We start from the raw sequence: 265954 nt of genomic DNA on the forward strand, positions 1-265954 counted from the left end.
GCTTGTATGATGCTTTATTGACTGTTTTTGCATTGATTATTGTGTCACAATCAACCTTATCCTTGTTTTCAATTTGTACCCCGTGTGGTGTTATATATTGAGCCGTCGTGCCGCCATTTCCTTTAACTACGTTAATACTGGCACAGGTGTTACCTATCTATTATTGTAACCCATCTGGAGGTTGGCAACCCTAGGTGCTCCTAATGTTACAAAAGGAGTGCAATATAGGAAAAAAGCAATACAGGGAGCCTTCACAATTAGTATAATAAAATCCCTTTGGAACTGGGATTTTTAGACTAGTGATTTAAAGATTTGCCATTAAATACTGTCTGGAGATGTATGTGAATGTTAACTTACTATTTGCAATAAACTGCTTACATGAAAACTTCACATTCAGAGGAGCAGATTGTGGCACAAGTTTGTAATATGCTATATTGGATGCAATGCTGTATGGATTTTGAACATTCTGTTCTCTGAGCCACAGTTCTAACACAGTCTGGCTGTGATTGACTTAATCCATGCATTCTAATAGCTGGATTGTGGAATGTGTAATTTCAAAGAACAACCCAATCAGTCTCCTTCCCTCAGAATTTGAACTGTCAACAAATAAATATACTTGTTTGTTGGCAACAAATTGCCCAATCAAACCTTACTCCTGCTACATGCATTGGATGTCTTCAGACAGTTGGAAGAAAAAATAGCCCATTATCTTACTCTTTCTAAGAGTTTTCCCCATCTGCCCTTATGCCCAATCTCATTTTAAAATCCTTCTAAGGTTCTGAGTTGGAACCAAATAATCAGAGTATCACTAGTGGATTGGATTCTCCCCACCTCTTCACAGCAGTCCTCCCCTCACAGGGTACCAAAAAGTTGCTCTTGAGCAAGGGTCCCAATCTTTTTTCAGCCTGCACGCTCCTTTAGAATTCTGACACTGTGAGATGGGCGCAGCCAGAAAATGGCTGCCACAAATGGCTGCCATAGGAGGCAGAGCACGCCACAAAATGGTTGCTGCAGCTTACAAAGATCCTTGTGCTGTGGTACAGTTGCTGCCAAAGCAACACTTTTACAACTCTGTACAAATTTCCATTGGTCAATCATAAGCCTTGATGGACAAAAGCCTCACCTGGCCCCACCCACTTTCTAAAGACATGTGGTGGGCAACAGGAAAGGTGTTGGTGAGTGTCATAGTGCCCATGGGCACCACGTTGGGCACCCCTGCTCTTGAGGGAACAGGGTGGGCTGCAGCACATGTGTAAAATCTTCAAAAATCACAATCCCCTTCTGCTCACAGAAAGGCGCTTTTGATTCCATTCTTCTATTTTTAGTTCCAGCTTTCTGAATGAGAGATTAATTATAAACCTTGTTTTCCCCCTTATGTCAGTGATGGCTTTAATCACTGCCCTTTTGATGAACCATTTTTTTTGAGACAATCTTCAACAGGAAGCTGTCTATTCCCTATTCTATTTTATATGTATGCTTAAATCCAACTCTTGATTCAGTAGAAAATTGACATAAAAGGACAGCCATATCAAATTGCCTGATAAATTTTTACATAAAAACAATCCTATGCAGAGTTATTCCAGTCTCAGCACTGACTTCAATGGGCTGGAATATCTCTGTACACAGGATTGCATTGTGAATTACCTGCCTTGTTTTCAGATTCTCCCAACACAAGTGTTTATGCTGATGTAATCGGCTAGTCTGACATGGGATCAGGATTCAATTATACTGTCGAAAGCTACAAAAGTAATTGGTCCTGGAAATGGATCTAGGAACTTGGTAACTATCCAAAGTTAACATACCTAAGCATAGTTTAGCATTGTAGAGCAACTAAAGAGTTAGAAATAGTTACAAATGTTTATTCTTGTCTATGTTTTTGTGTATCCTGTAAAAATTAAAGGTTATTTCTGTTTAGGTATAACTTCCTTTTCTGGATTGACCTTATCTAGCTCTGTTTTCTGTCTCCCACTCTAGAAATGATGTAGTATTATTTATGGTTTAGCATTTATACCCCATATCATGCCCCCCAAGAGGCTTCGGGGAACCTTACATTAAGTGAAGAAACATAACCCGGTGATGAGTAAAAATGCATTCAAATTATTTTAAACAAATGGAAAATAGGAAATGGAAAGAAATCATTAAAAAGCATATGAGCAGCATCTAATATAACACTTTAAAACCCACTCACTGGCTTCAAAGTAAAAATATCTTTACAATTTTCCTAAAAGCTACAACAAAAATGGCCTTATGAGTTTCACTTTAGTACAATCCAGAAAGGGAATTCCATAACATGGGCACCATTGAAAAGAAGGCCCCGAAAACACGAGGGCCTGCATGAAGGTTTTCTTGGCAGCCATCTCTGCTCATAGGAACTTCTTCTCCACTGCACGGCATAGTTCCTTCTTTAAAGGTCTTCTGGAACAGCTGAAAAGGGTTTTTTTTTAAATCCCAGAAGGCCTTTTTTTAGTTACATTTATCTCTGGTGCATGTAAGTTTGCATGGCTGATATTTTTAACTGTTGTGTATAGATTTTATTGTAAGCCGCCTTGGGTATTAGAGTATAATACTAATAAATTCACGAAATACACAAAAGAAAAGTGCAAGGACATAAAATAGACAAAGATAATTCATGCCTTTTGAAAGGAGGTTAAAAGAGCCAGTGTAGTACAGCGGTTCGAGTGCTGATGTAGTGACTGGGAGACCCAAGTCTGAATCCTCTGCCACAGAAGCTTAATGGGTGATCTTGGGCCAGTCACACACCGTCTGCCTAGCCTACCTCACAGAGTTGTTTAGAGGATAAAATGAAGGAGATGATAATGATGTAAGCTGCTTTGGATTCCCACTGGGGAGAAAAGTGGATATAAGTAAATAAATAACACAGTTGAATGCTCAAAACAAGTTGGGTCATGGTCAGCAAACAAATTATTTCTTTATGGCAACTACTGATATTTTCCTCCTTTTTTTAACTAATTCATTTTCTGGTCATAAAAAGCATTCATCTATGTGTATGATTATCCACAAATACACCCACAAAACTCTAAATGATTGTCTGACCACATCTTAAGTAATTTCACCTACTGTGCAATAGAATGTGTTTCTTAAAATTACTCATTCATCAGCACATCCATGAATTTGATCAATAAAAGAATTGATTATTCCCATCAGAAATTTTAATAAAATTAATCGAGGCATTAAAAACATAGTACATTTAAGAGTTAGTTTCCAATGGTGATTTACCCCCATTGGTGGTGACACTGGTGACAAATTTCAGTAGCCTTGTTTTTCCTGTTAGTAGGTTTATCATTATAGGGGACATATTTTTCTCTAGTTTTACATTGGAATTAATTAAGCTTGGAAATTCCAAGTATCACATTAAAAATAGCATTCAATAAAGGCTGTAATAATTCCCAGATTAAGACAAGCCTTCCTAAACAAAATAGTTTGATATTAGAATCAAATGCAGCATCTCATCTTAATGAAACAAAGGGGAAACCAGCACAAAATCGCCAACGGGAAGATTATAGAATGCAGAATAGTTATCACAGAAGTGATTACTCTAGTTCTGCAAGGTAAATTTGGAATTCTTCTGGAACCCTGGACCTCTTCCTAGAAAGGGGTCTCCACAGCCAGTGTGGTGTAGCGATTAAGAGTGTCAGACTAGTATCTAGGAGACCCTGGTTCACGTCTCCACTTCTGCCATGGAAACTCGTTGCGTGACCTTGGGCCAGTCACACCCACTCAGCCTAACATATCTTGCAGGGTTGTAGTGTGGATAAAATGGAGGAGAGGAGAATGATGTAAGCCGCCTTGAGTCCCCATTGGGGAGAAAGGCGGGGTACAAATGAAGTTGATATAAGTAAATAAATGTAGCCTCTTTCCAAGCATAGGAAAGAATCTTTTGTTTTTTGAACTCTACTGCTTCTCCCATAATCAGGGGCAGAATCCTTGCCCGATGTACTATTATTATTGGCACCAACTCACATGCATACATTGTACTCCCACTGATATATGATACATGTCTCTGCTTTTGGATTATTTGCTGCCTATAGGCTTGGACTCTGGTCTTGAAGCTTGGAGCTCTGCTTGGACCTTCAAAGAATCTGCAACTCATTTCCTTGTTTTCTTTCTTATACTGCCTTTGCCCGCTTGTGTTTCCTTGGGAAAGCCAGCATGGTGTAGTGGTTTGGAGTGGTGGAGTCTGATCTGGAGAACTGGGTTTGATTCCCCACTCCTCCACATGAGCGGCGGAGGCTAATCTGGTGAACTGGATTTGTTTCCCTACTCCTACACGAAGCCACCTGGTTGACCTTGGACTAGTCACAGCTCTCTCAGCCCCACCTACCTCACAGGGTGTCTGTTGTGGGGAAGGGAAGGTGATTGTAAGCTGGTTTGATTCTTCTTGAAGTGGGAGAAAAAGTCGGCATATAAAAACCAACTCTTCTACTTGAGTACAGTCATTTGCATAGCATTTGGATGCCGGGACTGGCTCTTTGGTGAGATTGTAATATAGGGTATTGACATTGGATGCCTGATGCTACCTTGTCTGCTTGAGATGTGCTAATTCCCCAACCCAGTTAACTGTATTATTCCTCTTAATAAATTTTATTCTGCTTTCATTGTATCTGGAGCTCAGTGTTGTTTCCTTACACTCTGGCATATAAATGTTTTAAATAAACAAATAAACCTTAGTGTGAGTTTGGGCTCAAATTGGAAAGTGTGCCATTTCACACTGATATGAGCCTAGGAACATGTGTCTCAACTGCGCATGGCATTAGAGCTACAGTGCAATCAATGGGCTTGACTGGAATAACTCAACACAGGATTGCACCATTATTCATTTGACTCAAACCACACAAGGATAACCAAACATTTGAATATAGGCATCTGGGTTCTAGTCCAACACTTTGTCCACAAGGCCTGGTTCTGACACATCCTTTAAGGAGTTTCGGTGGCACGCCACCTTTGGTTATTCTGGCAGGTCGAATTCACAAACGGTTCAACCAAAAAAGACAAAAATTGGAACATAAGTTGACAAGACACAGGACAATGTACCATGCATGTTTCACGATTGCAGCTCGATTCCATTTATGTGAGGGCAAAAACTTATTGATAGGCTCCTATTTCTATGCTGATGTGTGGAAGATATGTGGGGCCTTCAGCAATGCAATGGCCCTATAATCCTTATACCTGCTTCTCAGGTACTTTATGATGTTTTACTATCATATAACAGAAACATGTGCAGAAGCCAACACATAATGTAACAGAAGTAAAATGTATTGTGTAAGACCATAGGCCATTACAATATAAAAGCAATATAACAACAATTTTAAAACCAATATCATTTAAAAAAAGAAATAAAAAATGTCCTTTACAATTCTGTCCAGCTTTTACCCATTGTGTATGAATGCCGCAATAGGAGTTATGGGCTATATGTGGTCCCCAAGCACTATTGCTAAATGTAGGTAAAGAAATGCCAAAATGAAGATAAAGGAACATAGATTTCTTATAATCAACAGAACTTTGCAAAATGTCTTAGTTTCTTCTAAATTCTGCCTGTCTCTGTACAACCCTTCCAATATGTGTGCCTATGCCAAAGTGATCTGAACCGAACACTCTTCTCTTTCCCCCTAATGGCAGAGAACAGGTCAAAGAAGATCAGTTTAGGATGCTTATCTGAAAACAACAGCAACAAGAAATATACCTCTTGGCTGTATGAATACTTTTGCATGTGTCCTCTAGATTCAGGTTCCATCTTATCTTGGCAGACTATAGATCCATTGAGATCTGGGAAGGAAAGCCAGTAAGATCTAGCACAGGATCCAATCAAGTTGTTTAAATAACTCATTGAAGTTATCTTACCTGGCTTCCCATGTTTAAATAAATATCCATTATAATCTTTGTTTCAGCCAGCAGGATATCAGTGATTACCAAGATTTTTCAAAACACCTTCCAAAGCAAACATTGTTACCAGTAACTCTGCTAAAAGTACGGGCATACCAAGCATGAAAATAATTTAAATTGATTTTTAAGAGTTGGGAAAGGAAGCATTGTCTGGGAGGCAAACAAAAACACAACAGAAGTTAAGATATGCATTCATACAGAATAACTATGCAAAATTCAAGCAGCTATTATCCTGGACTCCATTAAAAAGCCACTTGGGCAGTATGCATATCCAGCTAAAAGGAGTAAATCCATACTTTTTGTTTAAAATACATGATGGCTGGAGGTATTCAGTAAATATTATACATTTTAAATTGTGTTGTGAAACCTTTCTTATTGGTAGATTGGGCCGATGAAATTGTATCATTTAATCCCACAATTAGAGCCAGACCAAGATATTTTGGCACTTGATATTCAAAATCCAAATAGAGAACAGCTTTATTGCAAGTGATGAAAGTGGACAACCAGAGTGGCATAATTATTAGAGAGTCATATTAGGACTTCAGTCCTTAATTCTGCACTTTGCCATGAGGCTTGCTGAGTAATAATTGGGATGGTCATTAACTCTCAGCTTAACACACTTTAAGGTTTTTGAGAGAATAAAACAGAGGAAGGGAGAGCCATGTATGCTGTCCTGACCTCCTTGGAAGAAGGATGGGATAAAAATCTAATGAAAGATAGACTTTCAGTGCGGTCTCCAGCTCTGAACACACTTTAATCTAATGCGTGTACGCCTTGCCTAGCTATATTAGTATCCCATGTAAACAACAGCAACATATTATTCTTTCTTCCTTCACAAAGGTCTGTGGTTTTGTTAGAATGAAGCATCGTTGAGGAGGAAGAGAGGCAGGCAAGCCAGCAGAAAAGCTGCTAATTAAGATAGTTTTTTCTCCCCATAGGTCTGGGAAAGGTAATTGAATACCAGCCATCTTTCCTTACAATAATTTTAATCTACCAGATTTGACCTAGCGGAACAGAAAAATAATTTAGTTTTCAGGTATCACTCTGAGGTACCTGACGATTGTAGTTTAACTGCATTGGGGCTTTCAGGCGATCTTAAATTCACAGATAGCTGATCATTGCTGACCTGGCTACCTAGGCCAAACAAACTGATATATTGCACTTGGAGGTGGGAGAATCAACTGTACAACAGGTAAACTATCTTCTTGTCTACTCTACTACTATAGACAATCAAACAGTGTCTGAATAAAAGATGCTCATGGCATCTTGGAAAACTGTGGGCCTATTCTTGCAGTCACAGATGGTCAAATCAACATGCCTTCACAAAACAACATTTTCTTATACAGGGAAATGCATAGGACATGTAAATAATTCCTCCTTATCTATCATTTCTCCCTGTCAATCAACTATAAAGTTTTAAACAAAACCTTGCTTCATCTTACAGGATACCAGTGCAAAAAAAGAAACTGAGTTGTAAACACATTACTCCTATTAAGTGGGTACTAACTGAGTCCTATTCCTAGAGGTAGTCATAAACAACAAGAACTTCCACACCCCTGTTGACCCCTACTCTTCCCCTTTAACTCCACCTGATTTTTCCTACTTTCTTCCTTCCCTCTGCTTTCCACCCTCCCACACGCTCACTGTTTTTTCTTCTCTTTCCCCCTCTGGTCACCCACCCTCCTTATTATATCCCATCCCCTTGCAGAATTGTCTACTTGTCCTTTGTTGCCCCAATCACTTCTTAACCCACTTGCTATTTTTCTTCACCCCTCCTGCAGCCCTTGAAGTTTTTTCTTCCTACTCCCCCCCACACACATACTTTTATCCAAATGTACCATCTTAGTTTATTCTAGGGCAATGTTTTCAGATGCTAGTTTGTGATGCTTTTACTGTCTGTGGGTTTTTAAAATCCCAAATAATAATAAAAAAAACTTCTGATGTTTTGCTCAGGTTTGTAAAAAACCTGTACCTGGGGATGGATTTTTAAAAAATTTTCATAGATGCCTTATTTGCCTTAACAGCTAGCCAGTCTAGGTGGAAGAGGAAGAGTCACTATGAGTTCCTCCATGAATCTTCCCCTAATAAGGTAGAATTGAAGAGCCTCCTTATGGCACAGTGTGAGAAATTTACAATTTATTGTGTCTACGGGCAAAGGCATGTGTGATGAAGTATCAACTAATAAGGATGAGGAGGTTGAGTGAAAAGGCTGGCTTAGTTTTTAACTCCTGTAAACTGCTTTAGGAACCAACTTTTTTGTTATTGTTAACTGACTGGAAATACAATTAATAATATACAAGACAGAAAGCATTACCTTTCTTGAGGAGTCTTACATATAGTACAATTTAGTAAGCAATGTGATAAATGTCTAATGTTTCTAATATCCTCAAGCCACAGTCTTTGTATATTATCTATCCGAATTACTGATTCCACTATTTGAAAACAGAAGGCTGTAAAAGCCCTATTTATACTACGGTCATTCCAACAAATAAGATTCAGTTATACTGCTGTTTAACCAGAAAGCAGTATTAGAATTTTTTAATGCCACGTTGATCAGTCTGAAGTGGAAGAATCACCATAACCTCCTTCCTTAATCTTCCCTGAAGAATGTGGATTTGTGAAATACCTCCCAGGGCCCATTGTGGCAAACCAGCAATTTCCGATGTCCTGGGGAAATGCTTGAATACAGTTACTGTTAGGCTGTGATAACTCAATCTTTTTTTTCCCTTCAAAACCCAGTTTCATAATTTGGGACCACTTTCAGAATGTGAGTTTTTGGATTAGATAGCGGGGCTGAGTTCTCCTAGTACTGTTACAGTCCTCAATCCGTAAAACAAGCCTTAAGAAAAAAATAAAGTTTAACAGGAGTCTTGTCACCCTTGTGGCATGTTAAAGACTTGGAAAGCTTCTGCTGGAATTAAAACGGTGTTAGCACCACAAGGCTCCAGGTTATTTTGCTGGGACAGATGAACCTGGCTACCACTCTAGGCTGACCTGAGGAAGCCTGCTCAATTACCTGGAGATCTGACCCTTCTTTACCTGAGCCAGGATAAGACCCCCAACTTCTTTACCCCTCATGTCCACCCGAAAGCTTTTAACCTTCCTGGGCGTCCCTCCCCTTCCATGAGGTCCCACTGTTCGCGTTGACCTATTTTTCGTCTGAGGCCCAGCAGGAAAACAAAAACCAACGGCGAGGGTTTTTGTTTGTAATCTTTATCCTCGATGTTTAATCTTAATCCCCCTCTGGGAGGATCAAGCAGTGGAAGGGGCCCCCCGGGGCCAAGCCTGAGGAGTCTCCGCTCGAAGTCTTTACGCGCCCAGCCGTAAGCCTAATAATCCTACTTACTTTCAAGGAAACGCGTTCAGATTGGGCACGGGTTTGCATGTCAACCCCAGCGGAGCCCCTCAACCCAGAGGCACATTCACCCACCCGGAAGAAGCTGGAAGCTCCTGGCCCGCTCCAAGTCTAAGCGGGCTAAGGCGGGCTTCCCCGCCCGGCCTGAGGCGAGTCCAGGGCGGCGGGGGATTGGCCGGAGAGGCCCGCCCGCCTGCCCGCCTGCCCGCGCGGTGAGGAGGGTGGCAGGCGAGCACGCGCTTCCCCTCGGCCCGCTCCGGCGAGCCGCCGCCGCGCGGCCTCTCCCCCCCCCCCATCCCCTCCCGGAAGGAGAAAGCGCAGGCGCCGCCTCGCCTCACACCTGTAGCGCAGGCCTGACAGCCAGTCCCGGCTTGCCGCCCCGCTCCGCTCGCTGCCCTCCCTTGCGGCTGCGCCTCCGCCTCCCTCCCGGCCTGAAGCAGCAGTACACAACAGCCGCCGCTTCCTCCTCTGCAGCCACTCGGGCCGCGGCCTTGACGTCGCTTCCTTCCAACATGGCGAGAGCGCTGTTAATGGAGGCTGAGGCGAGCGTGGAGCGCCGGGACTGAAGGCGCCTCGAGCCCGGGAGAGCCGGCGTTGCTCGGCGGCGGCCGCGGCAGCCGCCCCGTCGGGACTCCGCCTCGGCAGTTTGGCCGGGGACCTGCTTCCAAGCCGGGAGGGGGGCGGAGGGGACGGCCAGAGCCGGAGCTAGCCAGAGGCTCCCCCCAGCCCGCCCTCACTCCCCTCACCGCGTCCCCATGTATGAGGGGAAGAAGACGAAAAACATGTTCCTGACCCGGGCCCTGGAGAAGATCCTGGCTGACAAGGAGGTGAAGAAGGCGCATCACTCCCAGCTACGCAAAGCCTGCGAAGTGGCCCTAGGTAAATGGAGAGGGTCGGTGGGGGCGGCGGGGGGGGTTGAGGCACCTGCAGCGGGAAGGCCTGGGGGTTGACCGGGGAGGGTGTCGTTGTAAAAAGACTGACAAGAAGGGGCAGCGGCGAGGGTCTGGCGGGGCGATTTGGGGAGGGGGCTGGTGGGGGAGGGGCAGCGAGGTGACCGGAGGCGTGGGGGGGGGTTTGTCTGTCGGTCCGGGTTTCGGGTTGGCTTGGTAAGGCTAGGAAGGAAGAGGACAGCCAAGCCAGTGGTGCTGCTGGTGCATGAGATAGGCCTTTGTGATCCGGCACACAGTGGTGGTGTTTGGAGCTGGAGAGAGGAGGGGACTCAACAAGGCCTGGTGTGTATGTTGTGTTGCAGTGGGCTCAGGGAGGAGTTGTGCGTGCGGGTTCTGATGGAGTTTGTGCATTAGAGGAGCTCTCTTCCCCCACCCACCCCTGTTGACGGGCGAAATGCAGCCGGTTGCCTTGGCATGGCTTTTCTTTCATCGCCTCTCTCGCCCACACGCACACAAACACACACACACACCCTGGATGAATAGGCAGAGAAGGTGTGTACAGAGCTGACCTGGAAGAACAAGGCCGGCTGGGAGGGAGCAGGTGACAGGCAGCGTGGGGGTGGGGGAGCGGAGAACGGAAGCTCTAGAAAGGGAATGGTGGAAATCTAGGGACAGTGACACCCTGCCCACATTTGAAATTGATGTTTGCTTTTAGAATTGAGAAGTGGTTGTGTAGGGAGGAAGAACAACAGGAGAGGGGTATGTGTTATAAGGAACCCCTCATAGTAGAGCTCTCTATGTAGATACCTCAGGAAAAGAACTGCTTGGAGGAGGAGTTGCCTTCACTTGTATGGTTATTGCAACTAGAATGAAAGAAAAATGTGGTATAGAAATCATGTTTTACAGGGTTGAACCCATTCATCCAGGGCCGTAAATTGGGGCTTGATCCCTGCCCCTGTGAAGTCATATTGAGTCATTTCATTAGAGCAGGGAGATATTGAGATGAAAAAATTATTAGGTGGGGTAAAGCACCAAATCATATGCAATGATGGTGTTTTGAAGAAATATAAATGCATTTCTGGGCTGTCTTTGCATTTGTTTAAAAGCACTTTGTGTAAGTTAATGCCTGGGAAATAAAAAAATGTGTTAAATCTAGAAGAATCGGTAAATAATCCCTCTCCCCGTGGTGGCGACATATATTATAATGCTGTGTTTTAATTATGTTACTTGTGTGTATGTGTGTTTAATGATGTCCATTCAATAAATATTTGTAAATAAATAAACCATATCATTTCTGCTTGAAACGGCTTTTACACTCTGATCCAGAATGGAGATGCTTGGGAAAAAAATTTGGCATGCAAATGGCCTTGTTTGGGTTTGAGCCTGCAGCCTAAATCAGAATTATATCCACATCTGTAAATATATGTGCATCTAAGTGTGGATACCCATCTGTACCATGCTGCTTTCATTAGAATGTTCACCCCCCTCCACATTCTGGTGCTGTTATTCTGTCATTAATATTCAGCTATTGTTCACCAGGATCTCAGCCTCTCTGGCCTCAGCCATGGTAGCAGATCTGTACTTAGATACTGTTGTCTTAGAACAGCGTAACTATGATTTAGGATGGCACTGTGTGTTCTTAATGTTAATATCTTGCAGAGAGATCTATGGTGTACATTTTTTATTCCCTAGGTGTACCACAGTATGGGTTCTGTTGCTGCTTAAAACCAAAACCTTGTAAGTGGTGATGAAAGCTGAATAATGGCTGAAAATATTAGTAAAGGTGACCTTGCGATGTAGGAATCACACCCAAGTTGTGTTATGTATGAGGTTATTCTTCCTGTTTAGAAATGTAATATTTAACAAGGTTACAGTTCTACACATACTTACCAGGAAGTTAGTACCGTTAATTGGGCATGTGGGATTTGCTTCTAAATAAACAGAAGTTTGTTTAGTGTCGAGTTAAACTGCAAAACTGTAATCTTACCAGGAAGTACATTTTATTGAACTCGGTGGTACTTACCTATGAGTAAATCTCTGTAGGATCAAATTTTAAGTGAGTTAATGCACTAACACTGCATGACCCATCCTACAATAAGGAAACTACAACCAGTATCAATTGATTCTGAGCCAGATATTGACTCAATATGTTTGTTACAGCCTATTCATCAAGACTGGTAAAAACACATACGTGCAAACAAAAAGTACATTATAGTGCCTCTAATTAGTAGTAATGGTTAAAATATACATGTATCTGGTTCAGGCTCAGAAGGATCTGCTTTCTTTGTGATGCTGGTTCATATTTATACAGAGAAAGAATACTGTACTGGTTCAATATGGAAGTGCTAGATCACTTTTTAAAAACAATACTATTTTTAGTCCAGAAGAGGTATAAAGAACAAAGTCATTCTGCATTAGGAATGTATGTACATAACACTTTTCAGTTTCTTTAGAATTAGTTTGAATCTTGTAAAATGTCAAGGCTTCTCTCCCCACCCTTAATTTATGACAGTGATATATGATCACTTGGATTTGTGAAGGCTATACTTGCAAATTAGATTTTTGTCTATCTTGACTGATAAATCTTCCAGGAAAAACTGAGAAAACCTTTGTCCAGATCAATCAATGTCTTTTTGCTTGAGAGTACATTCCCCCAGCCGCATAAAGAAGCAGTGGTTTAGCCACTGCTGAGGGTGGAGGGAAGGTTTTCTTTGCTAGGAAGTCCTGACCAATTATTAAACTTTCTCCAGCTTCCATTTTTTGTGCCAGATGATGAAACATGTAGTAGCATAGCAATTCAAGGTATTTCTGAGTGATACATCTTTTCTTGACCCATTTTAATCTGACTTTAGGCCTGGTTATGAGATGCAGACAGCCTAAACTTCATTGGCGAATGATCTCTTATTCATGGAAGAGTAATTCTTCCATGTTGCTCCTGTTAGACCTTTGGATGGCATTTGATACCATTGGCTATACCAGCCTATTGGACTGTTTAGACTTGGGGTTGCATTCTTGTGACTTGAAGGGTTCTTTTGGTCTAACAGAATGCAGAGACATTTTCCAAGGAACCTGCTATGAAAGATATCAGCAGATACTGTATTGCTAATTCCATTTGATATCTATTTAAAGTTGCTGAATTATATCATACGGCATTCTGGAGTTGCATTTCATCCAGTGCTAAGTGTCGAGAAATTATTGTTTTTGCCTGGGTGCAGGGGTAAAGTGCGTTAGGAAGAACAAGCTAAAACTGACATCAGACAAAATGGCAATAACTTTGTTGTGTAAGGCTGATATTTTGGAGCAGACTGATTTATCAATGTTGGACGGAGTCCCCTTGGTCCTATTGACTGGGTGAAAAGCTTTGAGGTGCTCTATTGGAGAAGTTGATTGGTGTTCAAAGAATGCTTTCTTTCCTTTAATTGGATTGCTGTGGTCCCCTCTTCAAGATTCAGCCATTCTGGCCATGCTGATCCATACTTCTGTAACTTCCAGGTTGAGCTACTGCAATGCTATCTATGTGAAGCTTTCCTTGAAGGCAACCTGGAAGCTTTAGTTGGTGTAAAATTTAGTTGCTTGCCTTTCTTCTGACATTGGGTGGCAACACATTTTTAAATAACTCTGCTGGCTTCCATCCTTTTTGTGGGCTCACAAAGTGCTGCATCTTACCTTTGAACCGTTCACAACCTGCAACTTGCATACCTGGAGAACTCTCTCTCCCCATATATAGCCACATGCCAATTAAGATCTGCCCTACAGACGCTGCAGGTGGTACCGTCTACCTCTCAGGTTTATTCAGTGACAAGGACTGCATGAATGTTTTTAACTCTAGTCCTGTGAAATGGTCTGCCCGAGGATGTGTCAAGGCCTCTTCATTAACTCATTCCAAAGGGCGTGTGAAGACCAAGCTGTTCCCCCAGGCTCTTGTATGACTGTTCAGACTGTGTTATCTTGCTGGGTTCTGAGATGTTTGGTGTTTGGCAGTGAGTGGGCTTTCAGTGATTTCATTGTTTCTGTTTTCTGTTGTCTGATTTCTATACATTGGCTGTTACCGCACTAGGTATTCCCAGCGATGTTTTAAGAGTTAGGAAATGTTATAAAAAATACTGTTCGCACTTTCTATGTATTCCCACCGATGTATTAAGAGTTTGAAACTGTTATAAAAAATACTGTTCGCACTTTGTTTGGCATCTTTAGCTGTGAAGACATCTTCCAACCATTTTTTAGCCGTGGCATCCAAACACCCTTTTAAAGCGATGTTTTTTATAAAATTTCAAACTCTTGATACATCGCTGGGAATACCTAGTGCGGTAACAGCCACCGTTTTATTGACTATAAGCCATTATGGGAAAGTATGATAATTTTTTAAAAATGAATTAAATGTATCTACCAGGTAAGCAAGTCTGTGCTATTTAGATATTTTCTTCTTCTTTGTGCTGGTGAAACTGTTTTCACATAATGGGTCTTGAATTTGATCCGTCTCATGCTTATTACATGAGGCCTGTACTGGCTCTGGGTTTTTTCTTCAGTGTTTCTTTTGTATTCTTGATGCTCATTCACTGAGAGCTGAGGAGCCTTGAAAATACTACAATTAAAACAGAACAGAGTTTTCATGCAATAGATACAAATACAGCTCTTTGGTAATGTACTGCAAATGGTTCCTGTGTGAAATAAAAAAAATATGTAAATAATCTGGATGTTTTTGCTCCCTGCCTTTAATACCTACATACTGTTCAATATTAACTTTCATGTATTATATTTTGGAATAAAAACTTTCTACTTTTGATAATTTCATAGCCCAGTATTCTTACCTTTTCTCATTTTTCTTTGTAATTTGTCTTAGAATAATAATAAATGTCTGGTTCTGAGGAGGGGCTTTACAAAGAACCTGATTTTTGCGTGTTTAAAAACCTTTAGCTATTTTCAGTGTTCTTTGAAGTGCTTCCACATATTAGTTTTTGTGTATGTTAATCCAGTTTGTGTAACCACACCTATGAGGTGTTGCCATCTCAGGGATGCTTACAAGAGAGGCAACACAATTTGTCAAACAGAGATATTATACTAGCATAGTGGGTGTAATCCTTCAGATTCATTTAAATAACCAGAGTTTAAATTTCAGGATCATGTACACTGTCCTCATAGTGTGACTCACACATAAATTCCTCCTTTCCTGCTGTTTGCTGGTTCACCACTGTGTGACCATTGTTAATCCTGATTAAAATAAAACCAGGTATACTCCTAAACTCCCTTTCCAATTTATCTTTGTCCAGACCTTTCAAAGAATCAGTTTAGATATAGCCCAAAAAGCATATGCTGTGTGAACAAGCAATATGTTCACATGCTTACTCCCTCTCTTCTTAATTTGTTGTTGGTGTTCTATTTCAGTTAGATATTTCGGCTTGAATCCTATGGCTGTGTTCCGCTTGCTCTTTGCTCCAGCCACTGCAGAGGACAGTCCCTACTGTGGAACTGGCTTCCTCTGCTCCTAGTATTTCCATTTAACCAAGATCAGTGGCCTTCAATGAACCCTTATGCAAATGGAAGTGGTAGCAGCAGAGGAATTGAGCTCTGCAACTGAGGCTGTCCTCCACTGTGGCCAGTACAAAGCGTGTGTGGAATGTGTTCATAGGATTCAAGCCTTCCACTTTAGTGCAATCCATAATTTACTGTTGACTCCAGTTTAGTAAACTAGGCCCTTCAAACCAGGATTACAATCCACAGTGTGAAATTGGTTTCTAGTCCTGGTTTGAAAAGTACACATAAACTGTAGTTTGCTTGTTTGCAAACCATAATTTACTGTTACATCCAATGATGAGGAAGTAACTCATTGCATCTGGGTACACAGAAAAGAGGGAGTATGTGCACATATTAGTTGAATGTTTGAACAGGGCCTTCCTCCAATTTGTGTGTTTCCACTCTGCAGTCTTGGACTATATTCATAATCCTCAGATCCATTCATCCTCTTTCTTATGTTTATGTTACATATAGAGGTAGTTATCTTTTTAGTACTGAAAAATGAAGTAAGGGCCTGTTGTGTGAGTCCTTATTAAATGGGTTTTGCAGAGGAAAAGTTTCTTCTGTTTGCTGCAGTGAATCATCTTGACTTTCACGCTTCCTTAGTTAATACCACCTCTTTTAACAGAATGTTTCCTGCTGTTTCAACATTCACTCTTGCCTTTGCCCTATTTCTGTTCTTATCTTTTCATCTTCTGAGCAGTTAAGTTTCTTTGATTCTTCTGTTTTCTTCCATACATACAATTACATGTCCACAAACACAACTGGAAGACAGATTTTACTAGTGTTTGATATTGCTGCTCTTGAAATAAGGTCTCTAGTACTTAACACATCTCAAATATTTTGGATATTATATGGTGTGGTGCTAGTATTGCAAAAAGGTATGAGGCTGGCTATTTAGCAATTTGGAAAAATAGTGTTATAAGAGGGTTTTTTTGGAGGGGGAATTGGTGTTGATGATTACTGTACATGGAAAAAGACCGCTAATATATTGGTTTTATGTCACAATAAGAATGTGGTATCTTGGTAAAAACTGTCAAAGATAAGTAGAACAAGGAAGTAAACACAGTATCATGTGAAGAAAAAGCACCGTTACATTTATTTACTCAAAAGCACAAATGAAATCAATAGGATTTACTCCCAAAAGAATATATAGGCTTGCAGATGTGCAACCCAATTTTATAAATGCTTTCTGTGAAGAAAAAAGAATGGATTGGTTTAAATCAAGCAACCAAGAAAAGAAGTTCTTAACGTTCCTAAAACGGTATGTGCTTATTAGTTGCTGTAAAAAAATTGTCAAAGTAAAAAATTTATACCACCCAAGAACTTAATCCAAAACTACTCATACAGTCTATAATCAATTTAGAACTCAGAATTTTTATTTCCTCCTACTCAAACACTAAGGCTGAAATCTTAAGCACCCTTGTTTTGGGTGGAGTACTGGTGAGGTCCAGGACTTCCCAGAAGCACATCCTTGTAGTTACTGAGCAAGAATAGTGTATCTTCATGAAATGGAAACTAAGAATTCATTCTGGTTGGTTAACAGCCCAAATACCAGTAGTGAAAACAATACTGAATGTGCTCATGAGCTACAAGGCCACTGTAACACCTGGGTGCCAAAGTCACACTTTTCTTCTTTTACATACAAAAGTAGGCTTTCATTCAGTGTATTTGATAGTGTCATAGATTGTGACAGAGTAAGTATAGATGCAAATGCTTTTATTACATTACGATATCAGGTTAAACGGGATTATTTAAAAAATAATATTCAATATTATTAATTTACAAAATTAAAGACAGATACTTTAAAATTAAATCACCAATTTTAATGTACTTTGAAAGTAGGGTTGCCAACTCTGGCTTGGGAAATTCTTGGAGATTTGGGGGGGGGTGTCTAGGTAAGGAGGGAGCTCAGTGGGATGTGATGTGGTGGAGCCTTCTCTCCTCTGAGTGTTACAGCCTTAATCACTTGAGCGGGAGTGAGTTATTAGTCTTCATTCTCTGTGAGAAGGATTAATAATGAATTCTAAAGCTGATTTTAACAAATAAAAATTTGAATATAACAAAATTACTTCTGCCCCTTCCCATAAAGAGAAAGTGTGTGCCTCTTTTCTTTAACAGTAACCATATCCTAAACACTGATAGAGATGTAGAGTTGCCAGGTCCCTCTTGGCCACCGCCGGGAGATTTTTGGGGCGGAGCCTAAGGAGGGAGGGGTTTGGGGAGGGGAGGGACTGCAATGCCATAGAGTCCAATAGCCAAAGCTGCCATTTTCTCCAGGTGCTGATCTCTATCTCTGGAGATTAGTTGTAATAGCAGGATATCTCCTGCTTGTACCTGGGGGTTGGCAATCCTAGATGAAAGTGTTATGTATTGTGAATTGTAGTAAATCCCACCTAATTTAATGGAGTTTCTTGAAGATGTGATCATAGCATTGCAGACTATTCATAAGCAGGGTTATACCTTCTAAGCCCATTGAATTCAGTGGTCTTAAAAGGATCTGATTCTATTTTGGACTGCTCTAGTAGTCTTTGCTCTGGATTCCTCTCTTGGAGAGAAGTTAGGTTGACTTCTTCCTGGAGCAGGGTCTTTTCTGTGGTGGCTCCAGAGTTATGAAACACTCTCAAGAGAAAGGTCTATGTGTGTCCTTCCTTGGTTTCCCATTATAGCTGGAGTTGTTTTTAGTGTGCTAGCGTTTTTGGAGATTTTGAGTATATATTATATAATTTTAATTGTTTGTGTTTATTGTAATTGTATTTATATTTGTGAACAGATTTTTTATAAACATAAGTAAACGTAGCATTACTGAATCTTCAAAGACTTTCCTTTTATTTCTCTTTTATATTTTCCCTTAAGCCCTCATTGATCTATCTTTTGCAATAGCATATCCTTGATGGATGATGGTGGCACTGTTGCTTAATAGACATATTTATAACACAGATATAAAACTTGGAATTATTGAATCTTCCATTTGTGTCCTGTTCTGTATATAAAATTAAGTTTGAATTTGGCCTATGGACATCAGTCACACCGTTTCTGCTTTGTTACGATTATAGAATTTCACTGCTAAATAAACCTCATTGTTCTAATTGTATTTTCTTTCTGTTCATCCTACTTTGTCCTAGATTGTAAATGTTCTGTTTGTAAGTATACTTTTTTCTAATATGTATGTGCTTTCAAATGTGTTTGCTTTAAATGTTATTCTCGTGCTGTGTACTGTGTCAGCAACAGGTTACTATTAAGAGCTTATTCATTTTTAAAAAGTTTGTGAAATGCATGTTATGCATGTTATGCATAATGATATGCTTCGTATACATAGCCGATATATAAAGAAAATACAAAGCCAATTAAGCAATTAAGTTCAGCTTAAATTAATGAACAATCTGAAGCGGAGTTATACCCTTTGAAGTCAGCTGAGCTTCTTGTTTCCTTTTGCACCATCTTATGTAGATTCATAGGTTCAATTTTTCTTCGCTCGTGTTTTCAAACGTCTATGATCTATGCCTCTAGTCACTGAATCATGGTATGCAAGTTGACATTTTCAAGTGTAATAACTCAATTGATTATAGAATCCATAGCTTTGCTTAACATCTTTCTGCATTCTTAACCAGTTTAAAAGTTACCTTTTTCAATGCCCGGTCCATTTTTCTTGATTATATCCACACTCTATATCATGCATAATATACTATAGTCAGAGTTTGGTAATTCTGGTCCTAGTACATTGTTCCTTGGATGTCTCCCCATATTGATTGTAAAGTCCTACACTGTGCTTATTGGATGTCTTTTTGTAGGGACGTATCAAGTATACATTGCGTAATCTGCTTTGAATCTCAGTGATAAAGACAGACTATAAATACAGCAAATAAAATAAATATTAAACTAGATGGGTATACTTCATTACCTTTTTTTTTTTTGCTTGAATAGCTCAAACAGCTTGAAAACTAAAATAAGACCTTTATGTACAAGTATGCCTACAGAAGTTACTAGCCTATCAGATTGTTATTCGTCCTACAATATGTGCGTGTACACTAATTATTTAGAAACAAATTTATATTGCCTCTCCAGGGAATCTGCACAAGGTGGCTTACAAAATAAAACATAAATGTAGCAAAGCATTAAAAGTTACTAATTGAAATCCATCATTATATGCCACCATTAAAAACATAGACCGTAAAACAGAGCACTGGGCAGCTTAAAGTAAGTGTTTTCAGACAACTTCAAAAGAAAGCAATGTATACGCCAGGTGAGCCTCAAGTGGCAGGATATACTAAAAAAGACCTGTCTCTAGTTGACACCTCACCTCTAAAGGTGAGGACACTGAGAGCAGAGGGCTTGTGAGGCAGCTGGTGGGCTGGACAGTATGGGAGCAGATGGACCTTCAAGTGCCCCAGCCATTTAGGGCTTTCATTGTAAGAAACCACTTTGAATTGTGCCTGGAAAGAAACGAGCAGCCATTGCAGATTTCAGCACAGGTGTGATATGATCCCTGCCTACGATCCCTGCCTACGACAATATCCTGGCTCTTGCATTTGGGATGAGCTGAAGTTTTCAGACCATTTTCAAAGGCAGCCCCATGTAGAGCACATTACAGGAATCTAACCTGGGTAGTTGTGTTAGTCTGTCTGTACAATAGAAAAGAGCAAGAGTCCATTAGCAGATTAAAGCTTTTGTGAGTTACAACTCACTTCTTCAGATACAGCTAGAATGTGAGTCCATCTGTCCTTAAGTAGAGAAGACTGAAGTCAGACACCCAATGGCAATAGCATTGATTACACTTTTGAAACTGCCAGGCTTGCCTGATATTGAATTAGAAATGGTATCCATTCATTGTTGTTAGCATTATGAAACAATGGATATTTAGAAACTGAAAAACTTCCACAGAAAAATAAAACACTGGAATTTTGTAACTGGGAAAACCCTATTAACCAATATTTTTTCCAGACATGCAGGAAGTTCCTTCTGTGATGCTGGTGGATGGCCCCATTAGCTCATCAGCTGCTGGAGTGGGGGGACTTGCTTCACTGTTAGAAGGATTATGTATGTGGTTTGACTTGATGTGTGTAGTGTACTCTAGCACAGTATAGAAATTGGTCTTAGTGATATCTAATATGGTCAGAGATAGTGTTCTTCTTGTGTTAAATAACTGATCTAGTGAGTATCCTGAACAGGTTATCTGGCTTTTCAGCATAAGCTTTGTATTTTCATGGCCATTCAGAAAGCCAATAATACATATAAGACTTGCATCTCATTTTCATAGTTCTAGGTTGTTTTAAAATCAGGCATTTGCATTTACTGGGAACTACTTTTTCATTATATGCCAGTGTGGCGTAATGTTCCTTTCACTCAGTAATTGAAGAAAGATTTTTCAGGATTTCTTGCATTTGCAAGCCTGACCAGATTATTTTTCTTTATAACAGTTGTATGAGTGTTTTTCATTTCACAGTAGAAAGCTGAAGCTTAAAAACAATAGATGCAATCCAGTCAAAATGGGAGATAATGGGTAATTTTGGTTGGATAAAGTCCATTAGCTTGGCTAAAGCAATCTTAGCACAGTCTTCTTTGCAGTCTCGAGTACTCATGAATACTCAAAGTAACAATTCTGAGGTAGAAAAAATGAACACCAGATCTTTCTACATTGTTCCATAGTGTCTGCTATGAATTCTATATCAGTAATGTAATGTTATTTGTGTAAATTTGCAGCAGAAGTACCACACCTCTGACATAAAAAAATGGAATTAGGTTCTATCTCTATTAAATAAGTCATATAAAATTATATTCTGTATAGAATGTCAACAGGTGTACGCTTAGTTTACATATCACTAAAGCATAGTTTTGAGCCAAAATAGTTGGTCATGGAGCTGTGTGAAGTAGAGACAGCTCTCAACTTAATCCTCAGTGGTGCCTGGGATCTGATGCAAGTGTTGTCACCCCAATTTGGAGCTGAGTGGTATAAATTTGAACAGATATGTATGAGGAATGTTGGCCAGAAAGCCCAACGTGACTCTATTTGATTTCAAAAGAGAGCTTCTGGGGGTAGGTGGGCTTGGAAAGGAAGGCTCAAGAAGCTCAGATCTTTCCAGGGTGCTTGTGGTTTTAAATACTGTCCAATAATAGCAACTTAGCTAGAATATATAGCACAGGTATCAACAAGTCTAAGAGGATGCCATTGTGATTAGCAAGCAGGGTCAAGGAAGCTACAAACAGCTTGAAGGTTGCCACCATTAAAATGAGAACATCTTCCTTAAATAAGCAAACAAAAAGGAAACCAGACTCTGGCAGCACAAATCAAAGGCAAGCCAAAAGTAAGGTAAATAAAGAAAATTTGGAGGGATATGTTGCTAAAACTTGTAAGGTAACCAAACAGATTTTCACATCAGAAAAAAATCTTGATCCCTCTGAGACCCTCACTCCCCTTTTTGTCATGGTTTGTTTCCCTATTTTCCTGTACCTCAGTGTGGGCCTAGGATTGATAAACGGAGCTTGAATTAAACTAATATCAAAAGGCACTGAGTCACGCTAAGGTGGAAAGGAATGCAGGGCAGCTCCACTATCAGTCATGCAAATACCCACCCTAAGAGGGATTCAGTCAAGGGCCATTTTCTCTTTCCAGATAATTAACTAACAACTCAGATCTCCAAAACAATAAGTGACAGGCCAATTCCAGCCATTCCCCAGCTTTCTCAATGACCAAGATTTGCTGAAGGAATTCCAGCATGGCTCCTGCAAAAGTCTTTTTACTTCTTCTTTTTTTTTTTGCAGTTATTTGTAAATGTCAACAAGCATGGGTGTAGGTGTGATAATTATATAATTAAACTTTCAAAATCGTTTGACAAGTACCTCAGCAATAATAAAGTTTAGAACTCTTGGGACAAGAGGTTGGTCCTGCTACGCACTAGATGAAGAGGAGAAAGCAAATGGTAGGAGGAAACAGACTGTTTCCACAATGGAGAAAAGCAAGCAGTAGGGTTCCTCAAGGATCAATATTCATACTCTTTTTATAAATGATCTGCAATCGGAATTGAAAGTGAAATAGCTAAGGTTGTGCATGGTGAAAAACTTCTGTGGGTTGTCAAGTTGCAAGGATGTCTTCAAACTGGTTGAATGTGGAATAAATGGGAAATGAGGATTGATGTAAGTGTAAAGTGGTGTGCATTGGTGCCATCTCCTAAATTGAAGTATTCTGTGATGGATTTGAAACTGGTGGGGACTGGTAGGGAAAGAGATTCTGGTTCCATGGTGGGTAAAATGTTAAATTAGTGTCTGGCTTCAAGGTTGGCGTCAGCATACCCTCAGGTGGGGCAGCTGCTGGGGCCCAGGGCTTCTGGCAGGGCCCACTGCCTGGTGCCATCAGGGAAAGAGCTGCAGGCAGTGTGGATGGCTGTGAGCGTGAGGGCTTGTATGCAGGGCACAGGTAAGTAGTGAGACATACGGGTGAGTGGGTGGGAAGGGGGCCTTGGGAGCTGTCCCCCAGTGTCCCCCCCCCAAAAAAAAATCTGGAGCTGGCTCCGTGTGGCAATGCTGAAACCAAAAAGGTCATTTTAGGAATTATTAGGAAATGGGTTAACAATAAAATGAACATTGTCATAGTAATACCTATATATAAATCTGTGGTATGGAGGCATTTGAACTATGGTATACAGTTCTGTTTGGGAGCTAATGTGGTATAGTGGTTAGGGTGTTGGTCTAGTACTGGGGAGCCCAGGGTTTATCAGTTTTTGTATTTTGCCAGACAATTAGAACAAGTCATGGGTTGAAAGCCTGTTTCACACTTTTGAGGTTGGATCCAGCAATTGCAAATGGGGATCTTCCTTAACTTTCTGTTGCACAGCCACTTGCTGGTGGCTGAGGAGAGCTTTGTGTACAAAAAGGCACCCAGCTCCTGGGAAAGGGGGCAGTCTACAGGCAGAGTCTCTTGTGCCAAAGAGAGCTCCCTGGCAGAAGAGGGAGAAGGAGTAACTATTTTCCCCAGGTTCCCATGTCAGGTGGCTTTTTCTCCATAAGGAATGGCTAATCACCAATGAAACATTTTCAAAGACTAAGGAGAGTGCTAAGTAAAGAGCTCGTGGTTTATAGCATCCAACTTGTGGTTTCTAATTCTGGTTCACTAGCTGAAAACATCTGCTAGGGATGCTGATCTGAGTGCCACGTTTCTCAGGGGCTCCGGAGAGAACCAAGAAACGTTTGAACTTGGGGGCAAATTTTTGCACCCCACCCCAGTTCTAATTAGTGAACCAAGGAACAGGAACACCCCTGCTGCCTTCAAGAGCGGTCTGACCCCCAGTTTTGCTGAGAGAGTCTTCGGACGACTCTTCGAATCCTGGGAGAGGTCCCGCCAACCTGAGGGGGAAACACTGCGGAAAACGTCTCTTTGGAATTAGGCTTAGATCTCCCCTATCTATCACCATCTAAGCAACTACACAGAAGCAAGAATACCTATTCTCCTAAAATCTGAGTAAGTTAAAAGAACTCTTTTGTTTTACCTGGATCTGGAAGCACTGGGAGATTGCTAAATACATCTGCCGAATCTGTCTCTCCCCACTCAATGTTTAAATGACTCTTTGAAAACAAGAAAAGATCAGATAAATTGGCAGGAATCTTATCAATTTGTTCGGTGGGAAGACACAACAACTAAGATTTTTTGAAAGACGTCTCTGCTACCAATCAGAAACTACGACGTATAAAGAGGAGGGAGGAGGAGTAATCCCCCCACATCGCAAGGTGTCGTCTTTCTAACTACAGTAAGTCTTCCTGCCACGTCCTTCCTGGAAATAATCTATCATCGCGAGAGTAGCAGAGAACTTGGAATCGGAAGTGTGGCATCATCGTGCAACTGGCAAATACCTCTTAAGTTCCTGAACAAAAGGAAGACGGAAGGTTTACGACACTGATTCCTGCAGCACCTCTCTGCTATTTATAACATCTGTCTTTGTCGGGACTTTACAAAGTCTCAACGGAACTTTCAGAAGTAGCAACCATGGAACGTTTGATTAAACAGCAGGATCAATTTTCTGCTTTGATGAACCAAAAACTGGATTTTATCTTAGATGACCTTAAAGATATAAAAATTCAAATCATCACAATGAGGTCAGAGGTGAGATCAGAGGGTTCTTCAGATGACAAGAAAGACGAAGAACAGAAGAACCTTGCAAAGGAAATGGAGAATGACAACAAACAAACTGCAATAGTCCAGCTGGCAACAATGGATCTGAATGTGAGCGACTTAGATCTTTGTTTTTATAATCTGCCTGAGGAACTTTTTAACACCAGCTTGGAGGACTGGTGTTAAAAAACTGGAGCTATGGGGATAGAAAAACTGGAGCTGTGGGGATCTCCTTTATTGACTTTGAGATGAAAGAAACTGCAACGCAGATCTACTATGAAGATCATTCACCAGCAGAAGAAATCTTACCAACAACTTCCAAGGATGCTCTTTGATGTCTAGTCTTAATGAAGAAAAGAAAAAAATGCTGGAAATTCCGGACAAAGGAACTGATTTAAAAGAGTCTGGCTTGTCTTTTGGAAGGGATTAAACAGGAATTGGTTAAAAGGCTTGGTTTTAATCGAAATGAAATAACATAAGATATCAATATACTAGAAATATAATTTGTATTAAAATGAGTGGGAGAAATGGAGGGTTTACAAAATAATTAATATTTAATGAAAACAACAAAATGTTTCCTATTGTTCTAATCCATTTATTATTAGTGAGATTTACTAATTTTTTTCTTATGATTGTATTAATTATTAATCATTCTCTCTTTAAAGAATATAAATGCCAAAGAGATTGATAGGTATTAGTAATAATATTAGGATTAGAGATTACTAATTAATCAATAGATGGAGGGAGGTGTAGGGGAAGTCAATATATTTTTGATCATGCTTAACAATGTTTTCTATTGCATTTTATATTTTAATCTTTGTTTATACTAACTCTTGAACTTTGTGTTTAATAATTTTGAAAAATAATAAAAAAAATAAAAAATAATTCTGGTTCACTAGCTGATCACTAGGCATGGAGTATCAATTCAGATGCCAAAATGTAATTAAGCTTCCCTTATGGTTTGGAGTGAGGTCTGAATAGAGCCCGTAATTCTTCTTTTTTTACTTTATTCTTATGTATTATGTAATTGGAACATTCATCTGCATTTCTAAATGTACAACAACAGGTTAATGTTATTTACATCAAACATTAGATTCATGTTTACTTTTTCTGTGTTAAATCTAGGGTTGTTAAACAGTAAACATAATTATACAGCTTGAGCGTATTTATTATGCAACATATAAGAAAAGTATTTGCCAGTTAAAATATGCACTTGTGTAAGCTGTTCTATTAACTAAGTCTATACGCATTTATTTGTTCTCAATTTGTAGTGTGCAAATATGTGTCTGTGACTAGAGTTTAGTTATGCTGATGTACACAGGAACCAAAGTTTTGTGGCTGGTTAGGAGTAAATTTTTGACTTCATTTGGGAACCAACAGTTTGTCCAAACTATTTGCTTAGAACATTGTGTATTATATCCAATATTCATCCAACCTACAAGATTCCCATGACCTACTTGTCCTATTTGGGAATCCCTGCTGTTACCCAAGCATGTTGGTTTGAAAATTCCAGTCCAGCTTCAGTGCAAAGTTCCTTAAGAAGATTTCTTTAATTATTAACCTCTTTCTATATTAAAGTGAGTGAAATGAGAGAGGAAACGTTGCCAAACATTTTAATGGTGTAGACATTGTGAGTCTTCCGTACACTGGCAGAGAGTCTGATGGCTCCTGAGGATGTTTGCTATAAAAATTGCAACCCTAAACATGTTTTACTAGGCTGCAAGTACCATTGAACCCTGACTGACTTCTGAGTAAACTTGAGTGGCATCAAGCTGCAAAACTGGCTTGCTGACTTGATCATTTGAGTTGAGGAGGTTTGAATTTATAATTCTGCTTTTGCATATTGTATCTGTTCTTCTGCTTTCTGTTCAATCCCCTCTATTTGGAAGGAAAAACTCTTGTTTCCAGATATCGTTCCTTCCATAAAACGGTCCGCTGTGCTTTTCTGATATGCTTATGAGTGGGATTTTGTTTCTTTGGTTTATTTCACTCAATTAAATGTTATGCATAATGCTTTTTGTTTTTGGAAAGGGTTAGTTTAGTTAATTTATTATTTCAGTGACTTTCAGTACAATCCTATGCACACCTGGGGGTAAGCGCTAATGAATACAGGAAGACCTACGTCTGAGTAAACTGCATAGGATTGGAGTATGAATCACTTTATCATATGCTTCAGATGTTGTTTTTGTCCTTAAAATAACAAACTTAAATCCACTTTGCCCCCTTATCTTCTTTTGTATCCCATTGGGAAATAGGGTAAACTCTCAGAATGGACATGATAGTTTTGAAATTTGCTAGTTATGGAGGCTTGTCCAGAGTACTGGATTTCATCAAATGTAATTGATTTAACTTGTATCTGTTTGGTTTAGCTTCCTGTGTCCTTTGCAGTTACTCATTGTCACATCTCAAGGACCCTGGGTGGAGTGTGAAGCGGGGGAGCCTGGCAACAGTGCCAAGAGAGGCTGATCATTACCTAGCAGAAAGACCGGAGAGGTAGGAGTGGACGTTGAGGACACCTAGGGAGCAGGTGGGGCAAAGACTGCCAGGATTAGTCTCCTCGGGAGTAAAGGCTGCCTTGGGAGTAGCTCCCTAGTAGTAGTAAAGGCCTACTCAGGTGTAGGCCAAGATAGGTTGTGGTGTGGGAGGAAGAAGCAGAATAAAAGGCCAAAGCAGGTGGAAAGGAGAGGAGGAAAGACAGCTGGCTGGAACGGGCAGGAAGACAACTGGAAAGGTCTGGGGGTTCCGGAAGGCCCCAAGGAGGCAGTACTCCTGGCCAGGACAACAGCAGGTTACTCTCTGAGGCCTGGTTGCCTTTAAGTATAATCATGTGTTAAGGGTCCAGTGACTAAAGAACCAGTCAGGGAATCCTAGGCCAGAAAGTAGATGCCAGACAAGCCGGGGCAGGGGGGAAGACATTCTAAAGGCAAGGTGCCACCACAGAAAATGTCCTGTCCCTAGTTGGCACCTGCCTCACCTGTAAAGGCAGAGGCACTGACAGCAGGGCTTGAAAAGGTGGGTCTTAGCTGGTGGGGCGGATAGTATGGGAAGAGGTGGTCTTTCAGGAACCCTGGCACCAAGTCCTTTAAACCTTGAAGGTAAGAACCAGCACTTAGAACTGTGCCTGAAAACAGGTGGGTAGCCAGTGCACATGTTTCAGCACAGGAGTGGTATGATCCTTGTAACAAACCCTTTGGCTGCCGCATTTTTGACCATGGAAGTTTTTTTTACTGTTTTCAAAGGCAGCCCCACATACAAACAACAATAAACTATAACCTAACCTACCCTCCTAGTGTCAGCTGGTTGTTGGAGAGTCTAGAGACTAATGGAATGCCTGGGTGGAGAAGCAGTCCCTGGCTCTGGGGGCTTCATGCTTATATTTTCTTAAAATCTTTTAGGAATAAGCCATTTTTAGTTCAGTTAGATGCATACAAGTTAGAGCACTGAAGTAATCCCCAAGCTCTTTGTTTGGAAAGCTGAGTTAGCATAACTAAATAGAGAGCAATTAGGTGGTGGCACCTCGTTTTTGGATTGCCCTACCCCTTGATGCTCACCTGGTGCCTACTTTACTTTCTTCTTGGTGCCAGGCCAAAATATATCTTTTAATTAGGGTTTTTTTCTTATCAGTTTTTTTTAATGGCACTACTTAGTGTAAGGTGCCTTGAGCTTGACTCTGAAGAGGTGGCATAGAAATATGCTAAATAAATAAAGTAAATTTATCTTTAAGTATCCTCTGAAATATTCTCAGGTGAATGCTGTGATACATTGGTTCTTGTAGGTTTTCCAGGCTGTGTGACCATGGTCTTGGTATTTTCTTTCCTGACGTTTCGCCAGCAGCTGTGGCAGGCATCTTCAGAGGAGTAACACTGAAGGATGCCTGCCACAGCTGCTGGGGAAACGTCAGGAAAGAAAATACCAAGACCACGGTCACATAGCCCGGATAACCTACAAGAACCAATGAACTCTGACCGTGAAAGCCTTTGACAATATTTTGCTGTGATACATGTTCTTGTTTATTCTTGTTCAGTGCATTTCATCTCTTGTTTTTTCAAGTCATATGAGAAATCAGGTAGAGACTTATGTATATTCTAGTTGAAATTCTCCTAATGCCCTTAAAGGAGAAAATGTCACTTCTCTTTAAATCATAAAGCAATAGTCTCTTCAAATACAGATCATATGGCATTTTTTATGCAACTTGAGATATGCTTGCTACTTATGGTTGCCTAGAAACTACTAAAAAAGCAAGCATTATTGTTCAGAAGTTATTTCTCCTGCCTAGATGTTATGTTGTATATAATTGCAAAACACAGTATTACTTTGCATTCATATTTGAACGTGTGATATCTTAAAGTAGCTGTGTGATTTTGATTTACTCTTGCTGGTGTGAGCAATGGAAACACCGGATAAATTCCTGATAACAGCTATTGTTGCCCCCACTAGAAGGAGAGAATACACAGCTTTTATTTCCTCTTCCCGATAGAGCTTGTTGGTTTCTTCATATGTTGGTTCATAGACTGAAAAGGTCTTTTGTTGCAGCTCAACAGTTTCTTAGGCAGTGCAAATAGAACTAACTTTCCTGCAGCATTCTTTCTATTTATTTGAATAGGTTGTTTGAAATTTGAAATTCCCTCCTTGATGTGCTTTAATGTTGGAGCATTTTCTTTGGTTTTCCCAAGCCCTGCCAGAAGCATATTGCTGTAATGCTTTTCTAAAGACTTTCTTGCCTGTATTATACCATAAATAGATCTTGGATTATTGTGAATTTAGTGGACCTATTTGACACACAGATCTGAACTGGTTGCCAACCTCCATGTGGTGGCTGGAGATCTCTCGCTATTACAACTGATCTCCAGGCGACAGAGATCAGTTCGCCTGGAGAAAATGGCCGCTTTGGAAGGTGCGCATTATGGCATTATACCCCATTGAAGTTCCTCCCAGCGTGAGCCAGCGTGGTGCAGTGGTTAAGAGCTGTGGTTTGGAGCTGTGGACTCTGATCTGGAGAACTGGGTTTGATTCCCACTCCTCCACATGAGCAGTGGAGGCTAATCTGGTGAACTAGATTTGTTTCCCCACTCCTACACATGAAGCCAGCTGGGTGACCTTGGGCTAGTCACACTCTCTCAGCCCCACCTATCTCACAGGGTGTCTGTTGTGGGGAGGAGAAGGGAAGGTGATTGTAAGCTGGTTTGATTCTTCCTTAAGTGGTAAAGAAAGTCGGCATATAAAAACCAACACTTCTTTTTTTTTCTTCCCCTCCCCAAACCCCGCCCTACTCAGGCTCCAACCCCAAAATCTCCAGGTAATTCCCACCACAGAGCTGGCAACCCTAACTGGTATAGACTTACATTTGAATCCAGACTTGTGCCCGTGGAGCACAATTTCCCCCTTCCTGTAGCAGCCCAGAATGCCCCTGCAATCCTTTTCCTGAGGGTCTTCTTGGTATAGGAAATAGTGCTACATGGGTGAAGTCCTTGTGCCTATAGAAAACATTCATCTGGATCTAATCCATCCCAAGTTCTAAAATGTTCAAATGATTATTTTCTGAAGTTAAGCAGTATAATAACACTTGTAAACTTGCACAAAAAATGGTTTGTATTGAATTCCCTAACTTTTCCCACTGCTGCCATAATAAACGATGGATTAAATCATATTCTTGTGCTTTGGTCTGTATCTGTTTGGTTCCTCCAGCTTTACATTTGTTGACTAACTGTATGCCTTTCATGATGTGATGTGTATCAGACAGGGAATCTAGATAGCTTCAGATAATTCAGCAAAGGCTGTGAATTGTTGTTCACAGAAGACGCCATCCATTCTCATCCATTGCATTCAGTCATGTTCACAAACAAATGAATGCCAATCTCAAGGCTGGTGCTGATTGGTTTGTCTGAACCTTTTGATGCTGATTGGTTCCTTGGCCTGATATCAAGGATATCTCAATTACTTTGAACATCTTGATATACATGTACAAGAAAATTTTCACTATGCTATGAAGATTATGACAGTTTTTAAGGCCATCCCTGTTCCTCAAAATAGTCCTCTGTGCTTATATGTATCAATGAATGAAGAGAGCACAGTGTTTATCGATCAATCAAATTTGTTGCACCTGTGGCAGATGCCTTTTGGTAGAATAACTTGTGAATACCATATACTATTCTAAATCGGCTGTTCATGTATCAGGGCAGTCACTGGTGAAGTAATAAATATTTCTTCTTCCATCTGCATGAGGCTGAAATTAGAGTGACATGGGATAGAATTTGCATTGTGTTACTTTTCCACAGGTTTAGAATTATTTATTGATACTAGTTATATTTTCCTTCCATTAAAATTAATAAGGTGCCTTGTAGCAAAATCCAAGCATCCATTGTTAATTAAATAAAAGAAATCCAGGATGAAAACAGATAAAATAATTTAAACAGAAGCAGATAATAAAAAGACAGACTAATCCATATTGTAAAAACAGTACATTTGGGGAAAAAACATTAGTAATAATTTGAGGTAAGAGAAAGAAGGCAAATTATTTCTATGAACTGATTGCCTGTGTACATAAGAAAGTCTGTTCTGGAAACTTTTCCTGTCAGAATAATAAATTGCAATGCACGTATTTGTATTCTTGTCAGATTTTTTGTTGAAAGAAATAATAAAATAATTTAAAAATAAAATAGCAAAAATGTTGGTGTGTTCTAAATCTTATTGCAGAGGTAGTTTTATGATTATACACAATTTCTCACTTTTACTTTTGCCAGTTTCCATAATAAATTATTAAAATCTTCTGTCACCTGGGCAGCCATTTTCGACAATGCCTTTATATTCCATTTGGGAAACCGTACACTGAGCCAAACATCATTTTTCTGTGTCCGTGTGAAAAGTCAAATGTGAATTTTTAATGCTACACTGTCACTTTAGAAGGGTGCCCAACCTACAGACAGATTCCACCCATACATTCTTGATGTACCATGATGTGTATCAACATGTGAAAAAGTGAAATGTCTCCTGGGAAGGTACAAACAATGCAAAAGGTATAATGTTGTAAGTACAAAGAACTACAAGTTAGCACAAAGCTCATGGTGCGGAAACTGTTTGCCAGGGCCATGGGCAGCTATTCCTGAACCTAGATATGTATGGATGACATCATCACAGGATTCTTACTGGCCAGTTCAAAGGCGTTATGCTGCCTACCAGTAGCAGTTTGAGACAGTGTGGTATAGTGTTAAGAGCAGCAGACTCTAATCTGGAGAACTGGGTTTGATTCCCCAACCCTCCACATGAAGCCTGCTGGGTGACCCTGGGCCAGTCACAGTCCTCTCAGAACTCTCTCAGCCCTCATGGAGGCAGGCAAACCACCTCTAAACATTTCTTGCTTTGAAAACCCTATGGGGTTGCCATAAGTCAGCGGTGACTTGACGACGCTTCACACACACAACAGTAGCAGAGATTGAAGTATTCCCTGCTGATCCGAAGAAGTCTTTCATGTCTGAATGCTTTGTAGCTTGTTGTTACCTCAGTTCTCTTCAAACTCTAGAGTTCTTGGAGAGTAGAAGTCTCAAGCCATGTTTGATTTGCGCAGTTCAGTCTAGAAGAGATTAACTGGTGTGTAAAACCTCTTAAGTTTTCGTATGATTTTTTCTGTGCTGAAAGCTTATTAAAGAGCTGAGATTTCTGACATTTAATTGAAGGACAAATCTGGCCTGTGTCTTATTGTGATGTTCTCAATCTGCTTGGCAATTAATCATAATACATTCCTAAGCATAGAATAACAATAAAGAGGATGTAGCTAATGCTCCATATTTGAAAATGCAGAAGTTACTAAAAGCAAAATTCTAGAGTATTTTATAATTTTAGGAGAATTCTGGTAGTGATTTGATTTAAGTTGTATTTTAAAATGGGGCAGGTAAACCATCCACTTGAGAAGAGTGTGCTCTCCAGGTATGAAGTGCAAGAGAGAGGTGTATTTTTAAGACTCTCCAATCGTAGAGTTGGAGGGGACCACCAGGGTCATCTAGTCCAACCCCCTGCACAATGCAGGAAATTCATTACTGCTTCACCCCAACTTTAGTTCTTTAGTGGCAACGATTTAAATTTTCTCTAAAACACATAGGATAAATTAAAATTCTTTCCTAAACACTTTGCATGCAGATTTTTTATTTGAGTCGAAAAGGCAGATGCTTACTCTATCCGGCAAGTTAAATATTTGACAGTCAAAACAGTTGTTTGGGCAAGTGTAATTTCTGTGTTTTTGTAATTTTCTAAAGACCTTGAAATTGGTAATACAGTTGAACTGAAAGGCTAACAAACTTTCTAATCTGTTGTGAATAGCCTGAAAAAGATGGTAAAGTTGTCAGTGTAGTACAGCATGTGTTTATGAAAATGGAAAGAATTGTGTGGATAGCATTAGTAAATGGTGTGTCTCTTGTATTGCTGCTATGTGTGGTTTAGGGAGACACATGTATATTAGGCACGTGGCTGATTTATAGTTGGTGAAGACAGGTAGGTTTGGTCATGTGGGTGACCAAATAAATGACTGTCTGCAGGAGGTACAGTTATGACTGCTTTGAAAGAGGTGGTCATGAGCCACCTGAAGAAAGTCTTCCTGGACCTAAGTAACTACTGCCCGTGGCCAATAATGAGAAAATATGATCTGATACTCCTGATGTTATTAAAAATGCATTACGTGGGCCAAATCATATTGTGTTGTAATAGTTCGCCAAACAAAGTGATCTTAATGTATACTTTGGCAACTGAGCAATACTTGAAATGTAGAATTATAAATATAATGGTATATAATTTAATTGTCCATAAATGTGGAGATTTATGTTAGTGTTTCTGTAACTCTTTACTCTTGTAAATTGTGTTTTTATTTGCTTTTTTTCAGATGAAATTAAAGCAGAAACTGGAAAACAAAGGTACTTTTTCTTTATTGAGTGTGAATAGTTTAGTCCGTAAATAACGTTGAGAATATCCCCAGCATATCCATTTATTTCAGACCTATAGCATATCGTACCTTTTAGGGGGAGGCTACATCATAAGCTGCCTGAACTACTGAGCCTAGAGTGCCAGAAGCTTCCATGCAGATATGCTGTGCTTTCTTGAGGGCATCGTACTTCTGCAGTAGTATACAAATGCAGAAGAAAGTAATGTTTGTGAATTATTCATTACCTATGTCGGGTCCCCATGGCTCCCACCAACACCTTTCCATGTTCCTGCCAAGTGCTTTTAGAAAGTAGGAGGGGCTAGGCAGGGCATTTGCCCAACAGGGGTTCTGATTGACTGTGCAGATTAAAAGGCATTCTTTTAAGCAGAGCTTCTGCTTGGAATGTCTAAGAGTTACTATTAGAATTACTATTAGAAAGTGTGGCAGCCATTTTGTGATTGTGCCCACTGCCCTGTGTCAAAATTCTAAAGGTGCCTGCAGGCTCAAAAAGGTTGGGGACCCCTGACCTATGTATTTATAGTGAGAGAGTTGTATAGTTGATCCGATTTCAGGGAATTTAGTATAGACTGAGTGGAGTCATTCTGAAGACTCTGATTTATAGGAAGACACCAAGTCTACAATGGTACACTGAAATGCCTTTCCTGTTCTGCAGGATACATATGTTTATATGGTCATTTTATATGATGTTATGATTGTAGTTCTCTTGGTAAAAATATTTTCACTGATGAAGGCATTTTCAGTTGTGCAATGATTTAGTGTGCTGTTATTTTAACTGGTTGGGGAGGTTTTGTTAATATTTTATAGTTCAGTTATTTTTCATGCTATTTCCAATGGAATTTGTTAAATTTGTAACCTCCCTCACTGGTTTATTATTATTTTTCTCAGTTTTTGGCTTCTTGCCTTGGCTTTTTAGATGGGCTGTTGGAGTTGCTTTATAGTTTTTCTTGTTGGCATTTATGAGGCTGAGATCTGCTGAAGAATGCTGGTTTTGTGGGCTGTTTTCACTTGGGTTTTTTAAAACAATGTTGAATTTTATGTGGTTTAAGTGACTTGTGTCTTTGTCTTGAGTCCCAGTTGTCTGGGAGAAAGGTGGATGTATATCTAATTTAAATAAAACAGCATTTATTTACAATAACAGCCTTCACTGTTATTTTTCCATATTAAGAAGTAAATCTGTTAGGTATCCTAAGCAAAAAGCTCAACCTACCCACTAACACCAGATTTTCTGTTGAGACCTGATTACGAATGGAAAGATTTTGATATATGACTTGTTAATTTGCCTTTGGCTTTCACTGATTTATCTTTTGACTGTCACCATAAGTTTCACATGAGCAGACTTTTTTTGACTATTTGAAGTAGGAGTCTGTAATGATTATTTTGTAAATACTTACGTTCAACTTGAATTGCTGTTGACTCTATGACCACTCTAATTGGCGCATTCTATTCAGTCCTCCTCATGGAGAAGCAAAGCCGGGTTCAAGCACTCTTCCGCCAGTGAAATCAAAGACGAGCTTTATTGAAGCGGACAAGTACTTCTTACCTTTTGAATTGGCCTGCCAGTCCAAGTGTCCCAGGATTGTTAGTACATCACTAGACTGTTTACAGGTGTGTAATGATTAACAGATCATTAGTTCATCACTGAAATTTGTGGTTTCCTTCATTAACATGGCTGTGGGATAGTTCAGAGACGATGCCAAACGAGGGTGTTTTGTGGCTGTCCCTGTGTGCTCCCTCCTCTCCTACTCCCTGCTTTTCCTTGTGCCCTATGGTTTACATTCCCCGTCCAAATAAGATTACAAATTATCTTTGATTTCCTTCTGTTCTTCCTGGTTTGTCACCTTGATGTGGAGGGGAGGCACAAAACATAGTTTGTTGGGTCATATATAAAGGCAAATTGTTGTTTTCAACATCAGAAGTCAGTAACTGATTCTAAGTATGCAAGGAAAGAAGAGAGGAAATGGGAGATGTGAACACAAGATTTGTTCATGTAATGTCAAGGCAGGATGTGGCATTATCACCATTTTTGAGTAATTTTATGTTATTTCATAAATCACTAAATTTTTAAAGGTTTTTTGTCAAAATGTATGCCTTATACTGTGTTAAGCTTCATCACAGAACATCGGCTTAGAGAGAAGTTAATCTTTTGTTTTTAAATAGAAAAAATAGATAAGCACGACAGTCGTCAAAATATTAGAAGTGTTAGCTGTCCTTGTCAGGTGTCAGGTGTCAGTTGCCAGGCTTATTCATCCTGTCTAAGCCACAGTAGAATAAAGCCTGAACGCGTCCTTTCCCACATACACATTGATTTTGCCCCTCCATTTCTTGGTTTGTAGTAGCCATAGTTCTATTAGGCAAGTTCAGGTTACAGTTAAATATTGTCTGCCTCCATTCCAGAATCAAAAATTCTGGCTCTGAGCAGTTTCTCAGTCTTGTTTAGATTAAACAATGGTTATGGTAACTGTAGTTAACCAGAAACAGAAGAGAGAATATGCCAGTATTTTTTAAGTTACTTTATTACAGGTTTAAGCCAGGTTTTTTAAAAGTTTGCAATCAGTTCAAGAAGATACTTTATGTGAGGGAAAAAAGTAAGTTTCTACTGAGGTATAAGATATGTTGTTTAGGCTTAATAGCTCATAATTGTTCATTTGCTTTTTTCCCCCCTAGAAACTTATAGCCTATGGACATTTGACTGGCAGTGCTCCAGATAGTACAACCCCTGGCAAAAAATTAATCGATAGAATTATTGAAACAATATGTGGCTGCTTTCAAGGTCCCCAGACCGATGAAGGGGTTCAGCTACAAATTATAAAGGTAATCTAGCATCCTTTGGTTGTCAGCTGTCCAGTCTTCTGAGCACAGACTTTGCTGTTCATACAATCAGCAACTGGAACTGAAAGTATGGTTAATTTATTAGTATTGTCTAAGCACTTAGAACATTCACCACATGCTAAAAAATATTCCTTGGACCTTGACCAATTTTGTTATGTTTTTTTGGGTGAAATCCAAACATAATTCACAGTGAACAAAAACAGAATGTTGCTTTTTAAATCTATGTCAAGAAAGATCATGGTTGCTATACTGCACCACCAGAAAAAAGAGAGATCAGAGCTGAATCTGTACAATTATCTGAATGAAGAAGGAATTGATTTTCGGTGCTTGATGCAATTAAAGCTGACAGCACTAGTTTTTTTGTTTTATTTAGTGACTCTTAAGAAACTCAAGGTGGCGTACATAGTTCTCCCTGTATTTTCTTCACCATAGCCCTCTGAGGCAGGTTAGCCTGAGTGTTACTGACCCAAGATCACCCAGTTAGTTTCATGGCAAGTTTGCAACTGGTGCTAGTCCAGCACTCCAGCCACTATACAACACTGGTTTAATATGTGTACAGAATTGTTATTGGAAAGGCTTTTGTAAAATTAGCAGTGGTGGATGTAAATTTTACTCTAGAACTGGGCTGTAATCAGAAACCAAATATCAGTGGGAAGAGTGCTTGTTGACTAGAACCTTCCATTGTACTATACAAGAGCATCTTCAAAATGAATGCTACTGGGTTGTTTGGATGCTGTTCTTGAATAAAATATCAGCATCGAATAATTATACCAGGAATATACCAGTGGAACTGAGTCAAAAGTTCTGTCCCTTGATTTATGAACTGGAGTGTTTTATTCTTTACTTTAGCCATAGATCTTTTTTGTCTGAAACATGCTATTTGGTTCTCTATTGGCGAAAACGCACGGTCGCTTTAGCCTCCTTTATTCCCTATTTCAGCCAGGATTCAGCCAGGATCGAACGCATGCGTTTTGCCGAACGTGCGTTCGATCCTGGCTGAATCCTGGCTGAAACAGGAAATAAAGGAGGCTAAAGCAACCATGTGTTTTCGCCCTATGTTTAAAAAAGCTGCATTGTTTTTTATTATGAAAAGATGGGTATGTTTTTAAATAAACAAGTATAAAAATCCCTCACTACATCACTGCGTTGCTTAGGAGAGAATGTTATATATGCAACCTGGTGCATTATGACCATATTTAAATGTGACATGGCCATGAGTAAAATGCCTCTAGAAGTGGCCTGTGCAGCCCCCATCTCATTTAAAAGTGATTTCCATGTGTGCTGGTCCATAGGTATGCAGGGTTAGCATGGCAGTAATCTGCATCCTGGGTAGGTATACTGCTGCAGTGCTAACGACACAAACATGGGCCAGAGTCCATGGCAAACACCTTGAAACAAAATGGAAGCTATGTGGAACATTGGCCCAGGTGAGTATTTCAGGGCTAGCCCATGTAACTTGGGCCTTCACTTTGCTGTAAAAACACCGATTATTGCAGTCCTTCGAATTGTTAATGACAGCAGCTTTGACTTTGTTTTAGGCTCTGCTCACAGCAGTAACATCTCAACACATAGAGATCCATGAAGGAACTGTGTTGCAAGCTGTAAGAACATGTTATAATATCTACCTTGCAAGCAAAAATCTCATAAATCAAACCACAGCCAAGGCCACTCTCACACAAATGCTGAATGTTATATTTGCACGTATGGAAAACCAAGCAGTAAGTACCTGTACAGTTGATACTAAGAATTATGTCAAATGTATCTTTAGTATTCCTTTCTGTTTTCTGGTTTATTTGCCACCTTTTCACCTACTCCTTTCATTTGAAATTGCTATCACCGAAAAGCATTCGAGAAGTAAGCATTCAGAAGCGCTGTGCTAAGATCCATTAACCTGTGTCTACAATCCATCTATTGTAGGGCATTAAGTACAGTTGAAGACTGGAAATGCTGAATTCAGTCCTGAATTATATATTTCCTAAGTGTGGAAATTGTTTTTGATGCTGTCTGTTATGTGCAAAGGAGTTGGAATATTTCCTCTGCATACAGTAACTTATGTGTTCAGACATATCCAATTTGTTCCTAGCTCCAGGAAGCCAAACAAATGGAGAAAGAGAGACATCGGCAGCAGCACCATCTACTACAGTCACCCTTAAGCCATCATGAGCCTGAATCACCTCAGCTGAGACATCTTTCAGAGCAGACTGTTGATCAGCTGTCCCAGGATCATGAAGGGGACTTGGACCCTCACACAAATGATGTGGACAAGAGGCTTCAAGAAGACACTGAAGCCGAAAATGGGTCCGATATTTCCAGTGCAGAAAATGAACAGACGGAAGCAGACCAAGCGACAGCAGCAGAAAGTAATAATGGATGCTTTGGTCATAAGAGGGTGGAAGAGGGTATGGTTCTGTTGTCTAAATGGATATTTATTTCTGTTGTTTACATACCATATGCAGATTGTCAGCAGGCCTTGATAATATTAGTGGAGTAATTAACACAGCAGACCTCTTAAGATATCTGAAGAAGTGTCTGAAGAAGTGAGCTGTAACTCACGAAAGGTCATATGTACCCTGCCAGAAATTTTGTTAGTCTTTAAGGTGCTGCTGGACTCTTGCTCTTTTCTGCTGCTACAGACAGACTAACATGGCTACCCATCATGATCTAATACAGCAAAGGTGCACAACCTGATTAAAGTGTGGATAAAGCTTTATTCAGGAAACGAACACACTTGATAGTAAAGAGGAGAGACAAAGATAGGGTCCTAGGTACATGACTAAGTAAGGAACGTCCAAGAAGAAGCAAGATATTGCCCCAAGAGGAGTGATCTTGAGATGGACAAGGAATGACACTTAATAGGAGAGAAGGTGCTGACCTCACTATCCTATCTAACTGCCCTCTTGCTGCCCCCTGTAGGGTCTCCTTCTCCTTTGTATACCAGACATTGCCTATTCCAACAGATAAAGATGCTTACAACTATGTTATAATCACAGGTGACCTTCTGCGTAGTTGGTTTGTTTCCTTTGTTGACTGTAGGTAATTAATAGCAAGTCAGATTTAGTATGAGTTACCACTGATTAAGAATTATTTACTCACCTAATAAATCACTAACTAAATGTAATGTGCTCTTTTTTGATTACTGGAATGTAGGCCTGAAAAATGTAAGTAATATATTTCTAATTTTATTTTGCAGCCCTTTCTAAAGCAGATGCAGGGCCCTATGATGGAGATAGCAACCAGTGTGAAGAAACTGCACAGGATGTTGTACAAAGTATAGTCCAAGATATGGTGAACATAGTAGTTGGAGGTAATGTAGTTGCTTTAAAGCATTTTGCCAAATTGGGAAGGGTAATTCTGGAAACCACATGGGAGGGTTTGATGATACCACTCTAAAGTATGTACAAGAAGCAGGGTTTTGAGCAAAATGATTATTTTTATTGGTCTCTTAGTTTAAAATATTGTGTTTTATGCTATTAAAGGTTTTGGTATTGGTAAAATATTGTGCCACACTGAAAGAATTAGTGCTAACCTTCTCTTCAAGTGGTTGTTGATTCCCCATCCCTGATATATATGAGACAGTAGCTTATTAAAGATCTACACAGCATGTAGGTTGTTGGCATCTTTAATTTTGCTTCCATCTTCTTGTATTTCCTGTATGTAGTATTTTCAGCTGGGCTGAAATTCATAGTACTATTATGACAAGGTGTAGTGAATGGAGTGTTAGACTAGCATCCTGGGAGACCTGGGTTTGAATTTCCACTTCTATTAAGGAAGCTTTCTGGGTGGCCTTGGACCCATGATATACCTACCTCACAGAGTGGTTGTTGTGGGAGAATGGAAGAGGGGGAAACAGTGTTCTAAGCCGCGTTGAGTCCCGACTGGAGAGAAAAGCAGAATATAAATGCATAAATGCGTTAAAGTCATACTTCTGTTAACATTTAGAGGGATATTTGAAGTAGGATTTGAGCTAATTAGCTGACCTAGTTTGAATGATCAGGATTTGATGAATTATTTCTCCCCCACACACACACACACTTCCCAGTTTTCTTCTGTGTGTGAACTCTTCAGAGCAGGTTCCCCACACACCCACATACACACTGAGAAGCTTAATGAGACATTTTTAAAAAGCTATGGCAATTTATTAAAATGTTTGATCAAAATTTCACAAAGTTTTGGGCGCTACCTCTATTTAGGACTGAAATATCAATTGCCTACACAGTCATAACAAATAATATTAGACCTTACTGTCAAAACTCAATAAAGCAATATTACGAAGCCTACAGTTCCTCACCAAACTAGATCAGCCTCCAGATCATGAGAGTCTTGGTTAAAGCCATGGAATGGCTGACACCGCAGCTGAATATTTCAGTTTCTTAAGGGTCAGTTGTCATGCTTCTAGCTCCCAGCATGGCATAACAGTTCGAGTGTCAGAGTAGGATGTGGGAGACCCAAGGCTCAAAATCCTCACACTGCCATGGCAACTTGCTGGGTCACCTTGAACCAGTCATTCTCTCTCAGCTTCGCCTACTTCACAGGATTGTCACAGAGATAAAATGGAAGGGCAAGGATGTTGTTGGCTGCTTTAGGCCTCAGTCGAGAGAAAAACAAAGTATAAATATTAAAATGCATTTACCTGGAGAATGTCCTTTTTCCTGTCAAGTCTGCAGAAAATCCTTTGTCCTGATGTGAATTTGACATAGTAGTATTGACTAGAATATGATATGGTGTGAGGAACATTTGAAGCCACTGGAAGTCTTTGGATTCTGCTTCTGGCAGTGCACAGTAATCAGTTGAAGTGCTGTGCTGTTTGTTATGTTTAGTGCATCATATTTCAAGCTGTATTACCAACTGTTTTGAATACGTTTTTGTTGCATGCTGTGGTTCTCCTAGATGTGGGTGAAAGAATTGCTGATAAAGGTATAGCTGATGGGCCAGTTGGGACTTCAGAAGATGGTAGTGACAGTGAGAACATCCAGGCAAATGGAATTCCAGGAACACCCATTTCTGTTGTTTATACACCATCTTTACCTGATGACAGATTATCCGTCTCTTCCAATGACACTCAGGTACATACTATTTCTTTTGATTATATTTGTTGGAAACTATAGTCTTAAATTGTTTGGGGGCATTTTACGGTATGTTAAAGTTCATATTGTGCCTGATATATAAGCAAAACTTGCATGAGGCAGCAAATTTCTGCTCCGAGGAGCAGATGCTGTAGTTTTAATTATTTATGTGAATCAATACACAGGACAAAGATTATTGATACACCTTAGACTAGCACCACCACTAAATACAATGTAGAAATAACTCTGAGGTTGCCACAGTGCTTAAATGGTACATTCCATTTTTATGCTTATTACAGGAATGTTGTTTATTATTTACATATAATGTGCAACTGTTTCCCCCCCCCCAAAAAAAAACACTTCACAAATCTTGTTTTCTTGCCATCAAGTCACAGCCAACTTATGGTGACTCTGTAGGGTTTTCAGGGCAAGAGATGCTCTGAGGTGGTTTGCCATTGCCTGCCTCTGTGTAGTGACCCTGGTACTCCTTGGTGATCTCCCATCCAAATACTGTCCAGGGCTGACCCTGCTTAGCTTCCGAGATCTGATGAGATCGGGCTAGCCTGGGCCATCCAGTTCAGGTCAAAATCTTGTATAACAGACTGATTATTGTAATTTTTTACATGTGAGAATAAAATGTCCACAAGGAATCCAGGAATAACATATGCTAATTTAAACCCAGTTTATACATATTGAAACATTTGTATCCTGCTTCTCCAAAATACCTCAAGGGCTCACAAGAACCAAATGAAAATAGCAAAGTCATCAATTAGTTTATTTGTTTGCCACATTTCAATTAATAGGTCCACAAAGCAGTTTACAACACAAAATACAATAAAAAATTAAATACAGTAGAAATCCAGTAAAAATCAATAACCAACAGTAAAAATCATTGTTTCAGTTTGTTGATAGTGTCACTTCCCTTGCCATACCATTTCTTATTGATCTAACTCAAAAGCCCTACAGGAAAGGCAGATTTTTTTAAACCCATCCAGAAGGCGGTAAGTGAAATAGCCATTCACTATTCCTGAGGGAAGGAATTCTGAAGTCAGAGGGCAGCAGCTGAAAAGTCCTCTCCTGGGTTCCACCAGCCAACCCTCTGCTGATTCCTGGAGGAAAGAAGGCCAACCTGAAATCTTGGATTGGTTGATATGGGTAGAGGCAGACTTTCATGTACTCTGGAAACCATGCAAAATTTTCACAACAAGCCAACAACAGCTACCTGGTAGAATATCTCACTCAAATGCCTTGCCAGAAAGAGAAAAGGGACATTCTGGATTTCTTCTGGGAGGCTGTTCCACTAGGCAGGAGCCATCATAATGAAAGAACAATCTGTCCCCCAAACCAGCTGTGCTTGTTATGCAGATGGAACTGCCTAGACAAGATTATAGGCTAATCTAAGTTTGAGAGCAGTTATATGCAGCATTATAGCAAACTTCATGTAAGGGAGATGGTCTGAGATCCAAAATGGCATTTCTTGAATTCATTTACTTCTGTTACTTGTTAGTGTGGCTGACTACAGTTTATAAATCCAGAGTGAGCCTCAGGAAAGCCCTTTGCTTCCTCCTGTAGCCTACTCCTCTCTGTCTTTCCTTAGTAGCTGTTAAGCAGAATTGATATTAACGTGGTTTGCCTTAATCCAGGATCTGAAAAATACTTTAAAATGGTTTCACAGTCTGAATTAACAGAATACCTGGTTTGTTTTATCAGAGTCACAGTAGGCCTGCCAAACTGTTAACTCTTCTCCAGTGAGGGGAGCAGAGAAGCTCTCTAGGGAGCCGAAGGACTGCAACAAAGGGGCTAAACAATCCCAAGACTGCTAATAGTGGTGTACAGGGCATTCACATTACATCTGCACTGTTATATAGGGATTAAACAATATACCCTTGCTCATGCGAAATGGAACACTGAAATGTGTTAACTTGTTTAGGAATCTGGAAATTCTTCAGGACCTACCCCTGGTGCTAAATTTTCCCACATTTTACAAAAGGATGCCTTCCTAGTATTCAGGTCACTATGTAAACTCTCCATGAAGCCTCTGTCAGATGGACCACCTGATCCAAAGTAAGTTGAAAATATTCTGTTATGAAATGGTTAGATGATAAAAAATTTCAAAAGCGCAGTAGCACTTCCTCTTCCATATCCTAACTTATACTCTCCAGATTTCATGGAAAAACAAAGCTAGTCTGGAAAATTCTTAATGAGAATTTTCTGATTTGAATCAATCACTACATCTACAGGAAGCCCTTGGAAGTCTGAAGTAAAGAGGATCAGGTGGTTAACATATTGTAGAGTCAGGGATCTGCATAATTTATGTCCCTTTAAGTAGACTTTCTGTTCCCTGTAATGGATTCTACTGACTCCCCTGTTGAATAATAGTAGATGGCAATTGTTTGGAGGGAAAGCAGTTTTCATGGAGTTCAGGAAGAATATGACATCAGCAGTACTAAGTAATGGAAGAAAAATGATAGGGTAAGAAATAATTGGTAATATATTTGTACTATGTAACCTATTATAAATTATAATATAAGCAAAATATTGTCGAAGGCTTTCACGGTCAGAGTTCATTGGTTCTTGTGGGTTATCCGGGCTGTGTAACCGTGGTCTTGGTATTTTCTTTCCTGACGTTTCGCCAGCAGCTGTGGCAGGCATCTTCAGAGGAGTAACACTGAAGGACAGTGTCTCCTCAGACACTGTCCTTCAGTGTTACTCCTCTGAAGATGCCTGCCACAGCTGCTGGCGAAACATCAGGAAAGAAAATACCAAGACCACGGTTACACAGCCCGGATAACCCACAAGAACCTATAATATAAGCAGCTTACCACTCCAGCAAAAAAGCTCCTTCCTTTACAGGAAAGATACTTATGCTGGAGGAAAGCTTCAGACTTTGCTAAGCAGACTGGTAGAATATAAGCCACTGAATTCCATTACTTAAGAAAATATATAGATGTGATATAACTGATAAGATGATCTGTTAGCCATCTTGTTAATTTTTTAACTCTGAACTTATCTAGAGTCCCTAAAATACCTTCTGGTGTTTAAGTGCTGGGCAGAGCAACCCTGAAGGGGTGTGTGTGAAAGGGGGTTAGAAGTCGGCGGGACCCCTGTCCTGACATTAGTGCCAGCTAAACTGACACATCAGTGCAGGGCCACTTACACTGGCTCCAGGGAGCAGCGCAGCAGTGCGAAACACAGGCGCCGGTGCATCCTTGTGGAGCAGCGTTTCCCTGGCACAAGGGCTTGTGCCAGCACCAAAGGGAGTGTTCCCGGGAGAGGGAGCTGACTTTTTGCCCCAGGAACGCCCCCTTTTGCCAGCACGAACGTTCGCTGGCAAAAGGGAGGCATAGCCCCGTTAAACTGCATGGAGCAGTTTAATGGGGTTTTGCTAAAATAACATTTTATTTTTAGCTAAAATAACATTTCAGAAGGTGGTGTGGTTGCACCATCCCCAGACCTGCCCCAACTACCTCCCCCCACTCAGGACTGTGCTTTTAGTGTTATGATGCATAATGGTAGTGGGAAGTGCCGTCAAGTCATGGCCAATTTATGGCAACCTTGTGGGGTTTTCAAGGCAAGAGATGTTCAGAGGTGCTTTGCCATTGCCTGCCTCTGCATATCAGCCCTGGGCTTCCTTGGTGATCTCCCATCCAAGTACTAACCAGGGCAACCCTGCTTAGCTTCTGAGATATGTTGAGATCAGGCTAGCCTGGGCTATCCATGTCAGGGTGATGCTTACAGGTTGTTGTTTTTTACATTCAACAAAACATTGAAATTGTGCTTTAAAAGCCAAAAAATCAGTTCCATCTTCGCTGTATATTCATAACGGTGCTTCCACGAATGGTATAAAATGACTCTCTTGCAGTGTTCTCTTATACAAATAATGGAAACTCCCCATGATGCACGTGTATGGCCTGTTAGGAATGGTTGTGAAACTCTTTTCAGAGACACCAATTAAACTGCAGTGTTTCTTCTCTCATACAGTTGTATTCTCTTAAAGCGGTGATTGGCAATATTATGTTTGTAGCCTTTTTCAAACTGCCTGAAGCACCTGAGAGGTAAATGTTCCAAACCATCAGAGACAATAAAATTGTTCTTGATTTTGCCCTGCAATTGAACAGGCTCTTCTGCTCTGTCTCTCTCTCCCTTAGTGCAAAAAGGGGGGAAGGAATTCAGCAAAGCTGGCATCATTATGGGAAACAATAGCCCTGTGCACATTGCTGCTGCTCCCACAAGTCATGGTGTTATCCATGGCAATGAGGTTGTTTATACTACTGTCACAAATTCCTGAATTCTCTGAAATGCACAGTGTGCCATGCAATATCCTGACAAACGAATATAACGTCAAAGTTTAGATGAAAAAGGCAGTGGCTAATACAATAGCTTACTGTTTATTTTTAGTTTATTCTTAGATTTTATTGCCCACCCAATCCCAGTGGTTTAGGAAAGTAAACAACCTTCTTAAAAAGAGAAGAATCTACAGCTGAAGTAACTATAACTATTTTTTCCTAGGTCTCATGAGTTGCGGTCAAAGATCCTTTCATTGCAGTTGCTGCTATCCATTCTGCAGAACGCAGGTCCTGTTTTTAGGACAAATGAAATGTTTATTAATGCCATTAAGCAGTACCTTTGTGTTGCATTGTCTAAAAATGGAGTCTCATCTGTTCCAGAAGTATTTGAACTTTCGCTTTCTATATTCCTGACTCTACTTTCAAATTTTAAAACACATCTGAAAATGCAGATTGAGGTAAGGTATCTTCTGTAATGTGAATGCTTTTATGTGTTTTAATTGCATATAATTCTAGGCTACACTTACTTCTCTTAAAATCACCTCTGGGGATAGAGATACATGGAATAAAGTACTTCAAAAAAATCCTTTTCTTCAGATCTCAGTCTGATGGGACCTCCTTTGACATGTTGTTATGAATAAAATTAATAAACAGTTCTCTAGCTACTACTGAGTATGAGCACAAATTACTGTAGTGGTCGAATAATAGAACTGTAACCTTACACAGACATTCAGATCCTGCCCACAATGTGGAATGTGGATCTTAAGGCTTCCACTCCTCCTCCACCAGATGTTTGCATGCTTGGCTTCATGGTCACCTAGGGCTACCCAATGCATAGGGATTCTATCAGTGTGATCTGTATGCCTCAGATTACAGAATAACATCTGCATGGGTTTGTCCCTGTGCATGGAACCCCTTCTGAAAATGTGAAGTCCCATATGCGAATGTGAGGTGGAACATAGTGGCTGGTATACAATCCTGATTTCCATACAGTATGCTCATATTATGCCTATAAATTTGTGGATCTCCAGCAGTAAATTTAGTTTCCCACACACACTAATGGCTACTTCTCTGCACTGCATCACAAATTGTTTTGAAGTTCCTCAAGTTTAAAAATGCAGTTTCCAATGTGGTCATAACAAAATGAATTAAATTCTTGCTGGGTACACAGTGACATCCATACACATGTGAACTGTCGCCTATTTCTGTAAATGGGTGTAATAATATTGTTACTTGTGTGATGTAGTTGCAGTGAACTATATCACCCCAAAATGATGCTTTCCTTTCTGCTGCTCAGCAACCAGTGTGTTCATCCTTTTCTTACGGGATTGCAAACATGCTGTTTATTTTGTTTTTGTTTTACTTTTTCCATCTCTGCTTAGCAGGACTTCCAAATGCAATTTAATAGAGTTGGTAGAATAGTAATTGGAGTAAATGCAATTACTGTTAACGTTAGACTCAGTGACCTCCATGTCTGCATATAATCATGAGCTACTCTATGAATCACTTCCCTTGAATTAAAATGTCACTGTACAGCCATTAGACATGGCTGCCTGTGATTCTGGTGAATAGAATAGTAGATATTTTCATAACATCAGACATCTAAACTTGAAAAAAGTGGTAAGTAAAATACCTCATCATCATCATTAACCTTTATTGGCATGCCAGAGAACAAAAATAAAACAACAATATACCTCCAAGGGACAATACATATAATTCACAATTCGGGATAATAAAACTTTTCTTGTTCTTAAGAACTCCTGTAAGAAATTCAGCCACAGCTGTAATTTTAGGATCCTGATCATTCAATAAAAATTTACATTTCACTTCGTTGCTCCTGTATCTCATGGACTGTAAGTAAAATACACCAGGACTTAGAAAATTGCCAGGGGAATATTATTAGTCCTCAAGAGAATACATCTTGTACTATTGTTATCTGCCTGTACAGTGTTACTTTGGTCTAGTGTTGATATAATGAGGGGAGCTAGTAGATGATATGTAAGAGCTTAGAAATAAATTAATTTCCCTGTTCATACAATATTTTCTAGGTTTTCTTCAAAGAAATTTTTCTGTATATCTTGGAAACCTCTACTAGTTCTTTTGATCACAAATGGATGGTTATACAAACACTGACAAGGATATGCGCAGGTATTACTCTATTGGGCATACTTACATGCTTAAAATGTGGTCTAGGATCACTTGCCTTGTTAGTTTGCAGACTTTCTAATATGCAAGTGAAATACATTATTAATAGAATATGGTGTAAGGTAGAATGGCAAAGAAACTGAGCTGTAAATCAGGACATCCCCAGTCTGATTATAATCTCTGCCGTGAACTCAGTAGCTTTAGGGAAACCAGTTTTTCTCAGCCCCATCTGCTATATGGGGTAATAGTAGTGACCTACCTTACAGCATTATTGTAAAGATTACAGCAACATAATTCTGTGAAGCACATTGGAACACATGAATCTACCTTATACTGAATCAGACCCTTGGTCCATCAAAGTCAGTATTGTCTACTCAGACTGGCAACAGCTCTCCAGGGTCTCAGGCAGAGGTCTTTCACATCACCTACCACCTGGTGCTTTTAACTGGAGATGCTGGGGATCGAACCTGGGACTTCTGCATGCAAAGCAGAGGCTTTTCCACTGAGCCACAGCCCCTCTCCTATGCTCAGAAGTGCTAGAGAAATGCTATGGCAAAAGCTCTTCATTGTATAATTTTGTTCTTACAGATGCCCAGAGTGTGGTGGACATCTATGTAAACTATGATTGTGACTTAAATGCTGCAAATATATTTGAGAGACTAGTTAATGATCTATCCAAGATTGCTCAAGGAAGGGGCAGCCAAGAACTTGGTATGACCAACATTCAGGTAGGAGCCATCACTCGTCCCATTAAACCATCAGTTATTTTTACAATAATAAATGCTACTCATTGAATATTATCTCATTTTTAAAAATGCTTGTAACTTCCTGCAGGAGCTGAGTTTGAGAAAGAAGGGATTGGAATGCCTAGTATCTATATTGAAGTGCATGGTGGAATGGAGTAAGGATCAGTATGTAAACCCCAACTCTCAGACAACCCTGGGTAAGCTGCTGCTTTGAAATTCTTGTTCCTTCTTATAAGTGCTACAGCTGATGTTCTAGAGCACTGGTTACCAACCGGGGGTCCGTGGACCCCCAGGGGTCCGCGAGAACTAAATTAAGGTCCGCGAAACAAAGTTATAAACCCATAATAAATTAATATTTTCAATTAAAAGTTCTCTATTATAAAAATATATATTCAAATATTATTCTAAGTTTAATGTTTAACTAACAGTTATGATTAAAGTTTATTTTCAAATTCTCAGAATTTTTATTTTGAATCTTGGGGTCCCTGCACCGAACAAAAAAGTCCTAGTGGTCCCTGGTCAAAAAAAGGTTGGGAACCACTGTTCTAGAGTATCCCCTTACCTTGTGTGGAATTAGTGCACTTTTTCAGACCCAATATTCTTTTTTTAGATTCATATTTTAGTAATATGTTCATGTTATGATTCTCCATGTCATCTGGGTTAATGTTTATTAGGTGATGGAATTTGCATCTAAGTAATTAATAATTGTAATCCCTGTCCCCATCATAACAAAATGAGCCTGGGTGTGATCGGCTTTTTCGGCCCTGGCTTCAGCCTGGTGCAGTTCTCTTTCTGACAAGACCAGGGCCCTGCGGGACCTTAAAGAGTTCCGCTGGGGCTGTAAAACAGAGATATTCCGCCAGGCCTACAGTTGAGGATAGCAATGGTTTTATCAGATCTGGCCTCCCTATCTCTCCCCCATAATGTTATTATTTTATTCGGGGGATTTCATAATATTATTCAAGAGATGCTGACTGTGGTTTCTGAGCTTTTCTGGCTACTGCCCCTGTAGGGAGCCACTTGCATATTTATTGTAATTGACCTATTTTAGATTTGGTTATTTGTGTGTGTGTGTTAACTGTGTGTGTGTGTTAAGTGCCGTCAAGTCGCATCCGACTCATTTGGTTATTTAATGAAGTTTTAATGATAATAAAATCATAGACTCATAGAGTTGGAAGGGACCGCCAGGGTCATCTAGTCCAACCCCCTGAACAATGCAAAAAATTCACGACTACCTCCCCCCCCAGGAGCCCCGTGGTGCAGAGTGGTCAGCTACAGTACTGCAGTCCAAGCTCTGCTCATGACCTGAGTTCGATCCTGACAGGAGACCGTTTCAGGTTTGAGGTTGACTCAGTCTTCCATCCTTCAGTTTCAGGCTTGAGGTTGACTCAGACTTCCATCCTTCTGAGGTTGGTCAAATGAGTACCCAGTTTGCTGGGGGTAAAGGGAAGATGACTGGGGAAGGCACTGGCAAACCACCCCGTAAACAAAGTTTGCCTAGTAAACGTCGGGATGTGACGTCACCCCATGGGTCAGGAATGACCCAGTGCTTGCACAGGGGACCTTTACCTTTTTACCTCCCCCCCAAACCCCCAGTGATCCCTACTCCAGGCCCAGAAGGTGGCCAAGATGACCTCCCTCTTACGATCAGTCTGTCATAGAATCAGCATTGCTGACAGATGACCATCTAGCCTCTGCTTAAAAACATTCAGGGAAGGAGAGCTCACCATAGTTATGCATTGTTTTATTATTGATAATTGTCATGTTTTGCTGTTAGCCACCCTGAGTCCGGCTTTGGTTGGGGAGGGCGGGGTAGAAATCAAATACATAAAATAAATAAATATACCCATCCAGACATGAAAGTAACTTTCCTTTTGTGCTCCCTGTGCAGGACAAGAAAAACCTGCAGAACAAGACAGCAGTGAAACCAAACACCCTGACACAATTAACAGATATGGAAGCTTGAATTCCCTCGACTCCACAGCCTCTTCAGGAATTGGAAGCTACAGTACACAAATGTCTGGTACTGACAACCCAGAGCAGTTTGAGGTCCTAAAGCAACAAAAAGAAATAATAGAACAAGGAATAGATTTGTAAGTTTATTAATTTCACTCACGAGAAGAATTCTCAGAATGCAGAGGCTTCTCCTATTTATATCTAAAATGTTTCATTCCTTTGCAGAATACCATAATCCCTGTAAGATCCACTATAATTATTGGCACCACTCCCATAGCACTGTGAAGGTTGCACTCTTGCAGCCAGTAGTCAATGTGAATCAGGAGTAAGCCTCACTGAGTTCAGTCAGGCTTATTTTGTAGTAAATGTGTATAGGATTTTAACCTCAGTCTCAGTAGTATTTTCACCCCTGCCCCTTCTGGTCCTTTCCCTCGTGGTAGAAAGCCTGTGAACTGCTTCAGATGCACAGAGAACACTTTGCTGCAGTTCTTCCTGGAGTGTCCGGGCAACCCTAAGTAGAGCTGAACCCCTCCGAGCAATTTGACTTCAGTGGATTTTGAAGGAATATTAGCAGGCTTGCCCCTTAGACCATCTATGTCCATGAACTGTAGTAGATGTTACAGCCTTAAGGCAACATTTTTGGGGCACCATCAGTGGTATTCATTTAAATGACATTTGACCGGTCTAGTTCCGATCCATGAAGGAAGTTTTCTGCCTACAAAATAAGTGCAAGAGGCAACTTCAGGAGCTGAAATCACTTGCATTCCATAGTCATAGCCAGTGTGGTATAGTGGTTAAGAGCAGTGGTTTGGAGCGGTGGACTCTGATCTAAAGAATCGGGTTTGATTCCTCATTCCTCCACAAGAGCAGCGGATGCTAATCTGGTGAACCAGGTTGGTTTCCCCACTCCTACACGTGAAGCCAACTGGGTGACCTTGGGCTAGTCACAGTTCTCTTAGAGCTCAGCCCCACCCACCTCACAGGATGTCTGTTGTGGGGAGGGAAAGGGAAGGTGACTGTAAGCCGGTTTTATTCTTGCTTAAGCGGTAGAGAAAGTTGGCATATAAAAACCAACTCTTCTTCTTCATAAGGAGGTAGCCCTTATAATTGAAGAATCATGTTCATAACAGGCAGCTGTTCAACCGCTTTTGCTTAATGATAGCACAGTCCAGTTACCCCGCCTGCCAATCACTCATTCATCAGTATGAGAATCTGAAGGGCTATTGCCCTTAAGAGCTTGGATCGCAGCAACCAAATTGTGAAGTGTGCTGATGCTAGTGGTGTTGACAGTAATACTGTTCATTCATCTTAAACTTAGAGCCCTGACACATTTCTTCCCATACTTGGTTATTGCCGTGAGTGAAGTACATTGGGGTGGGATGAGGTGAAAAACTGTGTCATGTCTATTTCACCATTGACAAAGGACAGAGATGGAGTAGAAACACCAATAAAGTTATTTCAGTAATCCTGCCAAGGGGAAGAAGTATAATAATACTAGATGGGGATTTGGAAGGCTCAGTGCTGTGAAATTTCAATAACTATCACAATAAGGAAATAATTATGAGAGTCAATAAATCATCTAGTCGTGAAAAATTTATATTAAAATACCCTTTGAAGCCCTGTATATTCATCCTACTCTCATCTCCTGCAAACCCTGACCCCACAAATGCACTGAAACGTTTTAACAGCAAGGAAATTTAAATGTATGTTTAAAGTATAAGTTGAAAGGCAGTGGCACAGAAGTAGGGTTTTTTGGTTTGGCAAATTTAGATATTTAAATGGGAATGGTTATGGTGCTGCCTTATGAATTCTCTTTATGCTAATGTGTGTGTTGTATATGTGATTTTCTGTGCTTAATTAACATGAGATTTAACATGCAGATTTAATAAGAAGCCAAAGAGAGGAATCCAATACCTGCAAGAGCAAGGGATGCTTGGTACTACCCCGGAAGATATTGCCCAGTTCTTGCATCAAGAAGAAAGATTAGACTCGGTACTACAACTGTTGATAATTTTTAAAATACTTGAATGTCTGTGTTTAGTTTATTAATCTGATTACCGTTTAGTATGAGGGCATCCACACTGGCTCGGACCAATGGCCCATCTAGTTCAGCACATTGTTTCACTCAGTGGCCAAATAGATGCCCTCACAAGGTGTACAAGCAGAGCATGGAGGCCAGTGCCTCCCCGTGGTGTTCCCCCCCGAACTGGTTTTCAGATGATAATATCCTCTGTCATGTTTTTATCTCCTCATGCAGTTTGGGGAGCTTTGAGAACTAGACTGATTATTAATTCCCACTGTAATGTTGAGTGCAAAATAAGTGCTTATGGCTTCAATCCAGAGAGTTCATTTAGGCACCTTTAATGCCATCATTATGATTTGCAACCTTTTTGCTTTGAACAGCCTCCCACCCACCCACCTACACACACACTTTTCTCACACTGATTTAGAAACATGTCTGCATTGTATCCTTCTAGTAGTGTGGGATACCCACCTTGCACATAGCTTAGTCCCTTGCTGTGGTTATGAAGTAATATTTAATAGGGAAATAATCCAATTTCAATCATACTAAGCAATTCATTACAAATAAAAATTAGTTTCCTTGCTCCTTAGTGCATTATCTATATTTGGATTTAAAATTAAGTGTGTTTGATTTGGTTTCCTGTCCTGTTCTAAGGGCTTGACGCTGGCTGGTTAATAGTACCTTAAAACTAAAAGCATAAAATGGTTTATAAAATCATGACTTCAAGAGAATCCTGATTTGCCTCCCAACAAAACGGGTAAACCAACCCACATTTCCAGCATCAGCTAAGCTCCACTAAAAACACTTTTTGGACAAGGACTGTCATAAACAGTATTCAGCATTCACCACAGAAGGAAAATAGCAATGTAAATGTTTTTCATTGCTTTCCCACATGTGGAAGATTCCAACAAGTCCAGAATATTCTTTTTGCATTTTAAAAATGCTGTTTTACAATAGGCAGTTTCCTCATGAAACGGAATGCAGTTTCTTTGCCCTGTCATGTTTTTCATTGGTGCTAGAAATCTCGTAGGATGGCACTTATTGCAGACAACGCCAACGAGATTATTGTTTTGTTAATACTGAAAAAAGTAATATGTTTCGAGCACTCTTCCTTGTCTGTATATAAGTGTGAGGTTGTAATGGTCTGGAACTCACTGTGTTTTTATTTATTTATTTTTAATTTAGACTCAAGCTGGGGAGTTCCTGGGAGACAATGATAAATTTAACAAAGAAGTTATGTATGCTTATGTGGATCAACACGACTTTTCAGCCAAGGATTTTGTTTCAGCCTTGCGCATGTTTTTGGAAGGGTTCCGTCTTCCAGGGGAGGCTCAGAAAATTGATCGATTAATGGAGAAGTTTGCTGCTAGATATTTAGAGTGCAACCAAGGGTGAGCAGCTTTCTCTAAGCTTTATATATCTGGGAAATTTGTTAACGGGGAAAAGTTGATTATATATTTTTTTCTTGTTTCAGGCAAACTCTCTTTGCTAGTGCAGACACAGCATACGTCTTGGCTTATTCAATTATCATGTTGACAACAGACCTCCACAGCCCACAGGTAGATTACTCAGTCTCTCTAAATGCCAGATATTCTGTTGTGAAAAGCTTGAATCTTTGTGCCATTTTAATATAGTTAAACGCACAGCATGACACATTATGCTCCTAGATCTTTTCTTTTTTCTTCTTCCTTTTTTTGCCTGTCTTTTAGTTTAGATCACAAAAGGGTACTTCCAGATTGGCATTCTTGTTGCGTTTTAGACTATTTTTGTTCCTTCCTGTACTGGTTCCAGTTTTTACTTGCCCATTCATCTTCATGCCTCTTTGAATGGCAGGCTTACGTTTTCTTTTGCTGCTTTTTTATGGCATTACCTAATAATACCTTATTTATTGTTTGTTTATTTACAAAATTTGTATGCTGCCTTTCTTCACAGTCAGGGCCACTGAGGCAGCTAACAGTTTAAACGAAGCAATTTCATCCATCAATTCATAAAAATAATTAAAACCAAAACTAAAATACAGATTTAAAAGCACCTAAAATAGTAATTAAAACATAAAGCAAGAAGGAGGGATCATTTAGGGAATGCCAGACAAAACAAAAAAAGTCTTCACCTGCTGGTGAAAGACAGTGACAGAAGGGGACAGATGAATATCTCTGGAGAGAGAGTTCCATAGTTTTGGTGCCAAGGCCCTGAGAAGGCCCTCTCTCAGGTTGCCAGCCGCCTGACCTCAGAAGGAAGGAGCACCCAAAGCAGGACCTCAGAAGATGACCGTAGAAGTTGGGTAGGTTTGCATGGTAGTAGGCAATCCTTCATGTATACTGCTCCAAAGCCATATAGGACTTTAAAGGTGAACACCAGCACCTTAAATTGGGCTCAGAAACAAATCAGGAGCCAGCGTAGATAGGCCAAGGCTGTAGTGATATGGTCGCTACAGCCCACTCCAATCAGTATTCCGGCTGCAACATTCTGTACCAACTGAAGTTTTTGAGCACTTTTCAAAGGCAGAGTGTATTGTAGTAATGTACTCTAGTTATTATCAGGGCCTGCACCACAGTGGCCAGTTCTTTTCTGCCTGGGAAGTGGCTAACCACAACTGGCTAACCAATCAAAGCTGGTAAAAGGCAGCTGCTACCTGATTATCCAGTAGTACGCCTGGGTCCAAGAATACCCCCAAGCTATGGACCTGTTACTTCAAGGGGAGTGCTACCCTGTCCATTAAAAAGTGACACCTTAAATCCTGGGCCAGTTCTCTACTCACCAATAATAACACTTCTGTCTTGTCAGGATTAAGCTTCAGCTTAATTGCTTGCATCCCCTCCAAAACTGGCGCCAAACACCGATTCAGGTTTTCCACAGCCTCCCTGAACCAATGGAAGCATGAGAGAGAGCTGAGTGATACTTAGGGTTGCCAACCTCCAAGTAGTAGTTGGAGATCTCCTGCTATTACAACTGATCTCCAGCTGATAGAAATCAGTTCACCTGGAGAAAATGGCTGCTTTGGCAATTGGACTCTATGGCATTGAAGCCCCTCCCCAAACCCCACCCTCCTCAGGCTCCGCCACAAAATCTCCCGCCTGTGGCAAAGAAGGACCTGGCAACCCTAGTGTTACTGGTGACTGCCCAGCCCAAGTCCCCAGGTGACCTCACCCAACGGCTTCATGAAGATGTTGAAAATCAGGCAAAATGGAGCCTTGCGGGACCACAGAGGCCAAGCTGCAGCTCTCCAGTACTACCTTTCAAAACTTGCCTTCCAACTAGGACTGGAACTACTACAAAACTGTATCTCCCAGTTCCAGCCTTGAAAGACAGTCCAGAAGGACACCATAATTGATAGCACTAAAAACTGCTGAGAAGTCCAAAAAAATCAGCAGAGTTGCACTCTTTCCATCCATCTGCTGGCACGGGTCATCCACCAGAATGACTAAGGCGGTGGCAGTCCCATAACCTGGCCTGAAAGCAATGAGAGGAAGAGGATACTGTGAGATAGGATAGTGGAGAAGGCAGGTTTAGGCTCTGCTGAAAGCAGGCAAAATTAACAAGATGCCTAGGCGAGTTGTTGTACTGCCATGGGGTCACTGATTGAAGAAGAAGGGCTGATAACGAAGGGAGAAGTACACAGTAGTTGGTGGCCACTGAAACAATATGTGCCGTCTGACAGGCCAATTTCTCAAGAATATGCTGCTTTAAGTACAATGTAGATACAGTCAGATGACGGGGTATGTAGACCGCAACAGCTTGTGTGATTTTTCTGAAGTAGACTGCACTCAAAAGCGCAGGTCTGCATGCCCTCTAACACCATTTTTAATACTGTAATGCCCTTTCATTGAGCTACATATAATTAGTCTCATTATGTTGCTTTCATTTGTGACTTGAATTACATTCAAAGCAGGGATTCATGCAGTTACTGATGACTATTTTAACCCTTGGCCTTACCATCTTAGTTAGTGAAAAGATGGAATGTATTTTGTTTGCGGTTACTATTTTAGTAGACAATAGTGAAAGAACCCATAGTGGTCTTGGAGTTCGGGTCCAATTCTGAAGGTTGAGTCTGTCATATGCACTTAAGAATAATTCCTAATCATTCTTGTAATGGCTGACTGTATATCCAGAATGTTTGTTACCCACATATTTTGCACTGGCATTGACTAGGAAGTCATAGGTAAAGGAATCCACATAATGAGTCCCTCAGGCGTGGCAAATTAGTGGCATTTAAAATCTAACATTTCCTCATCCTTGGATTTGCTTTTAGCCAACTTGCACAGATGAAAATTTAGTAATACGAGACAGTAAAACTCCAACAGTGAAACTTAAGGCTCCCCCCCTCGTATCCAAGATCTGCTGCACGATTATATTTGTCACAATAGATACATTTCCCTCCAGAATTATGTAGAATGTTTTTGGAAAGGAGGCTAACATAGTAAAATGCATTTGTTCTTTGATTATTAGTGTTAAAGGCATCTCTTTTAACGTAGTCAGGGGCACCTACAGACAAACTGGAGAAGTGTGGTAAAATATTGGTTGGCAGTCTAGTCTGAGGTAAAGTGTGTTGGGGATGAGTGAAGCCTTCTCCAGCTGTCTTCTCTAAGGCTTATGAATTGAACTGCCCTTGGCTACTTGTTAGCAGGAGTTATGTTCTGCCGTCGTCATTTCTGTTTTATAGCCAACCCCATATTGGGGGTTTCCGCATTATGTATTCCCAGCAATCTATTAAGAGTTTGAAAATGTTATAAAAAACATCACTTTAAAAGGGTTTTTGGATGCCACGGCTAAAAAATGGTTGGAAGACGTCTTCACAGCTAAAGGGGCCAAAGTGCGAACAGTATTTTTTATAACAGTTTCAAACTCTTAATACATCGGTGGGAATACATTGAAAGTGCAAACAGAATTTTTTATAACATTTCCAAACTCTTGATACATCGCTGGGAATACCTAGTGCGGTAACAGCCTTAGTTCAAAACTGTGAGCAAAGTGACAGAGTAGTGGTCACTGGTGAACAGTATGATTGAGATTGTGGGCTAGCATGCTCCCTTGGGCCAGATTAAGCTCCAGGCTCAGTTGCTGACCACCGTTCTGCCAGTGGACTCTGCATAGATCCTAGCAGACCTATTAATGTTGCCTGCATAACTAATACTAAGCAGCTTTTCCTAATGTTCTAGGTAAAGAATAAAATGACAAAGGAACAGTATATTAAGATGAACAGAGGCATCAATGATAGTAAGGATCTCCCTGAAGAATACCTATCCGCCATCTATAATGAAATAGCTGGGAAAAAGATCTCAATGAAGGAAACAAAAGAGTTAACGATACCCACAAAGACAAGTAAACAAAGTAAGTGCTCACAGGACAATTGTTCCCTTTTTTGTTATGGATATTGACAGCCTATCAAACTAAGTTACTGTAATCAGTTTTTAAAATACTTAATAATATACATGTGCCATGTTACACATTCTCATCTAGTTACTTCTTGATATATGTTAAGAAATGGCAGCAGCTGATACAGCATGAGGAATGCGCTTGATTTTTTAAAATAGATGTCAGCTGTAGAATGTAGCATGCAGACTTGCCTATTGAAGCAAGTGCCAAAAGCTACCATTTTTTGGATTGTACCCATACTGGAGTTGGGGCTGAACCTGTTTTAGTTTCAATCTTTAATCATAAGGATATGTTGCAAACACTTAGTTATCCCTCCTTTCCTGTGGTTGATAACGTTCATGAAAACAGTGACAGCTGCATTTCCAATGCCTTGCTGTTGTGAACATGGGTGCAGTGTGACTTGGACAGAGAGTATACGATTTCAAGGGAAGTAGGCTGTCAAATTAAGGAAGAAGAAGGACCCCTTGTTCCTGATCGCAAGCATATATACTCAGTGGTAAGTCATATGGAGTCCTCTAGCAGCATCAGAGGGAGGTGAGACAATAAGGCCTCCCTAATCTGTTTACTCAGCCAGCTGCCATTTGGCTATTCCCACCAACTCCCTGAACTGTATCCTGTAGTGGTCGTTCTTCCGGGTCATTTTGGAACCATTATATGAATTATACAAGAGATGGCACCTGGGTATTTTTGTTCTTTCTCCCTTCCTTCCTGTCTGCCCCTTTTCTTTATTATATTGTAGTTAATAATTTTGAATTGTAAACAGCCTTGAATGCAGTGGTAGAAAGGCAGGATATAAATATAGTAAATAAATAAAGTTTGGTATGACTTATTCCAAGGCAATCAAGTATACAATTTATGGCTTCATCTCTTTTAGCAGTTTGTTTCTAGTCTCATTTGTATTACTAAGAATAGTTCTTAATTTGTATTAATCAAATATCTTTATGCTATGCTATAATATGGGTGAAAAATATCTAAATTGTTTCCATGGTTAATAATTTAGACAACCAACCACTAAAAGTAAATTTCTTTCTCTCATTGATAACCAAGAGTTGTTTAAGTAGGACTTTAAACTGAAATGGAAACAGAGTTCATTTATTTGTTATGCTATTTGTAGTCTGCCTTTGTCACTGAAACTCAAAGTGGATTACACAGTGTAAGTCAATGCAGTCAGTAAGATGAAACATCTAATAAGCAACGTGATAGGGTTGGGATCATAGAAATCTGAAACAGGCAGAATCTGAAACACACATAAGTATTAAGGAAGACACATTAAGCAAGCGGTAAATGTTATGTAAGTAGAAATACAATGCACTGGGAACAAGACAACGTATACAGCAATATCTAATATGCACCATACACAGTAGTAAAGTCCACGGACCCATTCCCTTTATTGAAATATCTCCTGAGCCATTTCCTTGTAATATTAGCCCTTTCACCTTTATAAAAATGCCTTCCTGAACAATTCTGTTTTACGTAGCTTATGGCATGCTAGAAGTGTGGGTGCTTTCCTGACCTCCTCAGGCAGGTCATTCCTCAAGGTGGGGGCCACTACAGAGAACACCTGTGTACAGGTATTTGTTGATCTTGCCCATCAGCAGGTGCCACCCACAGAAGGCCTGGTCAGATGAGCAAAGTTGCTGTTGTTTTAGTAGTTTCAAATGTTGCCCCGTGTACACTATATGCGTATGCAATGTGTTAAAACTGTTTTAAGAAGTTTTGTTCTTTGAGAAATGGTGAAAAATTGAATAGGAAAAAAATCGTTTACAGGTGTAGCAAGTGAAAAGCAGAGACGACTTCTTTATAATTTAGAAATGGAACAGATGGCTAAAACAGCTAAAGCATTGATGGAAGCTGTGAGCCACGTTCAAGCTCCTTTCACCAGTGCAACACATTTAGAGCATGTGAGACCCATGTTCAAGGTAAGTCTTCTTCAATGAAGTTAAGAATATTCTTTCCTTCCTTACCATTACTTTATATATAAGTTGGCTGTCTGAGCGATCCTGAGTGGGGCCCCCGGAGCTGCTTAGAAGCCAGCGTGACCCCAGCACCTGTGTCCATGCCACTTGCGCCATCCAAAGTGGCAAGGACACTGGCACAGAGCGACTTACGCCAGCTCCAGAGAGCGACGCAGCAGTGTGAGCCTCAGGCACCGGCACTGCCTCCCCGGCAGCGTTTTTCCGGCGAAAGTGCTCCCACCGGCATCCGGGGCGGGGGGCGTTCCCAGGGACAGAGCTGAGTTAGACAGCTCTCTAAACCCTATCAGCCTGGGAAAAACCCTCTTTTTGCAGGCAGATACTTACACCTGCAAAATTCTTGGCCTTTGACGTGATGCAGTTGGCTGTAGCATCAGATGGGTATAGTACTTGACCCTTCACAGAATGGTGACTTTGTGCGTATGAGTGTTCTTGAAACTAATTTCCATATGAAGAAGTACAAACAAGATTCAATTAGGATTTATGAATACTGAGGCAAATCTGTAAAGTTTTAAAACCGTAAAAGCATGGCTACTCATATTTAGCCTTATGTTTGCAGTTCACAGTTATCCGTAATTAATTAAACTTTGTGCTCTTATTTTTATGGATTTTTTATTCTAGTTGGCGTGGACACCATTCTTGGCTGCGTTCAGTGTGGGTTTACAGGACTGTGATGACACAGAAGTTGCCTCTCTTTGCCTGGAAGGCATACGATGTGCAATCAGGATAGCATGCATTTTTAACATCCAGGTAATACCGAATGTTAAGTTTTGTAAGAACAGAGTGTTGTAGATGTCTTCAATTTATTACACGATGATGCTTTATCAAATACGTGCAATTTACTAAAAATGTGTTTGCTTCTAAAAACTACCGTGAAATTTCAAATGAAGTTAATTTATCATGCATGTGACTACAAATTGTAAGTAAGTTTGTCTTCTGGCACATTGTTGGTGTTTTGTTTTTGGTAAAAGTATCTTCCTTGTACTTGGAACAGTTGGAAAGTAGTGGTTTGTCAAAACTGAACTGGGAGAAAAGCTTCAGGTCCGTTAGCAATGTGGGACAGAAGAAGTCTTCTTAGTAAAATCTGTATTGCATTGTATTACACTGGCTGCAAGGAATTACAGTGCTGCAAGTTCTAAGAAGCATTCAGTGCTGATTATACTTAGACATTGGGCACAAATACCTTCTACACTCCTGAAGGCTGCTGTAATAGGAGGTCTCAGAGCAGTGACAAAGTTACTCTGTTGAATTCAATGGAATTACACCAGAGTAAGTAAATTGTAGGATTGCTACTTATGCCATTCAAATTACAGGCTTTTAATATTTGATGATAAGAAGTAAAACATATGCATTGACTATACAAATGCATTTCAAGACCTCATCATTTGTGTATTGGGCAGTTTAATACTAATTGTCCTTTTTAAACTCTTTTTAAAATTACAATGCATAAAATAATTAAAACCTTACAGTAAAAACCTAAATATATTTCAGTAATACAACAATACGATTAAATTAATGACATTAACATTTCAAATCTCAGTATAGCTATTTGAGACTAATTATGACATGATAGTATATCATTGTACCTGGATAGCCTAGGCTATCCTAATCTTGGAAACTGTATTATAAATTGGTATTCACATTCAGTATAATGGGTACCACATTATGTTGTTTAGCTTTGATAGGTTTGGCACCCATAATCCCCATTTTTATATTTGTGACTTTTAATCTTGGAAGCTAGGCAGGGTCTGTCCTGTTCAGTATTTGGATGGGAGACCATCAAGGAATACCAGGGTCACTTCGCAGAGTCATACAATGGCAAACTACTCTGAACCTCTCTTGCCTTGAAAGCCCTAAGTCACCATAAATCAGCTGTGACTTGAGATGAGAAGAAAACATATTTTACTACTGTTATTACTTCATAAATTTCAGGGCTCAGTCTTGGCATTTTAGATCATATTCTGTGGCTAATCTTTGGTGAACCTTGGTTCAGTTTATCCTTGTTTGACGCAAACGTTTTTGTTATAAAAGGATACATGCACTTTACAGAATCAGATGCTTGGAATTATCTATGTACAACTTCCTTAGGACTTGTCACAACCAATAATTACAATTTGTCCCATGAACTTTCAAAGTTGGCCTTTAGTTTATAGCTTTCTTAAAATAATTGTGGTTTGCTTGAAACATATGTCCTTTGCAAACAGAAATGCAAAGGTGCAAAGTTAAAAAATACAAATCTATATAAATAATTTCTCTAGGGTTTTTGGTTCCAGGAAGACCAAGTGACCTCCCTACCGCTTTTTAAACTTTAAATTTCAGCCACATAGGGCCCAGTTTGGATCAGGGCCATGGAGGAGAAGGGTTTATCCCTTTCCCCACATCGTTTCTGCAATCTGAATTGCTTCCCACAGAGCTAATATATGCTTCATCGGTGTGTGTACGTGGGAGGACATATAAGTGCCAGTATTATTCCTGTAATTATTTTTTCTGTCATGGAGCCAGTAGCAATCCTGGTAGGGTGGTCACATTATAAAAAGAACGTGGTGCAAAAGAGGTAAATCCTAATCAAACTTGGATGTTCTGCATGGCTCTGCAATTTAATTTTTTTTTAAAGGAGATCTGCTTACAGATTCTTTGTTACCATATTTACTTGGGCTCAAAATCTTCGGAAGTTTCAGAAATGGTATATATTCAGACACAGTCATACCTGCACTCTACTGTTTGAAATAGAACTATGTGTGGCAGCACACCTAAACACAGAAAGTTGTTTGTTTTAGGTGATGGATTCTACCAAGTTGCTTTGAAGAGCAGCCGTCTGTTTCTTGTGCAGAGGGGACCACCTTTCACCCAGGATTATTGAAGCCACTTGTAAAGTAGGAGTAGTCTTAACCCCTCCTGCCTTTCACAAGGCCTAGCTGTTGCTTGAGAGCTGCTGTCGGGTGACTGCCAGGGCTTCACTTTAGTTCATATTAGAGCACTTTACAGAAAGGAGGGATACAAAGCAGCTTCTAGACATTGTTCAGAAACAAAGTCCATAATAATGATTTGGGAAAACACTTGAAGGAGTGCTTTCAGAACTATATCAGAAATCCCACCCCGAACACCCACTGTTTGTATTTAAGAAGATAGTAGAAGGAGGAGTTGGGAAATTTGGATTTGAAGTGGTATGATTGTATGGGGTGGGAGGAATAGTCTGGCTGTGGGGTAGTGCAGTGTAGGGGGATACTTGGAAGGATAGGGGAGTAGATTTGGAGAATTTGTTGATATTTTGGAGTAGGGTTGCCAGATCCAGGATGGAAAATTTCTGGAAATTTGGGGGTGGGGGGGAGGGATTTCAGTGGGGTATAATGCCATAGAATCCACGCATTATAGCAGCCATTTTCTCTAGGGAAACTGATCTCTGTAATCTGAAGATCAGTTGGAATTGTAGGAGTTCTCCAGCCCCCACCTTGAGGTTAGCAACTGTATTTTGGAGGAACATGATCTTTTTGTTGTGGGTTTTAATCTCATATTTCTGTGAACCTAATTTTTTGGGGGGTGTATGCACAAACAGGGATGGATGGAAGGAAAGGCAGAGGCGAGAAGTCTAATTACAGTTATCCACTGTTGAAATCTATATTTTAAGGCTGTCAAGACAGGGACTGCTCATATTTGGTTATGTTACTGTTCCACGTAAATTGAAAGTGTTGTATAAAAAATAATGGCAGAGTTCTAGATTTAGATTTATTATTACAGTCCTTAGACCAAACATAAAATATTTTTAATTACATTGCCTTATCCAACTGGCAGTATGGCAGAGCTCTAAGAAACTCCAGTAGAGTTAAAATGTAATGCTCTACCCATGGTTAAGAGATCAGGGACGAGGCAAGGGAATCACGTACTCCATCCCCCTGTCTTTCCTGTCTTTCCCCAAAAGGCTTAAAAACTATGGTTAACTGTTACATTCACACTTATCTTAAATCTGGTTCATGCTAGACGAGGTTTGCAAAGTAGCATCAAATCCTTGTGCAAATGTTGGGAATCTGGTTTTCCCATGGTTAGTGTTCACCATAATTCAGGCCAGTGTACGTATAACTCTTAATCATGTTTAAGGTTGTCAAAGGAAGGGCAAAATTTGGGTGCAAGAGGAGAGTGGCTGGAGGAAGATTGTTGCATCTGCTCCAGAACAAAGAAGGGGAATGCAGAAGAGGAGCCATTCCCTGCAGAAAGGGAAATAGGCCTGCCATGAACAAAGCCACAGATGTACAAGGCATGGGGGCAAAGCTGGAGAGGAAAATCAGCTGTATCAAAGGCAGCAGAGAAGATAAGGATGAAGACAGAACAGAGATCTTTAAGTCTGTCAGTGACAAAGTAGCTGATGATTTTAGTGAGGTTAGTTCAGTATATACGTGGAGTGGAAATCAGATTATAGCAGGTCAAGAGAGGGAGAGAACATTGAAACAGCAGGAATAAACATCATGTTCAGGAGTTTAGACATGGTCGATAGGGAGGAGGTGTCACGGGCAGGTATCAATCAAAGGAGGGTTTATTGGAGATGGTTTAAATAAGGCTGCAGCCGTTCCCAGTGTTGTTTCATACTGGTCTTACTGCTCACTTTCCTTCCATCTCACTACAGTACCATGATATAAGTGATGTAATTTCTAATGGGCAAACAAATCAAGCATTTTACAGATTAAAACAACTTTTTTGTCTTCTGCAGCTTGAACGAGATGCTTATGTCCAAGCACTAGCAAGATTTACTTTGCTTACTGTGAGCTCTGGCATAACGGAAATGAAACAGAAGAACATTGACACGATAAAAACACTCATTACCGTGGCTCACACTGATGGAAATTACTTAGGAAATTCCTGGCATGAGGTAGATTATTTTTTAACTATTAGGAAAAATAAGTTAAATTTGCATAAAAATCCTTTTTTGTGCCTTGGCGTATGGTCCCAGTGAATATGTTTGTATTATGCAAATAAATATATTTTATATTATAATGGTGAGAATATATTGTAAAATTAAACTTCAGATTTTAAGAATTAGTATATTTACAGCACCTTTACTTATAATTGGCTCAGTAAATTTTTGGTGATGTGTTTCAGTGTGAGAACCATGTAGGTATCTGCTGCTAGGTATGAATAGAGATTAATTTTTAAAAGTCTTGTGTTTTTAATGTGTATTAGTTTATTTAGTAGTATTTGTTTTTATTGAAGATTTTGAAATGCATCAGTCAGCTTGAACTGGCACAGTTAATAGGTACTGGAGTAAAGCCACGTTATATCTCTGGGACCATGAGAGGCCGTGAAGGTTCCTTTGCAGGAACAAAGGATCAGGGAACAGATGAATTTGCAAGTTTGGGGCTAGGTAAGTATTCAAAGTATAAAGCACTTTATGGCAAATATATTTAAGGCAGCACCAACTTTTAAAGACCAGAAATCTTTCTCTAAGCCAACAAAGAAAATAGTAGTTGCGCCCCTTGTATACCCTGCTTTAGTTGGCCCATAATCCAGTTTTTATTCTTGAGCAGCCAATTGAAATTATTTAAAGACTTCTGTGCCTGTCTTGGTTTTGACTTGCCAGTGACCTTCCTCTAGAACAGCAAGGAAATTACACGAATAATTTTTTTAAATCCCTGAACTCCATATGTTCTTGTTAATCATTCAATATTTGCATTTAAATATTCTGTGTTTTCAAGAACTGCTAATGATTTAATACCTGTGTACTGTTTTGGAATGCTGCTGCTTCCTGACTGTGTGGATGGTTCTGTATAGGGAAGAGAGCATCAGTTACATTCTCTACCATTAGTTTTGCACACACAAAAATCCATTGGGAGGAGGAAGTAGAAGCAACTCCTGCATTTTCCTCCCTATCACAGTTCCAAATTAATTCTATAGTTAGCACCATACAATGGCTCCAATCCCCCAGAACTATTTGGCAGCTGGCGTGATCACAAATGTACTAGGGCATGGTAGGAAGTGGGAGAGATTCAGTTAGTGGCGCTAGGGGGTTCTATGAGAATTTGTGCAAAATGCCAAAGACTTCAGTTCATTGTCATAAACAAGTTTCTTACGATAGAGAATAATGTGTAGGCTTTGATGGGGTAGCTGGACTGTCTCCTACTTCCCCCTTCTAATCCAATATATTCTCGGAAGAGGAGGAGAGTTGGCACCACGCACTGCAGTTACTTTCAGCTGCTGAACACATTATAACCACCTGGCAAGCGTTTCTCCTGTCATTGCTTGTCAAATGCTCATGTTTCAGGCTGGCAAGAGGTTCTTAGCCTACTGTCAGTTTCTTTATCACTAATCTAATCTCCCCTAGCTCAAGCAAGAGCCAAGTACTCACTGCTGCCCATCTGTATTGTGGCTGAACCAGAGACAGCATGCAGGATAGGTACTACACAGTAGATTTCTGTGACACTAAGCAAAGTCCACGAAGCCCTTAGCTTGGGCTGATAGAAGTTGGCAGCAGGCTCCTTGCCAACTCATACAAGGTCTTGGCCAAGCTGCTACTACCTTATCAAACTCTTTTCTGGCCTTATAGGACTGACAGTAGTCTCTGGTCCTCCCGTTTAAACCACCATTCTTCAAGGTTCAAAGATTGAGGAGTTATCCTTGTGATATCTCCTTATTCTGCCCTACCACACACGCACACATTTGTCCGCCTGTGATTTATAACATTCCAATTTTTGTGATCACACAACCTGAAAACGGCATAAAAGTGCTATATACAACAAATATACGCTGGCAGCAGAGTAGAAGAAAGCTTCAAAGTGTGCTTGGGTGTTTATAATGTTACCAGGTAGCAGCTTCCAGAATAGACAACCAAAGTAGAAAAAAGTGATTCCTCCGTTTGTACAAAGAAGCCAGGTTGAAAGTGATCCTGAGTAGAACTATCAACAAATCTCCTAATACATGCTCACAGTTCTTAGGCTAAAATTGTTTTCACAATTGGCTTTACTTTGTTAATGGTCACAAAGTAATATTTTTTTTCTTCCTTCCCACAACCTTATCTTTTTTTTTTTTTAATGATGCTTCTGGTAGTTGGAGGAAATGTTGATTGGAAGCAAATAGCAAGTATTCAAGAATCCATTGGAGAAACTAGTTCTCAGAGTGTTGTGGTTGCTGTAGACAGGTAAAGTGCCACATTTGTATTTCTACTGATACATTTTTGTGATGCATATATAACATTTAAGGATGCTTCTGTGACATTGGAAAGAACAGTGAGCGTGTTATTTGTTTAGTAGATAATTTATTTACAAACTTTATCATACTGTTCAATTTAGGAACTTTTATTGATCTGTTCCTTAGACTTGTAGATTGTGTGTGTGTCACTGGTGTAGTGAAAATTCTTCCATTTCTTTTTGCCGTTTTCTTCGTTCTTTATCCTCTACTCCCTGAGACAGAATTTCCACATTTTTTCTTGAATATTCATTCAGTGGTAGGATTTTTTTAAAAATATAAATATATTGAAGGAAATGTAACACATCATATATTTATGCAATTCTTTTTAAAATTCTGTGCCTTGCAGAATATTTACAGGATCTACAAGGCTAGATGGAAACGCTATCGGTAAGTTTTGTTTTACCAGTCAGTTCATTTAAGAAGTAGATGAAACATTTTGAAAAGAATACTAAGTGAATTTTCTGTGGCTTTATAAACAGTGGATTTTGTTCGGTGGCTTTGCGCTGTGTCGATGGATGAACTGCTGTCTGCGACTCATCCTCGGATGTTTAGCTTGCAGAAGATAGTAGAGATTTCTTATTATAACATGGGGCGGATAAGGCTACAATGGTCTAGAATCTGGGAAGTTATTGGAGATCATTTTAATAAGGTATGTTTAAGTGTCATTGTAACAAGTTACTCTTTTAAGTATATTAATGTTATCCTTTTGATGTGATGCAAATGCCTGTTTCTCTATTTATGGGTAGTAACAATAACAGAAAATAAAATGGCACTATTGGACAAAATCTCAACAAGTTGTTGTGGGAGGTGCAATATTTGAACTGGCAGAACAAACTCCACTGGCATGTCATGTGTAAGTGGTGTTACCCTCAGCTGAATGATTTTTCTTCCTCATTTTCCTTTGCTTTTAATTTTACTATTTTGACTGTTGAAGGTAGTTCAAATTAATTTCCTAGTTGTTTTCAGAAAGCACAAACATTTTGAAGCAGTTCACTGACAGTGCAGTCCTAAGTATAATTATGCCCTTGACTTCGATGAACTTAAAAGGATGTACCTCTGTTTAGGATTGCACTGTAAATTACTTACTTGGAGCTAAGCGTTGAGAAATATTTTTTAAAATGTCTGACCATTTCAGTGTGTTTGGGATAATTTCCTAGTATTTTTTGACCAAATTGTTATTTAAAACTGTAAACAGTTTTACTACTACTACTTACAAGTCCATATCATAAGTTCTTTAATTTGGAATTGCTAGGTTGGCTGCAATCCCAATGAAGATGTAGCTATTTTCGCTGTAGACTCCTTAAGGCAGTTATCAATGAAGTTCTTAGAAAAGGGGGAACTGGCAAATTTTCGCTTCCAGAAGGACTTCCTAAGGCCATTTGAACACATTATGAAGAGAAACAGGTAAAAAATGTCTAATGAATTGAACTGCTTAGAATAATTCTCGCTAAATTGCATGGAATTAATTATTTCAATAAGTATGGATTTTAGACATTGCAGTTAGATGGCTTTGTACTGTTGTTTACATTGTAGGTCTCCAACGATTCGAGATATGGTTGTACGTTGCATAGCCCAGATGGTAAATTCCCAGGCAGCAAATATCCGGTCTGGTTGGAAGAATATCTTCTCAGTGTTTCATTTGGCTGCTTCAGACCAGGATGAAAGTATAGTGGAGCTTGCATTTCAAACTACAGGCCACATTGTCAGTAAGTACCTGATAAGTTATTTTGCAGAATACCACCAAGAGGCATAATATGTCCTTATTGCTATTGTTGTATTACTTATTGGCTTCAGAACTGATTTGTATTTCTCTTTTTTCTGTTTTTAAATGTATGTGCTACCTATGTTGCTTTACCATTACCTTAAAATTAATTTAAAATGTCTAAGAATTTGCCTACTGCAATTTTAGAAGAAACTTTTCCACTGTGTATCCATTTTTTTTTTTTTACAGCACTCGTGTTTGAGAAACACTTCCTAGCAACCATAGATTCCTTCCAGGATGCGGTAAAATGCTTATCTGAGTTTGCATGCAATGCAGCTTTTCCAGACACAAGCATGGAAGCAATCCGTCTCATTCGCCATTGTGCAAAATATGTATCAGAAAGGCCTCAGGTATTATTGATAGAACAATTCAGAACAGTTTCATTGTTGAGACCATTAACATTCTGAGGGAAATTAGATTCAGCAAAAGTTGGGACATGCTGGCATGAACCAGCAGCAGCCATTGTCAACGGTTATGGCTCGTCTTTTCTGGGAATTTAGACTTCTTGGGTCCTGCCACACGCAATTGTGCTCTTTCTCTTTCTAAAAGGTTCTTGTAAACCAAACAGTATATTTCATATAGTGATTAAAAGCAACACGCCGGAACAAAAAACTCAGAAATGAGTTGCGCAGGTTCACATGAAGTACTACCAAGTGCAGACCTAGACAGGGGTAGAAGGACCATAACACAACTACCATTCCCCTACTCCCTAGGCTCAACACCTCCCCCTCCCCCTCCTGAGTCTCCAAAAAGACCAATACTAATAATAACAAAGACAATAAAAGCAGAAAGGCAGATGGGTTTTGATGGGCATGGGCGCAAAACAAATTGTACAACTTTACCCTATCTGCCCCTTCCCTTTTTCTTTTTCCTTTAGAAAAGAAAGTAGATAACATAATCAGTTATATGAAAATGTAAAATGTTATTGAATATAATAATGACAAGGACCAAAAAGAATGCTCGTCTACTGCAGACAGAATGTCTTACCCTTCCTTTTTTTTTCTGTACCCCATATCTATAATTATAATAATAATAAAAAAAGAAATTTTTACACACAGTCGTAGATTCACACTTGTTTCTGTGCACAAGGTTTATCTAATAATATTTCACAGATAAATAGGCTTATCTAATATCTTGTAGTTTTATGCAGCTAAAATTAACTTTTTCCAAATAGAACGTTTAATTCCTGCTGTATTTAATCTGTTGTTTGCATTTGTAGGCTTTCAAGGAATACACAAGTGATGATATGAACGTAGCTCCTGAAGACAGAGTGTGGGTGAGAGGCTGGTTTCCAATTCTCTTTGAGTTGTCCTGTATCATCAATAGATGCAAATTAGATGTAAGAACCAGGTAACAATCCATATTTGTAATTCACAATTTTAAAGCATTTTGTTTCTCTTGTTTATAAGCTTTTTATAGAGTTGCATGCTTTCCCTAAACTTGTGTGGAATAGGGTAACCCCTGCTCATGTAGACGTAAATACACCATGAATGCTGCTCTGTTCTGAAAGGGTGGGGATAGCAATACCAATTGTGTATGGTATACATGTAAAGTTTCACCCATCTGCGCCGTTCTTCACATACCCCTCAGTTTGGAGAAACAAGTGAACTGGTATTTAGAACAGATTTTCTAATGTTCAAAGGACTGTTTTTCATAGCTTGCCCTTCCAGGTAGTCTTTCACAAGATAGCGGTGTAAGTATTTCCTTTTTTAGCTAAATATGGAACTTTGCTGCTTTAAAAAGGAAAAATCAAGATTTCTGATCTTCGTTTTGCCACTAATGCTTGGCAAAACCGGGTTTATGATATAAACTACATTTTAGTCACTACAGGTTGGAGCCTGTGCCTCCTCTCTGGTGGGCAGAGACTCCACTGATGCAAGGGGCAGGAGGAGCTGTTGCAACTCCTCCTCACGACTGCAGTGCTTGTTACCCGATGGTTCCACAACACTGTGGAATTGCCTTCTTGTTGTACCCAAATGTCTGGGGGGGGGGGGGGTAGGGGGGAAGGGAGCAGAGAGGAGATCAGGAAAGATCGGTCTCCAGCAACATCTTTTACTGGTACTGGATAGGGTTCCAACCAATGAATTGTAAGGCTTCCTTGTGAACTTAACAAAGATAACACAGGTGGAGTGTTTGCCCTCCATTTAAATAAAAACCTTTAACCCTGTTCAGTAGGATGTGCCATTTTTAATACTTTCATGATGGGTTTTCACTTTTTAAAAATAGGCTTCCAAAGTCACTCTTAAGAGTTTAGTGTGTCAGTTTTTTAAAACTTCATTTTGCTATTTTTATTCTAGAGGCTTAACAGTAATGTTTGAAATAATGAAAACTTATGGTCATACTTATGAAAAGCATTGGTGGCAGGATTTGTTTCGGATTGTCTTCCGGATATTTGATAACATGAAATTGCCTGAACAGCAGACGGAGGTAAGTGTGACACAGCTTCTGTTGTGAGTTAATTCATTATTAGTGGTATAACTGAGAGCAAAGGAGGGGAGTTTTAGAGTGCTACATCTGCCCTTCTATGTTGTAATTATGGTTCTGGGTTTTGTGGTAATTGTTTTTGATACCTATATGAATGTATATTTGCAGTGTCCTCTGGCATATTTTAATGCTGAAGAGTTACAGCCCATTCCTGACCTCTGAGGACCAAAGTCCTCAGGAGACAAAAACTGGTTGCGCCGGCATTGGGGCCCCACGAGCCAGCGCCTGGGCTACTTATACTGCGGTGAGTGGCCCCAATGCCGGTGGGAAGGCCCAGATGCCGGTCTCCTGGTGCTGCTGTGGCAGCCCCACACCGGTGTCCTGGGGGGCTTTCCCGGGGTGTGCCTGGGGGCAGAGCTACTTATAGACACCTCCTTGTCCCCTTTTTTGTAGGCGCAGCATCACTGTTCTCAATGGGGCAAAAAGCCCATTAAAAAAAATAAAAAGCCGCCAAAAGGCTTTTTAAAGCTTTTCAGTGGCCAGGGAACGGCTTAGGAGGCACTGCGGCAGCGCCTCGGCCATGCCAGCCCCAGCCACCGAAAGCTCAGAAATGGGCTGTAAAGACATACAAAATTGACCTCTATAAATTTTGATTTGGTGTTGCACTTGAATTAATATATTTAGAACTATTCTGAGTCAGAGGAGTAAAAATATCCCACATCAGTTTAGTGTGAATGAAGCAGAAATGTTTTGTGAAAACCAGGACTGAATGGTTGTGGTGCCTGTATATAAGTAAGCACCAGTATAATCTACACTGTGATGTAGTGATTTAGTGGTGATAATTTATTACCGCTAACAATATGCATGGTGCTTGACATTACATAATAACAGGCAAAACGTATAATTTAAGTTTCAGCAGTAGTGGAGATGGCTGTGGGAGAGCAGAAGGAAAGAAAGCAAAGTCAAATGTGGACAAGTCCAGTTGCATATCCTTAGGCATTATTTTTTAATATTAATAATGCTTACTTAATAGCACATTACAACCATCTTTCTATTACAGAAATCCATGTATCAAAGCAAATAGAAAAACATCTTTATAATATTATCCATATCTCTAAATTGAAATGTAAATATCAAAATGATAATTCCCAGGGCTGCACTGATTCTTTTCGTTTAATGTTATTCTAATATTTTATAAATAAGAGCCATCTTTGTATAAATAATTTCTGTGCAGAAAATTTCTTTTCTTCTCTTTGCCTGTATGATGTAATCTTATCCATCAGCATAATAACTAACATTTCCAGAGCCAAGACTTGACAGAGGGACTCCTCTTTTGATTCCATTGCTTAGCCACCAACAAACATCCTTGCTGCAGAAGTTAAATTCCTTAAACTGAACTGAATTAGTTATCCAAATGCTTCAGGGTAGGAAAGGGTGTGTTTTGAGGTGGATTTGGGATTCCCCTCAGTGTATATGAATTTTCTTCCTTTAGGCAAAACTTCAATTTCAGTAACCCTCCTATGCTCATAAAAAGCACATTACTAATCAGATATTGGATTTAAATAGACCCCAATGTAATCATTAACATCCTATGACTCCCACCAAGTAAGGCATCTTTGTCTGAGGGAAGGAGGCTTGTGCTACAGGGATTTGTTTAACAAAAACTCCCATCTAATGTGAAAATATTAAAATATATATTAAAGTTTATTGTTTATAGAGGAAGTCACAACTACAGAGATTATAGTTCCTGTGAAATTGAAAATACTCCTAAAACCTTACTTGTTCCTTCAACTTTAAATTTTCTAGACGTGTGACTTTAAAAGCACTGAGTGGCTTAATACCATCTTTACCTACAACATCAGCAAAGTTGTGGTGTCAGCCCTCCCTACTTGGCATATTTCTGTTTCCAGCGCTACTCTTAATGAAAACTTCAAGCTGAAAAATAAGCAAGTTGAGCGGGGAGAGAATTTGAGACACCATAAAACAACTTACTCCTTTACTGTAAGAAAATGCACGGAGTATGGTAGCGCAAAATTAGTTAACTTGAGAAATTAAATTGAGCAGAGTTAGAAAGGCAAAGTACTAAAGCCTGCGTATTTCTATAATTTATACATTTTGGCTATGGTACTAAAAACTCTTGGGAGTAAGCCCCCTTTGATAAAAAAAGGGCCTTACTTCCACGTAGACTTGCTTTGCCATTTGCACAATCCTAATAAGATTGCCAGGCGTGGCTTGGCAACCAGCAGTAGACTGAAGGGCAGGGACATGGGGGGGGCAGTTGTCAGCGATGGCTTGATGACACTTCCAGGTAGAAATGTCATGCCTCTCTAGGAATTGCCAGAAAATCTGTGGTTTTACTAAAGAGTTTCCGGCGATTCTTAGAAAGGTGTGATGTTGCTTCTGGGTTTTCCCTGGAATTAACACCACGCCATCAACCCAACTGCCATTTTTTTCCTCCTGCCACTGCTTAAGAGAGATAAAGGTTGCCCCTGTATCCCTAATGGGGCTAATCATGGCCCCAGGGGTTTATCCGAGGTCAGAAAAATGGTAGGGAAGAGAAGGGCTTTAGAGCCATGACTTGATTCAGATCAGTGCCCTATAGCTGCTTGTTTAAAAACATTCCAGATATCCATCCATAGATTTCCAGCAGCTCATCTAGTTTGGGTCTGATTCTGCATTTCAATTTCCTTTCAATAAATGCCTCATTTTTGAGAAATCCCCTCTTCCTTTTTCATAGAAAGCTGAGTGGATGACAACAACTTGCAACCATGCACTTTATGCAATATGTGATGTTTTCACACAGTATTTGGAAGTACTTAGTGATGTCCTTTTGGATGATATATTTGCTCAGCTGTACTGGTGTGTTCAGCAAGGTAAGAGAATGCACCAAGTTTTTATAGACAAATGCTAATGGTTTCTTCTGTACAGTATAGACAAACCAATGCTTTGTTTTGTGTTTCAGACAATGAACAGCTAGCACGGTCTGGTACAAATTGTTTAGAGAATGTGGTCATTCTAAATGGTGAAAAGTTTACCCTTGAGATCTGGGATAAAACTTGCAACTGTATGCTGGATATCTTCAAAACTACAATCCCCCATGCGTAAGCATTTTTTTACCTTGTAAATAATTGGGGAGACATTTGCATGCATATATGTCTGATGTCTTGAAGCTATCTGCATGTCTGCTTCATGGCTTCTGTGCAGTCCCATAAATTGGACTCTATGCAGACCAAATCATGGAACATTTTGGTACTAGAATCTTGGCTTCTCTCCCATTCTGGAACACAAAGGAGCAGTTTCTTTTTAGGTATTCTGAACCAGACATGTTCTTAGGGTTGCCAGGTACCCCTGGCAACTGGCGGAGGAGGGGCGGTGGGGACTTACCAGCAGTGAACTGAGGCCTTGCTCCCACATCACTTCCGCTGCTCACCGGAATTGATGTCATCACGCCGCTGACAACGGGGGGACGAGCTGCTATTGGGGCAAGAACTGAATGGTAGAAACCGTTTTTACCCAAATACCAGAGTACCCCTACACCATTGGCGACATGATAATGCTGCTTCCGGTGAGCGCTGGAAGTGATGTCGACACATTGACGACGATATGAGGGCTAGCCTCAGTTTGCTGATGGTAAGATCCCTGCCGGCTGGCTAAACAGCACTGGGGGGAAGGGGCCCCAAGCAGGGGATCCCCGCCCCTGGCAGGGTATGGCAACTTGTTCTGTTGCCCTCTGTTGTAGGACAGAGCCTTTTCTCTGGCAAAGAATACTCCACAGTGCAATCCCAAGCAGAGTTATACCCTTCTCTAAACACTAACTTCAAGGGATTTAGAAGTCTATAACTCTGTTTGGGATTACACTGCTACTGTCTTAATTGTGAGACTGCATGGAAGTCATAAAGGAGAGAACAGAGTGGTGCCTACCTATAACTATTGTTTGTTGGTCTCTCTGTGAGTTCATGCAACCACCCCATTTTCTCTGCTGTAGAAGCTGAAAGAGTCCAGGAATGCCTCTACAGTCTGAGAACGGAACTGAGCAAGAAAGGCAGTGGCCCTTCCCACTTGACTGAGTAAATGGGTACAAAAAACATTAGTCAATATTTAGTCAAAGTATTAATCAAATAGGGTTTAGAATGCTTGAAGTTCCATAACTTTAGGTATGTCCTGCCATTTGGCCTGCACATGCCTCAAGCCCCACTTGTCCTTTGAGACAGCCACTTGAACAGTAGTTATAGGCAACTTACAGCTGCCCTAGGACATGGCTATGGTGATAGAAAACCTCATACAGGATCAGAATAAAGCATAGGTAATGCATAGACTTGCAGGAAGTGTTTTTGCCGATTTGTCCTAAAATCAGATTAAGTTCAACAAAAAAGAAAAGGTAGGCACGTGAGGTGTGTTTTTGGTTTTAACGTCTCTTGCTATTGGTTGTGGCTTCAGTGTATTGAAATCCTGCATTCCTAGTCACTGCTAAGCATTTTAGAATGTTTGTAAATATAAATATTCAGGAGATTTTAAAAAGAAAACCCTGTTAGTAACTAGTGTAGGGCCAGAGAAGCAAGTAGAAAATGCTATTAAAGGGTGAATCAGTTGTTAACATAAGGGCCCATAGTCTATCCCCATTATACCAGTACTTTTTACACTTTGCAATAGATAAATTTGTTCTTTACTGCATTCCCCTATGAGAGCAAATCCATAGTCAACCAAAAATAAATGTGGAATGTTCTGCTTTAAATAGCTGTTGAAGGATATTGGTACTGGTATTTTTAGTAGCTGATTGAACCACTGTATTAATTTTGAATTTGTAAAAGAGCATTGTGCTTTTAAAAGCAGTAGTAGCTCACCCTTGAATGTTCATTGGGTTGGATTGCGTGAATTCTTTTCACTAATGGTGCCAGCGGAGAATCTTTTACATCAGTGGAAGGTTCCTGCAACAGAGGAAAGCATCCCCATTAGTAGAAGAGATCCCCTGCATCCAACTCCTAGCATGTAAAATTCACCATCCATGTTTTTGTTGCTGCTTTTCACTTACACATTTATTAGATACATAAACTTTATTATAAAAGTCAACATTGCTTTTATTGCATCAAAATTACTAAATGATATTTCTGCCAAGTAAATTGTAGTTGAGAGTGTTGGGTTTTGTCTTGTTTTTGAACAGGCCGTAATACATTCCTTTGTTTCCTTTAAGGGCAAAAAGGAACTTACACTGATTTAAATATGGCTCATTTTGTTTTGAAATTCTGGTTGTTCTTTGCTTTTGCTTCACTCTTCCCCACTTTCCAGCCCCACTATTGCTTTCTATTAATTTGCATCTCTCAGGACCACTACAGATATTGGACTAAATGAGCTTTAACTCACAAACGTTTATATCCTGGAAAAAAAATTGGTCTTTAAGGTGCTACTGGACTCAAATTTTAATCAACTAATACGGATACCCACGATAAACTGTATTTTATAAATAACTCAGAATGTTTTGAGTGTAATAAATTAAGATAGAGCTATTTCCTGTAATTTTCATTCTAATAAGATAGCACATTACTTACGAGTAAATCCTGTAATCATAAACCAAATTTTTGTCTTCCTTGATACTTTTGTTCGTTACTGTCTGTTCTTTGAAAGAAACAAAAAAACTAAAGGAGCATTAGCTAGAAATCAGGAAGACAAAAAATGGACTTCCATATCAATCAATCAATAATATTGTATTTATTTTTATTAATCTTCTTGAAAGTTCTGTATTGATCTTTTTATATCCGTCGCATCTTTGAGTGTCATTTTCTGTTGCTAATGTTACTCAAAATAAGATAACCATATCTTCAAATGTTTACCTATTATTTCTGTTCTGTGTGTGTGTGTGTGTTCCCCTACTCTTTTCAAGGCTTTTAACATGGCGACCAGCAGGGGGAGATACAGCTCCACCATCTCCTGGCAGAGAGAAGCATTTGGTATGTTTACAAAAGAGTACAGCTCATTTACCTCAATGAGTCTTGTTTTTGAATAAATATGGATAGGATGGGAATGTTAATCCATTTTCTCACAAGTATTGCATGCTACATGGCATTTAAACTTTTCAGGATTAAAAACAAATCCTCAACCCATCTGATTTCAAAACTTCATATACGGTAGTTTTTACAAAAGCACAAAATTTCCTTTTAACTTTGAATGCTTATTATGTAAAAGCTTTCCATAACTTTGCACGTATGACTGGTTATTAATGCATTTTTAGGAGAAAACACTATCAATAGTGTGTAGGGTTGCCAGCTGGCAATCAGCAGGAAACTTACTAGTGGAGACGATATCTCTCTAGCACAACCCAGAAGTGATGACATTTTGTAAGGGTGACACTCTAGCATTTGCCCCAGACTATATGGTTTAACCATAGAGTTGTAGGCAAATGCTAGAACAATGCCCCAACATGGCTATGTCACTTCCGGGCCATGCCAGAAGTGACATCACCTTGGCAGTGGCAACCCCCACACACACACATTTTCCCTCCTTGGCCCACCGAGCAGCATCAGGGGAAGAGGGCTTCCAGCCCTGATAGTGTATCTTTACACGTACCCTGTAAACATATTCATATTCAACTCACCTTTATAAATCAAGGCAGCAAAAAATCCACATGGTATATAGAAGCATGTAACTAAAAATAAATGCAACATTCCCTCTTAGTGTATTGCCTGATTGCACAGTGAAAGCACCACACAGAAAGACAGTAAGTTTAAAAAATGCATGTGTGATGCTGCATAAACATGCTCAGTTTTCAAGAAAGGAAAGGCTTTGTCTGCAGCTGTATGAAGAGAACTGGAGGTACCACATGCTGAATTGCTTAACATGGCTGTCTCTCTGGGTGGACTGGTCTTCATGTGGTTGAATTTAAAATTGCCTTCATACAGGTGCTTGCCACTGGAATCTCCCCATAATGTACATACAACTAAAATCTGTTTGACCTTGTTCTGCTAGGATGAAAAACATGTTTATTATTGGGGGTCATGTCAGAAATATATCATGAGCAGAAGAGCCTCATCTAATTTACATATTTGCAGAGGTAATATTATTTTCTGTCTTTCAGGATACAGTATCACAGAAATCTGTAGATATCCATGACTCTGTACAACCAAGACCTTCAGATAGAAGCCAGTTTCAGCCCATTGTAGGGCCAACAGCAAGTGAGGAGGTCAGCAAAAACAAACCTGCAGCAAGTGAGTGTTTCCTTAGGGAAGAAAAGCTGTTCCTTAAGGAGAGATGTTTATCATATCAGGACCCACTGAACAACTTCTAGGGCTTTGATCCAATGAGTCTGATCAGGGCATAGAAGCACTTTTGGTTATGCAGCACAATTTCCCTGTTCAATCCTTACCTGCTGTGTCTTCTAATGTGTCCCACTGTGTTTCTTTCTCTTAATGCTCCCTGAAGCTTTTTTGGGGGGTGGGGTAGGGACTTTCCCAGTGCTAGTCTCAGAAAGGAGGGAGAGCACCCAAGCCAGCTCCTTGGGCACCCTTCTGGACTGGACCGTGGTCATTTAAAATAAGAATACTAATTCTTTGAGAATGTTTCACTCTCTTGCCCATAAAACAGCTACCCCATGAATTTGCATATCTCGTGCCTTGTACCTTTTAGACCTCAGTAATAGAGCTGTACGCATATCAGATAGATGTCAGCTTGTTTGTGTTTTCTATATATTGCCATGTTTTAAAATTGTATCGCTGCCATTTGGTTTAATGGCAGCCTGTGTTCATGCTGTTTTATAGTATATTGTATAATGTTGCTGCTGCCATTATTGGGGAAGGTTATAGAGCATGGAATGGCATAGCCACTCCCGGGGTTCCTGGATTATGCTTCTGCCCTTGACCCATTATAGTTTGGTTTCAGAACTGAGTTCAGAACCAGGACAGTTTTGGTTACACTCTCAGTAGCCTTTGATACAGTTGACCATTCCATCCACATTCATTGTTTCATATATGGAAGAAGTAGGCATTAGATATTAGATCTTCTGTGGTCTCTGTCTTTTCATGGCAGATCCGACACAGAGTTTCCATAGGAGAAGCAGAATCAACGGGTTGGGGTGCTGACTTGTGCGTTGCCTCAGGGTTCTGTTTTGTCACCCATGCTCTCCAATGTGTACTCAAGGCTGCTGAGTTCCATTGTTCAGAGGTTTGGGGTAGGAGGGTCATCAGTATGCTGATGACACTCAAGTCTTTATTTCATTCTGTAAACTTCAAGATGCATCTATATTGGCTCTTAAACAATACTTTGAGGCCAAATCATGAGAAAGGCAGAACAAGCTGAAGTTTAGTCTGTCCAGATAAGACAAAAGCAATACTGGCCAGGAAGTCTCATGCTTTGTAGGGCCCAGATCCTTTTGCTTTGGATGGAGTTGGCATTGACACAGAAGGTTAAGAGCTTCGGGGAGCTGATGGACCCCGCCTTTGTTGTTTGAAAAGCAGGTTGGTGTGGTGGCCAGGAGTACCTCCTATCAGCTGTCTTTGTTTTGCCAACTCCCTGCTATTTTTAGTCCAGGCCAGCAGTAATCCATGCTTTGTGACCTAGTGGTTGGAGTATTGTAAGATGCTGTATGTGTGGACTGCCTTTGGAGACAACCTAGAAACTAGATCTAGTTTAAAATATAGCAGCTCAATTATTGTCTTGGGCAAGGTGAGAGGAACACATCTTGCCCATTTTAAATTCGCTACATTGGCTGCCAGTTAGTTTCTGAGTTCAGTTCAAGGGGCCTAGGACCCACATGTCTGAATATCTCTTTCCATGTGTCTTCCTACTCTAATAACAGTTCTCCAGTTGCCACCTTCTTGTTGTTCTCCTGCTTAAGGTTTCCTGCTTGGCATCTAGTAGACCCTGGTTCTTTTTAAAATAATGGCTTCCACCTTGTGATATGGGCTCAATGAGAAGGTGAGGGGGCACCATCCTTAGACGTTTATAAGGAGGTGCTGTAAGGCTATTTTAGTTGCTAGGATTTCTACTGGTGTCTAAACTGTACACTTGGGAAGGGGTTAATGGAGTTTTATTGTTTGATGTGTGATTTTACTTTGGATTCCCCTCTTCGCTGCAACTTCCATTCCACGTGGGTTTCTTCTTCACCCAGATCCCACAGCATGAAGTTTTCAGATGTCAAAAGGGGCTGTTCTTCCTTCTTTCACAAGCAGAAAAAGATGGTAAAATCCATCCCATAATGATGTGTCTTTAACAGAATATTTAAAGGAACAATCAGATATTCAAAAAACTTTTACAATTGGTCCTAACAGTAAATCATTTCTTTACTGTTTGTATTCTTTGTTTAAAGAATTTCCAGACCAGAAACTGTTTGGTGCTCTGTTGATCAAGTGTGTTGTGCAATTGGAACTCATTCAGACCATCGACAACATTGTATTCTTCCCAGCAACCAGTAAAAAGGAAGATGCAGAGAATCTAGCTGCAGCACAGGTTAGTACAGTTGGGTGGTACTATAGCCGATGGAGAAATGATTTCATTCTTAGGTTTTGGGTTCCATTCTCTGCCTGAAGAAATCTGTAATTTCCAACTAGAAAACAAAACCTCCCCTTAGACTGTAAGAGTGGGGTTAAGTTTGATACTGAAGCAAAGATAGCAGAAGTATAATATCGTGCTCTGCTTTTTCCGCTGCATCACGTTGTTACATTTTTATTGACTGCTTTGTGAGATCTTTTTAGCGCCCACCACCGCCCAACTTAATTAAGTCTGCATAATGCATCCTCTGCACCATCATAAGGCTATTTCTGTCTGCAGACTTGGGCTGTTGAGAATGCCTGTCAATATATTTTTATCCTCTTCTTGACTCCTTTTTTCATTTTGCTTAGAATTCAATGTGAAAAAGAGTTCTAGGAGACTTGAAACCTTGTCACTACTTTGTGGTGGTCTTGTTGTTTTGGATTTCTTTCTGTGGATCAACATAGCAACCTTTTATAAATAATTAGAGGGATACAGTTTTACGTTTTTACTGTACAGTTTCTATGGCAGTTTACATATTCACAGGTGTGCTGTAAGGTTTAAATTATGATAATTAAAAATGGGTTCCTATAATAAATGTGAAATCCTTCTTCTTTCTTTAAAGAGGGATGCAGTAGACTTTAATGTTCACGTGGATACACAAGATCAAGGAATGTATTGCTTTTTAACATCACAGCAGTTGTTCAAGCTGTTGGATTGCTTGCTGGAATCTCACAAATTTGCTAAAGCTTTCAATTCAAACAATGAGCAAAGAACTGCTCTGTGGAAAGCAGGTAAGTCTTATGAATACTAGACTTTTAAAAGGTATTAAATCACTGTATTTCATTAGGGTTGCAGTTGGATTATATGCCTGTAGTCTCTTGCCATGAAAACCCCAAAAAGGGGTCGCCATAAGTCAGCTGCAACTTGATGGCACTTTACACACACACAATTGAAAAGTAGAAATACTGGAGATAAGGTGAGAGTGGAAGAAAAGTGAGATGGAATTGGATATTCATATGCTGCAGCATAAAAGAGAACTGAACAGAAAGGTATGGGTAATGGTACCCTTGGGTTGGGGTGGCCCAACCTCAAACCTAAAATCTTAACTCAATAAAACAAATATTGGTTGTAGGTTATCCAGGCTGTGTAACTGTGGTCTTGGTATTTTCTTTCCAGACGTTTCGCCAGCAGCTGTGGCAGGCATCTTCAGAGGAGTAACACTGAAGGACAGTGTCTCTCAGTGTCAAGTGTGTAGGAAGAGTGATATATAGTCAGAAAGGGGTTGGATTGAGCTGAATCATTGTCCTGCAAAAAGTATCAAAGGTAATGTGCTAATCATTGTCCTGTAAGTATCAAGATAATGTGCTAATGAGGGTGTGGTATGTTAATATGGAACCATTGTATCCTGAAGTGATCTGTTAATGTGTGAAATCCAAAGCTAATCTGCATGGCTATTGTTGACTGTAGTCTTTGTTAGTCTGGAGGTTTTCAAGATAGGAAGCCAAGCCTTATTCATTCTTAAACTCTCTTCTTTTCTGTTAAAGTTGTGCTGATGTTTATGAATTTCAATGGCTTCTCTGTGCAATCTGACAAAATAGTTGGTAGAATTGTCCAGTCTTTCAGTGTCTTGGAATAAGACCCTGTATCCTGTTTGTGTCAGTCCATGTTCAGCCACTGCTGATTTCTCAGGTTGGCCAAGTCTGCAGTATCTTTCATGTTCTTTTATCCTTGTTTGTATGCTGCGTTTTGTGGTCCCGATGTAAACTTGTCCACAGATGGAAGGTATACGATATACTCCTGCAGAGGTGAGGGGGTCTCTTTTGTCTTTTGCTGATCGTAGCATCTGTTGTATTTTCTTGGTGGGTTTAAACACTGTTTGTAGGTTATGTTTTTTCAAAAGTTTCTCCATCCTATCAGTGACTCCTTTAATAAATGGCAAGAATACCTTTCCTATGGGAGACTGTTTTTCCTGAGTTTTCTGATTTTTGTTTGGTTTAATGGCCCTTCTGATTTCATTTCTGGAATACTCGTTTGCTAGCAGTGCGTGATTTAGATGATTAGTTTCTTCCTTGAGAAACTGTGGTTCACAGATCCGTCTTGCACGGTCCATTAATGTTTTGATTATTCCTCTTTTCTGTCGGGGGTGGTGGTTGGAGTTTTTGTGTAAGTAGCGATCTGTGTGAGTTGGTTTCCGATAGACCTTGTGACCTAACTGAAAGTTTGTTTTACGGATGACAAGGGTATCAAGAAATGGGAGTTTACCCTCAATTTCCTTTTCCATGGTAAACTGAACGTTTGAATGGATATTATTAAGATGGTTTAGAAAGTCCATTCATTTTTCTTCACCATGGCTCCAAATAGTAAATGTATCATCTACGAACCTGAACCAGACTATAGGTTTGTAAGGTGCCGATTCTAATGCTGTCTTTTCAAAATATTCCATGTAAAAGTTTGCTATTACTGGACTGAGTGGACACTGAAAGACTGGACAATTCTACCAACTATTTTGTCAGATTGCACAGAGAAGCCATTGAAATTCATAAACATCAGCACAACTTTAACAGAAAAGAAGAGAGTAAGAATGAATAAGGCTTGGCTTCCTGTCCTGAAAACCTCCAGACTAACAAAGACTACAGTCAACAATAGCCATGCAGATTAGCTTTGGATTTCACACATTAACAGATCACTTCAGGATACAATGGTTCCATATTAACATACCACACCCTCATTAGCACATTATCTTGATACTTACAGGACAATGATTAGCACATTACCTTTGATACTTTTTGCAGGACAATGATTCAGCTCAACCCAACCCCTTTCTGACTATATATCACTCTTCCTACACACTTGACACTGAGAGACACTGTCCTTCAGTGTTACTGCTCTGAAGATGCCTGCCACAGCTGCTGGCGAAACATCAGGAAAGAAAATACCAAGACCACAGTTACACAGCCCGGATAACCTACAAGAACCAATTAACTCTGACCGTGAAAGCCTTCGACAATATTTAAAACAAATATTGCTCTGCATAGAGCCCATAGCGTGGATGCATAGAAACCATGAGAGGAGTATTACATTATTCTATTGCAATGCTGTTACAGTAAAAATTCCATCAAATGTTGTAAACATAATCAACACTGAATTGCCATCAGTACATGTGCAGTAGAGCAAATAATGCCCCCTGGGACCATTTTGGGTTGGGAAAACAGGATGGGGCAAAAGCTTTGAAGCCTCTGCATTGTGGCTTCAGGCCTTCCCCCCTACATTATGGTCCCAGTCTGAGACTTCCTGTTCCTGACGTGTGATTGTCAGCATCAAAATTGTGTCAGAGAATCCTGACCCTACATGTAGTTTGTGCCTTAAACTCCTAAATGCAAACTGCCCAATGACGCCCTGTGCTCAGTGGCTCAGTGGTAGAGCATCTGCTTGGCATGCAGGAGGTCCCAGGTTCAATCCCTGTCATCTCCAGTTAAAGGAACTAGGCAAGTAGGTGATGTGAAAGACCTCTGCCTGAGACCCTGGAGAGCCACTCCCAGTCTGAGTAAACAATACTGACTTTGATGGACCAAGGGTCTGAATCAGTATAAGGCAGCTTCATGAGTTCATGTGTTCCTTTTATAGAGGAGTCCTCCATTATCAGCATCCTGTCAATGACTGTCACAAACTGACTGGTTTTTACAAACACAAAGTATGAACAGAACATAATTGTATCCATCTCCAATATTTAGGGGTATTAGAAGCATCCAGAACAAAGAGGATGGCTACTCTTGAGTATCCTAATAGCTTTTGTATCCCTGTTCCTAATCCTCTCCTCTTTCCCAGAGACATATTATTCTAAAGCAGGTTTAAGCCAGTAATACCTATAATGTGGTGGTGTTTTGGCAGGTTTTAAAGGAAAATCTAAGCCCAATCTACTGAAACAGGAGACGAGTAGTCTTGCCTGTGGGTTGCGCATTCTTTTCCGTATGTACATGGATGAAAGCCGTAGAGATGCGTGGGAGGAAGTGCAGCGGCGGCTGTTGAAGTAAGGACCCTTTCCTTTGGCTCTGCCAGTCTGCATTAAGAGCGCCCAGATTTTAATGTGTTTTATTTTTCTTAAGGTCTACATTTAAGCTACGTGGTATAAATTCTAGGTTAATATATTTTTATCTGGTGAGAGATGGGCTCCTGTTCCTTTCAGTTAGTTCTCTTTCATAGAAAGGCTCAGCAGCAGTGGTCCAAAATCATGAGTTACCCTGACATAATTTTGCCTAATCTCGTTTCCATTCTGTTAGAAGTATGCTTAGCAGCATGTGAACCTCTAGATTTCTTTTATATTTGCAATCACTACTTTATGTTTTGTTTCTCATTTCAACATGATTTTTTAAATTATACACACTGTGCTGTTTCAGATTGGTTTATTTGGCTTTTCTGTCCTCTTTTCTCTGTGCCCATTTGAATGTCATGTGAACCCATGGCTCATTGGTAAAATACCTGCTGTGCATGTAGAGAGTTCTGGGTTCTGTTGGGTAATAGGTGATGTGAAATATCTCTACCTGAGACCCTGAAGAGCTGATAGAGCAATGGTCTGATTCAGTGTAATATACCTTCAAGCGTGTTTATTAGTAGTTGCCAACCTATATCTCCTCTACTGTTTCTCCAGGGTCACAGCCCTTTCTGGGTCAGAATTGCATCTCTTCAAAGTAATTCAGTTGCAACTGTTTTATGCAGTTAGTATTTCAGCTAACTCCAGCCAAATGAAGCTTGTTCCATATTTACTTGTCTATCGAATGAACCATCCCCCCCATCTATATACTTTATCATGGGAAACCTACAAAGCACCTGTTCCTATGAAGTTGTCTTCAATGCCTCAGTCTTGGAGAGGGCTAATTGGATCTACTTGCCAAATATACTGCTGTTCTCATCTAGTGCAATTTTGTCTTTTATTAACTGTAATAAAAGTCAGCTGCAGCAGGTTCATACACTTGAACTTTTTCTCCTATTGGTATGTTGTTTACAGTGTTTGCAGCGAAGCTCTCGGTTACTTCCTCACTTTAACATCAGAAAGTCACCGGGAAGCTTGGACTAGCCTGTTACTTTTATTCCTGACCAAGGTCCTAAAGATAAGTGATGATCGGGTGAGTAATAATCCTGAATTGGTTGGGAAATTAAAAACTGTTTCCAGGCCTCATAGGAGAATGCTGTTTTGGCAGACTTCAAAATGAGAAAATAAATGGTACGATTTGACTTGCAAACTTCCTTACCTCATTCCCTGCAGCCCCCATTTCTTCCATCACCACTAGTGGTCATGGGGGGGCTTTTTAAAAACCAGTAATAGCTATAGTGTTGTAATGCTACAACATTATAGCGATGTATTGCAACTATGTTGTAGTTCCCGGCTTTTATTTTTAAAAAGTAAAACTCTGGTTGCAGAGATATAAGAAATATTACCCATTGACAACCAAAAGGGCTAAAGATTTGCTTTAAAAAAATAAAAGCTGGGAATTTGTACATTATTCCAATAGAGCGTTATAAAGTTATAGCTAGATAGCTAGTACTGATATTTTTTAAGCCTGGCAAAAAGTCTTCAAGTGACAGGTGTGAAATGGCAGCCAAGGAGGGGTGTGGCAAGGAAAGTGCAGAGAACATTTCTATGTGCATGCTTCATTGCTGCTGTGAATTCCACTGTATTTGCAGAAGCCTCAATTGCTATACGGACAATTGGCTCTGTGTGGAAGCAGCCCAGGATATTATCACATCCATGTGTTACATATGTACGATATATCTTGGTGCTTAGGCACTAGGGAGAATATAGTTCATGTTGCAGCCAGATATACCTGATGCAAGGGCCTCTGAAGTCTCTGTGGGATATGTAGCTCCCCTTATGTCTAAGTATCTTAGATATACATAGAGTAGTATGCAGATTCTCTGATTATCCTGAGGTTTCACAAGATTAGTGTAATAGCGACCAGACTTTGCTACGAAGCAGGAGCTCTCTGGTTTGAATTTGTGCTATGCAGTGAACTACTAAGTGACCTTCAGCAAGTTACTCTTAGTTGCCCTAATAGCAATATGGAGACTCATCTAATTTACAAGGTTGTTGTGTACAGACTGCAACTGAATAGTGTATTTGTATTACTTTCTGTACCTGAATTAGTGAGAAATCTTTTCTGTGTTTTTTTTCTCAACAGTTCAAAGCTCATGCATCATTCTATTATCCTCTCTTGTGTGAAATAATGCAGTTTGATCTGATTCCTGAGCTTCGAGCTATCTTGCGGAGGTTCTTTCTGCGAATTGGGGTAGTTTTTCAAATATCCCAGCCATCCGATCAAGAGGTGGGAACAGCCAAGCAGTAAAAGTGTGGCTAATAAAGCAAAGGACCAAGTAAACTTGCACTGGATGTCCAAAAGGAGTTTCTTTGCCTGGCAGTGTGCATCTACGGGTTCACAGTACAGAAACAGAACTGTAATTTAGGCTTGTGACTCTCTAGTTCTTCAATGGATTCTCTCCCCCCTTCCCTGATCTGGCTTGTGTTGAGCATAGAGCCAGTTTTAACACAGTCTTATTGCCATCCTGGCCTGTGATACCCCTTTTACTTTCCTAGGCAGTGATATATATATATATATCGAAAGACGTTTATGATGGGTGTACCCAAAGAACTAATACATCGAAAAGTTTGAACTTCTATAGAAGTACAACTCAGGAGAGCTGTATTTTGAAAGTTAAAAAAAAATTGCTCATGATAAGAGATCTAGGAACTACGTGGAATTCTTATTCTGGGGCTTTTTTCTTTTGCACACTCAGGCTGCCTGAGATGTAGGTAATCATCTTTCTGTGAAGAAAAAATGTACAGAGATGCAGGTCTGTAATATAAAGTTCTAAACACTATACAGTTCTTCCTGCATTCTTTTATTTCTGTATTATTTTCTATAGGCCCATAAGTTTGTTTACCAAATGCACTAGTTTGGATTTGAGTTGTAATTTTTTTTGTCTGTATTCCAAAAGTTAGTCTTGCTGACTTTTGTCAAGAGGAGAGATTGAAAATATCACAACTGACTTAACTGTTTGTAATATACCTGTGATAGGGCTTTTAAGTATAATAAGCCATCATAATGATCTTTCAGGACTGGAACTTGAATCACTGCAAACAAGTCTAGGTTTTGTCTGTTATCACTTTTTGTTGTTGTTGTTTGATGTAGATTTCACTCTATGTACAGAATTTAATGTTGAATATATTCAAGAAACAAATCCGGCATGGTTTGGGGGATGGTTTTAAATTTATTGGAAATGTATTCATACTGTGAAATTGTGCTCTGATGGTTAAAGAAAAGATTGTCAAGCATTCTGTCTTACAGTGGATGTAGAAAAAAATTTCAGATGGAAAAATGTATATGGTACAGCTATGTAAAGTTTTCTATGTAAATTCTGTACAACTTTCTGTACAATATTGGTTCTCATCTGGCATTCTAATCAGGTTATAGGTCAATAAAGTTTTTGAATTCTTTCATCGGTGCAATCAAAACCAATGTAATGTAAAACTACTTGTTTTAATATTTTAACTGTAAAGAGAAAGTATATGGGAACAAGGACAAGGCCACACTGCCCACACCTTTGAAATGTTTCTAAAGTTTAATAAGTGCGAGTTTTGCTGGCAGGTGTGACAGAATATTACTACAGCTAATGTAGATAGTGGTATTCTTCTGTGGTATTAATTGCAGCCACACAGTTCCTATTTAGATTAGGGCTTCAGTGTGTGTGCAAGCCGGGTGGGGGGAATAACCCATTCCTCCCACGATGTTTTTATGATCCCAACCAGATTTGGGTGAAGGGTAGTAAAGGTACTTCTCTTGTGTTTATTTTTCCCTAAAGCAAGTATCAGCTTGGTGTGTGGAGGGAAGAATTAATCCCCATGCCACAGCATATTAAATCCTTAATGGTGCTATACGATGAAGAGGAAAGAGTGAGAAATCACTGTTTTATCATTCTTAGCTTTCCTTTTCATTGTTGTGCACGACAAGCTGCCATTACTCTTTCCACAACTCCCTTACCAGGAATGAGTGACAATAACTGAGGTTAAGAAAAGTGAAGACATGCATTATGCAGGCCTTCCAGCTTGGCAGGAGCTAAAAACACATGAAGAAATCATCCATCAATATATGTAACTATCAACAGGGACCTCATCTGTGGATACTTAAAACTGGAGATTCCAGCCATGAACAGACAAGACAGATCTTTCTACAAACATGAGGAAACCCCCAGCTTTTAAGTGCCAGATGTAAGCCTTGGTTTCTATCCATGCAAGGGGGGAGGGGGGCACAGCCCTTTCCAGGACCATTTTGGCCTTTGAGGGAGGACTCATGGGGGCCAGGCCCAGCAGGACCAACCAGGTGACTCGCTGCCACATAATTTTTGTGTTATTCCTCCAGGTCTGGCTACTTGCCGCTTTTCAACAGCAGCCACCCCACACAAGCCAGGTTAGAGTTTCAGACTATGATCTGAGACACCCAGGGTTGATTTCCCACTTTACTATGCTGGATGTCCTTGGGCAACTCACACATGCTTAGCCTAACTGACAGGGTTGTTGTGAGGATAAAACAGAGGAAGAGGAGATGAGAATGATGTAAGCTGCTTTGGGTCCCATTGTGGATAGGTGGGAGAATAAATATAGGGAGCCGATAACACGTAGGTTGCTTGGTGGGTAGGAATGGAGATGTGAAGGACAAGGGTGGGGGAAAAGCCAGAAGAATCGGGGGGGGGGGGAATGAGGCCTTTTTTCAATTTTTTTCTAACAAAAACTGAAAATTGTGGAGAGTACTGAAAAAACTATTTTCTCTTTTTGCATAAGTGAAATGCTTTTAAAGACAAGGTGGGCATACTGTATACTTCTTTTTTTTGGCCATCAAGTCACAGCTGACTCCCATAAGGTTTTCAAGGCAAGTGATTTTTAGAGGTGGTTTTGCCATTGCCTGCCTCGGCATCACGCGCTGGTTTGTAGACATCTGTCCCTTCTCTCTCCATGGCCCTGATCGGCAGATGGGGGCCTTAATGAGAATTGGATATACTGACAGTAAGAAAAACAGGACTCTACTAGCATACCATGTTGTATGTTTTTATCTTCAACCCTTCCCGTGACACTTTTAAGTGTTGAAAACCTTGATATGTTAAGAGCACTCTCGTTATTGTTGGTAGACAGAAGGGAAATATTTTGAAGATTACTTGGCAGGAAAGGGACAACTCTCCCAGTCAACTTTAACAGCATGCAATTAGCACATCATTTGACATAAGAAAAGTCAAGGTTGCATCTTGGCGTCAAGCATACAGACTATTTCATATTCACATACCCTTAAGTTCACTTTATGGGGCAGGGATAAGTTCTTAAATTGAATTAACTTGTCCAGCAGCCAATAAAGTTTGCGTTGGTGATGCATGCACAACCATGGCCAATAGCATTAACAAGAAGAGGAGGGATGGGAGCTTCTTTATAAACATACAGAACTTGGGAATTTGTATAGTTGTGGCTCATCACTACCGTCTGAATCTTTGCCTGGCAGAGTGGCTTTTGAAAATATACAGCGGCAAACAATCTTACCCCCCACTCACGGGGTTTGAAGTTCAATATTTGATATATGCACAAACATGTTTGCAAGTTATAAACGGCTTTCACCAACTTTGAGTAATAAAATAGAATTTATTTTTTAATATTAAAATCATGACCATAAGTTACACATTCAATACTACTATTACAAGGTTTGTATTAACACACACAGACCCACAACAAAAAGTACAGAGGAATTAGCATTTTAGAACAAATTATTGGATAGAAGGTTTTGAAATAAATAAGTCATGTGAACGGTTTTAATCTCTGTAGGCTCTTAAGTGTCAGTTATATGTTTGGGAAATCCAGGTCACAACACTCAACACTATTAAACAGAGGATATGCTTAACAATCTTGTAATAGCACTTGTCATGAGGTATCTTTTCCCCCCTCCCAAACAAAAGTACCAAAAGGGCAACCTGCAAATCTTGCCTTTGTGCTATCCAACCAGACGTTTTCTGTGTGCCTTGTTTTGACCTGAAGTTTCCAAGCTGACCTAGTGCAGGAGGCTTCATTTCCAAAACTAGATGTTGCCAGTAACATACTGACAGTTTATCAGAACACAGAGGATTGCAGCAATTGTCACAACTGACCAGCTTGCTGGCTTTTTGATAAGATTCATTACATCTCAGTTTCTGTATATGGTGTTGGAGCTTTTGGATTCATTCTGCTAACAAAGGCTCTGTGCCAAAGTAAAGTACTTCTGCTAGCAAAACAGATCCAACACACAGCATCACATTAAAAAAAAGTTAAAAGTGCAGTAGTGGATAAAAGTTCTTTTGAAAGGCACAACTGGTGTCATTGCACATTTATTCAGCCATGCGCCGTTGACAGACCTTGCCAACTGAAGGGGTTGTTCTCCGAAGAAAGCTTAGCCTGACTTGACTGCCCAGCCATAAATCTTTTAAGGGTTTCTGATGTCCCAGGTCTCAGCCACGGCTCAGTTGCCACTGTGTCAACTGAGTTAGGTCTTCTGCCATCTTTGGATGGCAACTGCTTCAGGAGGTCATCAGCATTTCCCAGAGAAATATCTTCACCTTGAAGAAGAAAAACCAAACTTACTACCAGAGACACACTACTGGCATAGGGGCAAGTGTCGTTACTGCCCCAGCAACTTACTATTTAAAAAAAAAAAAACATTTTTCAGACTTCTACAGGCATGAAGGAGTTTACAACAAAAAATTGAATGTGGACAGCTGAGAGCTACAAGACCAAAGCAATGGGTTGGGCTCCATTCAAACACATCATTACAGTTAATGCCAGAAAGTCCCTGAAAAAGATATTGCGGAAGAAGTGGTCTACTCGTTTATAACGGTTTATTAAAGACTAGTGGAGCTGGTCTTTGCTTTCCACACTATGATGGAAGTTCTGCCTTAATCCAACATTTCTGTTATATGAGGGGACTTGCAGGATGTAAGGGGAAGAAAATGACAGCGGATTTTCAGTGGAACTTTTTTTTTAATTGACAAGCCTCTTAATGAAGTTAAAAGCAAAGATTAGATTTACTTATCCAAAACTAGAATACACAATTTGGTGAGAATAAAAAAGGGATCAAAAATCCCCCCAGTCCAGTGTGGCCTTTTCCTTCTACTTCTGCACAAAATCTAAATGTTACACCACAGTGATTTCCATAAGGTAGCTATTGTTGAACTGTAGCAAGCAGCCAGGCCTAGTTGAGTCATGCAAGTCAGGTGGTATCAAGTCACCCAGAAATCTAGGATTGCCAACTTCCAGGTGGGACCCAGAGATCTCCTGGAATTACAACAACTCGAGATGACAGAGATCTGTCCCCAGGAGAAAATAGCTGCTTTGGAGGGTAACTTCTATGGCATTATACCCTGCTGAGGCCCCTCCCCAAACCCTGTCCTCAGACTTCACCACAAAATCTCCAGGCATTTCCCTCAGAAGCTGGCTACCCTTGCCCAGACCTGGCCCCAGTGAGTCCTCCTTCAAAGGCCAACATAGGCCTGAAAGTGCCCTCCCCCTCCCCCTGCCTTTTACTCACAGAATCTGAAGCCTGGAATGCTGTGGTTGTTTAAACAGCCACAGAGGGAATTCTTTGCTTAAAGCTACAAGTGCTCCTTGTATAATTTTTGGGGGTTTTTTTTAAGCCCCAATGTATTTTTCTTAGATTTCATTTCCCCCCACCCCTGCAAACCAGGAACCTATTTCAGTTCTGCAGAAAGCTCTGCCTTGCCCTTTCACAGCGCCAGTCACCAGATTTAAATATCCAAAGATTTGGCCAACTTCGCTATTAGAATATAAGATTGTCTTATAAGATATTCATGTTCTAACACCATTAATGTATCCTTTTATTACAATTTCATAATGTTTTGGAGCTGTTCAAGTGGCAACCCTAGCTGGATCCAGAGTAGTATGAGAACTCACTGAGCAAAGCTCTGCCTTGCCCTTTCACAGCGCCAGTCACCAGATTTAAATATCCAAAGATTTGGCCAACTTCGCTATTAGAATATAAGATTGTCTTATAAGATATTCATGTTCTAACACCATTAATGTATCCTTTTATTACAATTTCATAATGTTTTGGAGCTGTTCAAGTGGCAACCCTAGCTGGATCCAGAGTAGTATGAGAACTCACTGAGCACAGCTTTCATAACTTGCCCCTCGGACTGCATCCACAAGCCCCCCCCCCCCCCCAACACTGTTCCAGGAGTCAGGGGTTCCCCAGGAACAGCACTGGGCACAGTAAGGGAGTCTGCAGTGGAACAGGAAAATCAGAAAAATATCTTTTCTCACCAATTCAACACTAAGTGGCCTTTTCCTGTGGAACACTAAGTTTTAAATCCAACAAATATCCATAATTGTTTACTATTTTGGTATCCACTGTAACAATGAATTCTTTCCCAACTACCCCCCAGAAAATCATATATCCTCCAGCTATACTGGTTTTCAAAGGCTGTATCAATTCTGCATCTGTTTACCCCAAACCCACAATTTCAACTAAACAGATATTGACCATATGAAGCTGTGATGCTTACTACCTGCATTTAAAAAGAAATGGGTTTAAAATGTTAACATTAATTGAAGGAACATTTTGACTGTAGACAAGTGATTATAATCATAAATTATTTTTCTAATTGTGTTTTATTTATTTTGAAACCTAGTCCAGTTTCAAAGCAATACTGAAGAATAAACTCCTTGATCCCTGACCAGGGACAAGCTGGCTATTTCACCTGCAGGGAAAGTTCCTGGCGGACCACTGCCCTGGAGGGCTGCTGGCAGCCAGGAGCAAAGAGTGGGCTTGCAGAGTCCACATGGCTCAGACCTGGCCAATGGCAGTACTGCAGGAGGAGGCAGTAGGTGAGCAGGTACCCTTTGCTGGCACTGCTGGCCAGGTCTGAGTTAAGTGGCCCCTGAAGCACTGACCTGTAGCGCTGCAGGGGCCATTCATGCTGGCTGACTTACTCCCGGGCCAGTTTAACATTCTAGTCTACTCCTGTACCCAATTGCTTCACAGCCAGTAAAATATTGAGAGAGAAAGATCTACTTTTCCCTATGATAGATTGATTCTTCAATTTACGCATAAATCCTGGAAACATAGTCAAAAGGACCAAATTGAAATAGCAGCCATATTTACAGTGCATTCCTAAAGAGAGCTACTCCAGTTTAAGCCCATTGAAATGAATGGGCTTAGACTGGAGTAACTCTCCTTAGGAATGCACTGTTAGGAAATCAAAGGTACAAATGCAGGTCCTTCCTGACACAGAGTCTCATTCATCTGAGAAAGAGCACCTTTTTTAAAAAATGTACTTGAAACCAGGGCTGTGATGAACATGCAATGCATTTCTTGACACGGAAGCAAAAATGGGAGCCTCTGCTCATGTGGGAATCCATATATACATATTTGCGCCTTTTGACATGATTACAGAGTTACGAAGAGATTCAGGAGGCAAAGGTTAATTTCAATCTCTCTAAACGCCAGAGAATCATAGAAGACTGTAATTACACTGCCCAGCTCACAGATAAAGCTGAGTCTCAGACCATACGGGCTTCCTCTGCCCAGGAACAAGTTTCTGGATGCTGCCTTTGTCCCCCTCAAACACAAATAGGCTTCTGTGCATATCCAGTGGAGCTCATCTGAGAACAGAAGCATATTTCTGTATGGACTGCATCTGCTGCATGGACTGCACCTGCTACAGGTCTCCAAAAAAGCATCTCCAAATATCTATCTAAAAACATAAGAGACCAAATCTGGCCCGTTACTCACCCTGACCATCATTTCCTTTCTACAAAGAAAATGTCAAAAATGAGTCCGAATTTTGGCGGCACAAAATGCTAACCTATCAAGAGAGAACATACAGTGTGGGGAAAAACCTTGCAACATCTTTGTTAGCTTCTATGCAGTATGGCAACGATAACAGCAAGAATCTTAAAAACACAGTAGTTGTTCCTAGTTCAATCCTGGAGTAACCAGCCTGTTGCAAGTGTGCCACAGTAAGGTGTGTGTGTGTGACACAGCTGCAGCCATCGAAGGGCCTGCAGATCCCTCAGCAGAGCAGGCGCCAGCAGTGAAGCAGGAAGCAGAGAGAAAAGGGCACAAGTCATTTCACTCGTGAAAGGGAGCTTCATTGAGCTGATGCTGCCTCCTCAGCAACCCCCCTTTGTTTTGTTCTTCCTTCCTCCTTCCAACCCTGAGGCTGCTGAGAGCAAAGCGATAATTTGCACCTGGCCTTTGTTCTTCCCCATGCCTCACAGCCATCTAAAGGCAGCGTGTCAAAAGTGGTGAGCAGTGAGCCTAGGGTTGGGACGTGACCTTTCAAAATTCCTCTCCAATATTAGGAGGATAAACGTTTAACATGGAGAGTGGCAAAGTCTATTCACAGTTGGAAGCGTAGACAAAATAGAGAAGGGGCTTTTAGCAGCCAGAAGCAGTTTTTTTCTACTCTTCACTTCTCCCTGTCTGAGCTCCCCTGGCCTCTGTGGCTTCTCATGATCTTTATTATGACAATACAGAGCCTAAAATACAGCCTCAGGAACTGAGGCCAGACTGGTCCACATGTCAACAGCTCCAGATTAGTAGGATATACAGCTTAAAAAAAGGCAGCACAACATTCTTTTTTGCTAGCCACCAAATGCAAACTATGAATCTTCAGGCCCTTCTAACTATCAGGGGTGCCAGCCTAAGCTTCTTATTTTATATTTAAGGATTGGGTTAGATTCTGCCCATCTAGCTGGAATTTTGAATGCTTGGTATGTTTGTTGAGAGCTTGGGCTTTGTCAATCTATTGCCATTTAAATAGTGAAAGGAAGGGACCATACCTATGTGAATAGCTTTCTTCTGTAGTTCACTCAGCCTTTGCAAGCGCTCTTCATTTCTGGCTTTCAGCTGATCTATATTGAGACTAGAGTCTGAGTGCACAGAGATGTTGTCAGGTTGGAGCGGTGGAGTCAGCCTAAGAGGTACATCGTCCTGCCAATTTGGGGAAACACAAGGAATATGTGCGTTAAAAGGCTGCCGATATAATCTGTAGGAATCTTTACCCAAACAAAAACACGCATACTAAAATACATGAATCCCTCAGCTGAAAAGAAAGGGAGCTTCAGTCCAGACAAGACTGAGGTGAAAGACAAAACATCTTGAGAACTGAGGAGCCACCCTTTTCTGGAGGGCATTGCACTCCCACTGAAGGAACAGGTTTGTGGCTTCGGGTGGGGGGGTGTCCTGCTGAATCCCAGCTTACAGTTGGAGGCCCAAGTCTCCTCTGTTGCATATAGTGCTTTTTATCAGATGATATGCTACCTACAGCCGTTACTCAAAAAGCAGGATCTGGCTACTGCGATACAGGCTCTGAATACATCCTGGTTAGATTACTATAATGTGCTCTATGTGGTGCTGCCTTTGAAAATGGTCTGGAAACTCAGGTTGTTCCAAAATCTGACAGCCAGGCTACTGTTAGGGGCAGAATGCAGGCATCACATCAGACTTTTTTTATATATATATATTTTATTATATTTTCAAACAAAATAAAACAAACAACAACAACAAAAAGTCTAACAATTTAGAAAACTACATAATAGTTGGTTCTTACTTTTAAAGCCCTGAAGGGTTTGAGACTAGAATACCTGAAGGATTACCACATCCTCCTGTTCTTCCTAGCATACCACCTAAGACTTTCCTCAGAAGCCGTGCTCTCTATGCCCTCACCTTTAGGAGGTCAGGCATGTGGCGACCAGAAAAGGGCTTTATCAGTGGCGGCACCTCACCTTTGGAAACAGGCTTATACAGCACCTAAATTATTCTCTCAGATGCCAGGCCAAAACATTTCTCTTTACTCAGGCTTTTATTTTAAGGGGTGATGTTTTAGCAACACTTTGATAACTTGGTTTTAGCCTGAAAACTGTTTAGAACTCATTTTGAGCTGCTCAATGTTTTATTTGTTATGCTCTGGCTGGGTTTAAATGTGTTTTGTGTTTCCATTATGTTTTCTTTTTATAAGCTGATCTGGGCAGGTTTCGTGGAGAGGCAGAACAGAAATGTTCTTCGAGAAATCGAATTCGAATGTACTTGTCACATGTATCTATTAACTTGTTTCTATGCTGCTCTACCAAACTTCTGTGATATTAAGCTGCTGCGATGTTTATTTATGTATTCCACTTTTCTTCCAGCATGGAACAAAAGGCGGGATATATAGCAACCTCGGATTTTCTCATGAGCTTCCATCCCAGTTTCAATAATAAATGCTTTAAAAGGCAGTGTGAGGTCAATAGCATTCTTTTGTCAGTAGAATTTACATTTAAACATCCACATCTGTCCATTATTTAAATCCAGACACGGGGCTGGATAAAGACATTGTATTCTGCTCCAATATTCTGTCCCTTTGCTGCAGCACATGACTAGTGATCTCTCGACACCTGGCATCCACAGAGAACCCAGCACATATACCAACCAATGGCAAAATTGAAATTTAAAAGGCACGTTGCCCTAATCTAACTAAAGTCAGTTGTGCTTATGTCCTACCAAAAGCCAGTGACACATTTTCATTGCAACTAACTAAAACCCCACAGGTGTCAATGAGATTTACGCAGGACTGACTGCAACCAGCTAGAAAGAAGTCCATGAAATTTCCATTACCTTTTTCTTCTCTCGCCTCCTTTCCCTTGCAGACAGAGGTGGTGGGGGAGTGAAAGTCACAGAAAAGTGAGGTACGTCTAAAATAGGAAAAGCCTCGCCATCAGTAGCTGGAAAAGGAAGATTCCAGAACTTAGTACATACTTAGATGTTTTTAAAAAGCTCTTTAAAATACCCTCAAGACAGTGCATACCAAGAGGTATCTACTCTTCTAACCCAAACATGCAGGGCTAAGGGTATTTCTGAAGCTGCCCTCGTGATCTTGCTTGTAAGCTTCCCAGAAGCAACTGGCCAGCCATTGCAGGCAACAGAATGTTGGACTAGATGGACATTGCCTGGGTCTAACTCTGAAAATATTCTCATTTCACTCCCCAAATGTGGCCTCTGCAACATGATGCTGAGGTTTCTTTTGTTCTGTGCATCTTATACAATACAGAAAAATACATGGAAAGTAGCAACAATCGGCAACCTCCTCCTAAAATGACTGTTGGGTCTTATTAACAAGATCCAATAAATTAAGTCAACAGATTCTGTGCAAGGCAATTTTTCATACTCGTACAATCATTCATGTTATTTATATTACCGTTTCCCCGAAAATAAGACACTGTCTTATATTTATTTTTCCTCAAGAAGACACACTATGGCTTATTTTCAGGGGATGTCTTATTTTTATTAAGTATGGTACTGGGGGAGAGAGCTTGTAAGCGGCCCCACCTGGGCTCGTGCTCCGCCCTGTCCCGGGATAGTCGTCGGGAGAGAGGGCCTCAGACCATTCCAAGGGGGAATCGGAACTGTCCTCCCTCTCGGCTCCCGTTCTCCCCTTACCACCCCCTTCCGGTCCCGCCCCCAGAGTCCATATAAGGGTGGGAAAGGCTTGCAGCAGCCTTCTCCCCCTCCTTCCGGACACGTGGGTCCCGTCTTCCCCGCCCCAGCCCCGGGTGCGCTGGTTGCCGGGCCTTTGAAGCGGCCGCGGGAGACTGCCTCTGCTCAGCTGGGCTCCTCCCCACCCCAGCCCCGGGCGCGCTGGTTGCCGGGCCTTTGAAGCAGCCGCGGGAGACCGCCTCTGCTCAGCTGGGCTCCTCCCGGTCTTCACGCCGTCCCGTCGGGACCATGTCTTATTTTCGGGGTATGGCTTATATTGCGCAAATGCTTTGAAATGTTGCTACGGCTTATTTTATGGGTATGTCTTATTTTCGGGAAAACACGGTACCTCTAAGGTGTCAGTATAAAATGAAGAGGCGGGTTATGAACCAGTGTTGTGTAATGGACAGAGTTATAGAGTTAAAACAGGGAGACCTGGGTTCCAATTCTCTCTCCGCCATGATGCTCACTGGGTGAAGTTGGGCCACTCATACAACCTGTTTGAGGTAGGCAAGGCTAAGAGACTAAGGGGTGTTGTGGGAAGATCACATATACTGTGTTGAGCTTTTTGGAAGAAAGCCAAGACAAAAAAAATGTAATTAAATACTATAAACAAAATATTGTTTCACAAAGCCTGATTGATCTACCACCAAACTGTTTCTCATGGCTGCCCTGGCCCTTAAACTTACATTCTGTCGTTGTCATGGAATGCTCTATGCCTCTATTTATATAACAAATAGGATTTTAATCGCTCTACAGATGCAAGTGCACCAATTAATACAAGGTGCATTCAGAAAGCACAAATATTTCAAGGGTTTCATTACATCTGCCTCAAGATCAAACGTTGCTCTGACACACAGTCCATCAGACTGAAGCCTGTGAAACATCAGTCACCTTTTCATCTCAAAGGGAGCCTTGGATACTCACCGTGAAGGCTCTTTCTCTTCCGAGGAGAAGGGCATCTTTATCTGTGGGTGTTTTCCCGCTCTTTCCAGGAGGCAGGACTAAATCAAACTTCCTGTCTCCTTGGCGGGAAGACCGCCCCTGATCTCCAGTTACAGGCTTGCCTAGCTACTTAGAGAAGTGCAAAAAACATCAATTGGAAACAGTACAAGGTAAGGTTAGGAAACAGGAACGTTAAAACATTGTATACTAAATCTGACTGACCCTGTTGGGTAAGTAGGTAAAGGTGAAAGGTAACAGAGTATGAACACATAACATTGAACCTGGCCAACCCTGGTGTGACTTGACGTTCTATCCTGATCCTTGTAATTTTGATTTCAGCCCGGGTGGGCAAGATGCCCTTCACCTCGGAAGAGAAAGAGCCTTCACGGTGAGTATCCAAGGCTCCCTTCTCCTCCGAGGCAAGGGCATCTTTATCTGTGGGACTTTCAAGAGCTCCCCATCTGGGTGGGTTACATCTCTTCATCCACTACGTGTTGGAGCATTCTGCGACCGAAGCCCGCCTGCGAAGAGGACCAGGTATTAATTTTATAATGTCTGACAAAGGTAACAACAGACCACCAGGTGGCAGTACGACCAATCTTGTCGACCGGAGCTTGTCTGTTGAAAGCTGCCGTGGTAGCGGAACTGCGAAGAGAGTGGGCTGTGATGCCCTCTGGGATCGGAACTTTAGAGGCTTTGTAGGCTTCCACGATACATCGCCGAAGGGTATAGCTGATGGCACCTGCTGACATTTTTAATCCCTTATTGGGCTTAGATATATTGATAAACATAGAGTCCGATTTTCTAAATTCTGCTGTTCTGGTTATGAAGATGTGCATGGCTCGTCGCAGACCCAGGGAATGCCAGGTTTTTTCGGTTTGGCATGAAGGCTTCAGGCAGAAAGAAGGCAGAGATATCTCTTGAGATCTGTGAAAGGTAGAATTTATCTTCGGCAGGAAGGTAGGGTCCGGTCTTAACACCAACTTGTCCTTGTGGAAGATGCATAGGCCCTTGTTAATTGACAGAACTCGGAGCTCTGAGACCCGGCAAGCTGATGTGATTGCAGTTAGGAACAGAATCTTTATTCGGAGGAATCTTAAGGGGACCGTTCTCAGAGGTTCAAAGGGGCTTGACGTAAGTGCTTTCAGGACTAGATTAAGTTTCCAAGTGGGGAAATGGTGAATTGTCGGTGGACTGATCTGAGTGACCCCTTTTAAGAAGGCAGCGATGTCTCGATGCTGAGATGTAGGAGCTCCATCTGAGAATGGTATTACTGTGGCTATTGCTGCAACTTGACGTTTGAAAGTTGACGCAGACAGCTTTAATCGTACTCCCTTTTGTAAGAAGTTGAGGATTTTGTTGACTCCTGGGTTGAGAGGATCAATCTTTTTTCTGCGTCCCCATCTCACGAAGGCCTTCCAGGAAGCCGTATAGATGCGTCTTGTCGATGGCTTACGCGCCTCCAGGATGGTATTGACGACTTCCTCTGAATAGCCGCAGTCTAGGAGTCTCCTCCATTCAAGACCCATACAGTCAAACAGTACCACTGAGGTTTCAGGTGTACTAGAGGCCCTGTTGAAGCATGTTCCAGGTGGTCGGGATTCTCCAGGGATCCTGAACAGATAGTCTGCGTAGTGTTGTGAACCAAGGTCTGCGTGGCCAAAAGGGCACTACTACTAGAACCCTGGCTTTCTCTTGCTGGATCTTGCGAAGCAGTCTGGGAAGTACAGGAAGAGGAGGGAAGGCATACAGTAATCCCTGAGGCCAGGGATGAAGGAGAGCATCTGCTCCCTCTGCCCACTGATGGAAGTATCTTGTGAAGAAGAGTGGAGTCTTGTGATTGGTGGCTGATGCAAACAAGTTGATCGATGGTAGGCCGAACTTCTGTGTGATCGAGCAGAATGTCTGTTGACTTAGAGACCATTTGCCTTCCTCCATGGTCTGACAGCTGAGCCAGTCAGCCTGGGTGTTTAACACTCCCCTGATGTGCTCCACCTTTAGTGATTGTATGTTGATCTGTGCCCACCGGAAGATCTGTGATGCCTCTCAGTGAAGGGCCGACGATCTGGTGCCCCCCTGCTTGTTGAGGTATGCCTTGGTTGTCATGTTGTCGGAACGTACTAGGACGTGGTGATGTTTGATGGATTTGGAGAACGCTAGTAAGGCTAGCCTCACCGCACGGAGCTCTAGAAGATTGATGTGAAGCTTCTTTTCCTGGGCGGACCATCGGCCTTGAGCTACTTTTGAGTTGAACGGGGCTCCCTATCCTTCGAGACTTGCATCCGTGAATATCTGGAGGGGGTCGTCGTGGATATATTGCTGACTCTTCTTTAAGTTGGAGGGTCTGGTCCACCAGCATAGGCTGTGTTTCACCCCGCCAGTCACCTGGATCAGTCTGCCCCGTTTGTGTGTGATGTCTCCCTGAAAGGGGCGAAGGAGCCACTGTAGTGGTCTTGAATGAAACCTTGCCCAAGGTACTATAGCTATACAGGAGACCATGTGACCCATGAGCTTTGCCAAGGACATTAGTCGGGACCTCCTGTTTCGAATTATGATGGTCAGGTTGACTATTTTGGTCACCCTTACTTGTGGTAAGGACAGGGAGTTCTCTAAGGAATTTATGCGGACCCCGAGGTGCGTGACGGTCTGTGAGGGTTCCAGAGAGCTCTTTTCGAGGTTCAACAGGTACCCATGTTCCTGTAGTGAGTGAATGTGATAGGGATAATTCCCGTGATTGGGCACAGATCAGGATATTGTCCAGGTATGGGTGTACCTGGATTGATTCCTGTCTGAGATTGTCTATTATGGTGACGAGGACCTTCGAGAAGACCCGGTGAGCAGAGGAGAGACCAAAGGGGAGGGCTCTGAATTGGAAGTGTTCCTGTGTGTATGCGAAGCAGAGGAACCTTCGGTGTATGGGATGTATGAGTATGTGTAGGTAGGCCTCCTTGAGGTCCACCACCGTCATGAAGGTTCCAGGGAGGAAGGATTCCACAATAGAATGCAGGGTTTCCTTCCAGAAGTGTTTCTTCTGTATCCTGCGGTTTACGTATTTCAAATCTAGAGTAGCCCTCCAGTCCCCATTTCTTTTGGGGACTGTAAAAAAGATTGAGTAAACTCCCTGGAATCTTTCCTGCGGTGGTACCGGTTCTATTGCGGCCATCTGTTGTAAATGAGATATGGCTTGAAGGGTTCGTGAATGCTTTTTTTCCCTTTTTGGGAAGGGGAGAAGGTAGGAATCGATCTGGTGGTGGTAATGTCATTTCTAGTAGGTATCCTTTGGAAATTATCTGGAAAACCCAATTGTCTGGGCTGGATTTCTCCCACCTGCTTGTGAACGCCTGTAATCTTCCCCCAGCTGTAGTGACTCAGAGTCACTGGTTGTTGCCCTTTGAGAACTTGTCAGGTTTATCCGATCTGGGTTGTTGGCCTTGTCTGGTAAACCTGCCGCCTTTGCGAAATGGCCTATGGTTGCCGTTATTATTCCAGGTTCCCTTTCTGGAATCGGTTCTGTATCTAAAGGGGGTTCTGGGGGGACGAAAGGACTGATATCCGGTTGAGCGGATGTCCTTTTTAAGTTGCCTAGGCATCACATGCTTCTTGTCCCTAGTTTCTACTAGGATTTTGTCGAGTTTCTCCCCAAACAGTCTGCCTTCCTGAATGGGGTACGCCATTAAGGTTGTCTTGGCTTTAAAGTCGGCTGGCCAAGCTCTTAGACATAGGGCTCTTCTAGCGGAGGTGACAGATGCCATGGATTTGGCAGTAAAGGATATGAAATCCAGTGAGGCATCTGCCATTAGGGTGGTAGCTTTAAGAACCCTTTCCAGGCCTGCTGAGACCCAGTGGTTCTCTTCCGGTACAAGTTGAATGAGCTTCTTGATCCAAAGATAAGATGCTCTGGCGAAGATGGATATGGTGGCGCTCGACTGGATTGCCAGTGCGGCTGTCGCGTGGGCCTTTCTGGTAAGGGACTCAGTCTTCCTATCTAATTGGTCCCTTATGGAACCAGCCCTATCCTCTGGGACCAGGCCAGGGGACTGGAGATCAATTATTGGTGCTTCCACTACTGGCACTTTAAGTAGGCTCATGGCGTGAGGTGCTAAGGTATATAGTTTCTTCACGCCGCTGGGGATCTGCTTGCCCGTGGTAGGATTGTCCCACTCCTCTTTAACTGCTCGCAGGAAAAATTCAGGGAAAGGCACAGAATTAGTTTGGGTTTGCTTCCTAGGGAAGCATTCCTTAACTCCCTTTTTACGCTTTGTGCTGGATTCATCCGATGGTTCCTGATCCTCGTTAAGATCTAGAGCTATCAGTGCCTTGGCTAGTAGGCCCTGGAAGTCGTCCCCTGACAAGAGTCTGGGCTGTTGTTCATCTGAGGGAATGAGTTCTTCCTCAGAATCTAACTCGCCCTCCTCTCGCTCCTCTAATTTTGAATCTTGATCAGAGGATATGGATTCAGCCTGTACAACCGTGGAGTGTGTTGTGGCCTTTTTGGACGCTTTGGTGGGTCAATAGCTGGTGGAGGGAATGGGTGTTTGTTCCTCCCGTCCCGCACAAAGGGGTTGGAGTAAAGGAAGAGGAGGGTGAAGACTTGTGCACCACCCAGGGGAAGGGGGGGGGGAGTCTCATTTGGAATGCCTGAAAGGCCTGCCACTGACTTTGAAGGGCCAAATTAACCAGATCGCTGGCCTCGTTAGTAAACATGCGCCCACCAACTGTTTCGTTAGAAGGGGGGTTGCCACCTCCCGCCAGGAACGTTCCTACCGGTACTTTGCCCATGTTCAAAGGCTGTGCGCTGTTTGCAGGCTGAACTGGGGCCGTGGGATCAGAGGAAGCCAAGTAGGCGGCGGATCTAGAGGAGCTGGCTCTCGGAAGGGCATTCGCTTTACTGGAGGGCTTCTTTCTTTTGTGTGCTGGCAGCAGCACGGCTCTAGGCACAGCTTTTTGCGCCTTTTTCTTATGCACCGACAGCGAGGTCTCGTCCTCTCCCGCTGCTAGTGTCGGTGGACCCGGCTCTCTCCCCAATGATCCGCAGGAGCAGCCATTGGGGGGCTCTGGGCGGAATGGACCAGCCCACCTGACTGATGAGTCTTCCACGGATAGGAGGTCGTCCTCCCGTCCCTTTGCAGCGTCGGCCATCTTGGCTTTAAACAAGCTGATGTCGGCTGCGTTATAGGTTGGGAAGGGAGGGGAAGGGTCGGGCTAACGAACAACGGTAACGACGAACGGTAACGAGACTCACGGAGGTAAACTGACAAAGGATCCAAACAAACACACGAGGTAAAAGGAATCCTGTATCTGCTAATAGCCGGAGCTGTGCAAAATTACTGCTTTCCTATAAAAGGCAGGACGAAAACTGGAGATCAGGGGCGGTCTTCCCGCCAAGGAGACAGCAAGTTTGATTTAGTCCTGCCTCCTGGAAAGAGCGGGAAAACACCCACAGATAAAGATGCCCTTGCCTTGGAGGAGAATACATATTTTATGCCATGAAAACAGGTGGTACAGAGATTGTCAATAAGTCACAGATATGGGGGAGGGGAAGAATACTAAATATACATTTCATTTTCTAAATATAATACTAAATATACATTTCATACTACGATTTAGTATGTTCCTTTAGGCACTCAGTAGTATTTTAAACTCTCCTTTTCCTACCCTTCTTTCTACTTTGGACTAACATTTATTGCTTCTGAACCAAGATTTCAAATATAGTATCATCCCTTTGCTATATAATTTTTGAATTCTAGACAACAGGTCAGCATGTGCTAAAAGTCAAAAATATTGAGCAGCTATGATAAACTACTCACAAACAGAAAGACCAGGCCCCTATAAAAATTTGTGATGAATAGTACCACTGAAGCATGTATACATACACTCACCAATAAAAGCACTCTCAGATTCCAAAAGTGAGTTTTTCAGAAATTCGTTGGAGTCATCTCTGACCTACGAAAGAAAGTAAAATAAGATTTAGTTCACATGAATAAGTGTATCAGCAAAAGGAAGACTGGTACCTTTCAAAGCTCCTGTTCGTTTAACTAGACCAGGGGTCGGCAAACTCATTAGTCAAAAGAGCCAAATATCAACAGTACAATGATTGAGATTTCTTTTGAGAGCCAAATTTCTTAAACTTAAACTATATAGGTAGGTACACTGTTTATTAACTTAATAAACTTTAATTAAAGTTTTAAGTCTTAATTAAACTATAGGTACACTGAATAAAACTTGATATCATACTTAATAGTGATCTTATTTATTGATAAAAAATTAATTGTAAATCCCTGCCATTTCCCCCTCCCCGTCCGGAGTCCTCGTCTGGAGGCCTGGTCTACCTCCATAAAAGCCTATTGGTAGACCTGGCCTCCGGCTGAGTCCCATTGGGAGGCCAGGTCTACCCATTGGCTTTCTTGGCAGTAGACCTGGCCTCCGGAGGCCCTTAGAAGCCAATTGGTAGACCTGGCCTCTGAAGGGGGACTTTTTCCCCTCCTCGGAGTCCAGGTCTACCGCCAAGAAAGCCAGTGGGTAGACATGGCCTCCCAATGGGACTCAGCCGGAGGCCAGGTCTACCAAAGGAAGCCCACCCCGCCCAACAGCTGATAGGCGGGGGGGCAGGAACCGCTGAGCCGCCCGCCCAGCAATCACGCTGCTAGAGGGGAGGGGAGGCTTTAGCCTCCCAACCATTGAGGGCAAGGGAAAGGGGGACCTGGCCATTCTCCACAGCGGTGGGGGGGAGAGACAGTGCGCCCGCTCGCCCACTCTCTCTCTCTCAGGCACGCCGGCTCCGCAGCCCGGCTGCCGGCGCGAGCGGGCGCAAGAGCAGGGGCTTCGAACCAAGTTCGGAGAGCCGCACTCAACGGGCCAAAGAGCCGCAGTTTTGAGACCCCTGAACTAGACTGCCAGTTATTAAACTATTCCCTACTGAACAAGATTCTCCAGTTTTACTAGCTTTTCTGATGGGAGTGATAAAACCATTCAAATTGTAGAGTGTTAGTCTGAAGGACTGCATTTGAGTGGCAGTTTAGTAAGCTGGGCTTTTATAACCAGACTTATTTCCCAATACACATATTTATGTATAGTAAAAATTACATTTTTCCATTTATGCCCTGCCCTCCACCATATTTTAGACATATGGACTATTAGATACAGCTTGCACTCTACTGGTATAGGTATTATCCTAGTTGCCAGTGGAGCTGCATCCTTGCCCACCATTGCAAATTCCCCCTCAGAGGAATTAGAATCAAACCATATTGTAACTATACTGCAGAAATGGTTGAAACAACTAAATAAATGATCATCAAAGATGGAGTGGAAAAAAGTTTCACTGGGAGCAGCCAACACAAAAATAGGCAGTCACCATCACCTAGGTCTTTATAAAGGACTTCTGCAGTATAAACAGCAGTACATTTTAACAGGGATTTAAAGGAAGAGAGAAAAGTGACTGTTCCGAAGCACAGGGATTATCACACTCACACGCACACATCCAGTTAATCATGATGATCTCACGCTTTAGTATGAAATCCAAGCAGTAAGTTTGATTTTTCCTTACCATTCCCCTCTCTCTCAATTTAAAGCCAGGCTCAGGATCATCAAAATCTAGGACTATTACAAAAACAAAGAAAGAAATCAAGGTGAGGGGAAAGAACAGAAAATCTTAAGAACAATGACTGTAGAATACCGTAATACAATTTGATTACAAACTGTAATACCTCTTATCCATGGTATTATTTTATTGTATTCAATTTATACCCCACCCTTTCCCAGGAAAGAAATGCACTGAACATCACAACAGCATAGCTTACTTGACTGACAGTTACATAAATTAGCATAAAAATTGTTGAGGGGAAGAGAAATAGGATTGAACATTATTTCTTCTGAACACTAAACATAACCGAGTTAGGGAGAGACAAAGTGTAACTATGTAGATCAAATGAATGAATAAAATAAATGCTCTAAATCTTCATGTTCAACACACACCTTGCTTGAGTCTGAAGAAGAGATAATTATTTGGTGAGACTGAAAGACAAATCACAGAAAGGTAGCAGGGATCACAGACCTGCCCCTAGGGAACACATTCTTAAATAATTCTCTCCAAAGTGATCCCTTAATTTGGAGCTGCAATAACTATCTAGAGAGTCTGGTGGTCATACTAAATCCCAGAGGATTTTTTAAAATCAGAGTCTGCATGACTCCTGAAAAGGGGGTAAGAGGACTGGTGAGAATCTCAGCTAAGAAAAAAAAATATCCCACAGAAGGAAGCACAAAGGTGCAAAAACATATTCATTGCATCACAGTGAGTCTATCATTTAAAGTAACTTTTGCTTGGTAGAAAACATATTTCTTGTTCCAACAGCTTTTTGAAAGTTTTAATGTGTTACTGTTAGTATGTCAGAGTAAATCCTTAGCTTGTCTACTAAGAATTTTATTCAGATCTATTCAGTGGGCTTTACTCCCAGGAAGCCACATTAGTAGAGCAGAAAAGAAAGCAAGGCATATTTATCCCTTCAGTCAATAGTACTGTACTCTTCATATGAAGAAAAAGAGAATCCAGAAACTTTTAAAGAGAAATGGTTCACAATGAAAGCATCTGACTGACTTCCACTAAAAGGAAAAAGATAAATCTAGCTTTAGAGAAGTTGATTTTGAAAAAGAAACTGGGTGTACAGTGAAACTGGGATCTTACCTTCTGCATTCTTCCTCATTTTTTTAAGTTTCTTTTGCTGTTCTCTTAGCAATGCCTGCTGCTGAATATCCAGAGCATCATCATTAGTAGGTGGATCGGGGTACATATATCTTGTTTCTACTCGTGTTTCTGAATCTAATATGCAAAAGTAGGAGGTTTAAAATACTCATAACATTTCCTTTCATTAAAATGTTACAAAACATGCAGAACTTTACACATATTAGATTCTGGCTGTACTCAAACATTTTAGAAATTTTCCTCATGAGCCACTTAGAATGCCTCTTTAGGCAGAAAGCAGGATATAGTGAAGATATATCTTAAGATTTATTTCACTTATAAATAAGTGAAATAAATACTAGTGATCAAAATCTGCATTAGCTTTAATTTCAACACAGATCTAGAGGATAACAGAGCCAGTGTGGTGCAGTGGTTAAGATTGTCAGACTAGTATCTGGAAGAACATATGTTCGAATCCCCACTCATGCCATGGAAGCTTGGTGGGTGACCTTCAGCCAGTCACACTCTCTCAGCCTAACCTACCTCCCTGGGTTGTTGTGAGGACAAAATGGAGGAGAGGGGAATGATGTAAGCAGCTTCCGGTTCCCACTGGGAGAAAGGCAGGGTATACATTAATTAAATAAATACATACATACATAAATAACAATGTATTTCTCAACTTTAGGGCACAATGGCCAAGATAAGTAAGACCACTTTACTGGCAAACATCTCTGTGCTTTGACTTTTGGAAATGTACATATGCTGAAATAATTTTTGTTTTCGAAACTGCTCTGAGAGACTCTAACTTAGGATACAGCATGTTGTGAAAATCTTCAGAATCAGGGTTCCATCACAACATGACAAATCATGTGAACTCATATTGATATATGTGTCAAAGTCCATTAAAAAAGGCACCTTGGGATATACTGGGACTTAGTTTTTGGTACTACTACACAGGATCACAACACTTTATAGGTGATGACATACACATTGACGGAAAAGTTAAAGAATCTTCATTTGGTTAAATTATTTTCCTTTCAAGCTGAGGAAATGATTGGGGTGTCATTTTGTATCCCTTTGTTAGACAAGACAACTAACCTTTATATTTAAGTTCATTAAAGTCACGGATGTTTTGAAGATTGCTAGGATCACCAACATCCTTTGATGAAGGCCGCCTGACTGGAGCTTGCATACGAAGTCTGGCCATCTCAAATACATCCATACTAGGTTTCCTCCTCCTGAAAATGATGAAAATCATGCGGAAGTAATCATCTAGGACAAATCTCACCAGGCAGGGTAAGCCCAGGATATTGAGCAGAGACAGACAGGTTTTCATTCCATAAAGCCACATTTTGTTAGCTAAAACAACTGGCATGGACATTCGCCAGCAAGCTGCTTGCCAAACTTTGAAGGAAAAGCTCACTGCATTTATAAAGCACATCATAATAAGCTGATTTCATTTTCATTAGACAACATGTACACATTTTGCTGACCAAAACTCCAATTGGAAATGCTGCTTCAGTGAGGGTCTAGAAGCCCATACATAAAGACTGCACAATAAGCTTTCTTAGTTACTGTCAGCTTCTTACACGTCAGCTCAAAGCCAATGAAACAAGTCCATGACCTTTTAACCTCAGCTCTGTCCTAAGTCTTGCACGAGGAAAAGCTGCATAAGAAAACACTTCCCACCCACCCTTATGCAGTATGTTAGGGTAGCTGTTGCACTGTTATCTTTCTTCCTTTAATTTTTTTTAATATTATCTAAAATAATACGAACAGATAATACAACACTAAAAGTAGCAACAATAAAGTTTAGGAAATACAATAGAGTAACACTTGGAGATCTTACGGCGAATAGACTAGATCAGATTTTTACAACAAACAAAATAATCAAATTGGCACAGAGAATATGAAGAGCATTGGCTGGTACACTTGACAAAACTGAAATATCTATTATCTGACATACTGACCGCTGACCTTTTCATTTAGGAGCAAATCCTGGATATATGCTAATATTCCCAGTGTAATCTTTCTTCCTTGAGGTACAACAGCTATGAGAGATGATGGCACCAAAATGGCCAGGTATGACTTACAGATGTTGTATAAGCCCAAGACAACACAGTACAACAGAGCAAAATCTTCTCATTACACCCCATTACACTTTCGATTACCATTTCATTTTGTGAAACCTTAATTTCAACTGAAGTGTTGTTGTATTCCCATTTACCAGAGAAGATACATGCCTTTCAACAAAGGTGTTACTACACAAACAGTAAAATCCTCACCCTTTCATCAGGTCATCGTCATCACCGTGTACTTTTAACAACTGCTCCTGCAGCCTCCGCTCTTCACTGCGCAGCTGTTTCCTCATCTCTGACAGCTCATTTATTACATTCTTCTTTTCTTCTTCAGCATGGAATAAAGAAAAACGGAAACAGAATGTGATAGATCGGTATCTGCCTTCTTTTGTGAACTTTCAGGGAAGGGTCAGCCAGGAGCACCATCCAAAAGGTAAATGTTAAAGTGTGGCATATTCTTACCATAGGCACGTAACTGGTTTCTTCTAGCTGGTACTGGAGGAGACGGAACTCTGGACTGTGGATCATCCTGATAAACATTATTTTTAAAAGGCAAATTGGAAAAAAAAATCAGATCAATAGAAGGGGAGACAAAACGGCAACTCAGTGGTTTTCATCTTCAGATATCCTAAGAAGAATGAAACTGCTACCATGCGTCTGTATAAGATTTAGGCTGGATTTTCTGAAACAGAAGATCCTACATGGTAAACTCCAGGGTGATTTAAAAGCACTCAATTTTCTTTTACAAAAATTAAAGTTCATTGTTCTAAAATATATAATATATAATATACATCACTTACTATCAAACAACCTTTCCCTCCCATAAACCCACCCTCTTCCCTAGTCCTAAACAGAGAGGGACAGGGGAAAGGGAGAGGTTAAAAAAAGAAAGAAAATCAAGAAAGAAAACACAAGAGGCTGAATCTTATTCAATGGGGCCAACCAATGAGAACAACCAAGTTCACTGGTGACAATACATGCACGATCTAACAGCTCATAGTAAACTAACCAGTGCTCTACAAATTAATCTGATTTCCAAAACAGTGTGAGATAGGAAAATTAACATTGTTTTGTGACAGAACTGAATAAACTGACATCAAGGGTTTTTATCCAGAACACACTGAACTGTATGATTTCTTTACAGTAGAAACCGTTTTCTAGCACTGATTAAAACTCTTTCCTCAAATTTCTTCTAAATACTGATACATCCTTACTTTTTTCATCTCAAAGATTCATTTAGGCTACTACTGAGACAGTTTACACAGAATCTCGGTATAGAACTGGATAATAACTGAAGATGTTTCTTCTTCTGCAGATTCAACAGTCTGTTATGCATAAAATAGAAATCTCTCTACTGAAAAGTGCTAATGCATTCAAAATGACTGTTTTATCTTTTAACTGGTGATCCACCTCTGGCAGCCAGAAGCCTAGCGGCTATGTTACATACTTTATCCAGAAATTATTTCCAATATGATGAAATCCAAACGAAGGGTTTGGGGGAGTACTACATCCACTAGTTCCCACAACCCTTTAGAGAATGCTTATCCAGATATCAATTTAGTATTAAAACTCTGTAACAAAAATCTTTTTAGTTGTAAGCCACCTCAAGCAGCACTCTGAAGAGGTGATGCATCACATTATAAACAAACAACACAGAACTGCCTTCTCTTAGGCACTCAATAATCAGCTTGTCTTGCAGCCACATCCCTGAAGGATGTACAAAAAGTTGAAAAAGCAGATACAGAGCTGTAATATTTTTATGATTTTCTGGGAAACTGCAGCCTGGAACAGATGTGAACCTTCACACTAAGCATATGAACAATAATTAAAGAGCATGGTTAACCAGAGGTCAATTATATTATTAGAATATCATCAAGAATTTAGATGCCAATGCATATGCTGCTATTTTTAGATATACTGCTTGTATTTTTTATGAGAAAGAGCAAATGCTAGAATTTATGTGCTGATTATATCTGAATAACAAATTATGTACCTGTGTATAGTAAGACATACGGCTCTCCACCAAAAATGCCTTTTCTTCTTTTACCACACCCCTATTTAGTTGGAGAGGAGAAAACTGTCTGTCTAAACCCTGAAAAGAAGAGATACACAAAAAATTGATTCCTGTATTAATAATTCAATAGCTTATCATAAAAATAATGACACACCAAATAAAGCTATTAAAAACAAATTTCACTTAAATGGCTGTGCTCAACACAGGTATGATGCTTGATCCATTCCCAAATCAAAGCCAGCCTAACCTTTTAAGGACCTTGCTATGCACTGTTGGTGTGAGGAACAGGAACTACTATCAAAGTGTTTGACTATTGATGGATGATAAGTGAACAAGATTAGTACAGTATATGAAAGGTGAGAGTAGCATATGAACGTAGGACAGAAGTGTGTGATTGTATGAAGAGCTTACACACACAAAAGCCACATCTGCGCATTTACACAGGTCATCTCTTGTAATCTCAATATTCAGCTGTTTTAATTTTCATTATGTTTAAATGATAATGAATGTATTCTTAATGAAACTATAATGAATTAACATATCCCCAACTCTTTGTTCATCATTTTCTTAACCAAAGGTATATCCCACAAGTCACAGCCTTTAGGCCTGTGCAGATATTCAATATGAACGTATAAACAGTAGGGAATGAAACTATAGCAGCAAGCCCTACCCCCTCCAAGAATCCACATATTGCTAAGAATTTAAGTATAGTGGATCTCAGGCATGGGCTGCAACCGTTTGATCTGTATATCCCATTTTGCAAGCCGCTATGCACATATTCTGACTGATATATGACCACTAGGTATGCAGAGAGGACAGGGTCTCCCACAATTTACTAAAAGAAATGAATTTCTTCACAGGTCTTTTGAGTACTGTTCATGTATTCTCCTCTGAAAAGGTGAATTTCAGCAAGGGGAAAAAATTGATCATGAGTATTAGCTTATGTGACTAGCATTACTCATACTGCTTAAATTAAGGAAGATGGTCTTATTGGCCTTGAATCAAGTAAGATAAAAGTAGCTAGTAGGGAAAAAAGTATATTTCTTGTACTATTTAGAGACACAAACCTGTCTAACCCGATTGGTGCATTGAATGCCTTGGTCAGATGAACCGTAGAACTCTCTGGAAAGCTGCGTCTGTTGAGGGAGGCTGCTGCCCCTCCCCCTCCCCACTCCTCACAGTTCTAGCAACTAACAGATGCAGTACTGGAAGAATGCATGCAAAAACTTCACTCTTTCTTCAATGTCTAAGTGTTTGGGATTAATTCTAATGGTAATATATTTCATTTTGGAATAGCTTAACATTGGTTCGACTGATTTTTAATTCCAAGGTTGCTTCCACATGGAGATTACCACCTGTTTTGTTCCCACTACCACTGAGAAAGCAAAGGCATTTGAAGTGGCTACAGAACCTCTACACAGGGTTATTCTCCATGCTTTTCCCTTGTGCCATCCATTTCTTACCCCTTCTGCTGGTGGGTTTTTGCTTCTTTTATTGGTATAGCAGCACTATACTACACACACAAAGAAAAAAACTCACCAGCGGTGACAAAGGGCAACGGCAGGCATTTTTCTACTAACGTGTCCATATGATTGTATGATTTCCTATTAAATTACATCATATATATTGGTGCCCTTTTGTGCTACATTAAACTATATAACACATCGTATACGGAAGTGCAATGTATAATGTACATCAGAAATGTGCAACTATGGCCAGCAGTCATAAAATTCCTAGGTCCTCTCTACTCTTAAGCCTTCATGCTATTTGTGGCAAACATTGATCAAGACATTTCTACTTTAGATTGCAAATAAACCTTTCACTATGTAAGAATTGTATTTATAGCCAAACAACAAAAAAAGTGCAATTCCTTATGTGGCTGTAACTGAAGTCAGACTAAAAGATGAAAACAGCATTTCGCTGCTGCCTCCATCAAGTGTTAATGAAGGCTGAGTGTTACATATAAAGGCAGACTCTATTGCTACACGTCTGAGACCCCTACCATGAAGTGCACTTGGGGAATGGGGGGGGGCTGCAGATGAAAACGACACCCCATCTCTTGGATCAAAGTGAAAAAGAATGGAATTGAAGAAACACATTTTAAGACACACTACCTTTTCTCCTTCCATCCTTATATGTTTTTCTTTTTCACTAAGCTGCTTCAGTTGTTTATCTAGCCTCTCTTCTTCATCTTGCTTCTTTGTTTCTGCCTCTTTTTTTCTTTCTTCAGCTAATCGATATAGCTCTTCGTTTTTTAATCTTTGCTAGAGATGTGATACAAACACAAAAGGAATTCTTGACAGCCAGTGTTGTGTAGTGGGTTAGTGTCAAGACTAGGATCTGGGAGACCCAGGTTCAAATCCCCACTCTGCCATGGAAGCTTGCTGGGCTGCTTTGGGCCAATTATACACTCTAAGCTTAACATACCTCACAGGGTTGTTGTGAGGATAAAACGAAGGAGGGAACAATGTAATCTGCTTTAAGCCTTCACTGGGCAAAAAGGCAGAGTATAAATGAAGTAAATAACTAAATAATAAAATGTAACTGTTATGCAGGGTCAGTTGTGTGCACGCAAGAGAGATGTATCTGCAAAAATTTCCCTAACACTGCAGTAACTGGAAAAATCCATACATGGAGAGGGGACTCCATGTGCACACAACAGCACCCCCAAACGAAAGGAACCTAGGCACAAAGGCTATATACTCAGAGATACACCTCACTGAATTAAATATGGCTTACTTCCAAGTTAATGTACTTGGGATTAGACTATAAACTTTGTGGGAGTAAAGTCAAGTCAGAGTGATCGATGAAAAAAAATACAATCCAGTTAAGTCACCAGTTAGACAGTGGGTCAGATACCATAATGCATGAGCACAAAAGAGAACGTACTTGGCATGGCTCCACTTGTGCAAACAGTAGTGCAACAGCTGCACTAACAAACAGAGCATTAATACAATTTAAACAAATAACAATGTGCATATGGGACAAAGGAATTCACAGAAGACATTCCGCATCATTTCATGTGTCTGGTCTCCATCTTCGCTCTCTGGACTTAACCAACAAGGGCTGGGCTATGCCTTGCCCCGAGTGGTGGGGCAATAAGGATCCATTCCATATAAGGGACGGGACAACTCAAAAGCGTGTGGCCTTGTAGGCAGAGATGCCTCCCCCGCTCCCACCTAGCTGGTGAGGGGAGGGAAAAGGAAGGCAGGTTCAACTTGTAATCAACCTACTAGTAGACACTGCCCCAAATGTGACTTTGGCAGTTGCAAAATTTATATCTATGGCATTAAATAATACCCCTAAATTTTAAATTGTGCATTTATGTGTATTTATAATCTTAGCGTTTTATGGAAGTTGTAAATGTAATTTTATACTTGAGTCAGTATATTTAATAATTATGTTATTTCCTAATGTACCTTTTACCTATGCTCATGACGGATTGATATATGAGCATTAGATAAACGATGGAAGGCAGGTTCACTTCCAAAGAGGCCAGCTGGGTCTCGTTGCCCTTGGAAAGAGATGGTGCTACCTGATACCCTGGAGAGCCGCTGCCAGTCTGAGTAGACAATAGACCCAGGGTCTGATTCAGTGTAAGGCAGCTTCATGTGTTGATGTGCTTGCTGCCATGAGTCTGGGGCAGGCTCTGGGCCTACATCATTACAAGGTGGGAATCTTAAAAAGGAGCTCAGACAGCCAGCAGGGATGGGGGGTAGCTAGATAGTCTCTGACAGATAAGACATGCCAGCCAGGAGGAGAGCCAAAAAGAGGGCGAACGGGAATGACTGAAACATTTCCCTCAGGCTTGCTCGGCCCCCGCTGAGGCTGCCTCTCTCAGGGAATAAGAACACTGGAGGGCGCTGCAGCACCAGAGCCCCCCCACCCCCATCAGCTTCTTACTTTCTCACATCAGGTAATTTAGTTTTTAATTTGTATCAAAAGAAATACCTTAAATGGAGATACAATCACTTTTATTTAGTGCAAACAGACTAAATGCAAGAGGCTCTTCTCTTGGAGGAAAATTCCTTGCACCAGAGGAAAAAGCGACTGTCAAGGGAACGGATAGGCAGGAATCCAAACCTGTTGATTTAATCAACTAATCCTTTAGTTGAATTATGTGTGAATTTGCAAGTTAAATATTGCAGCCCTGCTTGTATTCAGAAACAAACACCCAGTGTAGTCTGTGGGATTACAGTAATTTGACAGAAAATTAATACTAGTGTCAAATTAAATACTGGTGTCACTTAAGGCAGACAACTTTTAACAATTCCCACCTTGACATCATTTTGCCTGTATTATGCTAGGTCTTCTGGATATATTCTTGCTAGAGATTAAGCATTTATTTCCCCTCCACAACCATTCTCCATTCCCTTTCTCTGAAGCAGGAAAGAAAAAGGCATACTATTCCCTTTAGGCAGAAGATCAAAGCCCTAGCAAAACACTATACCTCCTCCTCTCTTCGTCTCTTCTTCTCCTGCTCTTCTTCGTATTCTCTTTGTATTCTAGCCCTTTGTTCAGCAAGTATTTTTTCTTCCCTTTCTTCTTCAAGCCTTCGTTTTTCACGATCTGCCTCTTCCCTCTTTCTTTTTTCCTCTATCTAGAAAGTAGGAAAAATACTATTTGTTTGCGGAACAAGAATATTTAAAGCAAGAAACAAAGAAAGGAGAGATGGCTAACAATTAGAAGTACCCTGCCTCCAGTCACCTATCAGGAACTTCAATTTCTGTAACCAGACCTGTAAGGTCGAAGCCCTCCACACAAATGAGCAAGGAAGGGCATAACAGGTAAAGGAAGCCCATACCTGAAATCAGTACTTCCTGGCATCCTCCAGTACCCTCCTGCCTAAGCACTCCAGACATCTATGGCTACTGGGGGTCCGCTGCTCCCACTGCAACATAGGGAAGCTGGCTCAAAAACTGGCTCCCTGATTCACAGATAGTGACTCTTAACACAAAGGACACAGATAAGCATGCAGTTTGAATAAAGGGACCGTGCTGCCGAGCTTCTAATGCAAGAAAGCTTCCTCCATGCACTGGGGAAGGCAATGAAGAACACAGCCATTCATTGTTTAAACACCAAGTGTGCAACTCTATCTACTGATACTGCTGGCCAAACAGCAGTAGTACTGCTGGCCAAACAATGCAAATTAGTTGTATGAATTGTTACACATTTCCTTTCCCCAGGAATCCTCCAGATTCTACAAGTGAGCCTCCTATCCACTGGGCCTCTTCAACAGGGGAACTACTGCAGGCTCTTTTTAGCAGATGCCTTGTGTGCTATTGATAGTGTCTTTAAATATAAACATTGCTGATGATTTAGTTAAAGTTTTATATTTTTATAAGCTGCTTCAAATTACACAAAAGTGACCTAAAAACATATTAAAACAAATTATGTGTAGAAGAGGCAATGGGAAAGGTTCTACGATAACACCTTGAAATTTCTGCTACTGTCATGTGCTAATTAGTGTCTTCTATTCATTGCTAACCTTTGGGTCATTCTCAGTGAACTCTGTGGGGCAACACAGCAGTTGTCACTATTGATGTCTTGGTCCTAGTTTTTACTTTGCTGTTGGAGAAGAACAGGATCTTGACTATGTTATATTAGCACAAGTCCTAGCATAATAATAGCCATTCTCCTCTGATCATAGGATCAAGCTCTTAATTATCACACCTAAGTAAAATTAGCAAGGAAGAACTCATTCTTCCTTAGTAACAACACTCTGAGAACAAATGGGCAAACAGAAGACCAGCCCTAAAAATAAGGCACGGGGTATATTGAACTCCTTCCTGCAACAGAGCCACCTCAGCAGTTCAAGAACCTCTCAGCAATTTATTTTGGTTGTATGTACACAGCTTACCTGAATTTGCCTCTTGAAAACAATTTGCCTCCCCTCTCCAAACCCAGGCCTGGTTTCCTTGTTTTTGTAACTGCACTTTGAGTAGATGTGATTCAGACAGCTAAGTAAATCAGAACCGCGCAAAAAGTGGGGGTTTTGCCCAGAGGCTATTATTATAAGAATCGCACACTTCATGCCCAAGAAATGAAGGACCCAATGAAAAACAGTGAATGTTTGCTCAAATTGTATATTTACGCTAATATAGATGTCATGAGCCCTATTACTTGGCAAAATCCTTAACCCTTAAAAACTGTATTTTAAAAGTATTTTGGCTTCATTTATACAGAAACATACACTCACCTGAAAACGAAGGAAGTTCTTGTATGATTCTTGCCGCCTAAGCTGCTCTGGTGTTGGTTGCTCCCCAAAAACATTACCACGAGCATAGGGGGATGTTTGTGAATAGGCACAGCCTAGTTAAGACACACACAAAAAGGAGTCAAGCACAGGTAAGTCTGTCCTTGCACAAAAGGCTTAGAATGGACATATGGTACCTTGCATCAAATAACTGGTTATCATATTCAATCCATGCAATCTTCATTTAGCATGATGTAAAAATTCCATTCCCACACAAAGCACCAGCCAACTTTGTTCAACAACTGCTATGGGCGCCAAAGTTCAAAAATTTGAATTCTTCTTGTTTATAAAGGGGCATGATCCAGTTCACGATAAGCTCAGCACCTAAAGGTAAAGGTAGTCACCTGTGCAAGCACCGGGTCATTACTGGCCCATGGGGTGACATCACATCATGACATTTACTAGGCAGACTATGTTTACAGGGTGGTTTGCCATTGTCTTCCCCAGTTGTCTACACTTTACCCCTAGTAAGCTGGGTACTAATTTTACCAACCTGGGAAGGATGGAAGGCTAAGTCAACCTTGAGCCGGCTATCTGAAACCGGTTTCTGTCGGGACCGAACATAGGTCGTTTCGGTATCCCACTGCTACATGCACACAAAGGAATGTACACAGGCAGAGCAACAGGCCACCAGGGGGTACAGTGGGTCAGTGCACATCTCCCCCTCACAGCATGAGTAACTTGCACCAAGAAGCAGGACAGACCTAGATAAACATAGGTGAAATGCACTGAAAACTTCTAATTCCTCCTAGCACTTACACTGCCTGCATACCCACATAGGAAGAGAAACAAGAAACGTGAGACTTTATTCAATCCCATCGTTTGTAAACAATAACCTGCTATTAGACCTTAAAATTACTGTTGAAAATACTTTTGCGAGAAAAAAATGCATAAGGTGACGCCTTCTATAAGGATATTTTCGGTGCCTGATTTCTATGTCTAATTTCCCCCTTATTTATACTTTAAAAATATACATTAAGAAAATAATTTCATAACACTGAAATTGCTAACAAAACAGAAATAAGTGTTTATCCAGCATTTCCAAGTGCTTTGTTCTCAGACCATGAAAGCTCTTAATGACTGATATTTGTTTATACATTAAAGAACCCTAATAATTGGCTGGAGGATATACAGGTGGTTTCCTTATTAAAATTCCAAAAATGCATTTTAGCGCCTTACATGCCTTCTCAAGTCTGTGTTTTATCAACTCTGATTTGTTATGCTGTGCTTGAAAAATGATGGAAATAGCTTTTGCCGTGATTGATTAGTTAATATAAACATAGTGGCCACAGTTTAGCATACTGCACACATTGCATGGAGAGACTTCCACACAACTTTGCGCTAGTTACCTGGATTATGCCTACAAGGAATATTGTGCTTGAGTTGCAATCAATATACACATTGCCAAAATATAATCAAGTTCTTAAAATACAATGTCAAAATCATACTATCTGCACTCATAAAGACAGCTGGTGTGGGGTAGTGAGACCTGAGACACCCAGGTTCGAATCTCCACTCTGCCATGGAAGTTTGCTGGGTGAACCTGGGCCGGTCTCGCACTCTCAGCTTAACCCAGTGGTTCCCAAAGTGGGTGGTACCACCCCCTGGGGGGGGAATACCTAGGAGGGCACTAAACGGCAAGGGGGCAGCAGGGGGATGCTAGAGATGAGCCCCTTCAACTGTGTTGTTCAGTAATTTACAGTAAATCAAGCTATGTAACCATGCTGGCAAATTTGGTGGAAACTATCGGATTTTTTTTCCAGACTTTGAAGAGCTGGTACCACTGGATCAAGTTCATCAGTTTTGCTGAATAAATTTCAGCTAAAAAGTTTTAATTTGATTTTAAATAGATGTGCAATTAATTGTTGCTGTTTTGAAATTTGATTGTAATTATCTTCTCTAGTGAGTCATGCAAACCCCTATTTTGAATAATGCTTTTTATAGGCTAGGGGGTGCTGGGGTTGAGTTTGTGGAACCAAGGGGGTGGTGACCCGAAAAGTTTGGGAACCACTGGCTTAACCTATATCACAAAATTATTGTGAGGAAAATGATGTAAAATGTGTTTGGTCCTCATTTAGGAGAAAGGCAGGGTATAAATGAAGTAAAGAAAAATAATAAATAAGATCCGCTTTTTCACTTCATTTACTAAAAGCAAAACCAAGAACGTAACATGTTTTAAAAGGCTGGCTGGCATTTTGCCATTAGAGAGGCTTGTCACTTCTTTTCTCTGGCAGAATCTGTGCCTGGAGAGTTGTACCCAGCTCCAGTCTGAAACCCACACAATGTTTTAGACATGATCCAGTAGTTCTAATGCACGGTAGGGGTTTCCTGCTCTCTCCTTTTGATGGAAGAGACACTGTACAAGCATGCCCACGAGCAAACAATTTTCCAGTGGAGAACAAGCAGCTATAAGGGATCGAAAAATTAGTTACATTTTAGTTTCCAGTATTACTGACAAATTTATGAGGAAGGTCTTTAGGGAAAATTACTGCACAGGAATAACATACAATAAACGTGATCAGCGGCACAAAACACACTTACAAATGAAAATACAGTATTATTTTAAACCTGCTATTTTATTTGTAGATTCATCTGTATTCTCAAGTCTTGGGGAGGCCAAACTTAGATCAACAGATACTACGGCCCTTTTATCTTCATATACTCGTGCCTCTGGGTTATGATACGCATCTTCATTTTGCTTGTGCATCAAGTTCAAGTCAGCTGAAGGAAAGGGGGGGAAATAGCCACTTATATTATTTTATTTGGACAAGAGGCATTTTATGGCATTTTATGACAGTTTCAAGGCAAGACATGTTTCTGCACAAGTACTTTTAGGAAGGTGCAGAAAGGCCACAAACTAAGCAGAATTAAGCATGCTTTATATGGTTTAACCTCAACAGCTCACTAAAATATTAAACAAATCAGTTATGCCTTTGTACTTTAAAAAGAAAGCTATTTACTGCAGAGTATTAGCAATGGATTGTAGCTATGAATGTCAGGGTTTCTGAAGACTCAGTATAAGTTGTACAGAATGCTTATCATCCAGACTTCTGCATGCCTAGTTATCAGTGCTACTTGGTTTTCTCCAGATTTATCGACTCTTTACTTTTTTATTTTATTTTATTCTTTCTTTATTTTTTTAATATTATATGCAACCTCCCCAGTTAATATCTTCATTTCAAGAGAATATCACTATAACTCAAATAAGTTACATGTGTGGGGAGGGTACTACTAATAAAGCTAGTGGTTTCTTGGATTTCTCCTTTATTGCTACTCTGACTGCAAGAGAAGCAATGTGCTTTTTAAACTTAATAGCAAGCACCTAGATTCTTTAATGGCAAAAGGCTCCTTTGATAAAATTCAAAGCAACCTCTATGCACATAGCTCTACCAACTGCATTTACATGACTTCTTTTGATAGCAGTAATTTTGGATATTTTCTTTGGATATCTTGTATTTTTAAAACGAACCTCCAGCTCATCATTCATATTTTAACAGGAGCTACTTCAAGCTGCTACCTAGCTGAGAACAAACATCATGTTCCTCCCACAACCCACCCTTAATATCACTCTTCTTCATTTTACACCTTCCCACGTTTTTCTTGCCACCCTCCGGCTGCACTTTGCCGAAAGATTCTTTTTTTTTTTTTTTAAGTCTGAGACATGGCATTCTTATACTAGTTCCCAAGGAGGACAGGTTATAAATGCAAAAAATAAATAAAAAAGTATCAGCCTGAATAACCAGAACAGATTTCTTCTAAGCTGTAAATTCACTCTTTCACATCCATTTTATTTTCTCATGCAATGTAAACTAATTCTAAATGTAAACAACTCTACAGATTAAAGATATAAAAAAAGAAGTTCCCCTGACTTTAAACATACTTATGAGGTTTCCTTTTTTGTCTCTGAGAGGAGCACCGCCACCTTCTTTCCCCCATGGATTGTAATGTCTCATTTCAGCTTCTAATTTGGCTTCATACCGTTCCTTTTCCTCCTTCTCTTGCCTACGACGTTCTTCTCTTTCCCTTATCTGTAAAGGACTAGAATTCAGTTGCTTCTCTTATGAACAAAAATACATTCTAGATTAATATTGAGCTGAAATACTGATGCAGCACTCCTTCATGTAATATAAATATATCAGTTTAATACAATAAAATTTTGTCCAATATCTATATTTACTTGAGCATAGTGCACAAAGCTATGTGTGTATACACACACACACATACACACCTGTTTATTAAACTGCACAAAATGTTGAGAAAGAGATTTTAAAATATTTAAAATTCCTATCACAGGCATTTGGTTTTGTATGAAACTGGGATTTAAGATACCACATCTTGTTATTTAGAAGCAGAGACACGTATTTTATCACTATGTGATCAAGTTCAAAAATCTTCTGCGGCAGCAGTGAAGTAGAAATAAGTGTCAGGAGATCCCACATGTTTCACTATAATTCAGAAAGAAACATATGCTTGTACAGCAAATATCCAAATATCACAACAGGGGTTAATGCTGAGTCAAAATGAACAACGCTAAATTGTTCTGTATTTTTAAAAGAATAATTTAATACAGATAAAAACAGAGAACTAAATACACATTGCTAACACATGATCCAAAATATCTGTTTCTCAGAAGAGGCCGATATTGTGGTGGGGAGGGGGGAGGATGAAGAGTTGATAAAGGAATTGTATAAATCTTTTAAACATTCATGGAGGGGGCTCAATTTTTGACAGTTGCAAAGGAAAAGGGCAAACAATACTGTTAATCAGTTTAATTTGCCTAAGAACAACCCATATCCTAAGCCATAATATACACATACAGCGCATTCCTGACCCTCAAGGGCAAAAGCCCTTAGGAGGCCAGGAAGGCGCTGCGCAGTCGTTCGGGGGCCCTGTGCCGGCGCCCGGGCTACTTACGTCAGTGTTAGTGGCCCCAGCGCCAACGTGGAGGCCCGGACACGTGCCGCCATGGCAGCACCGCCCCGGAACGCCAGTGGGGCCTTCTGCCGGCGTCCCACCGACATAAAGGCCCATGCCGGTGTCCCGGGAGGCGTTCCTGGGGCGTTCAGGGGGAGGAGCTGCCGTTAGGCAGCCTCCTGTCCCCATTCACCCCGGGTACGCTGGCGGCAAGAAAAGCAAGGTTAAGCCTGCTTTTTAGCAGGTGCACCCTCGCTTTTCTCTATGGGGTGAAAAGCCCCATTTAAAATTTTAAAAGCTGTGAAGAGGCTTTTCTTTTTTAAAGTTTTCGGCACTAGGGAAACAGGTTAGGTTAGGATATTATACAAAGGCACTATTTGAATCAACTGAGAATGAGTGGACCACATATGCTATTATTTCTTGCTAGAAAGACACAATTGGGCTAGAAACCTTCATTAACAATATGAAAATATGAAGAGAAAAACTGGTTCCAAGTTCTCTTATTCCTGATAACATCACATTAAGAAAAACAGCAATTTCAGTTAAATTATGAAAGCTATTTCTGAAAATGTTACAGAATCCATTATACCTGCTTTTGCAATTCTTGTTGATAAGCTAAAGTAGCTTCTCTTGAGGTCTTCGGTTTTTCTTCTGGAAATATACCCAGCCCTCTTGGTTTGTCATTTGTGATTACTGCTCCACTCTTACTTCTGCATTCAAAAAGTTTGAACAAAAAATTAAAATGGCATCATACAATGCAAAGCTTAAAGTAATTTCTTAGTAAGATGTGTTTAACAAATAGTTCATTCCTCTGCCTGGCAATTTCAAAACTGAAGCTTTAATTTAAACCATGTTATCTTCAAAAACCTAACTTTGTTACTGTTCTATTTGAAAAACAGATCCAACAGCAACAACAAAATGTGTTCCAAGTCCTCAAGAGAGAAACCCAACAACACCAAGCTAATATTAGCAATACTTACAAAGGCCCAGCAGCAGGCTTTTGACTGGCATCAATAACAGGTGCAGGTGAAGGCTGGATCCCCATCATGCCTGTGCCATCTAAAACAATAAATATATATGAATGTTAAATTCAGCATTTATGGGGGGAATGTATTACAGGCAGCAAGGAAGATTAACATCAAAGATTCATGCCAAGCATTAACGCTAAAAATAAAATGTTTGGGGGTTTCTTCCGTAAACCTCAAACCTGTACTTGATTTCTACTTCTGAAAATGAAAAAAACAACAACAACAACTAAATATTTAGAAGTTAACACCACAGATGAAGTTAGTGTATTTGTTCAGTTATAAATCACAGGTTTATTTGATTTTTTTCCATTACATGCCACCTCACATCAAAATGTTCTCAACTTGAACAGAAAATAAAATACTAAAAATTTAAAATTAAATTCTATTAAAAGAACAAATGGCGTACACATATAAGACAATGGATACTTGTGAAGTAACTGCACATTATGGGCAAATGCACATAACAGAGATCTAATACCCTTTTTAAAATGAAAAATGCAGTTTGGGGGTATCAGAGAAGCTATGGAAGGTGCCATTCCCCATGCACCATTTTCCTACTCCAAGGTGTCCCTAAACAATGCTTCCCCTAATGAGATTCCAAACACTGGAATCCATTCTGAACTTCATTATGTGTGGAAGCCATTTTAGGAAGGAGAAAGATATACAGCAGAGGGCAGAAAAGGTTCAAGCACAAGCATACACACCCATGTGTCTCCACTCTAAATGCTCATTTCTCAAAACTGCATTTATTTAAGAAGAAACAATTTGCTAACACAAAGTTAGGGAAAAATAATTTCTCAACTTAAAAGTTGCTTCACAAATCAGAGAAAATATGGTCCTGCAGTGTTTCAATCACTATTTTTCCTACTAAAAAAACAAACAAGTAAATTATCTGGGTACCGAAACACCCTCTAGAAAGTTTATTATTATTTCTTCTGTGTGGTAAAACATTTCTATCAACCAACAAGCTTACAGTATGCAAGACTGGGATCCAAAGGATTCCTGGCGCCATAAAAATAATATGCATCATCATATGGAGTTCTATAGTTGGTGGACAGCGATGGTGGCGGCGGCGGTGGCAGGGGTGCAATTCTAAATGAAAAGAGAACAAGTCTTTAAAAGAGGGGCTCTTTGGGTAGCCTGCATAAAAAAAAAAAAAAAAAAAAAACTGGGTATAGTTTCCGGGTAAAAATCCTACCACTTAACAGGTAACACTTCTCTTCTGAAAAACCTGATATACATTATATCATTTCCCTTTAATGCCTGCTTCAGAAGACACAGACGTATCAGAAGTCAAAACATACTTATTTAAGGTCAAATGCTTCAAGAAACCTGTGTCGCAAAACCACTTAGGCCTTTCCAGAACATCTCTTTATGGCACAATAAATGCAGAGCTATTTCCTGGCTACTATAGATAATTTAAATATATTTTGCCTAGATGTATCTATTGTACAGAAAGTGATCCTTTACAAAGGACTCAGACCACAATATTTAGCTGCTACACCATTGTAGCAGACTAACTACATTTTTCTACCATGACAGAGTGTCTACTATAAAATTGTATGCTAAAGGAAATACGGTATAAGAAGCTGAACAATTTTGAAAGCCTTACCTTTTGCTGCCGGAATTGTTTTAGATGGGGATTTAGACTGGGGGTATGAGATTGTTTTTATACAGCCCTAGTTATTTAGCAATGTTTTCTTTTGTACTGGGTTGTTCGGTATGTTGTAACTATTTGTCGCTGCTTCTGTTGTCATAACTGGGTTTCAGAGTGGGTGGACTGGGTAGGGAGAAGAATAGGTGTTGCCAGGGGGAAAGGTTTGTCGGCAATATTATTCAACACTGTTTCAGATGGAAGTGCTACTGGATCCAGGCCTCCTGTTAGATAAGAAGGTGGCAGAGGTGTCCAGGAGTACCTTTCACTAACTTTGGTTGGTGAGCCAATGGTGGCCTTTCCTGAGTAAAAAAATAGATCTTGCCTCCAGGGTGAATTCCTAGGTAACATCTAGATTACATTACCACAATGTGCTCTGTGTGGAGCTGCCCTTGAAGAGCAGCTGGAAACTACGATTGGTACAGAACGCTGTGACAAGAATGCTGGATCATACCATTCCAGTCTTGTTCCATCTATACTGGATTCCAATTTGCAACTGGGCCAAATTCAAAATGCTGATATTGTGGAACTCCCTGCCCAAGGATGTGGTGATGGCTGCCAACGTGGAAAGCTTTAAGAGGGGAGTGGACATGTTCATGGAGGATAGGGCTATCCATGGCTACTAGTCAAAATGAATGCTAGTCATGATGTGTACCTATAATCTACAGTATCCAGGGAGCATGCCTACTATATTAGTTGCTGTGGAACACTGGCAGGATAATGCTGCTGTAGTCATCTTGCTTGTGGGCTTTGTAGAGGCACCTGGTTGGCCACTGTGTGAACAGATTGCTGGACTTGATGGGCTTTTCTTATGTTCTTATGTCCCTTAAAGCCCTATACATCTTAAGACCAGCATATCTTAAGAACCACCTACTCCCATATTAACCTACCTGACTGTTACAGTCATCTTTGTGGGCCCTGCTTCAGGTGCCCCATCACCTCAGGCAAAATGGATGGCAACCTGAGAAAGAGCCTTCTTGGTCATGGCATCAAAACTCTGGAATTCCCTCCGCGCAGAAATTAGTCTGTCTCCCTCTATCACTGTCTTCCACCAGCATGTAAAGACTTCTTATTTTCATAGGGCATTCCCTTATTGGGCCTCCTTCTCATTTTTTTTACATGTATATGTATTGTTTTACATGTATATGTATTGTTTTACATGTCTTTTTTAACTGTGTGCCACCTTGAGGGCCCTACTTGGGTGGAAGGGCAAGAAAGGAGCATTTCAAATAAATACATAAAATAATATTCCTACCTAGAACACTAAAATATTGTCCTGGATTTTAATTTTTTTTTACAAGCAACAGAGTTCTATGAACTACAGAATAATGAAATCCATTATCTAACTGTTGAACGAGCAAGAGGAACAAAATATCTAGTGTAGTTTGATTTCATGGACATTGCATTATAAAGGAAAACTAAGATCCTATATCCTTGATGTCTAAACTGGGCTCCCAATCCATTGCAAACAGGCTACTACAGGGCAGTTACCTGGGAGCCAGCATTTCTCCAAGAGCACTGGATAATCCTCTGTGAAAATCTTCATTCACTGGTAAGACAGGAGGTGCTGATATGGAGGCAGGTCCAGGTGTTGGAGTTTGAAAGGCTGGTCTGGGTCTCTCTGGTGGTAACCTCTGTTCTGAAATTTGTGGTACTAATCCCAGCTCTCTTAATCTATCAGGCTATGAGAGAAAAAAGTTGGTTTATTTATTATTTAGCATGTTGCTGTGGTTCCCAAGCTGTCTCAGCTGCATGGATCGCCACTCAAAGACAGAACGTTGGTTTCACACAGCAATGCCAGCTTTTCAAGATATTATAAAAGCACACTGAAATCCAGTGCCATCGATACTTTTCTATTAAATAATTGCCATGCACTTAGACAGATGAGAGAGAGAGAGAGAGAGAGAGAGAGAGAGAGAGAGAGAGAGAGAGAGAGAGAGAATGTTAATGCTATCAACAGCACACTTGTTAATTTTAGAAAGGATATTTCAAAGGAAGAGCAACATTCTATAGAACTGAATCCAATACCCAATAAACATTTCTAAAACATTAGCAACTGAGGGGGGGAAGCCCCAATATACGTCTCAGACATATTATCATTTTATTGGTTACGTGATTTTGCTTTTCAGTTTAAAAGTATACCACAATATGTGCTATAAATCCACTAATTAAAAATGTTTATTGACAGGTTTTAGAGGATACAGAAGGAAAAAAGAAGGTGCCATGCAACTTAGTTCAAAAAGCATGCAGGTTCCAAACTATTCCACCACATTCTGAACAGATTCCCTTGCAGCTGAAGTGCACCTAAATAGTTACTGTGTTTTTTAAAAAAAACATAACACGAACACTGATATAATGCAAAAAGTCTTAGATGTTTGCAAAGATGGATTTCCTTTCGAATTTCTTTATCACAGTGTTACTGTGCTATTAACCATGTTGTTGACCAGAAAATGCTGATAGCTCTGGAACCCTACATGCCTGACTGGCTACCAACTTGGAAGAATAATTGTTGACAAAAATGGCAATATGTTAAAATGTTTACCTTTTCTTCACTTAGCTGCAAGACAGTATATATAATTAAAGTTAGTATTTACAGCTACAGAACTGAATAATTCAGGTACAAAAATGGAGCATGTGTGCATCATACTTAATTTCTAGTAGAGTTGTTAGATTTACCACAGCTATACTGAAAATGATGAATTCTGGCTAATAGGAATGCCTTGTAACATACTTCAACTAGAACCCAAAAGAATTCCTGAGCCCCAGCATTTTTTCCTCTTTAGCAACTGGATGCCCAAGCAATTAAGTGTCAGAGCATTTCAAACTGCTTTTTGGACTACAGGAAATTATAAGAACAAAGGGAACTGGGAGGGAATGGAAGAGGTGACATAATCTGTAAAGGCAGAATGGTGAAGGGAACAGTCCATGCATGGTACATGCTCACAAACCCTTTTGAATCCCTGCCAGGATATTTTAAAAGTATAAAATATTCTATATCAAAACTGGACCTCCTGTATGCAAAGCTTGTGTTGTTTCACTGTTGTTTCATCTCCACCTATAACATTCCAATGGCCCGCAACCTTTCCAGACTTGAGGCCCACCTTTAAGCCTCCAGTAGTGGTATGGGGCTCACTGAACTATAAGCATGTGACAGGAAATCACAGTCACAAGAGTTAAGGAGGAACAGCCAGGTTTATGACCTCACTAGTACTACAGCCAGGACCACAGGCAACAGGCAGGAAACAAGCCACACACCATGAAGCCTAGTGTGGTGAGGTACAAACCAAGGATCAGACCTATGGAGGAATCCTTTCTACCACACAGCAACCAGGATTCTGCAACCCACTTGAAGGCCATATATTCATGACCACTATATTCGAAGTTGTAATAACTTTCAGCATCTTAATCAGTGGCACATTTAAATGCATTAGTTATCACAAAGTGATCACTGTCCCAGAAGTTAAACCTGAACCATATTATTGCACCAGAAGAAAAGCTAAAGAAATACACCACCTTAATACTTCACTTCAAATACTATGAATTTCAAAAAAAAAGATATTGGTCAACTAATTAAGTGTTCATGCTTAATCCTAAACCAAATGTCTTCACTTACCAAGCTTTTAACTGTATTTATATCCATTAGCCCTTTTCATAATTTATTTTGACTGATCCATTCAGTGTCCCATCATGGCAAAATACACAGACCAACCATTTATCTTGATGTACTAGTATAGTCGACTTCTTTTGCTCATCCAAGAAGCATGACTCACAACACAGAGTCTTTCCAGAAGCTTAGCTTTGCCCCAGAAAGATATCCTGTCCTTCTTTTAGGTGTTTTCTAACACTAACTACATGGCCTAATATCCACTGTCCTAACATATCTGAAGGATATGGAGCTAGTTTTGCTGAGACAAGTTTGTTTTTTTAAAGCAGGAGATGAGTGTTCCAGTGCTGGTGACACCAAGCACACAGCCACTATGAAGTAGAAGGGAGGCCAGACGCAGGATTTGTGATCCATTTAATTGACATTATCCAATAAATGCACATGACACTACCGTACCACTTTCTCCAAGAAACCAGCATATCATGATCATGCTTGTGGGTCATAAAAACAGACGTTTCCCGGCAACTGATTGCTGGGCAACAGCAATATTATCGAAACAAGAGCACTTTGAGCCAAACTGATGAGTTTCAGCAGCTCCAAGCAATTTGGAAACAGGTTATTCAGCCTAAGTTAATCATAAAAAGATCACCAAGAAAAGAAATTGGGGAGAGGGTCACAAAACACTAGCGATCATATTCATTTTTGAGAATTATTAAACAAAACTGCAGAAAAATCATTACAATTGGTACTTCTCGAAGAGACAGCTTTAAACTGTGATCATTGCTTGTAGCCGAAACAAGACCAGCCAAATGGAGAGGGAAAGAAGGATAACAGACACAATGGACTGGGAAACATCAAGCCACAACTTTACTGATCACAAATTCCTCAGAGCTTGGCAAAGCATAGGCTGAGGACAGAAGGGGCAGCTGACAGCCCAACCACTGATGGAGGCTCCAGATGGCCAGCCTGCCCATCCAGTACATACCAAATTGAAGAAGAGGAGGAAGAAGAGGAAGAGTTGGTTTTTATACCCCAATTTTCTCTACCTTTAAGGGAGTCTCAAACCAGCTTACAATCACCTTCCCTTCCCCTCCCCACAACAGACACCTTGAGAGGTAGGTGAGGCTGAGAGAGCTCTAAAAAAATTGCGACTAGCCAAAGGTCACCCAGCAGGCTTCATATGGAGGAGTGGGGAAACAAACCCGGTTCACCAGTAGTCAAAAAGGGCAAGAGTCCAGTAGCACCTTAAAGACTAACAAAAATATTTCTGGTAGGGTATGAGATCTCCCCTGGACATCACAGACTCTTCTGCATATCACACCTAATCCCATCAAGCCTGCTATTCACATTTACATACTGTTCCTCTACTTAAAGACCGATGGATTCACATTCTAGCTGTATCTGAAGAAGTGAGCTGTGGCTCACGAAAGCTCATACCCTACCAGAAAATATTTTTGTTAGTCTTTAAGGTGCTACTGGACTCTTGCCCTTTTTGACTACTGCAAACAGACTAACACGGCTACCCGGTTCACCAGATTAGAGTCTGCTGCTCATGTGGAGGTTCTCCAGATTAGAGTCCACTGCTATTAACCACTACCCCATGCTGGAGCCACCAATGTTCACGTTTTCCAGACCCCACCCACACCAAAAGGGGTGATACTGCAGAAAAAGGTGAAAATCTCATGGACAAGAGTCAATGCTGGACACAATTGTCCAGAGTCCTCCTGTTACCTCCCCCTCTACTGCCTGGGAACAGCAGGGACTCCAGACTAAGGCTGGGAGATGAACTCCTTAGCAAGACAATTTTGTATATTTGAAAACATGTGCACAGCAATGTTCAGGGCAACATATCAAATGGTCGTATGCCAGCTTTTCAACATATGCAATAAGCAGCTCTCCAAGGCTCTACACAAACACAGTTGCTGTAGAGCAAAAGAAACAACTTCTCACTAACTGATATGATAGTTCTATCCAGGGATGATGGGAGCTACATCTTGACCAAAACTGATCTGTTCAAAGACCACAGCAAGACAAACACATGAGATTAACAACCTTCATGGAGGGCCTGGAGATCTCCCAGAATTACAACTGATTTCCAGACTACATAGATCAGTTCCCCTGAAGAAAATGGCAGCGTTGGAAGGTGAACTCTGAGTTCCCGCCCCTTCCCAAAACTCCACCTTTCATAAGCTCCACTCCCAAATCTTCAAGCATTTCCAAACCTAGAGTTGGAAACCCTACAAAAACATGAGTTTGAAAGGCAAGAAGGGCACTAAACTGCCTCACTGCTCTGAAAACACTACTATATAAAATAAACCAGTCAATACACTCGTCTAAAAAGACTGCAGTACCCTCACAGTTTGCTTAACACTGAACTCCAGAAACCCATTCCTACCTTGTGCCTCAGCTCCATTTCTAGCAAAGCACAATTTGGACAGCCCAACAGCAAAGTACTGCCCATAAAATGTAATGCCCCAAAATGTGACCAGAGAAGAGGAATAAGTAGCAAGTGTTGACAATGGCACTGCTGTCCCCATGAGAACCTAATAGCAGAAGGTGCTACAAGGTCGTATTAATTACTCATAATTAACAATGCTTTTAAATTATTTTACAACAGCTGTTCAGAGCCAAGAAGAGCTGAATATTAAAAGTCTCTCACCTTCTTCCCAGGGTCTAGAGCACCAGTTGCAGCTACTGGGAGCTGAAGCTCCTTTTCACTATTAAAACAAAAACACACACACATAAACACAATTAAATTAAAATTATGTGAAGAATATCTGTATTTATATTCAACTCTTTTTTTAAGGACCTCTGGATCGCATACTGGAAATTCTCATTTAACCTCCGAGGAGGTTCATCTAAGGGACAGAGACTTATCCATTGCCACTTAATGCCCTGGCAGGGTAGTGATCTGAACCCATGTCCATCACACTATCCACAAATCTTTCACAAAAGAGAACAGTTAAAAACCACTGCACTATTCTTAAGCATAAGAATATATTCCTAGTGTCATTAAAATAACAGTTCTTAAATATCTGAATAGAAACTTATTTTGTGAGACATTTGGTCTGGCGTAGATGTAATGTTATCAATCTCCGAATCATACTCGGTGGAGATCAGGAAACTGCTTTGGGCACTCCCTCTCCTCCTTCCCATGCCAATTTTCCTCTTCCTTTAAGCGTGATGTAGTGTTATATCTGCTGTGTTAACCAGGACTGCCCTCACAACGAGAGTTTGAAAAACACTGCCGACCCCTGTTCTCAAACTCTGATTAGGAACAATCTTGGTTAGCATTAACCACAGTCAGCACCAGTGAAAATGTCACACTATACAAAGCAAGCAGTGGGTGCAGGGGATTTCACAAAAGAGGGAGAGGAAGACTGGGGAAGGACTGTGCAGGTCAAAAGCAGACTCCTGGACCCAACTGATTATGGCAAGCAGATGGGGAACATTAAATCCACATCACTAAAAAAAAAAAAAATCCTCAGGACTACCATTTCTAGACAAAATGATGAATGCAGCATCCAATTCAGACCCTTTATGAATTCAGGTTAATAATATTTCTGCTTAATTCCTTTGCAATTTCTGTCTTGTAACCAAATTGCATACTAAAATTCAAAGATGTAAAACATTTCTTTGCTATGTGCTGCCTGCCTCAAAAGTAAAGGGTCCTCATTCTGAAATATGGAAAGAACTTAGGCACATCACTTGGTGTGTTTGTGGGGGGGGGGCTCCCCCTATTTGCCCACATTCCAAAGCCTATGCACTTTTACTCTGAGAATCTAGTACAGGAAACTCAACTCGGGGGGGGGGGGAAGGTAACAAAGCAGGCAGTACAGACATCAACCTGCTCCTAAAAACTACGAGCTCCACATCCAGAGTGCTACTCATTAACATGCGAAAGGATTTATGCAAGACCAATGGAACCTTTGCCTTTTTATCTTTTGAGCAGCAGACTGCCTAGAGTTTCAAAATGAAAAATGAAAACAGCTGTAGCAGAATGAGTTGCTTATGAAACAAATCCAAGGTTCAAACAAGCAGAGCTAGTTATACAGTTCACTGGATTGTGGCCTTTTAACTATGTGAAGATTTTTGTCAAGGATATTTTAAAACGATGTAACCTTAAAGCTAACAGAATCCTTAAGAGACATAAATAGAAATTAAGGAAAGTTTCTAGATGGAGGAGTCCATTATACAAGGGGGGAGGGGAAAGCCTCAACTCATTGTGTATACTGAGGTTTGTATTAGAGGAACTAGTCATAGGATATCAGTCCAAGAAACCTGCTACATCACCCTCAGTGACTACTATAGTGACAAGATACTATTTGCAAGTGAACAGTTTGTGGATTCAAGTCCATTTTTGGAAGAATTAGTAAAAAATGTGAATGTAATCCATAAAGACATGCTATTGTTTATAAAATAAACTTCCTCTTTCTCCAAAGATTGTATTACTAGTCATTCAAACTATTATTTGTCCAACACTTTTCTGTTACCGTCGCTTATTTCTCTGTTGCTCAGCCATTTGTTCCATCAGTTCTTGTCTATACTGTTCTTTTTTTCTCTGAAGTTGTTCTCTGTCTTGCTCTCCTGAAAAAAGGGGATACTCAACATTGCAACTTTCTTTCCTGTCATCTTAACAATTAATTTCAGTCATATCATGCCATAAAGATACAGTACAGTACTCTCACCCACTACATATGTCCATCACGGCCCATCCACCATGCCAAGGAACATTATTACTTCCGAGATAATGCTGGGTGAATGAATTATTTCCCTCTCTCTTCTCAGAGTGATAATAATCCTTTTCAAATATTTTGTATGTATGTACAGTGAGCGCACTTCTCACAACACGCAGAGTTGCCATGTCTGAACAGGGCAGATCACATATTTTGTATTTGCATACTTCAATGTTCATGCATACTGAAACTGTATCTGCATGCAACGTACAGTTTGTGTCCCTTGTTCAGAAAGAAGGCAACTACACGTATTGGGAGGAGTACACTTCTGATACATGCCATTACCAGCTTCCCAGTACACTGTCCTGAAATTGACTAATTAAACCAAGGAATGGCATTCACCCTTACTAGACAACCTGGGTGGAATCCATATTAAAGGTAGGTAGGTGTAAATCCTACTGAAATCAGTGACAGCCATTAAACAATAAGTGTTGTGAAAGATCATTTACCTGAGACCCTGGAGAGCTGCTGCCAGTCTGAGTAGACTGGCTGTGATAAAGTAAAGGTCTGACACAATATAAGGCAGCTTGGGGTGTGTGCTTTGCACACTAACCTTACAATCCAACACTTTCTTCACATTAATGACAAAGTCATATCTGGTGTTGGACAGTTGTCAGAGGGAAGCAACTTCAGCATAATAGAATCAGCACTGTAATTTACTGGACAGCACCACTACAGGACGGATTTAAGAATACTAGATAGTTTTTGCCAATTCAGGTATTTCACAATTGCCAATTGGACAGTGTGGTATAACGTTATATAAAGGTGAAACAAATTTCATTGGGTTGACAGGGGGGTGCAGAAGGAAGCAGAAACAATGGCTTTTTATACCCTTTATCAAATAGATTCAAAGGTACATAAAAGGTATTACATTTTATAGATACTATCAGAACATAATCTTGTCAGAAGTAGATTTCATACATACCAATGACCAGGCCTGTGGCAAATGGAACGTTCCTCTCATTAGCAGAACTGGCTTGATTTCTATTTGAACGAAATGAGCATTGTGATAATGAAAACAAAACTCTTTACAACTCCTTAATGAAAGGAAGTTTTCAGGAAACCATGTCAGGGTTAAGCAATTTCCTCCCCTTGTAAAAAATTGCTTCAGTTACAGCCCATTGCATTACTAATTGACTCAAAGAATCCCAGCTATAATTTTATAAATACATTAAACAAGCAGGAGGCCCACAAGAACTTTTGGGGCATCTCATTTCTTCTCTCCTTCCCTTTCCTGAAAATTCCCATAGGCTCTCCCCTTTTCCTACTTCCTTCTGACCTTCCCACCCACCAGTGAACCTACCTTTATTTACCCCCTGCCCTTCAGCTTTTCCTCCTTCTCTCCCCGACAAAACTCTGTGTGGTTCCGGCAACCGGGTGCCGCTGGAATTTTCTTGCTATGTATGTTAAATGCATAAAATCTTGTCTTAAAAAGAATTGCACTCATTCCAAAACAGAATATATTTCACAGGAGTGTTTTTTCCTCCAGTGTTCCCCAAAATTTCTTATTTTTCCCATTGGAAAATTGGTGGGAGAGGGAGTCCTCAGAAAAATATGGAGGGAAACAAATATTTTTTTCTGCTTGTTCTCCACACCTTCACATCTCTAATGCTGTTATATATCTATCTTATTAAAGCAGCAAAATAAGTTTAGATTTGACTGAAATGTTTCCAAAACACAGAGGTTTTACCCCGCATTTATTGAATTGTTCACTGTATGCAGTATATAGTTATTTGTATTGGGTTCTATAACTCTAACCTGCTTCGAACATTCACAAGAAAGGCAGACAGAAATGAAGTAAATAAATAAATCCATGCAGCCTGCACCTTTTCTCTCATAACTCCAGAAGGAAAAGGGCTAGAGCTCTGCTTTGAAAAAAATAAAATATTTTATTGTGGCAACAGATTGATATAACACTGCGGAAATATAGCAATTCCCAATTTTTTAAAGCCTGAAAAAACTCTGGTATGCGTGGGTAGGGAAGATAGTCAAGGGAGAAGAGAACACAACACTGATGTGGGCTGGACCTGCAGAAATGCACACCTTCTCATCCATATAATGTCCAAAGATGCTTGGACTGTAAACCTTTCCAAAAAGATTGTACCACACCAAGTCTGGGAAAGATTGTAACTAACAGTGCATTCCTGAGGCTTGAGGCCAAATTGCCTTAGGAGGCGATGTGACCCTACGCCAGTGTCCATGCCACTTGTGCGGTGCAAACTGGCACGGATGCTGGAGTAATGCCACTTGCATTGGTCCCCCTGGACACCCGTGGCAGCGCGGCCCTTGGATGCTGGCTTAGCCTTCCACCGACATCCTGCTGGTTCAAGTCCTCACGCCAGCATCCTGTGGGGCAGAGCTGCCAGTAGGCAGCTTCCTAACCCCTTTCAGCCTGGGAATGCCCTCTTAAACAACAGTGGTAATATCGCTGTTTTCAATGGGGCTTTCCCCCCCTTATCTAAATTTAACTTTTTTTTAAAGCCCTTTTTCCCCTTGCTGCAGCGGCCAAACCTCTTTGGAGGCATCGCAGCACCACCACGGCCACACCGTCCCCGGCCACTGCAGCTCTCAGGAATGGAATGTAAGTGAACAGAATAACAGAAGCAGGATGAATAAAGATGATATGGATGCTCCTAAAAACAGTGTTGCTGTAAGGAAGCCAAGGGGCAGCACTGCATTCGTGTAGGAACAGCCCCAGTCATCCTGAAGTGGTAAATTAAAGTTACATAGCCCCTATTCAAGACAGAATATTACATATAATTCAATACAAAAAAAATATGAAAAAAATAAATGCTGCTCTTCTGTAGCTTGCTAGCCACTCAGGGAATTGGCCCTAGCACATCCCAAAACATGAGGAATGGCCCATGGATGGACAGCTTAAGGCAGATGAAATGGTACATAAGAGGAAACCAGTCAGTTTTAAAGTTACCTTTGACCATAGAAGACCCGCAATGGCTTTTTGTCATAGTCGCTTTCATATCGAAACCTAGGATCCATTTCACCATCTACTTCAGAGTCATGATCCCCATCAAACTTTTGATACCTTCTAATAGAAATGCCAGATTTACTGTCCAGCCTTTGCTGCTTCCTATTGGAAATGTTTGGTTCTTCATCAGTTTTTTTGAGCAATATGCTGTCCCCACGTCCACATTCATTATTTGGTTTGTGATGCTGGTCTAATGATTGTCTATTTGGCAATCCGTCATAGGCCTCTGTAGAAGTACAAGCATCTTTCCTGAAAGAATCTTCATCTCTTCTTGGAGACAATATTTGCGTAAGTAATTCTGGCTGGCTTCTTGAAACAGCAATGCCTTTTTTGTGAGTGTCTGTCTCACGCTGTTGAAACAAATATTTTTAAAAGTTTTTAAATATTTTAAAAAGTATAATAAACAATATTTTATCTTAGTCATTTCAATTTCCATTAGCCTTTTCCCCTGTAAATGGAAAAAAGCAGATGTTTATAATGAGGGCTTTAAACTCAGCTGTGTATTCCTAGATTTTATTAAGTAGCAATGTTGAACTGGGTATTGTCTCGAATAGCACAACAGGCGTGAGCAACATACACAGGACTGCAATGAAAGAAAGGAAAAGGGAATGGCATGATGAGAAGAAACCACCATTCTCAGTTAGCCAGAATAAGAATAGTTTGCCAGCTGATAATCAGGGAAAACAGAAAAATCCTTTACCAGTCTTTCCTGTTAAGTGAGAAAAACAGACACCTTATACTTCTTCAATCCTTCAAAAATTGGATCCAAGCTCCCATGAAATGAGAGTGGTATTTTCTGCCTTTCCTTTCCCCCAAGCCGGTTCTCCTTCTGTAAAGCTCTGCTGAGGATTGGGTCCCCCTCCCTACGCCAAGAACAATAGAACATGTGACATTTGAGGGCCTGATACAGCAAGCAGGGGAAAAGGTACACAAAACTGCCCCTCCCCACCCTTCTGTGAGTGACGATTGAACTTTTAGCAAGCTCAGTTTAAGCAACAGCGTGGGGGTAATTTCATCCAATTTCTTCTTTCTTGCTGCATGGCTTGCCGTTTTGGAGGGCCCCCCAAACCCCCTCCCCTACTCTTGGCAGTAGATTTACAAAGGACACTGGGGAGCTGCTGGAGAAAGGCCAGGAAGACCTGCTTCCAAGAACTGCTCACAGAAGCTTGGATTCAACTCTTAGTGAGCTTATGCTATGCTCAGAATAACTCTGAATGTACAATCTAAATAATGAACTGCAACACGTAATAGCAAGCTGAAGATCACATGCTCTGTATAATATCACATATAACTAAACACTCATTTATTTAACTTAATCATTAATACTGTCCTGATTTCTAAAATAGTTAAATAAAGGCTGTTCTTACCGCTGTGTACTTCTTCCCCACTCTTCTTAACCTTTCATTCCATTCTTCCTGTTCCCTGAGATACTGATTGTATTCCTTATTTCTTTCAAGTCTTAACCTGTCCTAGAACAGATATTAGCAAATAAACTCTATTAATCTATCATGCAACACCATAGACTGGATAAGGGTAAACAAATAATATTTGTTTACAGGGTACCTGAAAAGCTAGAGGATGCACAGTGTACCAGTGATAATATAAACACAATGCTGGCTTATAAACAAAACTTTAAAAAGACCTTTGGGTTTTCATAAGTGTTTACTTTTACATGTACGGCGTATTCACTTTTATCTCTAAAAATGATAAATTTAGGTATAAGAACATAACAGCCCTTGCTGGGTCAGACCCAGCATCCTGCCTCACACAGTGGCCAACCAGTTACTCTGGAGGACTACCAACAGGGCACAGAGGCCAAGGTCTTCACCGCATGTTGCTTCTTTGCCCTGATATTCAGAGGTTTGTTAACTCTAGCCAGGGTAACTTTAGTCATCCTGGCTAGTACCTATTTCTGCTATAGAAAAATACTAAGGAAATTTTAAGACTACAAATCTTCACAAAACAGAAATGCTTCAAATTTATCCTGAAGACTTAAAATAGTAATCACATCAATTAAAGACCAATAAAGCTGTCAATACACATCTCAATTAGAATGTCAGAAACAGAACATCATGATTTGCTCAGCAATAGACAGTAGATCGGTAAGAGGAACCAGATTTAGTAATGTTGCCCCCTAAGAAGTTATTGTTTGCTTGTTTTCACATTTCATGGCAGCCAAAGGCCAAAGCAGGTCAATTCCCTATGATGACTTATTTTCACAGTGAATTCTATTACACTAGAAGACCTTACTTTTTTAGACCCAAGTCCTACTTCAACTCAATTACCTTCTTTTCCTCTGTCAATATATATGCACACCCCAAACCTACTTCAATATATATCCAACTACAAATCGATAGGACTACAAATCTTAACATCTCCCAAAAAAAAAACACCAAAAAACCAACCCTGGCTATTATGGGAGCGCTGAGAAATCAGCCAAACTCCCTCTCACAAAATGACCATTCCAAGGTGAGGGAACAATTTAAACCAGTTCAAATCTACAGTGCAAGGTTCACCTTCCCTCTCACATATTCAAACCTTTCTCTCAAAATATTAAATAAAAAGAAAATGATAGCATCACCAAGGTGCAGGTTATGATCTACAAGCTCTAAATAACCTTATTACAAGATGAAGCTGGGAAGTGACATATAGTCCTGCTTTAAGTATGATAAGAGACATTATTCCAGATTGTTCTGAAGCATAGTTAGTGGTACCTTGCCCAGCACAGCAGCTTCTACCACAGGACATCCTGTCTCCTTCTCTTCTTTATTAGAGAAATGTGGTTGATGCAGATTGGGAAAAAATGCAGCATCTAGTTCACTGCCTTGCTCTAAAAGAGGAACACACTGTTCTCTCAATTCCTCACACGGTTAATCAATGCTAAGGACTGGCAAAGTCTCACCAGTTCTCTAAGTGTACAAATGCCAAAGACAGCAAGAAGTATGAGGAAACAAATCAGATAGGAAGATCATAAGTCAGAAAGTTAAGAAAGTCTAAAATATTATTCAGAATAAACTGTCCACTCCCTCCCCTCCTCTCCCCATCTTTTATATAAAGTCCCCTACTAGGTTGCCATAAGTCAGCTGCGACTTGACGGCACTTTACACACACACAAACCTTAGGGAGCTAAAACAACATTCCTGGACCAAGACCATGTAGCATACTAACCATTTTAAATAGTTCCACAGTGGCCAGTGCCTTAAAAAAAGTGACATAGTGGGGGTGGGTGATTACTGCTGTTACCTAAATCACATTTGCATCCACAGAATGACTAAGGGGCTATATTTTGTACACTAGCATCTAATTTAAAATTTTTTTTAGAAATGGCATGGTAAATTACCTCATACCAAAGTTTTAATTTTCACAGTATTAGTTCTATGTATTGAATTGCAAACCCCGTGAAATATTGACAGTAATTCTGTGCACCTACCTTGGCAGACCGCCTGTCACCAATAGGAAGAGACAGTCCCTGAGTATATGGGTCAACTTCACCAGAGGTAAGGTATTTTTTCTGTACAGAAGAAAATCAATGACTCATTGTGCCCTGAACTAGGAAATGCTACTGGATTTAGCCATGTTTTTCAAGATGACTCTGCATGAACGATTTGTATCACTTCTTAAATAATTTATATCACAGATCAGACTCACACAGCCCTTTTGTTGCAGCAGACCTTGGCTTATCGTGCTGATGGTGACAGCGGAGTCTATGCTGAAGCACAGATCAATGAGTCATCTGAAGCATCATCTATGAGTCAGCACACTGTTGTGGAACTGACAAAAGTGACTTATAACAACAGGCCTGTAAAACAGAGCTGTTCTGCCAGGCATATGGATAAGGACAGTGACAGTTTCCATCTTCCTGGCATCCCTTCCCTTCCCCTCCCTTTCTTTTATGGTTAGTTTTTTGCTTATTTAATCTGTTGGAATATGCTATTCTCTTATTCCCTCGGCACAGTTTCTCTTCTGTGCTGCTGACGGGGGTTGAGGACAAGTGGTTTTAAGTGATGTAATTAGTTTTAATTGTGAATTTGTGGTTATTTTAATTGTATTTTTGCAAGCTGCTCTGAGCCTGGCCTAGTCAGGAATGGGTGGTGTAAAAATCCAACAAATAAATAAATAAATTTAAGTAATGGGGTATTGACCTATAATTTGTACATAATATTGAAGCAACCAAGCATCCTCTTCATCACACATTTAATGCTTACCACAAGAACAACAATCCAATTCCTACAACAGAAGGGTTTCGTGAATGCAACCATTTTCAAGACAATTTTATGAATGTAAACAGCACAAGAGAGATAACCCAACACAATAATAAAGAAAAAAAGAAAGACTGCCAGAGGGCTAGGTACTACGTAGATACGCCTTACTCTACCAACCAACAAGCAATTTTCAAACAGCAAAAAAATCTGCCATACAATATCATGAATTTTTTATAAACCTTTACCATGTGAAACCTGTTAACATTGATTACCATTGTTTAAAATTAGAGGACCACTGAGGAAATATAAAGACAATTATAGTATGGAGTAATGGCTGGCATATCAGACTAGGATTTAGGAAATCTAGGTTGTAATCTGCCCTCTGCCATGAAGCTCACTGGATGACCAGGTGAAGCAATAAAATGAAGGAAAAGATATCTGAATACAACCCTGAGGTTTGTAGAGGAAATCAGGATAACAACTGATACAGAAGTACCCACAATGAACATATTGGGCTATCCATGTTCTTAGTCCACCCATACCAATCTGTTCCTTCATGACTTGCTCAGGAGTCATTCCAAATACTCACATATGCATTTCACTCATCATCCAAGGAGCTCAGTGCAACATCTATGGTAGTGTATAGCAATTTCTAATGTTCTAACATGATGCAGAAGATATGATAAATATACAGCAAATCGGAAAAATTTTATTATTTCACAACTCAAATAAATGTAATTAATTCTTATTTTAAAAAATAAAGGGGTACCATCAAACTGAGTATCTTGGTTATGTTTAACAATATGCCTATAAAGCAAAAGTAGGTACAATCAGTTATGTTTCCAAGCTACCAAAATATATATAAACACAGCTGAGTAAATTAAAGAGTGACATATTGTATAATTTACTGAGTTCTTTTAGAAAACATTCTAAAATTAATCATTTAAGTCAACTGAACAGCCAGCATTGTATAGTGGTTAAGAGTGGCGGACTCTTATCTGGAGAAGCAGGTTTGATTCTCCACATTAAGCCTGCTGGGTGACCTTGGGCCAGTCTCAGTTGTCTCAGAACTCTCTCAGCTCACGCAGAGGCAGGCAATGGGAAACCATCTCTGAACGTCTCTTGCCTTGAAAACCCTACAGGGTCGCCATAAGTCAGCTGTGACCTGAGGGCACTTTACACACATACACACAAGTCAACTCAAACTGATGGCACACCAGTAAAATAATGTCAGTATTTGCATTCTCTGCAGAAAATGACCATATGAAAACCAATACAGAACAGCCTATACATTCAGCAGTAAAATCAAATGAAAGACAACCAATGCAATAAGAGAACACTAATGAAAAATGATTAACTTGTACATTATCTTGTGACAAGCAAGCTCACAGACAGCTACAGAACACACCAACACAGAAAATGTTGATTTCCAAACCTTTTCATTAGCAAATTTAATTAGAACCAAGCAAAATATTATGTTAATCTGAAGCGTAATCATGATGTAAGCACCCTACCTTCTTTTTTGCCTGTGAAATATCCTAAAATCAGGAAAATAGACTGTTCATAAGAATATTTCCATAGAATTACATGTTTATCCCAAAACTGAAGTTTAATCCCCACAAGGCAGAAGTGCTACAGTGAGCGAAAGGTCTGACACAGGGTTTAAGGTATCACCCATTCTGGATGGGCTGCACTCCCCATGAATGAACAGGTCCATAGTATGGGAATGCTCTTGGGCCCAGGCCTACTGCTGGATAAGCAGCTGTGGCCAAGAGCTCCTCGTGACAGAAAAGATCTGGCCATTGTGGTGCATGCCCTGGTTATGTCTAGATTAGATTACTGCAATGCACTCTACATGGGGCTGCCCTTGAAAAGTGTTTGAAAACCTCAACTGGTACAGAATGCCACAGCCAGTGTGTTGATTAGAATGGGCCACAGGGACTGTATCACTCTACTTTTGGCCCATGTGCACTGGCTCCCAATCTATTTCCAAGCAAAATTCAAGGTGCTGTTGACCTTTGAAGAGTTATGTGGCTTAGGACCAACATACCTGAAGGTTAATCCCCTACAAACCTACCCAATCAATGAGGTCTTCTCACGAGGCCCTGCTTCAGATGCCTTCTGACATTAGGTGGATGACAATCCGGGAAAGGAAATTCTTGGTCGTGACACTAGAACTTAGCAGCTCTCTCCCCAGGGAGACTTGTCTGTCCCCTTCTATTACCATCTTCAATCAGTGGGTGAAGACTTTTTTGTTTCGTCGGATGCTCTCTCCGTGATTTCTAATTCCTGCCTTATGTTTTAATTGTTTTTATGCTTTTGTATGTGTATTTTAGCTTTGGTTTTAACAAAAACACATAATTAAAACAATTAAGACCAAGTTAAAATACATATACAATACAATAAAATACATATACATAAAAATTACAATTAAAACATGGGACAGGAAGGAGGGATCACTGAGGGAACACCTGATGAAACAGAAGAGTTTAAATGTACTTCTACTTTGTAAGAAGGCATCAAAAACTTAATCAGAAACAAGGCTTCTAATCAGGACCTTTTTTTTTACCTGAGAAAGGTAACGTCTGTAGTCTTGTCGAAGCTCCTCCTTCAGCTTGTGTTTTTTACGCTCATATTCTTCCCCAAGAGGCAAGCTTAGGCAGTACTCTGAAAAATATAATTTGGCTCTCAGGTTGGAGATTATACACAAACACACAATACTGATGAACATCTACGTGAATGGATATTCAATGTTATCCAAAAGAATAACTTTGATTTTCATACACTATTAATTACTTCTAGAGGAGCTGGACCATAAATTGTCTTGTTTTAAATAAGACTTTTTACTGGTAGAGAGTTCAGAGCACTGAATCATCAAGCTAATTCTTTCTTAGCCTGATCCATTAAAGGTAAATGAGGATGGGCTCAGCAAATTTCTAACACAAATTTACTATAGAACTTCCATTCACTGGTCCAGGGAAATACATTTTCCATTGGTTTAAACTAGTTTTGATCAGCACAGAAGGCATTTATAATGGTGCTCTTCCCAACTGGCCTCACTATCTTCATGAAGGCTGACATATGAAAAAGACTTTGATTTATTTATTCTAAGTAACCAATAGAGCATTGTCCTCCTCCTTCATCCTTTTTCAGCATCTAACCTGGCTGCACGTAACAGAAGAAGGGAAAGGGAAGAAATTAATTCTGGTCTAAGCTGAAAAACCTGACTGGAATGTCCCTCTAAACTTAAAGGAACATTTTGCAGCCAGTGGTAGCAGGGTAATGGAATTGGCATTCTTGCATGTACTCCAATATTACTGTTAATCAGAAGTCAACCATCACTTAGTAAATACAATATATGGGTCTACTGCCAGTCAAGATGGTGAAGGGAGTAGTCCCGCTGTAATTACCTCCCCTTATCTCTTCTTTTGCTTGGGGAAAACAATTGCCTTTTAAGATTTATTTTAGGCTGCTGGGAGCAGTAAATCGCGGCAGGCAGTCTTTGAATTTTTGAGCTTGTTGACGGTTGGATATGGGGACGGTGAAGAGAGGCAGAAAGAGAAGGAGAATTTCTAATTCAAACTCTCCAGTGCCAACCCCCACCAAAGCTAAATCTTCTAAGTTATCCAAACTCCTAAAGACCCTCATCAACAATGAGTTGATGAATTGCTGTGTTGCGATTTGGTGAGTGTACCGGCTCCTATGCCCCCGAAGAGTTTGGGTGCTCAGGGGCAAAAGAAAATGGGAAATATGGGTCTACTTCACTGTCAAGACGAAGCTGAGAGAACCCCTAAAACATGTCAGAATAAATAGTTCGACTGATAAAATGTGTGCAATGCATACCTTACAGGATAGCTATACACCTGCTAAGGTATCTTGAAAATGCGACGCTGCTCTTGGAGTTGTTTCACATACAGTTTTCCATCACTTGAAGAGTACAGTAACAATATTACAAACAAATGAGCCAAAGACCAAAAGGCACATATTCAAAAGCTCCATTGTCTCATATTACTGCTGCTAGAGTGTTTTCGTGGAACCAGATCACACATTCAGCACAAGTCATTAAATTTTGAGCAATAAAGTGACAAAAATAAGAAGCTGTATGTGTATGCCTGAACCAGCCCTTAGTCAGCATCAAGCACAAAAGTTGTCTTTCATTTTTCTACTGTATCAGCAGCCATCAGTATTATTATTATTATTTCCATTTGTTACCCCACTCATCCTGGCCAAAGCCAGGCTCAAAGCAGCTCTGTGGACATCTACTACATAGGTACAACCTAGCTGACATGAATTTTTACTAGTAATCAGCAAGCATAAATTCAGTATCAAGCAATTCAGTTTCTTTTAACCTAAGCAATTAAAATGGTTAACAATAAGACAGACAAAAAAATCAAGACACCACCTTTTAAATTTCATTTGGGGAAAGTGGGGCTATGATATCAAAACGGACAAACATTTAAGAATGGAACCTATTTACTCCAGCTACTTCTCTTTAAATAAAGTGCCAAGCACAGAAAAACAGTTATGGCCAAGGCACAGTTCTGTTATCACTTACATTTACAAAAAAAAAAAAAAAAGTAGTGAAGAGACAGAAGTTAACCTTAAACAAGTGTGAGACGAATGGCTCAGAGTGCAATCCTGAAAGGGGGGGTAGATTCACGGCAGCTGGGAGCGACGGAGCTGCACCACCTCCTCAGAGGCTTCCCAGCCGCAGAGACAAAAAAAACTTTTTTAAAATAAAGAAAAACAGTGAGGCTGTGCCACCGAAAAGAGGTGGTGCAGCCCCGCCACTCCTCAAGGGGGCATTCCCAGAGCGAAAGAACTGTGGAAGCTGCCTAAAGGCAGCTCCACCCCTGGGAATGCCCCTCCCGTGCTGGCGTGGCTGCGCTGGACGCCGGTGTGTTTTCCCGCATGCTTATTCTGTGATAAGGTGGCACATACGCTGGCACAGAGTGATACCGGCTCCAAAGGAACTTCGCCCCCACCATTTAGGAATGGGCTGCCCGACTATAATCTATGCACACTTAAGTGGAAGTAATATCTACTAACTACATCAGATTGCGTACATAGATGTAGGTTTTTGCTGTACTGCTTTCAATGATTAGGCTGTATGAGTTTGAACAATTCCTCCCCCCCACCACACAAAGTGCAACAAAATCTATATTTATATGGTACAGAAAGTTATTGGGATGCTATCACTGGAGAATAAGGATAGAAAATGAATTAGGAGGTGGTTTATTGGACCAATATATGCCCGCATACTCTGAGTTTGTCCAATAAAGATAACACCTTACGGTGACACTCCAAATAACCTAAAGAAAACCATACTGAATGGCCTATTTGTAAGCTAAATTGCAGAAGTAATTCCAATTAAATAAATTCATAGGCTCCTTCAAAACAAACTCAGTTCTTTACTAAATTACTGATGCAGACATGAACGGAGGCAAGGAGAGAGGATGCAGAGCATTTCCAAAAGACAGGCTACTTTTAGGCATATACATCATTTGACATCTAATATAGAATCATGAGAAAGTAAATCCATTTTATCGCAATTATGCCATTCAGAGCATGACAAACTTATTTTGAGGCAAACCCCTCATTTCTTCTGCCCCTTAACATGTGATAATATAAACAGTACATCTAATGCACAAGTCATTCATCTGTGACATCATATTACAAAGGTAGCCAGCCACTCTAGTGGACTGAAAAGCAGCTCACTATCTACCAAGTACAATCGGAGACCTCCATTTGGTGATGGTTAGAGGCAATATACTTGTACACACTAAATGCTAGGGACTAACAATAAAGGACATACATCAGCTTCATATCTTGCTTGCAAGCTTCACTGAGGTATCCAGCTGACCACCACCAGAAATGCTGGGGCTGAAGGATCCTGGACTTAACCAGTAAAGCAGTTATGTTCTAAAATATAACAGAACTTAAAGATCAAAAGTCAAATACAGAACACATACTTTTTTGATGTTGTCATGATGTTTCCTCAGTGGCCTCTGAGGGCAAGCAGCACTTAATTGTTATTTTAGGTCATTTCTAGTGATGTCATTTTACCTACTGTCAGACTACAGACAATACTACATAACTCTAAATCTGAACAGTTTCATCAACGGTGTGACACAAGAGCTTGGGCTGTTTGAAAATTTTTCAACCAAGCTTCTTTTACAGGAAAATATATAAAATATCTTATTCTTTTTCCGCAAAGGGGGAGGAGAAGAGATGACACTGATCTGCATTAAATGAAATAAATCCTCAATCTTTTAAATGTTCATCTTTGCATAACCAGGAAATAGCTAGAGAAATGTTATGTTCTTAATAAAATAGCCAACTCTTATGTGATACTTCTTTCATCACAACTTACAGCACTGACCAGGCAATAAATTTAACCACAGAGCATATTGAGCCTATTTCCAAGATTGTGAAGTCCTCATGTAAGGCACGTAGTTGAGTGTAATTTAACCCAACTTAAAAAAATGAAAATCAGACACAGGAGGCTGAAAACAATACATATGGTGATAGGGTCTGTGTAACTCTTTCCACCTGAACTATTTTCCCATTCAAGATTCTGCTGCAAACCAGCTGTTTTTCTACCTGTATTGGGGGGGGGGAGACTTTTATCATTTTTCCCTGCAAGGAGGAAAGTAAAACTTCACAAAAGGGGCAATTTTGACAAGGAAAGAACATGAAGAAAAAGCAGCCCAGTATTCTACACAAAATTCCAGACATCTATGGCTGCTTTTTGCTGAATAACAGCAATAAACATTGCATATAACATGTAGACTGACACTATGATAAAATGAGTCTGCTTCCCCAACAGAGCTTTCCCCAAAAATACTTAATTTCATATTTATCATCCAAGGAGCTGAAATTGCTGGGAGTTAAATTAAAGAACTACTGGTTTTCTTAAAACAGTCTTCAGTCTTGGCTTTGCACACAGGGGAAGAAGGAAGAGAGCATGAAGCCAGACAATAAACCAGAGCTGGGTTGTGACATCTGAATAGAGCTCTACAGTGTAATCCTAACCAGTGGTACATTACACCTTCTTATATGTATCCTGGGAGTTATTTGTTAGTATTTATGTGTGGAGACAATTTAATTCTGGACTCATGCAGCTGGACAACATAATACTACTACTAACATTTATATAGAACTTTTAATGTCCAAAGTGCTTTATGGTCTGTATTGTGTTTGGCCCAACAATACTACGGAGCAGGTCAGTACTGTGTTCACTTCTGCAAATGGCAATAGAAACAGAGAATGTATAACTTTCCAAAAAGCAAACACATAGTCCATGCCAGAAGTCAAATCTTCTCTAAGTGGATCATTTCATTACTAAGCAACTTCATTACTAAGCACAGCATATTTAAAGAGCTTAGCAGTGCCATCCTAAGCAGAGTTAGAAGGGTGTTACTCTGTTTAAGTTAACTCTGTCCTGTTTGTCTCCCTTTTGATGAGCAACACTTGTCAAGTTAAGGAGCATCAATCAATTTATATGATTTGCTGCAAGAAACATTTTCCTCCAAGCTAGCAGGCTGGGAATTCGGTATTTGAAATTGCCGCTGCTTCAAAGAAGCAGCAATATAGCTTTTAGTTTTCTTTCTGACACACTCTCCAGAGATGTAACTAAGTATTAAGCCCAATTTTAAGAAGAACATTTCCTTATGCAAAGTTATAGTCTGCAATATTAGCTTGTGATTAGTACAGTGCAATGGTTCTCGTAGGTTATCCGGGCTGTGTAACCGTGGTCTTGGTATTTTCTTTCCTGACGTTTCGCCAGCAGCTGTGGCCGGCATCTTCAGAGGAGTGACACTGAAGGACTGAAGAGACACTGTCCTTCAGTGTTACTCCTCTGAAGATGCCGGCCACAGCTGCTGGCGAAACGTCAGGAAAGAAAATACCAAGACCAGGGTTACACAGCCCGGATAACCTACGAGAACCAATGAACTCTGACCGTGAAAGCCTTCGACAATATTTAGTACAGTGCAAGTTCTGATAAACATTCCAGCAACAAGCTCAAATGTCAATCTTGGAATAAAAAAACCATGATCACAGATAGAAACCACAAAAAATAAGAATACATCTAACATAAACAGCAGAGAAGCAACTACACACAGAAAGAAACTAAAATTATGCAAGCAACCCTCTGTAGGAGGTGGCTATAACAGAAGCACAATACGAAACAGAAATTGGGACATACAAATGGATGGAAATTTTAGGATGATAGTCTCAGGAGTTAAAAACACCTAGGAATACAGAGTAACAGTGTGTACGTGTGTATAAAAATTTTAAATGCAAGTGAATAGTGCATTTTTATACTTTAAAGAACAGCAAATGTTAAAGGAGACAGTTGCTTCACAGATATGAAAAGGAATGTGGCTTCCACATAATATCACCATGCCACTGAAAGTTAAGATAAGAGTCAGGATTGGCATTTTCCTGAGTATGTAAGAAACCCTCACTACTGCAGGTTGTCACAAGAAAGGCAATCAGAGCAGGCAAGAAGTTGAATTATGACTTCTCAGTGGGGCAACAATTACAGGTACACGCAATCCTCTTTTGTGGTACAGCAGCAAGACCATATTGCACAAGACACTGGAAGGGGTTCAAAATACAACCATGGAGCTCCTCCTACTTTAGATCCCATCGCATGCACCAAAATCCCTCTTTATGTCACAAAACACCTCAGCTCGTGGATAGTAGTACAGAGAATACAATACTATGTACACATTTCCTGTTATTTTCACAGGAGAGACCATGATCAGGATATCTCATAAGTTTGACTTCATAGGAGGAATTAAAGTAAGGAATTTGTTGTCAATTTATTTAAAGGCAATAAAACTTAAGTAATTCTTTTAAGACAATACCGAGTACATCAGTCTCCTGATTGTTTGGTGGAATGTTTTCTTTAGCCATGGATATTAACATTCTGCTGGTTTCTGTAAGCTTCTCTGCACTTTTGTTCTGAAAACGAAAAAAAGCATGGATAAGGCAAAATGTGGAATCATAGTTAATCATCTGTGGGATAGCACACTCCAGTTTCTAAAGGATAAAGAGTTTTTACAAGTATCTTTGAGTAAAACGTGGGCTTTCATGTGTATGATCCAAATTATAAAAGATTTATGGCTTGAAGGTTGATGAAAATTTCATGATCAAATAAGACAGCCATCACAAACTGGACAGCTCCCTTTAGCAGCCATATCTAGAGTTGTAAAATTTTGAAGCCATAGGGGAAAAGCTTTGGGGGGGGAACACAGAAAATTTGGGGGAATATATGCCATACTTACTTTGTTATGAAACCTATGTTTATTTTACTGTTTTATCAACACAAAATGCATAATTTATAAATTTAGCACATCACATAGTAACTGGAAACTTAGAGCTGAATGTTTTGTTATGTAGATATTGTCTCACTTTTATTCTTTGTTAATTGTTTGGATATTATATATGGGTGAGACAATATAAATAATTAAAATTTAACATGGAAAAGGAATCTAACTCCCTTACACAAACATTGTTCAGATACTTCACTTAAAACAATCTGACTAACTGAAAGTCTTGTATACCCTTTCCACTAACATTTGGTCAAATACACTGTCAAGGGTGACCCTGCCTTGGTACAGTAACATAATTAAACTCTGGCCTGGGTATGTTCAAGTCGCTCTCCAGTAACTCATACAAATATGAAGCAAAAAAAAAAGCTTTATTGAAGGAATTCAAGCAAAATTATTGAAAGCAGGGCATATAGTTCAGTGAAGTCATAATGCATACAAAATAACAAAAGGCTTGCTGTCTTTTCTACATAGCTACTCCTAACAGCAGCAATACTTCTTACAGCTGAGGCATGCTGTTCCAGAGCTCACACAGAGAATCTTCAAGCAACAAGGGTGGTGGGTCGAGATCTCAATGCAGAGATCACACCAAAGCATACTTAAGGAAGCAGTGCTATGATTTAGTGTGATGGTTTGTTAGTCACAACTTAAAATCAGCTGTCACAAAAGAATTTTTAAAAAATGGTACAAGGTGGGTGACAAGCCATGGTTTTTTATAATGATTCTTACCTTGGCTGTCTAGTGTGATAAACCATACTTACAGTCACTACTTCACCTCCACAGCACAACAGAGATGGGAATGAACTAATGTAACAGGGTGCTGAGAGGACAGAAGACGCAACTGTAAACCATGGTTTGCCTGTTGTTGTCTTTAGGAGCAGGAACAGATATACTGAATAAGATCTTTAAAGGTATGATTTTGAACAAGCTTTAAAGTGAATCATATCAGTAATATTCTTCACTGCAACTTTTCAAAAGACGTAAAAATCTTACTCGCATTTCCATGTAAGGAGGATCATTTTCAAGTTTTGCTTTGTCTTGTGCCAATTTCACCTTTTGATCTTCAATAAATTGGTCTAGGTTGTCAGCCATCTTTTTTTGATTCTGTGAATGATAAAGATTACATATAAGTTCCCAATTCAACAACACTGAAGATGCTATCCTTCTCCTATATTAAGAACCATTCACTAGGAAGCGTTAAACATGAATTTACTGACTACAGAAAAAAATGACAACCTCTCATTTTTGTAACTAATAGATCTACAATTCATTGAATCCTAAAAGGTTTTAAAAGAAACTCAGAAGAATCCTAGAATTCAGCATTGTCAAACTTACAGAAGCAATATGTAAACTAGGTATTAATCCCATCAAAATGCAGTGTTAGCTCCACCTTAAAAGGTAGCTGCTTTTATGTCATTAAACTTAGGCACTTCAATGCAAATAAACAGATAAATAAGCTAAGGCATGCACAGAGCAAACTCAAGTTATGACTGGATTCCTCCTAAATTAAAAGAGATCCTGTTTTTGAAGAGCCATTGCCCAATCAAGTCAAGGTGCTTTGTGTATGGAAGCAGGTGATTGCATGCGGATCACACTAGGGCTGTCAATTCGGTTCGGTCCGAACTGAAAATCAACCGAATTTCCCCTGATTCGGCGCTTTTCTGTTCGGACGGATCCGAACTCAAAACTGGCGGGCAACCGGGGCGGCCGAATTCAGCGAGTTCGGGAGTTCGCGAATAAATCCGGCAAATTCGAACGTCAGTAAGCAGCATAACCGTCAGTAAGCAGCATTCTCCTCCCCCGGCCAATCGGTGGGCAAGCTGGGTCTTCTTCTGGCCAATCAGTCAGGATTGAGTACTGGAGGAATCAGCTGATGTGCGGCCCGGCCAGGGAGAGAGAGAGAGAGAGCAAAATCCTCGTGTGTGTGTGTGGGGTGCTTGTGCACATTCGCTCCTTTCTGTGGCTGCAGGGGGCGCATTTTTTGGGGTGCAGACACAAAACTTTCACTGGAACTTCAGATGAAGCTTCTTAAGGTACCCCCCAAGTTTTGTAAACATTGGGTCAGGGGGTCCCGAGATATGGGCTCCCCCCCTTTTTCTTTCCATGGCTGCAGGGGGCGCATTTTTGGGGGTACAAATCCCAAACTTTGAGCGGAGTTTCAGACCAGTGTTCTTAAGATACCCCCCAAGTTTTGTAAACATTGGGTCAGGGGGTCTCGAGATATGGGCTCTCCCCCTTTTCCCTCCCCCCCTTTTCCATTTATGTGGCTGCAGGGGGCGCTTTTTTGGGGATATAGCCCCCAAACCTTTAGCATAGCTTCAGTGAATTATTCTTAAGATACTACCCAAGTTTTGTAAAGATGGGTTCAGTGGGGGCAGAAATATCGCCTCCCCCCCCCTTTTCTCTTTCCATGGCTGCAGGGGGCGCATTTTTGGGGGTGCAGACACAAAACTTTCACTGGAACTTCAGATGAAGCTTCTTAAGGAACCCCCCAAGTTTTGTGAACATTGGGTCAGGGGGTCCCGAGATATGGGCTTTCCCCTTTCCCCTATTGGGATGAATGGGGCAGCCGATCCGATCCTGTGTGCATCTCCTCTCCAGAGCAAAACGTTCCGTGCCTAATTGGAATCATCTTAGATTACAGCCCCTCTTGATGGAACAGAAGACAGCCACAGTAAGACCCCTTTGGGGGCTTTAATCTATAATTTTTCTCCTGTGTATGTGTGTGTGTGTGGGGGAAAGCAGAGTCTGTGTGTGTGTGGGGAGGGAGCAGTTTCTGTGGGTGGGGGGGAAGCCAAAGGGGGCTTTCGTCGGTTCTGCCTGGGGTGTGTGTTCCCCCTCGAGTCTCTCGCTCCCTGGTTTGAGGGGGGAGGTTTCAGTTGTGTGTTGCAAAGGTGTTGTTTAACAAGGTTGTGTTTGCAGTTGTTTTGCTAATTTCTCCGCTGTTGTCGGGCTGGGAGCTTTGTGCGTGGGCGGCAAGCTCTGCTGAGGGATGCACAACATTAAGGGTGGGGGGGACCCCTTTCAGGGGCCATATCTCAGCCCCCCCTGACCCAATCTTTACAAAACTTGGGAAGTCTTTCAATAAACGTCCTTTGAAGCTCTGCCAAAAGTTTGGGACCTCTAAGCCCAAAAATGCCCCCCCCAGAACCGCGGAAAGGCGCGGTTGTGTTTTTAATGGCTTTATTCGGCCGAATTTGTTTCCGAACTTTGAATTCCCGCCGAATTGAACGGATCCGAAGTGGGGGAGTTCGGACTTCGGCACATACCAAACCCACAAGGGCCAAATTCGGCCGAATCCGAACTGTACCGAATTTTTTTTTTTTTTTGACAGCCCTAGATCACACTCTAGCTTGGGCCCTGAATGAACACAGGGGAATAAACTCCACAACCATTGTGTAGTGCTACATATACATATAACATATACATATATCAGCAAGATAATTGACAGTGCAATCCTATTCAGAGTTACTTCAGTCTAAGCCCATTAAAATGAATGGTCTTACACTGGAGTAACTCTGCACAGGATTGCACTGTAAGTTCCCCAGAATTAATTATATTCCAGCAGCTACCTTTGCTGATGTTTGTATCTTCCATTAAAAGGCCAGCATTTCCAATCAGGAGCAAAATGGCATGGTGATGCTATACCTATAGCAAAAATATTTAAACATCAGTTAACACAAGATATTATGACTAGTTTTCTTTTTTCCTTTTGTCCCAGTAAGGGTAAGCTATTTGTCAAAGTTTTAAAAGAACTAGGAAAAAAACTGTTCAGATTCACTGTTATAGTTTTTACCAATATATTTGACAGACAAATCATGCTGGGCAAAGAATACTTAGCTTCCAGGCAGAGCTGATGCAGGGTGACAAAGACCAAGGGAAACTGATCCCTCAGATAGTACTCACAAAGGTTACAGCAGCAGTGAAGATACTAGGTACCACTAACCTTGCTTTAAACAGTGACTAAAGCATAATTGCTCCTGTTACTGTTCTCCTATAAATCAGACTTGTCAAAATGGGAAGAGATGCAAGGGCGCAACCATATCGATAGCAACTTCCTCTTCACCAGTAAGGTCACTGTAAGAGCAACTATTAAGGTATATCAAAATTGTCTATATTTAGTTCCAAGAGCCCCAGCAAGAAGGAAAGGCCAAGCTTACTCATTCATCACTTTAGCAAATATACAGGAACCAAAACTGTGCGACATCCAACTATGACAATGTTATTCTGATACACCCAACAGCAGCAGCACTCATTTCCAGACTCATGTAGAATGTCAAATCCAAAATGTGTGCTTCCTGCTACAGATGTAATTGGAGATAGGGCCACGGATGTCACCGAGACCAAGAAATCAGACATTTTGCAATTCCCGAAGACAATTTTGCAATTACCTTCAAGACCATCTATCCACAAATTTGACTGTGAAGCTGTGAGGCAAATTCAAATAGAAGATTCCCTGACAAACAAATAATAGAAATAAATGCCTGCTCAATAATGGATCAGAACACCCAGAAAAGCCAAAATGAGATATATGAACTAAACTAGCTTCAACGGTGTTATTTACTTGTTAACTTCAGTACATTCAGGGTGTCACCATTACACAAATAATTCTGTAATTTTGCAAGAAACTGAAAACATTGTAATCATTACCAAGATTGCCAAAATGGTAATAATAATACATCCACTACTAAGTCTTCTTTGGAAAGCTTTCACATCTGGGCTGGTTTCATGCAAAACAATTCTAAAAAAAAAATCATTAAATTATCCCATCTTTCTATTTGTGGCCATGGAACTTTACCATTCGTTTCCTCCACCTACCTTGTTCACAAACATTTGATTTTTTTTTTTTAAAAAATTTAAACAGCGACACTAGAATTTGATCCAGAAACAGAAATCTCTTCCAAACCCAGACACCAGTAGAGGGAGTTACAAGATAAATAACATTTTTTTGGGGGGGGGGAGGGAGAGTAGAGATCTGGGCGGCAAGCCCACGCACACTTACCCGGGACTAAGCGCCGCGAAGATAGAGGGGTTTACTTCGGAGCAAACAAGGCTAAAATAAGGCTGTTCGTTGTGGGGGGAAAGGTGAGCTGCAAGAGAAAAGCAACCGCGGCTTGTCAAGGGCGTTGGGCTCTTTAAGAAGCGACCCGGCGTTGTTAGGCAACCGAGTTACAACAAAAACAAAAAAAACTGGGGCCTCTAAGCGGCCCGGGAGAAAAAACGACCGTGCAGGTTGGTCTTTTGCACGGGAAACCTGCATGAGCGCAGAGTCCCCACCCCCACCCCCCGTGGTCTCTTCACGCACACCGGCCTGCCCGTCGAGGTCTACCAAGACGACCCCGGGGTCTCGCGTCCGCGCCCTACTGTGGCCCAGGGGGATTCACTCCTCCCCCATGCCAGGCCATTCCTTTGGGCGGAAAGATCCCCCCACCCCCTTTAAGGGAAACAAGTCGGCTTTATCCTCCCCCTCATGCACAAGCGCGCATTCCCCGCTCCAGAAAAGCTGGGGACAACGCGCCGCTTGGTACGGGAGCGAGGTGTGTGTGTGTGTGACGGGGGGGGGGAGGGTTCCTCGGGACGGCGACCGTCGCCGCGCCGCCAAACCTACCGCTGCTCGACAGGCCCAGGCGGCCGACGGGTTGCCAAGCAGCGACTCCCGCCGCTCTCTCAGCCGCTGCCTAAAGCCCCTCTGGCTCCTCTCGAGGAGGAGCCAATTTAACGGTAGCGGGGTGGGAGCGTTGCGGCCTGCAACGCCTCCCTCTGCCGCTGGGCGCCAAGAACAAAACTGTCGCTGGCGAAGGGGAAAAGACCCCTGACCTGGCTGGCCCAGGCGAGCCTGATCGCGTCAGATCTCAGAAGCTAAGCAGGGTCGGCCCTGGTTAGTTATTTGGATGGGAGACCCCCAAGGAATACCAGGGTTGCTGGGCAGAGGAAGGCACTGGCAAACCACCTCTGTGAGTCTCGTGCCATGAAAACCCCCCAAGAAAGGGGTCGCCGTAAGTCGGCTGCGACTTGAAGGCACTTTACACACAAGGGGAAAGAGGAAGGTTTTTGGAACATTAGAGGGCGTTTGTGTCACCTGTAAGAGAAGGGCTGTTGTGTGCGAGAACTGCTTGCGATTGCTGAGCGGAGAAGCACTCCGTTGCATGCTCCAGTCTGTCACCAGTAGCCTCCACAGCTAACCCCTAAGTAAGCCACCACGTTAGGGCTAGAAAAGGGCAAGAGTCCAGTAGCACCTTAAAGACTAACAAGAATATTTTCTGGTAGGGTATGAGCTTTCGTGAGCCACAGCTCCCTTCTTCAGATAAGAAGTGAGCTGTGGTTCACGAAAGCTCATACCCTACAAGGGAGCTGTGGCTCACGAAAGCTCATACCCTACCAGAAAATATTCTTGTTAGTCTTTCAGATCTGAAGAAGTGAGCTGTGGCTCACGAAAGCTCATACCCTACCAGAAAATATTTTTGTTAGTCTTTAAGGTGCTACTGGACTCTTGCCCTTTTCTACTACTGCAGACAGACTAACACGGCTACCCACTGGGAATCACGTTAGGGTTAATATGCACGGCAATCTTGTAACACACTTACCTAAGATGTCCCACTGTGGTATTATTTACTGTGATATAGGTCTATAATTGTATAGTCTGCTCCTCCCCCGTTATCTATTGGAGTTAGTCAGGGCGGAGTTCTTGTTACCAGTTTCTAGTTTAGTTGATGTTGCTGTGAGCTATAGCTGGGGCCTGTTGGAGTTGATGTTATACAAATAAAAGCGGTTGGATGGACCCGAAGAGGGAGTACTCTTGCCTGATGCTGTATGCCTTAAAAGGGGATCATTACATGGTGCCAGAAGTGAGTCTGGATCTTCACACGTTCCCTGGTGCCTGACTGGGAGGCTTTAGGGTGCAGCCCTTACACAGCAATGGAGTATTTCAAGCCTCCATCAGAGTTGTCCTTCGTGGGAAATTTAGGGGGAAACCGGAGGCGATGGGAGCAGAAGTTAAAACTATACCTTGCAGTTACCAGAGCTGAGGATGAGTCAGAAGAATACAAGATTGCAGTTTTGCTTCATTGCATAGGGGATAAAACCCTTGAGGTTTACAATAATATGCAAGGTGTGTGCAGATCCTGGCAATAAAACCCTGACGGAGGTTTCAACTGCTTTCCATGCCTATTGTGAACCCAGAAAGAACCCTGTGTTTGAGCGATATCAGTTCTGGCAATTGCAGTACAATGATGCAGCTGGCATAGATACCTTTGTCACTGAGCTTAGACAAAAAGCACAGCATTGTGAGTTCGGTCCCTCTCAAGATCTTATGCTGAAGGACAAGACTGTATTTAGTGTGACTGATAGCAACCTTCTGGAGAAGCTTCTAGAAATCCCAGTCTTACCCTCCAACAGGTGATTGATATTTGCAGAACATGCCCAAGCTAGAGTCCAATGGGTCCTGCCCCCTGTACAGGATGGCAGCCTTAAATACTCCAAATATATATTTCATTAATTGTTATTAGGAATGCAACCAGTAGATTTTTTTTTTAATTAACATTTCAGAGAGTATGAAATAGGGACACGAAGAACGCTGATAGGAAGAAAATTGATTCATTTGACATCTGGTGGTGGAGTTTTACAAATACCATGGACCACCAAAAAGACAAATAAGTGGGTTATAGATCAAATCAAGCCTGAACTGTCCCTAGAAGCTAAAATGACTAAATTGAAGCTATCGTACTTTGGTCACATTATGAGAAGACAAGCATCCCTGGAAAAGTCTATAGTGCTAGGAAATGTGAAAGGCAGCAGGAAAAGAGGAAGACCCAACATGAGATGGATCGACTCAATAAAGACAGCCACAGCCCTCAGTTTGCAAGAACTGAGCAAAGTTGTTAATGATAGGACATTTTGGAGGTAATTAATTCATAGGGTTACCATACATCAGATGGCACTTAACACAATACTTTATGGAGCTGTCGTGTTAAATATTATAAATCCCCTCTAAATGTGGATCTTCTGAGCAGGCTTTTCAAAGAACAGAGCTCAGCCCTAGAAAATGTGAAACTTAAAGAAAAGAGTTCATATGTTGCCTTCCATGGTAAAATTTCCAGAGAAGCAGCTGTGTTAGCCTATTGCAGTAAAAATAATTATAAGTCCTACATTTAGTATATAGTAAGGCCCCATACAAATTATTCCATGTCAATTTAAACTGGAATAAAAATGTTGTTAGTCATTAGGTTGCCACAAGACCTGTGTTTATTTAAATTGCAAAGCAGTAGCCTTGTTAGCCAGTTGCAGGAAAAACTAAATGGACTTATGGCACTTTAGAGGTTAACAGTTTTCTTGGACTAACAGTCACTTGATCAAACACATAGGGCACTTTCATACAGCCCCAATAATGCACTTTCAATCCACTTTCAAAGCACTTTGAAGGTGGATTTTACTGTGTGAACTGGCAAAATTCACTTGCAAACGATCGTTAAGGTGCAGTGAAAGTGGATTGGAAGTGCTTTATTTAGGCTGTGTGAAAGTGCCCACACAGGTAGCCACGTTAGCCTGTAAGAGCAAAATTCAGGTCTACCCAGAATTCTACTCAAGTCTATTCAATGGGACTTACTTCCAGGAAAGCATTCTTAGAATTGCACTGTAAACTAGGGATCTAGAGGCACCTTAAAGATGCATATAGAATATCTTTAGTTGAAGTGGGCTCTAACCCACAAAGCTGATACTCTTAAACTGCCACATGACTCAGAACTTTTTTTTTACACACATGCAGAGCATCTTTCCCACAACTGCTCAATAACTAAAACTCCATCTGCCTATCTAGTATTAGGCAAGAGAGGCTTTCAAAACAGACTCCTTGTGAGGCACGTAGTAAACGGGCAACCTGGTACAGAGTGAATTTAGAAGAGTGATGGGAATGCAGAGATAGAAACGAAGACTAGAGAAGTATCCATGTTGGAGTCTTGTGGCACTTTAAAGACTGACAAATTTTAATTCTAACACAGACTACATCCCACTTGTCAAATGCATGTGATCAAGTGAGTCCCTAATTCGTGGTAGAACAAAAATTTGTCTCTAAAGAACCATGCTGTAAAAAAACACAACCACCTTGAATTACAATCTAGAATTCCATGTCAATGTAATCCAGAATAAAAATGTTGTTAAGTCATTAGGTTGCTACAAGACCTGTGTTTATTTAAATTGCAAAGGAGTAGTCTTGTTAGCCAGCTGCAGGAAAAAACTAAATGGTCTTATGGATAACTGGTTTCTTGGACTAACAGTCACTTGATCAGGCGCATATAGTTCCACACGTGTAAGTGTAGCCATGTTATTTGTCTGTAAAGAACCGTGCCGTTAAAACAACAACAACCTACAATGACACACAAGCAGCAAATGTATGGCCACTTGCAGTTTAAAACTGAACAAGCTTCTGATCCAAAAGAAAGACACAAAGACCGACGGCGATGCCGCTCTGCCCTCATGAAGAGCCAGGAGCAATGGCGAGTTTCGCTTTTTACCGGAAGTTCAAGCGGAATCTATGGCGGCGGCAGCCCGTGGCTCTCTAATTCCATCTCTATTTCACTTGTGGGAGGAGGCGGGATTAACGGAAGGCGTCACTGAGCGGGCGGAACCACCCTTGAACACCGCTCCCGTCCCCCACGCTACTTCCGGCGTCTTTGGTTCCGTGCTGTTGTGTAGGCCGGGAAGCTTAGACCGAGGCGTTTCTCGTCGGCGAGCGGAGCCCTCCTTGGCTCAGGCGGAGAAAGCCGGCGCGATGGCGGCTGCCGGCCCTTCCGGGAGCGGTATGGCTCAGAAGACTTGGGAACTGGCCAACAACATGCAGGAGGTGCAGAGCATTGATGAGATCTACAAATACGATCGCAAGCAGCAGCAGGAGATCTTGGCGGCCAAGCCCTGGACGAAAGAGTGAGTATGGGGCGGGCAGGAAGGCTCGCCTGCGCTGGGTATCCGAGGCCCCCCCAAACAGACTTGGTTCTGGGAACAGGGAAGGACTGTTCCTCTCCGGAGCTTCAAACAGGTCGGCTGAAGAAATGTCAGGAGAGCAACAGATCTCTTATTATTAGGATATGGACTGGGGTCTCGGCGGTAGATTCAAAGTGGAGGATCCTAGAGAGGAAGAAGTAGCAAGTTTAGCAGTCGCTTGAATGTCAAAGGAGGGGGAGAATGAAGACGAAATGAAAACTGAACCCAGGCTCTCATGTCACCACGTATGCACTATGAGCTCCTTATTTTGGCCATTGATAAAGGAAGTGACATGTTTGTATGTTAGATGTATCTGTCTCAAAAGAGCAAATGCTGACAGCCAATAAAATGTTTTGTTGCCCCCTGCTGCAAAGACAATGTTGAGAGGAAAGAAGCAGTTCACGTATTTTATAAATGCCTTTTCAGTCATTTTCTGTATTCATGTAAGCATTGCTGCATTTTATGGCCTTCTTACATCTAAAATCTATTATTTAATTTTTAATTAAGGGGCAAAGGAGCAGCGTTTTGACCCTGGGTTTCCTGTATCCAAATGTAGCACTTTTCTCTGAGTCATACATGCCCACAGTTAAATGAATGATTTTGTTCTCTTGAAGGTCATAGTGAAAGCACCTACCGTTTTATTTTGCAGAAAAGTGGGTTAAAATAAAAAGTGACACATATCGTAATGGTGGTTTGCATTTCTCTTCTTTACCTATCATAAAGCTGTGAGCAAAAATACTAATATTTGTGGTCTTTTCACTACAGTCACCACTATTTCAAGTACTGCAAAATCTCTGCTCTGGCCCTTCTGAAGATGGTTATGCATGCTAGGTCAGGAGGCAATTTGGAAGTGATGGGCCTAATGCTTGGAAAAGTGGATGGTGAAACTATGATCATCATGGACAGCTTTGCTTTACCCGTGGAAGGCACTGAAACACGAGTGAATGCTCAGGCTGCTGCATATGAATATATGGCTGCATATATAGAGAATGCAAAGCAGGTAAAAAGAGAAAACTGGGTTCTTTTAAAGCAGTTCATTAGTGATTAAGGCTACTTGAAATTATATTGGGAATGACAACTTGTGAACTATGCAGGTTGCCATTGAACCTCTTCATGGCATCATTATACCATCAGTCTGAGTTGGAGTCAAAGTGAATTTTGCAGAAATCTTTCTCGTGGTTTTCATGGAAAGCCTTTAATTTTTGTTATAAGTGCTTCTACTGTCCTTTTATATGCACAGTTCCTACTGCTGGTTTTTTTCCCCATTTTGTGTGCATTGTTATTTATTTGCTTACTTTATTCTTGTGTGTGTGTGTCAAGAATCTGGAAAACAGTAATGGGTGTTGAACTCTTGCAGCTTAATTTCTGTGTTTGAAAAACAGGACAGAGCCAAAGTTATTAACATTCTTTCTCTTCTTGTGGGCTTCCCAGAGGCACCTGACTGTCTTTGGAAACAGGTTGTTGGATAATGTGGACCTTTCATCTGATCCAGCAGAATTTGTCTTGCATGCTTTTTATTTTGAAACACAATCTGCAGTTTGCAAAGTGTCCAAAAGAGGGCAGTGATCACATTGATTAAATTCCTTTAACCATGTGCTTTCTCTTCCCAACTTTGTTTAGGTTGGCCGTCTAGAAAATGCAATTGGCTGGTACCACAGCCATCCTGGCTATGGGTGTTGGCTTTCAGGCATTGATGTCAGTACGCAGATGCTTAATCAGCAATTTCAAGAACCATTTGTGGCTGTAGTTGTAAGTACAGTATTGGAGCAAGCAATTGCACCAAAAAAATTCAATTATAATATCTGATGAATGTTAAAAAGAATTGTTTGTACAGAGTAATGATCTTTCCAGTTGATAGATATAATTTTGCTATTCAATCCTTTATAAGTCACCATTTGAACCATAATCCTAGCGGTGCCTTCTTGAGTTGATTCAAGCCAAATCAGTGGAGATCAATTGAATATTTACAGAAACATTTCCTAACCTGTGAAACTAGGCATACATTGAGCTGCCTACCACAAAATAAAAATCCCTTTTAAGTTAGTTTAACTGTGTACTTGGAAATAATTGCTTGACCTCTGCATCCTCAGTATCTTTAAGTCTTGTTTGTGTTGAATAATGCAGGAGTTGGTTATTGTTTTATACTGTCACATCATGGCACTTCACAAAGTACAGGAAGAGAACCCCAAGGAGATGAGTCTTTGAGACTTGGAAGACAAAGGGAGGTAAGGCAGCTGGAAGACAAAGGGAAGCAAGGCAGCTGGAGGCAGGTGTAGTCAGGTGAAGAATATCCATTCATCCCAATAACAAAGGCTTGGTTTGGTAGAAATAGGAAACTAAGGTTGCCTCATGGGGAAAGGTACATTTTCAAAGTGGAATTTAAGGAGATAGAGTACACAGTCCTGTTCAAAGAAGAGCAATTCCATAGGTCTGCGCCGCCGCCTCAGAGGCTTCCCGGCCACTGCAGAGGAGAAAAAAGGATTTTTAAAAAATAAAAAAAGAGAAAATGGGGGAAATCCCCCATTGCCTCCAACAGGGCTGCGCCACCAAAAAAGATGGCACAGGACCACCGCAGCGCAAGAGGGTGTTCCTGAGGCGAAAGGGGTGAAGAGGCTGCCTAACGGGTGAGGAGGCTACCACACCACCATTCTGGTGTGGGCTTTCCCTTCTGGGAAAGCCCTGCTTGAGCAACTGTGCTTGCGGCAGGGGGCAGCGGCACCAAACACCGGCATGTTTGCCCCTGTGCTGGTGTAGGTGCCGTGGCACCTACACTGGCACAGTGTCACACCAGTTCCTAAGGAGCTTTGCCCCCTCCCTTCAGGAATGGGCTCTTAGTTATTTTGTGAAGTTCCTATTTAAGGTTGCCAGCGTCAGACTGTTTTACTTGATACATGAATTGCATGTTATAGGGCAACGTTTGGGGCGCCATTCCACAGAAGAAAATGATGTGATAGAGAAGTGACTTTGGGGCTAAAAAATAAATCTGAGCTGGAGTTTTGAAAATGGCATTCCACTGCTGCACAAGCAAGTTTCTTGTGTACAATAACTTTCAAATTCATTTTTACAGATTGATCCAACAAGGACAATATCTGCAGGAAAAGTAAATCTGGGCGCTTTTAGGACGTATCCTAAGGTAACATTTATTGCCTAGCCAAATGGATATGGTAGAGATGTTAACACATTATTCACAAAACCCTTCTGCTGGCACAGTGGTATACTTCATCTGAAATTGTTTACTGTAGTGGCAAGTCTGTGGACTGAGAACGATGTAATTCTGTTTAGGATTGCACTAATAATTTAATTATGCCATATGTCTAATTCTGAACCTGGCCCCTTGTGCAGATCAAAAAAAAATCCCAGGTTCAGATAAGGGAGTATTTTTCTCCCTATTATATGGTTCTGTGCCTCCCCTCCTTGCAGGGGCTGACATCTTTGCAGCATCTGGTTGAACCGGTCAGTCTGTAAGCTCAGAACTCCCTAACTCATTGCTGACTTATGAGAGACTCATGTCTGCCCATCCTTCCTGACTCCCATCTGTTAACACGTGGGGTGCTGAATCTGCTTTTCTTGATATAGTTTGGCTTTCTTACCTTGTGGTCATGTGCATTGACTTGTGTTCCTTCATCTTGCACTGGTTGCTAACTTCACTATTAATTGTAAAAACTGGGTCTTTTCTAGTTCTTTCACAATCACTTCTCCTGTCCTTCATTCTTCTGCTCAGACACAGAGTTACAAAGACTAAAAATCCAAGCCATAATTCCTTTATGGTGCTTCATGGTTGTATTGATTATGTTGGTCACAACATTTCCCAAAAAGAAAATGGCAGAAAACAAATGTTGAGATGTTAAATAATCGCATCAAAAGCAAATCTAGAATTAAATTATGGCCCTCAGTCAGATAAAAATAGCCTTCCTCAGTAGTTTGCTTTAGACAGTGAGATATGTGTGCCTTATTGCATTCACTGTTTTATGAATGCTTGAATAGGACACAAGGAACCTGACATGTTCTCTCCAATTGGAGAGACTCCTGTTGTATGCTTCCTCTAAAAAGTAATTGGAAATCTGTATTAATGGTCTGTTAACCAGCCCTTATTTTAGGGGAATACATATTGTTGTAGCACGGTTTTTTTTAAGGGAATGCAATATTTCTTCGATTGGATTTCTATGCCACTCATTCCTGACCAGGTCCGGCTCTTTAATTCTTTTGAAAAAGTTACCAAGTTTTGCCAGCAAAGCAGGAATCAAGCTTGGCTCATACCCTTTTGGAATGCCTCTTTTATGAGGAACTTGTGTGTGTGTGTGTGTGTGTGTGTGTGTAAAGTGCCTTCAAGTCACAGCCGACTTATGGTGACCCCTTTTGGGGTTTTCATGGCAAGAGACTATCAGAGGTGGTTTGCCAGTGCCTTCCTCTGCACAGCAACCCTGGTATTCCTTGGTGGTCTCCCATCCAAATACTAACCAGAGCTGTCCCTGTTTAGCTTCTGAGATCTGATGAGATCAGGCTAGCCTGGGACATCCAGGTCAGGGCATGAGGAACTTAGATCACGTTATATATCTCCCCTTTTAACAGATAAATCTAATGCCTCTGTGTCTGACATAATGCCTTTTTTATTAAGTGACAGGGATCCCAAAGCTACATTGTCAGTGGCAAGATTTATTTCAGTCTTCATATCCCTCAAACATTAGATTTAAAATCACGCTGCTCAAGAGGATGGATCAAGGAGCTTCTAAGGGATAAAGAAAAGGAATCAAGCTTGAGAAAATTTGTGTGTGTTTCTAAAATCTTTCTGAAATAGCACATGGGAAGGGTTAAGATGCTTAGCTGAGTAGAGAGGTATATTTCTATCAGCCTGCCACCCTTATCTATAAGTTGCAGCCAACCCTCACCCTTCCACAAGCAGAAGGCATTTGTCACCTTTCCATTGTACCACCACTGTCTCCAACAGCTCGTGGCCCTGCAGGAACATTTTTTTGGGGGGGGGGTGGGGAGGGAGGGGATAGGGAATTGCCCCAAGAACAGGAGATGGCATAGATCCATTCTGCAAGCAGAGCTCTGCTTGTAGTTCTCTGGATTCAAGACTATGTGTGTCAATCCTACTTGTATTGAAGAGTTTGGAAACAGGCACATCATGTGAAACCATCCTTGTACTGAAGCAAGTCAGTTTCTCGCTGAACTTCCCTAACAAGAAAATAGTATGTCGTTTACACTGTTAGTCAAACAAGTGAAAACATAGATGTCAGTCATTAGTTTCTGAACCCAAACAATGCAACTGGCTTCCCTGTGCATTTCTAAACTTCTGCCTGAAATTGTTTTGTTCAGACTAGACACATAAAACATTGATGCAGCACTTTTGAAATTATGAATAATGTATTAGCGTTTAATTTAAGTTTCATCTTTATTTCTCTATCATTCAGGGCTACAAGCCTCCGGACGAGGGCCCTTCTGAATATCAGACTATCCCACTTAATAAAATAGAAGACTTTGGAGTACACTGTAAACAGTAAGAAAGTTTTGTGATACAGAGAATTCAGAATATTCTCTGCTTCGGGGGGGGAGCGGGTCTTAAAATTATCCAAGGCTAACAAGCATTTGATTTTTGGGTAGCAGAGTTGTGTGTTTGGGTTTTATTTTGAGTGTTGTTTTTTTTAGTTTGCCCCATTCTGTGGCCCCCTGGAGAGGTTATGATGATATTTCAGTATCACTTTCCACAATAAATCGATAGCAGTATTTGGTTTGAGGTACGAAGCTACTGAAAAGAACTTCATGAATCTGGGTGTAACCAGTACTTGGTGCAAAAAGAAAAACTGCATCAATTCACTTTCTACCCCATTCATTTTCCGCCCCACCCCCCTTTGGCCTGGCTCTTCTGTTTGCCTTGGATCTGGGTCAGCTGTTTATATACCTCAAAACGTGTTGTTGCTTCCTTTCCCAGATACTCTGTCTCTGGCCAACTATGCATGCTCACTTTACCCTTCTTTATTCCCCGCTTCAGCCAGGATCAAAGCAACCTGGGTTGGGGGAAACTGTATGAATTGGTTTGAATGATCAGGGAATAAACTGTGTGCAAATTGGAGGCATGAGTACAGAAAAGCTGTCTCCCAAGTTCAAATCAAGTCCCACTCCTTTAATTGCTGGTCAGTGATTGGCTCACCTCATGAGAGAACATTTCCTTCCCCCTAGACCCAACTGCCACATAAAAAAGCATTTTAAAAACAAAAAATTGAGCCATTTGAAAGAAGGGGGGGGAAATCCAAGCCTTATTTTTAAAAGCCTTTCTTTCTCTCAGAAAGAGCTCCCAGGAAGCAATTGAATCCCTGCCTCCGTAATTGGCTGTGAGAGATGCCAATCTTCGCTGCTTGCCCTGTATTGCTGTCAGCAAACAGAACAGGGGTTTGGAAAGGGGGCGGGGAAAGCTCAATGCGAGGCAAGTGTATGCACGCTCTTTGGATCTGGTTTCAGCTAGGAAAGACCGTTTGACTCCGGCAAGAAGAGGAATGGGAAAAGCCGAGTTCGTTTAAGGTTGAAACGGGGTTGAGCCAAAAAGGAATGAGGTAACGTGCATTTTCAAAAACTTTATCCTGGCTGAAACAGGGAATGAAGGAGGCTAAACCGACCATGCATAAGTGACCTCTGTTTTTTGAAACATGATTCAATCATTTTATTGTATTTCTTCATATGATGTGAGTTGCTTTGAAGACCTAATGGAAAATCAGAATAGAAACAATATTTAAAAAAACGAATGTGCCTTTTCCCAAAGAAATTTAACACAGATCTAAATGTTAATATATATTTGATTCAACTGCCCTAGTTACGTCTAAAATGCAATTGCCCTAGTTACATCTAAAACAGGAATCCCCAACGTGATGTGCGTGGGCGTCATGGCACTCTCTGAAACTTTTCCTGGTCTCCCCAAGTGTTTTCAGAAAGTGGACAGGCCTGGGGGGACTTTTGCCCAGCATAGCTTCTGATTAGCCATTGGAGTTTTGACTAGATGGGGAGATTTTTAAAAGCATTCCTGTGGCAGCAGCTGCCAACAGATCACAAGGATCTTCACTATGTGACTGAAGGTATGCTGCTGCAGCCATTTTGTGGCTGGCTCCACCTTCTGTGGCAGCCATTTTGTGCTTGCGCCCGCCACACTGCATCAGAATTCCAAAAGTGCCTGCAGGCTCAAAAAGGTTAGGGACCCCTGATCTAAAAGGTAGCAAATGGCAAGCAGGATACCCTGCAAAGAAAAACAGAGCAATCTTGACTTACATTAATAAGTAAAGATGGCATGAAATGGCCCTCTACATAGTACCATAGTGGACTATTCCCTAGGACAGTCCTTAGACAAAATGCCAATATTGCTTTTTCTTGGTCACGTTGGTGCCTTCAGTCTTCATATATGAGGGATGCTTTTAGAAATGTAGCATATTCATTTAAGTGACTAACTTTGACAAGGCATTTTATGTATTCTCTGTTATGAAACAGGTATTATGCTTTAGAAGTCGCCTATTTCAAATCCTCTTTGGATCGGAAGTTGCTTGAGCTTCTGTGGAACAAATACTGGGTGAACACTCTTAGTTCATCCAGTTTGCTTACTGTGAGTATCTTTGTTAATTTGGAGGGTGACCCAAGATTAACGCAGAACCTTTGGTACATTTGTTCCTTTCCTGTAGCTAGGAGGATCAAAGGCTAAGGGAGGAAACTTGGTACAGTGGGGGAGCAAAGTGTAAAAAGGTCTGTGTTATCATTCAACAGAAGTTATGTACAGTATACTTATAGCAGGAAGCTGTCCTGTTTTCTCCCAGTGTTAGCGATCAGTTCAAAAGTATCTGCTTGATGTTTCCCATAAAAGATCTTAGCTCTGGTAAGTGTGGCTGCGTTTTACATTTCTGTGGTTCACACTGTTCTTAGAGGTCTTACTAAGCTTAGAATCAAGTTTCAGTTTCCTGTAGTAAATAGCAATTGGGTTGAGGGACAAAGCACAACCTATCGTTTTGTAAAGGTGTTCTGATATGGGTTACTACTCAATGTATTGTTCCAAATTACAGCATTATGGCAATATATACAGTGTTAAATATCTTCCAAATTCAGAATGCAGACTATACCACTGGGCAAGTTTTTGATCTATCTGAAAAACTGGAGCAGTCAGAAGCGCAGCTAGGCCGAGGGAGCTTCATGTTGGGTTTAGAGTCTCATGACAGAAAGTCGGAAGACAAGCTAGCTAAAGCAACAAGAGACAGGTAAGATCAACTCTGTTCTAGTTTTTGTTCTAGGGAAAAAGACTTTGTCAGTAACCTCTGCAGTACAGATGTTTGTAACAAATGTCTTAGAACCAAGGTGCTGCTACCATCTTTGAATCATAGAGTTGGAAGGGACCACCAGGGTCATCTAGTCCAATCCCCTGCACAATGCAGGAAACTCCGAACCACCTCCCCCCATGCCCCCATACTTCATGCCCAGAAGATGGCCAAGGTTCCCTCCCTCTCACGATCTGCCTAAGAACATAGAATCAGCATTGCTGACAGATGGCCATCTAGCCTCCGCTTTTAAAATCTCCAAGGAAGCCTGTTCCACTGAGGAACCGCTCTTAACAGTTAGAAAATTCTTCCTAATGTCTAGACGGAAACTCTTTTGATTTAATTTCAACCCATTGGTTCTGGTCCGACCTTCTGGAACAACAGAAAACAACTTGGCACCCTCCTCTATATGACAGCCCTTCAGGTACTTGAACATGGTTATCATATCCCCTCTCAGTCTTCTCTTCAGGCTAAACATACCCAGCTCCTACAACCTTTCCTCATAGGACTTGGTCTCCAGACCCCTCACCATCTTGGTTGCCCTCCTCTGGACCCGTTCCATCTTGTCTACATCTTTCTTAAATTGCGGTGCCCAAAACTGAACACAGTACTCACAGGTCGTCAAAGTGCGGCTCCCGAGCCGCATGCGGCTCTTTGAGCCCTTGAGTGCAGCTCTTTCCAGTCCCACCCAGCTGGCCTGTGGGGTTTTGAAGCGCTTCCCGCCCCTTCCACCTTCCCTGAACTTCCAAGGGCCTTCCCGGTTTCCAGCCCCGCCCCTTTCCTCTCCGGTGGGTGGTCTGGTCAGGGGGCTGTCTGGTGTCCGTCTGGGCCCGTCTTCCGGCCAGCCGGCACGATAGCTACCTCCCCCCGGGGTCTCCTCTAGGCCACCCCGCTTTGGCTCCCCTCTCCCTTGTTGTAAGGGCCGCCTGGTGCTGGAGCCGTCGCCATCTGCGCGCCAGCCCTCTGGAGCGTTGCCCTTCCCCGGGTCGCTCCTGGCCTCGCCTCTCAGCCCCGGTATGCTGGCCGGGAGAATGCCTTTCCAGCCCGCCCTCCCGTCGGGGATGGCTGTCGGGGGGCCCGTCGCTCGCCCCTCCCTGCTCGGCCCGGCACCGCGGCTTGGCTCCGTCCACGCTGCGCTCATGCCGCGCGGCGGCGCCTGTTCCCTGGGCTCGGAGGTAAGTGGGGCGCGGGGCCCGTCAGTGTCCACCCGGGGCAGTCCTGGGTCAGGTCTTGAGGGAAGGTAGGAAGGAGCCCAGGCGGCGGTGAGGAGGAGGAGGTGGTCTTGGATTTGCCACTCAGATGCACATTTTCCCCATCCAGATTCTCAAAACTCTGCATGGGGGGTTATTGGCCATTTGTGAATGGGAGGTTTTGCATTGGATTTGCCACTCAGATGCACATTTTCCCCATGCAGATTCTCAAAACTCTGCATAGGGGATTATTGGCCATTTGTGAATGGGAGGTTTTGCATTGGATTTGCCACTCAGATGCACAACTCAACAATAAGCCCCCCTGCAGAGTTTTGAGAATGCAGATGGGGAAAATGTACAGTGTTTGTCAGTCATTGTCATGATTTAATTTTATGGATGCCTTACTTTTTCCCTCCTCAGAGGCCATGTCTACCCACTAGCTTTCTTGGCAGTAGACCTGGACTCTGAGGAGGGGGGGGGGGAGTCCCCCTTCAGAGGCCAGGTCTACCAATTGGCTTCTATGGGCCTCCGGAGGCCAGGTCTACTGCCAAGAAAGCCAATGGGTAGATCTGGCCTCCCAATGGGACTCAGTCGGAGGCCAGGTCTACCAATAGGCTTTTATGGCTGTAGACCAGGCCTCCAGACGAGGACTCCAGATGGGGAGGGGGAAATGGCAGGGACTTACAATTTAATTTTTATCAATAAATAAGATCATTATTAAGTATGATATCAAGTTTTATTCAGTGTACCTACCTATAGTTTAAGTTTAAGAAATTTGGCTCTCGAAAGAAATCTCAATCATTGTACTGTTGATATTTGGCTCTGTTGACTAATGAGTTTGCCGACCACTGCTCTAGGTGAAAGAATGTGAAGGTAAAAGTAACTATTATCTGTTTTTTGGCAATTCTAGTTATTTATTTCTCAAATTTATAGCCCGCCCTCATTCCCAGGCAGGCTCAGGGCGGGTAATAACCTCTAAAATACACAACAGCCTCTAAAACACATAAAACAATAGATACTGATAAAACATCACATAATAAACCATAAACAAGGTGGCCTTAAAAACCCCAGACGCGACCATGTAACTGGATTTCAGCAGGTCAACCCCCACAGATGCCAAGAGTGGGGGGGGGGGCAAGGGGGGGGAGGCCAGCTGATTACTGAAAGAAATTACATAATGACTGAATATATAACTCTGTCTCTTTGATTTGGGTCTCATGATTTCTTCCCAAATATCAGTTTCCATTTGTATGAGTCACCACATAATTTTTTTCTTACTTTTAGAGCACCAGTGTAATACTACCTCATGTTTTCACAATACGTTCCACGTCATTGTTATGATATAAGCTAGCTAAATATCCGTATAGACTGATGCAGTGACCAGGATCTAAAGAGGCCCAAAGGACTTCCTGTGTGCACAAGGCCATAACTGATATTTCCATTCCAGTGGCCATCCCTTGGCCTTCATACACTGCTGCTCCAGTGGATCTCTTCAGCTTTTGGCAGTGGCTTTTTTCTTGGAGGCACATGAGTTTGTAGCTGGAAGAGAAGAACTGAAAAGCCCTTGTGTGTCCCCATGCACAACATCACACACAGCAGTCTGAATCTTGGCTGATATAAATCATGAGTTATAATTATCACAAACTGTGATAACTGTTTTATGTAGGTGGTAGGAAATGTCTCCAGCAGTAGCCGTATTTCCAAGAGGGCTTTTTAGTATAAATTCCAAGTTGGCAGCCATCACCACATCCTGGGGCAGAGAGTTCCACAATTTAATTACGCGTTGTGTGAAAAAATACTTCCTTGTATCTGTTTTGAATCTCTCGCTCTCCAGCTTCAGCAGATGACCCCACGCTCTAGTATTATGAGAGAGGGAGAAAAGCTTCACTCTCTCCATACCATGCATACTTGTATAGACCGCTAGCGTGTCTCCCCTTAACCGCTTTCTTTCCAAGCTAAACAGCCCTAAGCATTTCAACTGCTCCTCATAGGGCAGTTACTCTAGTCCCCCAATCATTTTGGTTGCCCTTTTCTGCACCTTCTAATCTAGACAAGACTGAGGTGCTGCTGGTCCATGACAAAGCCCCTTGAGTCAAGCTGCTCCCCATGAAGGAGCAGGTTCATACCATGGGGGTGCTTGTTTATCATTTATGTCCTGCCCATTTTCTTCCCAATGGGGGCCCGAAGCAGCTTAAACAGTTCTCCTTGCCTCCATTTTATCCTCGCAAAATACAGTGTGGGTTGTGGTATAGTTGTTGAGGTATCAGGATAGGATCTGGGAAACCCCAGTTCAAATTCCCACTGTGCCATGGAAACTTGCTGGGTGACCTTGGGCCAGTCACACACTCTCAGCCTAACCTACCTCACAGGGCTGTTGTGAGGATAAAACGGAGAGAATTATGTAAGCTGTTTTGGGTCCCCTTTGAGGAAAAAGGCAGGGTATAAATGAAGTAAATAAATAAACCTTGTGAGGTAAGTCAGGCTGAGATTGTAGCTGCCCCAAAATGTCTCTGGCGGAGTGGGGATTAAAATTTCAATCTCCCCAGATCCTAATCAAACACTATAAACTCTGCTGCTGGCTGCTGGATCTTGCCCTATGATTGGAGCCTCAGGTCTCCTCCATGGTAGAATAGTGCCTTTAGCTGGAACACCAACTATGGCTCTTACTCAGAAAGCATGGTCTAGACATGATGATCCATGTTCCGACCACATCCAGGTTAGATTACTGTAATGTTCTCCACATGGGGCTGCTGTTGAAAGCTGTTTGGAAACCTCAGTTGTTCCAGAAGATGGCAGCCAGGTGATTGTCTAGCACTGGGTACAGGGATTATATCACCTCTGTGTTAAAAGAACTACACTGGCTCCCCCTATGTTTCAGGATACAATTAAAAGTGATGGTTCTTATCTGTAAGGTTCTAAATGACTTGGACCTGGGGTAACTGAAGGGCAGCTCCTCCCATTTTGTCCAACTGCCAAGTGAATATCCTCCTCCCTGTACCCCTGCCTTCAGAAATAAAGTGGGTGGCAACCAGAAACAGGTGTCCCCCCACCTCCCGTGGTTGAACCTCTCCTGGTATCTACTTTTATTTTCAGAAGCCAGACCAAAGCATTTCTCTTCACCCTGGCGTTTAACTAAGGAGTGCCATCTTTTTAGTTGTTTTGTGGTCTGACCCTAGCCTAGGTAATGTTGTATTAATCTCATGTTAGAGTACTCTATTGTCTTATGTGCTTTTATACCTTGGCTTTCTTTTAGTGATGGTTTTTCTTGTTTTCTTATTGTCTAGATTATTCTAAGTTATTTACTGTTATAGTTTCTTTGTATTGGTTTTTATTGTATATATTTTGTTTTATTGTTGTGAGTCATCTTGAGCAGATCTGTAGAAGCGGCATACACATTTTCTAAATAATTTTTTAAAAATTGAGTGCTGGCCCTCATCTAACCTGTTACTGACTCGACAGACCTGCTCAAGGTGTCCTCTGCTATCTCTTGAGTTTATGAAAAGGTAAAATAATTGTGTCTTCAGTATGCTGATGGAACTTCTCTCTAACCCTCTAGAAAAGTTATCCCAATTGTTTTGTGTGAAAGTTGAATGGCATAGGGGAAAGTAGAGCGTCAAAACACTCAGTAGCACAAGCTCTAAGTGGCACCGTGAAGTTTCCCGACCATATCTTCTGGTAACAGTAGTAGTAGTAGGAGTATTGGAACACAGGCAATTATTAGGCAGTCCAGAATTGATGGTTAGTATTACTGAAAGTTGTAGAGAGCAAGTTCCAGAAGAATAACCAGTTTGCACTGCCTTTGTATAACTCCTGGTATAAGTGACTAGCAGTACTGTCCTAATCAGTTACATCCTTCTAAGTCCACATGGATTTAGGAGGGTTAACTCTGTTTAGGGATGTACTGTAAGAGAGATTCAGGACCATACTAGAAGCTGGACTACAGTCAGTCCAGTAATTAGTGTTGTCCAACCATAACCAAAATTAAAGCAGTCAACTCACACTTGAGTATGGCCTACCTGAGGAGGTCATAAAGGTTCCCATGCTTCTGTCACTCTTCAGAGTATGCAAAATAGTAATGTTCTGGAGGGCATTTTTATGAAGAGATCAGAACTTTAGCAGAATAGAATAGTCCAGGGGGGTGCCTTTATAAATGGAACGGGATTGTAGTCTATTGGAAGGATGATTCTAGGTATTCTGTATTAGAGCTTTGTTCATTTGATGTCTCATGCTGTATGAGTACATTACTTTTATTCTGTGACCCACCTTTCAGTCTCAGCGAGAAAGGGCTGTAAATATATTGTCAAATGCATAATGTCTGAAACTGGACTCTTGAATCCAAAGAGTGCTTGGGTTTACCTTTTAAAGCCAGTAACTTCTGACAATTGACTGACTGAATTGTTTTCCTTGCCTCTTCATAGCTGGACAGTTGGGAAGATTCATGAGGTTATGGGCACCGTGTGCTGCTAAAGCAGTTGAATAACTTGCAAGACAGTGATAGAACTGCATTTAGCCAACTGTTATTTATGCTTTTCTTTTTTTCTCAGCTGCAAGACCACCATAGAAGCGATACATGGATTGATGTCTCAGGTTATTAAGGATAAACTTTTTAATCAAATTAACATTGCTTGAAGAACATCACCAACTGATATGCATCTTCAAGGTAGAGGAAAACATACCTACTTGGACTCTGTTCTGTTTGGAACTGAAGGCAGAATGGAAATCTTCAGTTAATTTGTAGTGCTTTAAATCATCTCTGCCACCTCCTTGCCCAGTTTTAAGAACAGTATTCTGAAATTTATTGTAACTGTTCTTTACCATAGTTTTGGTTGTTGCTTCAAGAGAACAGTAAATGTGATTTACTGAATGATGAAGCTTTAGAATTTATCTCTTTGTCAATCTGCAATAAAGATATCTTAAACATGACCAGATGCTTTTTTCATTTTACTTTGCCTAAATTTATCTCTGAATTTCATCATTCTCCCTCCCTCCCCTCCTTTCTCTGTGTAGGCTCTCAAGCCAGAAACCCTAAATTCTTCCAGGATTAGGCCTGTCAGCCTATTTAGTTAGTATGGAAAATACTTCATAATCTCCCTTCCATCCATAATCTGTTCTTTCTCTGTGATACCATGTCTTAGAGAAAAAGTAATTGAGAACGTGATCTCTCCCTCAAGTGACTCAAGCATTTACTTCCCCAATACAAGATGAACTCTGCTTTATTCTATTCCTCTCCATCAAACAACTCTAGAACCCATTCTTCTCCCATACTCTAATTTATTAACAAAATCCCAACCATTGTCATCACTCAAAAGTATTACTATGCAATATGTCCCTAAACAGCGGATTCCTTTTACATACTGTCCTGTAGCTGTTGTCACCCCAGGTCTACAAGCCTTAAATTTCCCAGAGGCCCAACCCAGAAGATCCAGTGCTGCTCTACACATGAAGCTGCCTTATACTGAATCAGACCCTTGGTCCATCAAAGTCAGTATTGTCTACTCAGACCAGCAGCAAATCTCCGGGGTCTCAGGCAGAGGTCTTTAACATCACCTACTTGCCTGGTCCCTTTAAGTGGAGATGCCAGGGATTGAACCTGGGAACTTCTACATGCCAAGCAGATGCTCTGCCACCGAGCTACATACTTTGGGTATGTGTCAATAGTAAGATTGGGTGCCACGGATATTCAGGAAATGGAATGTAACACATATGGCACCGTATAAATGAACACATTTATAGTGACACAAGTGTTTATTTTATTTACTTCATTTGTACCCTGAGAGCTAGTGTGGTGTAGTGGTTAAGAGTGTTGGTTAGGAGCGGTGGACTCTAATCTGGAGAACCGGGTTTGATTCCCCACTCCTTCACATGAGGGGCAGATGCTACTCTGGTGAACTGGGTTGGTTTCCCCAATCCTACACATGAAGCCAGCTGGGTGACCTTGGGCTAGTCACAGCTCTCTTAGAGCTCTCTCAGCCTCACCTACCTCACAGGGTGTCTGTTGTGGGAAAGGGAAGGTGATTGCAAGCCAGTTTGATTCTTCCTTAAATGGTAGAGAAAGTCATCATATAAAAACCAAGTCTTCTCCCCAATGGGGACCCAAAGTAGCTTACATCATTCTCCTCTCCTCCTTGCAGAGCAGAGTTCACTTTACTAGATGCAATAGCTAGGCACTCTCAAAGCCTGACCACAGTTAATATTCAATGCGCATAAGACCTGAACTGACAGAAAATGAAAGAGATCATGGGGGTGTAGTGTATAGCTTGATGAACATGTTAACCTGGTGTGCAGCAGCAGTGGAAAGAAAAATCCAGGCTGGGGATTATTAGGAAAGGGATTGAAAATAAAATGGTCAATATTGTAATGTCCTTGTATATATCTATGGTGCAGCCTCATTTGGACTACTGTGCACATGTCTTGGTGCTGCCAGACTGGAGTCCAGCAGCACCTTAGAGACCAACAAGGTTTTCAGAGTATAAGCTTGCAAGAATCAAAGCTCCCCTTGTCAGATACTTAGCTGTTCTACTGCAGACCAACATAGCTACCCCCTGAAAACAGGTCTGGGTGCTTGCTCTATCTCTGAAAGGCTATTACAGAATAGGAAAGTACAGAGGAGGGCAATCAAGCTGGTTAAAGGCTTGGAGCACCTTTCCTCTGAGAGACGGCTGTAGAGTCTGGGACTTTTCAGTTTGTTAAGACAAATAAGGTGGGATGCGATAGAGGTTTATAAAATTACAAGTGTGGACCTGTGAGGAACTCACGAGGGGTGTCTTGATAACTGAGGCATCCTGCTGTTGCCCTGTCTGCTTGACCATTCTGGGGGGCAGATGCAGTGGCTTCTGCTGCAGCCCCCTCACCTTCCTCCTCCTCCCCAGTGGAGCAAGGCGCAACTCTTCCACCCCCACCTGGCAGTGGGGGCAATCTGCAGCTCCTCTTCCTCCCCTGCTTGCCTGCAGGTTTGCCACCTTAGTGGAGGCACAGGGGAGTCAAGCTACGACTCCTCCTTCCCTGCCCACCTCAGTGGCACTACTGTTGGCAGCCCCCTCCCTGCTGCTGTGCAAGGAACATTGGTGATTCCTGTTCTCTTCCTTTCCTTACCCACCTGTAGTGCCACAGGCCAATGGAAGAGTGTTGGCGTGTTGTCTGTGCTTGCACAGACAAGTCTTTTGGGAGATTTAAACCTCCCTAGCTTTTTAAAGGAGTTCCCCACGTTTGGAAGAAAATCTGTTTTTAGTCATCATGGCCCTGATCTTCAGGTTTAAGTATCCTCAGATAGGGTAATATTGAAAATTGATGATAATGCAAGGAGTGGAGAGAGTGAACACAGTACTTTTTCTTCTGTCATAATGCTGGAACTCAGATTGCCGATCAACCCAATGAAGTTGATCAGCAATAGATTCCAGATGGACAAAATAAGTTATTTACTCAGGCAGTAATTAAATTGGAGAATTTAAAATATGGCTTTAAAAGGACATTAGATGGACTCATGGAGGACAGGTTCATCTATGAATACTACCCATGGTGCGTAAAGGGAACCTCTGAATACCGGTGCTAGGAGGCAACATCAGGAGAAAGTCTCTATGGCCTGACTGTTGTACCTCCAAGGCAACTGGCTGGTTACTGTGTGAAACACGCTGGAATAGAATGATGTTCTTACCCGGGTGTAGTGGTATTTCATAACAATCTCAAGTATGCCACCTCTAAGGAATCCTTATCTACAAAAGCAAAAATGTGGTCTTCGCACCAGGAACAGAAAATTGCAGCTATTATGGCATTTCCATTTCTGGAACAGATCGAGGTATGATACTTTTCTTAGCAAGTGCTCTTTAATTGTGACTCTAAATACCCAAGATGCTGCTTATGGCACAGTCGAGGGTACTGAGTAACATTTTCACAGTATCTGCATTGAAAAGCCTTTCACAAGGCACAAAGGAGGGTGAGCAACCCAAAATTTTCCTTGACAAGTTCCCTTTTGCCAAAGCACAACTACGTCCTTTGAGGCCAGTCTAAATGACTGGTATTGCTTTTAAAATTGTCTACAGGTTGATTTCAGTTGACTGATCAACTAAAGCTGTATCAATGTAAGATGCATTGTGATGGGACTGGTGTCTTGTAGAAAGAGGAAGCAGATTTTTACCCACTAGTTTTACAGTGCATTTTCACATATTTAAATTCTCTCAAGATACATTGGAGGTAATGCACAATAAAATTCCAGTCTGGAGACTGCTTTTATAACTCAACACAATGTCTAGCTAGGTTTTCAAAAAATATTTTGAACAACCCAAATTATACAATGCAGCAATACAGAAGAGCACAGTGAAAACTTTTGAAAATAAGCATGACAGAAGGCCACAGAACACAGACTTATTCTTGGTCAGCATGTTTTGGTGCTTGAATGTGGTACACTGCAAGAGGTAAAGGGTTTCAGGAAAACTGCTGTGTGAATGATAAGATGCAGACGTAGGAATCGTGTGTGCACAGGAATTCATTTATGCTGCTGATGTCTGCACTGTGTCTGAGTTCGTTGTATAAACTAAAGTGAAAACACTCTGTTTACCTTTCAGCATTCTTCTATATTTCTGGATTGTTTAAAAGTTAGTTATACTGCAATGGCAATTTGTTTGAGCGAAAGGGATGTTAACTAGTTACATAAAACAGTACTACTACTGCACGGTTGTTAATTCTCATATTTCATACTCATTTAAAATATTGACATATGTATGTTCGTAGGTTCACTCAACATGTTTAAGACCTAGGCTTGTCCATGTAATTACACATCAGTACTTTTGAACTATTAATCTGATATTTCCCATGGTTATATAAATTTATTATTTAGTAAAGTGGCATAAACAGGCTAGTTTGTGTCATCTGTTAGGATTTGTATACTTATGCATTTGCATGGTGGATTCCTTAAAGAGTTTTTTTGTCTCTTGTTGCAAGGGAACTGCCTCATAGAAGAGAATCGGGTTCATTTAGAACATTGATATTGAATCCAGCCTTTTCTTATCTCTGTCATATTAATCTGTCTGGTACAAGCCTGTACTCTTATGATGGTGCTGAAGTGTTCTTTTACAATACCCATGTAGGTATGTGTATCCATGGGAAGGTACTGGTATATTTCAGGCAGTCTGTGCAAAAGAGGCACTCTTGGTGTGCTGGCACAACTGTTTCGGGAGGAAAATTATAGTTTGGGCTATATTTTCCAGGCCTGTTTTCAGTTGTATGGAAAAATTGCTGTCATATAGGTGTCAGAAGAAATTGCCCTGCTTGATCAAGACTTGAATTCAGGCTGCGGAATGTATTTTATTTTATTTATTGTATGTATTTCTATCTCATCTTTCCTCTACATGGAACTCAACGCAATGTTCATCAGATTCTCAGGACGTCTCCCACCGAACTACAGTCAATCCTTTTGGAAGCTTGCTATGGTAAATATAAATGTGCAAGAATGAACATTTTAGAGTGCTTAGTCACGAGAAACTAGGACTCTGACAGCCTGAGAAATTGACCTAGCTGCTTTTTAATGAAATCTGACATACATGTGTTTTACTGGCATCCTTGAAGTTTCTCTTTAAAAAAAATACAATTGAAAAGTTAACACGAGCCTCAAAGAATTATGATGCCCAGTTTTTTAAAGTGCCTAAAATTTACCTTTGTACCAGATTGCAAAGTATTTTCAAATTCTAGAACTCTGTTAATGAACTTGTGTTGTATGTAATGAGGTGGTTTGGTGAGATTATTTTTTTCCTCTGTGCTGACCATTTAAATTTATCATTAGAGTGAACAAGATATAAGATTGCAAAAGTGCTATCCTAATAACGCCTTCCTGGGATTAAACCCCATTGAATAGTCCTGAGTAGGATTATAAATAGACCAGTTTAGGTTTGCTTTCTAAATGACTTTGCAAATAAAAATGCTCTATACATTAATAAAATTGGTTTTTTAAGTGTTTATTTTTCTCAGCTAATATGTCTTAAACATTAATATTTTGCTGTAAAAGCAGTATGGTGTATTACAGATGTAGGTATTATTGAAGAAGAATCAAAGAGCAGTGTACATGAGTTTTTCCTGTGACCCATGGCCCTCTGGATCACAGCCAATATAATTTGTGCTTGTTCAAATGTTTTTGTGTGTTTGTGCATTGCTGTAGCTATGGAAGTTGCAATGAGTTGTACTTAAATCTACTAAAACATCACTATGTAATATAGATGTTAATGTTTCTGAATTAGCTTAATAAATAACTGCTTTAAGGATAAGTGCTTAGAAGAAAAATGGCAAAACAATATTCGATAGTATCAGTGATTAATGGCTTGTGTGCAGAACTTCTTTCTGCATTTAAGGCATAGGGGACAACTGCCAGGGGGAGCCTCTTGTAAGTTAAGTACTGTTCATATTTATTTTGGAGTTAAGCACTATTATACTGAACTTTGTAATGACCTAACAAAATGGGGAAAATTCCTTCAAGGCACGTTTTGATTAACCACAGTCATATTTTTCAGAGTGTCATATTCATGAAGAAGAAGGTTCAATTTTGGTCCCAATTCCTTACAGAGACAAATGAATTACTGTAGTATTCAGCTTTATTACTAAAATTACTTCATAGGTATGCATGGTTTTTAAAGTACATCTCCAAGTACAGAGAGCCAGAGTTGTGTATTGGTTAAAGTATCAGACTAGGATCTGGGAAACCCAGGTTTGAATCCCCACTCTGCCTTGGAAACTTGCTGGGTGACCCTGGGCCAGTTACACACACTCAGCCTTGATCCTGGCAAGTATTTGGATGGGAGACCTCCAAGGAATACCACGGGCATGACATGGAGGCAGGCAATGGCAAACTACCTCCCAATGTCTCTTGCCTTGAAAACCCTACGGGGTCGCCATAAGTCAGCTGTGATTTGACGGCAAAGAACAAAAAACTAATACACAGAGCTGGAGACACACATCAGACTAGATGCCAGGTGTATCCCACCATCCCATTCCACTTTGTCCTCCCTGCAAAGGAATTGGTTGGAACCCCCGTTAGGTCACTCAGGAACCACCATTACATTACAAAGGAAGAAGAAAGGAATGTGTATTTCATAAGGGAACAAATGAGGAAGAAGGGTCTACGGAAAGTGCTTCAAAACAATGCTGACATCTCAACACTAACACATAAAGATGTACTATGTAAAGGGATCTTTGTATTTCTACTAGTCTGCAGCAAAAATAAACAGGTGCAAATTTACAAAGATAACATTGTATCTAGGATATATTATTTGTTCGCTGTAGGTATTATCCTGCTCTCACTGCATTGTTTTCTACCATTTTCTGCGTTGTTTAACATATTATGTCTAATACTTTATTCCAGACACCTCTAATTCTAGTCCTATTACACTGTTTATTAGATGTGTCATCTTATTGATTGCATTGCATATTGGTTGCACGTTAAACTGTAATCCCCTTGAGTCTCAATAAGAAAGGTGGACTATAAATTTCTAAATAAATAAGAATAGAGACATCACAAGGAAATTATTACCATAAACACTGGATAGTATCCTTCTACTGAGTTCAGCTTGATACCCAAACTGGGGTTCAGGTTCGTTTGCCTGGTGCTGTTTTGAGATCAATTACAACACTTAGTGGAAGGAAATAAAGTTTATTCATGGCCATGAACAGACTGATGCAAGGGAGTCATCTCCAAAGCTTGTGCAAGGAAACAATAGCTGTGCAATGCATTTTATACTTCGATCAATTTGCCATTTCATTAGTTTGACAACACATAAAGTAACATGTTACATCTCATTTCCAACACACCTCTTAATCCACAATTGTTTATCAGTTCTGCTAATTTACCTGATCTCAACGCCTGGGTCCTTTTCAACTTTGTTATCTCCTAACTGGCCCATTCCTTTTGAAGTTCCCATTATAGTAACTGGTGCACATTTGTTCTTGGCCCCTCTCTCAGCTTACCTCATCCTACTCCTGTCTTTTCTGTTCACACAAAGATTCCTCTTTCCTAGCCTGAAGTTCTTTGCAATCACGAACCAATTTTAACATATACTGATAAAGCTTTACATATATGTATACAGCATTGATGTTTATAATACTTCCTACCATTTTACTACATAATATATTTTATCATACTATCAAGCTCAGTTTAGGGCAAAATGTTCTTTCAATACGTGATACTGGCAAGACACACCATGCCCAGATGAAATGTGCTACCTTTCAGTGAATGGAGTGGTAGGATAAAGCCCATTGCCTTGTTTGGTTCTTGGACTTGTTTAGCAGGATCCTGTGTAGATCTGTCTTTAGAAGGGCAAAGGAGTTCGTATTCTGATCATAATAACTAGTGATGGTGAATTCAGTTCATCCCAGAATAAGATTGCTCATTAGAAGCTTTCTTTGTGAGCAATCAGGGACAAATTGGTCTGTCTGCTACAAATTCTCACCTGGCTCATCATACTAGTGCCCGGCATCATTCCCTAGAAACAGATGTCCCCAGCACCATCCATGGTGGACAGCCACTTGACCCATCTGTCAAAATAAAGAAGATAGAGAACCACGTAAAAGTCTGCAAAAAAGTGTTGGGAGAATTTACCAAGAGAGAAGATAATCACCAAACAAAAGTCTGCTTGTTTGCACATGTCAGTAAAAATAAGGTTTTGTATACGCAAGAATTTCTGCACATTTCTACAGAGCAGCTGGCTTGGGACACTTGGTGTGCTGAACACTCATTGACCATGTGCAGAATCTTGTTTCATGGTGGATGGATTTATATTCTGAACCAGATATAGTTTCAGTACCATTTCTAAACGTAAGCATAGCAAAAATTTCCACACTAGTTCAATAGAAATCATCTCATATGGAGACTGAAGATATTTCCTCTCTTTAATCACATCTCAGTATTGCAAGAAGTAGAACTAGAGTGTAATATGACAGGGTTCACATGAAATTTTTAAACAGGCTTGCCAGAGTCAAGACCTGGAATAGTTTTCACTGCCAAGATTGATCCTAAAAGCAAAAGGGATCATCTTTTAAGCATAAACAAAGTCCATATTCTTTGGCACGGACTATCCACTAGGATTATGGTTCTAGCATTCTGATCCCAAAACCCCTCTTTTTAGAAAGTAAGCAAGTTGCCTGTCAACATTACCAGTAGCAAATATTATTTTGTGGGCACCAGCAGAGCAATTCTGTTAAACGGAACTGTGTTAACAGTTTCACGTGGACCAGAATGTGCTGTTCAGGGACAACCACCATGAAAAATAATGTGTGAATGAAGAAAGGAGAGGTAATGCATAAGCCCTTTGAGAAGATTATATATATTTAGGAACTTTTTATTTTTACTGAAATGTGCATTCAGCTCCTATGTAATTCATCTATCATTTCCTGTGAAAATTTCTGTGTTTATTTTAGACCCAGTTACCTTAGGGCTTATATATAACAGTAACTGCATTACTATTAAAAAGGAAATTAATCTATGTGCCTGCATGCAGTCTTTTGTAATTACAACCATCTGCATTTTTTCCCAGTCGTTGAAAGCAACATTCATTTATTTGATGTATTTGTGTGTGGATTGTTAAAAGAGGCACTTTTACTGGTTGTTGCAAAACGAACATGTTTTGCTGTATACCACTTCAAAAGTACTGATAAGAACTATTGGAAATTAAAATTAAAAATATTCTCATGTAAAACCATCTTGAAAAATCACTGTGCCAATTAAGAATTGTCCTGACACGTTTTGAATTTTAGTACTTAAAATCTGTGAAAGTCGTGCATATTGTATGTAGACTGCAAATATTTAAAGGACTGGAATCCATCTCTTTTGATGTGTGCCACCTTCCATTTCTCTCTTATTTAAAACGAGAACAGGTAATAAGAGCCATGATGTAATGCTGCAGAAGAGACAGAGGTGCATCTGGCCTACCCCTCAGCCTTTCCTTTCATTTTTTTGTCCTTAACAGAAGTATTGAAATAGTCTTTGTGTTGCCAAGATGTGCCTTATTGGATTTAGGAGCAGCATCATGAACAGCATCTGGTACAGTTCCATCAGGACTCTGATCCACAAACAGTAAGATATGTATAGTCCTTGATCGTTCTTAATACAGTTTCCAAATGTTTTTTTCATAGACAAAGCTTTCTTGTAGTCTGCCAAATTTCTGCTACACTGAAAGTACACAGACAATTGTCTAATGTTCTATGCCACTAGACGAGAATCTTATTTCAAATCATTTGAGCAAATATTTTCTTTGAAACTTTTCATAATTTCTTTTTAACCAAATTAGTAACAGAATCAGCTTTCAACACCTGCAAGACCTACAGCCACACGGAGATCCATAGTCTGGGGGCAAGCTAAGTCCAAGCTGAAGTTTTAATAATATAAAACCTTTTTTTTAAAAGGTACATTTCCCAGAACAGGAACCTTCAGGGCATACTGACTTTAGATTGCAAACTGAAATACAGGAATAAGGTCATCTTGTGGTATTTTCTGTTATTTGATAGGTTGACAAAGGAAATTCCAACTTGGAAGATTGAAAAGTTTTATAGCCCCCATACCTAAACGTGAAGGAGAGAAAGACACTTTTAAGCTGGAATCATGCACAACGTTGCTCAAACAAAAGCTCTATTGACATCATAAATTTTTTTCACATAGTTGCACAGAATTGAGGCTAGCCATTCTAATCTAGTACATGTTTATGTTCCATTATCCTCAGTGAGATTTACAGTGCAATCCTAAACAAAGTTACAGCCCTCTAAATCAATTAACATCCAGGGACTTAGAAGCATAAGGTGTAACTCTGTTTACGATCGCACCGCCACTAATGCATAACCGCTTTCTGGACTGTGTCCATTGTGGATATGTATATTGATATAGGCTTCTAATAGTGCCCCAAACATTGCCACAGCATCAGCAGTTGACTGGCTACCATCTCATGGTTTCACTTGGTTGATACTGTTGTTAATTTGTTAACAACTGGTGCTGGGGGTGGAAGATTTCCCACCCCCAGCAGGCAAATGGTAAGCCTACAAAATACTTAAGAGGATCCCTGCTGAATTCGATCCATCTAGTTCAGCATCCTATTTCTAAGAGTGACCAGGCATTTCTGGGAAGCCCAGAGTACAGAATATATACAACAGCCATCCTTTGTTGTCTGGCCTACAGCATACCTATACATCAAACACAGCACACACTGTCACAATAGATGCATTTATCACTGGGGAACATTCAAGGAACCATCTGTGTGTCAAGTGCCATCAAGTCACTTCCCACTTATGGCGACCCTATAAATTCATGACCTCCAAAACGTCCTATCGTTAACAGCCTTGTTTAGGTCTTGCAAATTGACAGCCGTGGCTCCTTTGATTTGAGTCAATCCAGCCAAGGCAGCCACCTTCCCAAACCCTACCCTCCTCAGGCTCTGCCCCAAAAAGCTCCGCCAGTGACAAAGAAGGACCTGGCAACCCTAGTAACAAATGAGTTCAACACCTAGGGTTGCCAACTTCTAGGTACTAGCTGGAGATCTCTTGTTATTACAACTGATCTCCAGCCAATAGCAATCAGTTCACCTGGAGAAAATGGCTGCTTTGGCAATTGGATTCTATGGCATTGAAGTCCCTCCCCTCTCCAAACACCACCCTTCTCAGGCTCCGCCCCAAAAACCTCCCACCAGTGGCGAAGAGGGACCTGGCAACCCTATCAACACCCCTGGCCTAACTTTTTATCTGGATTACACAGCTACCCAAATATCCAGCACAGACTACCCCATGATGCCCAGCAATACTGCCCTCCTGCCTCCCACGTATGTAGCTTGGGAAGTGTGTCTGACAGGGCCCATGGTCCTGCGCTGGGCCAGCGGAGGATATCTTGGGGAGGCCAATGCAAGCACCAGGCCTGCCGCCTGCACAGTCTCACACGACTGAGCCCGCCACCAGAGACAGCCTGACAGAGAACAGTGCATAAATAATTTACAAGCAACCCAGTAAGCAATAAGACCATACATAAAACGAATGCTACAACCAAATCTAAAAACAACAACAACAAAAAACCCTAGCAGCATAAAATAACCATGAACATAACATGCGGAAGTTGTGCGAGCTCCTTTGCATGCTCTGAAACTACTGATCTCAGGCCATTTATGCATGGGAAGTTTTGCCTTGGATCTGCTGCTCTCTAGATGCAGCATCTAGAGATTCCCCATCTGAATACTCAGAACTCAACAATAAGCCCCCATGCAGAGTTTTGCGAGTTTGGATGGGGAAAAATGGGCGTCGAGAGAGCAGCAAATCCAAGGCAAAACCTCCCGCGCATAAACGGCCTCAGCTTCCAACACGGCCACGACCAAGCCTGAAAACACACATCCGGAGCAGGCGCAATCTCTCTCGCGAGCGCCCCATCCCCAGGAACTGTGCGTAGGTCACAGGTGCGCTCCACGGGCCCCGCCCCCTCCCACAGCGTACACGGAAGTATTTGATTGGAGGAGACGTCCGACAGCCTTCTGTCCCCATAGCAACCTTTGGGCTGTCTCTGGCAGCGGCTCTGGAAGAGCCTATTCTTTGCCGTTATTGTCTTCGCGCGCCGAGCAACCGGCCAGGCCCCAGAGGGGCGGAGGAAGAAGGGCGGGCTGACGCGGCGCGAGCAGCCAGGAGGGAAGGGGGGGGGGTGCCGGGATGGATACTGGGTTTTGAGGGGCCTGGCCGTCTCCATAGAAACCGGCCCTCGAGACGTACGTGCGTCGGATGGTTTTCTTTCTTTCTTTCTTTCTTTCTTTCTTTCTTTCTTTCTTTCTTTCTTTCTTTCTTTCTTTCTTTCTTTCCCGGAGGGGTGGCGGATCGGGACTCGCCGGGAGCAAATGCCAGATCCCATCTGAGGAGGGACGACAGTGGCTGCCACAGCCTTTTGCGTGTGAGGCCGCTATTGGGGGCGGCGGCGGCGGCGGGGGGGGCGGCGGTGTAACTAGACCTGCAAAGTCTGTAAAAGCTGCATTCGACCTTTAAACGACCAGGACTGTAATTTCACTTCATTCTGGCATCTGCACAGTGAGGGTCTCCCACCATACCACACATACACACACATACACGCTGCAGGAGGCCACCTGTGCTGTTTATCTGTCTCCCGCAGAAACCGCTGAGCTGGATAGTGGCCAGCCCCTTCCTCCTGGCGCTTTTCTTCCAGCCACCAGTCCAAAATCTGAAGTGACCCCCTGGCTGAAAGAAAAATGCTTGGGGAGAGGGGCTTCAAGGAGGTAAGCCCTGCGAGTGTAACTCCGGCCCTCACGTTTTAGTGTAGTCCTGCCACAGGGCATTTATGAAATCTTTAGTTTGCATTGTAAAATGAGCGGTTATTCACTTGCTGTGCAAGAATCGGAAGTCGTTTCTCAAGGGAGCGTTTCTGGTTGCATTGGTATTTTCTTGCCTTTTCCTAACGTTCGGATCCTGATCTTTTTGCAGTTGGGAAAATGTGATTCTGCTTCCCCTATCCAGTACCATGACCGTTGCTATTTGAAATGTTATCTAGAATGTGGTATAAATGTCAAGGTTTTTTAGTGAATAGTGTCTGAATTATGCCAATGACAACTCCCCTTCCTGTTTTCTATGAACTGTTTAAAACTCTTTTCAAGAGTTTTGAACAGCACTTATCCAGCCCTTTTTAAAAAAAGTAGTGAACACCAGCCACCCACCCGCCTCACCAGCTATACTCTGCAATTTTATAAGAATCTATTCCATGTGTGGTTGTGTCTCCTCTCTGCCACCAGAATGAACATCTTCCTCTTTTATTTTTAAAAGTGATGAACAAGAATGCAAGAATAGCATTTGTCTCTGGACTATGGCTAATACCCATATAATAATAAAGGGGGTAAAAGGTAAAGGTCCCCTGTGCAAGCACCGGGTCATTCCTGACCCATGGGATGACATCACATCCCAACGTTTACTAGGCAGACTTTTGTTTTACGGGGTGGTTTGCCAGTGCCTTTTCCAGTCATCTTCCCTTTACCCCCAGCACAGGGGTCTCAAAACTGCGGCTCTAGAGCCGCATGCGGCTCTTTGGCCCATTGAGTCCGGCTCTTCAAACTTAGTTCAGAGCCCCTGCTCTTGCACCCGCTCGCGCTGGCAGCCAGGCTGCGGAGCCGGCGAGCCTGAGAGAGAGAGAGAGAGCGGACGCGCTGTCTCCCCCCCCCCGCCCACCATGGAGAATGGCCGGGTCCCCCTTTCCCTTGCCCTCAATGGTTGGGAGGCTAAAGCCTCCCCTCTAGCCGCGCGATTGCTGGGTGGGCGGCTCGGAGGTTCCTGCCCCCCCCACCTATCAGCTGTTGGGCAGGGCGGGCTTCCTTTGGTAGACCTGGCCTCCGGCTGAGTCCCATTGGGAGGCCATGTCTACCCACTGGCTTTCTTGGCGGTAGACCTGGACTCCGAGGAGGGGGGAAAAGTCCCCCTTCAGAGGCCAGGTCTACCAATTGGCTTCTATGGGCCTCCGGAGACAAGGTCTACTGTCAAGAAAGCCAATGGGTAGACCTGGCCTCCCAATGGGACTCAGCCGGAGGCCGGGTCCACCAATAGGCTTTTATGGCGGTAGACCACGCCTCCAGACGAGGACTCCGGATGGGGAGGGGGAAATGGCAGGGACTTACAATTTAATTTTTATCAATAAATAAGATCACTATTAAGTATGATGCCCTGACCTGGATGGCCCAGGCTAGCCTGATCTCGTCAGATCTCAGAAGCTAAGCAGGGTCAGCCCTGGTTAGTATTTGGATGGGAGACCACCAAGGAATACCAGGGTTGCTGTGCAGAGGAAGGCACTGGCAAACCACCTCTGTTAGTCTGTTGCCATGAAAACCCCAAAAAGGGGTCGCCATAAGTCGGCTGCGACTTGACGGCACTTTACACACACACACACACACACATTAAGTATGATATCAAGTTTTATTCAGTGTACTTATAGTTTAATTAAGACTTAAAACTTTAATTAAAGTTTATTAAGTTAATAAACAGTGTACCTACCTATATAGTTTAAATAATTTGGCTCTCAAATCTCAATCGTTGTACTGTTGATATTTGGCTCTTTTGACTAATGAGTTTGCCGACCCCTGCCCCAGCAAGCTGGGTACTCATTTTACCGACCTCAGAAGGATGGAAGGCTGAGTGAACCTTGAGCCGGCACTTATGCTGGCGGGGAGGCCAGTCCCCTCTGGCGGCCAAGCGCTGTGGGACCGCGCCTCACCTGTCCACCGGTGCGGCCTTTCCTTGGCGCAGGCCACGGCGTAGAAAGGCTGCGCCGGCACAGGGGGGCGTTCTGGAGGGAGGAACCGCCGGGTAGGCGGCTTCATATCATGTTTCAGCCGGTTACGGCGGTGCTGTTTCCTATGGGGCAAAAGGCCCCAGTAAATCAAAAAAAAGCCGCGAGATGGCTTTTTGTTTTGTTTTGCGGCATACACGAAACGGCTGCCGTCTCCATACGCCATCAGCTCAGGAATGGGCTGTTAGGGTTTTGTTTTTAATTAAAATCAGAGTACTGCATTTTGTTGTAACAGAAGCCATGTTCACAAGTTACACTGGATGCATGTACAATCAATGAATGGTGCACATCTGATTCTTCTGATTCTTCTTTAGACATGTGTTGAGTAATTCTCATGTTACATTCAACATACGTACAGCTGAACGTGCAACTGAAACCCCACGTTGATCCAGGTGCTGGTCCCTGGTTTCATTTGTAAAATGACCATGCATGGTTCTTTCTTGACAAACAGGCTGTACATGTGTTCACAGCAACATGTTAACAAGGGTGATGTGCCCTAGTTTTGCAGTATTGTCACTGACATGTAATTGGCATCTCTGTTCCAACTATATTGAGCCAAACGTAAGTCCCACTGAATGGGATTTATTTCCCGGTAGAACTGCAAAATTTACATTCCTGGGAATGTCCCATTGAATAGACCTGAGTAGGATTCTGAGTAGACCTACTTTTAAATGGTGGGTGCTACAGGGTGCGTGCATCTGTAAGGTAATATCTTTTTCTTAAGTTTTAGTCATATTAATAGGTATGCTGATTTACTCTGTAAAACATAATAAGATTGATCTGCTAAGATTTTTTTACATAGGTGACAGTCATATTTCTAGATAAAACTAGTAAGGATTGGGTTATTAGTGTAATAATGTATAAGCAAAACTGGGATGACAAATATTGTCCCCTGTATTCTTAATTAATTAGGAAAATGGTTAGCATATATATGAGGGAAATCCTATTCCAGTTAGAATATTTTGTAGAAACTAGAATGTTGCAGGGAAAGTATGTGGTAATAATACTTTCTTTTTATTTTAAGGCTCTGAATGAAGGACACTTGGTATCAAACTCTGAGTTGAGAACTGGACTTTTTGCAAAACAATGGTTCGCTTAACATTGGATCTCATAGCTAAAAGCCTCAGTCAAAAGAATCGCAGAGATGAGTCCTTGGCCCAGCACCTGAGGAAAATAACTCATCTCAAGCTATCTAATAAAAATATAGATATCCTTGTAAGAATACTCTTATTATTTGTAACTACAACTTCTGTATTTTTAATTCAACAGTTAACCAGTGCTTAATTTTATTTCTATGTTAATTGTTAGCAAAAGAAGTATGGGAAGGATCTTGGAACTGTGATATATTTCATGCCATTACAATGATTAGCTTGAAAATAGTTTATTGAGCACTTTTCCTTGAGAAATCAGACATTTAGGTCAATTAATGCACGTCTTGTTTTCAAATTATTGGCTTTGAGTTAGATTAGAATAAATTGTTTTCAATGAGATTAGAATTTGGGAAACAAATACATGGTTTTCAATATATTTGTGCATAATGGTAACGAACAGATGTTTTTCAGAAATGTGCTTGAAATTTAAAAAAGATATATATACTTGGTCACAACCCTGTATTCTGGGATAATCTGCAATTCTAATATACCTGTGAGCTGAAAAATATCATCATGCCCTAGAGATTTTTGGCTGTTTTTCTCCGAACAACAGACCATCATGCCATAGTCCAAAGGGCTTGGGAACGTTTCCGCAGTTTCAGAGAGTTTGCTGCATGACATGGCGGCTGCTACTCAAGAAATACAAACTCAAAAGTCCCCCTGGGCATGTAGAACCAGTTGCATGTTTCTTTGGATCCCAGCCATGGTAAATAAAGATAATATTCATGCGCTGACTGCTGTTTGAATATGTTTGCCAAGGATGACAAGCTGCAAGTAGTTGGTTTTAGGATCGCCTCCTGTTTGCGAAAGTATAACAGGCCATGCAACAGTGGAGGGGGGGGGGAATCCACAACCTGAAAAATTAGAAAGCACAAGCAGTTACTCAAGAGTGAACTTTATAGCGTAACACTTTCCTTCTTTTTCTTAGGATGACCTGTCTTTGTGTAAAAACCTTACTGTCCTTTATTTGTATGATAACCAAGTACGACAGATACATAATTTGGACTTTGCTACAAACCTAAGACACCTGTACCTGCAAAACAATTGCATTACACGAATCGAAAATCTAACATCATTAGTAAAACTTGAAAAACTGTAAGTGAAAAATCATTATTGTTCTCAGTTTTATCTACACATTGGCCTAAGAAATACAAGAATAAATTAACTGTGCTGAGTATGTTTCAAATATGAAAAGTTTTTGCACTAGTTGTATAGTAATTTTTTCATGTTCTGTAAACCCAAGGGGGAAAGCATGTTAAAGTTTAACACATGTAAGTCCTATTGATTTTGATGGACTAGTTGGACTAGTTAGATATGTGTTTGACACTTTTCCATTGAGGTCAGTGGGTCTACTTAATGCTGGCTACACTGTGTCCAAATTTGGCAGTTAATAGTAGTTGGAATGTGTATGTTTCTCCACATTTTAGTATTAGGTTTTATGCATAGGTTAATTAATTATATAGACTACCCAGACCTAGTCTATGATGTCCCTTAAAAGATTATCTGTTTGGCTGCCCCTTCTCAATTCTACACATTTGCTTTGGATCAAACTGCACACAACCAGTCAATTCTGGTGATGTGTTATTTAGCTTCAAAAAGCTGTCTGCAGAGGGTCTAGACATAGATGGCAGATGCAGTGTGAGGAGGTGAGACTTTTAACTGTTATCTGGAAAAAGGCAGGCACAGCGCAGTTCTCTACTAGCGCTAAAAGTAGCCTGGGGTTGGATGGGGCCTTTGTGATGGGGGCAGAAACAGCACAGAGGGGGAAACTCCCCCTTCCACATCAAGGCCCTCATGTCTGGTTTTGTGTGTGTGTGCATGTGTGTGTGTGGCTAAATTATATGTGCAAGGTCCTGCTATGGATCCCCAGCATCACACATAGACTGGCCCTTCATACTGTAAACTCTGTTAATTTCAATGGAACCTACTTCCACTGAAGGTTGAGGTGATAATTGTTGTTGTTGTTGTTGTTATTTTCAATTTCTATCCCGCCCTCCCCAGCCGAAGCCAGGCTCAAGGCATGTAACAACATTAAAACCAGTCAACAGGCACGATAAATATTAATTAAAACCATCTATCACTAAAACAACCGTTTGTTTATTTGATATTATACAGTAAGATCATAAAAGGAGCTGTTTTTGCTTTCAGAAATGTATGAGTGCATTTTTAAACAAATCATAAAAATGAAGTGACTTTTCTATTCTCTTAAGGTATCTGGGTGGCAATTACATCACTGTAGTGGAAGGCTTAGAAAATTTAGAAGAACTGAGAGAGTTACATGTTGAAAGCCAGCAGCTTCCCCTAGGAGAAAAGCTCTTGTTTGACCCAAGAAGTCTTCGTTCACTAGCAGTAAGAACATAGAGTTTAGATGACATGTGGTGATGGACGTTGATTGTTAAAAAATTGCAGTGGGAGCTATTGTGCAGGTTCGCTGATTCTTTACTTTCATTTGTCAGAGCTCTACTCCCACAGGACTTACAAACTACATAGGGCTGATATTTCTTCCTTAACATTAAAAACTTTTTTTTAATGTAGAGTGACTGATCATAGCTTTCTGGAAAATTTTAATTTTGTTTTACAGTAACTTCTGGTGACTTTTTATTTTACATTTATTTCCCATCAGGTAATATAGTGAGAAATCCTAAGAAATCTTTCGATGTAAGTCCCACTGTATTCAATGGGGCTTACTCCCAAGAAAGTAGTATTTCAACCATAATAGTCATAAAACGGTAGACAAACGTGATACCAGCATGTTTACTTGGAGGTAAATGGCATTAATCTCACTAAGTTATACTTCTAAGTAAGTATGCTTAATTTGAAATCAAAGCCCAGTTTTACTTAATGTATTCAGAAGAAATAGATGACGCAAAAGGAAATGAATAGCTTGCTAAATATAGGTTTTTTTCCTACTTTGCACTCATTTGAGCAGGTAGATTTTTTACAGTTGTTTTTATGAATTGTAAAGTACCTTAAATGCCCTTTGGGACTGAAAAGAAACATAAATTTAAAAAATCAATCTATACTTAAGTGGAAGTCACATGAAGCTGCCTTATACTGTATCAGACCATTGGTCCATCAAGGTTAGTATGGTCTACCTGGACTGGCAGTGGCTCTCCAGAGTTTTAGGTAGAGGTATTTTATATCACCTACTGGAGATGCGAGGAATTGAACCGAGGACTGTCTGAATGCCCTGTCATTAAGCCACAGCTCCCCCTTAAGTCCCAGAAATTCAGTGAATTCTGTCCCAAATCACCTTAACTTCATCTCACTTGCACTATCATTTGATTCTCCTTTTCTCTCTCCTATTTACACATTTGTCAATTTTTCTGTGGACTTCCCTCCTCCAAAGTGTGTCAGGAGAAATATGAATGAACAAAAGCAAGCTTGTAAGTAGCCGCTTGCGTTGTCGCCTGTAGTAAGATTTTTTCTTCAGGTGACCAGGCAAGGGCAGACAGATGTAAAGCAGAGGTCCCCAAACTTTTTGAGTCTGCAGGTACCTTTGGAATTCTGATACAGAGTGGTGGGTACAGCCACCAAATGGCCCTCAGAATGGGAAGCCAACCACAAAATGTCATGGAGTGATATAACTTTAGTAACTTTTCAACATTCCAGGCAGAAGCTCTGTTTAACAGGATGCCTTTTAAAATGAACATGCTGTTTTAAAATATTCCCTCCCATGTACACATAGCCTACCTTCAGTAACACAGTGCAGATCCTTGTGCTGTGGTAGCAGCTGCCCCCATGCAACATTTTTAGAAATCTGCACAACCAATCAAATCTCCAGAGGCCAATCCAAACCCCACTTGGGCAAAAGCCCCATCTGGCCCTACTCACTTTCTAAAAACACTAGGTAGGTGCCAGGAAAGGTGTCGGAGGTCACCATGGAGGCCGTGGGCACCATACTGGGGACTCCTGTTGTAAAGTATAAGAGATTTGGTACTTTTTCTCATTCAGACTAGTAAGGGGCCACAACAAATTACCACACATATGTATGGAGAGGCAAACTAGTAAAACTTTTGTAGACTAGTAATTTTTGTAGATTTTTTTATGAGGCTGTACAAAAGATAGACTATTTCTCAATTAATTGCTTTAGGAACCTCTTAGGGGATTTGTCCAGCGGTTTTTTTGTCTCCCCAAAACACACATGCTTCAAACAACAGACCCACATGCCAAACAGCTTTTGAAAGAGCTGTCAAAATCCATTTCCCCATGGTAGTATGGATTGTTACTTAAGAAATGCCCAAAACCTTGGACAGGTAATAGCAGTTCTTTGGATCCTGCTTTTATTTTTGTAAACCCTTGACTTGTCAATTCTTATTTTCAGTAGTATTACACAAGAGTTGCATGCAACAGCTACTTCCTTTAGTACTTAGTCATCTGTGGCCATTAGTTTTTTCTTTCTCTGTCTTTCTTTACAACATTTATATTTAACCTTTTCTCCTTAGACTCAATACAGGTAACAGTATAGCAGGAAGATGCACAAGCAAAAAAAGCATAAGTTAACAATATAAAAACAACCACACATAAGTAAATACAAAAATTGAAACCAATACAAATTAATAGCTGCATAGATTTAAAGCTATATAAAACCCACATCCAAATCTGTCTAAGAGGTTTACCTTCCACTAAATGCCCTCTGAAATAAAACTATCTTGCGTGCTTACCTAAATGCAGCCAAGCCAATGAAGGTGCCCTCTTCACCCATTCTGGTAGGCCATTCCAGAGAACTGGACCTACCACTGAGAAAAGCTGTGATCTAGTTGTTACTATACAGACAATACTAAAAGAGGGAACCACAAGAAGAAGGCTTTCTGAAGAGCATAACTGCTGCAGGAGAGTATATTTGGAGATACAGTTCTCTAGCTATGAGAGCCCTAGGCTGTGAAGGGCTTCAAAGGTAAAACCCAGCACTTTGAATTAGGCGCATAAGCAAACAAATAACTATAACCAGTACAATATTTTGTTGACCTACAAAATGTACTGCTAATTGAGACACAGAACTAATTTTGTACATTATAAATCAAGTTTAGAACAGCTATTCCAACCCAGTTCCCCTGAATCTCTTTCTTTCTGAAAGTTAATACTTTCCTTTTATACTGCACTTCAAAACTACTTTCTAAAATATGGGTTCCCAGCTATATTTTGTGTATGGGATCAGTTTACCACAACTGATATATTTTGAAGAACATGACAGACTCCTCAGGTCCATTTTATCTTGATTTTTATAGAGGGCCAGAGCAGGCTAAACAGGTATAAATGTTGGCAGATAAAGACAGATCTGTTACTGTTAAAATGGCAAGGTTTATTCATTTGTTATGAAGAAAAAAAGGGGGGAAGAGCCCTAAATATGGTTGATTATTAAATTAATGGCACCATTCTGGGTCATTTGATATTTTACCTGTGATATTAGGTATTCAATATTTGTAATTAGTTCATACCGCATTGAGTTTTTTGTTAAATTTGCAGTATGTTATTGGTTGGTTTTTAAATTGATATTATTAAATGTTACAATGTTATATAGAATTTTAATCTTTGGAAATCCTTTGATTTAAGTGTGTGTGTGTGTGTATATAAATATGCTGTTTACTGTGTTAGAATTGTATTATTTGCTCTGGATTCTAAGCTAATGCAATAAAATATTTGATTTATTATGAGGTAGTTTTATAAGTTGTTAATTGTTTCAAAGTGTTTCAAAATGAGCTGATAAATCTGAGTTTTCTAAACTTTGTCAGAAACCCTTTTTTTCTTTTGAAATATTTTGTTTTTTCATTTCAGAAGTCTTTATCAGTTTTGAATATCAGCAATAATAACATTGATGAACTAAGTGAATTAGCAGTTTTGGATAACCTCTCCCATCTCATCGCTGTGGACAACCAACTTTACCGTGTGAAGGTAACAGAAAGGAAATGGTGACTGATTATTAGTGTAAAAGAAAAGGAGCTGCTTGATATGGTAAAGTTGTTTTAATGTCAAAAGGTTTCTTCCCTTTTCACCTTGTGGTAATCTTATCTAAATTGTTACAGTTTTGTAACGTTTCAATAATAGGATAGAAAATAACCACACCGAAGATGATTTTACATTTTAGTTTTTATATTTTAAATAAAGCAATATGTATATGGAAATAGATTTCTGTTCATGTTAAAATGTTGCTGTGTGAGGGGAAATACCCATATCCAGCACCCTAGAATGTACCAGTGTTGCTCTTCTATGATGTGCAAGCCACCAAGCGTGATTACCACTGTGTGCTTTTATAGCACTGGTCACAGGCTGGCAAGGAGTCAAGCCTGAGGCCAAGCACCATTTGAAGAGCCTTGCACGTCCTTTAGATAAGGTTGCCAACTGCCAGGTAGTAGCAGGAGATCTCCTGCTAATTCAACTGACCTCCAGCCTATGGAGATCAGATCACCTGGAGAAAAATGGCCGCTTTGGCAATTGAACTCTATGACATTGAAGTCCCTCCCCAAACCCCACCCTCCTCAGGCTCCGCCCCAAAAATCTCCCGCCGTTGGCGAAGAGGGACCTGGCAACCCTACCTTTAGAGTAGTCAGTAGGTTCCACTGAAATAAATGGGATTTTTAAAAAAAGTTACATGTGCGTAGTCAAGGTCTTGTAACCAGGGAAAAAATTATAAAGTCAGGAGACCCTTGAGAATAGTGTAGAATGTGACATGGGGAAGGGGAATTGAAATGGGAAGAATCAACAGAAATCACACATGAACTCTTGCTCTGTTTGTGAAGTTCTTAATGGAGTCACTCAGGAATGGGAGGATTGTTTCCATGGATTTCCCCTTTCTACTGCAGCTCCTTGCTCCATATCCCTTGCAGTTCCCAGGGTCCTTCAACCCTCAGGAGCAGCTTTTGGGGAGGGGACTGAAAGGGCTGCAGTGGGATACCTTAGGCCACCTCACTCTGTTCATGATTGTGTCCAAGCCATTGTCAGAATAATTTTTTTAACTCTTTCAACTTGAGATTTACAAAGGTCACTTATGCATGGTAGGTTTAGCCTCCTTCATTCCCTGTTTCAGCCAGGATCAAGTTTTTGAAAATGCACATTACCTCATTTCTTTTCAGCTCAACCCTGTTTCAACCTTAAATGAACCCGGCTTTTCCCATTCCTCTTCTTACCGGAGTCAAATCCTGGATCCCGGCTCATCCCAAATTCACAGCACGTGCATGCGTCGTTCTCGGGTTGAGACTCGACCCACCCTTTTTTTTTTTTTTTTCGACCCACCCTTTTCCAAACCCCTCCCCATCCTGTCGTCATTTGCGTGAACTTGCCGCCTTTTTTGTGTGTGTTTAAATTTGTATTTTCGCTATTTCACTATAACGCTATATCAAAATTCCAAACTGTCGAGAGATTTGCCAGTCGCCGAAATTAAAATGTGGTGCTGTTTTATTCCTCCCTCGGTGTCTTGTCTACTTATTTATTAATTTATTTATTAATTTTTAACCGGCGGGGGGGATTGGGATGCAGGAGCCGTTTTGCATTTTCCCGCTCTGCTTTTTTGGGCGCCATTTTCATTTGACATCCCTTGCTTGTCGGTGATGGCCTCTCAAAGCCATTCTGCCGGGGTTCGCAGGGTCTCTTGGAGGGAGAGAGAGACCCTCGACTTAATCGCTTTTGGGGGGGAGGCCAAGGTCCAGGAGGCCTTGGGTTCCTCCCATCGACACAAGCAGGGGCGGGAAAAGTCAAACCCGTTTGTCCCCTCAGCACAAGCAGGGGCAGGAAAAGTCAAGCCCGCCTCTTGTACAAATCACTTGAATTCTACCACCCGCAGTCTGTTTCGTGTGCTTAGAAATGTCGCTGACTCGATATATCAAAATATCGAAAAGATATTATAAATTTAAAAAAAACACGGTGGAGGGGGGAAATTGCAAACTTTGGTAGACCAATCACATTGCTCAATGTGGATGGACCAATCACGCTGCTCAATTCGATGGACCAGTCAAAAGAACAGGGGGAGGGGTGTGTGGCCGGGTCCTTCAACCAACCAGGAAAGAGGAGCTCACTCCTCCCACATTTCTTGTATGCATGCTTCCATTAGCATAGGGTTTTATCCCTGATCATTCCAGCCAATGCATACAGTTTGACCCAACCCGGGTTACTTTGATCCTGGCTGAAACGGAATGAAGGAGGCTAAACCGACCATGCATAACTGACCAAAATGTTGCAAATATTCCTGCTAGACTTGGGATTTGTTGACCTTGAAATCTGCAAGTTGTCTAGAATTTGGCCTAATGTTCTTTTTAGGTTCAGAGCCTCCTTTGGGATATGATATCCCAAAGTGTCTCATTTTCTTCTGTGGGGAAACATTATGTTCACCCAATGAACATAATACCTGTGAATGGGTGAAATAATAAAGCCCCTGCATGTGCAAAGCTCTTTGTTATGCCTATAAGTGTAGGCTGTAAAGCTATTTACTCTAACGTATATATTGCAGCACAAGGCGACTTTATTTTGAAAGGGCTTGTGCTGGTTCAGTGTTATGAGGAGATGGTTGTAAATCTTTAATTTATTCAACCTTTGGCCATTATTGATTACGACAACAAGATATCAAAAAGATGAATTCCTTTACTTCACAATTCAGTCAAGAACAAGAGGGGAAAATATAGATTTTCTGAAACAGATAATGGCAGACTGTCAGAATGATGACAAATTGCTGTCTACAGATGTAGTTAGGGCACTTGAGCTAGACATAGCCGATAAAAATTGGAGCACATTGGTCAAACATGGGTTCTTAAATGGCCATCATTAATTGGGAAGAAGGCTACAGCCAGTACTACGGATATCATTTGAGGCTTTCACTCACACACACACTCACACACACACAAACACACACAGAGTGCGCCTAGAATATAATTTGCTTTTTAGTATTTTCTAGCAGACCTCTAAGTGATAGCATGACATGATCATTTATCAAACAAAGACTGCCCCAAAAAGTGTCTAGTCCCTTTAGTACAGCTTATTGAAAGGCTGGAAAGTGAAACACTTTATTAGAGACAGGAAGGCAATGAACAACTAGAGCGTATCCAAAGGGTAATCATATTTCAGCATGGGATTAGTACATTCTTAGATAAACATACACTGGCGTGAGCATGTTCTGGATCATTTATCAACTGGATAGTGGTCAACAAAAATCTGCAAAATGCTCTGGGTACATTCATCAAAGTTTCGCTGTATAATTGGGACTTTTTTTAGAGACATATACTATTGGGTGTTTTCAAGTTCTGCTTTCATTAAATTAAGGTTTGAGGTACATTCTGGGAGTTTTATATCAATGTGTATTATTATTATTATTGTTGTTGTTGCTGTTATTATTACTATTATTTCTCATCCATATATGTGGAGCTAAGAAACTTGCAATCATAGTTTTGACAAAGGGAGAGCAGGAGAGGCAAATACAGTTACACATGCTTGGGCTTTTTTCAGTATTGGAACTAAAATACCAGATTATGCAAATAAGGACAACATAGCAAGGAGACAAAATTGTGATATGTAAATCTTGATACCTAGGCAAAATTACGTAGTTTGATCTCTCATGGAAAATAGTATAGGGAATTATATCTGCTATGCAAAGTCTTACATATAAAAGTTCTGATACAAATTTCTCTTTGGTTAGTGCTGCAGAAGCAAACTCTATAAATTGCTCGTTCTTCTCATAAGACTTCTCAATGGGAAAGCTTTCCCCCCTCCTCTATACTGCTTGCTGCCCAAATTCTTTTTGACTACCTTTCCACTCTTCTAGAAACCATGGTTTGGATCTTGCCTAAAATTTCTACAGAGCACAACTTCTCTGCCTCCCCCCCCTGTAGCCTAAATGCCCCCTGAAATAGAGCTGCTGGGTGATGGGGACCCCCTTGAACAGATTAGGGGAAATCAAGAGTCTGGCGCAGGGGGGAATCAGTGGGGGGAAACCTTTCCATCTGTGAAATTTTTAGGTGGGATCCAAGCATTTATGGTTAACACTACATGTTTCAACTTTCCAAAGTACAAAACAGTGGTGGGTAAATACCATTTTTTGCTTTCTTTCCCTGAATAGCTGACATCTGCATATGGAGTGGCTATTTTCTTCATGTATGCCACTGATACAGTCTGTTTCTGAGAGGAAAAACAAGCCACATCTACACATTCCTCTTCTAAATATCAAGGTTCTGTGCACAATGTATGCAAAAGCTTACATAAACACATGAAGGACTGTGCAAGTGGTATTCGTGCTTCCATTTTTGGTGCCCAGGATTTTAAACTGTGTTTTATACCTGAATTTTGCAAAAAGGTTGCATAAGAAATCATGAATAAAGAATCATGAAAAAATAAGAAAAATAGCAATCAGAATGTTACTTGAATTCATGGATAGAAACATTGCATCTCTTAATTATGTTAATGAATAATCATTTGGAAGGTAGGCTAAAATGAATAGCTAGAATTATGAATAAGCTGAGTTATATCACCATGCTAAATAAGCAGCAGTATTATTTTCTCTGCTGTTTGCAGGACATGGAGTTTGTTCTGAGTGTGTGGACCAAGCTAAGCAAAATAGAGTTGAATGGAAATCCTGTTTGCCACAAACCAAAATACCGGGACAAGCTTATACTACAGTCAAAAAGTCTTGGTAAAATAACAGCTATACCTTCGGAACAATTTTATTTTAAATGGTGTTAATTAGTTCACTAACAGTGCAGTCCTAAGAACACTATCCTGGGAGTAAGCTCTGTTGAGTAGACTTCATAGAAGCAAGGAGATGAGATGTACCTGTGCACTAGGAATCGAATGGTGGATTAAAGCATAATGATGGTATTTTGAAGAATATATGCATTCCTAGAATCAGGAGATTCTACCAAGTTAGGCTGGATAATATACAGGTATCAAATTGTTACTAAGTTGGGCAAGATGACTAAAATATTGTAGCTGTCTTGGAAAACGTTTGCTGGATTTTTGAGTGGTGGTGGTGGGGTTCTTGGCACGTATCACATCTGTAAGTTTTATTTCAGTGGCCTAAGGATTTTGCTTTTTAATTGTACTTTTCTAGCAAGGGAAAAATACAGATACCTGTGTAGGAGTAAAAGCAGCTTAGGATGCTTTTTTCAGCAAGAAAATAGCAAGGAAAGAAAGAGTTAAAGTTTCCTTCTCTCTCTCTCTCTCCCCTGCCATACAAAAGTAATTTAAAATAAACATGTGGTGGGGGGATCCTTAGATGTAGTTGAGCTCTCAGCGGTAGCAGCACTGATGATAAAAAAGCAATATCTACTGAAGCAAAAGCTTCCCCATGGACTGTGTTCCTAAGAATACTAAAACCTCACCCAGGAAAGAATTGGGTAAACCAAAGTAAGTTAAACTTTTGTTAATTTACTATGTTACAAAAAAAAATCCCTTCAGAATCCCTTGATGGCAAAGAAATAAAGGAAATGGAAAGACAATTCCTAATGAACTGGAAAGCCTCCAGAGATGCCAGAAAGAAAAACAGAGCGGAAAGTACAACAAGTGAGCATGCACCACATTCAGGTAAACAAGAATATCCTTTTGACCATTTAAAGGGTCAATGTTAAGAGATGAGCAATTGTGGAAGAGGGAAACAGTCAGTACATGACTGACTGGATTATAGCAGTAGAAAAGAGCAGTAGTCCAGTAGCACCTTAAAAACTTAACAAAATTTCTGGCAGGATATGAGCTTTCGTGAGTCACAGCTTTCGTGAGTCACAGCTCACTTATTCAGATACAGATTATAGCAGTTTGGAAATTATTGTCAAAGACATATTTAAAATATTTTATTGTAAAATAGAATTATTTTTATTGCAGACAATTCCATAATGGGTGAACAGAACTTCCTCTAGCAAATCTTCAAAATAATTTTACAATAAGAATTTAGAATAAACTTACATTGTATTTTAAAGGTTTGTACAGTCCTGTTATATGCTGTTGGACAGCAATAGTATTCTTCTTTACGGTCTCTGTGCAACACATACATAGAAACTCAAGCCTGCACAGAATATCACTAGGAATTTTCTAGAGCTTAATTGAAAGATTTATTTATGGCACTGATCCCATCCACCTTGAGGACAGGCCGTTACAAGCATGACTCAGGTGGCTTGAGCTGTGTTTTCCCTCTCAGTTCTGCTCTGGCTGCAATAGCAGCAACATTATGAACAAGTTTCTCTGGAACTTTTGAGCTATACTTTGTACAAACTTCTTTCTGTGTTTTTCAATCTTTATTTAACTTTGGATTGACAGTGGCCTGGATCCAGCCATGCAATTAAGAAAATGCAAGTGCCCTTAAGAGGGGGCAGCAAATTTAGCTGATTCCCCTTTTACAAAGACCATGGTAGTGGTGGTGACATCTCTACATCATCATAGAATCAGAATCCATCGTTACTCAGACAATTGGCTCCTGACAACAAGATTACTACCCTCTTACGGAATCTTCAAACTACTTTTCGCTTCCTTGCCAGTCTGGAACTCCATGTCAATGCATGAAAGTCATATCTGTGACCCATCAGATGTGTCCAATCTATAGGAGTGGTATTGGATCCTCTCAAGGTTCTTGCTTTTCTGCTCCCAGACAAAATTTGGTTCATTATGGAATTCTTATCCAGCTTCATGGACCAACCATCTCAGACCACCATTCAGATTCATTGTGCCCTTGGTCACCTGGCTTCCATGACAACATTCACCCACCTCAAATGTAGACCTCACATTTCATGTCAAAAATACATCACATTCCACTATGGATTCTACTTTACTGGCTGGATGCATGAAACCTCTTCAGATCGGTGCATTTCATGTAGCCATCCCCCACATTCACCATTACCACAGATGCATCCACATGGCAATGGGGTGCCCATTTCCACAGCTACACTGTCAGTCAGTCCTGGAATCTAAGGGCACTTAAATTTTTTTGAACTCTTGACTGTTTTCAGCATCATATGGTACTTTGATCCCTTCATACATGTCTTTGTGTATAGTAACCAACCAAATTTCTGCTATGCATTACATAAAGAAGGGAGTTTGGGCTCCAAGACTTTTGGCACTCTGGCCTGTAAGTTGTGGGAGAGATGCATTCAATATAGAATATCCATCACAATACTAAACTTGCTGGGGACGAACAATACCTGGATGGACAAGCTGAGCATGAAGGGAGATCCATTCAGTAATGGCCAATCCACTTTCACTATCTCCATCCCACCTTTTTTTCACTGGGGTGTACCAAAAATAAACACATTCACTTCATCAATCAATACCAAGTGTGCTATGTACTTCAGCAAGGGAGCACTGATTGTCTCTTTGAAAAAAGTGCCTTTCTATATAGGTGGCCAAAGGGGCCTTCCTCCAACTTCCACCATGTCAAGATTTACTGTTCCAAATAGAAGAGCAGTTCTCCACCCTGACATTAACATGCTCAGTAATGTGGTGAATCAAAGGAATGAAAGGATGGCTTAAGAAATTTGGGGAAGTGGCAGAGAAACTGAATGAATTCTTTGCAGCTCTTTTCACTGTGAAAAATATGGGACACGTCCCCACACCAGAGATGCTGTTTCAGGAAGGGTGTCTGAAGAATTAAGTCAAATTGAGGTGACTAGAGATGAAGTTCTAGGACTACTAAGTAAACTTAAAACTAATAATTCTCCAGGTCCAGGTGGCATACACCCTAGAGTTCTTAAAGGAAGTCAGATGTGATATTGTTGATCTAGTAACCAATATATGTAAAATATTGTCGAAGGCTTTCACGGTCAGAGTTCATTGGTTCTCGTAGGTTATCCGGGCTGTGTAACCATGGTCATGGAATTTTCTTTCCTGACGTTTCGCCAGCAGCTGTGGCCGGCATCTTCAGAGGAGTAACACTGAAGGACAGTGTCTCTCAGTGGTTCCATATTAACATACCACACCCTCATTAGCACATTATCTTGATACTTACAGGACAATGGTTAGCACATTACCTTTGTTACTTTTTGCAGGACAATGATTCAGCTCAAACCCAACCCCTTTCTGACTATATATTACTCTTCCTACACACTTGACACTGAGAGACACTGTCCTTCAGTGTTACTCCTCTGAAGATGCCGGCCACAGCTGCTGGCGAAACGTCAGGAAAGAAAATACCAAGACCACGGTTACACAGCCCGGATAACCTACGAGAACCAATATATGTAACTTGTCACTAATATTGCCATCTGTGCCAAAGGCCTAGAAGGAAGCAAATGTCATATTAGTTTTTAAAAAGATGTCCACAGGGTTTCAACGTAATTACAGGCAACTTAGCCTAACATCTGTTACATGTAAATTAGTAGAAACCTTTATAAAAGATAGAATTATTAAGCATATCGAGGAACAAAGACTACTGAGGGGAAATCAGCAAGGCTTCTGCAAAGGGCCTGCCTCACCAACCTTGGGAGCTTGTTGAGCAGGTTCACGGGCATGTGGATAAAGGAAATCCAGTTGATACTATATATTTAGATTTCCAAAAGGCTTTTGACAAGGTTCCTCACTAAATACTTCTGAGGAAGCTTAGCAGCCATGGGATAAGAGGACAGATTCTCTTATGGATTAAAAATGGATTAAACAACAGGAAGCCGAGAAATGGACCATTCTTGCATTGAAGGGAAGTGAGCAGTACGGTCCCACAAGGATTCGTAATGGGGCCAGTACTATTCAATTGGTTCATAAATTATTTGGAATTAGGGGTAAGAGGTGTAGTGCCTAAATTGGTGAAAACCAAAATGGATTGTGAGGAACTACATGGGAGTTCCTTAACTGGATCTGTGGGCATGCTGTTCTCCTATATCTGTGATACAGAGAGACCACAAAGAAGAACAGGTTGCTTACCTGTGACTGGTGTTCTTGAGTGCTCATCTCTATGGTCACACAACCTGCCAAGCTTCTATTTTCTTTTGCTGTGTCAGTTTTGAAAATAACTGTGTGGGAAGGTGCGGCTCTGCCCACTTTAGACATGTGAACACATGAAGCTGCCTTATACTGAATCAGACCCTTGGTCCATCAAAGTCAGTATTGTCTGCTCAGACCAGCAGTGGCTGTCCAGGGTCTCAGGTGGAGGTCTTTCACATCATCTACTTGCCTAGTCCCTTTAATTGGAGATGCCGGGGATTGAACCTGGGACATTCTGCATGCCAAGCAGATGCTCTACCACTGAGCCACGGCCCCTCCCCTGTGCATGCTACTGCCTCTTTTCAGGATGGGTGGCATCAGTTCCAGAAATAACCCTTTTACTTAGCTTTAGAAAGTTCTAGTCAAGAGTAGTGTGGTGCACTGGTTAGAGTGCCAAGCTAGAATCTAGGAGACCCAAGTTCAAATCCCCACTTTGCCATGCAAGTGTGCTGGGTGACCTTAGACCAGTTACACACTCCCAGCCTAACCTACCTGCCAGGGTCATTGTGTGGATAAAATGGAGGAGAGGAGAATAATGTGAGCCGCTTTGTGTCCCCACTGGTGAGAAAGGCTGGATATAAATGACACAGATAAAATAAATAAATACTTTGCACAGGCTCAAGTTGCTGTATGTGTAACTGTATGGCTAATGACCCAAAGAACACTAGTCATAGGTAAGGAATTTTATGACAAATTAAGTTATTGTGTGAACATAGTTTTATAAAGTTTTTAATGATTTTACTAATTTATGTCAGTTTCTGGAGTTTCTATATGAAAAGCAGTATTGGCAAAAAAAACCTTTCTCCATAAAATTCGGTTTCTTCCAATTTTACTGTAGAGTTTGCTTAAATAATGTTCTCATGGATATTCTTTGTCACAAAACATGCATATTTGTAACGTTAAAAAATTACTTTCATATACATATTCTAATCTATTATTTTGTTGTCATATTTCAGCTTTGTTTTTATGCGGTTTACAGCTGTAACTGTCTTAATTGTTTTGGTTAATACTTCAGGGGATATTTCTGAATAGTAAATTATTTTATATCTTTGCACCCTGCAGACAGTAATGACCCAGATCATCCCCATTTCCCTATTTACTACTTCCCATTGTCCAAAGAAAAACCAAAATTTGCTATTTTGACTGAGTCACATAGATCTCCTCACAAAAGAAACTCTCAGTCAGCAGCCCAGGAAGAAAATAAAGTTACTGAAAAAATCAGGTATGTTCCCTGTCCATCATCTTTGGAGTCGAACTTCTAGCTGTACTCTCTAGTACATTTTAAAACATCTAATGAAGGTTTGTATTTTGATAAGCTGGACTTGCATAATTTATAAAAATGAGATCCTTTTCAAATTAATAGTGTCAACATCTAAAATTAATATGAAAAATAAAGGGCACATTAAAAACATGTTTCATCTGAATTTCAGTGCCCAATAGTACATATGCTCAACCCTTTCCTTCCTGGCTGTCCATTCAAAATTAGTCTTTTCTCCCTGTGAAGGAAAGGTATGAGACCCTGTGTCTTTTCTCCTATGGGTGGTAAAGCAATAGGTGGGGGGGGGGTTGTGTAGAAAAATAGCAACAACAGTCCATTTCGCCCACTCCCAACTGAATCCTCCAATGCTGCTTTTCTGTTTAAAAAAATCAAAAAGCATGACTATCCCTAGTGGCATTAATCTATATCCTAGGGTCAGGTTGCACGCTATTTATCAGACCATCAAGCTTCACTGAAGGAGCTGAGAAATCTTACACAGTATGATAATCTATGACTGTATTCTTTAGGCACTTTCCACCTTGTTCATTCCTGCACTATGCTATGGCATACTCTCTACCAGATTATAGAAAAGTAATACTTAGCACTTTATGCGATACTTTAAAGCAACCAAAGTATATTATCTTCTTCCAACACATACAAAATCCTATAATAAAAATCAGTATTATTCCTTAATTAATAGGATTAAAACCCGGCAATTTTTAAACTGCATATTTGAATAAAAGCAAATAAAGTCAACTACTTTGAAGACCTGGTTTGAAACTAGTTCCCCACATTGTACACAACCAGGTGCCCAGGTGAATCAGAGTTTGTTTACCCACCCACAAACTGGGATCCTAAACCAGGATTAACAAAACAAATTCCTCATGTACACAAAGGGAAATCAGAGTTAGCTGCACACCAGGAATCCCTGTTGGGGGGGGGGATGAGGAGAAACAATAAACTTGCAGCAAAGTGAAGAATATTGTGATATCTGAATGCAGCCTATGTGTTGGATCACAAGTAAAGAAAGCTAGACACATGTTAGACAAATACTTGTGGTGGACCAAAATTATTAATAAGATTTTTTTTTCTGTGTCTGTCACATATATTATTTGGAAGGTGCATACAAAACTATATGCAAATCAGGAGTCACCATGTCTTTTCTCCTATTTCTTGAGTCCAGTTTCCCTCTTTCACTGTGCATTTGATGTTTCTGCTACCCAGTGAGTCAATTGCTGATTCAGTATACTATTAATATCTGTGCACTGCTGATATCTGTACTAAGCACAGAAGGGTTTGACCATGGGCACTTTAAAACTGAGAAAAGAGAGATAAGAGAAGCTAACTGTTGATTGGCTGCTAAAGTCCATTGGTAGGAGGGTCCATGAGGGAACGCCAGGTGAAACAGTTAAGTCTTCACCTGCTGGCAGAAGACAATGATAGAGAACAGTCAGATGATCTCCCTGGAGGGGGGAATTCCATAATTTTGGTGCCACGATGGAGAAGGTCCATTCGTAGGCTTCTACCTATCGTAGGCTTCAGATGGAGGGGCACCCAAACAAGAGTGTCTGAAATTGATCTTGAACAGTGTCTTGAATAATAATAGCTAACCTTTCCAAATATTTGGTGTTTAGTTTGCTGTAGAAAACTGTGATAATGCTCTTTAATCTAGTACTATGATGGTGAATATATTCAATACAAACTATTTTTATTTTATTGTTTAACAAATGTGTTTACATGTTACTTAATAATAGATATAGGCTTGGATCCAGGAGGGTATTTCTGTGGGCTGAAGAATTTCCACTTTCTTTCCTTCTCCTGCTGCAGTCCAAAATGCCCTCAAATGCTGCCCATGAAAGACTGGGACACCCCCCACCACCACCCAGAACATCATTTTGTGTGGCATTTTGGGCTGCAGTGTGAGGAAGGTAGTGGGAAAATCAGACTCAGCAGACAGAAATCCCTCTGCTCATGAAATGTATTTGAGGCAAAGCACATGACCTGTGGAATATGATTCAGTTGTGTCTTAGATACCTGTATATAGAATTTATTAGAAATATAACCTAACAGGCAAAAGATGCTAATATTGGTCATGATATCTAAAATTATTGTTATCGTTATAACACTGTTTTATAATATTTTGTTCACAGCCATTTAGCCTTGAACATTCCTCAGCAGTCACATAAAGAATTGCATGAACCTCATCTCCTTAGCTAAATGCCTCTGTAAACAGTCACTGGAAGGACATCTTTTTATGCTATCAATAGGAAAAAACTGGAGCACACCAGAGAGCTACATAGGAGAAGAAAACTGAACTCGGTTGGGAAAGCTTAATGTTTTAACTCAGAAAACACAAGTGCTATTTCAAACAATTTTCGCAATACAAAAATTAGGATTTTATTTTTGTATAATAGATCTAATGCATCTTCTTAAATAAAACAGTTTAAAATAAGATGTGCAAAGTCCTTTATGTAATGCTGAATACAGTCCCCATCTTACCAAAGTAACTAGTAATATTCCCATATGATAATACAAAAGCTAAAAATTGCACTGTTACCAACCCTTTGGTGTGTAGATCCAGCAAAGTCAGTAGTATCAAAGAAATTTGTCAGTGGACAATAGAGTTCTGGAACCGAGACAGCAACAACACTACAGAGGATCAGGTCAATTTCAGCAATGCCAAGGATCAAAGAGGAACAACATATGTGCCCTTCCACTAGTTATGCTTCAGTTTTCTTCATTTTCTCAATATTCCATAGTAATCATTTTGGACTTTATTTGATTTGCTTCATTTTGTTTAAAGATGATCACTCTCATCACTGCTCTGGGTCCCAAAATACTATCTGGTCTGATTCACAGCTCAGGCCAAACCAAATTGAGATGTTGGATGTGGACAAATATTTACCCAACATTATTTACTGAAATGCACTTGGTGTGGTACATATTCGGTCAAAGTCAGAGGGGATGCTTAAACCTTTTTCTTGCAGACCATTTTCCCCATCAGTATTGCCTCCTTCCCAGCTTCTTTTCTCGCTGACCACGTACCTTTTCTCCCACATGTAGGAAGCCAGCTAGCTGGGAGGTAAGTTTGATTGTAAAAATGGCCCACAGAGAAAAGGATAAGCATCTTCCCCAAGCATGTTCACAACAGCTGGTGGCTGCATTTCAACAAACACGCATCTCCTTCAAAACATCTAGTTTAGTCCTCAATTAATATATACTACTTGGAACTGAAACAGTTTTACCTCATATCCTCAATATAGTTGTTTGGAAGATAGTCCCATTGATTCCAAGGAGACTTAATGCCAAATAAATGTGTTTAAAGTTCCAGTTGGCTTAAGTTCATGTACTTCAGCATAAATGTGATTATAACTGCATAAGAGCCAAAATCCCCAAAGAAAATATGGTCCATCCTAAAGAAATTATAACTGCTGTCCTCACATGTTGAGTGGAGTAATCCCATAAAATCAGTAGGACAACTCCAGAAGAAAACAATGTAAGAACTGTAATGTAAATACCTTTAGGGTACTGCACACTTCTATCTTCAGTATCCTGCACCTTGCTTTTTGTCCTTTAAATCACCTTTTCCCCAGACCATACTTCCTAAATTATACTTGAAGTTTAAGCTTTTAATTTTCTTGGCCAAATATGGGACAACAAATAATTCAGACTTTATTTTTCTGTCTTGCTGGGTCAAAGATTTGATTTATTGTGTCTATGTTATCACACAATCAAAATTTCATTCCCAGTGTTTGGTTGGGATAATTCTACACCCTGCCTATTTATTTTGAATGTCTTTTCTCATTAATGTTACAGAACTGTAATTACCAGCCATCCAGATATAACTTTTCTTACCGGTCAGGCACCCACATATAAATGGTTGAATGTGTGTCTACATATTTAGGTATTCTAAAAGCAACACATTTATCAACAAAATATATTTGTAATCCATTTGCTACCTTGGGACAGGATTTTCTTAAAAAAATATTGAAATGTTTTAATCCAAAAACTTGCTTAAAATGGGACTTGGTTTTTTTTTTCCTTTGAACAGAGACCTACATGCCTTATCACAAATTGTTCTTTAATGTCCCACAGTTGTAATAGTGATTTGTCAGACAGCTTGGTAGGAATGTGCTGTTCACAACCCAAAAGGCTAAACTAATTCTGTTTGTGTGGTTTTTTCCCCCAAAGAAAAGGGGGGTGCTTATAACCTTAATGAGAAGCCAGCATGGTGTAGTGGTTAAGAGCTGTGGACTCTAATCTGGAGAATAGGGTTCTTCACTCCTCCGTATGAAGCCTGCTGGGTGACCTTGGGCCAGTCACAGTTCTCTCAGAACTCTCTCATCCAATGCAGAGGCAAGCAATGTCAAACCACCTCTGAACGTCTTTTGCCTTGAAAACCCTATGGGGTTGCCATAAATCAGCTGTGACTTGACGGCATGCACACACACACACTATAATCTTAATATTTTGTTATGTTGACATTTGGGCTATCCTGTCCCTAAGAGGTTAACAATTCCCCTTAATGGGGACTACCACAATTTGTGGGAAACTCCTAAATGTTTTTCCAGATTTGTATTCACCGAAGTTGACCCCTTTCCTATATAAATTCTAGTGAAAAATCCTAGTTGCCAGATTCTGAGATATTAAAATTTTGAATTTAGGAAAATCAAAAATTTGTACAAATTAAAAATATTAAACACAGAACGTGGTGCCTATTAATGAACAATGTTGAGAAATTTGGTGGGGCTCATTTACCACATTCCTGCTTGCAGTTAAACTATAAACATGTCACAGTCTATCTTCCCAGCTTGACTAGAACAGTTAGAACTGAAATACATTATCAGATCTCTGCAAAAATGAATCTATGAAGCAGTTATGCATATATATAATTAGAATTATAGTTAGCTACAAAAGGACTAATGTGTTCAGACACTTTATGATCTTATTTAATATGCTTAGAGGAGTTTTGATCTTTTTAACCTGGGCATCAAATATTACTATTTATTAATTATAGGAAGCATGGAAAGGTTACTGGAAAATAAGTACTGTGGCTTTCTGCTCTTTGGCAAAGCAAAGGTCAATACCAGCAAATTCTAAAAAGAAACAATAATGGAGGGGAAAGGGGGAAAAAAACTTATGAAAAGATTGTTTAACCTCCAAGCCTAATGCTTAAATTACTCCCCTCCAGCAAAACGGTTACTTTATCCTAACCCAAACAATTTTCATAAAGAACAATTTCAGTATTTGTATCTGGAGAATATAGGCATTGCTTTCAATTGTGCAAATGCCTTCCAGGCTTTTAATGGAAAGATGATTAATTCACAGAGCTTGCAACAATTTCCTTGTGGAGAGTGAGATATGGTGCCAACTAATGGTCTGTTGAGAGCGTCCATTCCCATGTCGTGGTCCCCAGGTTGCAAAGTGTGGCTCAACGCCAGAGCTGGGTTTTATTTTGAAACAATCTGGGATTTCACATCAAACAACCATAACCACAGAGCTAGAAATCAAATAGAAGCTGAGGGCAGAGGAATTAATGTTATCTAGAAATGCCCTGCTCATTTAGTGCAGTAAAGAGTGCGCAATCACTTGCCCAGAAATTTCATGGAAATTTTTCTTTGAAATCAACGAGGCTCGTTTCCAAATAAGAATCTGATGTCAGTGGGGGCAAAAAATGCACGGTCACTTTAGCCTCCTTTATTCCCTGTTTCAGCCAGGATTCAGCCAGGATCAAACGCATGCGTTTTCGCCGAACGTGAGTTCGATCCTGGCTGAATCCTGGCTGAAACAGGGAATAAAGGAGGCTAAAGCGACCATGAGTTTTCGCCCTATGAGAGATGTACATGCTGACTACACCTATTGAAATCTATTAGTAAGAAGATCTTGACTCTTGCCAAATCATACCTGAGATTTGAGAATTGTCTTCAACCAGTGCTCAGACAACAGTTTAGTTTTTTGTCTTCCAACAAATGCGAAGATGGTATTTTTTATTCTCATTTAGCACCTCAGTTATCATGAACTGGTTTCTGTTTCCCTTGCTGTCTTTGGATCTTCAAATTAGTGCAAGAGTTGCATTCTGTGGAACTCCTCCTGAGAGGCCACTGTACACCTCTGATAACATTTTGCAACAGACCAAAGCAATATTAGATGACGATTTGGGTCCCTCAGTTAAAAGTATTTGTTGCTGCCTTTCCAAAAGCCTTAAATGTACCTTGTCTCACCAGATTCCACAAATGAACCAAGATCATGAACACCACTCTTAAATAAATCACACAAGTTACCAAAGGGGACATGCATTGAAATGTCACTCCCTACATTACTTACACCATCCCCCCAGCACTTCAAGGAAAGAGATGGGTGTGCAGTATATATCCATGACTCCAAGTGTCTCCCAACCATCCTTCCACAATATGGGGAAATCTGTGTACGAGCTTAACAACAATGCAAACCTGTGGCTTCCATACATGAGAAATAGGGTAGGTATGAGCTGTACAGAGGATGGGTGTTGGCCATACTACTAATGGTTAGGACCAAGCAGGAACCCTAACCTCACTCCCTGACATTTTGTGGTTGGCTCCGCCTCCTACAGCAGCCCTTTTGTGGTTGTGTCCATAACTCTATATCAGCATTCTAAAGGTGCAGGTAGGATGATAAAGGTTGGAGAACCCCTGCCCTAGAGCAAAGCCCAGAGAAGGTGACTGCTCATGCTGTCTTGAGCTGCTACCCTGGAGGTGCTGCTATTGGGAGTTGTTACCTGTGACGGATAAGGGGTTAATCTGCAGCAAGAGCTGACACTCTGAGAGACTGAAAGCATTGGAAGCTTGGGACCCAGCCAGAGAAAGCTGTGATAGATTGGAAGCTTAGGAACCAGCCTGAGAGGAGGCTGTGAAAGGAGTCCTAAGATTGGAACCAGCCAGAGAAGGCCGTGATAGGTTCAGAGCTGGGTGAGGAGACGGAAAAGAAGCCAGACTGTACTCTGTGAACCTGAGGGGTTCTGTTAAAGCTGAAGCTATGGAAACACACACAACCTGTGGGAGTGACAGGAGTGAGAATTAGGTTAGAGAGGACCCATTCTCAGGTCACAAAGGGGAATTAGTCTCTGAGGTAGAGGTATTCCGATAGCAGGGAGGTGTGGAGGATTACAGCCACTGAGGTGGGGTAGTCAGAGAGAGGACGAAGAGGGATTTTGGATATTTCCCCAAACTTCTGTGAGTTCTCTGAGGAGAGAAACTCAAACTTCCTTCGCTCCTGTGAGCTAGGCTGGGGACATAATCTGAGAATCTGAATCTGAGTAACAGTTCTGAGGGACAGAACTAAGCTTGAAACTGTTGGGTCTTAGATAGCGAGATTCGTTACATGTCAGACAGTCAAAGGGTTAATTAGCCAAATGGTCAGGAAGAGCAGATCGCCATTGCTTCCATGTCATATGGTCACGTAGGCAAAGTAATCTGCATTTTACTGCTTTGGTATATCCTTTGTTTGAAAGAGAAACTGTAGCCCAGTTACTTGTAAGTTACCAACCTGCAAGCATGGAGGAGCACATTCTCCTTGTGAGAATGGCTACTCGTGAGTAAGCGTAGTAACTGCTAAAGGAGTTTAGCAAGTCTAGGAAACTTAGAGATGTAGGATGTTTATTGTTTAATCCATGTACCCTACCCTTGAGATTAGTTAGTAAAGAATTGATTTGATTAAGAAAACGACTCTGTGGTATTTTTGTGTGTGATTAACCTTTATTATCAATAAGCCAAAACCAAGATTCATCGCCCTGAATGGTAGCAGATTAATTAAGTGAGTTTCAGATCCTAACAGAAACTAAGAATGAAAGGAACTTGATTGAACACCTAAGCCATCTCTCTGAAGTAATCTTGTATAGATAAATCTGAGTTTTCCCTCCAATTCTGCCTTTTCCTTGAAAATCAATCTCTGTGAGTTCTGTTCAATAAACTTCCCTGTTTTGTCTGCTTAAGTTAAAAAGCCTCTTGTGTCATATTTCTCTCTGAGGTAAATACTGGTGTGGGACTGAAGGAGAAGGAAAATAACCTCCTCACAAATAGACTCAGGCCAACGCTTTTCCCTCAGCATATACAGTCGGGCGGAGAGAGTGGGATATTGAAGTAGTTGAAAGGGGGTGCGTCATATTACCTGAACCACCCTTTATGTGGTTGATATTGCTACCACATCTTATAAGGACTCTCTTGTTACTGTGTGTTCTCAACTGGGTGTAAAGAGGGGTGGCTATTAGGGAAGCTTGAGAAGAAAGTCAGACCATTTGTAACAGAACAACATGAACCGCACAAGACCCTCCACCTCCACACTTCCTAGAGCCAAGCCACTGGATCACCAACAGGGATGATAGATTGGGCTTTCAGGGTTTATCATTTATTTATTGTTTTATTTTATTCAATTTATACCCCACCCTTTCCCCTCCCAAGTTGGACTCAGGGTGGCTTCCAACAATTACATACCATACAACATATGTTAAAACATAATTGAAAATGCAAGTTTATGTCACATACAGTACAGGTTAAAAATGGCTGTATAATTTATATCTACTGCCAAATCAGATGTTCTGTCCTAAAGGTGAGGAAGCCCATCAAGGTTGTAAGCAGGGCCCAACAAATAATGAAAGGAGGGATGAGGGACGAGGAAAGGGAAAAGGTGGCCAATTGATCTATGGAATTGCTACTGCCTCAACCATATGCCTGGCAGAACATCTCTGTCTTTCAGGCCCTGTGGAGCTGAGATACGTCCAGCAGGGCCCGGTTTCCACCAGGCCTGCCTCCTCCTGGCTACTGCTGGTGTGATTACAAAGCTGCAAAGCTGCTGGAATTGCTGCTAGCAAAGAGCAACCAAAATGATTAAGGGACTAGACACTAGAGCAACTGTCCTATGGGGAGCGGTTAGGACGTTTAGGGCTGTTTAGCTTGGAAAGAAGGCGGCTAAGGGGAGACATGATAGAGGTCTATAAAATTATGCATGGTTTGGAGAGAGTGGACAGGGAGAAGTTTTTCTCCCTCTCCCATAATACTAGAACAAGGGGTCATCTGCTAAAGCTGGAGAGCGAGAGATTCAAAACAGATAAAAGGAAATATTTTTTCACACAACGCATAGTTAAACTGTGGAACTCCCTGCCCCAGGATGTGGTGATGGCTGCCAGCTTGGAGAGCTTTAAGAGGGGAATGGACATATTCATGGAGGAGAGGGGTATTCATGGCTATTAGTTAGAATGGATACTGGTCATGCTGCATACCTATTTTCTCAAGTATCAGAGGAGCATGCCTATTATTTTGGGTGCGGTGGAACACGGGCAGGATGGTGCTGCTGCTCTCGTCTTGTTTCCTAAACTGGCTTCCTAAAACGTGGCTTCCTAAAGGCACCTGGTGGGCCACTGTGTGAACAGACTGCTGGACTTGATGGGCCTTGGTCTGATCCAGCAGGGCCTTTCTTATGTTCTTAATTAATATGTTGGTTAAGCGGAGGGACAGTGCAAAATGTCAGGAACCCTGGGAAACGAGGCAATTCCACTAACAGGGCTATTTGTCTGTGCTACACTTGAATCCCCCCCCCCATTTTAATGAGAAATCAGAAGCATACAATTGAGGAGAGGGCTAAACCTTTGGAGGGGACAGAGCTCCTCTTCTGGCTGATACTGCAGCTTGGTTAACGGCCCTCTGCTTCTTTAGGGTCCTCTGAATTTCTACAACGAGAGGCTGGTGGGGCTGGAAGCCACGTTGTGTCGGATCTTGAGCGCTCGATCAGTGGATCTGGAAGGAAATGCACTCTGTACGTGCTCTTTAGGATGCCTTCACACGCTCCAGGAGCGAAGCCATGAAGAGAGCTTCCAGGGAGATAAATGCCCCGAGTTTCAAACTAAGCCCCGGCTGCCAAGTGCAAAAGGAAACGAAGCGATTAGGGGAAAGTGCCGCTTTGCGTCCCGCAGGAGCAAGAGTTTGAGCTCGCCAGGAAGGACGGGGGGCGACGTGAGAAGAGGAGGAGGAGCAGCAGCAGCAGGGGTGGGGGCGGTGGGTGCGCCCATCCCGGTCCCATAAAAGAGACTGGCTCTACCGCCACCCCGAGCTAAGACCGGGGCTGGTCGGCCGTCTACCTCCCAGCCGGGCAAGGCACCCAGAGGATCAAGTAAGTTTCTTCTTCTTCCGCAAGTTTCTGTCCTTCTCCAGCGGCCAGTTGCTCTCCTTGGAGAGATGGCAGAGGCGCACTGGGCACCCTGGTTCCACGAGCAATATTTGCGCAGCCCGATCCCCATCCAGCCCGTTCGCCTGGAAGCCAAATCTCGCACAAGAACTTCTTTCCAAGTCAAAACGCCGCTCGGGTTCGCGTCCAAGGGCCGCTTGGAAGGGCCAGGCGTTGCACTACTGAGAGTTACTTCCAAGCAGACCGTCTAGCATCGCCGGGAGAAACGGGCTGGCGAAACCTGGGGGCGTGAAGGGAAGCGAACGGGAAAGCCGTGGCCATTTATGCACGGGAGGTTTTGCCCTGGGTTTGCTGCTCCCTAGGTGCACATTTTCCCCGTTTGAAAAACTCTGCATGGGGGGCAGGGGGGGGGCTTATTGTTGCGTTTTGAGAATTTGGATGGGGGAAAGGTGCATCTAGAGAGCAGCAAACCCAAGGCTAAACCTCCCGTGCACAATTGGAGTGAGTGACCTCTCCCGAATTGTCCTGCTTACGATGGGGGGTGGGAACGGGTACGTTTGGACACCTTTTCCCTGGTCTCATTGTCTGGGAAGTCGGAGCTCTAACCTGCGATTCGTGATGGGGGTGAGGGAGCGGGAGCTGGGCAGGATCAAGGAAGAAATGCGCATCTGCTAGGTTTTGGCGCAGAGATCCTCTCCGCTCTCTCCAAGGTTTCCGGTTTTTAGCATGTGAAATCAACCAGAGGTGAAATGGGGGCGCGTCAAAGAAGGCTCTATGGAAGGGAGACACTGGCCATTGACGCACGGGAGGTTTTGCCTTGGATCGGCCGCTCTCTCGATGCGCCTCTCCCCCATCCAAGTTCTCCAAACTCAACCATCGGCCCCCCATGCAGAGTTCGGAGAATTCGGATGGGGAAAATGCGCATCTAGAGAGCGGCAGATCCAAGGCAAAACCTCCCGTGCGTCAATGGCCAGCGGCCGTCTTCGCTTGTTCGAAGTAGCGTCGGGAGTGGCGGAGTTTCTAAGAGCGAGGAGAAAAGAGGGGAGTCTTGCAGGGGACCCCCCACCGACCCACCCACCCACCCAGCCAGCGTCGAATCAGGCCCTGCGTGAGGCTCCAGGAAAGTAAGAACGGGGGACCTTGGGGAAGCACCTGTTGACCGGGCTGCCCAGTAAAGAAGGGGAAAGTGCCGCTTTAAAAACAGTGGCCGTTTACGCACGGGAGGTTTTGCCTTGGATTTGCCGCTCTCTAGAGGCACATTTTCCCCACCCAAATTCCCCAAACTCAACAATAAGCCCCCGTGCAGCGTTTTGCGAATTCGGGTGGGGGAACATGTGCCTCTAGAGAGCGGCAAATCCAAGGCAAAACCTCCTATGCATAAATGGCCGTTGTCTAGAAATGCCCTTTGAAGTGAAAATCTGCGGTTACTCCATCCCCGCCTTTTAAATTTAAGTCTTAGGCCATTTATGCAGGGGAGGCTTTCCCTTGGATCTGCTGCTCTCTAGATGCCCATTTCCCCCATCCGAATTCTCAAAACTCTGCATGGGGGCTTATTGTTGAGTTTGGAGGATTTGGGTGAGAAAAATGTGAATCTAAAGAGTGGCAAATCCAAGACAAAACCTCCTGTGCATAAATGGCCTTATTTTACTAGGAACTTTCAGGACGCATCCAGGTGGGGAACCCTTTTAGTCTGTTGCACAAAAAAAAAGACTTCCTTTGTAAATCTGACAAAGTGGAGTCTATCCCTTGAAAGCTTTAGCAAAAATCAACCAGTTCGTCTTGATGGTGTCTGGAGGCTCTGTTATCCTTCAAGAAGTTTTTTTTTTTTTTTAATAAAACCGTTAGAATTGCATTCAGTTCTTTCTTGGCTGTTTCAGATCCCTGGGATTTCCAAATAAGCATCTTTTGAATTGAGGTGTGCTTTCATTCATTTATTTGCAAATAAGTCCCATTTCTTTTCTCCAAGGAAATGGAGTTCAGACAAATGGTTACATGGAATATTGGTGTTAAAGTCAATTGAGTTATTGTTTCTTTCTCCTGGTTGACTGACATTATTTGTGGTGGCAGAGAGATCCTAAAAGCCCAATTAATATACAGAGGCAGTTGATTTAATTATAAAGGGTCAGTCAGCTGTATTCTGCAACATGTAAAATCTCCTTTATGATCATCTAACATTTAAAATCCCTCAAATGTAAAATAGCTCTTACCAGTAAATCTATCCACAGCTATTTACCATTTTTTCTGTTGAGTGCTTATAAATAGTTCTGCTAATTGTATAGTCATCTGAGGGTGGAACATAAAATAATTCATTATAATACAAAATGTACTACAAACAAATTTAAGTAGAAGGGTAAAACAGAAAGGTACAAAAATGAACATTCAGATTGGTTGAACTGTAACTATTAGTAATGTTATTAAACGTTATTGGTGCTAATGCATATAGAAAACAATTAAATTCATGAAGGTTCATAAACTGTGGATGACACACAGCACATTAAATATCCCACCACATATTTTGTCTAATTATTGTCTAATTATTTCTCCATGTATAAATAATAGGAGTTTCTATTTCTCTTTTCAGAAGTGGCTTCTCCTTTCATCCTTTAAGCACAACTGCAACAGCAAAATGTATGCACAGTTATATATCACTGTGGCCAATATCTGTTAGCGTGAATGACTGAGGTTTGGGGAATGTTACTATTCACACAGGAATGTTGACAGTCTCAGATGAATTCTATTAATTTCCAAAAATTTATAACTAGAGTAGTGATTGCTCGTGGACCAATGAAATGTGATTAACAGCATTCACTTGGGTATGCTCAAAACGTGGGCAGAAATAAATCTATTTTTGAACATTAAAGAAAATCAGCCACACCTCATATTTTGGCCACTCACCAAAATATACATAGATATACTAGCAGTTTCATAGTTTGCTTTAAATTTAAGCTGCTGTAAATCCCACACACAAATTTAAAAAAGTAAAAATACAAAATTGTATTAAATAAAAAATGTACTTTAAAAAGATACAAGAATTACACCTATTCATCAGCCTATAAACATAATCATCTTATATCATACCTTTAATATGGTTGAAACTAGGACTTTTACAACCCAGTAGGCTGTACAGGAAGCTGCCTGAGGCAACCAAACTCCAGGAACTCCCAGGCTAGTCTGGAAAATCTTAGGAAAGAGGGAATTCCTCTCCCTGTTCCACCCTTGACTTCTTCCCTCTCCGGTTCATTGTAGGCAGTTTCCCTATCTTCCACGTACTATTGAGTGAAGGAAGTCATTTATTTGTAGCCAGCATAGTGGGGTACCAGAAATTGGGGAAAGCCCTTGAGGAGAGAACTAAATTCACCTCTGCTCAGACCTTCTTATTGTTACAAAGATCTGAGATTAATGTGGCTATGTGTGTCCCTCAGTACTTTCCCAACTGCAGACCCATCTTTTGGTTTCACGTGAACAAAGCTCTAGGGTGTGACTAAAGTAACTGTTTGGATCTTAACCAGTTGGAGCAAGATCAAAACGTACTTTCTACATTTACACAAGCATGTTAAAAGACTCTTAAGTTTTTAAAAAAAGGTTTTTATCTTTTATTATTTTTGGTCATTCGTAGTAATTTATAGATTAACCTATTTTCAGGTTGACTGCAGATCCCACCCAGTCTTACCTAAGTCCTTTGATTTTAATGACGATGAATAGTTGCTCAAACTAAAGTCAGTGTTTTCTAACTAATAAAAATATATGCTTATTTTATTTTATTAATGCCAATTGTTCCTAAAGTGGCGATCTCAGACACGTAGAATTAAAACTGAATTCTGAGATCGTATTTATATTCAAATCTAAATCTTTCTTGATCTAATTTATTCCCTTTATTTACTTCACTGCCAAATTGTTTTGCAAAAAAGCCACATTAATGCTTACATCAAAAAAGAAAAGAGGATATTTGTGTACAACTTTATATCCACTGTAATTCAATTTGTTTATTTCCACGGGAGCATTTGAATTAGGAGTAAGATTTATGAATTACAAAATAAACCATAAACCACTTGTCAGAATCAGATTCTCCACACTTTAGATAGATTCTGCATACTTTTAAAGAAGCTGGAATGAAAAGATTCTTACCCCAGAATGCAAAATCATAGTACTGATAAATGTACAGGGATTCTTTAGAAACAATCCATCCGTTGATGAAAATAACACCAGAAAAATTGGATAATAACTTTCATTTGATATGATTCTGTATTGGTCACCTTCTGTTGGTAAACAGGGAAAAACTGATCTTATAGCAGATGCTGCTGTTCTGTTACCCCAATTCTAAGCATGTCTACTGGGAAGTAAGTCCATTGGTTTCACAGAGGTTTATTTTCAAGTTAGTAACAGTGCAATCTTATAAAGAATCACTCCATTCTAAGCCCATTGAAATCAGTGAACGTCAATGAATTTAGACTGATTTAGACATGAACACATGAAGCTGCCTTATACTGAATCAGACCCTTGGTCCATCAAAGTCAGTATTATCTACTCAGACTGGCAGCAGCTCTCCAAGGTCTCAGGCAGAGGTCTTTCACATCACCTACTTTCCTAGTCCCTTTAAGTGGAGATGCCGGAGATTGAACCTGGGACCTTCTGCATGCCAAGCAGATGCTCTACCACTGAGCTACTGCCCCTCCCCAAAATTCTGTCTCCTTCAAGCTGGAATAAGAACCAGCGAACCAGCGAACCAGCGACCTAGGGATTCCCGATTTCAAGCAGTGCCTCTACAGTCCTCCGCTCTACCAGCTGAGCTATTGAAGGGACCTTAATTCTGTATAAGATTGCACAGTAAGTGTGCTCAAGACTGAGTCATTATTTACTATTGTTTTCATCATGATGCATATGACCAAACAGTTCTCAGTTTGTTTTTTAACACATAATAGAACCATGATGATTGTGAACTAGATGTTTTAGCTATGTGCCAAGACCACAGGCCTGGCTACTACAAATGTTTCTAAACTAGACTGACAGCATAGATTAAATGCTGATTCTATGAATGTATCAGTTTTTTCTCTACTTCATGAAAATAATAGTAAAAAAAATGATGCTGAAAAGGGACGCAGAAATGCAATAGAATCAGATCACAAGATAATTACAGCAATAATAATAATCTCAGACAGTAATGCTAAGTGCAAACCCTCAGAAATAAACACTGTAGGTCTCCTTGTTGTTCGCAGGTTCAGCTCCCACTCATGGACTATAGAAATGTTCCTGAGAGCTGCAAGGATCTCCCTGTGCCCAGTTCTGACTCCAGCTCCCTGTCCCCCTCAGTGTCAGGCACCAATTCCTGTTCCTCATCTTTGACTGAGCAGAGGGCTGGGCTGACCCTAGGGAGGCCAGCCGCCGCCAATGCAGCCCGAGAGCGCAGCCGGGTGCAGACCCTCCGCCATGCCTTCCTGGAGCTGCAGCGAACCCTCCCCTCTGTGCCACCCGACACCAAGCTCTCGAAACTGGACGTGCTGCTCCTGGCCACTACCTACATTGCTCACCTCACCCGCAGCCTGCAAGATGAAGAGGAGCTGCCTGGAGAGAGCCTGGGCACACTGAGAGGAGACGGTTATCTCCATCCAGTTAAGGTAAGCCATGGAGAAAGAAGCAAGGCAGTAGCTCTTATGAGGCCAAAGCTTACACCAGAATTCTTCATTGGGAAGAACTAAAAGCAGCTACACTCAGCTGGCACCAGTCAATATTGCTAACCATGCAGATGTTTTCATAGCTCAGCTGTCATCCTATTCTTTGGCCAGGTGACTCTTCCACTCCTTACTTAGCTGTTTCTGCCCACCCAGCCTCTCTTGTTCTCTGAGACCCATAAATGCAGCCGTGAGCATGCAACCTATGACTGTTCTCTTGGTGACATGGGCTCGGGCTGTTACACGGAGATAGCTTTGGTCAGGCTGATGTCAGTTGCAGAGAGAACACATGGAAATCTCACTGAAATATGTGGGTGATGTATCTCTAATACATCTTGCACACCATCGCCCTTTCTGCCAGTGCCACGGTACCTTCATTACTGAGAGGGTCTGAATGAAGGCCATTTACCTGAAACCCAGTCAAGATGAGGCACTGATAATAAAGCATACCAGGAATTGTGGTTTAAAGGCTGTTAAGTCTGCATTTATACTGCTATTACATCTGCATTTATAGTTGGAGATGCAGGTCTCATCTGTGGCAAATGGTACATCTAAGCAGCTTGGTTTATTTGCTGCTTTTCTTGAAAGAGCTGGATGATATCAAGCCATGGATATCTATGTTCTGATCACATCTAAATTAGACTACTGCAACATGCTTTAGGTAAAACTGTGTTTGAAAACCAGGAACTTCAATTAATCCAGAATGCAGCAGTGAGACTCCTGACATAACTAGGTTTATTGGGAATATATCTTCTTTGTTCTGGAAGAACTTCACCTGCTTCCAATTAATTTCTAGCTACTATGCAAAGATCCGGCTCACTTACCTCTAAATTAAGCCCTAGGCAGTCAGGGACCAGGGTATCTGAAAGAAAGCCTACCAAGGGACGATTGGCCCTTAAATTGCCATGAACCTTCCGGGTAGGCTGTTGTCTCAGAGAACCACTGGCAGGCAGGAGCAATAAAACCAAGTCCCAGTGCTGCTGGGAGTGCTTGGCTCGACCATGGTGGGAATTGGTCTGCCTGCCTCCTCCTCCTCCCTCGGGCACTGCTGCTACCTGAGCCTAAGCTAAGCAGCTCCTGAAGGAAAGTGCTGCAGGTGCTGATTGGCTTGATCTGCTTCTGAGAATTTTGACTTCCCAATCTGCCCTGGCTGCCTGTTCCCCTATGAACCCATCTGGTTGCTGTGATGGTCAGTGGAGACCCTTTCTTGCGTGCCCTTGCAAGTGGGTATCTTCCATGGATGAGAGCTTTTCTTTTGTAGTATGTCACATTCCTGTTGAAAACCCACCCTGCACTTGTTCATCTTGTTTCCTACTCTTCTGAGTTTCAGATACCAGGTGAAGACTGTTCTATTTTCCCTGCTCTTTGGTGAGAGATGAGGGGTTTTATGGTATAATATTCTGATTTGCCCTGTCCTGAATGGCCCAGACTAGCCCAATCTCATCAGACCTCAGAAGCTAAGTAGGGGTTGGTTATGGTCAGTTCTTGGATGGGAGAACACCAAGGAACTCCAAGGCTCACTACACAGAGGCAGAGAAATGGCAAACCATCTCTGTTTGTCTCTTGTGTTAAAAACCGCATGGAGTCACTGTAAATCAGCTGTGACGTGACGGTATTTTCCACCACCATTTTCATTTAGTGTTGTTTGCTGCTGTTCTACAATTCTTGGGTAGTTGATTTTACTATTGGTTTAATTTTTATTTTACATTGGGAACTTTTGTTGAGAGGCAGCACAAAAATCTACATAAATTAAAATAAGTAAATTCTCTGATGGGCAGGCTGGTGAATTATTCTTTTTCATCCCATTTTGCAATGTGTATCATTCCTCCAAGAATGGTTCCAAGTGGCTGTTCAGTCTGGAATTGCCATGCTGTTCTTATTGAAGATCAGTATCACCCCCATATTCTATTTTCTTAGACCTGATCACGGCAATGTTTTTCACCTCAAATACAAGAACAGTGCCAGGCTATCCCGTGTGGAATATAAGAACATAAGAAAGGCCATGCTGGATCAGACCAAGGTCCATCAAGTCCAGCAGTCTGTTCACACAGTGGCCAACCAGGTGCCTCTAGGAAGCCCCCAAACAAGACAACTGCAGCAGTATTGTCCTGCCTGTGTTCCAAAGATCTTGGGGCTGTAGTGGATAGCTCAATGAAAATGTTGACTTGGGTCCATCATTGGCCACTTCACATGGTGACTGAAGGGAACTTCCACATTCAGAGGCAGTGAACCTCAGAATACCTCAGTGGTAGGAGGCAACATCAGGGGAAGGCCTTGGCCTCTATGCCCAGTTATTGGCTCTGCAGGGCAACTGGCCGGCCTCCATGTGAAACAAGACGTTGGATTATACGGACCACTGGTCTGATTTAGCAGGGCTCTTCTTATATTCTTATGGGCAGTTACCACATGTGACACATGCAGCCTAGTACTCTCCATGTTTATTTCTATTGCTTTCTATTAACTGTGTTTAGAATTACACTTTTAAATCTCTTTTACATCTGTAATTTGAATGTTAAACCTATATTTACCAGAGTGTGCATTAAATTTAAAATTAGCCTTCTGCTGCTGCCTGTCTTACATTAACAATTGCATTTGCACAAAAAGTGTGTGCCAGAGGTTCAATGTAGCTTTAATCATCATAATTTTCTTAATTTACTATTGTCTAAACATTCCAGATTCAGTGATACTCTTTTTGTACGGTCAACAGTTTGGGAGTGATCATGCCTTGTTTAAAATTAGATTTTGATCTTATCAGCATTTCCCTTTTTCCCACTTTTGACTGGTTATTCTTTTAACTAATCGTAAGCTTTTTGCAGAGATCTGTTGAATTGGAACTTGTAAATCATAACAATAGTTATAACTTACATATTGTAAGTGAAAGCAGAAGATATCAATAGGGATTTTTAAAATGAGACAATAGTGGGAAATGTTATATTATATATATTTTATTTTTAATTACAATATATAAGTAAACAGAAATCTAAAATAGAAAAATACAGAAAACCAGAAAATAATACAGAAAGGTTCTAGGTTGAAATATTTTTTATATATATAAAACTACCTCATACATACTATTATTCTATCCTACTTACAGCCCATTCCTGAGCTCTGGGGCCAAAAGAGCTCAGGAGGTACTCAAGTGGTCGCACCGGCATCTGGGCTGCTTGCGCCAGAGCCCAGGCCACTTGTGCCGACAAAAGCGGCGTGGACGCCAGCGTTGGGGCGTTTATGCTGGCCTCCCTGCACTTTTTCAAACCAAACATCTACTATGGCTATATAATCATATGAGAAAGTTAAACTATGTATAACCAATCACAAACAAAGTGCTAATATTTCTAGGAATTTCTTTTATATATATCTTTTATCTCAAGTTCCAACAGAAATTATGTCACAATTCTAGTTTTGACCAGTGCTGCCCGAAGTACATATATATTCAACTTATTTATACAATTTTGAATGTGGAGAAAGCTCAGAACAGTCCATAAAGTATGCAAGGGGTGGAACAGGGTCCCGGTAAAAAATCCTGTTTCCCAATCTTTATCAGCCACCCGTGACATTTTTATGTATATGTTTTCCACTTCATTTCCATTTATTTTGAATGGTAGCAGCCATATGATGCTAATAAACACAAAATTAATAATGTATACTTAACAATATATCAATTTAACAATAAATAATTTTTAACCAATTACAATATCAATGCACCTTGTTTGAAATAATACGAGTAAAAGCTTCTATATTTTCCTATTAGTCAAGATTATCTGACAAGAATTAGGATCACTCTGCTGTCTCTGAATAGCTTCCTTTCAGTCCCATCAGGTTAAGAGTTGAGGCTTAACAATGGAGGTTTTAAAGTATTTAGCTATCTTAAAGTATTCACATCTCTTTAAAGGTATATTACAGAAATTATGTGTAACACATTGCATTTAATCCATAAGGCTCCATTGATTTTAGGAGGAAAATGAATCGAGATTCTTGTTGGATTAATATTTTGTCCACATTTGTCCTTTGATATTTCCTTGGTTTATATTGCCAAATGGCAAAAAAACTTATATCGTTATCAGAGTGCTTAAGCTTCTTATAATGGGCCACTACAGGAGCTTCGATTATATTGCCCCTATGGGTCAGGAATGACCCAGTGCTTGCACAGGGGACCTTGACATTTTTAATACGAGATAAATGTTCTCCAATTCGAATTTTCAATGGCCTCATTTTTTAATCTAAAAAGGCTTTTTAAAGATTTTCGGCAGCCAGGGAACCTCTTTGGAGGCATGGCGGCAGCGCATCAGCTATGCTGTGTCTGGCCGCCGAAAGGCTCAGGAACGAGCTATTAGAGAGTATATTGTCATATCCCTACCCTCTTAATATATGGCCCTCTTTGTTTTCTACATGCTAGCTTGTTCTCTATATTGCTAATATTTTTAACATTATCATTAACTTATTTTTAATTTAATATCTAATGCTTTCTTCTTTAACATAAGCATATATCTACCCAAACTCAATTTTGCTTATACAACATTTTAATAAACCTGTGAGTAATAAAGCTTCCAGTTGTTTTGAATTTCTTCATTTGGTCTTTTATTCACTTGGTTTGTCAGCCTCGCCATCACTGCATATCCTGCTAGTGGAAAATGTTATATTAAGACTGACTCTCTGTTACACACTGTCTAGCCCTGGCAACTATAGATTTCTACTTCTGGAAACAATAGATACCTACAACATTTTGTGTGTGTGTGATCTCTGAATTATCTCATTTGTTTTAAATCATGATGACTAATTAGTACTAACCTACTGTATACCCTTGTTTATATTTTCTTATAGAAATGGCCAATGCGATCAAGGTTATACATTGGAGCCACAGGACAATTTTTGAATCACCCCATGCAAACAGATAATGCAAACCAAGGAGAAACATCAGCAAATTCACAAATATAACCTCCATTTCTTTTTTGAATATTGTTGTATTTATTATGCCAGGTATATTTAAAATAAAGTGCATCTTCCCACCAACTACAATATTTTTTTCTAAGATAGATAGGACTGACAACATCAGAAGTAGGTGGTCTTATTGAAATGTAGGGATGATTCACACATGTGCTTTCTTTATGAACAGAGGTAGTCTTCTTATACGAGCAGCATAACGGGCAAGCTATAAGGACAACAATTTCCACAATTAGTCAAATGGCCAGATATAATTTTCATCTTGAAAATATTGGTTCTCTGGAGATCCATGAGCTTCTGGGTCATGTTATGCTGTTTGTGCAAATAAGTCGATTCTAATTGTGAAGGAAGTGACTGAATAGAACATGTGAACTGCCTTTACACATCAGCACAATGGGCAATGTACAATCACTTAAATCAATTAGGAGGTTTGCCATAAACTTTCATGAAATGTGGACCATCCTATGATGAATGTTATCTCAGTTCTGAACACACATATCATGAACCACAGATGTGCATTTTAGCTTTGCACGTGCACCCAGACTTTGAAGAACACAGAAGAGCCCGGCCAGAATAGACATCTATCCCACACTTCCAATAGTGACTACGCAGATGCCTCCCAAATAACACCAGTAGGGAGTCAACTTTCCTCCTTTTTTGTCTGGTCTTCAGAGAGAGGTCATGGCTCAGTGGTAAAGCATCTTCTTGGCATGCAGAATGTCCCAGGTTCAATTCCCAGGATCTCCAGTAAGGATCAGGTAGTACGTGATGTGAAAGACCTCTGCCTAGAGAGCCACTGCCAGTCTTAGTAGACAATAATGACTCAGATGGACTGATGGTCTCATTCAGTATAAGGCAGCTTCATGTGTTCATGTGAGGTAACTGTCGGTGAACACAGAGGTTCAACACTGCTATTGTGTCTCATTAATAAACCTATTTTCTGTGACTGCTCAGGATGCACCAGCTTCAAAAAATCTCAGTAGGATTTACAGTGTGGCTTGGCTGGTCTTAGGGAAGAGGAGATTAAAAATAGCACAACTCTGGAACTGCACATATGTGGATTTTAGATCACAGCTTAAGTGTGTAGTACTAGGGTATCAGTGCAATAAGACCTAATTTGAAAAAATGGAAGCACTTCCAAAAAAGCTGTCCCTACAAAATATATACTACATATTCTATACTACATATTCTAGAAATCTAATAAAAATTCTGCTCAGACTTTTATCATTCAGTCTTAAATTTATTTTCATCTTCTCTTTGATGATGTGAATTGTGTTCATAATGAAGTGAAAGATTTACTGTAAAACAAACTACCAGCATAGCATATAAATAATATAAGCAGCTCCATCCTTTGTAGGTTGACTAACAGTAATATATGTTCATAATGTAATTATTGTTCGCACTTAGATTTATTATTGTCTTATGGCTTGAAATGTACTAAGTGTTTGATAAGAGAAAGAGACTACGTGACAGCAAATGTGTATGCTTTATATATGTGAAACAATTTGATGTATTAATTCCCAAATGGAGCTTGCATGTTTGGTTAGTTCAGTTCAAACACTTGCTGTATGTAGGCAAGAGTAATTAGAATTAAAAGTGCAGTGAGAGGCTCACCCATTTACTCTTATTCGATGTATTATCTAATACATGATCTGCAAAATTATGCTACATGTAATTTTTATATTAAATAATCTAAAAATGACTGAGAGTTGTCAGAGAAATCCAAAAGTTCCCTAGGGAAGACAAGAAAATTAAAGTGCATTTAAGAGGAATATTTGGGAAGCTTCTCAGTTTGTGAAGAACCGGGCAAATTATAATTTTATCACATTTTGTCATGTTTGAGTGTTCCTAAATGTGAATGTCTTGGCCCTTAACTTACAGGGTTAATTTGAATCGGCTATCCCTGTGACTCATCCCTGGAACCTTTTAAAATTGAATTCCCCTGACTTTGTCCTGGAAAATGTAAGACACAGATGAAAATGCATATGCAAAGATACTTCCTGCTTAGAGAGGACCATTTTTAGACACTGCTACTTATTTTATATTTTAGTCACCTCAATAATAACTTTCCGCACATATAATATTTATAGACTATATATCCAAACTTATTAAAAATCAAACTATACCCATGCATACAAAATGATAATGGAAATATGTACCATGTATAAATGGTAGATGTATCCATTATATAGCCACCAAGTTTAACAGGCTACAAAATGGCTTTTCTAACCTCTCAAGGGACTCATCGGGATATATCATAATCATGACATTCTCCACATCGTCACTTTGTTACATTTTTCAGAATGATCAAGTATCAGCATATTAGATTTTGATACCTTTGTAAATGGGGATAGTAAATCTAATCCATCTAATCCATTCGGGAGTGGCAGATTCAGAACAGAAGTCCCCTCTTTAGGTTCCATGGATCATCCTTGGCTCTGCTTTCGATACCCAGATACAGAGCAGCACCATTTTGGAAGAAAAGTTGGGGGCAACTGCATGCCTTGCTAGGTTTCTGATCACATGTGATTATTTCTCAGAAATCCCTACAACTCTGTCAGATTTATTGGCTCTAAACACAATGATTATAGTTATGATTATTAACAGCTACATGGGCAAGTATACTAGGGATATAAACAAAAGGCAGAAAAATTGACCTGAGTTAATAATGTTGCTATGTTTCTTAAGAGGTATAAAAAATAACTACAACAAATGCTCTTAAAATACACTCCTTTCTCCTTTTATGTTGCAATTTCATGTTGAATATATTCCAAACTAACAGTTCCATCCTAAGAAGACATAATCCTTTTAATTCCATTTAAATCAATGGGCTTAGAAAGGTGTGATCTGTTTAGGATGGCACTGTTTGCCTTTGAACCCGTGTGTGAACATTTCTTTCTTCCTTCTACCCCACTACTGAAATCTAAAAAGAGGTTCAAGCCAAGCAGTCCTTCAGGTCTTGCAAGAGATGTTTCCATGGGCACTTCAGGCACGTTAATACAGACTTTGCTTTCCGCCCTTTCATGCTACCATATATATCCTATTACCCTACGCTAACCAAATTATCCCCCATCAATATGTATAGTTGTCTCATGATTGCTAATACCTACCTCGTAATTTTTTTTTGGCATGTGGGTTGAGAAGAAATAATATATTTAGAGTCATAATTCTGGAGTAAGTGATGACTTTAATCTCATTTTTTCCCTATTCATTTTACTTCTCTCCCTCCACTCTCCACCTCCTCTAGTCTTGACTTTGCACAAAGACAGCTCTGTTCTAAGTGGTCTCTACGGGGATGAATGGTGATTGGCAGAGAATACATTAACACTCAAAATATTTAACTTGAGGGTATAGTATTGTAATTACAGCTGTATATATGAGACAAAGTACACTGCACAGAATATTTTCAACATGCCCAGCATTATGTATATTATGTTATTTATTGATGTTATATATTTGTTTCCAGGTGTCCACTGGGATGGACCTGTTTTATTTAATCTTGTACAGCAACATCCGAGGTTGCTACATAAATAAAAAACTTTACAAACGTACGTGCATTATACATTTCCTGAACCATATGCGGTGATAAAGCTGAAAAGATTTCTTACAGAATTTATATTAACTCTTATTTTACATGTTTAGTAAAAATAAATCTTAACTTAATTTAAAAAACCAATTATATTTTAAACTATATTTGTAATACCTTTTTGGAAAGAAATAAGCAGCCTGATACAATAAGAAGAGTTGCTCTGGCATAAGAGTCTTGTCAGAGGTGGTACAAGAACTCTCACGCAAATTATAATGTCATCAACCCCACACTCATACAACAGAGACACTAGTATAAAAACAACTTCTCACCTGCAATGATAAACTGCTTAACAGGAGCATGGACTCTGGAACCAAGGCCTGCAACAAACCAAGGTGCCAACTTTGCTCTCATATATATTCTAGCAACACCATCACTGGGCCCAGCAATGTCAGCCATACAGTCTTCCGGTTCATACTTCTGTTCATCTTCTAACGTGATTCATGCCAGCAGTGCCCTTCCACCCTCTACATTGGACATACAGGCCAGTCCCTGCGACAAAGATTGAATGGATATAAGTCTGACATCAGAAACCACAATTTTCAGAAACCAGTGGCGGAACCTTTTAACCTTCTAGGACATTCAGTTTCTGATTTAAGAGTAGCAGTTCTCTTATAAAGGATTTCAGAGGGATTTCAAAGGGAGATTAGAAAGAGAGATGCTGAATTACAACTAATAATGAAACTCAAGACTATGCATTCTCTGGGACTTAATAGAGATCTGAGATTCCTGGCTCATTACTAATGCTGATTTCTCCACACCTACTACCCCTCTGCATATCACACCTAATCCAATCACGCCTACTAATGTCATTTACTTGCTTTTTACATTTACTTTGCCATTGTGTGTCTAATTCACTCATCTCTACTTAAGGATAGATGGAATCACATTCTAGCTGTATCTGAAGAAGTGAGCTGTGGCTCACAAAAGCTCATACCCTGCCAGAAATTTTATTAATCTTTAAGGTGCTATTGGACTCCAACTCTTTTCTACTACTAGTAGAAAAAGATCATGAGAGCATGGGGTGGAGAACCAGGTGCAGAAAACTTAATTCCAATTGGTCGTCAAATATTCATGACCCTTTTGCCCTGCAGAATCAGAGAACATCAAGCAGCCCAAGAAGAAACTACAGATTTTCAGTGAATCTCCCTTGAAGGGATGGGTAAGTATTGGCTCAGTGGTGACATTCTTTCATCCAAGAGGAGAATCCTAATGTGTAGGGAACATCAAGGGGAGGGGGATGTACAAGAACTCGAAGAGTATCTTGGTGTTGCCACTCTTGCAAATCCATAGTTCACTACCATGTGCAAAATGCCTGAGCTTATATGCTATTGGTTGGAAGAGCTGAACATAATGACTGTCCCTGGATCTCTCTTAGCTCTCTCCAGGCAGTTATCCAACAGAGATGGGGGCAGAGACAATAATGGACCCGTCACAATGCAGTATCAGCCGTTGTATTGTGAGGTTGCTAACTCTTGGCTCCTTACCATTGCAAGCCACTTAATAGAGTTGTTTGACCAACACAGTTCTACCTATTGTAGGCATGTAGTAACAGGGACAACTTTACCTATGATTTTGCAGTCAGTGCCACTTTCAAAGGCACAGGAACCTTGGTGGAGGCCTGAGATCAGTTATCGCTGGGGAAATCCCACCTACCTGTTTCAGTAAAAAAGCAAGCCACATATGGCTATTACACCCTTAGAAGGTGCTGAACGGCTTCAGCTCCTGGGACTGAAACTTCCTGGAGCAAGGTCCAAATTCAAGATGCCAAGACTGACAGAGAAAAGCACCAAAAAAATGCCAACAGCAGAATAGTCAGCACCTCCCGAATCTATTCAACCAGCAACATTATAACATTCAGCAACTGATGACTCATCCTCAGGATCAGACTAAATGAAAGCAAGAAGCACTCCTGTGGTCAACAGCTTTTCTATGACATCCAAGGTTTTGATCTTCAATTATGCAGCAGCCTTTTGCTGATCTCCTTATGCCTCATCTAAGCATTTTATTTAAGTGTTAGAACTAACAATCATCCTGGAACGAGGCACAGTTAGTGTTACTTCCAAAACCATATAGAGACCCTACAAATTGTAACTCGTATCAGCCCTAATATTTCCACAACTGAAGGAGAAGAGACTTTAAAACAACTGGGAATTGAGAGAATCTGCTATATGGTGCCAAGGAAAGGCAGAAGAACGGAGCCTCTTCCACGGCAAGGAGACATGCAATTGCTTGGAACACAAGAATCCATAGATGCACATAGTGCTAGTCGGGCGCTTTTTCGGTGGTTGGGCATGGGTACTTAGAAATCAGCCTAGTTACAAGACTTTCTAGTTATTTTTACTCCCTTTTTTTGCTAGCAGGTTACGTGACAGCTGCTGTAAAGAATAAAACAGGAGTCTGGTGGCATTTTAAGACTGACAAAATTTATTTCACTATAAGCTTTCATGAGTCAGAGCTCACTTCCTCAGATGCTGCATAGAGGAATCCAGGTAAGTGTAAACAATTGTGCTGTAGCTGCAATTGTGCAGCCCCCACAGTGCAGCCTGCAGCTGATGGATATCATCCTGCAAATCACTGTTAGGATTGATACTGTGGAAAGAGAGTGCCTTGGAACAACCCTGCCAAGGGTTGTTCCCTTCAGGAGGGGGTGGAGGGATGTCTGAACACCGTTTAATGTAGTCCCATAATACCTGGGGTGAAAGATTGGAGAAAGTATTTTATAGCCATCTGCAATTATTCCAGTGTTATTCCCATTCCCCCCCCGTTAATTGCTAAATTGGCAGAGTGATTTATAACACCCCTACAATATAGTCCAGTGTTAATAGTCTGGAGGTGGGACCGAGCTAGTTTACAGCAATACTGCCAACTAGTCCATTTTTATTATTCACACTGATAGTTTGGGGAAGGGTATATTAGGGTAGCTTACTTCTGACAACCCTGTAATATTGCTGACTGGCAGAATGGTCGAGGATGAGAGCAGTTTACGAAAATCTTGCAATTTAGTTCGGTGTTGTTATGTACTTAGGAACATATATATATATATACACACACACACTGCCCCCACTTTAAGAATATTCGAATGGTTAAAGAATGCTTTAAAAAGTTTCAGCCGCCCGCCCAAATACCTCCGCCCCCGTTCATACCCGTGTCTGTTTTCGATTTCCAGTAAACAAACGAACCTAATGCAAACTACCCGTCGGGTTGCGGCCAGGGGAGTGCTAATGCAACGCACCCCCCGCCCTTTCCCGAACTCATGCTCCGTTCGCTTTCGTCCACACGCTTCAAACAGAGGCCATTTACGCCTGGGAGGTTTTGCACTGGATTTGCCACTCTTTAGAGACACTTTTCCCCCATCCAAATTCTCAGAACTCAACAATAAGCCCCCAGGCAGAGTTTTGAGAATTCAGATGGGGAAATGGGCATCTAGAGAGCAGCAAGACTTTCTTAACGCCGCAACGGAGAGATCCGAAGCAAATAGGAAACTAGGGGGCGCTCGTGACTCCCTCTCTATGGTAGAAACGGACCGATCAGGCGGGCCTTGAGTCACGCGGCGAGAGCGGCCGGGTTCCGGTTCCCGCCACGGGCGTGACGCTGTCGGGGAAGGTGTTTGAGAGCGGCGCTTAAAAGAAGGTAGGCGGGAGAGCCGCGGGGGCTTCGGTTTCGGGCCCTGGGCGGCGGTTCAGCGGGACCCCTCTGTGGGCCACGGGGGTCTTTCACCCGCTTCTTGGGCCCCAGAGCGGGACTAGGCCTAGCTAGCCTGCGCTCCTGGTAGTAGAGCGCACGAGGAGGCGCTTGTCCTCCGCCCAAGGCGGAAGGTGCTGACGCGGGGCTTTGGGGGGAGACGCGCGGGAGGTTTGGCCTTGGGTTTGCCGCTCTCTAGATGCACGTTTTCCGCAGCCGAATTCTCAAAACTCAAAAACAAGCCCCCCATGCAGAGTTTTGAGAATTCAGATGGGGAAATTGTGCATTCAGAGAGCGGGAAATCCTCCCACGCGTTTTCGCCCTTTGTTATCTCAGTACCGCTACCGCGTGCGCTCCCGCTTCGTCTCCCGATGGGGGCAGAGTTGGTGGAACGGGCTGTGCGCAGGGTTGCCAGCTCCGGGTTGGGAAATACCTGGAGATTTTGGGGGCGGAGCCTGAGGAGGGTGGGGTTTGGGGAGGGGCCATAGAGTCCAATTACCAAAACAGCCATTTTCTCCAGGTGAACTGATCTCTGTCAGCTGGAGATCAGTTGTAATAGCAGGAGTTCTCCAGCTACTACCGAGAGGTTGGCAACCCTACAACCCCCCAGTTGCCTCCCTCTCTGTGATGGAGCTAGGGTTGCCAGGACCCTCTTCACCACTGGTGGGAGGTTTTTGGAGTGGAGCCTGAGGAGGGCGGGGTTTGGGGAGGGGAGGGACTTCAATGCCATAGAGTCCAATGGCCAAAGCGGCCATTTTCTCCAAATGACCTGCTCTCTATCGGCCGGAGATCAGTTGTAATAGCAGGAATTCTCCTGCTAGTACCTGGAGGTTAGCAACCCTAGTTGTACATATGGAAGACATTTTATTGAATGTTTCTTCGCCATTAACAGTTCATTGCTTTAGAATGAGCACAAGCAGACAGTGGGCTGGTCAGGCCAGCCTGGACTACAGCCTTTGATGTGCTATGGTTATTTGCAAAAGGTCTTTTTAATTCATTCAAAAGTGATATCTAAAGTGGCTAACACCATTGCGTTAACTAGATCTTGGTTAGTAGTTAGGCAATTTTCAGTCTGTGGCTTATGAAGCTGAAGTCTAGATTCTAGGCAGGATGTGTGGCCTCATCCTACATGCTTCTGTATGAACAATTAGACACGTGGCTAGGAGATGTAGCTACACTTCCACAGATGTATGGGGATCTGCTGAAAGCCGGTGCTGATTAAAACAGTGGGAGACAGGCAAACTCATATTCACCACCAAGTGTGCACTCCACAAAGAACCAAAACCAGTCAGAATTCCTTGATTATTGTTTGCAGTTTTTACTAATTTGCCAGATTTTCGCTTTGTAAGTTGAGATGTACACCTTAATATGCAATGTGTGTATTTATTTATACCCCACTTTTCAATGGGAACTCAACACAGCTTATATTGTTCTTATCTCTGCTTTATCCTCACAGCTGCCATGAGAGGTAGGTTAGGCTGAGTGTGTCTGACCGGCCCAAGGTCACCCAGCAAGCTTCCATGGTAGAGTGCGAATTTGAACCAGGGCCTCACAGAGCCTACTCCTGCAGTGAAATTGTTACACCCTATTGCTTCTCTTAAATAGCAGGGTAGGTTTTAAAGAATAATAATCTGACTCTGATTTAATGAAAACAGAGTAAATGGTGTTTCCAGTCTGTTGCCTTTACTTTATTTATTTTTAGACTTATATCCTACTCTTTATCCCAGCCCAAGGCCGGGCTCAGAGCAGCTCACATCCATTAAAATATCGTACAATATCATCACATAGTAATTTAAATTATTTTTGTATACTATTTAAAACCAGCATTCTCTGACATTAAAATTAATTGGGGCCATTCATCAGTACACAGGTCCACAGCCAGCCCAGGGAAGACTATTAAGTGTAATCTTCATTCAGGATTCAAAGTTAAATTATGAGAAGATATTAGTCTGATACTAAAAGCAGTTTTGTTCATCTTCATTCATTTGAAAGAGTGCCATTAATATTCAGTAAGTATAGATACCAAGTATACATACATAATTGACAGCATCTTGCCACAATCCTGTGTTATACTAGATTACACAACTATCATATTTATAAGAGCCACTTTATGAGCATTGTGGCTTTATCAAATATTAAAGGCAGTTTGAGCTAATATGGTATTGTACAACAGGAGGATGATAGATATAGCCAAGGAACTTTGATTTGGATTGTTGAGGAACTTATTCATTGTAGTATAATGTAGGACTGTGGGATGAGAGATCTCTTGTGGGTTTATTTACTTCATTTTTTTAAACCTGCGGAATTCCAGTTTGTGAGCTTTTTCTGTTCTTGTCTTATTAATAATTCTGAAAGCTAAGATTCCAAAGTTATGGAAGTTGCAGTAGTCTGTCCTTAGTTCTTGTGATAAATACTGTTCTAAAAGTGGAGGTATAATGAGCCATTGGAACTCTTTTTTTAAACAAGCTAAACATCTTTGTGTTGCTGACAGCATTGTTCTTTGACTGCATGTGAAAATGGTCCTTTTGGACACATTTTGTAGACTTGACATAGGCTTTAATTGGGTGGTGTATTGAAGACACATTTTGAAAAATTTACTTCCAGTATTGATTATTTTGAGTTATTTCTAGTCCTCCAAGTTGTCTAAATGATGATGAATTAGACAGCTAAACATCATTATTGCAGCTGATGTCTTCATAAATCAGCCACACCAGCTGGATGACTCAGTGCTAATGATAAATTGCCTCTTTGTCAATTGGGAGACTGGTTAGAGTGTCATCCTATAGCCCTGACCCGTGCCCTCTTCACAGCAGAGCAATGTCTTTAAGTCTAGGGATTCCATTTTATTGAGGGTTTGACTTGATGGTGCTGTGAAGTACTTAGTTTGAACTGAGCCTGTAGGGAATATGTTGTTGTGCTTGCTTAGATAGCTGGAGTCCCAAAGGTGCAGAAATTGTAATCTTTAACCTTGCTTCATCTTTCATACTTGACAAAAAGGATTGACTAAAAGCGCAATGTATATTCTTTAGAAACATCACACAACTGAAAAATGTTCTGTCTTTGCAGAGAGGCTTTCCTTTTGTGGAATTGTGAGCAATTAGAATATTGTCAATAACATATTATTAACCTGCATGTTAAATGAAACTGCCATAAATTTCTGTATTACTTTCAATAATTGAGAATAATTGCTGAATCTCAACACAGTTAATTGCTGAATTGAAAACTAACTCTTAAGCTTTTTTTAAATTGAGCTGCAACCAGTTTATTTTATGTGTTTCTGCAGTTCCTTTACGCAGATGCTGAAATGGAGTCTAAAATCATGTTTATATCCAGTGGCTTCAGAATCCTTTGTGTTGGACTGTCTTGTCCATTTCACCCAGCAAGGTATAACATGAACCTTCAAGAGGAATACTAAATGTATTAATTTTCTTCTTGATGATTTAAGTATGCGGAACTGGGAAAGTGTGTGGAGCCTAAAGCAGTCCAACTCCTTGTTAAATCCAGCTACAAATAGGATTAACAATTAATATGAGGGGACATATTTAGATGCAGTGAGAGAAGAAACTTATGGTGACTTGGTTTTACATTATTCATAGCAATGTTTAACACTCTTAAAATGTTTATAGCTACATAGATTAACGAGGGAAATAAACAACTGATCACAGCCAAGCAAGAATGAAGTGATAGTGGATTCCTAGTTTTTCAGCAGCACTTGTTGCTTTGTTGTGGAGAAGAAATTGAAATAGGAGTTTGCCTCATGGCTGCTGGACATGGGTCTTGCAAGCAGGGTGAAGAATACCCTGAACAGTATGTGTCTGGAATGGCATGCCAAATGGGTTAAAATATGCATAGGGAGTAGTGACCTGATGACTAACATTTCAGAGAAACAGCAATACTAAGTGAAAGCAACTGACATTGTGGTTTGGATGCAGACTTTAATGTCTTTAATTACAAGGTGGTTGCAGGCAGAATGCTGGCCTTACTAATGTTTCGGTATGTAGCATTTTCTGTCTCCCAGGTGTGAATGGCACATTTATGGAATAGATCTGGTCATTTGCTCTATCCTCAGGGCAGAATTTGTGCAGGGTGCAACTAAACAAGTAGCTCGGTGTCCTGATTTTTCTTGAAGTCTTTAGGAATACAATAATCATTTTCCTGCATTGTGCAGGGGGTTGAACTAGATGACCCTGGTGGTTCCTTCCAACTCTGATTCTATGATTCCCCCCCCCGCCCCCCATACAGAGATACAGCATGGAACGTATAATGTGACCAACAAACCAGGGCAAGTCAGTAACTATTTCTAATCTCTGTAAGTACGTACATAGCTGTACATGTGAACTTTAGCCACAAAGACTCCAGCGGGACCAAAAGACAGGGCTATGGTTGTAGGCAGGTCCTAAGCCCCGTAACCTAAAATGGCTCTGAAGTACCAACTGTGAGTTAACAGTGCCCATTTCAGGAGCAAGAAGAGGCATATGAAAATGTGGAATGTTCCCCTTTAGTTAATCCTAGAGAATTCTGAAAATATTTTCTGAATAATGAAATCACTCTAATTAAGAATCTCTTTGCTGACATACTTTCTCATATGGTAAAGGTATACATTATTAATGTCTGAGAACAGTTATTCTGAATAGGCTAAATTGTTAAATTAAGCGTTTCTGGGTTTTTGACAAAACAGTATTTTAAAATGTTTTATCTTCTAGGTTTAATATTATATTTATTGCAAACCATCAAGGTGCCTTTTTGTTCCCTAACGTAGAGATAACGGTGAGTGTTTTATCTTACCAATAGCCAGACCGTGTTTTTGAAAATACATAGGATTTAAAAAAATGGTCTCCATCTGTGCAGGAGTCATCTTAGGTTAATAGCTAGGAGGCTGATGTAATTTCATACAATCTCAAATGGTTTTATGTGTAATTTCTTTTAATTCCTGCATTTGGAAATAGATAGTACAGGTTGAGTATCCCTTACCTGAAATTCTTGGGACCAGAAGTGTTTCGGATTTTTTTTTTTTTGATTGTGGAATATTTGCATATACATAATGAGATATCTTGGGGATGGGACCCATGTCTAAACATGAAATTCATTCATGTTTTTATATACATAGCCCAAAGGTGATTTTATATAATATTGTTAACAATTTTGTGCATGTGGGGCATTGTAAGGAACCTGCCATTGGTGCAACCAGACTGCATACATAAGGAACTTGCCATTGGTGCTACCAGACTGCACACATGGGAGTACTTTGGATATCAGATTTCCGGATAAGGGATACTCAACCTGTAGTATTTACTTTGCAATCAAGTACTGAAACGGGAAATGTTTCAATAAAGAGAACTAGTCAGTTTATATATGAATTGAAAAATGATAATGCTGGCACAATGATGATTTCCTTTTGCCGTTTACCCATCTGAAATCATGCTGATGTGCATTTACTAATTCTGAGGTGCCAGTTAATGTTTAAATAGGCCAAGTGACCTGTTTTGTGTTTCAGCAGAACATTCAAGTTCTGTTAAATGTTTTTATTTTTACAGTGAATATCTCAGTGGTGTGCCTAGCAGACTTCAGATGTATTCAGACACCACATTCTTCCTGCTTACAGCAGTGAAAGGGATGCTTGGAGTGTGAGGTAATTCTAATTTCTGTTAATAAGATGTCAATCTGAAGTACTGTAGAAATGCTTGATGAAGAAGCGTGAAAGCTATAAAGGTAAAGGTCCCCTGTGCAAGCACCGGGTCATTCCTGACCCATGGGGTGACGTCACATCCCGACGTTTCCAAGGCAGACTTTGTTTGCGGGGTGGTTTGCCAGTGCCTTCCCCAGTCATCTTCCCTTTACCCCCAGCAAGCTGGGTACTCATTTCACCGACCTCGGAAGGATGGAAGGCTGAGTCAACCTTGAGCCGGCTACCTGAAACCAACTTCCGTTGGGATCGAACTCAGGTCGTGAGCAGAGCTTTTGACTGCAGTACTGCAGCTTAACACTCTGCGCCACGGGGCTCCTAAAAAAGAAACCTGAGCCAGGCAGGAGTCGAACCTACAATCTTCTGATCCGTAGTTAGACGCGTTATCCATTGCGCCACTGGCCCACTATAATATAGTGAAAGCTATAATCAGAGATAAAATGTAAGAATAAACTAAATTATGTAGGTCTTCAGTTCGTATGTGAAAGTAGATTGGCAATAATGCTTGAAATGTTGTGTTACTCAATATTGTGTATATTTCAAAAATTGATTTTGAGTTTGATTCCATTCTTAAAAGCAGAACTATTTTAAAATTGAATTTAAAATTAAATCGAGATGCCATTCTTCATAGAATATTCTAAAGGCTAGCTTTCACTTAAATTTCTCTCTTTAATTGAGAACAAAGAGGACAACTTTAAAAGAGGCAAACAACTTCAGTCTGGAAGAGCCATTTGCTTTGTGTATTGTGGGGTTTGATGTATCAGCCTAGTATAACGGTAATTGGCAGCTATTTTATTTGACCTATTGGTTTCCTTTTTCATTGCAGGCTGCAAAAAGATACTTGACAGAACCATTGTTTCCTGAGTGAACTTAATTTATGACTTTCAAAGAATATGGTTATGGTGGCTGGAGATAGTTTCTAGACCAGGATATTGAGAGCCCTTCTACCCATTGTCTATCCTAAGAGGGTATTTTTCCACGTGGAGATTTAACACATTCATAGTCAGTTCACCTTGTTTTTGTCGAAATAGGCAATATCTCATGTACAAAGGAGACCCTACAGGGGGCAGCAAGAGGGGAGTTAGATAGAAGAGAAGGCCTTGCTATCCTGTTAAGTGTCATTTGTCTGTCTCCAGAGTTCTAGTCTTATGGCAATATCCTTCTTCTCAGAAGTTCCATTCTGACTCTCATCTACTCATATAGTTAGGACAGTATATCTCTCGTCTCAAGTATGTTAGTTCCTGAATAAACCTTTATCTACACTTTAATCAGGTTGTGCACCTTTGCTGTGTTAATTACTCTGCCACAGGTTTTCACATCTTAGGGTAATGTGGGAATATGTTGTTTGTGCTTTTAATTGAATGGTTTTAGAATTTTAATTGTATTTCTAATTGCTCAAATGTTTTTAATGTTTTTTAAGTTCACCACCTTGTGGACCCTGACAGGGTGGAAAGGCAGCGTAAAATGTTTTAAATAAATACCCTTATGTAAATTTCTTCATCCACCCCGTTCTATATTCTAGTTATATTTTTGTTAAATTCTGTTATAGAGGGACTTGTATGTCTTACAATAGCAGAAAACGGGTCTGCATTTTTCTTATCTGTTGAATGGAACTGATAAAAAAGACATTTTTGAACAGTGGTTTTATTTCTCTATATGCTAAAATGAAGTACTTAAAATGAATACTGTTACCAGAATAAAATATTAGCAATTTCTTTTGTATTTGTCTTGTATTTCACATTACCCTGAAATCAGCAAATGATCCTTGTACTTGCTCCAATTCTGTTAATCTTCAGTATTGAGAATGTGTGTTGCAGGCCCATATGTAGCAATGAACTGCATCAGATGTTGATGACACTGCACAAGATAAACATCCCTTTGATCCAGAGAATTCTCACTGTTGAGTTCAAATGGGAAAATGGCATCGGGGGGCACACAAAATACAGAGGCACCTGTACAGAAAAAATTAAGACCAGGATACTAAATTGTGATGTAATTTCAAATACTATCACCATTTATTCTACTGTGAGATGATACTACTAAAATGCTTAAGTGTGCTTGGATTTGGCATATTTATTTTGGAAGTTTGATTGACACCAGGCGTATTTCCATGTAGAAACCCTAATCTAGTGGCATGCAGTTTGTTGGTAGCAGCTCCTTGCTTAACGTATCTAAACAAGACCATCTGCTCTTTTATATCCTGTCGGTCATTTTAAAAGTATCCAAGCTCAAGATTTACTACAAAAAAAGAAGTTGCCTCCTATTGGCTGTGGATTGAGTTCTTACAGAATATAGCTTTTTGTTGCTGTTTTCTGTGCCCCCGTTGCAAGTAAAATGGCAGGGGATATGGTATAGGGGACTGCAACCAGGATGGAAAATTGGTGAGGATTAGGGATGCCCTACTTCCCTATGTAAGCTGAAATGTCATGCAGGGGTGTCTCTGGATCAAAATTGTGTGTTCTATCTGCCTGGTACTGACAAACTTTTAAAGTACTTCAGGACCTTTATATGTAGGATGGATTTGAGCTAGAATTATGTCCTGAGGGAGGACATTTGTTGAATGTTTCATAATCCTTGATTACCAAAGGGTGGGGGGACACACATTGCTATGAAAGGCAGATCCAACATGGAAGTAAATGAATGTTGCAGCTGGATATGTTTCTAACATGTGAGACTCCTAATGCCTTTTAATTTTCAGTTTGATTAAGTGAAGTAGCTCAGAGGATTCTTCTAAAGCCTATAAGAGAAGCCATTTTATATCCTATACATAAATCTGCAAGAACAAGAGATTGGATCTGTGCACAAGGAATGGGTAGAGCAGAGAGCCTTATATGTTGGGCACAAGAGGCAAAAACCTTGTGAGAATTGCTACTTTTTAAGTTTGGCGGGGGAGGGGGCTTCTTCAGATTACAGTTTTGTTGCACATGTCATAGTTATAACTCACAAGACAGTACCATGTGTAGAAGCCCGGCAGGCATCTTCCATTACTTTTTAAAGGGTAGGTTTAGGGTGTATAACTGACAATATTTGCATCTGATGTGTCAGCTTCTTGGTGAGATGGGACTTGCTGCTGCTGCTATTCCGTATTAAAGGTAGATTTTCGCTTCAGAAAAGGAGGGCATCTTGGAATGTTTGGATACTCTCCTACCCATCATCCCTGGAAATAGGCTGATCTTTCTGTCTCTAGATGGGAGGGGGTGACCACCACCCTCAGTTTTTCTTCCTGCCTCTCCTGTGAGAGAACACAAGAAAGGAGCTCCGTGGACTTTTTGTTCTATTCCCCACAAAGCTATCAGGCTGTCTTTCTAGTGTGCCTCTCTTCTGTGGTTTTTGTCGTTTTGTTAACTAATTTCTCTTGTATGTGTTGAGTGTCGTCAAGTCACTTCCTGCTTATGGTGACCCTATGAATTGGTGACCTCTAAATTGTCTTATCATTAACACCCTTGCTCAGGTATTGTGAACTTCCTAGTGTGTGCTTTTTAAAAAAAATATTTCTATTTATCTTATGCAAACTAGACCATTCTGCTATTCTAACAGTTTGTGGCTTATCCAATCACAAAAAGTAGAAAGTCACAAAAGGGACTCTAAGCAAATGAATTGAAGAATGTATCTCAACAGCTTACTCAACTGAAGGACTAGAGATTCCAGAAGGCATTACTGCTCATTCAGTCTGTAATGCAGCGTCGTTTGATACTAGTGCTTTGATTGCTGACATTTTTAAAGCTGCAATGTGGGTGTCAGTGTCCACGTTTGTCAGACACTCTAAGGTGGACTCCATGGCCAATGCAGCCTTTGGAAATAGGGTCCTACAGCAAGTGGTCTAATTCTGTGTTTGTATGGCCATTGCATTCCCACTGCATTTGGACATACTGCTTGGTAACATCCCAAATGTTGTTAATGATGTATGATTTTATTATATTAGTTTTATAATGTAAATTTGTCATGTTAGCTGCCTTGGCAGCCCTGGTAAAAACCAAAAGGTGGGTTATAAATTTTGTAAATATATAAAATGTTCCAGAATGTTGTCCTGTCCTCGAGTGAAAAAAAAAGATGCCAATCTGGACCCACCCTGTCTTGGGAGGGGTCAGTGGACAATGTTAAGTGATTCCATCAATTGGGGGAGGGCTTGCATCGAACACCATCTTTTCTACTGCCTCTACATGTTAATTTTGTCACTGTTTATCCTGTTAACATTGTTAAGTTATTTTGTTATGTTCAGTTGTTCTGGCATCAATGGCTGATGGTGTTTTATGATGGTTAGGGGAGCCTAACCCAGAGAGGCACTCAACGCAGGTGATATATTTACTAAGGAAGTCTCCAAACAGAGGGTGGCAGGCATTCCCTCCCATCTAGAGACAGAAAACTGCCTACTTTCTGCCTCCAGGGGTGAAGGGTAGGAGAGTGTCCAGATGTTCCAGAATGTTGTCCTCTTCCTCAAGTAAAATGACTTCACAGTAAGTCCAATGTTTCATTTCATGACAATGAGAACTTGCAGCCAGGTAGGATATGAAAGAATGTGTAAGGAGGGTTGCCTAATTCTGAAGCCAGTAGTGGAGGATCATGTATGAACTTTTAGAGAAACAATTTGGACTTAAAAAAATTAATGAGTTTTACCATGTTTTAAAGTGAGAGATGATTCGTATAATAAAATAGCAATCAAGGCATCTTCTTCAAGTACTTTTATCCTTAAACTCAGTTTAGCATGCGCTTCAGACAATGAAATCCTAAAATACAAACATGTCTCCAAATTAGGCTTGTTCAGATAATGTTACACATGGATGCTTAATGTTCCCCTCCCACACACTGCAATTACTTGCATTATAGCTTCGGTAACAACCATATTTGAAAATTTAAAAAATCGTTTAAAATTATCTCAGAACTAAATATAATATGTAGTTCCATCCTAACAAAATTATATGAATTTACAAAACTGGATTTTACAATCTGATATGTTCCTTGAATTGCATTCCAAATGTTTTACTGGAAAATTCATAGGAATAATTTCAAACAAGGCCAAAGATGCATACTATTTTGTCTTCTGCAACTAACATGTTTAAAAGAAGTATATACAAAGCATGGGAGTTGCAGATCCTCTATTCTTTCCTAGCATCTTGGAAGCTTGGCTTACAACCCTTGATAGGGCATGTCAACTTACTCTCTTACACAACTACTTGAACAAAACATTTGTGCAGGTTAAGTATATTTTTAGATTTTGAAGGTTACATTTTTAGGTAAATAAACTTAACATTTGTAAATGAAACTTACAAAACTTTTAGCGCAGCTGTTGAGACATTTGATCCATGAATGGCATGTGTTCTTACTCTGCGACTTGCTAGGTAGTAACCATGAATAAGTTTTTCTGCTTCTGAACCAAGTTCCACATGCAAATTCTTAGCAAAAGCAAGAAACTAAAATAAAAGGAAAACATTTCAATCATTTAGGAATGTGGAAAACCTCTCCAGTAAATATTTGCTAATCAGAATGTCATGCTGATAGTACTTTCTACTGTATATACTCGCGTATAAGCCGAGTTTTTCAGCCCAAAAAAAGGACTGAAAAAGCCGGCCTCGGCTTATACGCGGGTCAATATGGTAGAGGGGGGAGGGAGGGGGGAACTTACCACTGCCATCTTTTCCAGGCCGGGAGCGGCCTCCAGAGCCCCCCTGCGGCCGCAGGGAGGGCGCTCTGCCGCCCCCGCCGCCTTCTCCCGGCCGGGAGAGGCCTCTAGAGGCCCTCTGCGGCCGCGGGGAGGGCACTCCGCCGCCCCCACCGCCTTCTCCCGGCCGGGAGAGGCCTCTAGAGGCCCTCTGCGGCCGCGGGGAGGGCGCTCTGCCGTCCCCGCCGCCTTCTCCCGGCCGGGAGCGGCCTTCAGAGGCCCGCTGCGGCTGCGGGGAGGGCGCTCCGCCACTCCCGCCGGATCCGCCGCTTCCCGCCGCCAGGAGCCCAGAAGGTAAGTCTTGGGGGGGGAGGGGTTATAAGCCGACCCTCGGCTTATACGCGGGTGCCTAATTTTCCCCCATTTTTGGGAGAAATTAGGCACCTCGGCTTATACGCGGGTCGGCTTATACACGGGTATATACGGTAAAACAATTTCAGAAAGATACGAAAGCAGTTTGTGTATGTAACCGGATTTTCACTGTAATCATTTTGAAGCAAACTGCTGAATCCATTTAAGAATTACAACAGTTGATAAATGTAAACTACTGCTATATTACAGAAGTATTTGTCACAGATGCCACTCTGGGTTGTGGGTTGTGATTATTGATAGAATATTAGCAGTTGGCCAGTTAGTCCGTGGATAAGTACATGAGAGTTTGAGAAGATTCCATTTCAAATAGGTTCTCATGTACTCTCCTGGAGACCTTCCAGAAACATTTAAAGACAAAGGACCAAACATCATTATGGCCAATCTTCTGTGTAGCTGCTCTTTTTTCTCTCTATAACAGGTTTGGGAACCAATAGTTGGCCTTCTCAGCATTTTATTTATTTAAAATGTTTCTATTCCACTTTTCTACTGCTCGGTGGGTCTCAAAGTGTTGTAAAAGACGTGGAAGTATAGTGGAAGGAATAGAAATGCACTCTGTCTATTACAGTGAAAACAAGCAGCAATTTTATGGCACCTTATACTTAAACTCTGCTAGAATGAATAGTTTATTAATTTTCTGAGATTCCAGAAAGTGCTAAGGTGTCATAAGACTCATATTGTTAAATCTGAGATTATACTTTGGAAATGGAGGAAGCTGATTACAACTACACAAGTTAGGGAGCAAAAGAATATAGACTTCATTGGATGCAAAAGAGAAAACATGACTCATTTCAAAACCAGCATAATGTTTTAGATACAGTTACTGGAACATGGTTGTTTGTTTGTTTTTAGTATCGTACACAATATACCTCCTCATAATCTTGTGTTTTGAACTGTTGGGGGACCGCATAAGATGCCTCTTCTGGGTCAACAGCCTCCTTCAAAATGAAATTCACAACAGGAAGCACTGAATGGCAAAATGATGGTTGAGTGCAGTGTATCAAAAGCCCAAAAGCATCTATAAGGTTGGCTGAAGTCAGACTCAAATCCTAGTAATATAAACACATGCATATGTTCAAACAAACAAAATTACTTTTGCACTGTGGGGGTAAAAAAGGTAAAAGTACATTTTCTCTGCAGATATGCATCTAGTCATACTGAGTCAAACTTTGGTTTAAAATAGATTCCATTACTGGGGAAATAAGTTCATTTTGCAACTAGGCTGGGAATTGGCTCAGAAACAGATCATCTGTTTTGCATGCAGAAGGTTTCAGGTTCAATCCTGGATAAATTAAAAGGATCTGGTAGTTGGTGATGTGAAAGACCTCTAAAACTGGAGAGCTATTGCCAGTCACTACAGACAGTAGTGATCTTGATTGACCAATGGTCTGAATCAATATAATCTAGCTGAGTCCCTTTGAAAGCTGTTAGGTATTCCTAGTTACTGTTACATTCCATTAGTACTGTAATGTATTTGACTTACTATCTGGCCAATTGGACTATCATCCTTTAGAATATGCTTTCTGGAACAGGAATCTACATCAATAAATGACCAGAAACTGGTTTGAATTGGAAAAGAAATTTGCTGATCAATATCTTCTCCATATTTCTTTCCAGGAATGAATACTGTAGCAGTTCTGCTCTCTAGCACTGAAACAAATCAATACAAACTGTACTTAATCTGAATGTTTGCAGATCTCACTATAAATATTGCTTTGTATAATAAATCCACAACATCCTTATTGCATGTAATCCATTTCTGAGGTTCTTAAAAACATGTTTAAAATAAAGTGTTTCTGCAATTTGTTGATGTATTTCAACAGTTATAAAGAGTTTTGCTTGCTGTATTTATATCTCAGAATGACATAAATATAGACAGAATCATCAACAGCCTGTATCTTACCTGTATCTCTTTTGGAAGCGAGATTCTATGTTTTTAATCTTTTATTTGTAAGCACGTTGTTAAAATGCTTGTTATGAGATATTTCATAATGAGATGGAAAAAATGATCTCCCATATTTTTAATATCCGCAGCAAATTTACAGACACGATTTAGTATTTTCTGATTTTTATTCTCTATAAAGTGTTTTATAATATATTTCAAGGATTTTAGGTGTTTCTAGTAGAGTAATTTGTAAATTACAATAATTTGTACTAGAATTTCTGAATTTTGGACATGCACTCCTACATGTTTATAATTACCATGTTACTTAATGCTTTTAACAACAAATGTTAATTATCTTATAAAAATAATTTCTCTTGTGTAGCATCATATATTATCTCATATGTCATCTTGAAATATATCTGACAACAATACAATCCTCAAGCTAGGGTAGCATGAAATTAGCATTGGTTGTATTCACATCAGTACAGCCAAAATGTTTGGTACTTCTGTAGGATTTGGTCAGAAGGATGTGCGTTAACTGTTACCACAAATACTTTAAAACAGCATATAATGCTATTTTCCCCCAAGGAACTGCATTTAGTGAAGTCATACAGAGGTAATCCAGAATTTTTCTTAACCTTTAAATGTACATATTCTTAGTGATGGACAGATTCACCCTGGAGTTAAAAAACATTAAAGGCAAAATGCATTTGGTCAACTGAAGTAACTTTTCATTCAGTGTGGCCTCAGCATTTATAAAATTTCCAGCTGGCCTACCTGACTGCAGCTGTTCAAGTTTATCCTTCTTATATGAAGATAGTTCTCCTATGAAACAGATTCCACCTTTGGCCAGCAAAGCACTACCAGCCTGAATGCTAGCAATTCCAGTACCATGTTTATCTTTGGATACAGAAGGAAAAACCTTGCCAGATGGTATGTGCCTTATGCCCCGGTCCACAAGGCAAACACTGTAATTCAGAAGTCTAGAAGACAGGAAAGTAGATATCTTAACAATATCTCCAGTGCCTTGAGGGGAAGAAGTTTTTAAAAATACTTTAAAAAATAAATGTAAATGTAGCCCAAACTGATAATTGCATTCTGGTTCTGTCTTTTGAGTAAAGCGTACAAATCGCTTTATCTCATGTTCGTTTAATGCAAGAGAAAGGATGTGACAAATGGCCAAATTAATTTGACATCAACATAGTTGTTTGCACATGCATTAAAAATCATGTACTACCATCCAAAAAAGACACTTATATAAAAGATATGAGTTACCTCTCCACTATTAAAGAATCTTTTGTCGCTACCAAAAGATCCAGGTACTCCGCTGTTGCCTCCTCTCTGTCATTTGTCTGTACTAGACTCAACAATAAGGCCAGCTTGAGAGTGTTGTAAATGCCTGGTGGAAGGACTTGGGAGGCAAAGCTGTCAGCAAAAACAGCTGTAAATCTCCAACAAGAATTCGAAGTCAAAGCAAGCAGATACTTAAACTTTTCACTGATGCAAGGAGGGTCTGGTTTTAAAAAAAAAAAGCAGAATCTTAAATCAAACTAAAGTAGGAGTATTTTAAACTAATGATACATTCATTTTCACAATCAACATCTTCTATTTTGAGTGAACTCCAGAAGATTTGCTGGAGGAGCAAATCTTTTAGTTATTTTTTAAATGAGTTCAACAGATCAGTCCTATGCATGTTTGCTTAGAACTGTGTTCAATGGGACTTGTGTCCAGGCAAATGCATAGGATTGTAGCTCAAGACTGTAGTTCTGAATGTGCTTAATGCTAGGACTTACTTCCAAACAAAGGTTGCCAGAACTGAGATATAAGGTTCCACATTATTTGGCCATCTTGGTTTTGTAGGTTATGAGTGCAATCAGCTGAATTCAAGGTGATTTTGTCACTCTGTTACCTTTTCAGCTTTCCCATCCAGCAGACAAAGTAATTTAAAACACACATACACACACACACACATATATATAAACACTGTACTTATACATGCAGCCTAAGTGAGAGGCAAAGCAATCAAATTATCAGTTGTCCTGCTTGACTATTGACTTCGCCTATACTTAATTAGCCATCAACTTTTTAAAAGATGTATGCATATTATTAAGTGCATGCTATATTGTTTATTCATTTGTTTTTAAACTTCCATATATCCCTTTCAATACAAGACACGTGTCAATTAACAATATAAATACAGAAACAAAGCAACTACAAAAGGCAACCAAATCAGCATCAATAACATTCAGTATTGGTGCCATATGTAAACATTAATGCAGGAGAATCTTCAGAAGAGTTAGTAAAAGCACTTTCTAGCCAGATTAAGTTTTACAATCACGTTATTAGTTGATTTGAAGAACCTCAGATGTGAAAAGTAATTTAAATGCTGTAAGATCACAAATTAAAAGGTAGAGGGCACTCTGCTATTTCACTTTGAAATAAGGCAGAAGTGAATTGTAACATTGTGATCTTCTAGAATGCTGAGTACCTTGTATATATACATTCAAACCCAGTAAGTATATAAATAAGATGAAATATAATGAAAAAGACAAAATCTCTGAATGTTCCATGGCTAATTTACCGAGCTTAAATTAATAGGAAACAAATCAACTACCATGAAGACAGAAAGCAAACCCCCTAAAGAATTCACTCTACAGCTCATGGAGAGCCACATTTACAATTACCATCAACCAAAATATCCCCATGACTACTGTATGCCCTGTGCACTATCCCAAACTTACAATAATATAACTATTAATATTAAATATATAAGCACAGCCTTTTAAATTACCAAAGTACCTCTGTAGAGGTGGAATTGTCTCTCCCCAACATTGTGGAACCTGGGGTATCTGGAGTGAGGGGAGGGGCTTCATTCTCTGCCTTCCTGCTCGCTTCTCAGCATGAGGCACAGCAGGTCAGGCAAGAGAGTGAGATTGTCAAGGCACCACTCTGTGGCCAGCTTGCTGTCCTCCAGGCGTCTGCATGTGTGACTAGGGCTGCTAAGAAAAGGGGGTGTTGGAGAAGATGGGATCTTTACTTCTCTCTGGCACAAGGCCCACAGCTGAGGAAGGTTCACAGCTTATCCATCCTCCAGTTCCTCTGGTGGTGGCTGTTTCAAGGTGTGAAACCTGACTGCCACAAGCCCTACCGGGCAATGTAATGCCCCTCTTGGAACATGGGGCAGGTGTCACATTGGGGAACGGTGCCAGAAGAGCCACATTTTGCTCCTGAGCCTCTGAATATTGCTGCCCTCAAAAAAAATTTAACCCTCCCCCAAATTAAGGATTTACTCAGCCCATGGCGAATGTGGCTTCATGAAAGCAGATTTGACATCAGGTAGTATTCACAGGCACCTCTATTTTCATCCACCTTTCTCTTGACTTACCTCTGAGATTAGGGAGCAGCACACTGTTGGCTTCCAGGCACACTATGACTTGTGAGCCATTTTGCATACAGACTGGAATTCCTATAATTTTGTACCTATTCCCTATTTTAATTTTATTGGATAGCTCATCTATAAGTAACAAACAGGCATATGAATTATTTTCGAATGAAGACAATGTATTTCAGTTATTTAGATTTTATGGTAGTTCAGATTATAAAGTCAAATGTAAAAGACACAGAAAAGCTTGATGTCTGTTTTTAAAGGTGTTTGAAAGACAGAATACCAAAGTTGCATTGTCTTTCTAGCTACAAGACAATTCTGTGCTTCACCAGTACAGTCTTATTACGAACAGTAACCTTTAGGGTCATACTAGATGCGGCCAGATAGATCACCAGGCTAAAGGTAGCTCTGGATAGTATGCATGGTTCTCACTCCATCATTTTATCCTCACAACAACCTTGTAAAGTGGGTTAGGCCAACTGGCCCCTGAGTGGAGATAAACTCAGATTTCTTGCCTGATACTTCAAATGATACATGGTATGGAGAGAATGGACTGGGAGCTTTCCCCCCCTCTCTCAATACTAGAATGCAGGGTCATCTGTTGAAGCTGGAGTGTGAGAGATTCAAAACAGATAAAAGGAAGTATTTCTTTACACAACGGATGTGGTGATGGCGGCCAACTTGTAAGAGGGGATGGACATGTTCATGGAGGATAGGGCTATCCATGGCTACTAGTCAAAATGAATACTAGTCATGATGCATACCTATTCTCTCTAGTATCAGAGGGGCATGCCTATTATATACAAACCAGTTCTAGTTAAGGCTGTTTCTAGGACATGCAGGAGAAGAGCTCAGCAGATTGTATTATGTTTGCCTTTTGTTTTTAACTGATACTTCTGCAAAGCACAGATATGGGTTCTGTTAAAAACTTTATTCTGTGTAATTGAATTTTGGAAAACCGGGATAGCACAGATCACAACTAAGAAAACAGCTAGATTGAGGAAGGATGTTACAAAACCATTAAGCAATTATAGAACAACTTGATCATAGGAAACTGAAAGAAGGAACTAACATTATAAGGAAAAGGTTCTGTTGAAGTAAGAAGACAATGAGAGGCCTAAGATTATATACTGTTAGTTATATTCGCTTCCTGTTGGCTAACAACAGACGAGTTCCTCTTTAAATGTGACAAACATCAAAACTAAACATTACTTCAACATTTTGGTTTACATGTGGGTACATACAGGAAATGACAGATTGATTCCAATCAAATGCTACTTTGAGAGCCAGTATAATGTAGGCTAGCCTGATCTGGTCAGATCTCAGAAGCTAAGCAGGGTCAGCCCTGGTTAGTATTTGGATGGGAGACCACCAAGGAATACCAGGGTTGCTGTGCAGAGGAAGGCACTGGCAAACCACCTCTGTGAGTCTCTTGCCATGAAAACCCCAAAAGGGGTCGCCATAAGTCGGCTGCGACTTGACGGCACTTTACACACACACATAATGTAGCAGTTATTGTCAAACTAGGCTCTGGGAGTTTCAGGTTCAAATCCCCACTTTGCCATGGAAATATGCTAGGTGAGTTTGGGCCAGTCACAAACTCTCAGCATAACCTACCTCACAGGGTTATTGTGAGAATAAAAAGGAGATAGAATAATGTAAGTTGCTTTGGATCCACATTGGGGAGAAAGGCAGGGTATAAGTGAAGTAAATAAACAAACAAACCATACAACATTGTCATCTCTAATGTCTGTAATCATACCACAGTTTTCAAAGAACGGTTTTAACAAAGTTAATATTAAACTTACCTCTTAGGAAAACAGTATAAGACTGAAATCTGAAATGGTTTTTACTGCTGGAAAATCCTTGAAAAACACTCATTGCTTTTGTATCAGTCATTTCAATAATCTGTTTGTCTTTAAAATGAAAGAAGAATATCAATGTATGTGTGTACCAAAGTCTTTCTCAAGCCATTTGTCTCATCAAAACTTACATGATTCCATATCTATTCCCAACATCCTAAACTCACCTACATACTAACATTGTCCCATCTATGTCTTTTTCCATTTCACCCTATCTCAACATGCTAGTGTTTTTCCTCACCTGTATTTTGTTCAGCCATTGTTTTTTTTGGGGGGGAGGTCTTTAGGATAGCTATTTTTCAATTATAATTTTGCTTAAAGGTAAAGGTCCCCTGTGCAAGCACCGGGTCATTCCTGACCCATGGGGTGACGTCACATCCCGACGCTTCCAAGGCAGACTTTGTTTATGGGGTGGTTTGCCAGTGCCTTCCCCAGTCATCTTCCCTTTACCCCCAGCAAGCTGGGTACTCATTTCACCGACCTCGGAAGGATGGAAGGCTGAGTCAACCTCGAGCCGGCTACCTGAAACCAACTTCCGTCGAGATCGAACTCAGGTCGTGAGCAGAGCTTTTGACTGCAGTACTGCAGTTTAACACTCTGCACCAGTAAATTTCAAAATGGAGATGAGAGATAAGGTCTGGGATCCAAAAGGCTTGTTGTGTGAGTGGAAGGCACTTCTACTCGTGAAAAGGAGGGAGACCTGATTTCTGCAGATTCCCTCCACCAGAGGCAGCCCCCTGTATGAGATCCCATGCCATTTCAGAAAGACTCCAGCACTTGGATATGACTTTAAGGAGCTGCGGCGCTCCTTGGAAAGTGTTCTTAGGAGTGTACTGTCTGTCTTATTAATTTCTAAAACAATGTACACTCTAAAGCTTAAGTACTAGTCCATTTGGGCTAGAGCCACTGGATATACATCATTAAATAGACTTGTTAGAACTATTCATGGGTTCAGGTGCAGTGAAGACATCTGTTAAAGTCAGCCCCCCCTTTTTTTTTTACTTTAGCAGATAACTTTGTGGACTGGCCCAAGAGATAAGGCAATTTATCTTGAGCTGGTTGTTTTGGTGGTTTAACAACTGAAGTTTTATTTTGCCGTTTTCACCAATAAAAATTGATCGAAGTACAGGATAGTTTATGCCCTCAGAGAGGACTATAGGAAAAGGAATACAAGTGGAACAAGAAAATTATTTTGGTTCTGCCAAGTATAGGCTTTAATCTTTTATTATAAAGTAGACATCCTAGTTCCAGTTATTTAAGTTTCACTTTCAAACTGCTCACATTGTTTTGTAATCACAGAAGTTTTCCTTACCTTGGTTATTACAGTTATTTTGACAAACCATACTCATCTTCCTAATTTATTTAAGAGTGTTTCCAGTTCTACACATTTAGCTGTAACATTTAATTCCTTTTGTGGTAAGTAACTATCCTTCCAGTCATTAGCTGTGTGGTATTGTTATTGGTATCTTGAAATATCAATAAACTTTGTTAAATTCTAAACTCTATTGTATAAACTGGCTAATAATTTGCTAGGAAATGAGGCCAGTTGGTCATTAGGGACACATTTGAACTTAAACGTAGAGAGTGTGTTGAAAGCAGAAAGCACTTGCACAATACACTTTAGCTCCACTCATCCTTTGATAAGGACTTTGCATTCACTTTTCCACCTTTTTCTCTTTTTAGGGCCTAGTAACGATCCTCACTATGAATAAGTCAGTTGAACTTTTATTATTTACAACTAATTAATTAAGTATATAATTCTCACCACCAAGTACTCGATATTTGATGTCTTCTTGCAGTGGTGAAGAACATAAACTGCACACAAAATCATTTCTCACTGTTGCAGATTCTGTAGCACCGGGAGTATGTACTCTTATATACTGAAACCCTAAGAGAAGCAGACAACAGACTAAATTTCATTTTCTTAACATTCATAAAATGATGGCTGATACTTGATTGGCTTTTCATTTTAATTTAATTATTATATATTAGGAAATGATATTTTAGTAAATTAATCAACACTTTTTGAGAGACAGTGTGGTGTAGTGGTTAAGAGTGTCGGACTAGGATCTGGGATCTAGGTTCAAATCCCTACTCATGCCATGGAAGCTTGCTGGGTGACTTTGGGCCAGTCACACACTCTCAGCCTAACATACCTCATAGGGTTGTTGTCAGCACAAAATGGAGAAGAAAATGAAGTCAGCTGCTTTGGGTCCCCATTGGGAAGAAAGGCAGGGAATAAATGAATGAATTAATTAAATACATAATCACTAAAAATGGATATTGTGATTCTGTTTCTCACTTTGGATCAAACAGTAGAAGGCATGGGACCACCATTTGTGTTAATCCACTATGGGAAAACAAAGTTCTGTAATGTTCTTGCTAGCCCAAATACATCCTAAACATTCAATTTATGTACATAGTTTAGTTTATTTTTATTACTGCTTTTGTACCCCAATAAGGGCATTCAAGGTGGTTCACAAAACAAAAATAGTAAAATCACATACAAATAATTGTCAACAATATAGCATACATTTGCAAACTCTAAGATGGAAATCAACATGAGTTTGGAGTGATATTTTGAATGATCAGGAAAGTGAAGCTTTTCACCCTACTGCTTTTCTTCCCATAGCTCTTAGAGTCTGTCCCCTATACCTTGCTTCTCTTTCTTTCTTTATCCCCAACATCCAAGGCTTGCTGACAAAATTCCAAATTCTGTAATCCCATTTTTGTATAATTAAAATAAACTATATAAAAACTTTGTGTGAGAAAATAATACTAATATTGTAACATATGGTCAGTGAATTACAGAAAACTGAGTTTAGGCTTCCAAACCGGCATACCTTCAGAAAATGGGCATGTTTCCTCGGAACAAACAAATCTTGCACCTTGTGTATATTTTGTTACAGCAGTTGCTGCGATCACTACTCCTTCTGACATATAAAATCTTTGAGACATGTAATCAAATGGAAATGTGCAAAGACTGAGGATGTAACAGGGCAGGGATGGCAAATGTGTTAGTTTCAGTACTATGTTCATCTAAGAAGAAGAAAACATGTTAAAGATCAAGGATTATGCCTTCCTTAATAGAGCTAGACCTGTACTAAGCCCATTGTCTTCAACAGACTTAGGACGGTGTAACTTTACTTAGTGCTATAAATAGTCTATGGTTGCACAGCAATAAATGCATAAGAATGCCTAGCATTCATATAGCACTGTTCCTCAGTCTCCACACCACATTCTCTCTGTGATCCAAACAACAACCCTGGGTTGCTTCCATACAGGTGTTTCTTCTGCACATGTGGGTGCCATTCCACACTGATATAAGGGCTACCTGTGACATGAAAATCAAAGGTGAACCTATATCCAGACATGAACTCTGGAGCTATCATGGAGGTAGATTAAGAGCTTTGTCTTGTCAGTGTGATGGAATTAATTTTGCCTTAAGGTGGTATCCTGTGATTAAATTTTGCCTTTGGATATTAATTATTTATACTTTTTATAGTTTATCTTTCTCACTTGGACTCAAGGCAGATTACCCAGAGTAAATCAATACAATCATCAGGATGGGGCAGTCAATAAATAATACAATAGGATTAGGGTTGTAGAACCAACCAGAAATCTAAAACCACAACTGAAGCAAAGCACAAGCATAAGTCTTAACACGACACATACAAAACACATGAACACATGAAGCTGCCTTCTACTGAATCAGACCCTTGGTCCATCAAAGTCAGTATTGTCTACTCAGACTGGCAGCAGCTCTCCAGGGTCTGGAGATGCTGGGGATTGAACCTGGGACCTTCTGCATGCCAAGCAGATGCTCTGCCACTGAGCCACAGTCCCTCCCCTAAAAAAATTATGTAGTAGGATCCTAGTTTCAGTAAGCCAAACATAGTAGCATAGTGTGCATTTCAGAAAATTTATCACACCAAAAATGTAAAGGAGGGAAACTATATTTTTTATAGCTACAACTGTTTTCTAATCAGAACTTGAAAAATACAGCAGATCCTTACCTGGGCCTCTGTCTGCAGCTGCTGAATCAGTGTCAGTGACTTAACAGCTGTAAAACACACCTAGAATTAAAAATGCAATTTAATTTGTAAGAAAATTGTGGTTTAGATTTGTCAGTACATTTCTGTTGGCCCTAAATATATGAGATGCCTTACTGTCTGAAAAATCTGTGTGGCCTTCACAGGCTCGTGCAGAATATAATTTCCAAGAGTAGCGTCCAACTCAGCAATATCAGATGGATTTACAGAAATAAGAAACCGAAAGACAGCATAACTTTGCTTTGAGTCTGTAAGAAAAGACAGGCACAACAGTTGCTATAGCCTATGTATTTCATTAAACTAAGTAAGATTTTTTCCCAATAATACATTAAAAATAAATCTAGATAATACCATTGTACAATTTGCAGTCTTCCACAAATTTCTGAAGGCCACCACTCCTGTCAAGATAAGTTAAAGCAACTTCCTTCATTTTCTGAAAATTTGGTCTCATGTTCTCCAAATGGTTTTGCTTCCTTACAAAATAATTACAGATAAATAATACATTGCTGTGAAGAATCAACAATTGAAGTAGAATCAAAACCTTAATTAAATATGCAGTGTTTTGTCTATTGTAATTTGTATTTAGGGAAACTAACAACTCAATTGTAAGCTTCAAGATGCTAGAGCATTGCTGGTGACAGCTATTACTATCCTATCTCAGCAGAGAGAGAAAATGGAAAATAGTAACTGCACGGGAGACCTCAGTAACTCCGCTGCCAACCAAATATGAAACAATATGCTAACAATGTCTCCATATCAAGCATTAGTTTGAATCCTATGTCAGCCATATATGGAAGAAGCCAACCAACACATGCTAACATGGGTATGCCTTTGTGAGGTCACCGTGCTCCCACCCACATACAAAACCGAACAGAACTCTGGAGAGCACCCTCTATTGAATGGAGGACTGTGGTGTGTCACACTCCTGGAACCTCTGTAAATGATGGTTTGAAAATGTAAACGTGATCTTTTGACAGGCTTCAATAAGGCTAACAGCAGCAACTGAGAAGGAAGTGGAAGCACTTGAACTCACACCTCACACACTGTAGACCAATCCTGTAAGCACACATCCAAGTAAGTACACAGAAAAAGCACACACCTCATGCAGCATTTGGAATCCTACTGTGGCCCTAGTGTCAAAATCAGTGATAAATAAAAGAGCAAAAAACAACAACAACAAAATTGAACTGCTATAAAGCAACACAGCTTTTAGCACATCTAAGGTCCCTAGTTCAAATTCTGAATGTGGTTAGCTACTACAGAGACCTAGAGGGAATCCCAGTCACAGCAGAGATTTTTCACCATCTGAGTCTGTCACTGGGGATTGTCTACTCATGCTGACTGATGGCCTCAGAGTATAATTATTTTGCTTTGTTCCTTCCCACCTACAACCCATCCTTCTGTTGCATTCATGAGATTAATGACTGCTGCCTGCTTCTATCCATCCTAGCAATCCTAGCTTGTATTTCCCCTCCCCATTATGCAGGCTGTATAGTTCATCGCACCAGCAGTGAGTAGGGAACTGTAAACCTTGAAGAGCTTTTCTCTTCCCCTGGCCAGAGCAGAGCTATGCAGATACCGCCTCTCAGTGTGAGTGCACTGCTAAAGACAGCTGAGATCAGTTACATACAAAAGGTGGGGAAAGATCCCTGTTTACCAAACTGCTGTGTAACAAGTCAAACATTTGCTGAACAGCAGCAGGAATGGAGTTTTGAAAGCAAGTGTGATCAGTGGAGTAGTAAGGTCTATTGATCTGTGCAAAATTATTTTCCCCTAGAGTCTCATCATCAAAGTTCCCAGTGTATGATCTTTTGCTTGTGATTCTTTTAAAACAAATACCGTCAGTGAGACTACCCACATAACATTTACAGAATTCGAGTTGGCTAGCAATGTAAGGCACATTGTACACATTATTGATAGCAAACACATGCATTAATAAAATAATTTTATAATTTCTTTGTGATGGGGTGGCTCTTTTTGGGTCTCTTTGCGAAAGCCCATATTGGGTACTACATATCTGATGGTCAGCTGTGAAGCATTCTAGAATTTATCGCAAGAGATCCCCCCCTTCTTCAGTGGAGGGCACGTACCAAGCACTTGATGGGATTATCTTTTGCTAAGAAGACTCCTCAGCAGATAGCAGTCTTAGGATCAAACTAATTGTTTCCTGTAAAACTTCCTCTCAAGATTCTCTGTGATTTTTTTTATTGATGTGGATACTGCCTTAATCTCACCCTGTTTATCTAGAAAGCTTATCCAGAAGCTGATTATTTGACTCACAGAGGGACTATTTATGGCCTCTGGTCTTCAAGCCCTTGAAAAGGGCAAGGTCCTCCCTTCCTGTTTTGAATTATGTGGCACAAAGAACACTGTCAAAGAAAAGCATTAGGTACATGGTTAAAATTGCCAGTCATATGGTTGCCAGTCATGTGTGAATTGTTTGAGAGCAGAATATAACGTTGCCAACTGACCCGTCTGCCAAGAATTTACCTCCAAGTCTACAAGTGACTGAGCCAAGTTATATGATAAGGGATCCATCCATGCTTCTGTTTATTTATTCACCCATTTATCTGTCAAGAGCAGGTGTGAATTTAAAAATAATGATTACATGCTGCTTCTACATGGAGACGATTCCATGTGTTGTACACTTATTGTCTCATGTCCAGTCCTTCCCTGCACAATTAGGACTTTTTCCTTGTTTTTAAAAAATGACAGTATAGCAATATAGCTGCCACTGATTTTTAAAAAAGCTAGCGGGTGGTGATGGGAAGGAAACCGCAGGTACAAGGGGAACTGGTGCAAGGGTGGATGGGAAGATGTGGAAATCTGCACTTTCTTGTCCACATGGTGGGCAAATACACTCTAAGGGCACCTGGGTTCAAATCCCCATTCAGCCATAAAACACAATGGATGACTTGAACCAGTCATATTTTTCTTAAGTCTGCTTTGCAGGATTGTTGTGAGGCTAGAATACAGGAGGGCTGGGCTCCCGAGGGGGGATGAAATGTGATAGACAGATAAACACACTCACAACCCATCTGCAGCTTTGTAACCTTCTGCTCTACTTCAGAACCCAGAGGCGGCTGTAATGTGCCTAGAAGATTAAGACCTGAAAGGGCAGAGTGAGGCTTTCAAGACAAAGGCTGCCTTGAAACCCATGCCAAGTCTAACTGAGTCAGTGGTTTCCAAGACAAGGGTAAGCACAATAGCTGGAGCTGTCCTAAAAAGAGGCAATCATCATGAATCTACGGTCATGGCCACCACCATCAGTCCAGACTGCAGCAGACAAACCTGTTCTGGAAAAATTGCAAGACCGTTGTCAAGTTTCCAGAACTCTTCTGGAATGAGAGGGCTGCTGCAGGAAACAGAATGAGAGTTATAATTGCAGGCAGCAGCCAGCTGTAATTGAAAGTGTTGCTTTCTCTCACAAAAATAATGGTGTTGAATGCTTTCAGATTTGAAGAACAATAATGCATTTTAAAATCCAGAAATAATTGATAATTGTTTTAATTGTAGTTATAACCTTTAAAAAAAGACTTGAACTCTGAAGTATTTTTCCCTTTGAAGGGACTTCAAACACACAAATGGAGCCCCTTTACCCACAAGGGCTTCTCCACTTGTTTCAGTGCAGAGAAATGGTACACTAAAATTGATTTTTTAAAATAATTTCAGTATCGGAATGCATAATATGTGAAGCGATACTTTGGAAAAGGGTATAATTGAAACACTCTGGATTGCCTTAGTATTATAGACAAGGTTTACCTCAAAACGGTCGTATCTCAAAATTCAAGCACTTCCACATCATGCTTGGGCTGAAAGTGGAAGTTTACATGCAAAGGCATGTAACATTTATCTGGTTCAGAACAAAATACCCGAAACAGTCTCACAGGTCTGTGTTACAATGAAAGAATGGCATGAGGGGAGGGAGGAGCCGTTGACTTCCCCCCTGCCGTTTTTCTGTTCAGAATCACAGCCAAACTGCCTTCCACCCAGAGGAAAAATAAGCAGGTAGTTGTAGCTGTTCTGTGTCATCCTGTCAAGTCACAAAGAAACTGTTGTCATCCTTTGTGTACTGATGTGTGGTAAAAACGGTTGTCTGAATCAACCTACAGTGGTGCGTGTGACAAGATCAACTTGGAAGGGAACACAATTTGCTGATGAAGTTATGCTGACTAGGAAGAAGGTTCTGAGGTAGTTGTAGACATCTTTTCACTAGGACACTACGGGGGATTAACGTAGGTGTCTCCACCATAATTGTCCCCTGCACGTACCACAGATCACCATGAGACAACAGCAGGCAGCTACAGCTAAAAGAGCAACTGATCAGTGAACAAATAAAGTGTATCTCCCCCACCACAAACAGCTTATGCGACTGAGAGCTTCTGCCCCTCCCCCATATCTTTCATTACTGCCACTGCAAGTGCCCGGTGTCCTTTCACTCAGACCAAAAGGCCACTGAGAGCCCAGGCAGCTTTCAGTTCCTTGACTTCTACTGCAGGGAACAGAGAGGACACAGGGTGAACAGCCTCAAATTGTCCCACAACTGAGCACCTGCCACATAGCGGGCCCAAATTAAAATCTGATCAGCACCTACTTCAGGCTATAACTGGGCGGGGGGCGCTGACTTGAAGCTCCTGTGGACAAATCTCACAACTGTATTGTTGGCCAAGATAAAAGTTTTCTCTTCAAATGAAAAAAGGCAGGGCAGTACCGAGGATATAAGATTTACCTCAGATCACTTTATTTTAAGTCACACACTGATTGCTTACTAACCCCCTAAGACTTCTGTAATCCTAAGCATAGAATCATAACGTTTGATGGGGCCATATAGGCCATCTAGTCCAACCCCCTGCTCAATGCAGGATCAGCCCAGAGCATCCCTGACAAGTGTTTGTCCAGCCGCTGCTTGAAGACAGCCAGAGAGGAGCTCACCACCTCCCTAGGCAGCCAATTCCACTGCTGAACGACTCTCACTGTAAAATACCTGGAAATACTTGGAAATACAATAATTGAAGAGGAAAAGTAAAGATGGGAACAATACACTGAAGAACTATACAGACGAGATGAAGGGATGACAGATTCCTTCAAAGAAGAATCTTTTGAAGAACCTGCAGTTTTAGAAAGTGAAGTAAGAGCTGCACTGAGAGCACTTGGGAGAAACAAATCAACAGGAGTAGATGGGATATCAATAGAGCTTTTACGTGCTACAGAAATGGAGTCCATCAAAATCTTAACAAGACGGGCAGCCCAATCCTGAAGGGGGAGGCAGATCCACAGTGGCCAGGTGTGGCGCAGCCGCGCCTCCTTCTCAGAGGCTTCCCAGCTGCCACAGAAGCAAAAAAAAGAAGTCTAAAAATTAAAAAATTTAAAAAGGGGGAAATCCCCTATTGCTTCCAACGGGACTGCGCCACCAGAAAAGGTGGCACAGCACCGCTGCAACACAAGGGGGCATATCCAGGGCTAAAGGGTTGGGGAGGCTGTCTAATGGCAGCTCCTCCCCAAGGAACGCCCCCCACATCCCTCCTGGATGCTGGCGTGTTTGCCATTGTGCCAGCGTAGGTGCCACCTTATTCCATGATAAGGTGGCACCTACGCTGGCACGAGGTCACACCAGCTCCTAAGGAGCTTCACACACACCCTTCAGGAATGGGCTCTTAGCCAACAAATATGGAAAGCAAAACATGCATATTAACATTAAAATATAACTGAAACTTTAAAAATATAACCTGTAATGTATTCTAAAAACACAGATGGAATCTCAGCTACACAAGCTTCTAAAAAAATAGCAGTCCCTCATACAGGGGTTTGGCCTAAGGATGGCAAAACAGAAAGCCAACAGCCACTGAGAGGCCTATGGACCAAAAAAACAGGGGCAACAGGGATGGAGAAAAGAAACTAAAGGAAAGGGAAAGGAGAATAAAGGAAAGATAAGGAAGGGGAAAGGGAAGGAAGGAGTGTGAGGCCAGCTAATCATATAATTGTCGCTGTTCTCAGCCATATGCCTGGTGGAACATCTCCGTCTTACATGCCCAGTGGAACTGAGCTAAGTCCCGCAGGGCATGGGTCTCGTTTGACAAAGAGTTCCACCAGGCTGGAGTACAAAAGAGGATACTCATCTTGAATTGTTTCGTCCTGAGCTATAAAGTAGGGAAGATTAGGGAGAATATGTATGTGTTCAGTTGAAATTCACAAGTTCATTCATGGCCCATGGAAATGGGGAAGGTTAATATATTCTGCATTTACCTTGACTACGTTGAGTAACAGAGATACCATGTTGCTATGGTGTGCACTGCTGTATATTATTACTAGCATTAGAATTATGACACAAGAGATTCCAGTTTCTTTTTTCTCTTCACTAAAAACAAATTCGTTATCACAATTACTGACAGAAAACAAGAGCAGGGGGTATATGGAATTTTTAAAAAAATGCAGGCAGCTGCAATAATTTCTGTCCATCTTTAATGTCTTCCACTCAGCATCCAAGTCTCAGCTGAATCTCTGATGGAGTCCTAGGTTCACTCCCTGGTATTTCCAGTTCAAGGATCTCAGGTAGCAGGTGTTGAAAAGACCTTCTAGAGAGCTGCTGCCAATCAGAGGACACAATTAAGCTAGATGACCCAGTTGTCTTATTTGGCGTAAGGCAGCTTCATGTATTCCAAGACAGACACAAGTAAATAATGATGGTTAGCAATGCAGTAGAAAAAAACAGATTTGATATTCACAAAACAGAACCTTTTGAAAGCAAGCATTTGCTTTCCATCATATAAATAGTTTGCTCAAGCGAAAATAAAGTCTGTTGGTTTTGGGACCCAACACTTTAGCAAGACTGTATAGCACTGGCAGTAAAGGTTAAACATTACATTATGTGGGAGATCCACAAATGAATCAGCTAACATTTTTAAATAGTAAAAATGCCCAATGGAGGTAGATTCAGGCTCAATGTAAGAAGGTAATTTATTTTTTTTAATAAAATTTAAACCTCATCTTTCCACCCTCATAAGGTCCACCAAGGTGGCTAACAAATTAAAAACATACCCATACAAATTAAATTTCCTGCACCATTGTACCAGCAGGAAGCCCTTCACCCTAGCTCTTACTACTCAGAAGGAAAAAAGATCAAAACAATACAGGTACATCACGGTACAGTGGGTAATGGTAAAGGCCCAAGAGAGTGATGAACAATACTGCTGAATAATCTGCATCACTCATGGCTTCTTGAAAGTCCTCTGTTCATTGCCTTAAAAGTCCTGTTCATTGCCTTAAATTTCTAGTTTTGAAGAAAAAGGTTTTATTTTTCAACAGATAGGTTTCTGTTCTTTCAGGCTGCAGGTAGCTACACTGGTCCACATTCAAAACCAGAAGCCACACAATACCTTGTATTAGGACCAACCAAAATGATACAAAACTGTGCAAGCTTTTGAGTTCTCCAGAACTCTTTATCAGGCTGGATGTTTTATAAAAGGGAGGGGAAGAAAAATGGGATTTTTCCAGGTCATGATCTTAAGGCCAGCATCCTTGTATGAAATGCTGAAGAGGAGTGCAGATTTAAAATGTTTCTGGTGTCAGGTTCACTCTTGGTCTTATGGACAGAAAAAGCAAAATATGGAGGCCTGCCCTAGAAAATGCACCCCCCAAAATAAACAACAACAACCAATGATCAATCAAATGTCCTTAGATCACCAGACAGAATACAAAGCTTTTTTTAAGGCTGACAGCAGTGAAAAAACTCAGCAGTCCATGGATTAATAGTGGAGATTAATTTTAGGTGGTGTCCAACATAGAAGAATAGAAGTCTCTACTATGGCCACATTATGCACTATGAGTATTGTTGCACTCATGGAATGGAACTATCCCACAACCCCCTCCTCATTGCAGCCTGCTGAACTCCCTTAAATCCAGGGACACCCATGAATAAGGTGGACAATCTGTAGAGGACCAGAAGGGAGAGGAATAGGTGAAATTCTCATCCAAAACAGCAAGAAGAACAAGATATAGGATACAGCCCAATGGATTATTTGCTTCAAGTAGTAAATTAATCTTTGTTGTCTCATGCCCACGTTAGAGATTGTATCGATCTATATTTTTACAAAATTGCAGTAGGTTTTCCTAGCTATATATGAATAGAAATAAAAATACAGACTACAAGAAACTATGGATTTTAATACAATCAAGTTGTAATATATT

General features: G+C 40.8%; 6 protein-coding genes and 2 non-coding genes across 8 annotated transcripts; 5 read left to right on the plus strand and 3 right to left on the minus strand.

Annotated features, from left to right (window-relative positions):
* Window positions 1–10004: 10004 nt before the first annotated feature.
* On the plus strand, window positions 10005–87491 carry ARFGEF1 (ADP ribosylation factor guanine nucleotide exchange factor 1). The gene is made up of 39 exons (XM_056853989.1): window positions 10005–10135; window positions 33624–33654; window positions 35132–35288; window positions 36348–36494; window positions 38051–38230; window positions 38596–38872; window positions 39703–39816; window positions 41400–41575; window positions 43506–43639; window positions 46085–46319; window positions 47910–48009; window positions 48595–48734; window positions 48841–48949; window positions 50644–50845; window positions 52589–52700; window positions 53917–54122; window positions 54206–54290; window positions 57888–58059; window positions 59872–60023; window positions 60699–60827; window positions 64777–64935; window positions 65277–65427; window positions 67107–67197; window positions 67594–67634; window positions 67727–67896; window positions 68500–68651; window positions 68781–68953; window positions 69199–69359; window positions 70229–70359; window positions 71307–71436; window positions 74171–74306; window positions 74396–74534; window positions 77309–77375; window positions 78500–78629; window positions 80726–80865; window positions 81512–81680; window positions 84778–84916; window positions 85892–86009; window positions 87063–87491. Exons 1-39 carry the CDS (start codon window positions 10012–10014, stop codon window positions 87225–87227), a joined length of 5544 nt encoding a protein of 1847 aa, XP_056709967.1. The 5' UTR covers window positions 10005–10011; the 3' UTR covers window positions 87228–87491.
* Window positions 87492–91185: 3694 nt separating this feature from the next.
* Window positions 91186–151952, minus strand: CSPP1 (centrosome and spindle pole associated protein 1). The gene is made up of 30 exons (XM_056854372.1): window positions 151843–151952; window positions 150385–150481; window positions 144078–144175; window positions 143023–143046; window positions 140737–140817; window positions 138674–138775; window positions 137250–137656; window positions 135246–135304; window positions 134078–134171; window positions 132244–132301; window positions 128523–128537; window positions 127472–127662; window positions 125300–125418; window positions 124279–124357; window positions 123888–124008; window positions 122265–122412; window positions 120953–121105; window positions 118328–118440; window positions 116579–116728; window positions 114243–114392; window positions 112108–112206; window positions 110577–110643; window positions 110322–110442; window positions 109135–109274; window positions 108040–108174; window positions 106906–106958; window positions 105242–105305; window positions 97560–97666; window positions 95747–95897; window positions 91186–91503 (listed from the first exon to the last, which is right to left on the minus strand). The coding sequence occupies exons 1-30, from the start codon at window positions 151939–151941 to the stop codon at window positions 91280–91282; spliced, it is 3519 nt and encodes a 1172-aa protein (XP_056710350.1). The 5' UTR covers window positions 151942–151952; the 3' UTR covers window positions 91186–91279.
* An 8604-nt stretch (window positions 151953–160556) lies between these two features.
* COPS5 (COP9 signalosome subunit 5) lies at window positions 160557–175219 on the plus strand. The gene is made up of 8 exons (XM_056854126.1): window positions 160557–160764; window positions 161587–161821; window positions 162442–162570; window positions 163889–163954; window positions 166236–166321; window positions 168295–168406; window positions 168901–169049; window positions 174841–175219. The coding sequence occupies exons 1-8, from the start codon at window positions 160613–160615 to the stop codon at window positions 174923–174925; spliced, it is 1014 nt and encodes a 337-aa protein (XP_056710104.1). The 5' UTR covers window positions 160557–160612; the 3' UTR covers window positions 174926–175219.
* Window positions 175220–190619: 15400 nt separating this feature from the next.
* PPP1R42 (protein phosphatase 1 regulatory subunit 42) lies at window positions 190620–209095 on the plus strand. Its single transcript, XM_056854737.1, has 8 exons — window positions 190620–190781; window positions 191646–191812; window positions 192928–193066; window positions 196493–196609; window positions 201209–201326; window positions 202091–202216; window positions 206654–206813; window positions 209000–209095. Exons 1-8 carry the CDS (start codon window positions 190653–190655, stop codon window positions 209064–209066), a joined length of 1023 nt encoding a protein of 340 aa, XP_056710715.1. The 5' UTR covers window positions 190620–190652; the 3' UTR covers window positions 209067–209095.
* A 13134-nt stretch (window positions 209096–222229) lies between these two features.
* Window positions 222230–227655, plus strand: TCF24 (transcription factor 24). The gene is made up of 2 exons (XM_056854826.1): window positions 222230–222613; window positions 227489–227655. The coding sequence occupies exons 1-2, from the start codon at window positions 222230–222232 to the stop codon at window positions 227600–227602; spliced, it is 498 nt and encodes a 165-aa protein (XP_056710804.1). The 3' UTR covers window positions 227603–227655.
* Window positions 227656–240250: 12595 nt separating this feature from the next.
* Window positions 240251–240332, plus strand: LOC130482209 (small nucleolar RNA SNORD87). Its single transcript, XR_008933500.1, has one exon. It is a non-coding gene; the product is annotated as a small nucleolar RNA SNORD87 (small nucleolar RNA).
* Window positions 240333–240893: 561 nt separating this feature from the next.
* On the minus strand, window positions 240894–240966 carry TRNAR-ACG (transfer RNA arginine (anticodon ACG)). The gene has a single exon. It is a non-coding gene; the product is annotated as a tRNA-Arg (tRNA).
* Window positions 240967–242346: 1380 nt separating this feature from the next.
* Window positions 242347–258200, minus strand: MCMDC2 (minichromosome maintenance domain containing 2). The gene is made up of 14 exons (XM_056854821.1): window positions 258122–258200; window positions 257888–258018; window positions 257735–257794; window positions 256562–256757; window positions 255484–255606; window positions 253665–253772; window positions 251857–251985; window positions 249747–249984; window positions 249249–249454; window positions 248070–248236; window positions 247456–247635; window positions 245827–245969; window positions 245176–245285; window positions 242347–242513 (listed from the first exon to the last, which is right to left on the minus strand). The coding sequence occupies exons 1-14, from the start codon at window positions 258198–258200 to the stop codon at window positions 242347–242349; spliced, it is 2037 nt and encodes a 678-aa protein (XP_056710799.1).
* Between the last annotated feature and the right edge of the window lie 7754 nt (window positions 258201–265954).

Source organism: Euleptes europaea, chromosome 8 (assembly GCF_029931775.1).
Source record: "Euleptes europaea isolate rEulEur1 chromosome 8, rEulEur1.hap1, whole genome shotgun sequence".
In the NCBI taxonomy this organism is placed as follows: Eukaryota; Metazoa; Chordata; class Lepidosauria; order Squamata; family Sphaerodactylidae; genus Euleptes; species Euleptes europaea.

Excerpts from the sequence above, each read along its gene's own strand:
- ARFGEF1 (XM_056853989.1), top strand. The coding sequence starts at position 10,012 with ATGTATGAGGGGAAGAAGACGAAAAACATGTTCCTGACCCGGGCCCTG. Across the intron at positions 39,817-41,399 it reads GGTGAACATAGTAGTTGGAG|ATGTGGGTGAAAGAATTGCT; the intron begins GTAATGTAGTTG and ends TGGTTCTCCTAG. Across the intron at positions 70,360-71,306 it reads AAATTAGATGTAAGAACCAG|AGGCTTAACAGTAATGTTTG; the intron begins GTAACAATCCAT and ends TTTTTATTCTAG.
- CSPP1 (XM_056854372.1), bottom strand. The coding sequence starts at position 151,941 with ATGGCTGACAACCTAGACCAATTTATTGAAGATCAAAAGGTGAAATTG. Across the intron at positions 97,667-105,241 it reads ATCTGAGAGTGCTTTTATTG|CTACTGATGGCGAGGCTTTT; the intron begins GTGAGTGTATGT and ends TTCCTTTTCCAG. Across the intron at positions 95,898-97,559 it reads GGAGGCGAGAGAAGAAAAAG|GACGATGTACCTCTTAGGCT; the intron begins GTAATGGAAATT and ends CCAAATTGGCAG.
- COPS5 (XM_056854126.1), top strand. The coding sequence starts at position 160,613 with ATGGCGGCTGCCGGCCCTTCCGGGAGCGGTATGGCTCAGAAGACTTGG. Across the intron at positions 166,322-168,294 it reads TTTGGAGTACACTGTAAACA|GTATTATGCTTTAGAAGTCG; the intron begins GTAAGAAAGTTT and ends GTTATGAAACAG. Across the intron at positions 169,050-174,840 it reads GCTAAAGCAACAAGAGACAG|CTGCAAGACCACCATAGAAG; the intron begins GTAAGATCAACT and ends TTTTTTTCTCAG.
- PPP1R42 (XM_056854737.1), top strand. The coding sequence starts at position 190,653 with ATGGTTCGCTTAACATTGGATCTCATAGCTAAAAGCCTCAGTCAAAAG. Across the intron at positions 193,067-196,492 it reads GAAGTCTTCGTTCACTAGCA|AAGTCTTTATCAGTTTTGAA; the intron begins GTAAGAACATAG and ends TTTTCATTTCAG. Across the intron at positions 196,610-201,208 it reads ACCAACTTTACCGTGTGAAG|GACATGGAGTTTGTTCTGAG; the intron begins GTAACAGAAAGG and ends TGCTGTTTGCAG.
- TCF24 (XM_056854826.1), top strand. The coding sequence starts at position 222,230 with ATGGACTATAGAAATGTTCCTGAGAGCTGCAAGGATCTCCCTGTGCCC. Across the intron at positions 222,614-227,488 it reads GTTATCTCCATCCAGTTAAG|AAATGGCCAATGCGATCAAG; the intron begins GTAAGCCATGGA and ends ATTTTCTTATAG.
- MCMDC2 (XM_056854821.1), bottom strand. The coding sequence starts at position 258,200 with ATGAAGGAAGTTGCTTTAACTTATCTTGACAGGAGTGGTGGCCTTCAG. Across the intron at positions 255,607-256,561 it reads AACATGCCCATTTTCTGAAG|GGTTTCAGTATATAAGAGTA; the intron begins GTATGCCGGTTT and ends TGCTTCTCTTAG. Across the intron at positions 245,286-245,826 it reads ACAGCTGCGCTAAAAGTTTT|GATTTCATTGTCTGAAGCGC; the intron begins GTAAGTTTCATT and ends TTTGTATTTTAG.